Source organism: Nomascus leucogenys, chromosome 6, assembly GCF_006542625.1.
Source record: "Nomascus leucogenys isolate Asia chromosome 6, Asia_NLE_v1, whole genome shotgun sequence".
Lineage (NCBI taxonomy): Eukaryota > Metazoa > Chordata > Mammalia > Primates > Hylobatidae > Nomascus > Nomascus leucogenys.
The window spans coordinates 103,332,925-103,556,750 of record NC_044386.1 but is presented as its reverse complement, the minus strand read 5'-3'; the positions used below and the strand labels follow the sequence as shown (position 1 = coordinate 103,556,750).

General features: G+C 44.9%; 4 protein-coding genes and 2 pseudogenes across 13 annotated transcripts; 2 read left to right on the top strand and 4 right to left on the bottom strand.

Moving 5' to 3' along the window:
• Positions 1 to 33,823: 33,823 nt before the first annotated feature.
• Positions 33,824 to 38,835, top strand: LOC105739879 (annotated as a pseudogene).
• Positions 34,031 to 35,214, top strand: LOC115835532 (annotated as a pseudogene).
• A 10,214-nt stretch (positions 38,836 to 49,049) lies between the features above and the next one.
• Positions 49,050 to 52,833, bottom strand: RPS17 (ribosomal protein S17). The gene is made up of 5 exons (XM_030814947.1): positions 52,715 to 52,833; positions 52,268 to 52,419; positions 51,197 to 51,302; positions 50,615 to 50,680; positions 49,050 to 49,178 (listed from the first exon to the last, which is right to left on the bottom strand). The coding sequence occupies exons 1-5, from the start codon at positions 52,715 to 52,717 to the stop codon at positions 49,098 to 49,100; spliced, it is 408 nt and encodes a 135-aa protein (XP_030670807.1). The 5' UTR covers positions 52,718 to 52,833; the 3' UTR covers positions 49,050 to 49,097.
• Positions 52,834 to 55,500: 2,667 nt separating this feature from the next.
• Positions 55,501 to 169,090, bottom strand: CPEB1 (cytoplasmic polyadenylation element binding protein 1). 7 transcript variants are annotated; one of them, XM_003268458.2, is made up of 13 exons: positions 169,029 to 169,090; positions 140,667 to 142,510; positions 139,472 to 139,646; positions 83,724 to 83,912; positions 70,122 to 70,348; positions 68,234 to 68,486; positions 66,242 to 66,355; positions 65,787 to 65,876; positions 64,807 to 64,943; positions 61,785 to 61,983; positions 59,459 to 59,553; positions 58,758 to 58,838; positions 55,501 to 57,015 (listed from the first exon to the last, which is right to left on the bottom strand). In XM_003268458.2, the coding sequence occupies exons 2-13, from the start codon at positions 140,760 to 140,762 to the stop codon at positions 56,905 to 56,907; spliced, it is 1,767 nt and encodes a 588-aa protein (XP_003268506.1). In that variant the 5' UTR covers positions 140,763 to 142,510; positions 169,029 to 169,090; the 3' UTR covers positions 55,501 to 56,904. The 7 variants fall into 7 exon arrangements, with proteins under 7 accessions (XP_003268506.1, XP_030670806.1, XP_012362996.1 ...); XM_030814946.1 differs by lacking the exons at positions 140,667 to 142,510; positions 169,029 to 169,090 and adding an exon at positions 159,941 to 160,112; XM_030814944.1 differs by lacking the exon at positions 169,029 to 169,090 and having other exon boundaries at positions 55,772 to 57,015; positions 65,772 to 65,876; positions 140,667 to 140,777.
• Positions 169,091 to 171,780: 2,690 nt separating this feature from the next.
• Positions 171,781 to 222,504, bottom strand: AP3B2 (adaptor related protein complex 3 subunit beta 2). 4 transcript variants are annotated; one of them, XM_030814940.1, is made up of 26 exons: positions 222,145 to 222,495; positions 201,670 to 201,745; positions 201,464 to 201,538; positions 201,042 to 201,137; positions 193,888 to 194,048; positions 193,583 to 193,649; positions 193,308 to 193,490; positions 192,943 to 193,226; positions 192,647 to 192,701; positions 192,201 to 192,272; positions 190,588 to 190,650; positions 190,153 to 190,285; positions 189,756 to 189,865; positions 188,944 to 189,120; positions 179,228 to 179,414; positions 177,940 to 178,058; positions 177,327 to 177,435; positions 176,858 to 176,981; positions 176,291 to 176,465; positions 176,055 to 176,115; positions 175,621 to 175,727; positions 175,188 to 175,416; positions 174,662 to 174,746; positions 174,315 to 174,412; positions 172,336 to 172,474; positions 171,781 to 172,207 (listed from the first exon to the last, which is right to left on the bottom strand). In XM_030814940.1, the coding sequence occupies exons 1-26, from the start codon at positions 222,255 to 222,257 to the stop codon at positions 172,057 to 172,059; spliced, it is 3,249 nt and encodes a 1,082-aa protein (XP_030670800.1). In that variant the 5' UTR covers positions 222,258 to 222,495; the 3' UTR covers positions 171,781 to 172,056. The 4 variants fall into 4 exon arrangements, 3 of the variants coding, with proteins under 3 accessions (XP_030670800.1, XP_030670802.1, XP_030670801.1); XM_030814941.1 differs by lacking the exons at positions 171,781 to 172,207; positions 172,336 to 172,474; positions 175,188 to 175,416 and having other exon boundaries at positions 174,320 to 174,412; positions 222,145 to 222,502; XR_004030586.1 differs by lacking the exons at positions 171,781 to 172,207; positions 172,336 to 172,474; positions 174,315 to 174,412; positions 174,662 to 174,746 and having other exon boundaries at positions 175,364 to 175,416; positions 175,621 to 175,789; positions 222,145 to 222,504.
• Positions 203,797 to 205,431, bottom strand: LOC101176300 (serine/arginine-rich splicing factor 9-like). The gene is made up of 2 exons (XM_030814943.1): positions 204,370 to 205,431; positions 203,797 to 204,294 (listed from the first exon to the last, which is right to left on the bottom strand). Exons 1-2 carry the CDS (start codon positions 205,031 to 205,033, stop codon positions 204,023 to 204,025), a joined length of 936 nt encoding a protein of 311 aa, XP_030670803.1. The 5' UTR covers positions 205,034 to 205,431; the 3' UTR covers positions 203,797 to 204,022.
• Positions 222,505 to 223,826: the final 1,322 nt, after the last annotated feature.

Genomic DNA, 223,826 nt, shown 5'->3' with positions numbered 1-223,826 from the left:
AAAGAGGAAGTCAAATTGTCCCTGTTTGCAGATGACATGATTGTTTATCTAGAAAACCCCATTGTCTCAGCCCAAAATCTCCTTAAGCTGATAAGCAACTTCAGCAAAGTCTCAGGATACAAAATTAATGTACAAAAATCACAAGCATTCTTACACACCAATAACAGACAAACACAGAGCCAACTCATGAGTGAACTCCCATTCACAATTGCTTCCAAGAGAATAGAATACATAGGAATCCAACTTACAAGGGATGTGAAGGACCTCTTCAAGGAGAACTACAAACCACTGCTCAATGAAATAAAAGAGGATACAAACAAATGGAAGAACATTCCATGCTCATGGGTAGGAAGAATCAATATCGTGAAAATGGCCATACTGCCCAAGGTAATTTATAGATTCAATGCCATCCCCATCAAGCTACCAATGACTTTCTTCACAGAATTGGAAAAAACTACTTTAAAGTTCATATGGAACCAAAAAAAGAGCCCGCATCGCCAAGTCAATCCTAAGCCAAAAGAACAAAGCTGGAGGCATCACACTACCTGACTTCAAACTATACTACAAGGCTACAGTAACCAAAACAGCACGGTACGGGTACCAAAACAGAGATATAGATCAGTGGAACAGAACAAAGCCCTCAGAAATAATGTTGCTTATCTACAACCATCTGATCTTTGACAAACCTGACAAAAACAGGAAATGGAGAAAGGATTCCCTATTTAATAAATGGTGCTGGGAAAACTGGCTAGCCATATGTAGAAAGCTGAAACTGGATCCCTTCCTTACACCTTAGACAAAAATTAATTCAAGATGGATTAAAGACTTACATGTTAGACCTAAAACCATAAAAACCCTAGAAGAAAACCTAGGCAATACCATTCAGGACATAGGCGTGGGCAAGGACTTCATGTCTAAAACACCAAAAGCAATGGCAACAAAAGCCAAAATTGACAAATGGGATCTAATTAAACTAAAGAGCTTCTGCACAGCAAAAGAAACTACCACAGAGTGAATAGGCAACCTACAAAATGGGAGAAAATTTTCGTAACCTACTCATCTGACACAGGGCTAATATCCAGAATCTACAATGAACTCAAACAAGTTTACAAGAAAAAAACAAACAACCCCCTCAAAAAGTGGGCAAAGGATATGAACAGACACTTCTCAAAAGAAGACATTTATGCAGCCAAAAAACACATGAAAAAATGCTCATCATCACTGGCCATCAGAGAAACGCAAATCAAAACCACAATGAGATACCATCTCACACCAGTTAGAATGGCCATCATTAAAAAGTCAGGAAACAACAGGTGCTGGAGCAGATGTGGAGAAATAGGAACACTTTTACACTGTTGGTGGGACTGTAAACTAGTTCAACCATTGTGGAAGTCAGTGTGGCGATTCCTCAGGGATCTAGAACTAGAAATACCATTTGACCCAGCCATCCCATTACTGGGTATATACCCAAAGGATTATAAATCATGCTGCTATAAAGACATATGCACACGTATGTTTATTGCCGCACTATTCACAATAGCAAAGACTTGGAAGCAACCCAAATGTCCAACAATGATAGACTGGATTAAGAAAATGTGGCACATATACACCATGGAATATTATGCAGCCATAAAAAAATGATGAGTTCATGTCCTTTGTAGGGACATGGATGAAACTGGAAACCATCATTCTCAGCAAACTATTGCAAAGACAAAAAACCAAACACCGCATGTTCTCACTCATAGGTGGGAATTGAACAATGAGAACACATGGACACAGGAAGAGGAACATCACACTCCGGGGACTGTTGTGGGGTGGGGGGAGGGGGGAGGGATAGCATTAGGAGATATACCTAATGCTAAACGACGAGTTAATGGGTGCAGCACACCAACATGGCACATGTATACATATGTAACAAATCTGCACATTATGCACATGTACCCTAAAACTTAAAGTATAATAATAATAAAATTAAAAATAAAACAGTGTGGTACTGGCATAAGGATGGATATATAGACCAATGAAATAGAACTGAGAGTTCAGAAATAAACTTGTACATCTGTGGCCAACTGACTTTTTGACAGGGGTGCCAAGTTTGTTCAATGTGGAAAGAACAGTCTCTTCAACAAATGGTGCTGGGTTAACTGGAGTTCCACAGGTAAAAGAATGAAGTTGGGAAAAAGAGGGATGATGAAAAAGTTTTTTGAGTATACACAATGATGATACATAACATGAATGCATTTAACATCACTGAATTATACACTTATGGGTGGTTAAAATGATAATTACATTTTATCACACTTTAAAAACAACACTTTACCGGTCCTAAGTCTGTGGCTCGTATCGCCAAGCTCGAAAAGGCAAAGGCTAAAGAACTTGCCACTAAACTGGGTTAATTGTATGCTGTTGAGTTTTCTGTACATAAAAATAATTAAAATACAAATTTTCCTTCAAAAAAAAAATAAAAACAACACTTTACCAAATTTCATAGAATTGATGATAGTTAAATGAGAGGAAATGAAGTTCACTTCCATTATCCATAACGTAGATATTTTCCACAAGGTATCTGATGAATAATATAATGACAACCATGAGTTTTAAACACTACATTTTTGCAAGCTTTGGAATTTCTCCAAATGAGCCTTTTTCTGCTCCACACATACTTTTGCTACAACCAGCTGTACCAGAGTTCAGCAGATTCCCACGTCAGGTTACACTGAATTAGTGATTTCTAGTTTTCTTTAAAAATATTCTCACCCATAGTTGTTCTATGTAGATTACTCATGAAGCCAAATTCTCAGTCTCTTCAGACTTGGCATTGACACTTTGAGCAGTACTGGCAACATCTCTCGACTCCTCAAAAGCCAAGGAAAACCACTCAAAATCATTTCCCTTCCTTCTTTCTTTTGGTAAATTAGAGACAGGGTCTCACTCTGTTGCCCATGCTGGAGTGCAGTGGAGCCATCACAGCTTACTGCAGCCTTGAACTCCTGGGCTCAAGCGATCCTTCCACCTCAGCCTCTCAAGTAGCTGGGACTTTAAAATTAGCGTGCCACCACACCTGGCTAATTTTTTTTTTTTTTTTTTTAACTTTTAGTAGAGACAGATCCTCGTTATGTTGCCCAGGCTGGTCTTGAACTCCTAGCCTCAAGCAATCCTCCTGCCTCGGCCTCCCAAAGTGCTGAGCCATCATGCCCTACATTTCTAAATGTTTAAAAGATGAAGAAGAATATGGCCAGTGAAAATTCAAATGTCAGTGCCCATAAAGTTTTATTGGAACGTGGCCATATTGAAACACCCTGGCACCACTGCTCTCCAGCCTGGGTGACAGGGTGAGACCTTGTCTCAAAAAAAAAAAAAAAAAAAAAAAAAAGCAAAAGACATTTTTATACACCTGCTGGAGGGTGGTCTTAAAAATAATAAAAACTAACATTAAAAAGCCATTTTTAGTTTCTGGCTCAAAAACAAGCAGCTGGCTATCATTTGCCAAACTCCGCAGTTGAAGAGAGAAAATAAGCATTATTCCTATTTCTCACAAGTTCTAATGGGAAAGAGACAACCTCAAGTAAAGAGGAAGGAAGGGAGAAAGAAGTCCGAATGCTGGTTCTTTGAAACTATCGCTAAAATAGTCACATGACACGTTTAATTCAGAAAATGAAGACTATTAAATGTAAGACATAATAGATTTGGAATCTTCCTAGTTACAAGAGAAAACTATGCACAATTACATACTAATAAAATGGAAAATAGTGATGACATAGGCAATACAGGAAACATATATGAATGTATAGATATGGGGGGAAATGTGTGCCTCGGTGAAACACTATGCACTGATAAGAGCAATAACCCGGGTTCTGATTCAGATTCTACAAGGGCTCTGAACCTTCCACTGCCTTCAAGCGATTTTGCAACTTTGTAAGTTGTAGATACCTGAGAGCATGCAGAAAATTCCCGTCTAGAGACTTGCAAATGAGATTGTTCCAATAGAGCTTCAGTTGACTTCCCCACTGTAGAAAGAAGAGGCTAGTTTTGTGTCCATTTATAAATTCATTTCAACGTTACTTTACTCCAAATTAATTTGTCCTTCTTTGACTTCTCCTTTGAACTGATTATAACATCTCAGTTCCCCCAATTGAGTTTTTTAAAAAATATCTTTGGCCGGGCGCGGTGACTCAGGCCTGTAATCCCAGCACTTTGGGAGACCGAGGCGGGCGGATCATTTGAGGTCAGGAGTTCGAGACCAGCCTGGCCAAGATAGTGAACCCCGTCTCTACTAAAAGTACAAAGATTAGCCAGGCGTGGTGGCGGGCGCCTGTAATCCCAGCTACTCGGGAAGTTGAGGCAGGAAAATCGCTTGAACCTGGGAGGTGGAGGTTGCTGTGAGACGAGATCACACCGCTGCCCTCCAGCCTGGGCGACAGGAAGACTCTGTCTCAAAATATAAAAATAAATTTAAAAAATCTATAACATGTACTCATTTTATAGAATTATTTAACTTTTGTTTGTTGACAATAACGAACGAAGATATGGGAAAAAAGAATTACCTCCAAAAGTTTCTGAGGGCACTTTCAATCTTCAGCAAGCACTGTATCCATGAAACAGAAAGCAGAAGACAGTCTAGTTTATGCCAACAGCACTACTCTGACGCATAGAATTCGGGAGGATAGCCCCCGAGGGTACCCAGCAAAGCACGGAACTGCCCGGAGAGCGCACTCGGAACACCTGTGCTGGGACCGCCCCAAACTGAAACACAAATCACAGCCCCTGAGGGCGGGGGTGGGGGCGGGGCCTGATCATTTGCGTTTAATGAGATCCTCAGGTAGCTCTAACTAGCACTATGATTAGCGTGTTTTAGAGGAAAGAACCAAAGCCTAGAGAGGTTACCCAGCACAGCTGGAACACTGTCACAGCTGCTTCCCGCAGTCCCCGTGCAGCCGCCCGTCCCTGCCCCTCCCTTACTTCGTATCTAAGTTACCTAGTGCAGGTTTCCTAGGTGGGCGAGCTGGGAAGATGAAAATAATGACATCGCCCCCCAGTGGAGGAGTGTGGGAAGTATCACAGCAAGCTGCCCAGTTTCATTGTTAGTGGTAATTTTTCTCAGTTTGGGCTTTGTGTAAGCTCCCCCTTGTCTCAGCTCCCCGCCCCGCCATACTTACACAAAGCCCAATCCTTTCCTCACCATTAACACCAGACCTAGGGGAGGGGCTTCTTTATGCAGAGCAGTATTTAGAAGGTAAGAGTGTTTGTTGAGAATGCTCTACCCCCCCCGCCACACACAAATACAAATGTTTGCTGGGAATAAATAATCTCTTCCTTACAGTAGAATACGAATAAATATAAAAGGAATGATGGATTTTGAATATCAACAATAGATGCTAAAGCTAGTGGGCAAAAAGTTAATGAGGAACAGATATTTTGCCTCAAAATATCTGCTCACAATTACAAAGGGGAAAGTTTACAGTAGAGAAACTTGACAGAGATACCTTAATCCAAGTGCTCAAAGTGAACATCGGGAGGCTGAAGTGGGAGGATCACTTGAACCTGAGAGGTCAAGGCTGCAGTGAGCTGTGATTGTGCCACTGCACTCCAGCCTGGGGGACAGAGTGAGACCCTGACTGTAAAAAAAAATATATATATATATACATATATATACATATATATATAGTTAGATAGGAGGAAAATATATATACATATAGTTATATATTAGTTATCTATATATCCATATATAGATAACTATATATAGTTAGATAACTATATATAGTTAGATAGATAGATAGCACTATACGGTGACAATAATTGATGACAATTTATTATATATTTTCAAATTGCTAGAAGGGTGGATTTTGAATGCTCCCAGAACAAAGAAATGGTGAATGCTTGAGGTGGTGGAGGCACTAATTGCCATGATTTGATCATTGCACATTGTATACATGTATAAAAATATTATACTATACCCCATAAATATGTACAACTTCTGTGTCAGTTAAAAATAATAATAAAAGCAAAAAATCTACTCTTTTAGAAAATTTCAAGTATACATTATTATTAACTACAGTCATCATTCTGTACAACAGATCTCCAGAACTTACTAACATTATATTTAATTCTGATCAAATTACTAGATACACCGAGTTACGAACAAAATGGTACCTGGAGCAAGAAATACTCATTGAAACAAACAAAAACAAAACAAGAAGAAAAGGACAAAATGGTGGCAGAAGGCTTATATCAAAAACCATTTCTTGTGCCCTTTCCTTTCTTGCCTTTGAGTGCTAATTCCCAGAGGCCATCACTTTAAACTCATTTTGCCATGTCCTCTGGTATTTATAATCATATTTCTAAATAACGATTATGTTGCCATTTCTTGAATTGTTTCCCTCAGTATCTGTCGACTTCCTGGCATAGCAAAGTATAGGGATTTACCTCCTTTATGAGATCTTAACAATTTCCTTGTCTCCATTCTACCAGTTTGATTGGATCACAATCTTATGAAATCAAAAAGATTTACATTCTTGTAGATATCTAAATATTGTTCCCTCAGCCAAGTCCTGCACTAAAATCGTTTCATTTCTTACTTCCCCTGGAGTTAATAATTGCTTCAGATATTTTCCCTTCATTTGCTTATATGTTTTTGTACCTATTACCTACTGTTTTTTTTTTTCAGATGCTCCAACTTATCTATTAAATGTCTAGTGATAATTATCCGAAAACTAAGAAACACTGGATACTGTATTAGCCCCGTTATTTTCCCGAAGGCTTCCCTCTCTCCCTTGCCCTGCATCCTTCTGCTCCAAACTGGACTCGGCTCTCAGCCCATGGCACGACTGGCATCCTGGCATGTCTCTGCACCATCGTGTGAATTTCCTGCTGCCTCTTCTGTGTGCATCTCCTGTTCCCTGGCCCCAGATCTTCTTTTTCCTTGGTTTATCCTCTCATTGTGTTGCAGCACATCTTCCAGTGGCTTCCTGAGACAGAGTGAATGGAAGCCAAGCTTTCTGACCCCACATATTTTAAAATGTCATTATTCTACCTCAACTCCTGATTACTAGTTTGGCTGGATGTGATGCTCTACTTTAAACATAACTTCTCCTCACATTGGGAAATATTGCTCTATTATTTTCTAGTTCCCAGTGTTGTTGGGAAGAAGTCAGTGTCATGAGAAGTCTTGGCTCTTTACATATGACCTGTCTTTTCTCTCTGGAAGATTTTAGGATTTTCTCTCTACCTTTGGTTTTCTAGAATTTCTCAGTGATGTGCCTTGTTGCAGGTCTTTCTTCATTCACTGTGCTAGTCACTTGGTAGATGCTTTTTGTTGGTATAAGAGCTGAGGCAGGACTGGCTTGTCTGTCATAATACAAAAGAGTCTTGGAACATGTCCAGGGTCCAGGGTCTAAAACCCCTCGTGGCCTTTGGAACACCAAGTTCTGTGCCAAAAGGTAGAAGGCTGCCCTGCTGCACCACAATCTAAGCCCAGGGCATAAAATCCCTTGTGGCTTAGATGGAATCCAGGGCTCAGGGCATAAAACCCCTCATAGCCTCTGGAATGTGCACAGACTTGTTGGTTGCTCTCCCAGGCTTGTAAACATGTTCTCCATTATCTCAAGCAGCAGAGAATATTCTATATGCATCAAAGAAAATGCAAAACCATCACAGCTACACTTGATGCACCGGTAACTTTCTACCCCCACGTCCCCACACCCTCACCTGTTTACCCCCACATCCACATGTCCTCACCACCTGCTTGTTTATTTGATCACCAATAAATAGTATGGGCTCCCAGAGCTCGGGACCTTCACAGCCTCCAATCTAGCAGTGGCCCCTTGGACCCACTTTATGCACTCTTGTCTTTTCTCATTCCTTTGACCCCACTGGACTTTGGAGCCCCCATCGCCTGGTGTTGGGCCTGATCACCCCAACACTTTTGAACTAGAAAATTATGTCCTTCTGGCCAGGTGTGGTGGCTCATGCCTGTTCCCAGCACTTTGGGAGGCTGAGGTGGTGGATCATAAGGTCAGGAGATCGAGACCATCCTAGCTAACATGGTAAAACCCCATCTCTACTAAAAATACAAAACATTAGCCAGGTGTGGTGGCACGCACCTGTAGCCCCAGCTACTCGGGAGGCTGAGGCAGGAGAATCGCTTGAGCCAGAGAGGCAGAGGTTGCAGTGAGCCGAAATTGTGCCATTGCCCTCCAGGCTGGGTGAAAGAGTGAGACTTCGTCTCAAAAAAAAAAAAAGAAAAAGAACAAAAGAAAATCATGTCTTTCTATTGTGGGAAGCTACCAGCAGGTTAATGTGAGCTGGGTAATCTCATTCTTTTCTTCCAAGGACAGAGGTATCAAGGCCCTGGGAACCTTATAAGTGGATGGGGAGAAAGGGCGCCTGAGGTGAATCCAACAAAGCTGCAGCACCCACTGAGCTCACGTCCTAGGGCTGGGCTCTGCCTGAGGACAGGAGACATGGGTGAGACCCACTTCCTGCCCAGTCCCATGGTGGGGCTCAGAACACACATGGTCCAGGAGGCCCCCAGTTCTGGGCTGCATTTACATGCACCTATCTGCATGTAGCATTCAGTGAGCCACAGGACAACTTAGGGGAAGGGGTAGCTCCAGAGAGCAGGACAGGAGGGAGGTAAATAATCATAGGGTGGGGAGTGGCCTTGTGGGGAAGGGGCAAAGGCAGGGGTGTGTGTGTGTTGTGTATTGGGGGAAATGGGGAGAGCATCTGAAGTTTTATCTGCCCCCTTTTTCTGGCCACTGCACCCCTTCTTTTCCTGAATAGTTCTTTCTTCCCATTATGGACTGAATGTCTCTGACTCCTCCAAATTCACATTGAAGCCCTAATCCTCTGTGTTGCTGCATTTGGAGATAAGTCCTCTCAGGAAGTCATTAAGGTTAAATGAGATCCTAAGGGTGAGGCCCTGATTCAGTAGGATTAGTGTCCTTATGAGACACCAGAGAGTGCACTCACTCTCTCTCCATGTGCATACAAAGAAGTGGTCATGGGAGCACACAATATGGCAGCCACCTACGGGAAAAAAGAAGAGGCCTCAGAATGAAAACTACCTTGCTGGCACTTTGGTCTTGGATTTCCCAGCCTCCAGAACTGTGAGAAATAAATGTTTGTGGTTTAAGCCACCCAGTCTGTGGTATTTGGCATGGCACCCTGAACTGACTAATACATCTCCCCACCCTACTTCAACCACATGCCACTAGAGGTCTTGGCAGTTCTAGTGTTCCAGCTACCCAGCCAATCCAGACCAGACCAAGCAGAAACTTTCTTCTGGAATTTTCTGAATAGGAACTAATGGAGAGGACCCCCATCCTTTCTTGGGGGCAAAGCTAGGAAGATGGAAGCCTCATGCTGCCAACAGCCTGATTCCAACCTTGTGAAGAAAGTTGCTGTGACAGCACAGAACTGATCTGCAGACTGAGGTGGAGACAGAGATAAGGGAAGGAAACTGCAAATCTTGACAGCGTTGGTGACTCTGAGTCCAGGTATTCCTGAGGCCCAGCTGTTCCCTGCCCTGTGCGTGGCTAACTTACTGATCAATGAACTTCTCTTCTTGCCTAAGCCATCTCAAGTGATTTTTCTGTCACTCACACCCAAAGAGCTCTGACTGAAATGGCAGGGCATGGCAGGACTGGGCTGGCTGGGGCAGAGGACATTGTGGGTGGAATCAGCTGTGACACGCACACAGAAAGTACAGTTGTCACGTGGACTCCATGACGTCTTCCTTCAGCCCCGACTGTGAGCAAGGCTGGGCTTATATGCTCAGTAGGTCAGAGTGAGGGATTTGGTCAGAGGTGCCATGCTCAGGGCCATCTTTCTATAAGCCAGGCTCTTTGTCATCAAAGGCTTTGCCATCAGAGATAGTTTTAGTCACATCTTGGGTTCACTTGATCAATTGCTATTCTCCTAGTTTCAGAATCTTCAAATTAGCCTTCCCCACATGGATGATAGGAAACAATAGCAATCCTGGCCAGAAGCCCAGACCAAGAAAAGGACTTCCGCCAGCCTGCCCAGGGTTCCAGAGGGCAGGACTGAGGGGTGGTGGGAGGAGCCCAGCCTGGGCAGCTGTGACATGTACACCACTCTTGATCCATCTCCAGGAACTTTTCACCCCTCAAGTGTGGGCCCCGGGGGGCACACATGGGAAACACAATGCCCATGTTCCCGACTAGTTCCCCCATCAAAACTGGTCATTGCACAAACAACCCTCCTCCATTAAAACTGGACAGACCAAGGGCCACTTTCCTAATGGATGGGTCTTCTTGGTCCATCTCATGCTCCCAACAGAGCTCCCTCCTGGGACAGGAATGTGCCGTTCCAGGGCAGCCATTTTGACCCAGCCTCTAGCCAAAGCCCGTTCCCCTGCCATGCGGGACCTAGAGTTACACCAGAGGGTGACAGGCCTCATCTGGAAATTTCTTGCTGAAAATTGTCAGTTTCTCACACAAGTACAGCCTGACAGTTTACTTCAAACTAAATCCAGGAGGAGACTGCTGCTGCAGCCTCAACTGCTATGTAGAGCTTTTATGTGCTGGAAATTGTGCAGTCAGACACTGCAGATTGACCCAGTAGATACAGCAAGTCCACACATAGGGCACCAACAAAGGATGAGCATGTGCACACACACACATGCACGTGCACAGCAGAAAATCTAGAAACATACTGTTTTAATTTCAGGTGTCATGGAAATTTTGTGTCATTTTCCCAAAAAACAAAAATTTTATGATTTAGTCTTGTTTTTATTTAGAATTACTTAAGGAAAAGGAGAGCTGAGTGTAGTGGCTCATACCTGTAATCCCAGCACTTTGGGAGGCTGAAGCAGGAGGATACTTGAGCCCGGGAGTTCGAGACCAGGCTGGGCAACATGGTGAAACCCCATCCCTATAAAAAATACAAAAATTAGCCAGATGTAGTAGCGTGTGCCTGTGGTCCCAGCTACTCAGGAAACTGAGGTGGGAGGATCCGCTTGAGCCTGGGAGGCAGAGGTTTCAGTGAACTGAGATCATGTCACCACACTCCAGCCTGGGTGACAGAGTGAGATCCCATCTCAGAAAGAAAAACAAAGAGAAAGAGAGAAAAAGGGAAAGAGAAAAGCAGAGAAAGAAGAGAGGAAAGGAGGGGAGGGAGGAGAGGAATGGAGAGGAGAGTAGAGGAATGATATCTGCTATGGGGAAACTTAAGTGGATGCATCTGAGAACTTTGAGCTTCCAGTTTCCACGGAATGCTCTGGTCTAAAAGAAGTAGCCCCCTTTCCTTGCTAAGAGAAGAGCAACTGCCCCTTGCCTGGAGACTACGCAAAGAAGCTCCAACAAGGCCTCACAGCAGGATGAGGTGTGTCATCATTGCTGCCCCACATTGACACCAGGCTATGGTCATTCCTCATCACGGCCCAAGGTCACAAGCACAACCTGCTCTGGGAGAATGATTTTTTTTTTTCCAAGAATGTTGCAGAGGCTGGCTAGTGTGTACTGGCAGAATCTGGGAGAGGAGGTGGAGGAGTGGACAAAAGGGTGTTGGACCAGGGGGAGACCAAAGGCTGTATACACGAGAATACACTGACCTGGGAGCACTCTCAGGATTTAATGGCTTGGCAAGGACACCGGGGACTCTAACACACTGCTGGAGTGGCTCCTTGAAATATGGATGTAACAGTTGCTGCAGTGAATTAGGTAGAGAATATACAACTGCATTCCCAAAGCATCAAATAAGTCAGAAAGTACAGGGGGGCAGGAATGTTGGAATGGTTCGTTATATGCCAGCAGATTCAGAATCCACCACTTGACTATGTGCCCTTGGAGGGCTCACAGGAACTCCGCTTGCTAGGTTAACAAGGAAGGCACTAGTGAGAAGGGCACCTGGATCTTTTGGAGACTCAATGGCACTATCCTTTTTAGGCCAGGATTGACAACAGGAGATGCTGCCATTAGACCAGGCTTTGTGGTGTCAGTGGGAATGGTGGAAGGTGAGCACAGCAGATGCCAGGTGGTGGCACTTCACCATCAACAACAACGTGGATGTAATTAACTTAATTGGTGGGAAGGCTAGAGTGATAACCAGGATCCCTTGACCTCCAGGGATCTGTTGTATCAGCTAAAAACTGCTGGCATTCCTGCATACCACTGCGTTCCAGCCTGGGCAATAGAGTGAGACCCTGTCTCAAAAACAAAACAAAAAAAGTGTTGTAATAATGGCACCAATTGTATATGAAGTTCCTGAAATTCTGAGTTCCACTAATATTATTTGTGTGATTTTTAAAAATCCATACTTAAAGGCAACACACCAATAGAGGCAAGCAAAACATGTTTTGAACAAAACAACTATCAATGGTGATGGCACATGGATCTCCCTTTCAGAACCCTGAGATTCTCAGTGCCGTTACCCTAAGGGCTTTCTGCAGATGAGGTAACTATCAGAATCACATGGAGAAGATCAGAGCCTGGAAGGAAACTTGAGATTTTTTTTATTTTAACCTTCTTCATTTACACAGAGACAAAACTGAAATTCAGAGAGTTCTGGTTTCTCAAGGCACACCACTAGTCAATAAACACACAGAGCCAGAAGCTAGATCTAGCTCAGTGTTCTTTTAAAGCTTTAAAAATTCCTCTCTGCTAGTAAAGCTTACAGCCTGGCAAGAATATAATATATACACACAAATACAGTTATTTCCAAAATAGTTTGGTTGGGGGCAGACCTTGCATTTTTCCAATTTATAATTTATTTTTAAGAATTCCAAAATATGTCTCCAGTATTCATAACAGGATGTCATTAACCAATCCCCATAGTGGGTTGGACATCGAGGTTGTTTCCAACTGTTTGCTTTTATAAATATCCAATATAATGGTGAAAACTTGGAAACAACCCAAATGTCCAACAATGCATGCATTAATTCTCTATAAAGTGAATATCAAATAGCCATAGAAAAGACATTAAAGACCCAGAAATGTTGTTAATTGAGCAAAAATACACCATTTCACCATTTCCGGTAGGATGCAGTGGCTCACACCTGTAATCCCAGCACTTGGAGGCTGAAGCGGGCAGATCACTTGAGTTCGGGAGTTTGAAACCAGCCTGGCCAACGTAGCAAAACCACATTGTAAGGTACCTGGATGTGCTTTGGTGAAGGAATAGGCCGAGGCAGATATCCAGGCCTGCGTGACTCACGAGTTTGGCGTGCAAGCACACAGCTCCACTTGTAACCTGTTTGTGTAAGTTCATACCTGGCTTTATGCCACTATTGTCTGTAAAAGGTATAACTGCCATGTTGACGCTGTGCATAAGAGACATGGCTCTTCGGGGCTTGGCTCAGTTTGGTTCAACATGGCTCGATGTGACGAGCACGCTGGCACCCAGAGAAAGACAGCCAAAGCTGTCCATCTTGCAGACAGATGGGAGGGAGCCAGGACACAGCTGGGCTTGCTCATGCCCAGAGAGAGAAAGAGTTAAGCTGCTGACCCTGAAGGCAAGATAGAGTCGGCTGCGCAGCTGTGTGTGGGGGCAGCTGGCTCAAGCCACTGAGACAAGCGAACAGTTTAAGGGTAAGCTGCTAATAAGAGAGCTAGTGTAAGAAAGCTGTTAATGAGAGCTGCCGCTGAATAAAACTATCTTTCACCTGCCTATGGCCGCCCCCGAGTGTTCTTTCTGCTCACCCACCCGCTCCCCTCAGACTTCACCATGGGCTGGACCTGGACCCTGGGATCTGACACACATCTCTACTAAAAATACAAAAATTAGCTGGTGTGGTGGCACGTGCCTGTAATTCCAGCTACTAGGGTGGCTGAGGCACAATGATTGCTTGAACCCAGGAGGCAGAGGTTGCAGTGAATCAAGGTCGCGCGGCTGCACTCCAGCCTGTGCAACACAGTGTGACTCTGTCTCAAAAAAAAAAAAAAGTGAAAGACCATTTGTCCAGTATAAAACTCTTTCAAAATATATACTCAAGCACAGAAAAGTCTAGAAATGTCTTCAGTGGTAATTTCAGGAAAGAATTTTAAAGTGACTTTTTTTTGGTTAACTGCATTTTTTTTCTTTTATTTTTTTGAGATAGGGTCTTGCTCTGCCACCCAGGCTGGAGTGCAGTGATGTGCAGCCTTGACCTCCCAGGCTTAAGCGATCCTCCCACCTCCATCTCCTGAGTAGCTGGGACTACAGGCGCATGCCACCACACCTGGCTAATTTCTGTATTCTTGTATTTTTTGCAAAGATGGGGTTTTTCTATGCTGCTCAAGCTGGTCTCAAGCGATCTGCCCACCTCGGCCTCCCAGAGTGCTGGGATTACAAGTGTGAGCCGTGTGCCAGGCCTATGTTTCCTTTTCTGTAATGACCATGACCATGGATTTCATGTACCAACATTTTTCTAACAATAATATTTACAAAGCATGCTATGAAAAACGTTCAGAGAAAAGAATACAAAATTGTAAAAATCATATATAATTAGTTTTTTGTTTGTTTGTTTTTAAGGCAAGAAAGAAAGTAGATTGTCCAGGAAGATAGTTTCTTCCACTTTGCATTTCTCTGGTGAACTCATTAGGAACTCTAAAAAGTTCCAGGAGTAGAATCACGGGGTCAAAGTATCCTGGCTTTAACTTCCGATTCAGAGAATCTTAACAACTTACATCACCACCAGCAAGGTCTTTGACTACATGAGCAACTCTCACCTTAAAGCATTTCTCGTCTGACATTAGCTGCTCGGCTTTCTGTGGATACGTTGACTCCAGGAGGCTTCTTGAGTTCTGTGTGTTCGGCTGGCCTCTGCTGGCCCCATTATTATTTTCTGCCAGGTAAAGGTCAGTCACCTACACACAGGTCTCATCACTCATGATATGCTGCAGCTAGAATCAAACAAAGGGTTTGGAAGTGACTCCTTCACAATCACTTGGGAGCTTCAGGGTATATGTACTTTCTATGTACAGTTTGTTTCTAAATCTTTTATTTTTGTCCTTTTTGTGAAAATACAGACTGATTAAAAAACACTTTCAATTAATGTTAAGAAAAGCATGTTACTACACATTTTATATCTTAGGTTTTTAACAACATTATGGCAGGGCTTTACTATTTTAAAGAGCTCTTAGAAGTTCAAAAAGACTACCCTGTAAAAAAATGGGAGAAGTGGCCAGACATGGTGGCTAAGGCCTGTAATCCCAGCACTTTGGGAGGCTGAATTAAGTAGATCACCTGAGGTCAGTAGTTTGAGGCCAGCCTAGACAACATGATAAAGCCCCATCTCTACTAAAAATATAAAAAATTAGCTGGGTGTGGTGGCAGGCACCAGTAATCCCAGCTTCTGGGGAGGCTGAGGCATGAAAATCGCTTGAACCAGGGAGGCAGAGGTCACAGTAGGCCAAGATCACACCATCCCACTGTAGCCTGGGCAACACAGCAAGACTCTGTCTCAAAAAAAAAAAAAACCCTCAGTGAGGTTGTTAAGCAAATGGCAAACAACACTAACCTGTAATTAGAAGTTAACCAGAAGCTTTAAAAATGTATTAGTTGACAAGGAAGTCAAGAAAAGAGGAAAAGTATGTATGTGATTCCTAATAGTAAAATATATCAAAACCAAGGTACAATTAGAAATAGAGGCATTTTCTAAATTAAATTCAAGGCTGCCAGGTTAGAAGGACAATATCAATATAATACAATCTCTTTTCCATTAATGTTTAAAACTTGTCCTATACTGACCTGTAAGTTTGTCCCACTGATGAAATGGAACCTGAAAATCGGGATACAGATACTGGGAAGAATGATAAAATCGAACTTAATTATAGCAACAGTCTAGTCTCTGGACCAGGCCCAAGAAAAAACAGAAGCATACTCAACTAGAATTAAAAATTCATTTAGCAAGGGGTGAAAATGCCTATTGTAATCGAGTGGTTTTCAGTCTCTGGAGTACACAGAATCACCTAGAAGCTTATCCACACCCATATTTTTCAGATATTCTGATTTGTTAGGCCTGAGCTAAGGCCCAATTCTTATATTTTTGCTTGTTAATTTGCTGTAGGTAATTCTGATATATACAAAGACTAAAGACTAAGAACAATTCCTTGAACATGGTGACAACTTTTCCCTGGAATAGTCCAAATTCTAATTATCCTGATTCCTACACCAACAGTTCCCAAACTGGTGTACTACAAAGACTTGTGAATGCTCCTTGAAAACAAAAACAAAAACAAAAAAACACAATCATGGTGTAGCAGGACGAGCCACAGACAAAACTCCTCAGACACCAGATTAAAGAAGGAAGTTTTTTATTCGGCTGGGAGCATCGGCAGACTCGCGTCTTAAAAGCTGAGCTCCAGGGCCAGGCGCGGTGGCTCACGCTTGTAATCCCAGCACTTTGGGAGGCCGAGGCGGGCAGATCACGAGGTCAGGAGATCGAGACCACGGTGAAACCCCGTCTCTACTAAAAATACAAAAACTTAGCCGGGCGTGGTGGTGGGCGCCTGTAGTCCCAGCTACTCGGAGAGGCTGAGGCAGGAGAATGGCGTGAACCCAGGAGGTGGAGCTTGCAGTGAGCCGAGATTGCGCCACTGCACTCCAGCCTGGGTGACAGAGCAAGACTCCATCTCAAAAAAAAAAAAAAAAAAAAAAGCTGAGCTCCCTGAAAGAGTTCCTGGCCCTTTTAAGGGCTTACAACTCTACGGGGTTCTACATGAAAGGGTCATGATGGATTGAGAGCACATGTGGTTAGAGTGGGCAGGGGGGTGTTAATCTTTTAACCTCAGGCCAGGTCATCAGTGGCACCAGTTGGTCTTGCCACTGACTTCATTCCTGTTGTTTTTCAACTTTTACTTCTTCCTTCTCTTCAGAGACAGGAGACAGTAAGAGAAATGGCTTCTCTCCTCATTCCGCCCTTTGAGAACCTCACTCACTAGTGGGAGTTCTCACTCTCGTCTACACTACCCAGGTCTTCCTGCCAGTCCAGTTCCATTGACTCCTAGAGTTACATACTCTCCTGTTTTCCAATGGGGATTAAGTAGTTCTAATGGGTTATAGCACACATCAGTCTGGTCACTTCCTGGGCTGTATACCTTGTACTGGGTGGCATTATACACACAAGTCCCTTTTAAACCTCAAGTCTGAGGAAGGTCAGTTGAAGTCCTTACTGTACAAGTCCAAAATTTAAGAAAAAGGAGTTACACAATGAGCTTCCTCGTGCTTCGGCCATGCGTGTACCAGTCAGCTTCTGGGTGTGACTGGAACAGGGCTTGTTGTCATCTTCAGTGTCACTCTGCAAGGGTTATCCGAGCTTGGTCTTGCCTCCCAGGTTTCAGGTGCTGCAGGTTTTACACAGCTATGGTAGATCCAGACTGGGATTCCCTCTACCTTCCCAGCAGTAGGAGTGGTCAGGACGACAATCTGGGGTCCTTTCCACCATGGGCACAAAGAGCCTATGCTCCAGTCCTTGATCCATACTCTGTCACCTGGGGAGAAAGGGTGAACTGGGGAGAATAAGCTAACAGGGCATCTCTCATTTACCCAGGCTGAGATTGTTTGTGTAATTTTTCCTAAAGCCTGTAGCTGTCGCTGTAACTCAATTTCACCTAACTCTCAGGGAGTGCCTGGAAGTCCCCGCAATATGGGAGGGGGCCTATGATATAATATTTCATAAGGGGAATATCCTGTTCTTTTAGAAGGGGTATATCTCATTTTAAATACCATAGGGAGAGCATGTATCCATTTTAATCCTGTTTCCTGACATACTTTCCCTAAACTATTTTTGACAGTCTGATTCACCTGCTCCACCTTTCCAGAACTCTGAGGCCAGTAGGCAGCATGCAGTTTCCATGTGATCCCCAATACCTTTGCCGTCTTCTGTACCAAGTCAGCCACAAATGCCAGTCCATTAGCTGAGCTGATCCATAAGGGCAGTCCAAATCTAGGAATAAGATCCCGAAGAAGCACATGGGTTACTTCAGGAGCTTTCTCAGTTCATGTTGGATAAGCCTCCACCCACCCAGAGTAGGTACACACAAGAACTAGTAAATACTTGTTACCTCCACACTTTGGCACCTCTGTGAAGTCCACCTGGAGATCTTCAAAGGGGGCTGCTCCATAAGCTTGTATGCCGGGCAGAACAGCTGGACTTTGCCTTGCATTATGCTATTGGCAGGTAACACACTGCTGTGTCACCATTTTGCAAGGGCTGACAAATGCTAGATGTAGAAATACCAGCCTAACAAATTTTCAAGTGACTCCTGAGCTAGATGGCTGGTTTCATGCGCAGCCAGTACAACTGCAGCTCCTAGCAGCTGTGGCACAGCTACTCTCCCATCTGGTAACCGAATTCATCCTTCCTCCATCACTTGTCCTCCCTCTACCTGGAGAAAGTCCTTTTCTTCTTTAGAATAAGTAGGCACACGATCAGGTGCTTGAGGGAGCAGAGGGGCTGTGACTGATGCCTGGAAGGGGGCAGATGCTGCTTTTCGAGCCTCTGAGTGAGCACGGGAATTCCTCAAACCCACCAAGGTGGAAGCTCGCTGGTGTCCTCTGCAATGCATAACTGCCACCTTGTGGGGTTTCCATACTGCTTCTAATAATTGCAAGATTTCTTGTTGATATTTTATGTCTTTTCCCCCAGAGTTCAATAGGCCCTTTTCTTTATATAATGCTCCATGCACTTGAAGGGCTAAAAAGACATACCGAGAATCAGTGTAAATGTTTACAGTCTTACCTTCACTGAGTTCTAAGGCCCAAATTAAAGCAATGAGTTCAGCTTTCTGGGCTGAAGTGCCCTGGGGCAATGATCTGGCTTCAACAACAGTGTCCAGGGTTACCACTGCATACCCTGCCCATCTCTCTCCTTGTGGGTTGCTGAAGCTGCTCCCGTCCACGTATAGTTCCCAGTCTACTGATGCCCAAGGCTAGTCCCGGAGGTCAGGTCTGCTAGAGTAAACTGAGTCCAACATTTCTACACAATCAAGCTCGACAGGGCTCTCTGATACTGGGAGCAAGGTGGCAGGGTTTAGGGTGTTGCAAACTTCTATGGTTATACAGGGATTTTCACAGAGCAAACTTTGGTACTTGGTGAGTCTAGCATTCATTAGCCAATGATGTCCTTTAGTATTCATTAAAGTCACCACAGCATGGGGGGGGCCTTTATGTTCAGGTTTTGCCCAAGAGTCAGCTTCTTTGCTTCTTGTACTAGCAGGGCAGTTGCTGCCAAGGCCCTCAAACATGGGGGCCATCCTTTAGAAACCCCATCTAGTTGTTTAGAGAGATAGGCCACCGGCCTTGGCCAGGGCCCCACAGTTTGGGTTAAAACTCCAACTGCCATCTTTTCTCTCTCTGACACATATAATGTAAAAGGCTTTGTCAGATCAGGTAGCCCCAGGGCTGGGGCTGACATAAGCTTTTCCTTTAACTCATAAAAGTCTTGCTGTTGGGATCCCCATTCAAAGGGTTCCTTGCCCCCCCACTTTGTGACCTCATACAAAGGCTTGGCTAATCCTACAAAGTTTGGAATCCACAGGCTACAAAACCCCACAGCTCCTAAGAATTCTCTCAGCTGCCTTCTGCTCTTAGGTTCCAGTAGATTGCAAATGATCTGCTTTGTTTCTGATCCCAGGCTGTGCTCCCTCTGTCGGATAGTAAATCCCAAGTAATGTACCTGCTGTTGGCAAATCTGAGCTTTTTTTCTTGGACACCTTATACCCACAGTCCTCCAGGTGCCGGAGTAGGGCATCCATTCCCTTGGTGCACCTGATTGCCATGGGGTGTCCCAGCAAAAGATCATCAACGTACTGGAGCAACACGCAGCCTAGATCTCTGGTGGGAAACTTCTGGAGGTCTTGAGCCAATGCCTCCCCGAAGATGGTGGGGGAGTTCTTGAACCCTTGGGGAAGCCGGGTCCAAGAATACTGAGTAGTGACACCTGACTCCGGATCTTCCCACTGAAAGGCAAACAGCTTCTGGCTCTCAGGGGCTAATCTGATACTAAAGAAAGTGTCTTTCAGGTCCAAGCAGGTGAACCAGCTGTCCTTTGCTGGCGGCAACTCCAACAATGTGTACAGGTTAGGTATTGTTGGATGTAAAGTCACTGTAGCTTGATTAACCAAGTGCAAATTCTGTACTGGCCTGTAGTCCTTGGTCCCTGGCTTGGGAACAGGCAGGAAGGGAGTGTTCCATGGAGACTGACAAGGAACTATAATTCCAAAAGTTCTTAGGTGCTTGAGATGGACCTGGATACCTTTAAGAGCTTCTCTGGGGACCAGGTACTGTTTTTGCCTAACCGGCTGGGCCTCAGGCTTAACTTCTATGAGTATGGGGGCTTGGTTGACTGCCAACCCTGGAGGATTGTCTTCCATCTATACTCTTGGCCACAGCTTAGCCAGAGCTGGCATTATCTCTTGGCCCAGGTAAATTAAGAAAAGTCTCCATTCCTCCTCTTGGGGGACATAAGTGTCATAATGACTTCCGTTCCAGGTAACTTTAGCAGCAAAGAGTTGTGCTCTGTAAAAGAGATGGTGGCTCTCAGCTTGCTAAGCAAGTCCCTTCCCAACAAGGGCAAGGGACAGTCAGGCATGTACAAAAACTGATGAATCACTTTATGTCCTCCTACAGTACAAGTCCAGGGCAAGCAGAAAGCTTGCTTTGCTGAAACCCCCTTGGCTCCAATTATGTCAATAGTCTTTTTGGAGAAGGGGGCAACCGGGGCAGTTACTACCGAATGTTCAGCATCGGTATCTACAAGAAAATCAATGTATTTACCCCCGACTGTCATGCTGACCATAGGCTCTTTGGGGGCACTTCAGCCCGGTCTCCCTCAGTCCAGTAACCCTTCTGCCAGGTTGAGCAGGGCCCCTTCCTCCTTGTCTGGGGCCTCCTGCTCTGAGTCACCTTTTCTTTTTAGCAGAGGGCATTTGTTCTTCCAATGTCCTATTTCTTTACAATAAGCACACTGGTTACACTGCAAACTCTGACAGCCAAGCTGAGTTTCCTTCCCAGGGCCCCCCTTCCCTTGCCTCTTTGAGGGGACCCCTCTGATTGCTGCAGTGAACAGGTTGGTGTTTCACTGGCCCTGACATTCATTCTCTTTGTGGTTTTCCTTATGGCTTACTGCATCCCTGTTTACAAACACCTGGTTAGCTATTTCTAATACTTGTGATGTATTCATCCCTGCAAACCCAGCCTGTTTCTGCAGTTTTCTTCTAATATCTTCCACACTTTGACTAACTAAAGCCATGGTAATCATGCACTGATTTTCAGTGCTATCGGGATCAAAGGGAATATAGATATGATAGGCCTTACACAGTCTCTCGTAGGATTGTGCTGGACTATCTTCTTTTCCCTGAATGACCTCAGAGACCTTGTTAATGTTTGTGGCCTTCTGAGCTCCCCTCTTTAATCCTTCCAAGATTGCTTCCCTGTCTCGGTTTAGCCTTTGCATATCCTCTCTTTCATTTGAGTCCCACTGGGGGGTCGGTTCCTGGTAACTGGGTCCTTACATACTCCTGGGGGTTTTGATAATCAGCTGGTGCATGTTCTTCTAGCCACTTAGTTGCTGCTTGGAGCACTCTCCACCTTTCATCTGCGTCAAAGAGGAACATGAGCAACTGGTGGCAATCAGCCCAGGTGGGGTTGTGGGTCTGGATAATAGTTAGGAGCAAATCAATTAGAGCTTGTCGCTTTTCAGTATAGGATGGGGGTATTTTTCCAGTTGAGAAGGTCAGCAGAGGTGAAGGGCTGGTACACCAAAACACGCCTCTCCACCACGTGACCATCCTCTTCTATCCCAGTATACCACTGCTCTCTCAGGGGCATTTGTATCCCCTTGTTTTGGGTCATAAACAAGCTGCCAAGGGAGGGGTTTCTCCCGAGTCTTCACCTCCTCTCTTATCTACTCCGGGTGCCCTAGGAATATGCTCATCTTGTGGAGGCACAAGCACTGTGGGCTCAAGAGTGGGGATCCTCTTTCCCTGGTAAGAGGAGGGCACCACTGGGATCTCTGGTGCCATCTCCTGCAATGGATCTTCTGATATTGGGTTGAACAGAACTTCAGGAGTTGATTTCCCTGGGCGGGTGGAGCCGGATCCTTCCTTAGCTATCTGTCCCTTTGCTACTAGTATTGCTGCTGCCTGCCCTCTTAGCCACTGTGGGAGGGGTCTAGCACCAGCTGTAACCAAGTGTCTATGCATGGGAACTGGTCTAGGTATCATTTACCAGTTACCTTGTGCCACATCTTAGAAACAAGGGACCTGTCCAGGCTTCCTTCTGATGGCCAACCCACTTCTAATGTTGGCCAATCTATTTCACACAAAGTTCTAAGTTTCCCTGGTGTCATAGTAACCCCATAGTCTCTGCTATATCCCTCCTTGAAATTTTTCAACATAGTTCCTAGTGGAGTGGGCTTACTTTGTGTCTGACCCATGTTTCCTCGAGACAAAACACCACGCTCACACCACACGCACACCACAGAACAAAGAACAGGTAAAAAGGGCACACACACACTTTTTCATGTTACACCAGACCAGAATCAAAACCAAAATCAGAGTATCCTGAAATCCAAGCCAGGTCGAAACCAATACCAAAGTATCAAGCAATTCAAGTCAAGTCAAAAACAAGAACCAAAATGCCGGTACAGGCATGCCGTGGGTGATCAGGCCACGCTTCCACTCAAATGGAGTGGGCAAGTTCCAAAGACCAGTCTTACCAAGTTTCAGATGTCCAGACTTAAAGTGCCAGTTCCTTCCCGGTGTTCAGCCACTGCGTTGATCCTCCGCAGGGGCCTGCCCCACACTGCTCTGATGAGGCGTTCCACCAGGGCAACTGGCTACCTGGGAGCGCTCTCAGGATCCATGTCACTGGAGCTGGTCGGAGTCCCCCTCAGGAATGTTTCACAGGGCAGTCCTAAGCAGCCTAAGGGGCTGCCTCGACTGTCCATTAATCACGTCATTTCCTGGTCAGGGAATCAAGCAAATGTAGCAGGATGAGCCATAGACAAAACTCCTCAGACACCGGATTAAAGAAGGAAGAGGTTTTTATTCAGCCGGGAGCATCGGCAGACTCGTGTCTTAAGAGCCGAGGTCCCCAAAGACAGAGTTCCTGGCCCTTTTAAGGGTTTACAACTCTAAGGGGTTCCACGTGAAAGGGTCGTGATGGATTGAGAGCACATGTGGTTAGATTTGGTTGGGGGGTGTTAATCTTTTAACCTCAGGCCGGGTCATCAGTGGCACCGGCTGGTCTTGCCACTGACTTCATTCCTGTTGTTTTTCAACTTTTACTTCCTCCTCCTCTTCAGAGACAGGAGACAGTAAGAGAAATGGCTTCTCTCCTCATTGGCCATATAAAAATTCATTGTTCTGAGAAGTCCTGTTGAATTTACCAAGCATTTCCCAAATTTATTTATTAATTTGTTACCTCTATTACATATATTTATTACATTTTTAACCTAGTAAATATTAATGACCCCAAACTTATAGAAACAATACCCCAAGGATGTTCTGTGATGTTACTATTATTCTGTTGGAAATGTACAGAACAGTCGTAACATATACTCCATTTGTTTATTTATTTATTTAATTTTATTTATTTTTTTGAGATGGAGTCTTGTTCTGTCACCCAGGCTGGAATGCAGTGTCACAATCTCGGCTCACTGCAACCTCTACCTCCCAGGTTCAGGTGATTCTCCTGCCTCAGCCTCCTGAGTAGCTGGGACTACAGGTATGTGCCACCACGCCTGGCTAATTTTTTTGTATTTTTAGTACAGACAAAGTTTTACCATGTAGGCTGATCTCAAACTCATGACCTCAAATGATCCAACCACCTTGGCCCCCTAAAGTGCTGGGATTACAGCCATGAGCCATCGTGCCGGGCCTTCCATAAGGCATTTAAAGTCACTTCCAAAGACACAATCAACAGACTTGCCAAAAGTCAGTAGCAAGATCTCTAGACTCAGACTTGCCTTCAAATTCCAACTCCCCACAACCCAAAGCCAATCAATTATCCTACCAGAATAACATCAAATAGCAATTAGCATGTGGTCCTCGACTTCTCCAGATCAGCTCCAAAAAGATGTATACTATTAACAGTGGAAATATTGTGAACTGAAGTCTTTAACAGATAACATTAATCAAAAGCATTCCCATGGGTAAATGATTATATGTAAAATATGTTTCTCACCAACAAAAGCCTCTATAAATTTCAGACTGATCTGATGACAATTTAACTTATTTTTTAAATGCATAATTATGTCAAGTAAATGCCACTACAAAGGCCTGAATACAGTCTCTGAGTCTAAGTTCCTCCCCATCTACTCATCCATTTCACATTTGATTATACATACATTTGAGAGAACATCACTCATTATTTGCTTTGGGAGTATTGTCAGATGTTATCCGATATTTCAGATATCATCAAAAGTAATTGATTGGAAGTCAATGGCATTATTTATACTAAAAGAGTAGGATCCTCAACAGTAGATAGAGGCATATAAGTATAGTCATATTACATCTACGAAGTGTCAGTATCAGGCGGCGGCTTCAAAGCTAAAGTGGTGGTTGGATGTAAAGTGGAATTTTAATTGGTGAAGGAGGCAGATAGAGAGAAATGTTGATTCAATAATAATGTGAAGTCCATGAAAGCCTGTGGTATAAAGAATGTTGAGCCATAGAGTCCATTGGAGATAGTAAAGGGGGCCTGGAAATATTCAGAGACTTGTAGAAGGGTAAAGTAAATACCTAAGGTAGTTGTGATGGATAGTGCTTGAAGTATTTGCTTTTGACTACCTTCTATCAGGCTGTCTCCAACCTTGAAGGTTTCTTGAGGGCAAGAATCAAGTCTTTTACAGCTTCTAGAATGCCTCTGTGTACCCAACAGGTCCTCAATAAATAATTTATTACCCTACTTTGTTAGAAAATATAGGGCATACTTAGCTGTACAGCACGATGTGATTTGATCAAACCCAACCTATAAGTGGAGAATAACAGCATTGAATCTGTTTAAAAAAAACACTCCCTGTTCCCTTTTCACCTTCATTGTATATTCGTTTGGTTTCTAGTAATGTTGGTTCTATCCGTATGTTTTTAGATAATAGTACAAACTGTGTTGTGCCTAAGTAATATTATACCAAGAATTTTATGGGGGAAAACTAATGCACTGCTCTTAGTTTTGATTAAGATTTTAGATGTTTGAAAATATAAATTCAGATATTGGACAGTGAAAGTTTTGTTTTGGAGGTTGGAGGAGATTGAAGTGTTGGGGTAAGACTGATAGGCTCCTTTGGCTACTTGTGTATGGGGGTGTGGAGAATATACAAGTTTACCAAATCTTGTAAATTCTCACAGTGCTTAGTTTTGTGACTGTACAAAAACTGGAATTGTTTTTCCTAGGTCTCAGTGGAGAAATGTAAGCTGTGAGTTTAGCATCCTGTTTACTGGTTTTGGCCAGGGTTTTGCAAGCTTTCGTGGAGAAAATTATATTGCTTTCCTTATCCCATTTGTAACATATATGTATATCAATATGCTTCCTTGTGTTTTACTATGGTAAAATTCTATCTTGCATGTAGAGAAATAAGTCTATTAGAGTGAATTAAAAGAAATCTTTACTCTGAGGTGGCAGCCTTGTCTAATGGACAGTATGTTTAAGCCTTGTTAATACATCACACTAGAGCCCAGCGTAGTGGTGTGCACCTGTAATTCCAGCCACTTGGGAGGCTGAGGCAGGAGGATTGCTTGAACCTAGGAGTTTCAGACCAGCCTGGGCTACATAATGAGACCCCAACTCAGTCAATCAACCAATCAATCATTTACACTAAAAAGACCAAGATCTTTCTTGCTGTTTTAGAATGTTTTTCCCAGACGTTCTAACAAATGTCTGGGTGTCTAAAACAATAAAAAGGATTTAAGACAGAGTTACAGCAGTCATCAGAGAAAAATCCTGGACAAGTTTTAAATCTATACCAGTTGTGAATTGCTATGACTGCAGTTGAAATCTGACGTTATTTTTGTACAGTCTTTTTGGGTGTATCTGTGTTTAATAATAACTTCTTTGCAAATTTAGAGGACTATAGCTATGATTTCTTCTTACAGACCTTGACCTTGAGGGACTTACAGTTTAACGGAAGAGAGAACTAGAAACCAAGAATTCAATGCAGAGAGTGAGGTTCTGCAGTACAGGGTGTATACAGAGTGCAGAGAAGCGCTGTGGCACCGTGTTCTGGCCTCATCTTCTACTGCTCTAGACTTCCTAAGTGCCATTTCCTGAACCTACCTGTTTTCTTGCACCATCTGGACCTCTCTCTCTGTAGGTGCCATTCTCTCTCCTTGCAAGCCTTTTCCACAACTTATGTGTTTGGTGAAGTTCTGTTTCTTCAAAAGCTCTAGCTCATCCAAATAATTGTTGTGTCTACATCTCTCTGTTCCTTCTTTATAAATAATTACAGTCAATTCTTATTATTTGCAGCAGTAATATTCTATAAAGTTTCCTGGAACACTGAATTAATCAAATACTGAGCCCTTGTTTCCGGGATAAATATGTACATATATACATATCTCACATAGGTTATAATCTTAATTCCTAAAAACAACTCACCCTGGTAGATTGAATTTTTTCTTTCCAAAAGAATAAGGGAAGTACAGAAGTGTTAAGTGATTTGCCTGAGGCCACTCCACTAACAGGTGCCAGAGTTAAGATTCAGACCCCGTCCAATTGACCCCAGAGCCACAGCTTCTTGCACCACACTGCACTGCCCTCTACTGTCTCTGTCCTCGGGTCATCTTTGTATGAGAGCTGAAACAAGAAGACCAAGGGTCACCTTACTTGACCTTAGCTTGGGACGTGTGCAAGGAGTGACAGAGTTTTCACTACTATGTGTATATCCATGAATCACCTTGAAAGCTCCACAAGTAGTAACTTGGGGATTACAGAGACATTTTAGCAAGTAAGCAAATTTGCAAATGTGGGATCCACAAATAATGAGGGTCAACTGTATTTGTAAGTGACTGCTAGGGTCTGTTGCATGGTAATCCCTTCCCCCAAGAGTGTGGAAAGTTTCTTTAGCTTCCTTGATAGTTTGTTTATTTATTTATTAAGTACTTACTATAAAGCAGACTCTGCATTAATTTGTGGTGAACAAGCTAGAGATTAAGTCCTGCCCTGTGGATTTTATATTAGAGTGAGAAAAACAGATAGCTAAGTCTGGAGCTCAGGGGTGAGGCCCAGGTTGGAATTACAGATTCACTTGACCAAGGTGAAACCTGGTGTGCTGCCTCCTACTTCACATCCCCAGACATACTTGCAGAACATTTCTGTTCTATTCTTGTGTATCAACTCTTCCTTTTGAGCCTCTCTCCATTGATGCATGTCAACCTCTACTTGTCTTTTGTTGATTTTGAGGCCACTTGCCCATGTAACTGGCAGGACATTGAAGAAGAATCATACTGACCTGGTTCTTCTACCTAACAGCTGAGTTACTTTGGTCAAGCTCTTGGACTTCTGAGCCTGTTTCCTAAATTCAGAAGTGGGGATATGATGTGTTAGCCCTGGTGGGTTGCCAGGAAGAGGTACACACATATCACCTTTGAGGATGAGGGCCGAATGTTAACTTGGATGGAAAGTCATCCAAACAGCCATATCGTCTCTGGCCCTAGGACTTTCAAAACCTCACAGAATAATAATTTAGCAGTATTTAGGAGAGGGTTTGAGCTCTGAAGACCTAAGGTGTGGTTATTTGTTCATATGGCTGTTTTCCACACTAGACCATGAGCTCCATGGGGGCAGGGCCTACAGTTTCATCTTTCTATCCTAGGCACTCAGTTCAGTGCCTGATACACAGTAATAGAGGCACAAATGTTTCAAGAGTTGAGGAATTTTCAACTCTTACTGAAAGAATAGGAAGATATACAGGCTTCTCAGAGAAGGTATTATTTAAGCTGTTTTTTGTTTGTTTGTTTGTTTGTTTGTTTGTTTTTGAGGTGAAGTCTCACTCTGTCGCCCAAGATGGAGTGCAATGGTGTGATCTCAGCTCACTGCAACCTCTGCTTCCCAGATTCAAGCAATTCTTCTGCCTCAATCTCCCGAGTAGCTGGGATTACAGGCATCCACCACCACGCCCAGCTATTTTTTGTATTTTTAGTAAAGACAAGGTTTCACCATGTTGGCCAGGCTAGTCTCAAATTACTGACCTGAGGTGATCCACCCGCCTTGGTCTCCCAAAGTGCTGGGATTACAGGCGTGAGCCACCATGCCCGGCCTATTTAAGCTGATTCTTTAAGGGTGAGTAGAAATTTTTTCCAGGTGAATAAAACCTTGAGATATTATTCCAAGCAGAGACAAGTAGGGGCAAAGACACAGGAATATAGAGATGTTGAAGTTTACCAAACACTGCTAGATTAAAAACCAAAAAGGAAACTATCAAAATCAAAAATTAAAATTAAAAATCACCTAAAATAAAAACTATGAATGGGCTTGGCCAGAGGTCACATTGCAATTGAGTTAACTATGACCGTAGACACTCAGTAATGGATGGACATTTTAGGGAAAAAAATAACATTCTCAGGTTGTTGGCAGAGTATCTGAACAATTTACAAATGCAGGCATTGAATTCTGGGAATAATAACACTGTAGTGATATCATATCCTTCTCTGCGTATGAAGCATGTGTGTATTGCACACTTCTCCAGGTGCTGAAAATCACACTCTTCTGGAGGAGCTCATGAGGAATCAAGGGAGACGGGTGGGTGAGCAACTGATTATCATGTGACAAGTGAGGTAATAGAGAGATGACTAAGATGCTATCTAAACAAGAAGGAAGGAATTATTCATAATATATGGAGTGCTGGGGAAAGATTTCTCAAATGAAGCCGGCCGGGCGTGAGGGCTCCCACTTGTAATACCGGCACTTTGGGAGGTGGAGGTGGGACAGGAGGATCTAGGAGTTCAAGACCAGCCTGGCTAACAGAGGAAGACCCTGCCTGTCTCTATATTTGAAAAAAAATAGATAAATTTTTTAAATGAAGTGATATTTGAGCACTCTGGAGCACCATACAAATACAGGCCAGACTGAAGGAATGTATCCAGCTTAATTTGAGTTAACATTTTTTGAAATTTTATATTGCAAAAATAGTACATATTCACTGTTTTGAAACTAGAAAGAATTGATAGGCAAGGAGGGCTTTCTACAAAGCACTCCATAGATCCACCATACTGAGACAATGCTTGATGCTTTGATGGATTTATTGTATAGTTTCTATGCATATGCATGTATTATATACATACATGTGCATGGTTAAATAGAAATGGTTCTCCTTGGTGTTCTGTTTATCCATTTATTTTTATGAAGTAAATTCCCAAAGAGCACATTTGCTTTGCCCAAGGGAGTCTTTTGCTGCATACTGCTGTGTACATAATGAAAACCAAAAAAGGGGCTAACTATTCAGCCTTGTGACCTTGTGGTGATTCAAATAGAGGCTTCATCAAAGGCAGATTCAGAAACGAACTTGGTGTGTGTAGGTGGTTATGCTTGGTATTATTGTTTGTAATAGTATGATAGGGATGACTTCAGTGTCCACCAACAGGGAACTGGTTAAGTAAACGGTGGTACTTCCAAACGATGAATACTGTGTGGTTGTAAAGAAGAATGAGAAAGACCTCTGTACTCACGTAGAAGAACGCACATATATTGTGTGTGTTTTAAAAGGAACAAGGAATGGTATAGTATGCATGGTATGCTACTTTTTGTGTTGAGAGAGAAGAGTAGAATAAGAATATACATGTGTATTTGCAAAGATAAATTCTGAAATGATATATAAGAAACCAATTAAAGGTGTTTGGCTGTGGAAGGAGAATAAGACTGTGAATGGGATTTGGCCACATACTTTTATAGGTAGTTGTATTTAAAATTTTTCTGAACTATGTATTTGTACACGTGACCCTTTTAAAAATAAGTGAATGAAGGAATGAAGTAGGATTATGAGAAAGAGATAAGAACAAATGTTGTAAGGGGCTGCCCATCGTTTTAGTACCCAGTGAATATTAATACATAACAATAGCAGCAAAAATTGGAAGAGTAGCCCCAGGAGGGTAGGGAGTCAGCCTTTCCTTTGTCTTTTCCTCAGTTTCATATATTAAACAAAATAATATGAGAACAATGAAACGATTTGAAACAAAAATGTCTCCAGATCTCTTAAAAGGAAGTTGGGGCAGGTTTCTGTAGTGCACTTCCCAAAAATGGGCTGATTTACCTCAAGAGGCAGGGATTCTAGCCTACATGGGATACATACAGGAGGAAAAAAATCAGAAAAAGAAAAGAGATTTAAATATAAATAAATGAAAATAACAATTCTCCCTGATTATAAAGGAAATCATTCTTTTTGTAATAATTTGGATGACAAACATTAAGAAAAATCTTTAATTTGCCACTCAAAGCATTCTGGTTTGTTGCTTTTTAGATGTTTTTATGCATATAAACCTTTTAAAAAGTAGAATTGTAATATATAGTCTTCTGTCACTTACTATATTTTGGGCATATTTCTGTGGCAGTAAATATATCCTGGCATCATCATTTTTAATAGCTGGATGTATATTAAGTTAATCACTACCACCCCAGAGGTGAATTTTCTTATACATACATTTTAATGGGCTCGAGCAAACATTTTTGGACTGAATTCATAGAAGTAGAATTTCTGGAGGAAAATAATTTTTAGGGTTTTTAATAGAAATTTTCAAATTATTCTCCAGGAAAAGTGACTCAGGTTTTACTCCCACCAACAAGGACAGAGCTCCAGGTTCCCCTTTCCATTTGTCATCTTTGCTGCCTTTATACAGAAAATCTCATTGTTTTCATGACATTGCTTTGATTTCTTGTGCTTTTGAATCTTTTTATATGCCATTGGCCATTTTTATTCTTGTGAGAAGTGCCAGTTTCTCCATTGCCCATTTTCGGTTGAAAATCATTTGTTTTTTTTTCTCAGTAATTTTAAAGATTTCTTTATAGGCTAAGGATACAAACCTTTTATCTGTCATTGAGGTTAAAAAAACTTTCTCCCAGTAAGTAATTTGTCATTTCATTTTTTCTTCCTTCTTTTCTTTTCTTTTTCATTTCCTTTCCTTTCTTTCTTTCTTTCTTTCTTTTTCTTTCTTTTCCTTGTCTCTTTCTTTCTTCTTCTTCCTTCCTTGCTTTCATTTTCTTTCTTGCTTTCCGTTCTTACCTTCTTTTCTTTTCCCTCCCTGCCTCTCTCTTTCTCTTTCTTTCTTCTTTCTTTCCTCTTTCTCTCTTTTTCTTTCTTTCTCTCTTTTTCTTTCCCTCTCTCTTTTTCTTTCCCTCTCTCTCTTTCTTCCTTTCCTTTCTCTTTCTTTGATCCCTCCCTCCCTCCTTCCTTCCTTTCTTCCTTTTTTTTCTTTCTTTCCTTCACTAGCCAAGCTCCAAAGTCACATTTCACGTAATTTTTATCCTGCCAAATTTGAAAGCCTTTTAACTTAGTGATTTTAGTGTAAACAGGAGCAGGAGAAAATGTAATTATCTAAGTCTCGCTCTGTCACCCAGGCTGGAGTGCAGTGCCATAATCATAGCTACTGCAGCCTTGAATTCCTGGCCTCAAGCAATTTTCCCACCTCAGTCTGCCAAGTAGCTAGGACTACAGCTGTGTGCCACCACACCCAGCTAATTTTTAAAAATGTTTGTGGAGATGTGAATTCGCTCTGCTGCCCAGGCTAGTCTTGAACTCTTGACTTCAAGTAATCCTCCCACCTTGGCTTGCCAAAGTGCTGGGATTACAGGCGTGAGCTACTGCTCCTGGCCGAGAGTTTAGTTTTGTTTGCTAGTGGTGTTCTTGGTATCTTCTCATATTTGAGGCTTTGGGCCAGTGCTGAAGTATTACACTCACCATCCGAGGTTTACAGGACTTTTGGGTTAATATTGAACAGATGGAACTGTTTAGTTCTGCATCTTTGCAGGTATACAGAATGTGCCTACCAGGAACCTGCTTTATATCCATTGAAAGCAAGAAATAATACAGTAAAACTTTGCCTGGCTAGAGGCTTTGAAAGAATGGCATATTCTGATTTAATTCTATTAACTTGGAAGTATGAAGGTGAAAAAAAATTCAAAACTTAAATTTCCTGTTGAATGCAATTTGAAAATATAGCCAACGATTCCACTTTTCTTCTCTAGTAAGGTTGGACATTCTGATTTACTTGGTGTTTTATTATAGAACTGCTAGTATGCCTGAGTCTTACATTGTGAAGATACTTTTTTAAAACTTGAGATGTAAGAGGATGTAAATGGTTTTGTAGGAGATCAGGCTGGATGAGAACGGACACTTGTAAACATACTTTTTAGACTAAATCTCTGATTGCCACTTGTTTTCTTATTGAACTCATAAAAATAAAACACATCGGATGGAGGGTGGGAGTAGGGAGGAGATTTATGTCTTTTAATTGCATGTCATTGTTTCATAACAAGGCAGAACATATGGTAACCCTGGCTTTGGACCTACAGAAGGAAACACATTTTACAATCTGCTGTATGCCAAAGGTTCTTGAACACCTGCAGGGATTACTGCAGCACAGATTGCTGAACCCTAATCTAGAGTTTCTGATTCACCAGGTCTAGGGTGGGGCCTGAGAATTCGCACTTATAAAAAGGCCTCAGGTGCTGCTGGTGCTGCTGGTCCATAGACTACATTTTGAGAACCACTCTTGTCTATTAACTGTAAATTGTAGAACTCTAGAAAAAAGCTTAGTTTGGTCTGGGATAAGAAGCACACAGGTTATGAAGAAAATCATGAAAGATTCAACCCTTGATCCCAGGCTAGTGTGGATTTCAGGTAACAAGCAATACACAGTGACATAACACAATTCTTGGTTTTCATGATTGCAAGTCATAGCCAGGTATCAAGTGAGAAATTCAGTTTCCTTTGCAAGGCTTAGAGAGGCCAGGTGATTCTAGAAAAATGGGCCTTGTATTTGTTTTAAACCGGTAAAGAGCTCTAAGTGCTTATTAAATTGAAAGCTTTGTGTTCTTACTTACTTTGTATTTTACTTTATTTTATTTCTTTTGAGATGGAGTCTTGCTCTGTCGCCCAGGCTGGAGTGCAGTGGTGTGAGCTTGGCTCACTGCAAACTCCGTCTCCTGGGTTCAAGTGATTCTCCTGCCTCAAGCCTCCCAAATAGCTGGGATTACAGGCACCCACCACCACGCCTGGCTAGCTTTTGTATTTTTAGTAGAGACAGGGTTTCTTCATGTTGGCCAGGCTGGTCTCAAACTCCTGACCTCAGGCAATCCACCCACCTTGGCCTTCCAAAGTGATAACATTACAGGCATGAGCCACCTCACCCAGCCCAAAAGCTTTGTGTTTTTAAAGATATTAGACATGTTTCTTGTTTTTAAAAGAAATCTTAACAATAATGTAGGAGAATAAGACAAACATTTTTCCAAAAAAGAGAAATCATTGTGCTTATTTTGTCTTATTGTGATGTTGGATACTATATTTGGCTTCATTAATCATCAAGCATGCTATGGATTTTCCATTTTTATAGGATCTATATCTCAGTTAAGGTAATACTGGTAATTCTTGTGCTCCATTTGAAGATGAAAAATATAGACCAAAATCACAGACTTTGCATAGAAGCTGGATAATGAAGACAGCTCTGGAGGAACACATAGATACACACACACAGACACACATATATATAAAGTATACACACATATATTTTTTAAAGTTTACTTTTTACAGTTTTAAAGCTTTTAAAGCAAAAGCCGGCCCCTCCCCTCTCCCAGAATGGGCGGCCCCTCCCCTCTCTCTGAGTGGGCAGGGACAGCAGTTGCATGGGCCACTTTCCCTATGATGCCACAGATCCCTCTGGACATGCTTCTGCCTGGCCACGCCTCCTTTCCCTTTCATCTTTGTCAATGACCAATGGGCTTGGAGCATTAAGGCCACGCCCCTATTCTGCATTCTAGTGGGGCCCTGGTTACGCCTCCTGTGGCTCAGTCGCACAGCTGCCTGGTAGGTGACTGGAGGCATTCAGCAGTGCTCACTGGGATTTCACTGAGGTGGCCCCAACCCCGCCTCCCTCCACACCCCGCGATGTCAGGAAAAACACAACAGGGGAAATTGGCCGCAGCCAAGAAAAAGGTAAAATGCCCCAGGTCATGGCCCCCAACCCAGCCACAGACACCCTCTGATGACAAGACCAGTGCCAGAGTCCATACCAGTCCTGAGGCATACCAGACTGGGCCCCCCAACCCCAGCGCCTCTGGGCTCCCCCGACCAAAGTCTTGTCAGTCAGCCCCACCCCGTCAGCAAGGAGCCCAGTCCCTGCCCTTGCCAATCACCCCAGGGTGACTTTGGGCGGGTGACTCCTGGGGCTCCCTGCTCCATACTCGGCCCTCACCTCCTACTGCCCCAAGCCCAACCTCCCTGGGCTCTCTGGGCTTGCATCTCCCAGGACCTGGGTCCTCCAGCCCCAGGCCCCACCCTCGCCAGTCATCCCTGGGTGACTTTGGGCTGGTGACTCCTGGGGCTCCCTACTGCAGACTCTGCTCTCCCCTCCTGCCGCCCCAAGCTCGACCTCCCTGGGCTTCTTGGGCTGACGTCTCCGAGGACCTGGGTCAAAACCCTGTGTTTCCCTCCCCCATTGTGGAGCGGTTACTCGGGCATCGCGCTGATGTGGTCCCCTCCCCTGGGAGGAGTGGAATGTAGTGATGTCACAGTCCCCCTAGGAACTGTCATTACTGCTGCAAGACCGGCCTTTGGTCTTACAACCCAGTCCCCTAAGTTTTCTCACCCCATTTCTGGTTCCTCTGGTTGCAGCATAAATTTCCAGCTGGAAGGGGAGTGGGGACTATGGGGCCTAGGAGCAAGAGGTTTCAGGCTGCCTTACTCCCTTCACATAGACGTTGACAGTGGGAAAAGCCTCCACTTCCCCTGTGAGCTGAAAACATTGACAGTATCTCTGGGTGGCAATGGGAGAATGGGTTTGGTTTGGCTTTCTCCCAGGCTTCTACTTTCCAGAGAGACTTTAACATTTTTTTCTGAGTTCTCCACGCTTCTGGGACCAGACTGCCCTTCAGTCAGTGGTCTCTGAAGTGAGATTTGCCCATCTTCTGTGGAATAGATCTTGGGAAACTGAACTTGACAGCTTGAATCTTCCTCATATCATCTCAACCTGGGGTACCTTGAGTGCCACAGGATAAATGTGGGACATCTTTCTGAAGCATCATTTTCCCTTGATTCTCTTGAGAAAAATCATTAACGTACTTAGAGATGACAGACACATAGGTTTCCAAGCATATACCAGACTTCTCTCAGAAATGAGGCTTGGGTTGCCCTCTTTCTGATAAATTCCCAGATTTAACAGAAAAGCTGCCTTCTGCCATGAGGACACGTTGATATGAAAGTATGAGAGGTACTGGTGCACTTCTTCACACTAACAGACGTGTGAGGATGTATGACTCTAAACCACACGGCCTACAGTTCCTGCCTGCTTAATGTTTACTTTTCTACCTCTGCCCCTGGTTTTGGTCCCTGGCAGCTGCTGATTCATGGCAAAACCCCAGAGCTTGGAGTCAGAGGACTGAGTTTAAGTTCCAGTATTGCCTTTTTCTTTCTTTCTTTTTTTTTTCCTATCCATGGTATCAATCCCTCTCAGTCACTAAATGATTGTGACAACACCTTGTACAGTTGTTGGTGGCATTAAATCAGATGGTGTATAAGAGTATTTTGTCAAAACTGTAAAGGAGGATGTGGCTATAGGGGCTGATAGTTCTCATGAGTGTTACTGCTTTTTCCCACAGTTAAAATATTGGCAGAGGAAGAGCCCTGGCACTCCAGCAGGAGCTAACGTGAAAAATAAAATCAATGGCAGTAGCCCTGACACAGCCACATCTGGTGGTTACCACTCACCTGGGGATGTGAGTCTTGGCTGGCCAGACAAAAACCAGATGGGTAAGATGGGGCTGGTGTGACCTGGGAGCAAGAGTGGCATCAGAGGGCTGTAGGGGTGACTTAGAATGCCCCAGGGAGGTGGGTGGGTGGAAGGGCTTTGAGGCAGAGGGAAAGAGGTCTGTGCCAGGAGATGGCAAGTCTTGTCATCTCCATGAGCCTCAGTGTCCCCATCAGTAAAGAGGGAGGAATGCCCGTTGTCAGCCACCCACAGTGCTCTCTAGCTGAAAGTGACTTGGAAGACTGGCTACCATCCGGGTGTGAGGAATCATTAGCAGTGAGGCCAAGTTTGGGAAGCCTGAGAGGAGGAGCTGTGCACCAAAGGGTGGATTTTTTTTTTTTTTTTTTTTTGAGAATCCAGAGGCCCTTATTGTCTGCTTCCTTTCTCAGCTGAACCCCTGGCCCCAGAGCCCCCAGCAGGGCCCTCTGAGGTGGAGCAGCTACAAGATGAGACCAACCACCTAAGGAAGGAGCTGGAGAGCGTGGGAAGACAGCTCGAGGCCGAGGTAGAAAACAATCAGATGCTGATTCTCCTGAACAAGAGGCAGGGAGGAGAGGTCTGTAATGAACAGGGAGGAGAGGATACGTCAACAGGGAGGACCATTGGCTCCTGTGAACAAGAGGAGAGGCTATTTGAAAAGGAGCAGAGAGCTCAGCTGGGGACAGAAAAACCGCCAAAAAAAAAAAAAAAAAAAAAAAAAAAGAGGCTGTGTGAACAGAAAAAGCCGCCAGGGCAGGAGAGGCTGCTGGAAGAGGTGGAGAAGCTGTTAGAACAGGAGAGGCGGCTGGAGGAGCAGGAGAGGCGGCAGGAGGAGCAGGAGAGGCTGGTCGTCGAGGTGGAGGAGCTGCTAGAACAGCAGAGGCTTCGGGAGCAGGATGAGAGGCTGTGGCAGCAGGAGACTCTGCGGGAGCTGGAGAGGCTGCAGGAGCTGGAGAGGATGCTGCAGCAGCGGGCCGAGCCACACAGCGGCTGCGAGGAGCTGGCGCGTTGCCCCACCTGGGGAGGCTGCCCTCTTCCCTAGCCCTCAAGGCCTTTGTTTCCCCACCTGTAAAATGGGGTATTGTAGCCTTCACATTGAAATGGTACTTCTAAAGGTACCTGTGAGCCAGAGCCCTGCTCTGATGGCTGTGGGAGAGAGGGGATGATTTTTCTAACCTGCCTCCACCCTTCCCAGTGCCATGGGAGGCAGACGCCAAGTTCTGGGGTCTCCAGTTTTAGTGGGTGGCCATTGATTGCTTCTCTCTGTCCAGAACAACGAGAACAAGAGCACACTCCAGTGGGAGCAGCAAGGAAAGGAGCTGAAGAAGCTGGGTGAGCTGAAAGAGATGGTAACCTCCGACCCATCCAAGAAGGGCTGGGAGGTGGGCACCAGCCTCTGGGGCGGGGAGGTGCCAGGCCAGAGGCAGCTGCAGCCTGGGGGCAGGTGACCCCAGCACGCTCCAGGGCAGTCCTATGACTGTTTCTTGCTTCCTGCCCTCTGACTTTTAGAGGTGGGTAACCCTGGGCTCCTCCCAGGTCTGGACATCATCATCCCAGCTAGAGGCATGGAGCTCCCCAATCACAGAGGAAGAGACAGTGGTATAAGAGGCTCCTTATGTCGGGTGTGGTGGCTCACACCTGTAACCCCAGCACTTTGGGAGGCTGAGGCAGGACAATCACTTGAGGTCAGGAGTTTGAGACCAGTGTGGCCAACATGGCAAAAGCTCATCTCTACTAAAATTAAAAAAAAAAAATAATTAGCCGGGCCTGGTGGTTCATGCCCGCAATCCCAGCTACTCTGGAGGCTGAGACACGAGAATCACTTGAGCCTGGGAGGTGAAGGTTACAGTGAGCTGAGATCGCACCACTGCACTCCAGCCTGGGACACAGAGTGACACTGTCTCAAAACAAAACAAAACAGAAAAACAAAAAAGACTCCTTAGATTCAAACTGGATTCTGACCTCGGTTCCACTGGTCATAATTCAACTACTTTGCATCTCTAAGTCTCTGTTTCTTTAACTTCAAAAGGAAGTTAGCCTTTTCCTTGCAGAGCTGCTGAGGATTACATGAGATAATACGTGGAACCATTAGGCATGTAGCACACTTAGCAGATGGTGGTTGGCTCCCCCTGCTTTTCCATCAGTCTGTGGCCTACAGTTTAAATGCTGGGAAAAAGGACGTGAGATTTAAGGCTAGGGAAGGAGGCATGGGGTTCTAGGCAAGGGAGGCAGTCTCTTAGGCCTGGAGCAAGGGGGCAGGGGCCTGGGCAGGCCACAGATCCCCACAGTGCCCTCGCTACCCTATTAATGGGCCAGGAATCTGGAAACCAGCCACCACATGCCCTCATGCCCAGGGTCTTCCTGCGGGTGGAGCTGAAGAGCCAAGAGGCTCAGAGTCTGCAGCAGCAGCCACACCAGTACTTGTGTACCGCTCTAGGAGCCCCAATCCCACGGGAGCTGGGGTGTTGCTGACAAGCAGGGTGGTGAGTAGAGCCCTCAGGTGGGGTGGGCAGTCAGGAGCAGGGGAGGCTCCCACTGTGCTCAGATTCCCACCCCCCTCCCTCTCTCTGAAGATCTTTATGAGGTGAGCCTCACCGATAGCGTGGAGCCTGCACCAGGAGAGGACAGGGAGGGTTCTCCCCATGACAACCCCACTGCACAGCAGATCCAGCAGCTGCTTTCTGTAATGCAGGACTCCCCAGGAGCACCCAGGCTTGGCTGGAGAAGCTGTTGGTACAGGAGAGGCGGCAGGAGGAGCAGGAGAGGCTGCATGCCATTCTTTTCGGGCTGCCGAGAACAGGGAGATAAACATCACCATCATCGAAGAGCTGGTCAAGAAATTAAAAAAAAAAAAAAAGTTAAGGGGCTAATCTCCTACACAATTCATTTACTTCATTTGAAAGTTAGAGCCACTTATGTTTATTTGTGTTTCCAATTTATAGTTTAAATTTATTTGTGTTTCTAATTTACAGTTTAAATTTACTTGTGTTTCTAATTTATAGTTTAAATTTATTTGTGTTTCTATAGTTTAAATTTATTTGTCAAAAGTTAAAGGAGAGTGGGTCTTTCCCTCGTGTTCACTCTGGCATCCTTTAGCATTTTTTTAAATTTGATAATTATAGGACGTTAGCATGCATATCGAGTTTGCCCTTATGTGGTGGGAGTTCAAACACACAAAGACCCACTATATGCACTCAACTGTTCTTGCTGGTTTGGGATAGGCTGCCATGCTTTTTTTAATGTTAGTGCAGCATGTATATTCATTACGGAATTCAGATAAAATTTGCTTATGTTCTGCTGTTATGTTTGATCGAATCCTAATCACAGTGAGCTCTTCATTAGCTCAATATGTGGTTTGCCCTCAAGTGCGCAGTTTATTACTTTGTAATATGCAACTGTGAGTACTGACATTTACAGCTGTTTAAAGGCGGAGCACTGGAAACAGCCTTTCCCCCTTTTTCTGTGTACTGGGGATGCGAGTAATAACATTTTGGGGAGCTTTTTAAATCTCCCAGAAGAGGAGAGTGGCCTGCTCTGGCAGGTGTGTGCAGGATAGAATATGTTTCATTTGTTCCGGTGCCAAGAACGAGCACTGTACTATGGTAGTGCCCCTAGGATTTGTATGTGCTCTGGGCTCATGAAGATATTGCATCATGAGCTGTGGCAGTTGTACTCTTTTTTGACGACCTAAAAAGGGATTATTTCTGAGGAATGAAAGGCTCCCATCATGACTGTGGATGTGGAAAACCTTTTCTAGCTTAGAGCATTTGTATCTACAATACATTTTAAAGTCAGAGTTCATGTTCCCTGTTTTAGTCACATGACTACATGTCCCAGTACACAAAAGGGCACTGGTTGGCATTCTTCGTGATGTATTTAGTAAAGATCAGAAGAAATCCTTTAAGAGTTTAAATGTCCCTGGAACAGGCATACAGGCTCTAGTCAAGAATGAATTCGAGTGAAGGAAAGCTGTGTGACACCTGGCATTCCTCTATGTTCATGGAGCTTATTTGAGGCTGGAAGATGGATTTTACCATCTAGACCTCTCTGGCTAATGCCTAGTCTTCAACCATCTGACATAGGAATTTACTTCTTCTCCTTGAATGGAAACACTTTAAAAATAATAAGAAATGTTATTATAAACTAATATATGTGAGAGTACTTAGTTGAAACAAAAAGTTTTAGAAATCAAGGAGAAGTTTATGCAACTTAAAATGTTTACAAACTGCAGCGCAATCTACTGTTTGTGAATGTCAAAGTGTTATGAGGAAAAGTGTCTATACAATTACAGAGTTATATTTCCTCACAAAGTTCTTTACGAAGAGTGAAATATGTTTTTATACCTCTCGGTTTCAGCTACAGGCATATTTTGTGTAATATTTATGTTAATGTGCATGATCAATGAATTATTTCAGTCATGTGTTGCCTAAATCATAACTGGATGATGCTTGGGAAAGAATCAACAGCTAAAACTTCATGAAGTTCTAATGTCTGTGTTCCAAAATACATCATATCATTAGGATGTAGGGAGAGATGTATCTGCACTCCCTGGGGTGGGCATTTCTAGTTACTAGACCATCTCCATTTTTAGCATTTGGCATCCTCATGATACTTTTATAAATATGACATTAATAGGAGATCAATAATAGGATTTTACAGATTGAATAAGAGAATTGCCTGCATTCACTGAAAGAGTGCAAATATTGAGCCCTTGTGACTTCAACTGACTCTTCCAAATTGTATGAATTTATCAATGTATTAGGTAAACTCAGTTTCAGAATGATAAAGAAAAACTGTCAGACCAAATAATGTGGCTAATTAACAGTGGTAGGATTTCCAGCCCAAGGGTTTAAAATGGACTTAAGGTCCTGTTCTTGCCTTTTATTTTCTGAACTTGCCGCTTTTGTATTCTTTGAGTTCAGTTTAAAGACAGTTACTTTAAGTCCATTTTAAACCCTCGGGCTACAAATCCTACCACTGTTAATTAGCCACATTATTTGGTCTAACAGTTTTTCTTTATCATTCTGAAACTGGATTTACCTAATAGATTGACAAATTATTTCAAGGGTATTTTTATAGTTCAAATCACTTCACTTTTACCCTGACACATATAAATGACTAGGAATGACCTTCAGATAGCCTTTAGCATCTGTAACCAATCTGACAATAATGTGTTCATCAGGTACCTATGGATTAAATCACATACGGGCATATTTAAGCTCAATGTCAGTTTGAAAAATGTACTATATTAACTGAAATACCACTCTTTGTGTAGGTATTTTGTCATATGTTTAAAAAAAGCTAAAGAGAACGGAAATCGTGTGACAATAACTTAAGTCTTTCTTCAAAGTGCATGCAGTCTTTTGCAATACCTCATTCAGCCAAGTATTTGTTCTCTTCCTCATTCAGTAAAAGGCAGCTTTCAATTTGCTTAGAAGGCAACATTAGAAGATTAGAGATCATCAGAAACAGAATTTTAAAATGTGAGTTTAACTGAATAAATGTGAATTTCTGTAGGAAGTAAAGAATCAAAACACCTATCTAAAGACTGCAATATAGGATAATTATTTTTAAAGTATTTGATTAAACCTGATAGGTTTTCTCGAAATGAAAAAAATCAGTTCTAAAACCAAAGGTAATTTTTTGAAAATGTGAAAATGTAAATCAGCCCTATCCATAATATAATTTCTCTAAAACTTTATCTTAGTCATTTTAAAATAATATAACCATTCAAAAATGTAACTGCTATCTTCATGTTTTGAAATAAGTTAAAACATTTTAAATATGAATACTGTAGTTTAAAAGAAAGAAACCAGGGGAAGGAAAAGTAGAGAAAGAAATGCCAATTCCAGTCCAAAGCTTTATTTGCCAAGTTTTCTTAGAATGACTTTTACCTATTTATGAATTCTTACAAACAGAATGTATAATGGAAATACTGACTTTTGCCTAAAGTGGCATTGTTGACTGCTGTGATGTTACTGTAATGTAATAAATTATTAAATTGTTGCAAAGTGCTGTTTTTGCCTTAAAATTTTGTGTGTCTTGAAAACTATAGTATTAAATACTATAGCGTGCAAACAATGGGCACGCTTGGCATGAGATAATCTGTTTTTATTTTTACAAAATTGTAACTATATAAGTGTGTTTATTAAAAGAACAAAGTTATGGGATGAAAGAGTTATGGGATAAAAAATGTGGAAAAGTGTGTCAAAAAAAGTAGAAAAAAGTATGAAAAGTTATTTAAAAAGTTATGAAAAAGAAGTTATGGGATTAAAAAAAAAAGCCACGGGATATAAATAAAAATAAATAAAAGCAGGCCCCTGTCAGCATAAGCCTGGAGAAGTGGGTCTGGATTCTCCGCCCCCACCATGTCCCTACAACCCCTTCCCAGTCACCATTCCCCTTTACCATTAGGGTAGCAAGACAAGACCCCTGTCTAATGGGGGGAGACAGACCCTTTGCCACGTTGACCAGGGCTGAGTCCTTAAATTTCTGGACGATGATGCCTATTATTTAAGAGCCAGAGGTTGGTGGAGTCAGTTTGTTTGGAGGAGGTCTGATGGCCTCCTTACTCTCACCAAAGCAACTTTTCCCTCAGGGAGGTTCCCATCTTCTTATTCAGAAAGGCAGCTGAGGTGGGACAGTGGGGCTAACAGTAGACCAGGTGAGGGCACGGGCTGCTGGGGTGACCCCCGCTTCCCCAGTGTATATATTGTATCTGCGTAACATTTTGTATATTCTGGGGGGTGGGGCCACCCCTCTATCGTACCTAGTGGAGGTTGGAGCTGGCATATGGGGAAGAGGTTCTAATAATTATTTGCATCTGGGAAACGTATTTATTGCTAGCATAGGACAGAGGAAGGAGGCGGAGATGGGGTCCTAGCTCCCTTGGTGATGCGACTCCTGTTTATTTTGCTTTTGATTTTGGAATAAATGGATTTAGCCATACTGCTCAGCCTGGTGTGTTCCCGTTTCCTTCACTGGATCTTGGAGTTTGTCCCACTGAATGAGGAGCCCCAGAGTGTCCGAGCATGTCCAGCTGGGCTGTTGGGGATCTTCCAGGCCTGTTACCTGTATGCTGCCTGGTGACACCTGGTGGACGTCACGGGGACTGCCATGGCACCTATGGGGCACAGTCCGGCCCTGACAGCCAACAGGCTCAGAAGCCTGATCTAGCAATGGCCAGGAAGAGAGATACCAGCACCCAAGGGCACTGACTTCCATCCACCCCAGGCATCTTCCCTTCCGTCCCCTTGCCTCCCTCTCCTGTCTGCACCGGGTGGCCTTTTCTGTCTGTCCCTCCAGTGCACATGGTGGCCTGTTCTGTCTGTCCCTCCAGAATGCCGGCTGCCACTCAGTCTCCCTCCAGGCTGAGATCATGACCCTGCCCCCTAGTGGCCAGAGCCGGCTTCACAGGATAAGAGCCAGCTAAGCTCCAGGGACTTTCCAGGAAAAGTGTCCCTTGGAAAGGATGTGGCCTTTTCACTTGCGCCCAACAGCACCCTAGAAATGGCTTGGCCTTTCCCCTCCCCTGAGCTCCACAGAGAACACAGCCAGTAGAGGACACATTCTCCGTCTTCCAGAAATGGGTGTGATTCTCAGCCGAGGGACAGCAGGACTGGTAGAGACTGTCAGGCCACACGGCTGCCTGCACAGCACCCCCATGCTTGGTGAAGGGTAGGAGGGATGGCGGGGGCTCGCTGTCCACAGGCCAGGCATGACAGGGAGGCTCACTGGAGGTGGCACACTTTGGAGGGGCGATGTCAGGGGACAGCTTTCTCTTGTTGGGCCACAAGACTCCAAAAGAACAGCACAGGGACTTATTCCTAGTGCTAGAGGCAAGGCGGTCGGCCATGTGTAGGTGCATATATAGCGCATATATATATATATATAGCTATTTATAGAACAGGGCAGGGGCATACCACAGAGGGGGCACAAATTTTCAGCAACGGTCACACCTGGATGTGTCAGCTCACCACTACAACAGACTAAGTCACAGATGAAGGGGGCTGGCTTTAGGGCTGGGGGAGACACTCTCAAGTCACAGAACACCCGCCCAGGCAGGCTTGGAAAGGGAGGTCTCTGAGAAGAGGAGGGATCTGTTTAGAGGTCAAAGTGGGGCCTGGGGCTCTCAGGACGGGATGGACTTGCCTGACCCGATCAGCTCCTAAGTGGAGAGAAAGCAGAGAGAACAGGAGAGAAAAGCGAGTGGATTGCGGGTGAGGCAAGTGCAGAGCATGGGCGTGACTCGGCAGCTGTGGGAGGGCCGGGGAGGGGAGGGCCCAGGTGCGGGTGTGTAGTAAGGTTCCTGGAAAAGGGGCTGGAAGGGAAAGGGGAGCAGGATGGAGGGAGAAGCCGGAGCTTCACAGGTAGTGCCTGGGGGCTGCAGCGGCCCTCCACACCCCACACACGCCTCTCCCATGGCATCCAGGCAGTGTACCCACAGTTCAGACCAATGCTCAGCCCCCTCAGGCTTCCCTTTTCTCTGGTCATCCTGTCTTCCAACCCACTGGCCCAGGGCCACCCCTCGCCTTGGGGAGCCCCAAGCAACAGCCACCAGGCCTGATAGGGAAGGAACACTGCTTGAACCAGGATGATGAAGCTAAAGGGGATGGATGGTTGGAGTAAGCACCGGAGGCCCCTTTGGGCCATCAGAAAGCCCAGGACCCTCTGAGAGGACCCTGGGTGAGGCAGGGAGGGCAGGCAGCCAGATGCCACTGGCTATAGACTAGTAAGTCTAAGAGGGGAGCCTCAGCTTATTGGGGGACTGCAGGTCACATAGGTGAGGATGGGCCCTTCCTGCAGGGAAAAGCAGAAGAGGGAGAGTCTGTGGCAGGAGAGGTGGGCAGGCTCACTGGACAAAGCTCAGCTGGGCCAGTAGGCACTGTGGTCCCCTTGGTTGAATAGCATAGGTGACCTCTAGGAGCAACAGGCCAAGGTGCATGAGCCCACTGGCTGGCAGTAGTGCTTCAGCGGGGGCCAGGGACCCTGCCTTTGGTCACACACTGGCAGCTATGACGGTATCAGAGAGAGGGATGGGGGCTGTGTGTCCCTGCCTGGCCTGTGAAGTGTGTCGTGGGATGACTGTGCGTATAGGACTCTCAGGCTTTTATCCTAGATCACCACTGGATCGCCAACAAATAGAGGAGGTGGGACCCTGAGTATCACCCTAATCTGATTTGGCTCTCAGCACTCCCAGGCTGGGAGCTGGATACCCTGCCCTGGCAGCATGACTCAGACTGCACGACAGGTATGGCATGCCCAGGATGATGTTCCTAGGCCTCTGGCTGCCTCAGAATCCAGCCCCACACACAACCCCCTCTAAGCTCCCAGCCCCTACACCATAAACCACGAGCTCTCTGCCCTCTCTGATGGCTCCAGAGACCATTCATGTCTGCCAGCTTGGGCATGGAGCCCGTTCCAAGAGCCCCCAGGCTCAGTCATGGAGGCTGGGGACTTTGGGACTGTGGAGGCCGGCCCTGGTATCTGCGTCCAGGCGGGATGCTCTGCACTTGCAGCCAGGAGTCATCCACAGGCCCCCATGGGCATGCTGATGGCGATCGTGTTGATGTCGCTGATGATGCTGAGCACCTCTGTCAGCACGTGGTGCATGCACAGCATCTCATCACCCCGCTGTAACTGCTCTGCAGACTCCTCCATCAGCGTGTTCTGGTCCCCATTCGAGTACAGGTTGGACAGCAGCTCCAAGAAGATGAATTCCTTGGTCTAAGAGTGGGCAAAGAGGGAAGGAGGGTGGAACCTGATGCCTGTGCCGCCCTGGCTGCCCTGCCGGGCCCTGCTGGGACTGTGCGCTGGGCTTGGAGCCCCGAGTATGGTTTTTCAGATGCAGCTTCTACATCACTTAGACTCGAACATCTGCCTCCCCACTGCCTTTTCTCACTCAGATGGGGACACTGAGGTCCAGAGGAAAAGTCACCTGTCCAAGGTTACAGATATGGAAGGGGACTCAGGACCTATCATGCCACCGGCACAACTGTCTACTCAGTTTTTAAAAATTTTTTTGGAGATAGGATCTCACACTGTCGCTGGGCTGGAGTACAGTGGGTGAGATCACTGCTTACCGCAGCCTCAACCTCCTGGGCTCAAACTGATCCTCCAACATCAGCTTGTCGAGTAGCTAGGACTACAGGCATGTGCCACCACCAAGCCCAGCTACTTTTAAAATTTTTATGTACAGACCAGGTCTCACTATGTTGCCCAGGCTGGTCTCAAACTCCTGTGCTCAAGCAATCCTCCTGCTTTGGCCTCCCAAAGTGCTGGGATTACAGGGATGGGCCACTGTGCCCAGTCCCATGTTATATTTCTGTGGTACAGCTCTTGTCTTGACCGTGCCTCCCTCCCTGGACCTGGTCCCATAGGGCTGGTCCACATCTCTCCCAGGCCAACATGGCCACCTCCATCCCCAGTGCCACAGTCACCCCCTGCCCACATGGGGCAGTGCATGCACATTGTTGATCATGAGGTGCATGATGATCCTGGGCATGAGACCAACCATGAGGTCCCACACTGTCTTGTTGACAATGGCCATATAGGAGTCTACCAGGTTCTGGGTGGTCTCCTTTAAGATCTATTTGCCTAGAATAGTGTTTACTAGAGGTGAGGAAGAGTAAGGCGGAGGGGGTAGCCAAAGGTTGGCTAACAGATTAACAGATATAAGAGTACATGGCTGAATGTGGTGGCTCACACACTAGTGTAATCCTAGCTCTCTGGGAGGCTGAGTGGGGAGGATCACTTGAGGCCAGGAGTTCACGGCCAGCCTGGGTAACATAGGAGATATTATGTCTACAAAAAATTTAAAAATTAGCTAGGCATGGTGGTCTATACCTGTGGTCCCGGCTACTAAAGCCCAAATTGAAGGACAAAATAAATCAACTGACTTTTCACATTTTGTGAATGTGACCAAAATGTGACCAAGGACTGACTGAATTACATAGTATTATATCAATGTTACATTTCCTGACTTTGATCATTGTATTGTGGTTATATAAAATAATGTTCTTGTTCTGGAAGTAACACTGAAATATTTGGGAGTAAATGGGCACATCTCCAACTTAACTTCAAGTGGAGCAGAAAAAAAGTTTTGTGTGTCCATGGAAAACTATGCAGCCATAAAAAAGGATGAGTTCATGTCCTTTGTAGGGACATGGACGAAGGTGGAAACCATCATTCTGAGCAAACTACTGCAAGGACAGAAAACCAAACACCACATGTTCTCACTCATAGGTGGGAATTGAACAATGAGAACACTTGGACACAGGGTGGGGAACGTCACACACCGGGGCCTGTCATGGGGTTGGGAGAGGGATAGCATTAGGAGATAGACCTAATATAAATGACAAGTTAATGGGTGGAGCACACCAACATGGCACATGTATACGTATGTAACAAACCTGCACGTTGTGCACATGTACCCTAGAACTTAAAGTATAATAATTTTAAAAAATAAATCGTTAATATAAAGAAAAAAAGAAAAAATGTTATAGATTTTCTTGAATATAAAAAGTGTGTGTGTGTGTGTGTGTGTGTGTGTAAAGAATATATGGCCTGGCACAGTGGCTCACACCTATAATCCCAGCACTTTGGGAGGCTGATGCAGGTGGATCACCTGAGGTCAGGAGTTCAAGACCAGCCTGACCAACATGGAGAAACCCTGTCTCTACCAATAATACAAAATTAGCCAGGCGTGGTGGTGCATGCCTGTAATCCCAGCTACTTGGGAGGCTGAGACAGGAGAATCGCCTGAACCTGGGAGGTGGAGGTTGCAGGGACCCAAGATCGCGCCATTGCACTCCAGCCTGGTCCACGAGAGCGAAACTCTGTCTCAAAAAAGAAAAAAAAAAATTAGCTTTGTGTGGCGGTGAGCGCCTGTAATCCCAGCAACTCGGGAGGCTGAGGCAGGAGAATCACCTGAACTTGGGAGATGGAGGTTGCAGTGAGCCAAGATTGTGCCACTGCACTCCAGCCTGGGTGACAGAGTGAGACTCCATCTCCCCCCAGAAAAAAAGATAAAGCCATTGAGGCAAAATGTGAACTGGTAAACCTGGGTGTTCTTTGTACTATTCTTGCAACTTCTCTGTAAGTTTGAGATTATACAAAAATTAAGTTACAAAACACATTTAAAATATCTGCTGTATTTATCTGCTTGACAGAAATAGATACGCAAGAATCACTTTAAGGCTAGAGCTTTGCCACTTTCTGACTGCTTTTTTTTTTGAAGACAGGGTCTCACTTTGTCGCCTAGATTGTAGTGCAGTGGCATGATCTCGGCTCATCACAACCTCCACCTCCAAGGCTTAGGCAGCCCTCCGACCGCCTAAGCACATGTAGCTGGACTACACATGCACATCACCATGACTAGCTTATTTTCTACCTTTTTAGTAGAGAGAAGGTCTTGCTATTGCCCAGGCTGGTCTCCAACTCTCAAGCTCAAGCAATCCCTCCCGCCTCAGTCTCCTGGAGTACTGGGATTACAGGTGTGAGCCACCATGCCCTGCCTGTTCTCTTGGACACCCATCCAGCCAAGCTTGGCTCTGCAACAGCTCCTTGTCCCACTGGAGAAACACGGAGCCCACAACTTTCCTCATATGCAAGGGCATGAACCAACCAAGTGCAGCCCAGCTCCTGTGAGACACACACACACACGCGGTTAACTGACAGCGACAGAGATCCTAAAGCTCAGTGTCCAGGGGAGTCTACCCAGGTTGCAGCTGGTGAGCTCTGCCTCCAGTTAGGCTGAAGCATCCCAGTATCGATCTTCCCATACACATTTATTCACATTTTTTGAGATCTCTTATAGTCTAGGCATTGGGCTCAACATCATCCTACCTCCCACTGAAAGAAAAGTCAAACCCTGATACACGATAATCCTGTTGCTACCTTCTGAACGTGGGCAAGTTGGCCCAAATTGTGTGTACCCAGCACGGGCTGAAGACCCAGGGAAGCAGGGTGGAGCTATCAAAGCATCTTTCCAGGCTCATACGGCAGACCACTCTCGACACACTCAGGCTTGCCCTTGCTCCTTTACTAAACTCTGGTGAACACACTCCCCATAAACCAGATGAAGCAGCACCTGAACCCCAGGCAAGTGCCAGCTGATGTGTTGCCTTGAGAACTCCTGCCTTTCCTCTACCCACACACAACTGCAAAGATGACACAGGCAAGGCTGTTGTCCCAGATTTATTGAAAATAATACAGCACTACAGAAAAAATTCAAACAGGTCCCCGAGGCGTTTTGAAATTCATCCCAACTGTAGGCTGAGTGACCTGAAGGTTGGACAGACTGCCGAAGTCCTGGAATGAGAAAATGGATTCAGTGAGCAGTTACTGGTGAGATCTGTGGGTGGACCCCAGAAGAAAACAGAGGCCCCTAGAGCCACAGCACTCTCAAGGGGGTTCAGAGGCGACCTGAAGGACCCTTTAAGAGCCAACAGGGTTCGCAGTGCCTCCCATTTTTCCAGAGTGATCTTCCTTCAACACACACCTGACCATCATGTGGTATCCCCATTTACAACTCTATGACTTTTACCCAATGTACCATGCCACTTGTATCTGTTTTCACAACCCCTTCCTATCAATCACTCTAAAACACCGTTTCTCAATCTTGGCAACGTAGACATCCTGGGCTGGACATTCTTTGTTAAAGGGGGCTGTACTGAGTATTGCAGAAAGTTTAGCAACATCCTTGGCCTCTACGCATTAGAAGTTAGCAGGTATTCCCTCGCTATGAGAACCAAAAACGTGTCTGGACAATGCCAAATGTCCTCTAAAGCAAAACTCTGTCCCTTTGAGAATACACAGTGCCACTTGCTTTCCAGGACCAGCCCCGGGTAAGAGCTATGACTAATCTAATCAACATTTGTGAAGGGCCCAAGTACACAAGGCATCAAGCAGAAGGGAGGGAGGCAAGTGCAGACCCTGCCCTCAAACAAGTTCAGGCTGGTAGGTAGGGCAAGAAGCCAAAGGGCCCACCTTATACCTGGAACTTCATGTCCTATTTGGTCCTCAGAAACCCATTTTAGTTTCAACAAAAAAGCTGCATTCAGCGCAGTGGTTATTTCAGGAAGAAAAGACCCACAGCGGGGCTGTAGCTGTACTGGTGATGTTTTTCTGAAGCTGGGAAAGTACATGTGAGTTCACTTTGCTATTACCTTTTTGAGTGTCTTAAACATTTAATCACCATAAAAATAGTAAAAATGAAGTTGTTCAAAATCACCAACCGCCCAATGGATTTTGAAGCCCATGCTTTCACCAAAGTATGCAAAAGGACTAAGATAAGCCACAGAAAAAACATCAAAGTGCAATGAAGATACTCGTGAACTACCTAAGTAGTGCCTTGTATGTACCTGGAAATGGACCAAAGCTCATTTCTGAGTGGTTAGCATGGAGACACCAAAGGAATGCCTTCACAGAACAAAAGCAGGCAGATTCAGCCAGGGCTGACACAAAAGGGGCAACATAAGCCAGCTATAAAACCAAGAACAGAAGCAGCCAAGAGAGAAAAGGTGTCCTGGAAGCCACTAGATTTGGGAATCATGATCTTGCGGCGAGCAAACTCAATGCACACAACTTCCGCTACACCCCTTATGAAAGCAGTCCAGTCTAGTGGCTAGAAGTTTAGATGGGATTCCCAACTCTGCCACTTACTAGCTGGGTGACCTTGGATAACAAGACCTACTGATGGCTTTTTACCAGGGAAATACCACTTTAGGAATCCAGCAAACACTTACCAAAAGCTTCAGCATTTCCTTAGTGTCAGGATCTACTTCAATTATCTCCTGATCCAAGGCTGAGACCTAGAAGGAAACGAGGTAGGGTCAAAATACCAATCAATGAGATTATCACTCACCTCTCCTCCTGCTCTCCCCAGGTTCTTTAAATATGGGGAAGAGGAGCTGCACAAGGATAGCATTTCTCTTAAAAGGCGAGCAGTCTCTTACAGTATTACAGACCCCGATGACCTGTTCTTCTGGTCTTACCTTCCCATGCCCTTAATTCAGTATTCAGAACACTTGAAGTCTGTGTTTACACCAAAGAATACTATATTAGGTGCAAACAATCAAGCCACAACAGCAGTCATCAAATCAACATTATTAAGGGCTCTCATGAAATATGGAATAGACTTAACTGGTTCCAGAAGAGCAGAATGGAGGCTAAGAAACTCGTAGGGAGCCTGTTGGCACCCACAGCTGGTTATGGAATGTATGGATAAAAGGTCTCCTCAGATTCAGCTGAGGTCCCTTTGGAAGCCAGGAACCCACAGGTTTATCATTTGAAGATTAGCCAGAAGCCCAAATATCTAGGAAGTTTACCTCAGGAACATAATTGTCTCTCCTTTCTCTCTCCTCCTCCTGCAGCTTGATGGAGATACCTCTTACTGGGCCTCTCTGAATCCGCTTCATCAGATGCGTGACATAGCTACAAAGCACACATAGCCAAAGAGAACAGTAGGAAGACAAATCAACTCCCACCTGGTACTCAGCACAGGTGGATATGTAAATACCCGCTTTAGTTCTTTTCCACAGTGAGAAGGGAGACGACTCACTATCCTGGGACCTCCTACACATAGAACCTCCACTGGCCTGAGCATTCCTTCCCTTTGGTTTCTCACTCTATTCAAACTCTCCCTCGTGATCAACTGCCCCGCCCCGCAGTTTCACGACCCTTCACAGCCTTCATTTTCTTCCAATTTCAAATTCACATAATTTGGCAATACGTTGACTTTGGCACTATTCTTCCAGGCCATATTCCTATAAATCTCTCGAACAGTAACTGCAACTGTGAAGAACGCATTATAAGTTGACACGCAGCCGGGCGCGGTGGCTCACGTCTATAATCCAAGCAAGTTGGGAGGCCGAGGTGGGCGGATCGCTTGAGGTCAGGAGTTCGAGACCAGCCTGGCCAACATTGTGAAACCCCGTCTCCACTAAAAATACAAAAATTAGCCAAGTGTGGTAGCACGTGCCTGTAATCCCAGCTACTCGGAAGGCTAGGGCATGACAATCGCTTGAACCCGGGAGGCGGAGGTTGCAGTGAGCCGAGATGGCACCACTGCACTCTAGCCTGGGCGCCAGAGCAAGATTCCGTCTCAAAAAAAAAAAAAAAAAGAAAAGAGAAGAAAGTTGACAACTAAACGCAACGTAGTTTCAAGGCAAGAGATCTGACGGTGGCTACCTTCGACCCAGTGTCACCGCGGCCAGCCATGACACAGGCCTAAGTTCACAACAGAAATCCTGCACACGCAGAGCTCTAGCCCTTCTCCGGGACACCAGGGAGTCTCAGGCTAATGAAACCACCACGGCACCGTCTCTTCGCGAGTCGGAGGACGGCAGAGCACACAAACAGACCGCGGGGCCCCGGAGGCCGAGGAAGCCCCGACTCACCCTGCTATCTTGTTGCGGAGCTTTTTGCTGGGGATAATGGCTATCTCCTCGCACACGCGCTTGTTCGTGTGGAAGTCGTTGCCCAGGCGCGTGTAGTACTTTTCTATGATGACCCGGGCCGCCTTCTTCACGGTTTTGGTGCGAACGCGGCCCTGCGGGTGGAGAGGACAGGATCACTCACGAGCCAGCGCAACCTTCTGGGAAGAGTGCGGCGCCGAGCCCCGGCAGGTGTGGTTGGGGACCAACGGCTGCACTGAGTCGGAGAGGGCCCGGCTGCACAGTACCGGGCGCCGGGCTCAATGCGGAAGCCGCCGGTCCGTTGCGCTCCAGCCTGACAGGGCTCCGCGCCTGCCCGGCCCAGGGCCTCTCTCTGTGGGCTGAGGACCGCGGGAAGCTGCAGATGGGGGACGATTGTGGAGGATTGCGGCCTCGAGCCAAAACACCTACCATGTTAGCGGGTCCTTGGTAAAAGAGGAAACAGGAAGCACAGGCGAGGCCTATTAAAGCTTAGGCCAGAAAGCCGCTTCCGCCCGGCCCCGTGCGCGCTGAGCCTACTCGGGAGCCACACAGCGCCCCCTGGCGGAGTGGAGCAGGAGCGGCGGCGGCGCGCCCCTCCGGTGGGCAGGGTGTCTGTCCCGCCCCCGACGGCTCCTCCCTTTCCGCTCCCCGCTCCCCTCGGTTGACTTGGGCTTGCTTCTCTCCCCCATCTGATTTTTAATGGAACCGCCCGTGTGATGTGCTGCAGGGTAGGAGCTGTCCATCTCTTCCACACACGCCAGGAAGAGAAGCATCCAGTACTCGGGAGGACCGAGAAAGGAAGGGGATCCAGGGCCGTGGAACAATGAGGAAGTGGGGGATGGCAGCTGCCCAGGTCCCCCACTCAGTCCGCGAGCCGGAGACTTGTCAGGTAGAGACAGGGTGCGACTGGGCGAGACATACCTCATTTCTTCCGGGCCTTTGCTCAAATGTCGCCTTATCAGAGGGCTTTCCCTTCAAACTTAGGTAAAATAACTCCCTCACTATCCCTGCTTGTATTTCCTAGCACTTGCCGTGTGATTCAGCTTATGTTTCTCAACTAGGGGTGAGCTCCATGACAGTAATGGTCATTTTGTTTAGCTAATTCCCAGTGCTTGAACAGCGCCTAGCACGTAAGCAACCTCTCTAACATTGACATGAAGGGCCCAACTCACCAGCAGAGCTCCCAACACCTCAGGCACCTTCTCCATCCACTACCTTCAAGCTGTTCCTGCCATACCCATCCTCAAACCAGGGCCTTCCGAAGCCACCAGCGCAGGCTGCCCCGATGGGCCGCAGCCTAGGTAGGGCCCTGCTCCCTTCTTCCAACTCTGCTCCCTGGGCTGACAGCAGTCCTAGGCTCCCACCTGACGGGAAGGCTGAGCTGGCCAGGCTGGATGAGTTAAGCAGCCCAGGGCTGTGCCTCATTCCTCGACGCACCTTGGGTACTCCAGTCGGACTCTCAACTGATTGGGGATGGAAACCTGAAGGACAGAAAACCCTGGCAGCAAAAGTAGCAATGGGACAAAAGAAAAGGCCAGAATCTCAGAATTGCGGGAGCAAACTTCCAATCAAGCTGCTGTCAGGCCCGAAGTGAAAGATCAGGCTTTTTTTTTTTTTTTTTTTTTTTTGAGACGGAGTCTTGCTGTCGCCCAGGCTGGAGTGCAGTGGCGCGATCTCGGCTCACTGCAACCTCTGCCTCCCAAGTTCAAGCGATTCTCCTGCCTCAGCCTCCCAAATAGCTGGGATTACAGGCGTGCGCCACCACGCCCGACTAATTTTTGTATTTTTTTTTTTTTTAGTAGAGACGGGGTTTCGCCATTTTGGCCAGGCTGGTCTCCAACTTCTGACCTCAGGTGATCCGCCCGCCTTGTCTTCCCAAAGTGCTGGGATTACAGGTGTGAGCCATTGCACCCGGCCAGCCTTTTTTTTTTTTTTATAGAGTCTTGCTCAGTTGCCCAGGCTTCAGTGAAGTGACACAGTAACAGCTCACTGCAGCCTCGATTTCCTGAGTTCACATGATCCTCCTGCCTCAGTCTCCCTAGTAGCTGGAACCACAGGCACACACCACCATGGCTATTTTTTTTTTTTTTGCAGAGATGGGGTCTCCTATGTTGCTCAGGCTGGTCTCAAACCTCTGGGGCTCAAGCAATCCTCTTGCCTCAGCCTCCCACAGTGCTGATTATAAGCGTGAGCCACTGTGCCCAGTCTGGCCTCTCCTTTTTTTTAATTTTATTTATTTATTTATTTTGAGACGGAGTCCCACTCTGTGGCCCAGGCTGGGAGTGCAGTGGCATGGTCTTGGCTCACAGCAACCTCCACCTCCTGGGTTCAAGAAATTCTCCTGCCTGAGCCTCCCAGGTAGCTGGGATTACAGGTGCCTGCCACCACCACCCGGCTAATTTTTTGTATTTTCAGTACAGAAGGGGTTTCACCATGTTGGCCAGGCTGGTCTCAAAATCCTGACTTCGTGATCCACCCACCTTGGCCTCCCAGTGTGCTGGGATTACAGGCGTGAGCCACCGCGCCCGGCCAGGCATCTCGTGAGGAGAATCCCCCACCTTGCCCAATAGTTCTTGCACCTTTCTCAGAAGAGACAGCTTCAGTATGCAGGTTCCCTCCACCTCAGACTAAATTAGAGGTTCCCAAAGAATGAGTCCAACAGCTGGGCCCAGGCTGACTGAAAAAAAAAAAAAAAAAATCAGCAGACCTTGCCACAAATCCTGTGAGCTCTGAGAAAGTTCAGTTGATAGGGCTCTCTCAACAGCAAAAACCAAATCACTCCCTCTCAGAAAGGAACTGGGTCATTATAGGTGGGTCCAAGAGGATGAACAGCCTCCGAAGAAGTAACAGGCCAAGGCTTCCAGGAGAAGCTGAGAACAAGTGGCTTCTGCTGGCACGTGAGCAGCTGTGCCTCCAGCATTCTCCAAGCTGAGCCTGGAGGCTGTGAGGACCCCTGAGAAGCTAAGATATGAGGACTTTTTATATTTGGGCTAGAAGTACCCACCCACTGGAGAGGCATCTCCAAAGTATATTTGATGATGGAAGGGACCAAGAAGTACTCACAGGGCAGGTCTCCCACACAGTCCCACCATTATCCTGGGCCAGGATCCCATCACAGAAATTCAAGGAAACAAGCTGTGGCTGTGCCATTACCCCCTTACTCCCCATGTTAGCCCCTTGCTCCCAGACCTCAAACACAGAGACAAAACCAGAACTCTGCTGCAACGTGTTTATTATGTGCCAAAAAAACTACACCACAGCTTACTCCACACATCTGTAGGAGAGTGCAGTCTTGCCTGCATATACTACAATGAGGTAGAGACTTCACACACAGCTTCACAAAACCCACAGAGTAGCTGGGATATGCAACAATGCAACGTCAGCTCAGCAGGAGGGAGGGGTTATGACACTGGTTCTTTGGCACACAGCTTCCCTAGGAGGGGCAAGTAGTTTTTGTGGGTTTTTTTTTTTGTATTTTTTTTTAAAAAAAAAAAAAAAAAAGGAAAGAAAGAAAAAAGTCAAGTTTTCAAATTCCAGTGGCATTTCCGTCAACTGCAACTGTTATCTCATACATTCCTCAAATTAAAGATATAAGGGAAGGGTACTTGCCCCCTCTAAGAGAAAGGGCTCCTGTGAGCCTTCATCTGCCCCCACTGAAAAGCAGCCCTTTTTAGCTCAGTTACAAAAGAAAAAAGTCCTGTGACTTTGTGATTAAAAACTTCTATCAACCCCACCCCCCCCACATAAGTGCAACTTAAGGAGGTGCAATAAACCATTTAAAACTATATACAGCAGCTGCTCAAACACCGTTTATCCGGTCCAGTTTCAAATAAAACAAAAACATTTTTTTTTCTTGGTTGCAAATGCCTTGATTTGCAACTGTGAGAAACAGTGACCAGCAGTCCCCCAGACACAAATTTGCTATAATGTTAAAAGCTGCCAGGAAAGAAAAAATATCTTGTTCCAAACGACTTAAAAACTGTTTTAAGGAGTGTAAAAAGGAACCGGTAAAAACCCTCGAGCGTAAAATATGAAATATGATTTTGGTTTAAATGAAGAGCAAAGTCTCCTTATTGTTTACAGTAAAAAACACCAGCTGAACACTCAGTTTATGCCGTTCAGGTGGGGGTTAAATAAATGGAAAGGCACTGTATGGCAACTGCAAGAATGAAACCAATGAGACCTGCGCATCACCACCATCAGTATTGCAAGGAATGTAAAAAAGCGCTTTTAATAAATAAACCTAGGTGTAGGCATCCGTGTCAATACCTCAATACCTTCTGGACACGTAGTTTTTTTTTTTTTTTTTTTTTTTTTTTTTTTTTCCGCTTTTCATCTGCAAAATGAGGAACTAAAATCTGGGAAAACTACAGAGTCGCTTGGAGGGTAAGCCAGAGGGTCCTTGCCCTTGGTATACCCCCGAAAACAAAACCCGACAAAACTCAATGTGCATTAATTAGTGCAGAAACAAAGACAGATTCAGCAAGTGCAAAGGTGACTACAACTTTCCCTTGTCCTCGGGAAGCCAGCTCCCTGGTCGCCAGTGGCAGGGTGGTGCAAGCTGCTTGCCTGACCTGCCAGCTTCGGGCGCCACAGGCCACTGGGCAAGGCCAGCTCCTCTAGCTGGAATCTCGGTTCTTCTGGTTCCGCATCAGGGGGCTGTGGTGGCGCAGGCCCTCCATGCTGTGCCGCCAGTGCCAGCAGCTCCGGCAGAAGTATTTGAAGCAGACCTGGGTTGGGGGAACAAAAAGGAGGATGCCATGCTTGTGTCAGCACCAGACACAGAAGCTGTTGCATGAGCTGCTTGTTCTGTTTGAAGAAGGGGTGGGAGACTCCCGATGGCCTCTGTGGGTTAGAAGAGATGGTCCATAGGAGCGCTCTCACCTCAACACAGAAGCCTGATTAACTATGGCAAACCCACCATCCTCGTTACGGGTCCCCTTACTTAAACATGTTGGGCTCATAGTGTGTGCAGAGACCATGCTAGTTTCTCTTACCCCTCTAACCATGACAGCTGCTCTCCTATTCCCCTGCCCTTCTCACCTCCTACAGAGTAGTTGTATCACATGGCTGCTAACGTGGAGAATGTATAAAGACACTGACTAAAAATTCTAATGCTAGGCAACATCCTGCTTTCTTCCCATTAAGTGAGGAGAGGTGACTGGGTTTGTTTCTCAGTTTAGTCCCATCTCTTGGCTGCTGTGTAACCTCAAGCAAGCCACTAATCTCTGAGCAATTATCTGACTATGGAGATTATCTGTGAAAGATCCAGATCCATAAAAGCCTGGTAGATGAGGCTGATCAGAGAGGTATTTGGTCTCAGGCTTTAGCTAACGATCCAAACTTAACTTCAAACTCTCACTTGAGAGCCTCAGTTTAACCATATTCAGAGACTCCAAATCTGATCAACGGCATCACTGCAAAAAATTTTTAAATAAAATTTAAAAAGCACCCACTAAGCATGGATGGACTGCTGCTGGTGTCCTAAGAGGTCCCAGACTTCCCCTAATACCTGTCAAAGGATGATGCTGACTAGCAACACTGACACCACTTGGATGCTTGTTGGACACACGGAATCTCAGGGTCCGCCCCAAACCCACTGAATCAGAATCTAAGATCCTCAGGTGATGTGTCTGTAATTAAGATTTGAGAAGCACTGCCAAACACATCCAGATCCACGTTCCATCACCCAGGAACATTCAATAGAAAGCCACCTCGCTGCTTTCTGCCTGTCACTGACACCTGTGGGTACAGCCCAGGTGCAAATATCAAAGTCGTCCAGAAGTTCAGATGTAAAGGAGGACGAGTCCCTTGAGTAGAGAAAAATCCACTAGAAGGCCTCAGGGTTAGGCAGCTGAGCCTGGCTCCCACGTGCTGCTGACCACACCCAGCCAGGCTTCTATCATCTACAAAACCACCTCTCAGCAATAGTGGCATACTGCATAGCAACATCCCAGGCAAGAAAAAGGCCAAAGTATAAAGACTCAATTCAACATATTTTCTTAAGAATTCTGGATCAAGCTATCTAAAGTGTGTCTGTCCCTGGTCTGACCTTCAGCAAACATTACTGCTGCCTCCTCCATGCTCTCAGACACCACAGGGTACCTCAGAACTCCAACATTCAATGTCATGAACTTGGAATAACTTTTTTTTTTTTTTTTGACACAGAGTCTCGCTCTGTCCCAGGCTGAAGTACAGTGGTGTGATCTTGACTCACTGCAACCTCCGCCTCCTGGGTTCAAGCTATCCGCCTGCCTCAGCCTCCCAAGTAGCTGGGATTACAGGCGCATGCTACCACGCCAGGCTAATTTTTGTATTTTTAGGAGAGACGGAGTTTCACCATGTTGGCCAGGCTGGTCCTCCTGATCTTCCCGCCTTGGCATTCCAAAGTGCTGGGATTACAGGTGTGAACCACCGTGCCCAGTCAACAATTTTTAATTGAGGGCAGGGACTTCATAGACATCAGACCCACCTGATCTCGACAGAAGAAAGGACCAGGCTGAGAACTGCAGATATGACACAGAGAATCTTCTAGGTAGGGGTCAATCTGAACCTGCACAAAGGCAAAATAAGAAGATGGAAGTGGCTCTTCTTACCAGGAGGCTCGATAGGCTATAAAGAAGGGCACATTATTGGCCACACACAGGAATGCGGGATATCGGAATGCAGGATATTTGCCTGTTTTAAAGGAGGCTTGGAGAGAATTATGGGCCTGAAGTACAGAAAGGGGTTCTAGAGGACAGACTCATATACCATGCAGAGTCAGACTGGATGCCTCTGGGATTCAGGCAACCACACACCTTAATGCCTGGTCTTCTTGGCAAACTGTACCTCAGCCCTCTATCAATTATCAATATAGGCAAGTGTTCAGAGGATTCCCGAAAGGTTGGAAAATAGCAAGTCAGGCTACTTAGCAATGCCAAAGAAATACCACAGTGAGGGAAGGCACCCTACACACTGAAGAGGCTCAACAGTCCCAGTTCCCTTCTCCTGGGCATACAAAGACCAAGCCCACTCCCAAACCCTAACTTCAATGTTAATTCTCAGGAGTTTGGCTCACTTCCCTAAACACACCCAGCACAAACAGCTTCAGGTCTCAGGCCTGCCCTGGGTAGTAACTGCCCAAACCCCTCTCATACACCCCAGAGTAAGGGCATAAACCAGCCAACTCACCTTCTTTGTGAACTTGGTGGTTTTGATCTCCACAAAAGCAGCGCTGACTGCTTTCAGGTAACTCCGTTGGTTATTGAAAGTCACACGACCAGATCCTAGGACAACAGACACAAGCTTCCCTTCTAACCAAATTCTCCCAAATGCTACTTTTTTTTTTTTTTTTTTTTTTTTTTTTTTTTTTTTTTTGAGATGGAGTCTTGCTCTTTCGCCCAGGCTGGTGTGCAGTGGCACAATCTCTGCTCACTGCAAGCTCTGCCTCCCGGTTTCATGCCATTCTCCTGCCTCAGCCTCCCAAGTAGCTGGAACTACAGGCATCCGCCACCATGCCCAGCTAATTTTTTGTATTTTTAGTAGAGACGGGTTTCACCGTTAGCCAGCATGGTCTCGATCTCCTGACCTTGTGATCCGCCCACCTCGGCCTCCCAAAGTGCTGGGATTACAGGCGTGAGCCACCGAGCCTGGCCTAATGCTACTCTTTTAAAATGCAGGAAACCCTTTACGATACCAGTGCTGTCCAACAGAAATATAATGTGAGCTACTATTTAACTTTATTTATTTTTTGAGACAGGGTCTCCCTCTGTCACTCAGGCTGGAGTATAATGGCGTGATCTCAGCTCACTGCAACCTCTGCATCCCAGGCTCAAACAATCTCCTGCCTCAGCCTCCCAAGTAGCTGGGACTACAAGCATGAGCCACCATGCCTGGCTAATTTTTGTATTTTTTTGTAGAGACGGGGTTTCACCATATTGTCCAGGCTGGTCTCGAACTCCTGGACTCAAATGATCTGCCCACCTCGGCCTCCCAAAGTGCCAGGATTATAGGTATAAGCCATCATGGTCAGCCCTTGTGTAACTTTAAATTTTCTAGTAGTCACACTGAAATTTTAAAACAGTGGTGACATTCATTTTAATAATATATTTTATTGGCCAGGCACAATGGCTCACACCTGTAAACCCAGAGCTTTGGGAGGCCAAGGTGGGCGGATCATGAGGTCAAGAGATGGAGACCATCCTGGCTAACATGGTGAAACCCCGTCTCTACTAAAAATACAAAAATTAGCTGAGCATGGTGGCGCACACCTGTAGTCACAGCTACTCAGGAGGCTGAGGCAGGAGAATCACTTGAACCCAGGAGGCGGAGGTTGCAGTGAGCTGAGATAGCACCACTGCACTCCAGCATGGCAACAGAGTGAGACTCCATCTCAAAAAAAAAAAAAAAAGTTTTATTTAACCCTATACGTTAATAATACTATTTCCAAATGTGACAACAGCTGTGTTTCCGAAACTCAATCGGGCCGCATTTAGCTGGTGGGTACCATATTCGTACCATATTTGACAGTGGAGGTCATGTTAGCGTGAACCATTCAGGAATGGGGGAAGAATTTGCAGATCAAGATGGGAAGGCAAGAGAAGGGACTCCTTCATTGCAGGTAGAGCATAGGTTAAGGTTAAAGGATTCAGAGTGGAAGCTAAGATGCAGATAGAACACTTGTCTGAAGGGTAAGCCCAGCAGTTGAACTGAACCTCTCCTAGCCTGGAGGCACTCTGGAGACCTATTAAGAGAGCTGGAAGAAGCCCCATCCTGCCAAGTGCCTCCTCCGCTCCTGCGGCTTCTGAAGTCCCTGTTCTCAATCTGCTGCACAGCACTGGTGAGTACGCGGTGCTCCTTCCTGACCAGATTCAGTGTGGGTGTGAAGACTAAGCATTTGGGGAGGTAGGTTAGCCACATCTTAATCACAGAGGTCAGGCTCTGCTCCACCTCCATACCCCATCATTGACATTTTGCCAGGACTGGCAAATTGACCTCCTTTCTCAGAGGAGCTGATCAAAACCTAGTGGTTAGGCCCACAGACTTCTGAGTTAGGAAAGCACACTCTGTTGCCTGACTCACTCAGAAGTCCTCCTCCCGCCTGACCTGGTCTCTGACCTTAGACAATGCCAGAGCTTTTCAAGAACTTTTAATAAAAGAAACCAGGCAAGTTCAAAGAATTGCAGCCTTTTCATGAAATAGTACCTGTTGTCTGTTCAAATGGTTTCGCTGTGAACTCTGAGCTTCCAACAAAGTTCCTACCTCACTCTCACTTCTTATCACCTCCTGTAGTCTCCAACTGCTTTTTCTCCCACTGCGTGGGAGATGGTGGGTAGAGGGCTAGATACAGAAGGGCCAGTACTCGTGACTTGTCTAGAAAAAGATATTATGGTGCTGGTATATGCTGATCTGCAGACCTGGGTCAGGCCTCTCTCCTCACTCCCATGGGGAAGTATCACAATCTTGGTCTACTCCCAGGGGCCAACCAAGCTTTCACACACAGAAGTGGGACACTTACCAATGGGATACTTGTGCTTATCTGTGTCAATCCCGGCATACACCACTCCACCAAATAGGTCGTTCAAGATGGCTGCCAGGGCCTCAGCATTTAGCATTCCATGCAGAGCACCGACAAACACCGTCCTGCTGGGGTCAAGCCTCTGAGATGGGCTCCGGACAAAGTTACTGTCGGCTAATACCCATGGGATCACCTGCACCTGAAAACCACCCAAAGGTGTATCAGCCCTGGCAGAGAGCCACAGAGACAGAGGTGCTTGCATGGCAAGGTACGTGCTCTGGAGATACTGAAGCTGAGCTAAGGCCCTTACAGGGGTGAAAAGGTGTTGTTGCCCAATCTTAGGCATGCAGGCGTCCAATAAACCACCCTGACTCCACCCCAACTGGAGTTGAATTTTACTGAGTCCATGTGTCCAGAATGGTAGAAGTGGACACAGTACTCACTCATGCTGGAGAGTAAGCAAAGAAGTACCACATGACCAAACCCAGGAGCCCAGCACTGTATTTCAACCTCCAACTGTGTAGTTCCAACAAAGGGCTGTGGACACTGATGAAAAGAGCATAATCTGAAGTCCTCAAGAAAGGAAGGACTCACAGAGAAATTAAAGGCTAGGATCCTGAAGCACAGAGGGGTGGGAGTACTTACGATATTTGTATGAGATGGTTACTGGCCCAACCTAGGCTTCAGAGGGTTTGTGCCAGAGCAGTGGAAATGACTGGAGAGAGGTTGGGTAGAAAGTCACATAACAAGATCCCTGGAGTCTTAAAGGGCTGGGGCTGACCATGTCCTTTGCCTCTGAATCTCCTGAACCTGGAACAAAACCTTGTAGAGCAGGTGGAGGATTCCAGAATGAAGTGAAGATCTAAAAATATGTCTTGAAGCAGGAAGAGATCTGAGGCAGAAACCAGCAAGGAGGCAAAAACAGTAGTTTCAAAGAACAGGTGATTAAGACTTGGACAAGGCTGGTGGCAACGAGCAGAGAACAGGCCAAGACCAAAGAGATTCTTCAACAGAAGAGTCTGCAGTACTCAGACAGCATAAGCAGGATGGGCAAGCAAGGAAGAATCAGGCCTGGTAGGTGCTGGGCCTACACGGTCTTGGGATGAGAGGACCTGGCAGAAGTTACGAGAGGGGAGCCAATTTCACTGGAAGATGAAAAAGCCCATTTTGCCCACAAAAGAGTTTGGGAATACAGGACATCCCGAAGGAGGATCCCACAGGAAGGTGGGGCTCAGGTAGGACATGAGGCTAGAAAGGTGAATCTGGGTCTAAAGGTGAGAGAAGCCATAAAAGCGAGTCATTTATCTGAACTAGAAAAGAAGTAGGGAGTCAAAGATTGGCTATATTGGCTATATTGGTGCTGGCGGGGAGGGGAACACAAACGAAAAAGAAAAGTAGAGAGTAAGGAGAACCGCATCAGCCTATAGCCAGTGAATGAAAGAAAGATTAAATCCCTGTAAGGTGATGAGGAGGGAATGAGAGACAGGATAGTGTCTACAGGGCACTGAGGAAGGGGAAGGGCTCTGTGATATGCACATGGCCATCTCTGGTTGTGAAAGCAGGAGGGGAGGAAAAAGGAGCATGTTAATTAAGTCCTAGAACATACTAAGGTGGGAAGACTACACAAGCTCCACACAGTAAGGAAGCAGAGAAGGTAGGGAAGCTGTGGGTCACTGTGGGCAGCCAGAGGACGAGCCTGCCCTCTCACTAACGCAGAACAAGAGCCAGCTTTGTTATATGGATTTATTTTAAATCTAACGCAACCATCCCAATAAAATAGGCATTTCTCCTCTTAACCTATGGATTTTTTTAGAGAAGCTTTAAGGTTCACAGTAAATCTGAGCAGAAAGTACAGGGACTCTCCAAATACTCTCTGCCCCCACACTTGTGTGACTTCTCCACTATCAGGATCCCGCATGAGAGTGGAACATTTTTTTATACTGACACATCATCAACATCCAAAGTCCATGGTTTGTATCAGAGTTCACTCTTGGTGTTTGTTTTACCTTCTATGGGTTTGGACCAAAGTATAATGACATGTATCCACCATATACAGAATAGTTTCACTGCCCTAAAAATCCTCTGTGCTATGTCTCTTCATCCCTTCCTGCTAAACCCCTGGCAACCACTGATCTTTTTTACTAAAATAGGCATTTTAGTTTCCCATTTTATAGAAGAGAAGAGGAAACAAAGTTTCAGAGATATTAAATATCTAGTCCAATGTCACAAAATTTGTGTGCTCTCGAATCTGATTTTACCACCACACTGATTCCTGAGCTCAAAACTTGCTTTGACAAGTGGTTCTCAAACACTATCCACTAGAACCACTTGGGGATCTTTGTTCAGTTGGAGATTCCTAAATTCCACCTAGAGTGATTCAGTAAGTCTGGGATAAGGCCCAAGAATGTGCAATGAGATGCCCAGGTGAGATAAACTCGTTAGAGACCCATGCTGCCAAGGATACATAACGCTGATATTAGAAAAGGCATAGGAAGAGAGAATCTTTTGGGGAAAACCCACAAAACTAAATAAAGCCCTGAATAAGAATGAAGAAGTGACCCACAGGTGGGTGTGGGCTAAAGAGGAATTCACCCCTACAGACTGGGAGGTCACAAGGCACAGGAAGGGCAGGCCCAGGGAAAAACAGCTGTAGGTTTATCAGTTAAGTCCAAGTAGAGAAGTTTGCTGTTCTCAATTTCATTTCTAAGACAAGAGGTTTGAAACCAAAGTGTTGGCTACAAGAAAGAAGAGTAGAATAAAGACTGGGAGACAGTTTGATTACCATGGGCAGGCATGCGCATGTGTGCATGCACACACCCCATTAAGGCCCAAAGGTTGCTTTTTTTTTTTTTTTTTTATGTAATTGAGAGGATACTGCTATTTTATTGTGGGACAAGAAAAGCCTTCTTGCCTCAGCAGGAATACTCCTTGCCTGCAGCCTGCCTATCCACCTACCCCAAGAAAATCCAGTGCCTCAATATTCCAAGAACCTCGATCCAGAAAGGACATCATGCTAACTCACCTCCTTGCAGCGCATCCTTCGGCTGGACATCTTGAAATAATATTCACTCAGGCCATCTGGGCTCAGCGGGTCATGAGAGCAAGCCTGAAGCAAGGATCGGACAGACTTCTCTAGTTCGAAGACCAGATACACATACCCTATTCCCAATGAGAGGAAAACTCACATTAATATCCCTTAGGTGGCCAATCCTCAGCCTTGGCTTTGCAGCAGGGCGTTTCTTCCAAGAAAGAAGGTCTTGTGTATAAGATACATTTTTGTTTTACTCCTGAAAAGTCTTGTTGAGTGGAAGCATTTGCTATGCAGATGCCCCGGGTTGTGGGCCTCCCTCCCACCCTGGTGAAGGAAAGGACTGGCAAGCTGAGACAGAGGATCCCACCATTACCACAGCTCTCTATGCAAGAACACAGAGTTCAGGTCAGCAGAGCCAGGCTTTCCTGGGGGCAGGAAGGATGGCAGGTATTGCTTTAAACGCCTACTTAAACCATTAGTTCAGTTCAATGAAGATGGGGCAGGGTGAAAATAGCACCTGCTCCTTTCTACAGGGAAGGGATCTCATTTCAGACCAGTGAGGAATCAGATGCTTGGTCCTCATTCCTGCCAACTCCAAAGGGACTTCAGAATTAGGTCAGGCAACAACGTAACTGGGCAGGACAGGCAGGCAAGGGAAAGCTTTTCAAACGCCTTATTTTGAGAGGAAAGATGCTGCTTGGGTTCAGGTTTAGTAGAAGTGTACAAGGAAGGCGTTTCAGAGGCAACTCCCACTGCTGTGTAAGTCTGGACAGATGGAACATTAGCTCAGAAGAAACAGAGGGATGTTAGGTTGAAGAGAAAGTGCTGACAGATGACAGGTCTGTGCCCTGGAGTGCCCACCATGTTACCAACATGCAGCTGTGACATCCCAGCACCCCTAGGTGCAGTTATGTACTAGGGAAGGGAAAAAAAAGCTCCTACCATGTCTTTATTACCTTTAGGCATATTACCTTTGGGAGGACACCGGGGGTGCTTGCCATCCTTACCAGGCCACTCCACACTCAAAGAGCCAAAAACACGGAAGGTGTTAACTAATCCAGCTGCAAAGAGACAGAAAAGAATGGCAGAAGCTGAGGAACCATCTTTCCCAGTAAAAACACAAACACAGAATCACCAGCATTCTCCTCCCTGGCTCATCCCCACTGACAAACAACTCAAAAATGAATGCTGATCTCCGGTGTAAGCTCCCGACATAGGAGCACTATGGGGGTCTATGAAATGCACCTCTCCCCTCAGGGAGTGTCTGAGGGGAGTGTCTGAGTGACACTCATGAGGATATTACTCATGTAATTCCCTGAGCTCAGGCGGGGGATTCAGCCCCTGGCTTCAATTCCAAGTTTCATGCTCCTGAAAGACATGCCCCACCCTTCAACTCTTAAAGCAGGAGGTCTTAGAGACAGCTCACCTTCTGTAATATCCCAAGGAACACCTCCTAGAAACACCTTGCAAGAGTAGATGGGGTTCTTATAGTTCCGGGGAGGAAGCTGGCCACTCCAGGTACAGGTGGCTTCATTCACAGCTTTGGTAGATGGCAAAGAGATAAACAGGGGAGGTTAGAGAATCAACAAAGCCACCGCTCTTCCCCAGGGTGAACTTGTCCAGTAAGAACCTGACTGGCCACAGTCCTTGCCCAGATGCCTGAGAGAATATCCATGATTATTCTGAAAAGCAAGAAACCTATGTCTCACCAATCTACTCAGTCAAGTATGATAATCCTACTTTGCTAATTCTGTCCCCACTAAAATTGAAAGGAATACCAAACCAGATGTGTAGGGTAAAAATTTACACCCCATGTTATTTTCAAACATTCAACTAATATGCTAACCACAAAGCAGTTTTATCTTGTTATTGCTTACAGCACTAATTCATAATTACTTGAAAATAAACAGAGCAATACAACATCTTACAGGCTTACTGGTACAAATGGGCCTTCTCCCCAATGTTCAAATGAGAAACATTCTATTCTGTTTCTCTGTCTTGGCTCTGAACTCATGAATCACAGAAGTTAGGACACTGCCAATAAAAACCAGCACTGGCAACCCAGTAAGACAAGAATGTCACAACTGTTCCAAGCCAGACTCATCTTTATAGCACCCAAATAGACAATGGGCCTTCCTTGATGCCAACATGGTAACGTAATGAATCAGTCTTCAATCCTGTCCCCACTGTTTGTACCTTTCCAAATCAGAGACTGACCTTAGTGAGGACTAGCTAGTTCTTGCCCATTTATTTCACCCTCCTCTTTCAGCAAAGAGGCAGACAGCCAATGAAAGGAACTATCATTTTCATTCAAGACAAAGATGTGGAAGGACATTTCCTAAAAGGAATAGGCCCAACGTGTGGCTACAGCAAGAAACTGGGCAATGTCAGCAATCTTTTACGACAAAAACAGAATATAATGGTCTCATCCAAAAGCATGGTAGTCATTTCACAGGAAAACAATGGCACCAGAGAAAGTACAAAGATGGGCTGCCAAAATCATTAGGTGAACAGGGCACAGCACTATCAGAGGAGAATGAGATCCAGCCCAACTCTGTGAGCAAACAGACACACTGAAGCCTATGGAAACAAACGGAATGGAGAAACTAACACTAACTTAGTCATCAAATTCAGGACCTCCGAAGAGCCAGTGGTTAATGAACATCTCTCTGAAGTGGTACTAGACAAAGATGAAAAACATATTTAATACATATTTAGGATAATTTATTTTTCAAACCTTTTAAAATATATAGAGATGGGGGTCTCACTATGTTTCCCAGGCTGGGCAACTCCTCGGCTCAAGCCATCCTGATGCCTCTGCTTAAGTGCTGAGCCACCCAGGCCAGCCTAAGATTAAATTTAAATGTCAGAACCTTAAGGATTCCTAAGAGACCAGGACATCTGGTGACATTCCTTACCTTAGAGGTTGACAAATGGACCCCTTCTTCCCCAGTGCATCCCTGAGTATACCAATCAGAAAGCCTCGGGGAAGAAAGCTCCAGCATGAGTTGTGTCTGACGGTCTTTGAATTAGAATGTGGGGAGGGTAGACAAAATGCTGGACATCCCTTCCAGAGTTTCTCTTGAGGACATCCACCCATGGAAAAAGTAAAAGCAAGAGCAGCACACAGCCAGTCTCCACGGAATGGCACAAGTGAGAGACAGAGCCAGCTCCTTGTGCTGTGGCACATGCATGTGCCAGATTACCTGCCTCTTTCCTCTCCACTCAGCCTCAAGAAGTTCCTGAATTTGTTCCCATTAGTATTTACTCCACAGAAAGATAATTCTTTGCAGATCTGGAGACTTCACCATGCAACCAAGCCTCCTCTAGACAGTTCACAAGTGTGTGAACTAAGGTCACTTCCTCTCTGCTCCCAAAATGAGGCCTCAGGCCCCACACATGCTCAAGGCACACTCACCTGCAGCTTGTCGGTGCAGCCTGGCCTCTCTCTCTATGCTGAAGGGGTCTTTGGGAGCTTCGAGGAGGTCCCAGGATGGCCACACAGAAGCTCCTGGCCATCTCTTTGAAGCACTGGTTGGGGAGGGAGTGACTGCAGCAAGAGCAGCTTGCTCTTGGTCCATCCGAGACCCTACCCCCATCTTTAAAGGGTCTCTGGGACCACCCCCTGTCAGAGACAGGAAGGGCAGAGGTGGAGAAATGCGAAGGCTTGACTAGGGGAGGAAAAAGGAAGACAGGGTTTTAAAGGATAATTTTGTTATAAAATAACAATCACATTATAGAAATTATTAAAAACATCCAATAGACATTTAGCATTTGATATATATTCTTTTAGACTTTCTTCCTGAGCAATTTTGATTAGTTCTAGTTATACTATAATTTAAACAAATGCTCCTTCTCTCCTCATTCAACAATTTTTCCACATTGCCAGTCTTTATAACCATTTAAAATGCATTTATCATATTCTATTTAGGGAACAAAGTACATCTCACTGACCCATACTCTTCCTGTTATATATATACTTTCCAAGTTTTCAGAACCATAAATAAAAATTAAGATGTAGCTTCTTCATATTTTGTGTTTTCTTTGGTCAGATTCCTAGAAAGTTGAATGCCAAAAATGCTATCTATGAGAGCTCTGCATTGTATCATAAATGTATCAGAACACCATAAGCTGTGTCAAACCTTTAAATTCTAATGTACGTTTGTGAAATGAAACATTATCAAAATAACTCATTGACAGAATATTTTAAAATCCCCAAATATTAATCAGTCATGAGATAAATTTCCAAGACTGAGTCCAGTCTAAGTAATATAGACAGAACTACCAGCACCGTATCTGACCCCATTTTACAGAAGAGGTAACTGCAGCCCAGAGAAGCAAAGAGACCCGCATGTGACTGCCCTTTTAGAAATGCAGCCTTAACAGATAAAACCAATGGGCAGTGAGAACACCATCGCCAACTTCCATATTCTAGGACAGGCTGACAGGCGATCACAACCAAAGTTGCCAGTCCTGGGTATGGGGAAGAGAAGAAGGTGGTAAAATAAGCCATTCTATTCACTGCACATTCAGCTTGGGAGATTTGGCAACAAAAATGCTTATAAGGCATCTGAAACTGTATTCTTATTTTGGGGTAATTTCTCACTGCCAATCCCATCTGTATTTACTTCTACTATCCCCTATCTATATTATCTGTACTACTCTATCTATAATATCCCCTACCTATTCTAATTCATTTGCCAACTCCACTTAGCATGAAGACCACACGCATCATACATGGCTGTAGATAAGGAACGTGAAATGCAAAAATTAACTGAGGCAATGTTTCATAGATTCATCATGGCATGAATTGAAAGCTGACATGGGTCAGTGGAAAAAATATAGGAGCTACAGTCAGATCTGGATTAAAATCCTATCTCTGCTAATTACTACTTAAAATTTTTTTAAGTTATTACTTTTGAGATATCATATATCAAAGTACATAAATGACACCATTTAAGGGCTAAAGAAAGCACCCCGTGTAGGTAAAGAAGCAGAACACTGTCAGGACCCTCACATTTACTTTTGAAATTAAGTGTTTTCCAGTACTCTTGGAGTAACTAGTAAAATGAGAGTCCTGAGCTCAGGTCCTGAAATGTACTGCTCAATGGGTCTTCAAAGCATCTCTATCCTGTTAAGGGTAAGAACTCTACAAATGTCCACAATGATCTCCACTCCTCCCCTCATCCCATCTCCCAGCCTGCATTCCAGGGGACAGGCATCCCATAGATATTGTACCCTCCTTCCCCTTGGACACACACAGGCAATTCCACCCACAACCCCCCTTTCCCAAATGAGTTACATACAATCAAATCTGAGAGATGATCTGATCCAGAGCTGAAGCCACTGGTGTCTGAGTCAGAGGGGCTGCTAGAGCGAGAGTCCAGGATGGGCCGGGTGTCCAGGCGTGATCCTCTAACTGAGGGTGCTGGAAACTTGTCCACCAAGTCAGACCCAAGGGGATCCAGAGGCAGGAAGCTCAAGGGGGGTTTTCCTAGGACATTTCCCAGTGGGTTATGGAGCATGCTCAGTACTAGGAGGACAAAAAAGGAAACCTCATGACCTCTTAGTTTTCTTTGCAGCCAACAGCCTCTTTCTTCTCCTACAGCCACCCAACAAGAGATACCAAAGGCAAGACCACTAAAAGCATGCCAGCAAAATACAATATAATGAACAGATATATATCCAGCTCTGAGACCTTGCCACAAGGGCCCTGTTAGAGGAAGTTACAGGCTGACTGAAGATTAGAGTTCCTGCTGTTACAGTAGCAGCAAAACTGCTGGGTTCTTCTACCCAGGCTTAAAAGGTCAATGCCAGCACTTGGGAAACTGTCACTGGGGACCCTGGCCACAGCTGCTATTAATGCCTGGATAGACCTACAGCACAGTTAGAAATCCCAAAACATACTTCATCTTTACTGCCTATTTGTTTATTAGAAGAATTCCCACCTTTCTAATGCTATAATATAGAATTTCAGGCCACACCCCAGAAATCTGGTATAGCATAAGCATACAACCTCACGTGAGAGGTTCACTTATGCAAACTTCTAGCATATACAGATTCTCTTCAATGTACCCTTGAACTTGAAATGTTTAGGATGGAAGGAGAATGACATGGTTAAGCCCATTCTTTGACTTAAGACAAACTTGGGATGAAACCCTGTGTCTGACACCTCTTGTATATGTCTGTGAGCTCTGGGAAGCTCACTTAGCTTCTCTGACCCTCTATTTTCTCACTGGCATCTAGGGTGGAGTATCAACTATTTCATAACATTGTTAGGACAGCTCAATAATTAGATACCAGATGGAAAGAGCTCAGCACAGTAGCACCCAGAACACAATAAATATTTAAATATGAAAAAAAAAAAGGGCAACGTTTTCCACACTTGGCCTTGGGGAACCTAAGCAAAGCACACCCTCTATCTATGAGGATAAGGAATAAGAGGGCTTTGCCATGGAGCTATGGGTGTGCTAAATCTAGGAAAGAAGCCTTAATTTGAAGTTTTTTTTTTCATCTGAAGAATGAGAACATTCACCTCAAAATGGCTGAGGTAAAACCAAAATAATATGTGTAAGTGCTCAATAACTGGCTGTGATTGGCCCCACTTGAGCCCTGACTAGCAATGAAATGAAACACAGGTCACCCAGAGCTGGTTTCCTCCCAGGCTTCTAAGTCAGTTTGAATGCTTGTCTGGAGCTGGAGTCCCAAGAAGCAGGAATAAACCTCTCAAGACTGAAATCAAAATCAATGCATGCTTTCAGGGTACCAGAAACACATGCCATTGACGGAACATATACACAAGATCCCAAACATCTGTTAATATGGGACCAGACCAGCCCACTCTCCTTTGGGTGTATGACCTCCCCTTTTGGATAAGACATGGTAGGTGTATCCTTAACATTTAACACAGGGGAAACTGTAGATATATCTATTTATCTAGTTATTATTTTGTAGTAAAAATAGCTTTAATTTTTAAAGAGACTGTCATAATACTGTTTTCCAAGTAGATGGAACTACACCATTTTACATTCCCACCAGCAGTGATGAGAGTTTCAGTCCCTCTACAACCTGGCCAACACCTGGTTTGGTCAATCTTCTTATATCTAGCCAGTCTAATATGTATGTATGTTGTGGGGTGTGGGTAGGGTGGAGCCACATCACATCCAGCAAGGAGTTAGTTTAGCATTTTGTTTTTCAAGGAAATAGTCCTAACTTTGAAATTGCCTTTTGAAGCAGTTTTCAAAGCTCTAACATTTAACTGTATGCTAAAACTAAGTGTCTCAAAATGCTTGGATTGATAACCATCAGAAATAATCCTTGACAAACTTCTCAAATAATCCTTTGGTCAGTTGTGGTGGCTCACGACTGTAATCCCAGCACTTTGGGAGGTTGAGGCAGGTAGATCACCTGAGGTCAGGAGTTTGAAACCAGCCTGCCTAACATGGCGAAACCCTGTCTCTGCTGAAAACACAAAAATTAGCCAGGCGTGGAAGTGCATGCCTGTAATCCCAGCTACTCGGGAAGCTGAGGCACAAGAATTGCTTGAACCCAGCAGGCAGAGGCTGCAGTGAGCCGAGATTGCGCCACTACACTCCAGCCTGGGAGACAGAGCAAGACTCTGTCTAAAAAAAAAAAAAAAAAAAAAGTTCCTTGACAAACTCCTGCCTGAAAGAAATCCAAAATCAAAGCCTGCAGAGTCCATGCCCTGAGAAGGCACAATATGTGAAGACTTTATTCAAGGTTCCACCCTAATGCTGCAAAGCCTGGCAAAGAGGCACTGTGAAAAATCAACAGATCACATGCATTGGTCTTAAAAGTGGTACCAATGCCCTGGAGGGCCTCATCCTTTTCCACATTTCACAAAAACAAGTTAGGGTGATGAACAGTGAGGTAACAATTCAAATCACAAAGAACCCTGACAACTAGGTTAAATAGTTTTTATCTTATTGTCATTTGTTTTTTTTTGAGACAGGGCCTAGTTCTGTTGCCCAGGCTGGAGTGCAGTGGCTCACTTCAACCTCAATCTTCCTGGGCTCAAGCAATCTTCCCACCTCAGCCTCTAGAACAGCTGGGACTACAGGCATGTGATATCTACCACATCTGGCTGATTTAAAAAAAATTTTTAGTAGAGGTAGCATCTCACTACGTTGCCCAGGCTGGTCTCGAACTCCTGAGCTCAAGCAATCCTCTTACCTCAGCCACACAAAGTCCTAGGATTACAGGCATGAGCCACTGCACCCAGCATGATTTTATCTTAAGGGTAACTGAGAGACACGGAAAAGGGGATCTGCAGAGCTGTTGCTGGATAGCAAAGAAGGCTGACCAGGGAAACTAAGGAAAAGTACCAGTAGGAACCAGTGTCCAGCAAAGAGGAAAACTAAGTTGGACTTAAAGGATTTTCTGCAGCAGAGCTCAGATACCTGGATGGACACTGGAGCCATACAGAGCTATGATTTTGTTCCCCCAAGGGGGTATGAAGGAATAAATGGGACAACAGAATTGATGATAACAGCAACAAAGGAAATGAAGAATGGGTCATACATTATAGGCTAAAGACAGAACAAAGTCAATAGATCAGGAGCAAATAAATGGAAAACCAGTGATTTTAATAGGCTGATAGCTATAAGAGGAATGAGGGTGGCAGACAACATAAACACGAAGAGGTGGGACATTGAAGATTAAGAGCTCTGAGGATGGCAAGGTCCAGAGTATGAAATTAGAGGTGGCTGACTTAGATGTGAGAAGTTTGAAATATTAGATAAGTCATTCATGTGGACACTAAAGAGACCGATGGTGATAACTGGGCCTGGAGTTAAACAATGAGATTTTCAGAGACCTGGGACAATGAGTAGGCTCTGCTTGGCATAGCAGCATCTTAAAGAAAAAGTCTTCAGCTAAAGCAGAAGACGGGGGGAGCATTCACCAGTAAAAAGAAGAAAGCCAGTTTGTTAACCTTGGAAAAGGGGAGTTTCAAGTGGCACAGCAGAGAGCTCTGAGAGTTGTCAAGGGAGAAACAGCATAAAGCAGAATGCCAGAAAAAATACTCAAGAGGGGATGCTGTCCCAAAGGCTTGTGTCTGAAAACACCAAAGATGGCAAGTATGGGCTCTGGTAACTGTCCTCACCCAAGGTTTTTTTAAAAGGTATTTTGGAAAGAGTCAAAAAAGCAACATGGTAAGCACTACAGACCCCTTTTCTCATTCACATCATTTTGTATTCACTATTGTGTTGGTACACCTGTTTCACCAGCCACAAACCCATCTACCTCCGCTAACTTGAAAGTTCTCTACTGTGCCTACAAAGGTATCTTGAGGCTTTGTCAAATTCCTGTACAAAGCTAGGAATTATCTCTGTAGTGATCCTCTAATCTGGCAATAAACCTGTCTAAATAGAAAATGGCATGAAAACCCACGTTGGTCACTAACGAACTCTACTTCCTTAAGTGCTCACAGTTCATGGTCATTCATCTGTTCCGCAGTCTGGACCAGGTTCAGTTAAGCTTCTAACAACTTACTGAACGTCTAGCACATGCCAAACACTGTGTTAGAAGCACTTTAGGTAAACAGTCTTCACCAAATCCTAAGAAGTGGCTATTACTACTGCATCTTAACAAAAGGAAACCAAGACTTGGGGCAGTCAGTTTGTAAAAGTAGCAGCTAATGAGTGACAGAGACTGGATTCTTTCCCACTCCAAGTACCATTCACTAGCTTTTTTTTTTTTTTTTTTTTTTTTTTAATCTTTAGGACTTCACATCTGTTTGTCTTCACATTCCTCAGCACTTTTCCTTTGTCTGAATCCTGTAAGACCATCAACTACAGACTACTGATCTTCCCTACCAGAAGTCCCTGCTTTAGGACCTAGAGTATTCGGGTCTTAAATCTTATCTAGGGCCTTGCCACTACAGGAACTCATTAAAAATGCATTTTGGGTCCCACCCCAGACCTGAATCAGAATCTGCATTTTTAAAAGATCCCCAGGAGATATGTATACACATTAAGTTTTAGAAGCACTGATCTATACAAACCCGAGGCTTGCTACTTCAAATTCCTAATCAATTGCCTTATCACATCCAAACATCTTTCATATATAATTATTTCCTCTGACTTAAAGACTGGAGGTTATGGCCAAGTGCAGTGGTTCACGCCTGTAATACCAGCACCTTGGGGGACTGAGGCAGGAGGACTGCTTGAGGCCAGGAGTTCAAGACCACCCTGGACAACATAGCAAGGCCTGTCTCTAAAAAAAATAAATCAGCCAGGCATTATGGCATGCACCAATAGTCCCAATTACTCAGGAGGCTGAGGCAGGAGGATCACTTGAGCCTAGGAGGTTGAGGCTGCAGTGAGCCATGATCGTGCCACTGCACTCCAGACTGGGCAACAGGGCAAAATCCTGTCTCAAAAAAAAAAAAGACTGGAGGTTATAATTTAAATACAGTTCTCACACTAAAATGGTAAATACTTTAAGAGGAAAAAAAAGGCATCAGATAAAGAAATCAACATGGCTATATAAGACATTTACTTAACAGTTCCTTCTCTCTGAAACACTTGGTGGGAGTGGAGGACAACACAGAGAGGCAAGACAGACACAGTAACCATGAACAAATAAGAATATAAAAAAAGAGTGGTAAGGATTATCATAGTTTCAGGAAAAGTGATGGCTAGAACAAGCTGATCACTGTGAAAAACATTCAAGACAACCCAAGGGACTTTGTAAGCTCATACTGAGCAAAACCAAAAGGAGAAAGGGCCTACTTAGAGCAGAAAGAGAAAAATGTTATTAAGGATTTAAGGACATTACTGGGTCACTTGACAAAACTGGAATATGAATGACAGTTTAATCAAAGTAGTGTTATCAACTTTAAATTGACTAAAGTTAACTGTTTTGTTACATATGAATGTATGTAAGATCATCTCTATTCTTTTTTTTTTTTTTTTTTTTGAGCAAGGGTCTGCCTCTGTAACCCAGGCTAGAGCGCAGGTGCACTATTACAGCTCACTGCAGTCTCAACCTCCCACCTCTGGCTCCGAAGTAGCTAGCGGCATGCCACCATGCCTGGCTAATTTTTTTTTTTTGTAGAGGCAGGATCTCACTATGTTGCCCAGGCTGGTCTTGAACTTCTGGGCTCAAGCAATCCTCCTGCCTCAGCCTCCCAAAGTGCTCAGATCACAGGTGTGAGCCTCTGTGCCTGGGCCAATTATCTCTCCTCTTAATGATTCAGAAAACAATTATGTATTGATATATGGAGAGAGAATGTGCAAATGATAAAGCAAATGGGGTAAAATGAACAACAACAATAGGAGGTTCTGGATAAAAAGGATTACAAATATTCTTTGTATAATTTTATTTGTATAACTTCTATAAATTTGAAATTATTTCCATTTTTTTTAATGACAGGAAGGAAAACAAGTCAATTCCCATTTGGCTTTCTTTGCCTCTTTCAAGGTAACTTATCTAATCAGCAAAGGGAAATCAAGCACAAGTAATAGGAACTAGGATCCCAGAGGATAAGATAGTAATTGAGTACTTTTGGAGTCTCTATTAGAAGAAATAATCTTCTTTTAAACATGCTTTTTAAAGTCTCAAAAAAATCTGCATAGATATTTGCAGGCCCACATGTGTAAAAAGTTGTGCCTTCTCAATCAAGCATACCAAGACCCATCTTTACCACCCTACTCCAATAGCAATTAGCTCAACATCTGGCAAAAAGCAGGTGAACAATGACTGCTGAATTCTACTGAAAGACAGAGTACATATTCCACAGAGCCAGTATGCTGAGGCTCTACCCTTTTCTATCAAGGATATTCAATTTAAGGACACAATTTTTTTTTGTTTTTTTTTTGTGATGGAGTCTTGCTCTGTTGCCCAGGCTGGAGTGCGGTGGCGTGATCTCAGCTCACTGCAAGCTCTGCCTCTAGGGTTCATGCCATTCTCCTGCCTCAGCCTCCCAAGTAGCTGGGACTACAGGCACCTGCCACCGCACCCAGCTAATTTTGTGTGTGTGTGTTTTTAGCAGAGACGGGGTTTCACCGTGTTAGCCAGGATGGTCTCGATCTCCTGACCTTGTGATCCGCCCGCCTCAGCCTCCCAAAGTGCTGGGATTACAGGCGTGAGCCACTGTGCCCGGCCTAAGGACACAATGTTGACTTAGAGTGTAATACAGATTTAGGGGAATAAACCTTAACTCATCCCTACCCAGCCCATCTTCAAAACAGAGGTTTAAAAACCACAGTGACTCACCACATCACATCTGCGACAGTACTTCTTCCCTGAGTCTCAATTTCTTCAAAGAGAAAAAGGTTGAAGAAAGCTCCTCTGCTTGAGGAGGGGCAGGGTGGGAAACACTCTGTCCTAATCAATCCTCCCCAGACTCTACTGGGATCTTCAGGGCCACTGCAATACACTCCTACATTCAAGTACAGGAGCAAGGAAGAATGTCTCACTGAATTATATACCAACCACGTAGAAAAACAGGGAAAGGACTTGGATTGATGGCTCAGAAAGGGGCAATGCCATCCTAGAGAATAGGATCAGGGTGCCCCAGAATTAACACGTGGGATGTCAGCATCTCCATGCATCAGTTTCCTGCAAATATTAAATCAGAAGGGATATACTGTAAATTTGACTAGAAGATACCAAGAAGCAAGAGGCCTAGAACTTGCCAGCTGGTTTGCTATTTCCTTCAACCCACAGAACAAGTGAATTTTGTGGAAACTGCCACCCATGGTCAGATGCCCTAGAGTGACCTGATTGTACCTCTACAGGGTCTGGCCAGGCAGTTCTCTGAGTGTCTACAGATCAAAGGAAGGAAAGCAGCAAAGGCAATGGAAAGAAAGCAGCAAAGCAGCAAAGACAAAGGGAAGTGGGGGGACCTCATTTCAATAAAGAAAGCCTGTCTTGCTCCCAGCTCATGAGACCATACTTGCCCTATGTAGGGTTGCTGAGTACACAGCACCGATTTCCACCAGCTGGGAATCAGAAGGAAAGGAGCAAAATAGCTAGCGTTAGACTGTTCCCATTTATATTCAAAGCCATGAGCATACCTAACTGGAAAGGCATTCTCTTTAATCCACACAAACTAAAATCCAGTGGAAATGACAGGTCCCTTATAATGCAGGCCAGTGTCTCATCTCAAAGTCCACTCCCCATCATGGGGCACACAACTTCATAATTCCAAATGTCAAGTATTAACCTAGATGGATTAGAGGAGGGGGAGAGGTAGTGAGAAGTTCTAGAGTCAATCTCCAATAATGGCCAAGGCCCTGACCTCTTTGCTCTGTTCTCTCCTGGCCTCCAGAACACAGGAGATCATGGAAAGTCTGAGGTTTACCAAGTGCCTCCAGCTCTGGTGTCCAAGTGTCCAGCAAATTCCTATCTTCTAAAAATGGGTAAGACATTGTGCTCTTCCTAGAACAGAGGTACCCATCCCCATTCACATGCTGGCAGGAAATCAGCTACAGACATCTCTCAGGGAAGTCACGGGGAGGAGGGGACCTGGCAGAGGGTTCCAGTTCATTAATGCTACCTCAGAGGGTATAAGAGACCAAATCAGCAGTAATATTTTTAGAATGATTGCTAATTTTCTCTACTTTCACCCTTCTATGCCAGCTCCTGTCGGTTTTACAGCTGAGTCACTGTTCGAATTTTCGGAAGCCTTCCCCAAGAGTACAAAGGCACCTGGAGTGTGATGGCAGCATTAGCAATGGCAACAAGAGCCTGGCACTGAATGCCTGCATTATAAGACCATCTGAGCTTGAGCTTAGCTGAAGGAGAGACTAGCCCCAAGACATGATGGTCAGGTGCTTGTTATCTAATGGAAATAGTCTAATGGGGAAAAAAATCTAATGGGTAAAATCCAGACCAGGAGCCATTATTTCTAGCCTATGATATAAGGCCGTATACCTGGAACCCTTCTTCCCTATCACCATCCTTGGTTCTAGGTTGCTTACTCAGGATCTCTCTGAAGGAACAGGAAGAGGGGAGAGTAGCATTCATTCCAGGTATGAAAACAGACCACTCTGCCTGTGACCCCAAATCTGCAACTCTATACCATATCTCTACTGTGGCAGTAATCAGAGTGTGGAATTCCCCCCGACTGTGGATCCCGCAAGTTCAAGTTAGTGACAAACACAGCCCTTCTCCCCAGTATAACTCCCAGTCTTGATCATCAGGCAAGTTCCATTACCTGTAGAAAAGACATATTCATGTCCCTTGTAAGGTCAGCACACATCCTGCCCCTGTCACTAACCACCTCAACTTCTTTCTCATCTGGCCACACTGCTTCCCAGGTTCTCCCTCCTCTCTGCATTGAAAGCTTTCCCAAATAGACTACTTGACTCCACAATAGAGCTCATGCTCCACTGTATGATGAAAACTTTGTATAAGTACATCACCGTCCCCTAGAAGTTACAGGGCCCAAGATACTGATCTTTGAAGAATCTGTCCATCCAGCTAAATCAACACAAGCAGGAGGCAGAAGAATAGGAGAGACCTTGTCTGAACTCTGCAGTTAAAAAACGCCCAGGATAAACACAGTGGCTCAGCACTCATCATTCATTCAAAAAATATGTATTAGCCATTAGTCAAGCACTGTTCTTCTGCTGGGAATACAGCAGTGGAGAACTGGGAGTTGAGGAAGATTTACAAGAGACCTTGGCTGGGCCGAGGAAGTCCATGTTCCACATAAGAGAGACCTAATCCCGTTCTGAATGTTGCCTCAGAATGGTTGTTTGGAATAAGCTTCAGTGGAAAATTGCTTAAGACTCCCCACTCATCTTAGGCTGATCTAGCCTGCAGATCAATGGGGAGCCTGCAAGTGACACAGCACAGGGAACATTCCATTAACTGATTAGCAGTTAGGGTAGAAAACCAGAGTGTGGGCTGGGCACGGTGGCTCACATCTGTAATCCCAGCATTTTGGGAGGCCGAGGCGGGTGGATCACAAGGTCAGGAGCTCAAGACCCGCCTGGCCAAGATGGTGAAACCCCGTCTCTACTTAAAAAAAAAAAAAAAAAAAAAAAAAATAGCTGGGCATGGTGGTGGGCACCTATAATCCCAGCTACTCAGGAGGCTGAGGCAGAGGACTGCTTGAACCCGGGAGGCAGAGGTTGCAGTGAGCTGAGATCAGGCCACTGTACTCTAGCTTGGGCGACAGAGTGAGACTCCATCTCAAAAAAAAAAAAAAAAAAAAAAAAAAGAAAAGAAAAGAAAACCAGAGTGTGAACAGGTTAGTCCTCAAGGGACTTCTAAAGGGGAGTGGGAAAAAACAGACATGCCCTCTGGCATCCTTAGACTGCACATCTGGTCTGCCCACTGGGCTTCTGTACAAGGCATCTTTAAGAGAGTCCTTCTTTCCAGGTCCCCCAAAGTAGTCTCAGTCACCTCACTCTTCTGCTGCATAATGCTGCACACAAAAGAGTCGCAAAGGGGAAGGCAGGAAGACAAATCCAGCGGGTGGTACAGCTGATGAGCTGAGACTCAGGGATCAAGATGGGGCTGGAACTGTCTACCATATGCCCTCACCTTCAGAGATCTCATCAAGGGAGCACATCACCTCCAGCTGAATAGCCCCTAGAGTAGTATATGGTTACTTTAAGTTTTCTCACCCAATATGTTAGAGCTCTGCTAATAGGACCACAGGTGTAACAGGAAGCATATGAGTTTTGTAACCAGAGACCTGGGTTAGAATTCTGAGTCTTCCAGTAGTTGTGTCACTTTGGGCACTTTGTAACCTCCATGAACCTATTTTCTCATCTGTGCAAGCATTAAAATCATGTGATGTACTTAGCACAAAAAATAGTCGATAAATGGTGGTTATTAGTCACTCCATGCCCCATTCCAGGATACTGAGGACAGTTTCCACAGCCCTTCTGTTCCATTACAGATCTTAAGACATTGCAAGCAGGACAAGGGTAGCCCTGGACATGAGAAAGGGCAGCACTAGGGTATGAGAAAAACGCACTTATAACACTCATCTTGCCCCAAAAGGCTTCCTCCCCATCAAGGGGTGGTGCCTCGGGGTAGGCACAGTCTAGAAGAGAAGGACCCCACAAAGTGTTACATCCAAGCAAGCCCATGTAGGCCTTGCAGGTACAATTCTCAAAAACAGACTCTATCCCAGGGTCTTCTTGCAGGACTCTGAGGCCAAGGAAATCTAGATAGGAGAAATACTCTGGCCCCTGGAGAATGGTATCCATGTACCAGCCTCAAGCTAAGAATCCAATGAAAGGTTGTTACAATGAAGAAAATCCTTAGGGGAAAAAATGAAAGCCCCTATCATAGCAGCTATCATGCAGCACTCGGTATACTTCCTCATTTGTTTTCCTTTGATAGCCATGGAGATTCTTAAAGGTAACAATTTTATCTTATTCAATGTTGTACTTCCAGTGCTGCACACAACGAATGCTCGATGTTTGCCAAATGAATTTAGCCAACAGCCCTACTATCTCCAACCTTGCTCATTACTTAAGAGTGGTAGAAGATGGTCAGATGTGATGCCACAGCTGCCTTGGGCAATATATCACCAAGCAGAGCTCAAGGAATAAGCTTGCATCTTGGTCTCTACAAAGAGACAACAGTGTAACAGGGTATCTGCAAGGATAACTCCGAAAATGCCCAGAACTGTTGAAAGCCTCCTCCCTCACTGAAGCAACTGAGCTAGCTGGTTTTCAGACGGAAAGACAGTGTAGGCACTGGAATGTGGGCTGCATGTTCCCGCATTGCTGGTGAGGGTGCACGATCTGGCACTGCAGCTGGCTGGTGGGAGGACTGCATCCTACTCCAGGAGGTAGTACCCTCATGTGGGCTTTCCAAGAAGGCCCAGAGCCCAGGGAAAGAAGAGCAATGGCTGTCACCACAGCTCCAAAACCAAAGGCAACATGACGATTAGGGATGGGTGTGTCCTCAACCCTCAGAAAGGAAAACATACCCACACTAACCTGCCTACACAGCCAGATCATACTGCTGGGGCAACTCTGGTTCTGGTCCTTATGAATTCTGAGGCTCAGGCTGCAGTCCTCCCTGGTCCACAAAATCATGTAATATTTGTCACTAAAGTGCTTGGGATGGAAAGTGGAAACGAAAAACCATTTCTGTTTCACAGACAAACAGCTACAAGCACAGGCCTTTCAGGTGGTGGAGAAGCTGTGGATATTATGACTAGATCCAAGCTACTTTTAATAGCTGAATTTCATAGCAACTTTCAGACCAAGCTCTCCAAGCCCCCAGTGGGACACACCTGCATTTCTATGGGCCCAATGCTATAATGTATTTCAGAAAGAGCATTGTAGCTTAGAGAACCAGAGCCAAAGAAGGGCTATACTTCAACCTGATGCCAGTGAAAGACAGTGCCTTGGTCAAACACTGATCGCCCACAGACAGGTGCCCATCTCCTCTGTGAGCTCTTCTATCTTTTGCTCAGATACAGTGGAAGTGAGGACAGGGGAGGCTGGCTTCATAGGCCACCAAGGTTGGCTTCAAGAATACACAAAACAAAGTACCGTGGTCTCCAGGCATAGAATACCAAACAGTGGTATGCCATACTTCCTCGCCCAGGGGAACAGGGTAGTTGCTGACCTTTCTGGAAAAACCTGAGTCAGCAGAAGGCCAGTACTTCAAGAAACCCTATCTTAACCCAGAGATAGTTACTTAAGGTAAAGCTCTCCCCATCCACATCCACATAAAACAATTTCAATACCCCTCTCCTAAATGGGGTTTTACCAGAACAACTGGGCATTAAAATGCCTAACAGACACAACAGGCCCAGGCTCTGCAACGCATTCTAAAAAAAGACCTGCGCCAAGCAGGGTGGAGGCCACAGAAATCAACAAGACAGTACCTTGCTGCCATGGCTGCCGGTTCCTGGACCAGGGAGGGAAGGGAAGGACAGAAGGCTTGGTGTTTCCCACTGTCAGCACCAACAGTGAATGGCTGTACTACCCCCTCCCCCGCGCCCTACTGCCCCTTACCACCTTTTCATTTTCCTAGAGTATCTGCTGCCAATACCTCTTTATTATAATTTACAGAAAGCAAAATATGTAGGTTGTAAGTATACCCGTAGTGTTTAAGTTCACATTTCTTCCTGAATACTCCAAGACTTGTATTTGGGCAACTCTCCTCCTTGTACCACAAGAGGGAAATAAACAGGTAACAGAAGGCCTGAGCAGAAGCAATTTAAGGGGGGTCTGCCAAGAAGTCCCTTTAGTTTGTCCCCACTGAACCCTACCAAGAAGACAAGGGATCCTAAAGGGGAGTGGCTCTTCTTTTATCCAGCTGGTCACTCTCAACACAAAGGGAAAAAAAAAAAAGATTCTATAGCTGAGAGTTACCCCACCCCACTCACCCTGCCTACCCCTTTCCAGGATCAATGCTCTGAACCCTATGTTAAGTCAATTCCAAATATCCCAGTGCATTATCCAGCCTCATCTGAGGTTAAAATCCTTCCCTTGCCATGATTCAGAGACCACTCACTCTTCATATAACTCCCTGGTTTTTAAAACCACTGAGTAATTCTGGTCATCCAGTAATCAACCCCTTAACTCCCCTCCCCCACCTAAAAGTGTTTTGCTTCATCATCTCCAAGACAGGCCTGGGCACCAGGGGGTTAGCTGGATCTTTTCTGCATAAGGCCATCACCTTGGGGACCCTCTCAGGGCCACTCCAGGTGCAGACTAACAACTCCAGGGAATTTATCAGGGTAAGTGGAAGAGCCATGCCTGCCTTTATGCGGAGCCATCTGTCCTGCCACACTCACAGCTACCATTTCCATCTCTTGCAAAACAGCTCCATGTTGTATGTGTGTATGGTGGGGAGTGATGCAAAGGGGAACAGAACAACTGTTGCTGTGGATATCTTCGTTCACCACCCCCATGCATCCCCTTACCCCAGCCAACTCATTCTCTGGCACTCACCCGAGTGTGTGCTGCTCTGGGCTGAGGAATCTGAGTCCTGGGTGCTCCAGGGTCGGTCCCAGCCTGTCAGACTGAGGGACTGCAGGCCAAGGCACAAGTCATTTGCATCTGGGAGGCCACGGGAAGATTCTTGCGCAGAGGTTGGGAAAAGCATCCTGCTTGTAACTGTTTCTTCAGAGTCCTGGAAGTCTGCTTTGGACAGGAGCACAGCAGAAACCTCAGAGTTAAGGGCTGTTTTCCCCAATATTATCAAAAGTAAATATTATTAATAATAGTTTCCCCAGGCTCACAGGCCAGACATCCAAGCTGGCTGGATGCTGCAGCCGCTGCCTCTGCACTTTTGGGGGCGCTGGGGCAAGAGCAGTTGCCATACAGGCCCCCTCCCCTCACACACACACCCCTATCCCGTCTGCATTACAGACTGGGCCAGCATGTGATCAGGCTGCTGATGCTTCCCGCTGCCAGTGACATCAGCCGGCTGAGCCGTGCAATCGAGAGCGGCATCATCCCTCACAGAACGGGGGAGGAGCAGGAGGGGACGACAGGGAGGAGACTTGCCTCCCGGGGAAAGACAGCACAACAGCTACTTGGAATAGTCCCGGTGCAGTGCTGGTAAGTCTGGGTTGCAAGGCAGCGCCCTCCGGTCTCCAGCAATGGTGGCCAAGCAGCCCTCACGCACGACTGAAGTCCTCTCCGCTGACAGCAGAGCCAAAGCAGCCGACTGCCTGCTCGTGTGGCTCTGCCCTCCTGCCCCTCCCTTTCCCTCCCCCTGCTCTCCACCCCCAAACCCAAAAACACTCTAGTCCTGGACTCTCTCCAGCTGCTGGCTCAAGCCCTGGCTTTGCAGCCCAATGCAAAGCTTCACAGTCCTGCTAGCAAAAATCTGTGCTCCAAGTGGCCCCTGAGCAGCACCCTGACACAGCAGTGTTTACCACTGAGGAACAAGATAACCTTCAGAAAAACACTGTACACTTGGACCCTGGGGAACAACACCTGGTGTTCCAGGCTTGCCTAGAGCAGTTTATCACAGAGAAAGGGGGTAAGCTTTGGCAGAGTGGGGGAGAGTCACTGGGCTGTTCCAGGTACACCTCACAGGACATGGCCCACCACCCACATGCCAGAGTGAGACCTGCCCTGACTAGGATAATCCCTGTGCCCAGGTTCCCTCATCCCAACAAGATGGGTATTAGTCATGAGCAGATATAGCGGCTCAGCTCCTCTCCTCCCTCCTGCAACTGTAGGCACAGGCTGAGGAAACACTCTCAAAGCAGCATCTGACAAACCAAGAGAAACAGTTTCTGAAGTATTGTTATGCCCTATTAGAAACACCAAACTCTGAAACTTAATCACCTAGCTCTGTCAATATTGCTTCTCTTGCCCTTCCAGGAGCCCTGAGCACAATACAGGGCAGTCGTGAGGGCCACTGATGCCTCTAACACTTAGGCCCTCTCTCAGAGGTGCTGCACAAGACCAATGCTTTATTTCTGTGGCCACTCACAGTTCTAGCAACAAAGACTAAGAAAATTCAGCTTCTGGAGCTTCCGCCATTTCCTCTTTGCCATCTCCTCCCACATTGGTGCTTTTCCAACATGAGCCCGGGGTCACTGGGCTTCTTCCTCATAAAGGAGGGTAGGGCAACAGGCCCAGACTCACCAGGCAGGCTGCTCACACCTGGACTCGGCTGGTAGCACTCCACCTGCTTGTTCTCCCCTGTTGCAAGGAGAAGCAAGCAGATACGGGAAGTATGCCCACCTGGGACCTCCCATGGCACGGTCGAGAGAATAATGCTGCCACAGAAATAGCTGCTCAGAACTTCCTGAAGTACACCCTGAAGCACTCAGGCATAGCCTAGAAGGGAAAATTATCAGTCTCCTTCCTTTGGAGATTTTTTTTTTTAAAGCTTTGCTGCTGTGTCATCCATCCACGTTATTCCTGCTGGCTGTAGATATTCTGCTTGCTCCCTATCTGTGTTTGTCAAAGCCTTGTTCATCACGGCAAAGGCCTAGCAAAAATCACCCATACTGGTGCTGCCCCTACCCCTGACTACTCCCTCCTGCTTCTCTATGTTCACCCTTCCCTCAAGCTAAGATATACTTTAGACTTCACCCATACATATTAGTTACCAAAGCATAATGCTTCCTTCAAAAACATCCATATTTAAGTATCTATTCCCCCCAAGCCAAATATCTATATAATCCCCTCATACCCCAATCTGAGGGCATCTATGTCTAGAAGCAGCCATTCTCTACCCGTTAAAATCAGGGTGACTGTGCATATGATTACCCCCATCCCTCACAAGGAGAGAATCAACTATGCTCTTGCTACTCAAAATACAGTGTGGCAGACCAGCAATATGAGCATCACCAGGAGCTTGTTATAAATACTGAGTCTCAGGCCCCACCAAAGACCGACAGAATTGAGATCTGCATTTTAACAAGATCCCCAGTTAATATATATGTATGCAAAAAAAGTTTGAACAGTCGGGTGTGGTGGCTCATGCTTATAATCCCAGAACTTTGGGAAGACTGCTTGAGCCCAGGAGTTCAAGGCAGCAGTGAGAGCCATGACTGCACCACTGTACTCCAGCCTGGGCGACAAAGCAGTCCCCATCTCAAAAGTTTGAACAGTACTGATGTATACAACTAACACAATCTTCCCACCCCAAGCTGAAAGACCCCAGGCCTGAGCAACAGGTCTGTTAAACCCATTTAAGACCAAATGGCTACATGCATCCAGGAGCGTGGAGTTCTACACACAGTATAACTCTACCCTCACCCCTACAACCCCCACCACAGACCTCACCTTCCTCCTTATCCAGACATTCCTCAATCTGTTGTTTCTTCCAGATAAAGATTCACTACCATTGTAGGATTCCTTCACTAGATCCAACTCAATGCAGGCCATACCTGTTAAAACCATTAGTGTGGCAGGCTGGAAAAATCAACGGCTTTAGATGACTGACAAGACCTTGCTCTGCTCACCAGGTCTGCCACTGTCTTTCTGAGCATCTTTTCTTCTTTAAAGATGCAACAGTAGCCATCTTTTAGGTGTTTTGTGAGGATTAAAGAAAATATTTGAGGCCAGGTGCAGTGGCTCAAGTCTGTAATCCCAGCACTGTGGGAGGCCGAGGCAGGCAGATCACTTGAGGTCAGGAGTTCAAGACCAGTCTGGCCAACATGGTGAAACCCTGTCTCTACTAAAAATATAAAAAACATTAGCCAGGCATGGTGGCACATGCCTGCAGCCCCAGCTACTTAGGAGACTGAGGCAGGAGAATTGCTTGAGCCCAGGAAGGGGAGAGGTTGCAGTGAGCCGAGATCGTGCCACTGCACTCCAGCCTGGGCAACAGAGCTAGACTCGGTCTCAAAAAAAAAAAAAAAAAATCATAAACTATGTTCATGTACTGGAAGACTCAACAGTGCTAAAAAGTGATACCCACAAAATTAATATACAGATGTTCCTCAACAACAGTGGGGTTATGGTCTGATAAACCCACTGTAAGTTGAAAATATTATAAATTGAAAATGCATTTAAATACATCTAATTTACTGCACATTATAGCTTAGCCTAGCACACCTTAACTGTGCTCAGAAAACTGACAGTAGCCTACAGTAGGGCAAAATAATTTAACACAAAACTTGTTTTATAATAAAGTGATGAACACCTCATGTAATTTATTGAATACTGTAATGAAAATAAAAACAGGAAGGTCATATGGATACTCAAAGTACAGTTGCAACTGAATGCATATCATTTTCACACCATCATCATGTCAAAAAACCTAAGTTGAACCATCCTAAGTCTGGGACCATCTGCACATCTGTGTAATCTCAATATACCAGACTTAATTCACTGGGGAAAAACTTTTTAATAAATGGCACTGGAACACCATATGGGGAGGAGGGAATAAACTCTGACCTATATACAAACATTAATTTAGTAGATATCAGAGACGTAAAAGTGAAAGCTAAGTATAAACTATAAAGCTTCTCTAAGAACCTATCTTTGTAACTTGGTAGGGGAGAGGGAGTGCATAGAAGCAAGGGTTTATGTAGAGTACAGAAAGCAATGATCATGGAGAAAATTGGTAAGCTGACCTTATCACAACAAAAAACTTCTGCTCATCAAGATACCACTAAGAAAATAATTGGGCAAGCCACAATATGTGAGAAAATACGCACAATCGTATCTGACAAATCAGTAAAAGAAATCTTAATTGAAAAGTTAACAAAATCTCAATTGTTAAAAGGCACAAAATCTGAAAAGCACTTCACGAGGATTATATAAATGGCCAATAAGAACTTCAAAAAGTGCTCAACATCATTAGTCAAAGAAATCCAAGTTGAAACCACAGTGAGACACTACTGCACACCTACTAGATGGCTAAAATTAAAAAGACTGTACCACATGTTGCCAACATTCGATGTTGTCAATCAAAGCTTCATTACTATAAATGGTACATCCACCTTGTACTTATGAAAACGCTTATATATTTTCTTCCTCTTCAATGGGAGAAAAGATACGTCCATGTTGAAAAATGGTCTGCCCATTTCTTACACAAGTAACACATATTATCCTATGACCCAGAAATTCTACTCTTAGGAATTCAACTAAGAGGAGTAAAAGTGTATGTCTAATAAGACACCTGTGCAAGAATAGTTAGAGCAGCTTTATTCATAATCACCCAAACGTGGATTCAGTCCATGTGAGAATCAACAGAACAAAATGTAGTACATGCATATACCATACTATTACTCAGCAATAAAAAGGAACAATACAGGCAACAATTATTATGGTGAGTGAAAAAAGCCGTACATAAGTTACATATGTATATAATTCCACTTATTTGAATTTTTAGAACAGATGAAACTAATAAATGGTGAAAAAAATCAGGTGGTTGCCTCTGGCAGGAAGCAGGGGGGTAGATTAGGAAGGGGTACAAGGAAAGTAGCTGAGATGATGCTAACAGTGTGTATATTTTGATGAGAGTGGGGATACATCAGTCAGAATGGATCTAATGACACATTTAGAATTTGTGCACTTCACTGCATATAAATTTTACCTCAAAAAAGTTATAAACAAATATAATATTGAATACTAGTTAATGATATGCATGCTGAAGGATTTTGGGGTAAATTGTACCAATGTCTACAATTTAAAGATATGAGATAAGACAAATATGACAAAACATTCATTGTTCAATCTAGGTGGTATTACAGGTGTTCACTTTGTAATTCTTTTAGATTTTATGTATGCTTGAAAATGTTAATAAAATGTTGAGAAAAAAATAAAGTTAGACTTTTTCTGAAAAAATGAAAGTCTGACTGAACTAATTGGTTTGACAATAAGAACTGACTTCAGGCTGGGTGTAGTGGCTCATACGTGTAGTCCCAGCACTTTGTGAGGCCAACGCAGGTGGATAGCTTGAGCCAATGAGTTTGAGACCAGCCTGGGCAACATGGCAAAACCCTATCTGTAATAAAAATACAAAAAATCAGCAAGGCATGGTGGGTGCGCACCTCTAGTCACAGCTACTTGGGTGGCTGAGGTGGGAGGATCGCTTGAGCCTAGGAGGTGGAGGATGCAGTGAGCTGAGATCATGCCACTGCACTCCAGCCTGGGTGACAGAGTGAGACCCTGTCTCCAAAAACAGAACTGACTCCATTAAATGAGGTATTATAGTAGACATTTTTTTCTGTAAATAAAGTTAAATCTATAGGCCCATGGTTTTGACAAAACATACTTAAAGCAAATGGTAAGATAAAATCATTTTTAAATAGCATGTTGGCAAAGGTGTGCTTTGTTTTGTTTTTGCAGCTGAGGCTACAGGCACACCACTATGTCCAACTATTTTTATTGTTTTGTAGAGACAGGGTCTCACTATGTTGGCCAGGCTGGTCTCAAACTCCTGGGCTCAAGGGATCCTCCCACCTCAGGCTCTCAAAGTGCTGGGATTACAGGTGTGAGCCACTGTGCCTGACTGCAAAAGTGTATTTTTAAACTAACTTAAAAAAAAATTTTGTTAAATTTCCTACAAATGTTGCACAAGAACTATTTTAAGTTTTCTCAGTGTTTTAAGTATACTGAGTTAAGGTGTGGCTAAGTGAAGGACAGACATAGTAGTAATCTCAAATCTGCTTTTTTTTATTTTTTGAGATGGATTTTTAGAAACAGAATCTTGTTCTGTCAGGCTGGAATGCAGTGGCATAAACACAATTCACTGCAGACTACACTTCCAGGTTTAAGTGATTCTCCTACCTCAGCCTCCCAAGTAGCTGGGACTACAGGTGCATGCCACCATACCCAGCTAATTTTTTTGGGGGGGTATATTTTTGTAAAGACAGGGTCTTGCTATGTTGCCCAAGCTGTTCTCAGACTCTTGAGCTCAAGTGATCTGCCTGCCCCAGCCTCCCAAAATGCTGGGATTACAGGCGTGAGCCACTGCATTCAGCCTCATCTGAAAAATATGGCATTGATAAAGCTATATTGGGCCAGGCGCAGTGGCTCACGCCTGTAATCTCAGCACTTTGGGAGGCCGAAGCGGGTGGATCACGAGGTCAGGAGATCGAGACCATCCTGGCTAACACGGTGAAACCCCATCTCTACTAAAAATACAAAAAATGAGCCGGGCGTGGTGGCGGGCGCCTGTAGTCCCAGCCACTCGGGAGGCTGAGGCAGGAGAATGGCGTGAACCCAGGAGGCAGAGCTTGCAGTGAGTCGAGATCGCGCCACTGCACTCGAGCCTGGGCGACAGAGCGAGACTCCGTCTCAAAAAAAAATAAAAAATAAAAAAGCTATATTGATAAAGCATTATTGGTACAGTTAGGAAACTGAGTAATTCCATGTCTGGTATGACTAGGTAAAAAATCTTTTCACAAATTAGCTGGTTTTCAGTTCTTTCTTTTCAACAAATATGAAGGAGGAATGAATGCAACTATCAGCCAGTAGATGACTAAAAATAATAATACATGACTAATTTTTTGCACAGAACTAAATCAAAGAATTGTATGAACTAGTTCATTCCCCATCTACTTATTTTATGTGAACAAGTTTACTCAGGGCACAAACCTATGGAACAAAACGTATATATACAGTGCTGAAAATCCCAAGTTGGTGGGCACAGTGGTTCACAGGTGTAATCCCAGCACTTTGGGAAGCCGAGGCAGGTGGATCACTGGAGGTCAGGAGCTCGAGACCAGACATGGCGAAACCCCATCTCAACTAAAAAATACAAAAATTAGCCAGGTATGGTGGCGTGCACCTGTAGTCCCAGCTACTCAGGAGGCTGAGGCAGGAGAATCACTTGAACCCAAGAGGCGGAGGTTACAGTGAGCCAAGATCATGCCACTGCACTCCAGCCTGGGCAACAGAGCAAGACTCTGTCTCAAAAAAACAAAAACAAAAACAAACAAAACCCCAAGTCATTCCAGCAATAAGTCAGTCATACAAAATTACATGTTTTTTGTTTTGTTTTGTTTTCTGGGACAGAGTCTCACTCTGTCGTCCTGAGTGCAATGGCAAAATCTTGGCTTACTACAACCTCCACCTCCTAGGCTCAGAAAATTCTCCTGCTCCAGCCTCCCGAGTAGCTGGGATTATATACATGCACCACCACGCCCAGCTAATTTTTGAACTTTTAGTAGAGACAGGGTTTCACCATGTTGGCCAGGCTGGTCTTGAACTCCCGACCTCAGGTGATCTACCCACCTCGGCCTCTGAAAGTGCTAGGATTACAGGCATGAACCACCGTGCCCAGCCTTAAAATTACATGAGATTTTAAAAGATCTCAATTTATGTCATTAAAAACTATTTCCAGGCTAGGTGTGGTGGCTCACATCTGTAATCCCAACACTTTAGGGGGCTAAAGCAGGAAGATCACTTGAGCCCAGGAGTTCAAGACCGCCTGGGCAACACAGGGAGACCCCGTTTCTACAGAAAATAAGACAAATAGCTGGACATGGTGGCGTGCGTCTGTGGTCCCAGCTACTGAGGAGGCTGAGGCTACGATGAGCCATGATTGTGCCACTGCACTCTGGCTTAGGCAACAGGTACCTTGTCTCAAACAAAAACAAAAAACAAAACATGCATTTCCAATAAACAATTATTAAAGAATAAAATTTTACCAAGATTTATAACATTTAGATTGTCTTAATTGCCCTACCAATCGTCATTATCACCTTTGAGACACAGGAAATAATTTAAAATTTCAGTTTATGTACTTTTGTTGTTACAGAGAAGGATGACATATGATCAACAAAAGACTCTCAAGCACAAAATATTACATTAGGATAAAACTCAGCGGGAGAAGTGGACTACAAATACTAGGAGAAAAGAAATAATGGGCCAGGCACGGTGGCTTACGCCTGTAATCCCAGCACTTTGGGAGGCCAAGGCGGGCGGATCACGAGGTCAAGAGATCGAGACCATCCTGGCCAACATGGTGAAACCCCTTCTCTACTAAAAATACTAAAAATTAGCTGGATATGGTAGCACACGCCTGTAGTCCCAGTTGCTCAAGAGGCTGAGGCAGAAGAATCACTTGAACCTGGGAGGCAGAGGTTGCAGTGAGCTGAGATCGCGCCACTGCACTCCAGCCTGGAGACAAAGCAAGACTCTGTCTTAAAAAAAAAAAAAAAAAAAAAAAAAGAAGAAGAAGAAGAAAAAAGAAATAATGAAAAGTTTTCCCCTGTTAACTGGTTTACATAGTTTAAAATAGATAATAGGTCTCAAAATCTTTCTACTATTGCAAATCTACAGTTTCACTTATAATAAAAATGAAAATACCAAGTTAAATATGCAAGGGGTACCCTGTACTAAAAATTTTTTTGTGGTAAAATATACATGAAATTTACCACTCTAACCATTTTTGAGCATACAATTCAAAGGCATTAGTACATTCATATTTTTGTGCAAGCATCACTACTCTTCACCTCTAGAGCTTTTTTTACCCTAAGCTAAAACTTTGTACCATTAGACACTAATTCTCCACTATCCTCTCTTCCTAGCCCCTGGTTACCATTATTTTACTTTGTCTCTATGAATTTGACTATTGTAGGGACCTCGTAAGTGGAATTATACAATATTTTTCCTTTGTATCGGGCTTATTTTACTTAGCATAATGTCTTCAAGGTTCCTCCATGTTGCAGTACATCCCCAATTTCTTTTTTTTTTTTTTTTTGAGACAGGGTCTCCTTCAGTCACCCAGGTTGGGATGTAATGACACAATAATGGCTCACTACAGCCTCAGCCTCCCAGGATCAAGAAATCCTCCCACCTCAGCCTCTAAAGTAGATGGGACCACAGGTGCATGTCACCAGCCTGGCTAAATTTTTAGAGATGGAAGTCTCCCTATGTTGCCCAGGCTGTTGCTGAACTTCTGGGCTCAAGCGATCCACCCACCTAGGCCTCCCAAAGTGCTGGAATTACAGGCATGAGCCAATGCCTGGCATGCATGTATTCATTCATTCATTGATAGGATTCTGCTGTTACCCAGGCTGGCCCCAAACTCCTGGGCTCAAATGATCCTTGCCTCACCCTCTCAAGTAGCTGGGACTACAGGTGTGCACTACTGTACCAGGTTTCCTTTTTAAAGCTGCTAATTTTGCATCATACACAACATTTTGTTCATCCATCCAATTTATCCACTGATGGACACTTGGGTTGTTTCCTGTTTCTACCTTTTGACTATTGTGAATAGCACTGTTATGAACACTAGCATACAAATATGTGTTCAAGTCCTCACTTTCAATTCTTTTGTGTATATACCTAGAAGGAGAATTGCTGGATCATATGGTAATTCTATGTTTAATTTTTTTGGAAGCACCATACTCTTTTCCCCAGCAGCAGTACCATTTTACATTCCCACCAGCAATGCACAAATGTTCTAATTTCTCCATATCCTTGCCGACAATTTACATTTTGTTTTAATAATGGCCATCCTAACAGGTGTAAACTGGTATCTCATTGTGGTGTACATTTTTTTTTAAAATTAGGTTGTACACAAACGTTTGAAGATTGCTGTTGCCTAATTCGTGAATCCCCAATGTTTTTAAACATTAAGTATCTGACTCAAGTTGGGCAAGAATTACCCATCCCCATGACTACAGAGACCAGTCCAGGTATGGGCATGACTTCAGCCAAGTTAGGTGGGTATCTTTCCTTGAGATTTTTCTAACTGTATATAATGGAAGAAGAATTATTTCCTGATTGTCCATGATGCCAAAGGATGTGAGCATATACCCTTTCTCATAACTGGCAACTCTGCAAAAGGAGATAATGAAACTCACACTGGGAAATGAGCAGAGGAAAGACAGAAATAGGCAAAATTGGAGGCCACAGATTCAGTATCCCTAGCTGTCCAGTGATTCCTTCCTATTCTATGAGCTTTGTATCAACAGCGTTCCAACATACCCCACATTTTACTAAAGTTCTAATTGGGTGTTTGATTTTTTACAAATGAGAGTGTTCTGCGTAATTCAGGCCCTTTAGCAAGGATAGACCAAACAAGTAACTACTGCATGCAGGATAAAAATCTCTGGGACAAAAGCCCTTAATATCTTGGCACCAACTGAGAAAGTCAGCCACAAAAGAAAGCAGGAAAGAAGCGTAAAGACCACCTTGTCAAATTCCTTGCCACCTCCCATCTTTTTCTACTAGAAAGCACACAAGGCTCAGAGATGGCCATAAGCAACAAAGCTACTAAAAGGCAGAAGTAAGATCCAAATCTCGATTTGTTGGTCCCAAATACAGGGACTAACTGATCCCCCGACCTCTCTCCCACGATGGGACACTTTCTAGACCCAGGTCTACACTCATACATAATAACCCTACTCAGACCTGTTTTATCAGTAAGTTAGCAACGGATCCCTTTTCTGCACTCAGGTCCCCATGCTGTGTACTAAACCTATCCCATCATACTAGGAGTTCAATTGTTTTTTTTTTTTTTTTTTTTTTTTTGAGACGCAGTCTCACTCTGTTGCCCAGGCTGGAGTGCACTGGCACGATCTTGACTCACCGCAAGCTCTGCCTCCCGGGTTCACGCCATTCTCCTGCCTCAGCCTCCCTGAGTAGCTGGGACAACAGACGCCGGCCACCACGACGGCTAATTTTCTGTATTTTTAGTAGCGATGGGGTTTCATCATGTTAGCCAGGATGGTCTCGATCTCCTGACCTCGTGATCCGCCCGCCTCGGCCTCCCAAAGTGCTGTAAGAGTTTAATTCTTAACACTAACTCCCTCACCCTCCCCACTACTCTCTCCACAATCTGCTACTTATTCAGCAGAAAGTCAATTTCACATTCTGGTGTTTCTAAGATTTCGCTGCCATGTGCATATATTATTTTCAAAGGTGATAATTTTACTTCTTACCCATGGAGAGCAAAAAAGACGACTGCTGATTCAAGGCTAGCATCATCCAATCTATTGCTTATGGTATGGGGGAGTTCTGAAGCAGACCATCCTGAAGACTCTGGTTCAGAGTCCTTGAATACAACATGCCATCTAGGTTGTAGGTAACAACTAGTTTTAGTAAAACTAGTATAACCAAAACACAATGAAACATTACTTTACCTGACACTACACTGTTCAAATTTGGGGTCTGCAGAAGTTCCTTAAACAGTACATTAAATTGGAGACCCTTTACAGTGCCAACCACAATTGCATGTACAGAATATAAAAGCCAGTTATTTAAAACAGGAAGGCAGGGTATGTCCATATAGAGGGTAAATTGGTATAACATTCTGGAGAGTAATCTGACAAAAACATTGAAAGCTTCAAAAGATATTTATTCTTTGATAAAGAAATACTACTTTTACAAATTTATCCTATGTCCAAATAATCACAGATGCAGGCAAAAGCTTTAACTTCAGGTACTTATTAGTGTATAAAATAGGCACCTATTTAAACAAACTCCAAAATACGAAAACTGGTTAACCTTTTTTGTATCATGAACCATTTGGCAGTCTGCTAAAACCAATGAAACCTTCTAAGAAACATGTTTCAAAACATATAAAATAGTAATAATACTGAAATAGTAAATAAATGTCAAGACATGTACAGTGCCTGTAAAGGAATGAATATGAATTGTCTGATCATCCTATTGATACCAAATTATTAGGTCCTGCTAATATTGTGACTTGTTGCCTCAACTTACAGTTAAAAGAAACGCAGCCAGGCGCGGTGGCTCACGTCTGTAATCCCAGCACTTTGGGAGGTCAAGGCAGGCAGATCACAAGGTCAAGAGATCGAGACCATCCTGGCTAACAAGGTGAAACCCAGTCTCTACTAAAAATACAAAAAATTAGCCGGGCATGGTGGTGGGCGCCTGCAGTCCCAGCTACTCAGGAGGCTGAGGTAGGAGAATGGCGTGAACCCGGCAGGCAGAGCTTGCAGTGAGTGGAGATCACACCACTGCACTCTAGCCTGGGTGACACAGCGAGACTCCATCTCAAAAAAAAAAAAAAAAAAAAAGCTACGTTTCAGTTAAACATCACTGAACATAAAGATACAAGTTTTTACCTGTCTAAATTATTGGACCCCCTGAATTCTATCCATGTACCCAGGTTAAGAATTCCATAATGCAGGCTGGGTGCAGTGGCTCATACCTGTAATCCCAGCACTTCGGGAGGCAAAGGTAGGTGGATCACTCGAGGTCAGGAGCTCAAGATCAGCCTGGCCAATATGGTGAAACCCCATCTCTACTAAAAATACAAAAATTAGCCAGGCATGGTGGTGGGCACCTGTAATCCCAGCTACTCTAGAGGCTGAGGCAGGAGAATCGCTTGAACCTGGGAGAAGGAGGTTACAGTGAGCCAAAATCATGCCACTGCACTCCAGCCTGGGCAAGACAGAGCGAGACTCTGTCAAAAAAAAAAAAAAAAAATCCCATAATAAATCTATCTACACAGTAAAATGCTATGTAGCCTTGAAAAGAGATATAAAAAATTAACACAGAAAGATAAAAGATAAAGAGGCAAATAGTGTGTTCAAAATATTTAATATACACGTTTGAAAAAAAAAAAACTGGAGAGATACACCAAAATGTTAACAATAGTTATTTCTGGGTAGTAAGATGACGTAATTTTTTTTCCTAATTTGTCTGTTTTCTTCATTTATTTATTTATTTATTTTACAGTGAACATATTGTAACAAGAAAAAAAAATGCAAGCTATTAAGCTGGGTAAGGTGACAACATCCCCTAAATAAACGAGTAGTTTTTGCAGATAAAAGCCCATATTAGATTTCAAATCTGACATCAGGAGTTCAATGACAAAATGATATTAGGATCATAAATTTAAATAAGCCACAAAACTTTAAAAATAAGAGGGACTTTGGAGGCCATTTAGTGGAAGCCCTTTATTTCACAGTAGAAAGACCCTCCCCCCCAGTACTAATTCCAGAAGCCTTAAGTGCTCATCTCTGCATAGTTCCCTCTACCCCCATAAATGTACTCATTTATTCTCCAGACAAAATGATGCAACATATCTACGTTTGGAAACTAGACCACATTCTCCAAAGTGGAAGTAATCCAGACTGTGATCAAGACACAACCAACAGTTAAGCTTTCAGCGGCAAAGTCTGGACATTCCAGCAGATGGGGATGGTACCATGCAGAATAAGACTTTCAAAATTTAAATGAAACATCACATTCTCTACTTTTCAAGGGAGAAAAAGAGCAGAAAACTTATTTTTGAAGTTCAGGAAGAACTAGGCAACTTACAACTATCACCACATTCCTCAAAACAACCCCATGGAGAAGACAGGCATTACATCCATTTTACAAGCATTAAAGCCATGGCACAAAAAAGGTGAAGCAATTTGACCAAGCTATGCACTCATCTCATTCAAAACCCAAGCCCTTCCCCCACCATGCCCTTTATACAATTATATTGCAAAATTCCATTTTGTTTTTTAAAAAAGCATGCAAGTAATAAGTAAAAGATGATCACTTTCACATCTCTGCAATGTTCCTTGTCCTCAATCCTACTCTCTTCTCTGAATGAACAGTTTGAGATATTCCTTTTGTACCATTTTCTATGCATTTGTGAACACTGTTACCAACACTGGTACTATTCAACTTTAAGTTCTGCCAATATGATAGGTTAAAAAATACACTACTTAATAAATGAGAATCTTGAGTGTCAGGCACTAGCTAGGCAACCAGGATATAAGTGAAGAAAAAAAAAAAAAACAGTTACAGCTGTTGTCTTTTTGGGTTTGCTATTGTAGTGGTAGAGAAAAACCTGATAATGGTGTAAGTGATAAAGTATAATTGTGAGTGAGGTGCTAGGAAGGAAACAGACATCAGGATACAAAAGTATGTAAGGTGGTTTCTGGCCTAATGGGGGAACAGTAGTTAGAATTTCCTTGGGTAAGTACGCCTTTCAGATATCTGTTAACCTCATTTGCAATGTTAATCTAATTTGATTGGAAGGTTGAAGCACTTTTTTCAGATACAAAAAAAAAAAAAGCCACTAGCTATCAATTTTCAGTTTATATCCTTTGCCCTCTTTAAGAATGAGTTCTTCTACTGTGGCTTTTCCTTTACATCAATAAGCCAGTTCTTACTGTCCTCTAGAAAGAGAAATACCCTAAAAGAAAGAATACTCTAAAAATAATTTTGTTATACTTTTCTAAGCACTACTTTTAAAGTGCTTTAAACTCTAGACTATTTACAGAGGCCTCTAGTTTTAAATGTTATTTTCCTTTAAAAAAAAAAAAGATTACATAAAATAAATTTGATCTCTCCTCTGCGTTTTTGGTCGGAACCAAAAGTTACCTAAGCTACATTTTGTCCAGGTCAGCCAGACTGCTAGTAAAAACTAACTTCAATCAATCTGCATGAAAATGAGTAGACCACCTACAGTTAGTTTGTATTTCTGTGTTCATTGGGAAAGAATCTAAAGAAGTTGTAGGTTCAGGCTGGTTTCACAGCTATTCTAAATTTAGATTCACACATACCGTGCACATATACTTCCCTCTATACTTAGGGACATGAAATTGCACAGGTGTGAATTCAAGATGATTACTATTCCTAGCCTTTGTTAACATTTTAAAGAGTTAAAGTTGCTAGTAAGGATGTCTGCTGCCCTAAGCCTGACTTATAGCATTTTCCCCAAAGGATTTTATTCATTAGGATCTAGATGACAATGAATTAACACACTACATATCTTTAACTTTGCAACAGGGAAGGAATTGCAATTGTCTTTAAGACAGTTTCAATAGTTGCCCCCCCCAGTTGTAAAAAAGATTATCAGGAAATTCAACATAGGAAAAGATTTAAAAGACTAATAGAAAAAATAACTGTTCTACTTATAAAGAAAATGGGAATTAAAATGAGAATTCTGCTTACCAAACCTGAAAAATTACAGTTACAATATTCAATGGTGATGAGCCATTTAGGTAATTTTTTCTTCTCTATGTATATGGTGAGACAGGACTCTTCAACTGCTGAGAGAATCACAGAAGGATAGTATCTCCATCAAGAATTTAACCATCAAGAATTTTTAAAATATCAAAACTCTTCAACTTGGTAACTGTATTATAAGAATCTCTCTAAATACTCATAAATGCTAAGAAAGATTTACCTACAAAGATGCCTGTCAGAATGCAATCAATTGTGAAAACTGAAAATAACTATTCTGTCAAAATGGACTACCAACTTAGCTATTAAAATGCATACCTCAGCATACGACAAAGGAATATACTTAAGTGGTTGGGGAAAGAGAGTAAGTTCTATACAAGGCAAGACTACAGCTGCATGAAGATATTCAGAAATATGGAGAGAACTCAAAGTCATCAAAAACAACTGAAGTAGACTACAGGTAGTAGCACGTATAAATCTTTACTGAAATTTTCAAATTGTTTATAGCAAATGTAAACTACTCAGAAAAAATTCAGGTAATTTTAAGAAATTAAAATCTGGGTATGGCTCTGTGACAAAGAAATTCACAATATATATTTAAAATAGTACATTTAAAGAAAGATGAGCTGTCTTAAGAAAATAATTCAGTAAAAAACCTTTCTGGGATGCTATTTGGTCATATGTTTTAAGAGTATGTTTATACCTAAGTACAAACATTCAGAAGTAGTTCAGTACTTCTAAGATTCTACTACAAGGATAATGGCCAAATTTTGTTTTGTTTTGTTTTTGTTTTGAGACAGGCTCTGGCTCTGTTACACAGGCTGGAATGCAGTGGTGTGATCTCATCTCACTGCAACCTCTGCCTCCCAGGCTCAAGCGATCCTCCCACCTCAGCCCCTGGAGCAGCCAGGACTACAGGCACATGCCACCACATACAACTAGTTTTTTTTTTATTTTTTTTTTTTATTTTTTTTTGTAGAAACAGGGTTTCGTCATATTGCCCAGGCTGGTCTCGAACTGGGCTCAAGAGATCTACCTGCCTTGGCCTCCCAAAGTGTGGGATTACAGGTGTGAGTCACCGCATCCGGCCCAAAGGTTTTCTTAATGTGGAGGTTCATCCCCACATTAAGAGTTAATAAAATAGCCAGGCACGGTGGCTCACGCTTGTAATCCCAGCACTTCGGGAGGCCGAGGCGGGCGGATCACGAGGTCAGGAGATAGAGACCACGGTGAAACCCCGTCTCTATTAAAAATACAAAAAATTAGCCGGGCGTGGTGGCGGGCGCCTGTAGTCCCAGCTACTCGGAGAGGCTGAGGCAGGAGAATGGCGTAAACCCGGGAGGTGGAGCTTGCAGTGAGCCGAGATTGCGCCACTGCACTCCAGCCTGGGCGACAGAGCGAGACTCCGTCTCAAAAAAAATAAAAAAAAAGAGTTAATAAAATAATAGCATGTACAACTTCAAATAAGGTAGATATTAAGAATTATCTCCACCCAATTCCCTACCCCAGAGATATCTTTCGAAGATTCTTTTGTGTATACAAGCATGTATACACATAGCTTTTAAAAATATATGCACAAATGGTCAAATATACCATTTCACATCTTTTTTTCAAGTATTTTAAGAATTCTTTCCATATCTGTATACAGAAATCAACTTCATTATTTTATGGCAGCATGGCAGTCCATTCCATGAACATGATGTATCTAACCATTTCTCTACTGATGAGCATTCAGGCTGCTTCTAGTAGTTTTTATTTCTTCTACAAGGCAATGAACATCCCTCAACATTGATCTTGACTTACTTGGGCAAGCATACTTGTTAAATGCATACACCTTACAATCCAGTACATTTAAAATTGATAGATGTTGGTCAAAATTGCCCCAAGAGCCACACCCATTTAAATTCCCAAAGATATGAGAACTATTTCTTTGCACCCTTGCCAAATTTTACTTTTTATGAACCTGACAAGTAAATAGAATCCGTTGTTTAAATCAATGATGGGATTCTGAGCTAAAGGACAAGGAGTCTACCGTATGTTCTTAAGATTGAGTATCTTTCATGTTAATTGTCCCCCTTTTCCCCATCGTGTTCCCCATCTTAGAAAATAGATCCACATTAGCGTGCCAGAAAAAATTTGATTCCTCTCTCTCCCATTCCCCACAATCAAGTCTTGTTGAACCTAACCTTGAAATTTACACAAAATCTGTCCACTTATTTTGTCTCTATTATTACCATACTAGTCCAAGCCAACACACTTCTCACCTGAACTACTGCAATAGCCTCCTATGTTATCTGTGCTTTAGCATTCAACACTTCCTACCCCCTGGAAAGCCCAGTACCCCTTAAACATCCCAAGTTCAGGCCCACACCAAGGCCCTGCTGTTTGTTCTGCTTAATACTCCTGCTCTGGCCTTAAACCAGTTCCTCTACATGGCTGACTACTTGTTATTCAGTCTTCAGCTTAAATGTTACTTTCTGAGAGAGAGACCTCAATTGTATGTGGGGCAGCAATTTAATCACTAACCCCTGCCCTCATCCTAATCATTCCTTATCACATCCCATTGCTTAGTTTTCATATTGCTGAGTATAATTTGAAATTGTGGCCAGGCGTGGTAGCTCATGCCTGTAATCCTAGCACTTTGGGAGGCAGAGGCGGGTGGATCACTTAACGTCAGGAGTTTGGGACCAGCCTGGCCAACATGATGAAACCCTGTCTCTACTAAAAATACAAAAATTAGCCAGGCATAGTGGCACACACCCATAGTCCCAGCTACTCGGGAGGCTGAGGCAGGAGAGGTTGCAGTGAGCCGAGACTGCGCCACTGTACTCCAGCCTGAGCAACAGAGCGAGACTCCATCTCCAAAAAAAAAAAAAAAAAAGAAAACTGTATTACAGTTGGCACTCCCTACCTGTGGGTTCCACATCTGTGGATTCAACCAACTGCAGATCAAAAATATTTTTTAAAATGTGTCCATATTAAACGTACAGATTTTTTTGTCAGTATTCCCGAAACAATACAGTATAACTATTTACACTGCATTTAGGTATAAGTAATCTAGAGATAGTTTAAAGTATATATAATGGAGGACATGCATGGGTTAGGTGCAAATACTGTACCATTTTACATCAGGGACTTCGGCATCTGTGGATTTGGGTATGCACAGGAGGTCTTGGATTCCCTACAGATAACTAGGGACAACTTTTGTTTCTACTCCACCATATTTCTTCATAGCTTTTCTACAGGAGAGCAGACACAGTGTCTGCCCTTTTCACGTCTGTATTCACAACATCTAGAAGAATTTATTAGTGTCGACTAAAAGAAGTGCAGAATAGTTTTTTCATATGTGTCCCCTCATCCCTTTGACAAAAGAAAAAAAGTTGTTAGTCTCATTAATTCCTAAGAAAACTGTAATTTAAGAAAGTTAACCTTCTGTTACCCATTACACATATTTTTTCCTCCTTGGTCACATATTTAAATTATATAATTCAGTGGTTTTTAATACATCCAGAATTCTGCAATTGTTACAATTTTAGAGCATTCCATCATCCCCAAAAGAAACCTGTATCCTTTCAGACAAGATCAGCCACACTCAGGGTGGTATGGCCATAGACAGAAATCTGTATCCTTTCAGCAGTCGCTCTCTGGGGATTTTTTTTTAGTTCAGCGATACATGTGTAGGTTTGTTGTATGAGTAAACTCGTGAATTTGTTGTACAGATTATTTTATCACCCAGGTGTCCAGTCTAGTACCCAATGCTTGTTTTTTCTGATCCTCTCCCTTCTCTCACCCAACACCCTCAAATGGGAACCAGTGTCTATTGTTCCCCTCTTTGTGTCCATATGTCCTTATCATTTAGCTCCCAGTTGTGAGAACATGTGGTATTTGATTTTGTGATCCTGGATTAGTTTGCTAAGGATTATGGCCTCCAGCTCCACCCATGTTCCTGCAAAGGACATGATATCCTTCTTCATGACTGTGTGTAGTATTCCATGGTGTATACATACCACATTTTCTTTATCCAGCCTACCACTGACAGGCATTTAGGTTGATTCCATGTTTTTGCTATTGTGAATAGCACTGCAATGAACATATGTATGCATGTGTTTTTATGGTAAAACGATTTATATTCCTTTCGGTACATACTCAGTAATGGGATTGCTGGGTTGAATGGAAGTTGTGTTTTTAGCTCTTTGAAGAATCACTACATTATTTTCCACAATGGCTGAACTAATTTATATCCCCACCAACAGTGTGTAAGCATCCCCTTTCCCCCCGCCACAACCTTGCGAGCATCTATTATTTAACTTTTTAATTGTAGCCATCCTGACTGGTGTGAGATAGTATCTTACTGTGGTTTTGATTTTCATTTGTTTTTTGTTTTGTTTTGTTGTGAGACGAAGTCTTGCTCTGTCACCCAGGCTGGAGTGCAGTGGCACAATCTCGGCTCACCGCAACCTCTGCCTCGCAGGTTCAAACGATTCTCATGCCTCAGCCTCCTGAGTAGCTGAGATTACTATAGGCGCCTGCCACCATGCCCAGCTAATTTTTGTAATTTTTAGTAGAAACAGGGCTTCACTATGTTTGGCCAGGCTGGTCTCAAACTCCTGACCTCAGGTGATCCGCCCACCTCGGCCTCCCAAAGTGCTGGGATTATAGGCATGAGTCACTGTGCCCAGCTTGATTTTCATCTCTCCAATGATCAGTTATAAAGCTTTTTTCATATGCTTGTTGTCCAAATGTATGTCTTCTTTTGAAAAGTGTCTATTCATGTCCTTTTCAGGAGACTATCATTTCCCTCTAACCTCTCCCACCCCTAGACAACCATGAATCTATTTTCTGTCTCTACAGATTTACCTATTCTGGATATTTCACATAAATTAGATGATACGATATTTAAAATTTTTTTCACTTAGCATGTTTTTAAGATTCATCATTGTTTTAGCTTGTATCAGAACTTTTTTTTTTTTTTTAAGACAGGGTCTTAATCTGTCACCCAGGCTAGAGTGCGAGTGGCACTATCTTGGCTCACTGCAACCTCCACTTCCCAGGTTCAAGCCATCCTCCCATCTCACCCTTCTAATTAGCTGACACTACAGGCGTGTGCCACCACATCCGGCTAATTTTTGCATTTTTTGTAGAGATAGGGTTTTGCCATATTTCCCAGGCTGGTCTCGAACTCTGGCTCAATTGATCCGCCCACCTCAGCCTCCCAAAGTGCTTGGATTACAGGCAGGAGCCACCACGCCCAGCCAGAACTTCAGTTATTTTTATTGCCAAATAACATTTTATTGAATGGATATATGGGTATACCTTGGAGATATTGCAGGTTCAGTTCCAGACGACCTCAAAGTGAATATTGCAATAAAGTGAGTCACAACCTTTTTGGTTTCCCAGTGCATATTAAAGTTGTTTTTAGGCCAGGCGTGGTGGCTCACGCCTGTATTCCTAGCACTTTGGGAGGCCAAGATGGGCGGATCGCTTGAGCTCATGAGTTTGAGACCAGCCTAGGCTACATGGTGAAATCCCATCTCTACCAAAAATACAGGGAATGGTAGGGCATGCCTGTAATCCCAGCTACCTAGGAGCCTGAGGTGGGAGGATGGCTTGAGCCTGGGAGGCAGAGGTTGCAGTGAGCTAAGATTATACTACTGCACTCCAGCCTGGGTGACAGGGCCAGATATTGTCTCAAAAAAAAAAAAAAAGTTAATTTTCGTATTATAGTCTATTAAATGTGTAATAGCATTGATGTCTTTTTAAGAAGTACATAATTTTAAAACACTTCATTGCTAAAGAATCCTAACAATTGGGCCGGGCGCGGTGGCTCAGGCCTGTAATCCCAGCACTTTGGGAGGCCGAAGTGGGCAGATTACGAGGTCAGGAGATCGAGACTATCCTGGCTAACACGGTGAAACCCTGTCTCTACTAAAAATACAAAAACATTAGCCGGGCATGGTGGCACATGGCTGTGGTCCCAGCTACTCGGGAGGCTGAGGCAGGAGAATCACTTGAACCTGGGAGGCAGAGGTTGCAGTGAGCCAAGATTGCGCTGCTACACTCCACCCTAGGCGACAGAGTGATACTCTGTCTCAAAAAAAGAAAAATGAATCCTAACAATTTGATATCAGAGACTTCAGTGAGTCATAATCTTATTGCTGGTGGAGGGGTCTTGCCTCAATGTGCATGGCTGCTGACTTAAAAGAGTGGTGGTTGCTGAAGGCTGGGTTAACTGTGGCAATTTCTTAAAATAAGACAACCATGATGCTTGCTGCATAGTTCGATTCTTCCTTTCATGAAAGATTTCTCTGTATCATGTGATGCTGTTTGATAGCATTTTACCTACCACAGGACAGCTTTCAAAATTGGAGTCAATCCTCTCAAACTCTGCCTCTGCTTTATCAACTAAGTTTATGTGGAAATTCTAAATCCTTTGTTGTCTTCAACAAAAATGTTCACAGCATATGCACCAGGAGTAGATTCTATCAACAAACCATTCATCAGTAAGAAGCAATTCATCCCAAGTTTTATCATGAGATTGCAGCAAATTCAGTCACATCTTCAAGCTCCACTTTTAATTCTACTTCTCTTGCTATTTCCACCATCTATGTAGTTACTTCCTCCACTGAAGTAGTGAACCCCTCAAAGTCATCCATGAAGTTTGGAATCAACTTCTTCCAAATTCCTATTCATGTTAATATTTTTACCTCCTCCCATGAATCACAAATGTTCTTAACAGCATCTAGAATAATGAATCCTTTCCAGAAGGTTTTCCCAGATCCTCAAAGGAATAACTATCAATGGCAGCTCTAGCCTTATGAAATGTATTTCTTAAATAATAAGACTTGAAAGTAAAAATTATTCCTTGATCCAGGCTGCAAAACTGATCTTGTGTCAGCAGGCATGAAATCATTAATCTCCTTGTACATCTCCATCAAAGCTTGAGTGACCAAGTGCATTGTTAATGAGCAGTAATATTATGAAAGGAATCCCTTTTTGTCTGCGCAGTAAGTCTCAACAGTGGGCTTTAAACATTCAGTTAGCCATAGTGCTAACAGATGTGCTGTCATGACTGCACAGGCAGAGTAGATTTAGCATGTTTCTTAAGGGCCCTAGAATCTTCAGAATGTTCAGTAAGCACTGGCCTCAACTTTAAAGTTGCCAGCTTCATTAGCCTGTAACAAGAGAATCAGCCTGTTCTTCAAAGCTTTGAAGCCAGAAACTGACTTTTCCTCTTTAGCTAGGAAAGTCCTAGATGGCATCTTCTTCCAAGAGAAGGCTGTTTTCATCTGCATTGAGAATCTGTTGTTGAGTGTAGCCATCTTACCAATGATCTTAGCTAGATCTTCTGGGTAACTTGCTGCAGCCTCTCCATCAGCACTTGCTGCTTCATCTTGCATATTTATGTTATGGAGACAGCTTCTTCCCTTAAACCTCATGAACCAAAAAAAAAGAAAGAAAAAAAAAGAAAAGAAAAGAAAAAGAAAAACCTCATGAACTAACCTCTGCTAGCTTCCAAATTTTCTTGTGCAGCTTCCTCACCTCTCTCAGCCTTCTCCGAAGAGTGTTAGGGCCTTCCTCTGGATTAAGTTTTGGCTTAAGGGAATGTTGTGGCTGATCTGATCTTCTATCTAGACTACTCAAACTTTCCCATATCAGCAAAAAGCCTGTCTTGCTTTCTTATCATTCATGTGCTTACCGGAGTAGCCCTTTTAGTTTACTGCAGGAACTTGTGCTTTGCATTCACAACTTGACTATTTGGAACAAGAGGCCTAACTTTCGGCCTACCACAGCTTTCGACATGCCTTCCTCACTAAGCTTAATCATTTCTAGTTTTTGATGTAAACTGAGAGACCTGTGACTCTTCCCTTCACTTGAATACTTAGAGGCCATTGTAGGGTTATTAATTTGCCTAATTTCAATTTTGTTGTGTGTCAGGAAATAGGGAGGCCCAAGAAAAGTGGGAGAGAGACAGGAGAACGGCCAACTGGTGGAGCAGTCACAGCATACACAAAGTTTATCAATTAAGTTCACCATCTTACATGGGAATGGTTTGTGGCATGCCAAAACAATTACAATAGTGGCAAAGCAATAGTAAAAAAAAGTTGGAAATATTGGAAGAATTACCAGAATGTGGCACAGAAACATGAAGTAAGCACATACTTTTTGAAAAATGGCACCAACACACTTGTTCAACACAGGATTACCACAAACCTTCAATTTGTATAAAACGCTGTGTCTGCGAGGTGTGATAAAGCACAATAATATGAGGTATGCCTGTACTACATTCTGTTCATCCATTCATCACCAGTTAATAGACATTTGGATTGTTTCCACATTTGGGATATTATGAACAACACTGTTACAAATGCCCACCTACAAGTTTTTGTATGAACATGCGTTTTCATTTCTCTTAAGGAGTGAATTTCTGAGTCACCTGGTGATTCTTTAAACTTGAGTAACCGCCAAATTGTTTTCCAAAACAGTTGCAACATTTCACATTAGCAATGTATAAGAGTTTCACTTTTTCTACATCCTGATCAACAATTGTTACTGCCTTTTTGCTACAGGCATCCTACCAGGTGTAAAGAGGCTCCACTGTTCAAAGATTGGACGATCTAAACAAAAAAGGGTAACTGCAATGGATCAAGACACATCAAACACATTAAATCTATGAGTTCACAATGATACTAAAAAACAACTTACTGGTCAACTTTGGAGAATGCTAGAGAATCAGCTCAATATTATGAAAGAAAGTAAAGAAAAATAAGCATTTAATTGTGCTTGATTATTTGAAGAAAAGTTCTCTTCTGGTTTACCAAATAGTTGATGAAATTAAGTTTATTTTTTAAAAAGCGTATCAACTAATAAATGAAGAACAAAGAATTTGAAAACTGCTATTTGGCAACCCCTAATGTATCTAGGTAGTGACCGTCAATGCCTGATGATATCACTAGAAACAAGTACTCAGCATCACCTACTAAGTATTCTTGCTAAGGAAGTCAAACCTAAGTCTGCTCAAGTCTCTAGCTATAATCACCAATTAACAGAAACTACAGGGGGCCGAGGGACATGTGAAGTACTGCCATGGGAATGCAGTCAGTAAAATCTGTACTGCAGATAATTCCATAGAACACATGACCTACTTTTCTAAAAAAATTTATAGCAGGGGGCAGATGAAGAAAGCAACCCTAGACTAAAAGCAACTTGAGACATAATCACAATCCTAACAATCACAGAATCACAATCCTATTCCTGAAGGATTCAAAAAACAATTAGGTCTAATTTTTACTAAAGCTCACGAAAAATAAAGCAGTTAAGACAAGCATGTGGTGAAACTTGGACTGATTTATTCTCTTGATGGCATAATATTCTGACCGAATTCACTTGCAAATAAACTTCTGACATGAGAAGATTTAACTTGCAAATCCAAGTATTAATAAGCTTTTCATCTGAGAAAAAAAAGCCAAATTTGGAAAACATATGTACTAAAAAGTTCATTAAAATGTTCATTACAGGCCAGGCGCTGCAGCTCATACATGTAATCCCAGCACTTTGGGAGACTGAGGCAGGCAGATCACTTGAGGCCAGGAGTTTCAACTCCTGGCCAACATGACAAAACCCCGTCTCTACTAAAAATACAAAAAAATTAGCTGGGCATGGTGGTGCACACCTGTAATCCCAGCTACTCGGGAGGCTGAGGCATGAGAATCACTTGAACCCAGGAGGCAGAGTTTACAGTGAGCTGAGATTGTGCCACTGCACTCCAACCTGGGCAACAGAGGGAGACTCTGTCTCAAAAAAAAAAAAAATGTTCATTACAGTATTATTTATAGCAAGAAGATACCCAAGAAGCATGTAGTTTTGTTTACATGGCAAGAAGAGGATATGAACTGTTAAGTAGTTTTGATACATCCTCTTGACATATTTAAGTCATTAATATGGAAGACAATCTAGCAACAAGCAAACATACTCATGACAGGCTTAAGATACCAGGATGAATACATGCTATAGCTTCCCCTTCATCCTCCACTGCTAAAATGTCAATTTTAAAGAATCTGTAACCATATTAGAAAACAAAAAAGGATATCCTTGGTGTGCCAAAATCACAAAGAATCCTAAAAACAAGAAATACAGGCTGGGCGCGTTGGCTCACGCCCGTAATCCCAGTGCTTTGGGAGGCTGAGGCAGGTGGATCGCTTGAGACCAGGAGTTCAAGATCTGACTGGGCAACACAGGGAGAACCTATCTCTACAAAAAAATGAAAAAGTTAAGACGGTGTAGTGGCACATGCTTGTAGTCCCAGCTACTTGGGATGCTAAAGTGGGAGGATCAATTGGGCCTGGGAGGTCGAGGCTGCAATGAGCAGTGATCAAAATGTAGCAGGATTTCTTAAGGAATCAGAGAGACTGATGGGGTTTAGGAGGATATTTATTAATTAGGTGCACCGGCCCAGTTGGATTAACATCCAAAGGACTGAGCCCTAAACAAAGAGTTAAGTTACGTTTTAAGCATTTCGTGGGGCAGGGGAGATCTGTGCAGGGGGAAGCATATTACAGAAGCAAGAAACAAAGACGGTTATTTAATTAATTGAGACATGCATTAAATGATTTCTTACTTTCCAAGGAAAAACATGTTTTACGGCTTGAGTTTATCTGTCTAGTGAACTTTCAGCTGCAAAGCTAGAGAAACAGGGTCTTCACAATGCTTGGGAAAGGAGGAGAGATAAGGTTCACTAGCCACAGAAAAACAGGCAGTTAATTTTTAAAGAACTCCAGCTCTTTCTGTTTTTCAGGGGGAATTGTGTTTTCTTACATACAACTGAGTTTCTGCTTACACATTTTTAAATTTCTTTTAATTCCTGTTCCAACACCACTCGACTCCAGCCTGCATGACAAGAATGAGACCCTGCCTCAAAAAACAAAAACTAGCAAGACAGATGGATTCAAACTGGAAGGAGGAAATGTTGAAAGAAGACTTACAAAATAGGAGAGCTGCTCCAGATATTACACAGCTAGAGAGGTGTATAAAAGGAGTTACCTATAGGACTATTGACAATGACTGAGTTGGAGGAGCCCAGTAGAAGCAGACAGGCTGGTTCTACTACTTCACCTGTGAACCAGGAACCTGATGATATCCAGGTGGCATGATGAGACTACATATCCAGAAGTTTTGCTACTATTACATCTCTCCCTTGTAACTTCCCATCCTGAGAGCAGGCTAGAATAAACCTACACAGCATTTGCACACAAGGTTTCTCAGGCATTCAAAAACAAATGTCATTTAGGCTAGGCGTGGTGGCTCATGCCTGTAATCCTAGCACTTTGGGAGGCTGAGGTGGGTGGATCACCTGAGGTCGGGAATTCAAAACTAGCCTGGCCAACGTGGTGAAACCTCATCTCTACTAAAAATACAAAAATTACCCGGGCATGGTGGCATGCACCTGTAATCCCAGCTACTAGAGAGGCTGAAGCAGGAGAATTGCTTGAACCTAGGAGGCAGAGGTTGCAGTGAGCCAAGATCACGCCACTGCACTTCAGCCTGGGGGACAGAGTGAGACTCCACCTCAAAAACAAAAACAAAAAGAAAAACAAAAAAACCAAAGGCCATTTAAAAATACAAATTACAACCAATATTGACCAAATATTTTCAGAAAACCAAGAGATTCAATGTGGCAGCAACCTTAACATAAAACCTATACCTTTCCCATAAATATATACACCTACTCTGTACCCATAAAAATTAAAAGTAAAAAAATTTTAACTCTTATATCTGAGGAAATGAAGGATAATAAAGCCAAGAGAACAAAGTTTTAAAATAAATAATAATTCCCCCAAAGACACCAGATGATCCATTGGAGACCTTGGAAGTTAAAATTTGATTAAATAAAGCTGACAAATAGTCTGATTGGTAGAATGTTCACAAATGAAAAACTTAATAATGAGGTGGAAAGAAAAAGCAGTTCTCTTAAAATATTATGCAGGAGAATAAAAATGTTGAAAAATACAAGAAGATTGGAAACACTCCTCAGTACTACTCAACTGGACACGTTCCTAGGCTCTTCGTTCATACCATCACACTAATCTTTACAGTAACCCTTCACGATCGGTACTAGTACTAGAGGATAATTAAAACATTGAAATACTGAAATACAACAGAATTTTAAACTATTTTGAGTTCCACCTCCAATAAAGGCTAGCAAAGTTATTCAAACTAACCTTCTTCCTGAAAAAAAAAAATGCTAACAATAAAGAGGGACATCATCTTAAAAGCATCTGAAATCTTACAGGATAGAACTACTAGTCCAAATTCTTTAAAACAAAAACAAACAACAACAACTAGAAACCAGGAAACCCTCTCCCCATCTCAAAAAAGCACAATACCAGAACACAAAAGTCATTTTTAGTCCATGATGGAATCTCTTTGCCCATCTCAGCAAAGATGGTTCTATGGCCCTAAGAAGCAAAGGAAAATAAGTCAAGGTTCAAAACATACCCAAGAAGGGAACTGAATAGGACAGTCTATCCACATTAAGCTGGGACCCCCCCAGAGTACCTACAACCAAAATAAAACCGGGGCCCAAAATCTCCTGCTGTGATCTCTAAAATTTAAAACCTCAAAGATGGAGTTTAACAGCCAAATGAGGTAAAATAGGGGAAAAGCAGTGAACTAGAATATAGAACCAAAATGTATACAATACGTAAAGGAGACATAAAAAAGTAGAAAATACCAAAGATGCAAAAGATAGAATGAGAAAGTAGAATAAATATTTAATTACAGAGTCCCAAAAGAAGAGAAAGAAAAATAAGGCACAGGAAATATATGAAGAGATAATGGTTGTAAATTGAGTAATGAAAGACACCAGTCTATACATACAAGAAACCCAAGAACTCCCAAGGAAGAAAAAAAGATAACCATATTTAAACTAAGAGTGAAATATCACAAGGCAAAGGGATAATTAAAACAAACAAGGAACAAAAGAGAGAAAAAGGTTTCAAAAGAGAGTGACTGACTTGAAAACCACTGAAGCCTGACATGTTCAGTATATGGAGAGTGAAATGATAAAATGCCAATCAAGAATTGTGTAACCACCAAATACATCCTAAGAAATGAACATGAGAGATTTTCAAGGAAGATAAAGATCATTCACTGCCAGCAGACTCACAATAAAAATATTCATCTTTAACATTAAATATGCTCCTTGAGCAGAAGGAAAGTGAACCCACATGGAAACAAAGAAATTCAGAGAAAAAAAAAAAAAACAATGAAAAGAGGACACATCTAAGTCTAAGTAAATAATGACTATATAAGATACTTTCTTCTGGGGTTCAAATATATACACAGTTGGAATGTACAGTAGCAACAGCACAAAAGAAGTGGGTTAGGATAACAAGTTCTATAAGGTTCTTGCATTTTCTAGGACGTGATGAAAGGACTAATTTCTTAGATGCTAGTAAGTCAATGATAACATGCTGTAATCCCTAGATGTAGCCACAAAAAGATCAGTAAATATATGTTTGCCCAAGAGGCCGTGGAGGAAAGAAAAAGGAATAGAAGATGAAGAACAAAGAAGACTCAGTAAAGATGATAGGTTTAAGCATAACAAAACAACATGGTTTTGGAGCGGGGGAGGTTGGGTGGGTTCTTCATCCTCTCTCATAAACCACTTTTTTAAAGAACCCAGAACTTGTTTGGAGACAAAGTTTTGCTCTATTGCCCAGGCTAGAGTGCAGTGGTGCAATCTCCGCTCACTGCAACCTCCACCTCCTGAGTTCAAGCAATTCTCCTCCCTCAGCCTCCTGAGTAGCTGGGATTACAGGTGCGTGCCACCACACCCAGCTAATTTTTGTATTTTTTAGTAGAGACAGGGTTTCGTCATGTTGGTCAGGCTGGTCTCGAACTCCTGGCCTCAGGTGATCCACCCGCCTGGACCTCCCAAAGTGCTGGGATTACAGGCATGAGACACCGTGCCTGGCCGTACAACTTGTCACTTCTAATGTGGTTTTCTTTAAAAAAAAAAAAAAAAAAAAAAAAAAAAAATTTTTTTACGCTGGGCACAGTGGCTCACGCCTGTAATCCCAGCACTTTGGGAGGCCAAGGCGGGCAGATCACCTGAGGTCAGGAGTCCGAGACCAGCCAGGCCAACATGACTAAACCCTGTTTCTACTAAAAATACAAAAATTAGCCAGGCGTGGTGGCAGGCGCCTGTAATCCCAGAGACTCAGGAGGCTGAGACAGGACAATCGCTTGAAATCAGGAGGCGGAGGTTGCAGTGACCTGAGATCGTGCCACTGCACTCCAGCCTGGGCAACAGAGTGACACCCTGTCCCCCCCATCAAAAAAATTTTTTTTTTCTATTTCAGAACTATAAATAAAGATATGCAGAATGGACTAAAAACCAATATCCCAACTATATGCTGCTTTCCAGGGTCATGTCTTACAATATAAGGTCACTGATTGACAGGTTGAAAAACATGAGAAAAGATATGCCATTCGAGCACCAAAAATGCTGCTGTAACCAAACAGGTATCAAAGTAAACTTTAAGGCAAAAACATGAGAAAGAAATGCATTTCATAAGTATCCAGAGATCAATCCACAAAGATATAATTCTAAAACTTAATAAAAGCATACAAAAATCAATACAGCCAAACAACAACCCTAAAAGGAGAGATAATTGAGATCACAACAAAAGCTAGGGATTTTAACACATTTCTCTTAGTAACTGATAGAATAAGCCTATCTTCCCCCTGCAAAAAAGAATATAGAAAATCTGAAACATCAAATTAGTAAATTTGACCTAATGGACATAAACAGAACACTGCATCCAACATCTACTCAGTACACTGTTTGTTTAAGTATATCTAGAACATTTAACAAAGTAGAGCATATGTTAGACTATAAAGCAAGCCTCAACAAATTTAAAGACTGAAATTATGTTAGAGGATGTTCTATGATCATAGTGGAATTAAGATAAAAATTCACAACAAAAAGCCAACTAGAAAGTCCCAAATACCTGAAAGCTATACTACACACTTCCTCAGGGACCAACAAGACATCCAATGGAAATTAGAAAATAGTCAACTAAATGATAATTAAAAAGATTTCACGGCCGGGCGCGGTGGCTCATGCCTGTAATCCCAGCACTTTGGGAGGCTGAAGCGGGCGGATCACCTGAGGTCAGGAGTTCGAGACCAGCCTGGCCAACATGGTGAAACCCCGTCTCTACTAAAAAATTATAATAATTAGCCGGGCATGGTGGCACAGGCCTATAATCCCAGCTACTCAGGAGGCTGAGGCAGGAGAATTGCTTGAGCCGGGGAGGCGGAGGTTGCAGTAAGCCAAGATTGTGCCACTGCATTCCAGCCTGGCTGACAAAGCGAGACTGTCTCCAAAAAAAAAAAAAAAAAGACTTCACAACTCATAAAATGCACTTAAATCCATGCTGAGTGGGAAATTTATAGTCTTTGGTAACATATTAAAAAGATTAAAAAACACGGGCCAAGAATGGTGACTCATGCCTGTTATACAAGTGCGCTGGGAGGCTCAGATGAAAGGATCGCTTGAACCCAGGAGTTTGAGGTTACAGTGAGCTATGACTGTGCCACTACCTGAGTGACAGGGCGAGACCCTGCATCCAGAAATATATGTATGTAAAATCAGCTGGGCGTGGTGGCTCACGCCTGTAATCCCAGCACTTTGGGAGGCCGGGGCGAATGGATCACTTGAGGTCAGGAGTTTGAGACCAGCCTGGCCAACATGGTGAAAACCCATCTCTACTAAAAATACAAAAATTAGCTGGGCATGGTGGTGGGTGCCTGTAATCCCAGCTACTCAGGAGGCTGAGACAGAAGAATCGCTTGAACCCGGGAGGCGGAGGTTACAATGAGCCGAGATCATGCATTGCACTCCGGCCTGGGCGACAGAGCGACCCTTCATCTCAAAAACTAAATAAATAAATAAAAATACATGAAAATAAAATCAATGATCAGGGTAATATTAGTGAAATGGCAGAATAAGGACCTCTGACAATTCTTCCCACATAAAAACCAATGAGAACGCTAGCAAAAAATTGTCACAATAAACTTTGTCAGAACTCTGGAAATTAAACCAAAAGCTTGCAGAAATCTGGGGAGTATTTGTTTAAAAATTAAAAACAAGATAGCTGAATCTTGGTAAGAACAACATTCTTTGTGGCCTTTTAATTTGTATTATTTTCATACCTTCCTCCCTAGCTCTACTATAACCCTGAAAACCAGCAACCTGCATCACAGCGAAAATTAGCAGCCTGGAAGCCACGGAAAAGACAAAACAGTTGGAGCTCAAGCCCCATCCTCAACGAATTGTCATTACTTGACCTTTTACATGGTTACACACAAGGCCCCACTTATGTGGCTGTATTTGACCTACCTCCGAGCTCACCAAGCAAGCCAGACAGTTCCCATTTCCCAGGGAAAGTTTGTTTAAAAAAAAAAAATCAGAGGCAATTATTAAATATCCCAGGTGCCTGAGGCATTAGGCAACAGTTTAGGAACTCAACAGGCTAACCAAAAAAGCTCAAGGGCCTGGGGAATGAAATATGAGGCTTTATAAAAAACTCAATATATTCCTGGGAATCTAGGCTAACCTGCATGCTTGAAAGAAAGCATTAGATTAGAAGGCCCTAAGCTCTCTCTCCTGGTTAACCTTGAGGCTCTGTACAAACAGGAAATGAAAAATACTGCAGAGTTGTAAACTGTCTGGCTCAGTGTGGAGGGCATACTGGGCCCCTTGTCGAAGGCTGGGAAACTTACTGGTTCTAAGCATGTAAGGCAGTTTCTGTCCATCATTAGCTGACTACTAAGATAACCAAGCAGAGACTTCAGCAGCCACATGTTAAAAAAATGCAAAGTTTACAGAACTAGCTGAGAAAAGCCACTAAATGAATAACAACAAACAACCCTTCAGCCTGTGGAGGAGGGATAACCCGATTTCCAGACTTGCTACATTATTTCCAATGTCCAATTTTCAAGATAAAATTTATAAGACATTCAAAGAAACAAGTAAGGCCCATTCATGGGGAAAAAAAATCACTAAAAATGGTCCCTGACAAAGAGCAGACATTACATGTATTAGACAAAGACTCCGGCTATTTTCAATATGTTTGAAGAGCTAAAGGATACCATATCTGGCTGCGAACAATGGCTCTGTAATCCCAGCACTTTGAGAGGCCAAGAAGGAAGGATCACTTGAGGCCAGGAGTTCAAGCCAAGTCTAGGCAACATAGCAAGGCTCCATTGCTACAAAAAACAAAATAACAGGCCAGGTGCGGTGGCTCACACCTGTAATCCCAGCACTTTGGGAGGCCGAGGCAGGCAGATCACAAGGTCAGGAGATTGAGACCCTCCTGGCTAACAGGGTGAAACCCTCTCTCTACTAAAATACAAAAAATTAGCTGGGCATGGTAGTGGGCAACTGTATCCCAGCTACTCAGGAGGCTGATGCAGGAGAATGGTGAGAACCCAGGAGGTGGAGCTTGCAGTGAGCCAAGATTGATCGCGCCACTGCACTCCAGCCTGGGTGACAGAGCAAGAATCCATCTCAAAAAAGAAAAAAAAAAAAAGACAGAAACAAGAAACCATATCCAAGGAACTAAAGTATGAGAATAATGTCTCACCAAATAGAGAATATTACTAAAGAGACAGAAATTACATATAAAAAAGAACCAATTAGAAATTTTAGAGCTGAAAGGTATAATAACTGCAATGAAAAATTCACTACAGGGGCTCAACAGCAGATTTAAAACGAAAAAGAATCAGCAAGGCTGAAGATACAGACATGAAGATTATCCAGTCTGAGGACGAGAAAGTACAGAGCCACAGAGACATCTGGGATACAGTCAAGTACACCAAGATACACGTATTAGAAGTCCCAAAGCAGATGAGGGAAAGAGACAGAAAGAATATGTGAAGAAATAATGGCAGAAAACGTTGATGAAAAACATTAATCTACACATTCAAAAAATCCAATGAACTGCAAGCAGGATAAGCTCAAAGAGACCTACACCAAGACACATTAAACTGTCAAAATCCAGAGACAGAGAATGGGGAAAACTGCAAGAGAGAAGCAATCATCATATATGACATACAAGGGATTTTCAATAACATTAATAGCTGATTTCTTACCAGAAATTGTGGAGCCAGAGGGCAGTAGGATGACATACTGAGGGAGTTAAAAGAAGAAACTCAACCAAGAATTTTTTGTCAGCAACATGATCCTTCAAAAATGGAGAAATTAAGACATTCCTAGACAAAAAGAAAGTTTGTCACTAGCAGACCTCCCCTACAACAAATACTAAAGGGAATCTTTCCCAGTGAAGTGAAAGAATGCTAGACAGTTACTTTAATCCACATGAAGTAATAAAGAAGACCAAAAACGATAACTACATAGGTAAATATAAAAGAGGGTATATTTTTGTCTAGCTGTTTTTTTCTCCTATCAGACTTCAAAGATAACTGAATGGGGGCGGGATAAGAAGCTATTGGTCAAAGGGTACAAAGTTTTGACTAGGATGAAAAAGTTCTGAAGAGCCATTGTATAGAATGATGGTAACTATAGTTGTATAGTTGTATACAACTATACAATGTATTCTATAGTTGTACTTGCTGAGATTTTAGATGTTCTCACCACAAAAATATAAGTATGTGAGGTGATGAATATATTAGCTTTAATCATTTCACAATGTATACATATATCAGAACATCACACTGTACACCATAAAGTTCTCATTTGTCAATTATATCTTAAAGCTAGGAAGAAGATAAAAGATAGCTAAAGTTAATTATAAATCTGTATTGATAGGCACACCATGTATAAAGACATATTTGCAGCCGGGCACAGTGGCTCATGCCTATAATCCTAGCACTTTGGGAGGCTGAGGTGGGGGGATCACCTGACGTCGGGAGTTCAAGACCAGCCTGACCAACATGGAGAATCCCCGTCTCTACTAAAAATATAAAATTAGCCAGGTGTGATGCCGCATGTCTGTAATCCCAGCTACCTGGGAGGCTGGGGGAGGAGAATCGCTTGAACCCGGAGGCAGAGGTTGTGGTGAGCCGAGATCGCGCCATTGCACTCCAGCCTGGGCAACAAGAGCAAAACTCCACCTCAAAAAAAAGACATATTTGTATTACATTAACAGCACAAGAGGAGGAGAAAGTAAAGCAATACTGGTGCAAAGTTTCTGTATACTACTGAAAATAAAATTGGTTATTTGACCTAGACTGTTAATATAAATTAAGGTGCTAGTTCCGGCTAGGTGGGGTGGCTCATGCCTGTAATCACAGCACTTTGGGAGGCTGAGGCAGGCAGAGCACTTGAGTTCAGAGGTTTGAGACCAGCCTGGCCAACACGGCGAAACCTTGTCTCTAACTAAAAATACCAAAAAAATTAGCCAGGCGTGGTGATGGGTACCTGTGATCCCAGCTACTCGGGAGGCTGAAGGAGGAGAATTGCTTGAACCCAGGAGCTGAGGGGTTACAGTGACCTGAGATGGCACCACTGCACTCCAACCTGGGTGACAGAGCGAGACTCCGTCTCAAAAAAAAAAAAAAAGCTAGGTCTCAGCACATGCGCTAAGAAAATAATTTAAAAATACATAGTAAAAGAGGCCAGGCATAGTAGGCTCATGCCTGCAATCCCAGCACTTTAGGAAGCCAAGGTGGGACGATCACTTAAGGCCAGGAGTTTGACACCAGCCTGGGTGACAGAACAAGACTTTGTCTCTTTAAAAAAAAAAAAAAAAAGAAAAGAAACATATATATATAAGAACGACAAGGAAATTAAAGAAACAAAGAAATTAAAATGTCATAGGATTTTATACTAGAAAATATCTTAACACAAAAGAAGGCAGTAATGGAAGAATGGGGGAAAAGACACGAGACATATGGAAAACAAATAGAAAAATGGCAGGTGTATATCTTATCTTACCAGTAATTATATTAAATGTAGATGGATCAAACCCTTGAATAAATGACAGACTGACAGAATGGACTTTTTTAAAGCATGATCCAAATATATACTGTACAACAGGAGATACGCTTTAAGACTCAAAGACACAAATAGGGCTGGGCACGGTGGCTCATGCCTGTAATCCCAGCATTTTGGGAGGCTGAGGCAGGTGGATCACCTGAGGTCAGGAGTTCGAGACCAGCCTGGCCAACATGGTGAAACCCCGTATCTACTAAAAATACAAAAATTACCCAAGTGTGGTGGTGTGTGCCTGTAGTCTCAGCTACTCGGGAGGCTGAGACAGGAGAATTGCTTGAACCCGGGTGGCAGAGGTTGCAGTGAGCCAAGATCGTGCCACTGCACTCCAGCCTGGGTGAGAGCGAGACTCAAGTCTCAAGGAAAAAAACAAAGACGCAAAAGACACAAATAGGTTGAAAGTAAAAGGATGGAAAAAAGTATACCCTGCAAATAATAACCAAATGAGAAGTAGAATAACTGTACCTATTACCAGACAAAACAGATGTTAAGACAAAAATTGTTACTAGAGATAAAGGAGGGCATTTTATAATAAAAGGGTTAATCTATCAAAAAAATTTAACAATTACAAACACCAGTGAACCTAACACAGACCACCAAAATATATGCAACAAAAACTGACAGAAATGATAGGAGAAGGAGATACTTCAACAGTAACACTACTGGCAGAAACATCAATAGCGCACTTTCAGTAATGATGGACAGAAACTGCCTTACATGCTTAGAACCAGTAAGTTTCCCAGCCTTCGACAAGGGGCCCAGTATGCCCTCCACACTGAGCCAGACAGTTTACAACTCTGCAGTATTCTTCACTTCCTGTTTGTACAGAGCCTCAAGGTTAACCAGGAGAGAGAGCTTAGGGCCTTCTAATCTAATGCTTTCTTTCAAGCATGCAGGTTAGCCTAGATTCCCAGGAATATATTGAGTTTTTTATAAAGCCTCATATTTCATTCCCCAGCCTCTTGAGGTTTTTTGGTTAGCCTGTTGAGTTCCTAAACTGTTGCCTAATGCCTCAGGCACCTGGGATATTTAATAATTGCCTCTGATTTTTTTTTTTAAACAAATTTTCCCTGGGAAATGGGAACTGTCTGGCTTGCTTGGTGAGCTCGGAGGTAGGTCAAATACAGCCACATAAGTGGGGCCTTGTGTGTAACCATGTAAAAGGTCAAGTAATGACAATTCGTTGAGGATGGGGCTTGAGCTCCAACTGTTTTGTCTTTTCCGTGGCTTCCAGGCTGCTAATTTTCGCTGTGATGCAGGTTGCTGGTTTTCAGGGTTATAGTAGAGCTAGGGAGGAAGGTATGAAAATAATACAAATTAAAAGGCCACAAAGAATGTTGTTCTTACCAAGATTCAGCTATCTTGTTTTTAATTTTTAAACAAATACTCCCCAGATTTCTGCAAGCTTTTGGTTTAATTTCCAGAGTTCTGACAAAGTTTATTGTGACAATTTTTTGCTAGCGTTCTCATTGGTTTTTATGAGGGAAGAATTGTCAGAGGTCCTTATTCTGCCATTTCACTAATATTACCCTGATCATTGATTATTTTCATTTATTTATTTAATGTATAGAACAAGATGACAGTATCAGGAAGGAAACTGTATACTTGAACACTATAAACCAACTAGAACAGACACAAGATATTTCAATCAACAAAAGAAGAATACACAATCTTAAGTGTATATGAAATATTCTCCAAGACAGACCGTATGTTAGGCCATGAAGTCTCAATAAATGTGAAATGGCTGAAATCATATAAAGTACATTCTGCAACCACAAAGGAATAGAATTAGAAGTCAGTAACAGAAGGAAAACTGGAAAATTCTCAAAACATGTGGAAATTAAACATACTCTTCATCAATGGATCAAAGAAGAAATCATGGGGTAATGAGAAAATACTTTGAGATAAAGAAACACACCATACTAAAACTTACGGCATGCAATGAAAATAATACTTGGAAAGTTGTAAAATCCTATGTTAAAGATTATGCCGGATGTCGTAGCTCACACCTGTAATCCCAGAACTTTAGGAGGCTGAGGTAGGAGGATCACTTGAGCCCAGGAGTTTGAGACAGCCCAGGCAACATAGTGAGAGACCCCGCCTGTACAAAAAAATATATAAATTAGCTAGGCATGGTGGTGCACAACTGTAGTCCCAGCTGCTCAGGAGGCTGAGGTGGGAGGATTGCTTGAGCCTGGGAGGTCACAGCTGCAGTGAGTTGTGATCACGCCACTACACTCCAGCCTGGGCAACAGAGTGAGAGCCTGTCTCAAAAAAAAAATAAATAAATAACAATAGTAATTAAAAATCAATAACCTAACATTCTACCTAAAGAAACTAGAAAAAATAAACACAAAGCAAGTAGAGGAAGCAACAAAGAATAAAGTCGAAATAAATAATGTCTAGAAAAACTATTAAAAAAAACCAGAAGTTGGTTCTTTGAAAAACATCTGCAAAATTGATAAACCTTGAGCTAGATTAACCAAGAAGAAATGAAAGTGGGTACAATACTACCAACCTTACAGAAAGAAAAAAGAATATAAATTACTATGGGCTGGCTGCGATGGCTCATGCCTGTAATACCAGCACTTTGGGAGGCTGAGGCGGGTGGATCAGCTGAGGTTGGGAGTTCGAGATCAGCCCAACCAACATGGAAAAACTCCATCTCTACTAAAAATACAAAATTAGCCAGGCATGGTGGCACATGCCTATAATATCAGCTACTTGGGAGGCTGAGGCGGGAGAATCGCTTGAACCTGGGAGGTGGAGGTTGCGGTGAGCCGAGATCATCCCATTGCACTCCAGCCTAGGCAACAAGAGCAAAACTCCGTCACAAAAAAAAAAAAAAAAAAAAAAATTACTATGAATAATTATATGCCTGCAAATCAGAAAACATAGGTGAAATAAACAAATCCTACAGCCACAAATTACCAAAACTAACTCAAAGAAATAGACAATCTGCATACACCTTTAATGAACAAAAAGCCTGTTTTAGTCATCAACAAACTTCCCAGAGAATAGTCCAAGACAAGAAAGCTTCGCTGGTGAATTCTACCAAAAACCTAAAAAAGAATAAATACCAATTATTCACATGTACTTTTCCAAAAAGCAGATGAGGAGGGAACACTTTACAACTCAGTCATGAAGCAAGTATTTCCCTGACACCAAAATCAGGCAGAGACCACAAGAAAAGAAAATCACAGACCTATCTGTTTATTAATCTAAATGCAGTGGCATCTAAGATGGATTACACACTATGACCAAATGGGGTTTATCCCAAGAAGACAAGGTTGGTTCACTGTAACAACAAAAAAAAAAATCAATAAAATATAATATCAATATAACAAAAGTAAAAAAAAAAATCACATGATCATCTCAATGGACACAGACAAGTATTTGATGAAAATCCAATACCCTTTCATGATAAAAATATTCAATGAACTAGGAATAGAAAAATCCTCAGGCTGGGCCCGCTTGCTCACGCCTGTAATCCCAGCACTTTGGGAGGCCAAGGCGGGTGGATCACCTAGGTCAGAAGTTCGAGTCCAGCCTGACCAACATGATGAAACCCCATCTCTACTAAAAATACAAAAATTAGCCTGGCATGGTGGCGCGCACCTGTAATCCCAGCTATTCCGGAGGCTGAGGCAGGAGAATTGCTTGAACCCAGGAGGCAGAGGTTGCAGTGAGTCAAGATCATGCCACTGCACTTCAGCCTGGGGGCACAGAGTGAGACTCCAGTCTCAAAAAAAAAAAAAAAAAAAATCCCCAACTTGATAAAGGGCTCCTACAAAAACACCCACATCTAACATCATATTTAATGGTGAAAGAAGTCTGCTCTCTTCACTTCTATTCAAAACTGTACTGAAGATTTTAGCTAGCACAATTAGGAAGGAAAATGAAACAAACGGCATCTAGATGGAAAAAAAGGTAAAACTATCTTTGTAGATGATACACCCAGAAGGCATGATCTTGGATGTAAAAAATCCTAAGAAATCACAAATACACACAAACATCTATGTACAAAAACCAGCTCTATTTCTAACACTAGCAATGAACAATCTGAAAATAAAATTAACAGTTTGACTTACAATAGCATTAAAAATAAATATACTTAGGAATAAATTGCAAGACTTGAACACTGAAAACTAAAAAATCACTGAAATAAATTAAAACAAAGACATCCCCGATTCATGCATTAGAAGACTTAATATTGTTAAGATGGCAATAGCAGGCCAGGCAGAGTGGCTCATGCTTATAATCTCAACGCTTTGGGAGGCTGAGGCAGGAGGACCCTTTGAAGCCAGGAGTTCAAGACCAGCCTGGCCAACACAGCAAGACCCCATCTCTAAAAAAAATAAAATAAAATAAAAGTTGGCCAGCAGCCACGGTGGCACACGCCTGCAGTCCCTGATACTCAAGAGGCTGAGGCAGGAAGATCACTTGAGCCCAAGAGATCGCGTCTCAAAGAAAAAAAAAAAAAAGAAAACCCCAAAAAACAATGATTTAATAATTTTCATCTCAGTAAGTTTAAAAAAAAAAAACACAGTAAATCAAACCCAAAGAAAACAATAGGAAAAAAAATAAATGACACATAAAAGAAATGTGTAACAGAATGGGGGGAGTCAAAGCCAAAAGTTTATTAAAAAAAAAAAAGATTAGTAACACAGACAAAAAAAAGCAAATGTAATGTTAAGAAATACTGGAAACTTTGTAATCCCAGCACTTTGGGAAGCCAAGGTGGGGGGATCACGAGGTCAGGAGATCGAGACCATCCTGGCTAACACGGTGAAACCCCGTCTCCACTAAAAAAAAATACAAAAAATAAGATAAAATAAAAGCTGAAAATTCTAAAACATCAGAAGAAGCTTTTACATAAACATTTATGCCAATGAATTTGAAAATTTAAATGAAATGGAGAAATTCCTAGAAAAACACAACTTAGCAAAACTTAGAAGACGGAATAGAATTTTGAGACGGGTGCGGTGGCTCATGCCTATAATCCCAGCACTTTGGAAAGCTGAAGCGGGCGGATTGCCTGAGGTCAGGAGTTCGAGACCAGCCTGGCTAACATGGTGAAACCCCATCTCTACTAAAAGTACAAAAATTAGCCAGCCATGGTGGAGCACCCCTGTAGTCCCAGCTACTTGGGAGGCTGAGGCAGGAGAATCTCTTGATCCCAGGAGGCAGAGGTTACAGTGAGCTGAGATCATACTATTGCACTCCATCCTGGGTGACAGAGCGAGAGTCTGTCCAAAAAAAAAAAAAAAAACCACAGAAATTTGGATAATTGTATTTTAAAAACTGGGTCAGGCATGGTGGCTCACACCTGTTAATCCCAGCACTTTGGGAGTCCAAGGCGGGTGGATCATGAGGTCAGGAGTTCAAGATCAGCCTGGCCAAATGGTGAAACCCCATCTCTACTAAACATACAAAAATTAGCTGGGCAGGTGGCAGGTGCTTGTAATCCCAGCTACTCAGGAGGCTGAGGCAGGAGAATCGCTTGAACCTGGGGGATGGAGGTTGCAGTAAGCCAAGACTGTACCACTGCACTCCAGCCTGGGCAACACAATAAGACTCTGTCTCAAAAAAAAGAAAAAACAAACAAAAACAAACAAAAAAACTGAATCCACATTTTAAAAACTGTTCCTCAAAAAAACAAAAACAAACAAAAACACACTCCAGGCCCAGGAGGCTTCAGCAATGAATTATAGCAAAATTTAAGGAAGACTATTATAAATTTCACACAAGCTCTTCTCAAGAACAGCCAGGAAAAAAGAAAAAAACTTTTCAAGAAGCTAATGATTTGCTTCAAGAAGCTAACGACTCTGACACCAGGGATATTTTAAGGAAAGAAAATTACAAGCTTATCTCTTATGTGCATGAATACAAAAATCCTAAAGACAACATTTACAAACGAAATCCAAACAATATACTAAATAAAATATATTATGAACTTGAGTTAATTCCAGGAACACAAAGTTGGCTTTACTCTGGTATTCTTTCCTGAATGTTATTCCTATATCTATAGAATAAAGGAGAAAGTTAAATGAATAGATGCAGAAAAACTGATATAATTTAATAACATTCATGATTTTATGTTTTGTTTTTTTTTTGGAGACAGTGTCTGGCTCTGTCTACCCAGGCTGGAGTGCAGCGGCACGATCTTGGCTCACTGCAATCTCCGCCTCCTGAGCTCAAGCGATCCTCCCACCTCAGCCCCAAGTAACTGGGACTACACCACCACACCGGCTTTTCGTACTTTTGTACAGATGGGGTTTCACTACATTGCCCAGGCTGGTCTCTAAGTCCTGGGTTCAAGTGATCTGCCCACCTCAACCTCCCCAAGTGCTGGGATTATAGACATGAGCCACTGCATCCTGCAGATTTTCTTTTTTTAAAAGCCTCTTGGCAAAGTCTGAAAAGAACTTTTTTAATCAGATAAAAAACATTCGCAAAAACTTCAGCATATTTAAAGGAGAAATGCTGAGAAGTTCACTCACAACCCCTCCCCTAAGACTGGAAACAAGTCCCCCACGGGAGAGAGACACTCACCCTGGATGAGAGCCTGGAACTCTACGACCCCACTCCCCCCGCCCCCGCCCCCCAGGACAGCCCCGGAGGCTGCCAGGAAGGGACTGGCCTCCTTGGGAGGCTACCAGGATCCTCTTCGGCCTCGCTGCTTCTGAGTCCCTGCCGGCACGCCTCCGCCAACCGGTGGCCTTGCCGACGCCTGGGGAAGCCCACCGGGAGAGAGACACACACCCTGGGTGGGACCTGGGGCTCTAAGACCCCCTACCCGGAACGGCCCGAGGGGCTGCTGGAAAGGGACTGGCCTCCTTGGGAGGCTCCCAGCATCCTCTTCGTCACTCTTAACCATATAAAAATATGGGTCTTGCTCCCAGGCTGGAGTGCAGCAGCATTATCATAGCTCACTGAAGCCTCAAACTCCTGGGCTCAAATGACCCTCCCACCTTAATCTCCCAAAGTGCTGGGATTACAGGCATGAGCCACTGCACCCAGCTGTAATATTCTGTTTCTTGACTGGGTAGTGGTTATGTGGGTGTCTGCTGTATAACTGATTAAAATATACAGGTGTTTTATTCAAGTTTCCATATATTCTATGTTTAACAATTTGGAAAAGTCCATCAAACTAGTCCAAGAATTAAACACAAGGATAATCTAAGTAATCAGTAAAAATTACTGAAATCTAAATAAATACCGATTGTGTACACATACACACACACAAAACTGCAAGTAAATTCCTAGATATTATCAGTACCAAATGTGGAGGGGGGAGTACAATTTGAACACAAAATGAGGGCCTTTTTCAGCTTAGGCACCCAGTTTGAGAGAATGTATTCATTAAGCCATTGTATAATGTTACGTAACATGCACCAGGCCCAATACTGAGGATTAGAAATCCAATTATTTCAAAAGATCTTTAAAAAAAGAAAGAAAGAAAAGAAACGAAACCCACGGACATTTAAGACCTAGTCCTTACATATTCTTCAAGAGACTTACAGTCTAAACAGAAAACCTGGTTCAACTCTTTAAAATATAAATGTGTGTGTGTATACATGTATGACCTCAGCCAATGCTCTCACAACTGCATCTTTATATACCCACACTATCACAATCACTATCACCATTTAGTAAGTGCAGTTCTATGCATCATTGTAGATAGTATTCAATACAAATCTTATTTAAGCTTCACAAAACCCCTACAAATGGGTACTATTTCTACCTATGTGTCTAAAGAGGAAATTTAAACTCAGAGTGTAAGCCAAGGTCACAGCAAGTAAGTAGCACGACCAGAATTTGTTCTCAGGTCATCTGCATTCAGAGCCTGTACCCTATCTTTGTTTGGGTTTATTATGAAATGGACAAACAATGTTTTTTCAAAACTGTACCCTATCGTCCCGTTTTAAGAATGTATATGTTTACAACACCACATGATGGATCCACAAATAAACAGGAAGAGCCAAGAAGGACCTTGCTTCATCTCACGGATTGACAGACTACGGAACATTGGAGGCAGGACAGTGTGATAAAGTTTCTGAAGTGACAACCAAGCCAACCTTGAATAAAATAATTTTTTCTAGGAAGACAGTCAATTTAGTTGTCAACTATGTAGCAGAAAAGCATTCATTGCACAACTTCATCTAAGTCAATGATTTTAATTATATAATATGCATGGAATGTCAAGAAACAGCAGACAGAATGGCATAAAGGAAAAGAACCCTGGGACACAATTCTAGAAACTTACTCTGGGTTGATGCCAGATCATATATGCTACACGTGTTATTTTAACTTCAGAAAATATTTTATAATATAAAGAAAACAAAATCAAGTTGGATTTACAGCTATATCAACTGGAATTTTGAAGTATGACAATATCTAGAGTCTACATGGAATGTGCCTGAAAACTCATGAAATCCTAGCAGGATTATAAACTGGTAAATGCACTTTGAAAAAGTACCCAGCAACTTGAAGTGTGAAGACAGTACACCAAACTCTGCAATTAACTTCTAGGTACATACTCAAGGAAGCTCTTGTGATGTGGGAACAGGAGGCATAAACAAGGATGTTCACCAAAATACTGTTTATAACAGCAAAAAATATATATTTACCTAAATACAGCAAAAAATATATACCTAAACATTTACCAAGAGGAATATTGTATATATTTATGTAAAATATTACTACAAAGCAATTAAAATGTATTGATTTTACTTACAAATAACTATCAATATGTACACATTATAAATGATACATGGAAAAAAGCAAATGCCAGGAAGATAAATGTCATATTCTTTGCATAAAGATTTAAAACATATGACAATTAGGAGGGGGCATGAGGGGTCTTCTTAGTTGCTTGTATCATTCTATTTCTTGATTTGAGCTTGAGAGCATGAGTGTATTTGTTTTGTGACAATTTACCCAGTCATATACTTTGTGCATTTTCCTCAGTGTATGTTTTATTTACATAAAAATGTAAAACGATGTTTATGGACATACACAGAGAAGTATAAAAACACAGATGGAAAGGAAATACACCAACTTCAGGAGAGTTATCTCTAGGAAATGAGGAAAAGAGTACACTTAAGTGCAAAATTTTTATTTGATGTTTATATTGTCTGAATAAAGGTCTGAATCAAATATATCAAAATCTTAACATTTGTTAAAGATCGGTGGTAGATACATTATTTTATGTTCCTCTTTTTAAATTTTTTTTTTTTTTTGAGACGGAGTTTCGCTCTTGTCATCGCCCAGGCTGGAGTGCAGTGACACGATCTCAGCTCACTGTAGCCTCCACCTCCCGGGTTCAAGTGATTATCCTGCCTCAGCCTCCCAAGCAGCTGGGATTACAGGTGCACGGCACCACGCCCGGCTGATTTTTGTATTTTTAGTAGAGTCAGGTTTTCACCATGTTGGCCAGGCTAGTTAAAATTTTTAAAAGCAAAAAACCCTATAAAAGCGAATATATGCATTTAAATCCTACCATTCAGAGATAACTATGTTTACAAAGGTAAACAGCTTTGAGACATAACTGACACATAAACTGCATGTATTTAAAGTGTAGAATTTGATATGTTTCAACCTACATACCCACGAAACCATCACCAAAAGTCAAGGTAATAAACATATCCATCTTCCCCAAAAGTTTATTTATTTCATTATTTGACCACTTATCCTCAAATTCTGCCCCAAAAGTTTAATGCCCTTTTGAAATCCTTTCCTACCTACCTCTGAGTCCTCTTGCCCAGGCAACCAGTGATCTCTCTGCTGTAACTAGAGGTTAGCTGGCATTTGATAGAATTCGGTGCAAACAGAATTATGTAGTATATACTCTTTTGTCTGGCTTCTTTCGCTGAACATAATTATCCTGAAATTCATCCATGTTGTAGTAGCATCAATAGTTTATTCCTCTTTACTGCTGAGCAGTACTCCTTTGCATTTGTTTATCCATTCATCTATTGATGGACATCTGGGTTGTTTCCAGGTTTTGGCTATTATATATAAAGAGGCTATGAACATTTGTGTTAAGTTTGTATATAGATAAATGGTTTCATTTCTCTTGAGTGTGACCAATACTACTCAAAACTGTCAACATAATCGAAAATAAGGAAAATCTGAGAAACTGCCACAGTCTGGAGGAGCCCACATGAGGACTAATGTGATATCCTGGGTGGGATCCTGGTACAGAAAAAGCATTAGGTAAAAACTAAGGGCCGGGCACGGTGGCTCATGCTTGTAATCCCAGCACTTTGGGAGGCCAAGGCAGGCGGATCACGAGGTTAGGAGATTGAGACCACGATGAAACCCTGTCTCTACTAAAAATACAAAAAATCAGCCGGGCGTGGTGGCGGGCGCCTGTAGTCCCAGCTACTCGGAGAGGCTGAGGCAGGAGAATGGTGTGAACCCAGGAGGCGGAGCTTGCAATGAGCCGATATCGCGCCACTGCACTCCAGCCTGGGCAACAGAGCAAGACTCTGTCTCAAAAAAAAAAAAAAAAAACTAAGAAAATCCAAATAAAATACAGACTACAGTATCAATACTGCTTCATTAGGTGTGACAAATGCACAATACTAACGTAAGATGTTAGCAAAATAGGGGAAATTAGGTATAGGATATACAGGAATTCTCTATGCTATCTTTGTAACTTTTCTATTAATTGTTATTAATTCTATTAATAACTTGTAACTTCTTTGTAACTTTTCTATTAATTGAAAGCTATACTAAAATGTAAGCTTATTTAAAAAAAAAAAAGAGTGGAACCACTGGGTCTTACAGTAGGTAAACATTTAACCTTTTAGGACACATCCACACGTATGTTTATTGTGGCACTATTCACAATAAAAAGACTTGGAACCAACCCAAATGTCCAACAACGATAGACTGGATTAAGAAAATGTGGCACATATACACCACGGAATACTATGCAGCCATAAAAAATGATGAGTTCATGTCCTTTGTAGGGACATGGATGAAACTGGAAAACATCATTCTCAGTAAACTATCGCAAGGACAAAAAACCAAACACCGCATGTTCTCACTCATAGGTGGGAATTGAACAATAAGAACTCATGGACACAGGAAGGGGAACATCACACTCCAGGGACTGTTGTGGGGTGGGGGGAAGGGGGAGGGACAGCATTAGGAGATATACCTAATGCTAAATGACAAGCAAACCAACATGGCACATAGATACATATGTAACAGACCTGCACATTGTGCACATGTACCCTAAAACCTAAAGTATAATAAGAAAATAAAATAAATAAATAAATAAATAAAGGAACCTGCCAAACTGTTTTCCAAATAGTTGTACCATTTTGCATTCCTACCAGCAGTTTGACAGTTTCAGTTATTCAACATATTCAACATCCCTGCCAATTCTTGGTAAGGTCAGTCTTCTCAATTTTAGACATTCTAAGAGGCAAAAACACTTTTCGTGTATATTTTGTCAATATATATATATTGTATACACACATATATACACATATGTATATTCTGTCTCATATACACGTTGACAAATGCACAATACATATGTATGTATATATGAGATAGAATATGTATATTCTTCAAACAAGATCAGCAAAATCAGACTTCTTGGTTCCTATAGGAAATTGGCAGTTGCCTGGATCCAAATCTCTCCATATATCCTCTAAAACTCACAGATGAACAAAAGCAATAAAACTAACTCACATCTCAAAACTATAGACTATTTGGGAGACAGGTTACCACAAACAATTCGCACATAAGAGGGACTCAAATGTCCAAAACCTGAAATATCTACTTCTGGAGCCAGCACTAGATAGGGCTGTCACAGCAGCAAACAAACAGAAAATGGCACTAAAAAACTCCTTTACAGTAGCATTAAATACCATCAAAACCTAGAGATAAACTTGAAGAATCTGCAAGACATCTACAAACACTAAGAAAATTTTTAAAGACCAGATAAACAAAAGGATATATCAACTTCTTGAATTGGAAGACTTGTCAACATATCCATTATCCAGAACTTGATTCATAGGTTCGACGCAATCCCAATCAATATCCCAGTAGAACTTTGTGTATGTGGGGCGGGGGGTGGAGCTTGGACTGATGAGCTGAATCTATAATTTATATAGAAATGTGAAGATCCAAGAAAAGCCAAGAATCCAAAAAGACAAAGTTGAAGGACTTCACTACCATCAAAGCCTATTATAAACCTACAATAATTAAGACACAAGGACAGATAAATAGATCAATGGAAGAGAAGAGAGTATCCAGAAATGGAACTGTACATATACTATGGATGCCTGATTTATGAGAAAGGCAACATGGCAATACAATTTAAAAGAATCTTCTTTCACCAAAATGATGCTGAGTCAACTGGCTATCCACACAGAACAAAATTAATCTTCCCCCTCTATCTTATACCATGTACAAAACAAAATTCCAGATGGGCTGCAAATCTAAGTGTGAAAGGTAAAACAACTTTTGAAAAGAAACATATACTACCTTCATGACCTTGGAATAGGCAAATATTTCTTAAACAGGTCACAAGCATTAAACACAATGGAATAAAGTCAGTAAATTATACTTCATTACAATTTAAGTTTTCTGTTACCCAAAAGACACCAATTAAGAGTACAAACACAAATCACAGACTCGAAGAAAATAATTGTAATACATATTTCAGACAAAGAACTCATATGTGGCCTATATAAAGAACTGCTACAAGTAAACAAGAAAAAGGTAGATAACCCTAAGAAAAATGAGTATAAGGCCTGAAGAGACACTTCAAGAAAAAGGATATCCAAAGGCCAATAAACATGAAAATGTGCTCAACTTCATCAGTCACCAAGGACATGAACATTAAAACCACAACAGATACTGCTACATACGCCCCAAAATGGCTAAAATGAAAGACAGTACAATTATTGATGAGGATATGAAACAACCCAAACCATCGCACACCACTGGAAGTGTAAACTGGTATAACCACTGAGAAAAACTGGCAGCATCTCAAAGATAAACGTATGTATGCCCTATGACCCAACAATCCCTCTCCTACGAAGATAACCAAGAGAAATTAATTCGCCAAAAGATAATAGCAGCACTACTCACAATGGCCCCAAACTGGAAACAACACAAATGCCTATTAACAGTATAATGAATAAGCACTGCTACACTCATACAATGGAATACTGTAAAGCAACAGGTATGAATGACCCACAACTAGCTGCAACATGGATGAAACTCACAGCTAAAGAGTACATATCTGGGCCGGGTGCGGTTGCTCACCCCTGTAATCTTAGCACTTTGGGAGGCCGAGGCAGGCGGATCACGAGGTCAGGAGTTTGAGACCAGCCTTGCCAATATGGTGAATATGGCCAGTATGCCTCTACTATGTCTCTACTAAGAATACAAAAATTAACTGGGTGTGGTAGCGTGTGCCTGTAGTCCCAGCTACTTGGGGGGCTGAGGGAGAAGAATCCCTTGAACCTGGGAGGCGGAGGATGCAGGGAGCCAAGATCGCACCACTGCACTGCAGCCTGGGCGACAGAGCAAGACTCTGTCTCCAAAAAAAAAAAAAAAGGGTACATATCTGTGATTCCATTTATGTAAATTCAAAATCAGGCACAATTGATCTATGCAATTAAAACTCAGCATGAACTGGGTGTGGTGGCTCATGCCTATAATCCCAACACTTCTGGAAGCCAAGGCAAGGAATTTGCTTGAGCCCAAGAGTTCAAGACCAGCCTGGTCAACACAGCAAGATTCTGTCTCTACAAAAATTTAAAAAAAAATTAGTTGGGCATGGTGGCACATGCTTGCAGTCCCAGCTACTCAGAAGGCTGAGGCAAGAGGATCACTTGAGCCCAGGAGTTCAAGGCTGCAATGAGCTATGATCATGCAACTGTTCTGCAGCCTGGGTGACAAGAGTGATACCCCATCTCAGAAAAATAAAAAGTTAGCATAACAATTGCCCTTTGTAAATTAGAGACTGAAAGGACTGCAAGGGGAATTTTGGTGTATTCTTAATTTTTGCCTCTACATGTGACTAGTTACACAAGATGTGTTCAGTAGATAAAAATTCAGTGAATAGTACACTCATACTTTTCTGTAAGTTAACTTCAACAACACAAGTTAAATCGTTATCACTTAACTGTTACAGCCACATAGTAAGGTTCCATAAAAGTTTACTTTGTGGGAAACAAGACTTCATGAGAGTAATTTCAATCATTTCCTGCAAGATGGGACTGAATGTATTAAACTTTGTTTTGGAATAGCTTTTCAGACAATTTAGTGACGATACGGTTTATGATCCAATACAATAAGAAGTGAAACCATCTCAGTCAAAAATTCAACATTAGTCATGCCAGTAATCCCAGCAACTTGGGAGGCTGAGGCAGGAGGACTGCTTGAGGCCAGGAGTCTGAGACCAGCCTGGGCAACATAGTGACACCATGTCTCTCTCAAAAAAAAAAAAAAAAAAAAAAAAATCCAGGCCAGGCACAGTGGCTCACGCCTGTAATCACAGCACTTTGGGAGGCCGAGGCGGGCAGATCACCTGAGGCCAGGAGTTCAAGACCAGCCTGACCAACATGGAGAAACCCCGTCTCTACTAAAAATACAAAATGAGCCGGGGGTGGTGGCACATGCCTGTAATACCAGCTACTCAGGAGGCTGAGGCAGGAGAATCAGTGGAACCTGGGCAGAGGTTGCAGTGAGCCAAGATCCCACCATTGCACTCCAGCCTGGGAAACAAGAGCGAAACTCCGTCTCAGAAAAAAAAAAAAAAAAATCTAACATTGGGCTACAACTATATAATTCTTTGGTCCTACATTAAAAGTCAGCAGTCTATTTAGGTCTGGGAGCTGGTTACATGGTTGTGTTCAGTTTGGGAAAGTTGGAGCTCTTTGCCTATGATACAGCATGTACCTTCCTGTATGTGTATTATATTTCAGTTTTTAAAAACTGTTAAATCAACATATCAGTCCTAAACCTTACTTAGGACTGCTTTGGCTAATCAATTCTCTTCTAAACCTCCAAGCTATTTTAACTGGTTATTGAGAAATGGCATCTCGGTGAGTTAATATCAAACTGTTCCTCTAATCATTGCCTCCATCCTAAATATTGTCTCCCTACCCATATAGCAGTTAAGACATCCCTTAATGATGTTTCACCACTTTTCACATCTTTACAGACACTGTTACTAACAACTCGATGCATTAATGCTTAAATCACATGTCCATTTGCAGCCCATTTTCTCCATTCCTCACAGATTCCAAAAGGTCTATGGCTTAAAGGACTAGGGAATGTGGAGACGGCCCTTTAGGTGGCAGGCATCCCTGTCATCTCCACTAGACAGTTGGGGTAGGAAATCCAGCTCTGGCCTGACCTTCCAGCCCCACCCTAACTCCTGCCACCCATCATGCAACAAGGGCCTTCTTGGTGGGGTACTAGCCCAAAAGCTCAGGCCTTTGCAAAACCCTCTTAAACCACAGCAAGTCACAACTTTCTTGTATATAAACGGGCAATTCAGATGCTCCAGCTACTCTCTTTCCCTGCCCCGCCACATCTCTCTCCAGAGTCGCACTCTATCACCCAGGCTGGAATACAGAGTGCGACCTTGGCTCACTGCAACCTCCGACTCCCGGGTTCAAGCAATTCTCCTGCCTCAGCCTCCCGGACTACAGGCACGCACCATCATGCCCGGTTAATTTTGGTATTTTTAATAGAGACAAGGTTTCGCCATGTTGGTCAGGCTGGTCTCAAATTCCTGACCTCAAGTGATCTGCCCGCCTCGGCCTCCCAAAGTGCTGAGATTACTACAAGCATGAGTCACTGCACCCAGCCCACATCTCTTCTTCATTAACCTCTATTCAGTCAGGGACAGACAGCAAGTCAGCTGCCTAACCAGGGGTTCAACCTTGTCTTCTTTCTTGGAAGCATTCTCCATCTATACAAATACTTCTCTTGGAAGACCCTCTTGCTTGGCTTGAATGACAAAGCCACATCCTACCCCACCCTCCTCCACGGACAGGGAGGGAATCACTTCAAATGCTACCCCCTCCTTATGTGATCCTCTTTATAAGCCAGGGAAGGGTTGAGCTAATGTTTGTGGTAGGAGGGACAGCTCTGTAACCTTTTGGTAATCCCTGGCAGGAGGTATCTGGTCCCACCTCTTAGGGATTCTCATTATACCACAGGTCACTTAACAGCTCTTCATTCTCAGCTTTGGGCCCTAATGGCCAATTCTGGGGCAACAGAAAAAAAATAATCTACTCAACATCCAGTTAAGACTAAAGCAATTTTAATTCTCTTCAAAGCCTATTTCAAACGCTGCTTTAACCAGAAGTGTTTCCTAGTTCTCAAACCAAACCAACCTCTCCCTGACCCTATCACAGCACTTTTCCAATGATGCTTTATCAACTGGGTTATGCATGCAACTAGCAATGTGAAAACACTGTGTTAGGAAACACACCATTTGAAAATGTATTACAAAACATTTGTTTTAGAAGAACTAGTGAGAAAAAGTATACAGAAAAAAATTACCCAGCCGGGTGTGGTGGCTCATGCCTATAATCCCAGCAGTTTGGGAGGCCAAGGCAGGTGGATTACTTGAGATCAGGAGTTCAAGATCAGCCTGGCCAATGTGGTGAAACCCCATCTCTACTAAACAAAAATTAGCCAGGCGTGGTGGGGCATACCCGTAATCCCAGTTACTCAGGAGACAGGTAGGAGACTCACTTGGACCCAGGAGTTGGAGGTTGCAGTGAGCCGAGATCACGCCGCTGCACTCCAGCCTGGACAACAGAGCGGGACTCTGTCTCAGGAAAAAAAAAATTACCCATAATTTTTTTCTGCTATTACCCACCTTCACTGTCACATTTATATCATTCCAGTGTTTTTCTATGCATATATATTTAAGGCCATTCTTTTTACACTTTGCTTTTTTACATTTTGCTTTTTTATACCTGTCTTACACTTTGCTTTTTTTCATTTCAGACACTGTAGTTATCTTTCTTTGCCATTAAGTAGTCTTCTATAAACATTATATTTATGGTACATGATATTCCATGGTATAGGTCTCCTATCATTTACTTAACATTCTGTTGCCAAATTGTCCCTAGTTATAATGCTGTCCATAAACGATCTTAGGTTTTCATAATTCTGATTACTTCCTTCAAGGAACAAAATTACTTTTGATCAGAAGCTACAAGTTTGGGTTATTTCTTAAGGTTCTTCATAGAAAAATATATATCCTAGTTTACTTCCTCATTAATCACAAAGTTGGTATTTTTGCTGGTGAACACAGAAAAAAATGCTCTCTGTTGTAGGCCAGGCATCCTTGTTTCACCATTCGAGAATACAGGCCCACAGCCCTGAGGTGAATCACAAGTGGAAAGCAGAGAGAGTTCACCACACAAGGGAGGGGCTGGGTATATGTGAAGGGCTCAAGAACATCAGCTACCTTTGACAGAAACCTTTCCTACAATTCCTTGAGTTCCCTTAAATCTGCAGTAATGTCTTAACATCTGAGCCCCATAAGAAACCTGTGAGGCAGGCTGAGCAGGTACCATTCTGTCCTACAGCTGGGAAAACTGACCTCTTTATCTCACTGCCCAGGGTCAAGCTTAGAACCCAGGTTTCCCAATTTCCTCAAGATCTTCCTCCTGCTTCTCTTAGAAGATTCTAAGAGGCTGAGAAGGAGATGAAGAGCCCGAGAAGTCTTTAACTCATACTTTGGCTACTGACCCTGGGCAGAGTATAATGGTAACAACATCCTCACCAGACTCTGGCATCTTACCAGTGAAGTCACTGGGCTCCCTGGACAGTTGCAAACATACACTCCTGAAAGCTCCTCTCCCACCAATCATGGGTCCTTTCCCTTAAGTCCAACCCTAGTATTAGCTGAAAAATATTTTCCTGTAAACTAGAAAAGTTTCCAGCATCTCTGAAACAACCCAGTGAGGTTTAAGTCATTGTTGAGTGTCATATTTTTTTTTTTTTTGGCAGAGGTGGGCAGGGGTCCTGCTCTGTCACCCAGGCTGTAGCACAGTGCCACGACCACAGTTCACTGTAGCCTCGACCTCCCAGGCTCAAGTGATCCTCCCACCTCACCCTCCAAGTAGCTGCAACTAGGTGCACACCCCACATCCGGCTAATTTTTCTATTTTTTTTGTAGACGGGGTTTCACCATGTTGCCCAGGCTGGTCTCAAACTCCTGGCTTCAAGTGATCCACCTGCTCCAGCCTTAATTACAGGCTTAAGTCACCACACTTGGCCTGTCATTCTTACTGGGACATAATACACGCAATTTTCTCAAAGGAGAAAAACAGAACATGTATTAGAACTAAGAAAGATGACTCCCTGAACTTTTAACTCAGCGTAAACTAAAAGAGAATTGGGCTAGCTCATGACTTACATTTTTCTTTTGTACAAGTCAGAAGACACTAAAACCACCCTCACCCCCAAGTATGCCCTTCTCTCATTTGCCTTCCTGTACGACAGAAGCAAATGCCACAAGTTAGTCACTCCCTTAATATGCCTCTCCCTCAAACATTAAGCTATTTAATGCTCACATACTCCTGCATTTTTGTGGGAATTATTTCTAAGGCCAAGTTAAAAAATAAATAAAAGAATTTACAACTAAAAACAGTAGTTGTCCTTTGGTGTATGTAGGGAATTGGTTCCAGGACCCCTAAAGTATACCAAAATCCGCACTCAAGTCTCGCAGTTGGTCCTGAGGAACCCACCTATACCAGAAAAGTCAGCCCTCCACACATGTGGGTTTTACATCCCTTGAATACCACATTTTCCAGCTTTGGTTGAAAAACATCTGCATATAAGTGGACTTGCACAGTTCAATGTAGTGTTGTTCAAGGGTCGACTGTAATTATCAGTCCTTGTTTTGAGAATCCCCATTGTTGCTAATTGTTTTCAAGGTCCATTTTTAAAAATTAAACATATATTCTTTCATCTAAAACAACTGAAACAGGCCAGGCACAGTGGCTCACGCCTGTAATCTCAGCACTTTGGGAGGCCGAGGTGGGTGGATCACCTGACGTCAGGAGTTTGAGACCAGCCTGGCCAACATGACGAAACCCCATCTCTACCAAAAATACAAAAAATTAGCCAGGTGTGGTGGTGGGTGACTGTAATCCCAGCTACTTGGGAGACTGAGGCAGGAGAACTGCTTGAACCCAGGAGGCGGAGGTTACAGTGAGCTGAGATCGCACCACTGCACTCCAGCCTGGGCAACAGAGCTAGACTCTGTCTCAATTTAAAAAAAAAAAGAAAGAAAGAAAAACAAAATATAAAATAAAGGCCGGGTGCAGTGGCTCACGCCTGTAATCCCAGCACTTCGGGAGGCCAAGGCAGGCAGATTGCAAGGTCAGGACATCGAGAGCATCCTGGCCAACATGGTGAAACTCTATCTCTACTAAAAATACAAAAATTAGCTGGGCGTGGTGGCGCATGCCTGTAATCCCAGCTACTAGGGAGGCTGAGGCAGGATAACCGCTTGAACCAGGCAGTCAGAGGTTGTAGTGAGCCGAGATCACACCACTGCACTCCAGCCTGGCGATAGAACGAGACTCCGTCTCAAAAAAAAAAAAAAAAGAAAGAAAGAAAAAGAAAATATAAAATAAAATAAATAACTCAAACCCAAAACACTTCAACTAATGGGTTGCAACTCCCACAAAATGAAACACCATTAGGACATCCACACCTCTTGGAAAGAGTCAACTTCAGGAGATGCTGCCCTCTATCTCCACTATTCCTTGGAGTATCCAGTAGATCACAGAAACTAAATGCATGCTGACTCATGTTTAAAAGCTCTTAAAACATTTGAGAGCTACACTGTCCAGTGCAGTAGCCACCAAACACCTGAAATGTCCATGTTGAGATATGCTTGTAAAATCCACACTGGATTTTGAAGTCGTAGTACTAACAAAAAAAACTCATTAATAGTTTTCATATTAATTAAATGTTGTCATATTATAATATATTGGGTTAAATAAAATATTAATTTCATCTGTATCTTAATTTTAACATGGCTACCAGAAAATCTGTAACATATGTGATTCACATTATATCTCTTTATATAAATACTTGTGTAATCTGTGACCTGTTCTTTTTTCCCCAACCTTTCTGTGTATCATAAAGTAGGTTTACACATCCTAATCAAAGACAGTCTTCACCCAGAGAGGGATTCAATCCATAAACTAAACCACAAAAAGGCAAGTATTGCCGGCAACTCAACATTGTTCTTCACAAGCTTTCCAAGGAAGACCTCTTACATGCACTACCTAGTAGCAGATCTGTACAGATGCCTACCACGTTCAAGTTTTCAAACCTAAATCACCTGGCAAATGATCATGAATTCCTCGGTTTACAGGTGTAGTGCAGACTCTACTGAAATCCAGAGAATTATCCAATATGGCATTTATCCTTCGAAAGATATTGGCATTACTACACGTGGAGAGAGCAGGTGCTTCCTGGTTGTCCCAGCAATCTTTTATCCTTCCTGCTTCTTCTTCCTAGACAAAAAAAAAAAAAAAAAAAGATATTTAGGTTTTCTACACTCCTTTATGACCCCCTTTCTCTCCACATTATGAATTAGATAAAGTAGGAAGGACTTAAGTATCTTCTTTATACATTAAAACACTTAGTGAGTGTTTACTATGAGCTAAGTACTCCGAACTGTAAGAAAAAAATACCAAAATATTCTTGGCCAATTCTTGGAAAAATTTCCACAAAGGATATTATTAAGGAAGAGAATCAAGCACCAGGATTTAAGGCAAAAAGGGGTAGGATAACTCTACTAGTTTTCTACAAATATAGACAGGTTTATGATTAGGATTGCCTTTATCTATAAAGCTGCTAACCTCTGGGCCTTAAGGGAAAAGGTAAACACCAGCTGCCAGTCTTTTGGTTGTACAACAAGAAGGTCTGGACAAGAACCCTTTCTCTGAATTGGTTCAATTGATATTTTGTTCCTGAAGTCAGAAAGTAGCTTGCCAGTAAAGGACTTTTTTAATATGTAAAAACACTTAATGAGTGTTTATGATGAACGAGGTACTCAGAAGTTCTTTTAATACCGGACAATGCCCCTGGCCACCCAGAATGCCATGAATTCAACAACAAAGAGGTATACATGCCCCCAGATACAACATCCCTAAGTCAGCTTCCAGATCAAGGGGTCATAAAGACCTTTAAGGATCATTACACATGCTACTCTACGGAAAGGATTGTTAATGCTGTGGAAGAGAACCCCAACAAAGAGAAGGTCATGAAAGTCTAAAAGAATTACACCAGTGACAATGCCATCATTGTTACAGAAAAATCCATGAAAGCCATCATGCCCAAAACAATAAATTCCTGCTAAAAAAAAAAAAAAAAAAAACTGTTTCCAGATGTTGTACATGACTTCACAGGATTTATCACAGAGCCAATACAGGAAATCATGAAAGAAACTGTAGATATGACAAAAAAGGTTGGGAGTGAAGATTTCCAACACATGGATCTTGGAGAAATCCAAGAGTTAACAGACACCATACCAGAGGAATTAGCAGAAGACAATTTGATAGAGATGAGTGCTCCAAACCAGTGCCAGACAAGGAAGACGATGTTGAAGTAGCAATGCCAGAAAACATATTGACATTAGATGATCTGGCAAAAGGGTTCCGATTATTCAAGGCTGCTTTTGACTTCTTTTACAATACGGACCCTTTTATTTCACAGGCACTGAAACTAACACAAATGGTGGAATTAGGATTGGTACCACGTAGAAACATTTTTACAGAAATGAAAAAGCAAAAAGTCAGACAGAAATTATTTCTGTAAAGTTACACTGACTGTGCCAGCTTCTCCTTCCATCCCCTCCACATCCTTCCACCTCTGCCACCCCGAGACAGCAAGACCAATCAATCCTTCCTCTTCCTCAGCCTGCTCAACGTGAAGACAGTAAATATGAAGATCTTTATGATTCATTTCCACTTAATGAACAGTAAATATATTTTTTCTTATGATTTTCTAGTAACATTTTTTCTCTAGCTTACTTTATTGTAAGAATACATTATAAAATACATGTAACATACAAAATATGCGATCAACTGTTTATGTTATTGGTAAGCCTTCCCGGTCAACAGCAGGCTATTAGTTAAGTTTTAGGGGAGTCAAAGTTAAACACAGATATTTGACTGTGGGGGTTGGTCCTCCTAACTCCCACACTGTCCAAGAGTCAACTGGACTAAAAACCAATGAACTGTACATTAAAGGTGAACTTTAGGGTATGTAGACTTTAGGTCAATACAGCTGTTTAAAAATTTTCATTCTGCCATTTATTGGCTGTGTGATATCACAGTTACTTAACCTCTATGCCTCAGTTTCCCCATTTGTGAAATGGAAAAGGGATACCAACTTTTTGATGACATATGTAAAGCATTTTGCACGGCATACAGTAGCTGCTAATTTGTATCCACAAACATTAATTATTGAATACAAGAGAGGTAAGTACCAACAGTGGTAAAACCACCCAAACTGATTAAGTTATACAACTCTATGTGGTTATTATTAGTACATGCAACTTTATTAACTGGCATGAGAAGATGGGTAAGACATTAGTGAATGAAAAAAGAACTCCTATATATACATATATAAAATCATGAACCCTTACACCAAAACTATTCTTTTGGTATTCCCTATCTTGGTAAATAACACTACCATCCACCAGATGCCCAAAGCAGAAATGTAGGTACCATTCTTCACTCCAGTCTCCCTCACTCTCCATAGCCAATGCCCAACATAAGAAGCAACGAAATATTGGTTGACAGATTGAGTTTTTTAAGGGGAGCCTGCCTCATCAGTTCTATTATCCTCAATTATCTTGGGGAAAACAAACAAAAACAGACCAAGTAAGGAAACTGGCACTTAATATCTCATAAGCTGGTCACGTCAAAACAAAACAAGAAGAGGCCTGTTGTCATTTTGTTTGGCCTACTAAAATCCAAGTAAGCATGAGAATGACCAAGAGCATTTACAGTTTTATCAACTCTGCAGGATGACCTTAAAAGGACAAACTTGAGCCTCACATCAGCCTCAAGTTCTTGAAAAGACTGGTACCCTCTGCAAACTGTGAAGACGACCAAAATACACAATCCTGCAAGGTTGTTTTCCCAAGCTCTCTAGAGTGGTGCCATTGAGAACTGTTAAATCCAGTGACACACAAGGCCCTTTTCACAGCTGTAGATTTCTAATCTGATTCTCAATTTCAGGAAGGCAACTTCATGAAAGCTAGGATGCAAATATTTATAACCTGCAGAGAGGAGGTCTCGCTGTGTTGCCCAGGCTGGACTTGAAACTCCTGGCTCAAGTGCTCCTCCCACCTTGGCTTCCCGAGTAGCTGAGAGTACAGGCACGTGCCATTGCCTGGCACAATCTGCATATCTTAAGGCTACATGCTTCATTCTTCACTGCCTACTAAACATTAGCCAACTGCCTGCTCTCTATAGTGAGCACCCCAAGGGGCAGCAGATTAGACACAGACTAAACCAAAATAAAGTTTTGAAGTCTGGAAAAGAACTTTTGGGAGGCAGGAGCTCAAGACCAGCCTGGGCAACATGGCGAAACCCTGTTTCTACAAAAAATACAAAACATTAGACAGGTATGGTGGTACATGCCTGTAGTCCCAGCTACTCAGGAAGCTGAGGTAGGAGGAATGCTAAACATCCGTAACACAGACTACAACGTGCTGTAAACGTACATTGTTCTCCAAGCCAAGGCTTGGAGGGACAGAATGTGCCTGGAAATGGGGGTAAAGAGGAAGTTCTAAAGAACACAAGAGAGTAGAGAGGCATTATCAAAAGTGGTCCAGTGTGGTACAGCATTAGGTATAGGAGAGAAAATTGGAAAAGCCTCATACGCCAAATTAAGGAGTCAGCATTGTCTTTCGATACACAAAATTGTGTCTTTTCAATACACAAAAATTAACCCAGCTTTTAATTACTGTAATAAAAGTACTATATATATATATATATATATATATATATATAAGGATATATATATGGATTCCAGATCCTGGCCACATCTAAAGGCAAGTAAATAAAGTGAGTCTTAGAAGGAGACCACCAGCAACTACATGACAAATAAGTGGCAGAAGGATTAGTGAGAAAGTACCACAGTAGTCTAGGGAACAGATGCAGACTTGGGAGTCTGGGAGAAAGGTATTCCTTAGGAGAGGAAGGAAATCTTACTATTTCAAGGAGCCTGAAAAAAAAAATCTAATTTAGGAATCTGTCTGGTCACCCTGCCCTACTCCTAACCTGTTAGGAACATACACAACTTCCCAAATCAAGGCAAATGATATCTGACATGCCTCCCTCCCCTTCTCTCACATACATCAAGCCAGAGCTCTATTTTAAGATGACATTATAATTACAATAAAAGTGAATGAGGTGTTCAATGTATATTCCAAACTGTTTCATCCTATAATTACCAATGTTTGCCTTAACCAATTTGGAAGGAAAAAAAAAATCAAAGCCAGGACTGTCAGATGGCGAACAGATCTACTACACTCCTTTGTGTACAACAGGGATAAAAGTAATACTATCTCATAAGGCTTTTTGTGAATTAATGCACATAAAGTACTTAGCATAGGGCCTGGCATATAATTATGTGCTAAACCAATGAATACTATCAGTCGCATCATTATTATTATTCAGAGGCCACCACAGGGATCCTTGAGGAAGGATCTATTGGCTCATTAAGTAAACCAAAGACCTATGGCAACTATTTCTCTGAAGACTCCAGGCCCTTCCATTCCTGGCACCCCCTAACTCTTCCTCTTAATCATTTGATTTAAAATGCTTAATTAAAAGACAAGAGATATGATTCAAATAGACCTAAGGGCTGAATCCACTACAGGTTCAGTATCCCTCATCAGAAATGCTGAGATGACCAAGAAGTGTTTCAGATTTGGATTTTTTTTTTTTTGGAAGCTGGAACATTTGCATATACATAATGAGCTATCTTAGGGATAGGGCCCAAGTCTAAACACAGAATTCATTTATTTTTCTTTTTCTCTTTTTTTTTTGAGACGGAGTCTCGTTCTGTCGCCCAGGCTGGAATGCAGTGGTGCGATCTCGGCTCACTGCAAGCTCCGCCTACCCGGTTCACAGGATTCTCCCGCCTCAGCCTCCCGAGTAGCTGGGACTACAGGTGCCCACCACCATGCCCGGCTAATTTTTTTTATATTTTTAGTAGAGATGGGGTTTCATCATGTTAGCCAGGATGGTCCTGATCTCCTGACCTCATGATCCGCCGACCTCGACCTCCCAAAGTGCTGGGATTACAGGCGTGAGCCACTGCGCCCGGCCAAATTCATTTATTTTTGGTATATACTTCATACATACAGCCTGAAGTTAATTTTATACAATATTTTTAGTAATTCTGTACAGGAAATTAAATTTTGACTGTGTTTTAACTGTCACCCATCATGAATTCAGGTGTCTAATTTCTACTTGTGACATATCAGTGTTCCAAAAGTTTCAGATTTTGGAGCATTTCAGATTAGGGCTGCTCGACATGTGTACTGTGTATATTCACACACACACCACACACACACATTTTAAGAGATGGGGTCTTGTTCTGTCCCCAGGTTGAAGCACAGTGCTGCAATCACAGCTCACTGCAGCCTTGATCTCCTGGGCTCAAGCAATCTTCCTGCCTCAGCCTCCCAAGTAGCTGGACTATAGACATGCGCCACCATGCCCAGCTAATTTTTTTTTTTTAACTTTTTTTTTTTCCCCTCAGAGAAAAGGTCTCGCTATGTTGCCCAGGCTGGTCTTGAATTCCCAGGCTCAAGCGCTGCTCCTGCTTCAGCCTCTCAAAGTGCTGGGATTACAGGCATGAGCTACCACATCTAGCCAATACTGATCCTTTTAAACTGTCCAGTTAAATTAATTCATAGTTCCTCATTTTCAAAACAGAAACCTACTATCCACCCCATACTCACAGACCCATTTACTTTGTGTAGTCTATCTGAACTTTCATCAATGTATAGATCTGCATTCAGACCAATGTTTTACCATGAGAAAAAATGTTTTTCTCTTGGTTATTCTACTATTGCTTGACAGTTCCTGCCCTTATTTTTAGCACATTTTGCCATAAAGTGAGGTCATTTGTAGCTTTTTTTGACCTTTAGTTGGTCTTCTACTGTCAACAGGAAAGAAGGCTTTAAGATAAATCAGAGACTTAATAGAGCGCAAACCTTAATACTACCGAAAATCAGGAGTCAACAGGAAGAATTACTTGGCAATGCTATAAAACAAGAACAATTCTTTAATTAAAAAGATTAATTTAAAAACAATTCTTTGTTTAATGCTAATGATATAGAGACAAATACCCTCAAGATAAAATTAGTTCTACCTACCTATTGTTAGAAAGAATGGCTTTTGAGGAAACTCACCTAATACAAGTTATTTTGAGACAGAGTTTTGCTCTTGCCACCCACACTGGAGCGCGATGGCTCAATCTCAGCTCTCTGCAACCTCCGCCTCACAGGTTCAAGTGATTCTCCTGCCTCAGCCTCCCGAGTAGCTGGGATTACAGGCATGTGTCACCACGCCTGGCTAATTTTTGTATTTTTGGTAGAGACAAGGTTTCACCATGTTGGCCAGGCTGGTCTCAAACTCCTGACCTTAGGTGATCTGCCTGCCTCAGCCTCCCACAGCGCTGGGATTACAGGCATGAGCCACAGCGCCTGGCCCTAATCCAAGTTATTTTAGATCAGGCCTCAATTTTCTCTCCAATAGATAAGAGCTGACACTCCTATCACGAAACTGTTTTCCTATAGCCATGATCATCAACTAGGACAACAAACGTGAGGGAAATAGTCTGAAGAAAAGCATTTCCCTCCTCCACAAAGGAAAATCCTCCTCCTCCTCCTCCTTAAAAGTGGGAATCATTGTTTCGAAAAACAGAAAGCACACAGGCTTTGGAATACAAACACCAGGTCTACCACTTAGGTATCACTCTGAGCCTTGGTTACCTAAAGGTATTAAAAAAAAAAGAGGGTAGCACCTACCTTGCAGACTTTGTAGTAGTCAGAAATACATAGAGTACATGGAGATGCTCAATAAATACCTTATTAGTGGCAGACGTCTAATTCCAAACAAGTTATTAAATTATATCACTGTTACTCAGAGGTATGGTTTCAACTTATTCATCCTAGCCAAGTTCATCAAGAAGCTTATTTACTTGTTTTAGCATATAACTGAGTTTTTTTTTTTTTTTTTCCCATCTGTGGTTCGGAAGTATCACTCACAACCTTTTCTTTAAAAATCTGAACCTACACTTTGTAGATGTGTTTGCTAAAGAATAAGATCCCCAAATTTTATATTTATTTGTATAGAAGAAATGAACAATTATCTAATTTGGAAACCTTGGCCCTGCCTTTAAATATCATACTCCCCAGACCCAGCATTGTGATAGGATGGCCATACTGGCAGCTCAAAATCTTTATCTGGGGATACTCACCTGTCGTAAATGAATGCCAACTACCATCTCTGGGTTGATTTTTATTCAGTCTGCCTTTAATCGACAACATAATACCAATGCTGAAGACCCTTCAAGACTATTACTATTAATCATGTACAATGGATTAATAGCCAGTTGAGAAATTTATAGAAGACTGTTTCAAGGGCCCAAGGTTTACTCAGTCCTCCAGAGAGTGTTCTAAAACTGGGGTCTCATGGACTGGAATGCAGTAATCCTCCTGACAAAAATGTGTTCACACTACAAATTTTTCTCAAGTATTTTTTCTCCATTTAATCAGATGTTTTTTAAATGCATTGGTCTTGAACATTTAGACTTCGTTTCTTTAATTAAGCCAGAGTAGCAGAAAGTAATATACTTAGATGCCCCAAATAACTGGTTCTGCTGAGATGTACTCTGGAAATTTGCCTTTTTTTTTTTTTTCTATTTTTATTTTTGAAACAGAGTCTCGCTCTGTTGCCCAGGAGTGCAATGGTACACTTTCGGCTCACCACAACCTCCGCCTCCTGGGTTCAAGCAATTCTCGTGCCTATGCCTCCTGAGTAGCTGGGACTACAGGCACGTGCCACCACACCCAGCTAATTTTTTTATATTTTTAGTAGAGATGGGGTTTCGCCATGTTGGACAGGCTGGTCTCAAACTCCTGACCTCAGGTGATCCGCCCGCCTCGGCCTCCCAAAGTGCTGGGATTACAGGCATGAGCCACAAGCCTGGCCTGCCTTTAGTTTTATACCAATAATAAAGCTAAACAAAGTTTCTATAGCATGGATACTCAGGATTTGGGGCATATTCTTTATGACGATTTTGAAGAGCCCTTATATGAACACTCCTTTAGAGAAGTGTCATTCAGACCACAGATCAGGAAATGCTACAGATTCCCATGAAGAATACATTTTCCTTATGGAAGAATGTAAGTCTTCTAGCCAAATTTCTCTATTTGCTTTAGTCACCAGCTCACTCAAAGCCAGATTTTGGCTCTACTTCAATGACTCTATAGTTTCCTGAGAGATGTTTCTCTGTGTTTTTCTCCTTGGTCCTACCTCAAGTCTTCAATGCAACAATGTCAGGAATAAAAATTTATCAGGTTGGTCCACATGAAATTGTCAGTATTTTACCTTTTTCAACCAATAAAATGGCAATTTCACATAGTTCAACCTAATATTATTTCATAAATGCTGACAACCCACTAGGTTAGATGTTGAGATTACAGATAAATATATAAAACACATACTCCTTGCCCTCAGGAGAATTAGGTAGGAAAAAGAAACAAATCTAGTTAGCTAAGTGGAGATCCAGCACAAAATGCTACAGAAGAGAGGAATAAATCAGGGTGTCTAAAATGGTTTCACAACTCAGATGTTTTGGCTAGAGAATAATGAAAATGCAGAATTTCAATAAGGAGGCATGAGAAAAAGCATTAACACAGAGAACAAGCACAGAGAGGATACAGAACACAGTAAATTCAAGAAAACAAAGTAGTCCAACAGGGCTGGACAGGAAGGCTCACCAGGAATAAACGAGATAAAGCTACAGGTCCTAACCTCCTTCCTCTATCAGAAAGATAAATCCATCAACAAATACAAGATCTCCTCTCCCTGCATCATCTGACTTTCCTCTCTTCTCCACTGGCTCCTTCAGTTTGTCAGTATGTTCAAGACTCTTTCACCTTAAAACACCACCACATCTTCCTTGATTTAAAATATCCTCCCAATTCACTGCCGTCTTTCTTCTGCTATACTATCAACCTTCTTGAAAATATATGATCTTTATTTAACTTCCTGTTCATCCTCTCAATCCACAACGTCCTGCCAGCACTGATCTCTCCCCTTCCCCAAAAAGACACTAAACAACTGCTCCCAAATTAATGCCTTCATAGCTGACAAATCCAACTGATACTTCAAGTCTATCTTACTCTGCATTTTTGTAGGCTCTGACCCTTCAGCTATTCTCCACTCAAGTCAGGAATCACTTTCTCCTGGCTCTCCCTTTCCATCTCTGGCTATTCTTCATTTTTCATAGGGTACATCTATTGTCCAATATTCTTTTTGCTCTCTTAACTCAGTGTGGAAGAGGAAATACTACCATTTAGGACAGGTTTATGAGGACATTAGAGAACATTTCATACCAAAACACCTCAAGAATATTGAAAGCACATGGTCACTATAATTGTAACTCTCATCACTTACCTGTCACACTGCTAACTGTATGGACTGTTAGCTCACCAATTTGATAAACTATAAAGGTCCTTCACAACCTGTATCTCAGCACTGCCCTAGAATAGTATCTGCTGCATTTGCAGGCACTCAATAGATACCACATGAAAGGCAGACCCGTATCACACTCCTGTCATAGGTATTTTTACCACCTCACTCATAACCTTCATAAATGGTAGTGACTCCTTTCTTAAGATTTTAGATACATCAAGAGAAATATTCATCAATTCTACCTCTTCTCCCTGTCAAAATTCTCAGCCACTAAAGTCATTTTGGGATTTGGGGTTTTAGGTTTGGACCACAGACCATTCCACATCAATAAAAGAACAAAGGCTCCAGAGTTGTCTCAGAGCTGTTCTTGAACCCGGTCTTCATCACCTCTCCATATAATGCTTCTCAGGCTGCCTTGATGCAGAAGAAAGAGGGAACTTGGAGTCTGGGATTCTGATTTAAGCCCCAGTGCTCCATTAACTGGGGAACTTTGACCAAGATTTTCAATTTCTCTAAGCAGGTCTTTTTATTTGTAATGTGAGAATGACAGAGTCTCATAAATTCTCCTGAGGAATAAAAGAAACTAAAGGCTCCGGACAGTTGGTCTACATGACCCTACTCTCGCCCTCACCAATTTGACACAGCTTCCATTACTATCCTTCTTTCTATTTAAAAAGCAATTTTGGAGTCCATTTTTTCTCATACCCTCAGGGCCTCTTGGTTATCCCTGCCACAGCTCTCACACCTTTGTAAACATGATCAGCTCTCTCCCATGTTTATAATTTTTCTTAACCCTGCTCTTCCCTCTAGTAGCCAGCCTGTCATTCCCTAGCATCCCCATCAGCCCTCCATACAGAGTACCCCATCTCTACAGCCTTTACTCATCTCTTTAATCCTCGAAGGCAAGCATCAGATGCTTCTCTCCCTTTCCACACATGCTATTCTGAAACACTTTTTTTCAAACCAAGTTCACTGCGCCTTATCAAATCCTATGGACATTTCCTGAGCCTTTTAAGAGGTCTTCATTCCTGCCTGGATATTCTTACAGGATCTTTGGAAAGTACAAATCTAATCACCTACTCCAGAGGGCAGTGGTCCACAAACATTTTGGTCTGGGGACTCCTTTATACTCTTAAAAATGACTGAGGTAATTTTAAGTAATTTTAATTTTAATTACTCAAGAGCTTTTTGTCTAAGTAGGTCATATCAATATTCACCCATTAGAAATTTAAAAGGGGTAGATTTATTAACCATTAAAAAAACCGATTACATATTAACACAATCATTTTCCAAGACAAAAAAAATTTATGGAGTGGCATTGACATTTTTGCAAATCTCTTTAGTATATGGTTTAATATAAGATAGCGGGATTTTCTGGTCTGTTTCTGTATTTAATATGTTGTCATGTGTTATTCTGGCTGAAGTATATGAAGAAAATCCAGCCTCACACAGATACGTAGTTGGAAAAAGGAGTATTTTAATATCATTTTCAGACAACTGTGGCTATTAATACTACACCAAAATTCTCAACAAATGGTAATTTCTTAAAGATTAGTTACAATATGGAATCTGAAACCATATGTATTCCTCATATGCTGTTACATTAAAACACATGAGTCAATCTTGCATTTTGGATGGATCTTTTACTCCTATCTGATTTGTTAGTCATTTGACAAATATTGGCTTGAATTATGCAAATATAACAAACGTTGACACACTAGTTAATAGTAAATAGTACCACCAATCTCACCAGGGGACTTCAAGTATTGGGGCAAGCGTCAAGCTCATGTGGCGGCCAATAAAGGTCTTCCAGAATTCTTATTTTTTTCTTCAGTGCTCAAATTGTATCACTGGCAACAAATATAGTAAGTTATCTCTTATGAAGTGACTGGCTTACTTGGTTCATTTGCAAGAAAATGTCTGCCAAATACCCAAAGTTGAATAACCATAGTTTGTTAGTTGTTCTTCTGGTAAAGAAAAAAAGGTGTTCAAAGGAAAAAAAGAGGCTTATTCTTGAAACTCAGTCACATAAACACATTTCCTTGAGACAATCATCATACTTGGATATGAAGCAAAAGTACTTTATACTGACTTCTCATTTGTCACACAGAATATTAAAGGCATATATTCAAGGCCTGAGATGTAATGAAGTTAATTTTACTGCTTCCTCAAGGATATTTGTAAGTGACACTGGCTTTTCTGGGAATGTGTACCATGAAGAATACAATGACTGCCACTACAGTTTAATGGCACTGCCCTGATTCCCCCTAAGTAAGTGCCAGCCATTTTACCCACCCCCATTGCTTTTGCACTATCGGTACAAATGTCAACACAGTGGGGTGGGGGAGCAGAAATCAACCATGTCTTAGAATTATAAAAATACTTCTGACTTTATGGCCTCTTAAAGGGTTTTGGTGACCACACTAGGCAGGTACAGACCTAGCTTGGAGAACTGCTGCCACAGAGTAAAGGCCAAGTTCCTTATCAACAGCATATAAAACCCTTCATGGTCTGCCTTCAGCTTAGTGGCCAAGTTAGATCCCTCCTAGTCTATTCCCACTTTATTCTGTTGTGTGTTCTCTCTCAATAAAAGGGCAATAGTTGTGTGTATCTTGATCAAGATTCACGTATCTGTATATACTGGAGCAACCACCACACACAGCAAGATACAGACCATTTCCAACACTCTGTAAGGTTCCCCTGTGCCCTTTCCCACACTATCCCCCAAAGAGTTTACTATTCAGGCTTCTATTGTTACCAATTAGTTTTGCCCATTTTTGAACCTCTTATAAATGCAATCATGTAAGTATTCTTTTGGGTTTGACTTTTTTTTCCCCACTTAGTATCTGACATGTCTACACATTAAAGTATAGAACAATGGTTTTTATTACTGTGCTATATATTAATAGATGTGGATATATGTATTTATCCATATTCCTGCTCAAGGGTGTACAGAAAAGACTTAAAGTAACAGGTCTGACTGGTGTCTTTTAGCTACCATCTGGGAACTTAAATTTTGAGTTCCCACCATTCCCAGAACTGAGTGACTTACTATACCCAAATGAACAAACAATATGGTTTATGCCGAACATCAGCTTTCCTCCTGGAGTCTGAAATTTTGGTACATTTCAGGCAGAGGCTACCTATTTAACCAGTCCTCAGACACACACACACGCAACTCTCTCTCCGTCTCTCTCTGGGTGCCTAACAAGCTATTCTGGCTGGCAACGTTTTACATATGTTGTCAGTTGTGGGGGAATTAAACTATGTCCTGTTTAACTCTCCCGGGAAAAGAACATTGGAAGCTTGTACCAGACTTCACCCCACGTGCCTTTTCCCTTTGATGGCTTTTCTCCGTATCCTTTAGCTGTAAGCTTAGCTATGAGTACCACTATATGCTGAGTCCTGTGAATCTTCCTAGTCAATCATCTAATTTGGGCACTGTCTTGGGGGACCCGACATAACAGGCGTTTGTTGTTTTGCCCTATTTTTTAGGGACAGGGTCTGGATATGTGGTCCAGACCAGACTTGAACTCCTAGGCTCAAGGGATTTTCCTGCCTCAGCCTCCCCGGTAGCTGGTACTACAGGTGCCACAACCGGCTTGCTTTTTCTTCAGATTTTGAATATTATGAATAAAACTGCTGTGAATATTCTTGTGCATGCCTTTTTATACTCACATGTACTCATTTCTCTTGCACATAGGAACACAAGTGGACTACCAGGTCATAAGCTAGGGGTACTTGCGCTTAAAATTCTAGCAATATTGTACTTCTAGTTGCCTAAAAACAGCCCTGTTTCATATCTCCTTGTCCTTATACATGTTGTTCCTTTTGCCTAGAATGCCCTTCCCACTCGCTATACTATGCCTGTTTTGGCAATAACCTTTAAATCTTTTACCTGCCTACTTCTGATGTTATTTCTGATGAGGAAAAGGAAGAAATTGGTTCTGTTTTTATATCTGCTGGGTTTAACATACCTCAGATAGATACATGCATTCGGTAGTCCAACCAGAAGTATAAGTCTTCAGAACAACCAAGGCTAAAGAGCTCAATCTAAAACTTGGGCACACAACAGTCAACTGGTGCTTCTATAGGAACACATGGGCCTCCTGTATATATAAGGAGACAGCAATGATCCAACAGGGTTGAACTGTGAAGAATGTGGCATTTGGGGAGAAAAGGAAGCCTGCAAGTACCAAGACAAGACAAGATTGATCAGATAAGAAAGAAAAAAAGGGAAGCCAGAGTCTTACAAACCAAATGGACATTTTAAGTACAATAAGAGACCCTCACAGCAGAGGTGAGAGTGTATGAATTTTACAAATAGTACTAGACTAGAAATGAGAAAACCTGGGTTCCAGTTCTGTCTCTATTCCCTGCTCACAGTATAAAATTAGAGTAATCACTTTTCATTCTAAACTTAATTCTCCTAGTCCATGAAAAGAGGATGTCAGAGATTATAATCTGGCTTTGATGTCAACTCCAAATTATATGTAGGAGACAGGTCTCTAACACCTTTTGAGCTTCAAAACAATTCCAAGATTACAGCTTTAAAAAAACAAAAACAAAAAGCCTCAGGAGAAAGGGCAGACACACGGGAGACAGACAGATGGTGTCAGGGCCAGAACCCAGGAGCACAAAGCCAGAATGCAGAGAGCACAGGTGTTAAGTAGTAAGAGATTAAGTGTTCTGTAAAAAGACACAAAAAAACCAACCTGCCCTTCAAAGTAACTGTTCTCTTCCAACAGAGGAGAGCTACTCCCACACTTTTATCAAAGGGGATTGTAGGCAGTGGGGCTAAATCTGTCAGGATGGTACATAAAGCAGCATATTATGCTGGCCAAGAATAAAGAAACCAGTAACACTATTAGTTAAGTGACTCCTAGAATCAATAGCTACTTGCAACTAAGACCCATTTTTAGCATACAAACCAACCTTTAGACCTGCCCTCTGGGGATTCTCCTGTTACCTCAAGGGAACTCATCATGAATGCCTTAAATAAATCAAAACAAAGAGTGTTAACTCACTATAATTTAAAAGGACTGTTCCACCATTCAGGAATACAAAAAAAAAAAAAAAAAAAAAGAATTCAAAGGTTATCCACGCCTAAGTGTTCTCCCGAACTACTGAAAGTAAAGCTCAACCCCATTCAGTCAGGAATCCTCCTAGGTCCAAGTTAATCAAAACTACATTATATATTAGGGTGGCAAAATAATCCCTAACACTGGGCTTTAAAATGACACCTAACAAAATTCACTGGAAATTACATCTACGATGTGAATTTAGCACTCTGAAATTTGGATATTAACTTCTTACAGCAAGTCAGATAATTTTCCTATGAAAATATGAAATATTACATACACCACGCACGTTTCGGTTCAATCTTTTTCAGCTAGTTTACTATAATTGAGAAATGCACTGTTGGGGCAGGTCCTATCTTCAACATAAAAACTTTTAGTCTATGGAATCTGTGGTCACAGAAGATGAGACACTCTAAAACAGGCTGCAACAATGGCAGGAAAAAACTAAGGGCACTTCCAAAACTGCAATGTTGGGTACAAAGGAAGCAAAGTTCATAGTGACCAAAAGGCTTTAAGAGCCTGCATGGTGGCTCATACCTGTAATCCCAATACTCTGGGAGGCTGAGGCAGGAGGATGGCTTCAGCTGAGGATGAGCCTGGCCAACATAGTGAAACCCCATCTCAAAGAAAAAAATTTTTAAAAATTAGCCAAGCATGTTAAATGGCTGTAGTCCCAGGTACTTCGGAGGCTGAGGCTGAAGGATCCCTTGAGCCAGAGGGCTTTGAGGCTGCAGTAAGCTGTGATTGCACCACTGTCCACCAGCCTGGGTGACACAGTGAGACCTTGTCTCAAAAAAAATCTTAATAAAATCTTAAAAGGCTTAAGAAACGGTAAAGGGTGCAATCAGTGCTTCTTGGTCTTAATTCAAACAAGAGAAGCAAAATTCTTACATAACCTCCTCTACCATAACCTCTAGGTGCAAACCCCTTCCTACCCTTTAGCCTCAGGGGCTTTCTGGCAAATTCTCCTCAGTCAGTACAGTTTATATCCCGCCTAGGAAAAGCAGATTTGCAGAACAGGATGAGATTAGCACAACTTTTCCATAGCAGAGAAAATAATTTGTTATTTGATCCCATGATTCTTTTACTGCCTCCACTACTAGCTACTAAAGACCACAGTCTAAACATTAATACTTAGGTCTGGTGTGCATTTCTGTCTCAAACTGTAAGCCAAAAGTACAAATACTCTAATTTTCCCTTAAAATAAACATAACTTTAGAAAATAATCATTTAGCTAAGGGACCTGAAACCAATGAATGAGAAAGCTTGCACAGACAACACCTAACATTATAAATGCAAAAATAATACCAGCAGAGAGCTACTTTAGTCACCTCACCCTTCCCCTCCCCAGCACACTCCACACCCCCAAATCCACAAACACTGAACTCATAGCTGAGTGCTTTGCTGGTAAAGGTTGCTAAGAAGCAGCTAGAGGCAGGTAATATTTTAAAGCTTTCATCTTTCCAAAAACTTTCCAGGATACAGGTAAGAAAGCTATCTAGCTTGTGTCTGAGTTTACATTCTCACAGAAAAAAAATCTTTGGCAAAAGCTCTGAATATGCTTTTTACTCCTTTAAATCCTTGGGAATGTGGCCGGGCACGGTGGCTCCCACCTGTAATCCCAGCATTTTGGGAGGCCGAGGCGGACAGATCACGAGGTCAGGAGTTCGAGATCGGCCTGGCCAATACGGTGAAACCCCATCTCCAGTAAAAATACAAAAATTAGCCGGGCATGGTGGCGCGCGCCTACAGTTCTAGCTACTTGGGAGGCTGAGGCAGAATTGCTTGAACCCCAGAGGCGGAGGTTGCAGTGAGCCGACACTGCAGCACTGCACTCCAGCTTGGGCAACAGAGTGTGTCTCCATCTCAAGAAAAAAAAAAAAAAAATCCTTGAAAATGCAATATAGGAAAAAAATGTACATACCCCTTACATCTGTAAGTGTGGCTGTGTACAATGCTGGGATTCTAAGTTTTATCCAGAATTGAAACCCCAGCCCCTCATTTCTGAGGCAGGGCTATTTTATGCCCTGGGAGCTTATCTCAGAAGATTTTACCACATACTGCTTTAAAAAAATTTTTTTAACCTTTATTAATTCTTCCTGGAAATCTAAGAGACAGCATTATGGGAATCTTAGCTAAGACAGACAAGGTGAGATTTAGTAAGCTCCATTTTACTTTTACAGGTCTTAAAACAATTATATAATTTCAAATTTGCCTTGCCTCAGACAGAAAAAGTTACTGAAATTTTAACTGTCCTGAAAAAAGGAGTCTTTTGTGCAGAGGGTTGGGAGGGTCACCCCCACAGTGGGAGGAGCCTGACTTCCCCAGACCTCCGGCTCTTAGGATCAGCTAACTGCTCTGACATACATTGTGGAATGATAGACACAGCACATTCCTCCTAACATCAGCACTGCTGTACTAACACTCAGAAGACCCACACTGACTTCTACAGCAACTGGGATTCCTGCCAATGCAGTTAAGGTTCACTTTACCTATAAATGTGACCAGCTCCCAGACCACCACCTTTTTTCTAGAATGTACGCCACAATAACCCCTTGATCCTCTGACATAACAGAACACACATAATAAGCTGGGCTATGGCACCAGAAGGACCTAGGTTCACACTCAATTCCATCACTTAACAGCCTTGTGACTTGATTTCTAAAGCCTGTTTCCTTTTCTGCAAAACAGCTGGGAAATCCAAAAGGGATGTTTTAAGACAGATTCCAAACTAGCCTTCAGGTTGAATCCAACATTAAAGACGTTACATTTGGTCCATAGTGTTTAAAATTTTTTTAACGCGGGCCAGGCGCGGTGGCTCACGCTTGTAATCCCAGCACTTTGGGAGGCCGAGGCGGGCGGATCACGAGGTCAGGAGATCGAGACCACGGTGAAACCCCGTATCTACTAAAAATACAAAAAATTAGCCGGGCGTGGTGGCGGGCGCCTGTAGTCCCAGCTACTCAGAGAGGCTGAGGCAGGAGAATGGCGTGAACCCGGGAGGCGGAGCTTGCAGTGAGCCGAGCTTGCGCCACTGCACTCCAGACTGGGCGACAGAGCGAGACTCCATCTCAAAAAAAAAAAAAAAAAAAAAAAAAATTTAACGCTACATTTAAAAGTCAAGAGATTGATCAAAATAGAGATAGCCAGTTTAGAAGCAAGTCAAAGATCCACCAACTCTGGGCCCACATTTTTGCTGGGCAACAATCAGCTAGTGGCTGCTCCTTTCAGAGAGGCATATACTCTGTAGTTCAGAAGCCATTACCTTTCTTTCCTCCTCCTCTGCTCATTTACGTTACCTCTGGCCCCTATAGGGTTTGAGTTTGAAGACTAAAAATTAAATCAATGGTTGTGCTCAGTAAAAATGCTTATTAAGGCAGCTATTATCATTAGGTCACTAGTAAGTTTGGTGCTGAGCCTGGAGTCTTACTACTTTATCTTCCTCCTCCACTTTTTGCTTCATGGGCACTGTTTTGTGCACTACAGTGAAAAAAAAGCCCATAGAACCATTCCTTTATCAAATGCCTATGGCCTAACCCAAACTGCAAACGTTTCCATGATTATTCATCACAGGCATCAGCTCTCCAACCTCTGATGTGCTGCACAGGTTGGCACAACCTCCCACCCACACATGGGAGCCCAGACCAGGGAGTTGTTGACAAGACAAACCGTTCGGAGCGGGGAAGCCAAGTTTTGTTTTGTTTTTTTTGTTTTTTTTTTTTTGAGACAGAGTCTCGCCCTGTCGCCCAGGCTGGAGTGCAGTGGCGGATCTCGGCTCACTGCAACTTCCACTTCCTGGGTTTAAGCGATTCTCCTGCCTCAGTCTCCCAAGTAGCTTCGATTACAGGCGCCCACCACCACGCCTGGCTAATTTTTGTATTTTTAGGAGAGACGGGATTTCACCTTGTTGCCCAAGCTGGTCTTGAACTTCTGACCTCAGGTGATCTGCCCGCCTCGGCCTCCCAAAGTGCTGGGATTAAAGGCGTAAGTCATGGCGCCCGGCCATACTTTTTTATTACAAAGGTTGACTTATACACAGAGTAGTCAACTTCCAAATCCTACTTCTATAAACTGAGCAGGCACTACCAGGCCACCCAAAGTTTAAATCGCCGTGACAAAAAATTTAAAAAGCGAAACTCAGCCAGATGAGGGGGCTCACGCCTGTAATCCCAGCACTTTGGGAGGCCGAGACGGGCGGATCACGAGGTCAGGAGTTCGAGACCAGCCTGACCAACATGCTGAAACCCCCATCTCTACTAAAAATACAAAAATCATCCGGGCGTGGTGGCGCGAACTTGTAATCCCAGCTACACAGGAGGCTGAGGCACGAGAATCGCTTGAACCCGGGAGGCGGGGGTTGCAGTGAGCCGAGATCGCGCCACTGCATTCCAGCCTGGGTGACAGGGCAAGACTCCCTCTCAAAATAAATAAATAAATAAATAAATAAATATAAAAAAATAAAAACCCAAACTCTACAGCAACGTGCTCTGGGATTACAGTTCAGCTCCAAGCCAGCTCAATGGGGACAAATAAAAGACCAGTGATGAATCCCCAAAACACCATCCCCAGGGTTTTCCGACAGCTAGCAGCCCCACTGAGCTCCACAAGCTTTTCTAACTATGCAAAAAACCAATCAGGAAAACAATCACCAACTTGAGGTTTCCAAGATTGAGTCCTGTTTGAATTTATTTTTATTTTTTAACCCAGCATGTGTCCTAGACTCAAAGGGAACATGAGCCTCAGGGTGCAAACTGTCCTTAGCAGACACTCTTCCCGCTGGCAAGGGACCGCACCGTCACCTGAGGGGCAGCCAAGAGGCGGACGGTGCACCTGTGCCTTCCAGAATAGGAACCCCACCCACTTGCCCCTCTTCCCCACCAACGACACAGCCCAGTAGTTGACTCAGGTGCCAGGAGAGAGCGCGGGGAAGCAGGGCGGTAGCCAGGGAGACCAAGGGAAGCGGTTGCCAAAGAAATGCGGCGTCAGTCAGGGCCGGGGCTGCAGGCGCGGGGCGGGGGAGGAGAGACGCGGCCTCCTCCCAGGCGGCCCTGGCGGGAGGCACCCCGGCTTCTAAGAGCGAATTCGGCTCCCGACTCTCTTCCCCCAGCTGAGGACGGTGCAAGGAGCCAGGGCTGCAGGGAACAAAGTGCCCCCGAAAAATAAGCGCGTGCCCACGAAGGCGCCCAAGAGTCCAGGGGTCCGCCTGGCTTTTCTCGGTCACGGGGTCAGCGCAGGGCCGCTCACAGAGCCTTCTGGCCTCCCTGGGTCCTCTAGGAACGAGGCAGCAAAGCCTCGGTCGACTCGACCGCTGAGGAACCCACGACACGAAAAAGCCCCGGGGAATGACGCCGGGTGGGACACCCCAAGGTGAGGGCCCCTTTGTGGGTGAGTCCCCCCACACTCAGGTGACTCCAGGCGGGCACAGGCCCGCCCAACCAGCTCGCCATCAGGGGGAGCGACCCGTCCAGGGCCCCAGCCGCTGCTCCGCCAAACTTGAGGCCGCCCCTGAGTCTGGGCACCTGGCCTCTTCCCGCACTGAGGAGAATGACCAGAACGCGAGGTCACATGCACCCGCTCGCCAGGCTGAGGGTCTGGACAGCACAGCCCAGAGTGGGTTCGGGCCGCTCCCCGCCTACGCCACCTCCGCAGCCTGCAAGCCTACCCCTCTCCCGCCCATGCCCCCAGGACCTACCTCAAAGCCGCCAGCCCCGCGGGTCTCCCGGGCACTAAGCCCCGCCAGTCTTCCGCCCTCGCGCCACACTACCTGGCCAGCCCCGCCCCCAAGACTCCCTCTCCGGCGCCAGGCGAAGGTGTGAAGCCACGTGACCTGCCCGGGATTGGGAAGCCGCACGAGGGGCTTGATCCCTCCCCCTTAAAGGGGCAGAGACCGCCGCGCCGTCGTGGGGCTCTCCACGGAGCACGGGGTCTACGCCGTCAGCAGCCCCGCCCCGTCCCGCCCGGGCCCCCCCACCGCGCGCCGGGTGCTAAAGAGACCCGCAGGGGGCGTGAGCTTCCAGCGCCAGCGGCTTCGGATCTCCCGTGCGACGGCAGTGTGAGAAAGAAACATTCCGGGCGCCGGTGCTCCTTTATGTCCGGTCAGCTCCCGTCTGGACAGACGCTCGAGGCCGCCCGGAGGCCGCAGTGCGGCTCAGAGGCCTCACCGGCCGCCCCCGCAGGGCTGCGGCGCCTTTAAGCCCAAAGGCCCTGAGTCACGAGGAGGCTCCCTGCCCCCCTCGCCCTCCACCCCTCCACGAGGCCCCACGCCCGCGGGCACGTGACCGCGCCCCGCCCGGGACTCGCGCGCACCGGGCGGGGGATGGGGGTACCGCGGCGCCGGACCCGGCTGCGCGCGGACCGTTAGCTACTGTGGCCGGGACGCGGCCCCGCCCAGGCGAGCGGCGGGCGGCTCTTACCAGCGGGAACGCCATGGGGCCGGTGTGGCCCTGCGGGGCTGACGGGCTGGCCGGCCAGCCGGCGGGCGAGAGACGCGCACGCACGTGGGCACTATTTTTGCAGCGGGCCGCGCGCAGCCCCGCACCCCGGCAGCTTATGAAGCTCCTACGAGCCGCTCCTCGGAGCCGCCCCCCGGCCGGATGCGGAGCACCTGTGTCGGCCCCGCCCGGGCCCTCGCCTCCGCCCCCTCGAGCCCCGCCCCTCCTAGCAGGCCGAGCCGAGGAGGGCTCCGCCGCCCACCCGGAACCCTGCAGGGACCGCCGCCGCTGCTGGCCACAGCTGCCCCCTGGGGGGCCAGAGACCTAAGCCTGAGCGCGCTATCACCTAAGTGACCCTAGCCGACTCACTGTCTGCCCTGGGCCTCAGTTTCCCTCTTAACGAAAGAGGGCACGATTTACAAGCCCCTGCGAGCGGCGGCGATCGCTTCGTCAGTACAGCCTCGTGTCTGCGCTCTTTCTCTTCCAGTGATCTCTGCAGGGCGAGAGCCAGCCCTGCATCCTTGGTCGGAACCGTAGCCCCCGGGCTGCAGGAGGCGCACTCACTTTAGACCCACTGCTCCGTGCGCTGCAGAGGGGGCCGCGAGAGTCAGGACATTCCAGAAAGTTCCAAAGACATCACTGGTCCTCTTTAGACCGGAGTTCTCCGGGAAAACCGCTTCCGGCGCTCCCGACACACCGAGATAGAAAGTTTCACAGAAATAGGGCAAGGGATAGGGCGAGGGCTCCAGGGCAGGCGTCCTGGGGTACCTGGAGCAGGGGCGGACCGGAAACCTCAGGCAAACGCAGAGGCGGAGATGGCATTCCAGGCGGGAGACCAAGCAAAGGCAGAGAGGGAGGACGGCACCGAGCGGCTCCCTGTGACCAGGACTGAGGATGATGCGACCTGATACCGCCGGAGGGAAGCCTGGGCCCGGTTTGTAAGGGGCCTTTATTCTGCAGACAGTAGGAAAACTATTAGAGAATTGTAAAAGGGGTTGGCAGTTGTCAGGTCTGTTTTAAGGAGTTACTGGAGACATAGAAGAGGTTAGACAGAAAAGGGGGAAAACAAGGGACTGGAGTGGGGAGGAAAAGGACCAGAGTTTATTGAACATTGTTAAGTGTTTCACATGTGTCGTGTTATCATGATACTGTTTAATAAGCATTAACTATGCTCTGGTCCCCTCCTGGCACTTAGGAAGGATGGTGCTGCCATCTTTCTGGGCTTGATCTAATGGCTAAGGGGAGAGGGGCAGGTAACTGTCAGTTTCTGCCTGAGGTGATGGAGAAAGAGGAAGCTGATGGTATAGTCTAGTGTTTCAGAAGGATTAAGGGGGGAAGGGTGGTGAGCGTAAGAGTAGAAGTCCACGAGGGGGTGAGTGACAGTGGGAGTTGGCCAGCCTCCATCCACTTGGTCTACTTACAGGAGCTTCTTTGGGTTGCTGAGGTCATGGGCAGAATGATTAATGCATTTTCTGTCTCTACAGAGACAAGGCAGGAGAAACTTCGCTGGGACCCCTCCCTCTTGAGCCATGCTTTGTCCAGGAGTAGCCTACCCGAGTGTTGTCCTGGCCCACAAGCACCGTAGGGCAGCTGCTTCCCAGAGGGTGCCACACCCAGATGCCTACAGCACAGGAGCCAAGTGAGGGTGGGCGACAGCACTGAAGGCCCAAGGCACACCCAAAAGGGCTGTTAGCTGGTGGGCACCATGTAGAAACGAGGTCCCAGCCCAGTCAGATCTTTCAAGAAAAGCTGGAAGTACTTTTTTTTTTTTAAGTGAAATCTTGAATGTGAATTTTAATGTTGGTTATTAATCCAAATGAAAAGAGCCAAGCCCAGCATGTCCAGGGGCCTCATGCAGCTCACTGGCTGCCAGTTTGTGATCCCTGACATCCTTTCCTCCTCTCTGACCCAAAAGCTGAGCAAGATAAGAATCTGAAACCCAGAATAGTGCCCAAGGGAGCGGGTGTCTGGAGGCCCCTTTCATATTTCAAAACTGTCAACCATAAGAAAATGAAGGCATCTTTCAAGAGACTTGGAACAGAAACTTCTGCTGCCTAAAGTCTCTCTCCCTAAACTTTCTGTTGCAGGTAATAATAATAGCTCGTCTTCACTGACCACTTACTGTGCGCGTGGTAAAGTTCTAAGTGCTTTACCTATGTTATTTCATTTTGCAGATGAGACTGGAGCTCAAAGAAGTTAAGTAACTTGCCAAAAGGGGCGTGAGCCACCGCCCGGCCAAAAGACTCCCAGCTAAAAGTGTGAGAGCAAGGACTCAAACCAAGGCAGTCTTCTGGTTTCAGAGCCTGAAGTCTTAACCAGGTGAGAATAAAACTTCCAGCGTGCTTATGTGTGTGCTTATCTGTGAATGACCTAAGAGCTGACTGCAGATGTTGAGAGAAGAGGTAACTTTGACCAAATGCAGTCATGACCTCAGGTGTGGGCGAGTCCTTACTCCCTACCCGGACTTGGCTAGGCCTGCAGGTCATACAGGAAGAACAGTCCCTCTGAAGGTGACCATAATCCACAGGGCAGGGTGTGGAAAGTGACAGAGGTGAATATATTAAATGACTTGGTCAAGTCCCCACAGCTGGTCACTGGCAGAAGTAGCAGAAACAAATAGGCAGCATTATCTATTCTTCCAGTCAACAAACAGCCTTTGAGCCCAGCTATGCCTGGCACTGTCTCTGCAGTCAAGCCCCAGACTTACAATACTGATTTTAAGTCCAACTAAGATTAGCTGGACTACATTTTAAATGTATGTACTAGGGAGACAGGAGGGACCCTGTAGTCTTTTATATGCTCAGGTGTTCAGTGCTTCTGCAGGAGGCAGAGAGCTAAAAGAAGAGAGAAGTTTGATGGGAGAAAATAATTTCCTGGTTGCAAAAGATAAGAAAAGGAATTCACTGAAGAACTCAAGACCACAAGGTAGACACACACAGTCTCTGCTCAAGTTTTGCCAAGCTCTGTACAGAAGAAACCATGTTCTTTGTTTTTTCAAATTCCTTTTAAGTGGGATAAAAGAGTGGATTGAGGCCGGGCGGGTTGGCTCATGCCTGTAATCCCAGCACTTTGGGAGGCCTAGGCGGGCGGATCATGAGGTCAGGAGATCAAGACCATCCTGGTTAACACGGTGAAACCCCGTCTCTACTAAAAATACACACAAAAAATTAGCTGGGCATGGTGGTGGGCGCCTGTAGTCCCAGCTACTCGGGAGGCTGAGGCAGGAGAATGGCATGAACCCAGGAGGCGGAGCTTGCAGTGAGCTGAGATCTCACCACTGCACTACATCCTGGGTGACAGAGCGAGATTCCGTCTCAAAAATAAAAAATAAAAAATAAAAGAGTGGATTGGCCCCACCTTTCATTGTACACAGAAGTAAGTCAAAAATACAATTCTGAAAAGCTTTACTTAGAATTTTTTCAGAAGAAAATATAGGAGAATTTTTTTTACCTCAGCCTGTGGATGAATTTTGTAAACTTGGAACAGTAAGCACAGGATATAAAGGAAGACAATACGTTTGACCACACTGGAATTAAAAACTTTGGTTTACTTAAAGAGTTTGTTTGTTTGTTTTGAGACGGAGTCTTGCTCTGTCACCCAGGCTGGAGTGCAGTGGCACGATCTCGGCTCGCTGCAATCTCAGCCTCCTGGGTTCAAGCAATTCTTCTGCCTCAGCCTCCAGAGTAGCTGGGATTACAGACACCTGCCACCGCACCCAGCTAATTTTTGTATTTTTAGTGGACACGGGGTTTCACCATGTTGCCCAGGCTGGTCTCGAACTCCAGACCTCGTGATCTGCCCGCCTCGGCCTCCCAAAGTGCTGGGATTAGGCGTGAGCCACCGCCCGGCCAGAGATATTGTTTAAAGCTTGAAAAGACAAGCCATAGACTGGAAGACGATACCTCCAATCCATGTATTTACAAGGAACTAGTTTCCACACTATATAAGAACTTCTATAATCAATGAGGAAAAAACACAACTCCACAGAAAAATGGGCAAAAAATGAGAATAGGCCATTGACACAAGTGAAAATCCAAATGGCCAATAAACATCGGTAGATGCCCACCCTCATCAGTAACCAGGGAAATGCAAATGAAACCACAATCAGATGCCATGCCACACTTTTCAAATGGAAAAAAATGATCAAGTCTCACTGTCCCAGTAGCAGGATCACTGCCAGTGAGGGTGTAAACTAGTTCAGCTACTTTGGTGTGTGCTTTTTATGTTTCACATCTTTTATGTTTCACATCTTTTAATGGAGAGAAGACAATGCATAGAGTGCACAAATCTGTTTTTTTTTTTTTTTTTTTTTGAGACGGAGTCTTGCTCTGTCGCCCAGACTGGAGTGCAGTGGCGAGATCTTGGCTCACTGCAAGCTCTGCCTCCCTGGTTCACGCCATTCTCCTGCCTCAGCCTCCCAAGTAGCGGGGACTACAGGCGCCCGCCACCACGCCCAGCTAATTTTTTGTATTTTTAGTAGAGACGGGGTTTCACCCTGTTAGCCAGGATGGTCTCGATCTCCTGACCTTGTGATCCGCCTGCCTGGGCCTCCCAAAGTGCTGGGATTACAGGCGTGAGCCACCACGCCCGGTCAGAGTGCACAAATCTTAAGTGTATACCGAGGTAACCACCACCCGCATCGAGACATAGAAATCTCTCCAGAACCCCCATTGGGTTCCTTCCTGCCCCTTCTCACTTTATACCTCCTTCCTCAAGGTACCGTTATCCTTACTGCTTTTCATTACAGATGCCTTTAACCTGTTCTAGACTTCATATAATTTCTGGTTTGTTTCATTCAACATACCTGTTAGATCCATCCATATTGTTGCATGTAGGAGTAGTTTGTTCCTCTGTATTGCTAAGTAGTATTCCATTGTATAGATACACCATAATTTATTTCTGCATTCTCCTATTGATTGGAATTTGAATTCTTTCCACTTCGGGGACTATCATGAATAAAGCTGCTAGAAATATTATTGATGTGAAGTATAGCAGCTCTGGTGAGCAATTTGGATTCTCTAGTTAAGTTGAAAAAGTGTATACTCTATGACCCAGCAATTTCATTCCTAGGAAAATATGTTAGAGAAAATTTTATACGTGTTAAGAAACATGAGTAAAAATGTCTGTAGCTGTTTTGTTAATAGTTACAAAAACAAAACAAAATAAAATAACCTTAAATGCCCACCAACAGGAGAGTGGATCAATAAATTATGGTATAGTCATACAATGGAATTCTATATATAAGTAAAAGTAAATGAAATACAGCAGATCACATCAACATGACTTACAAACAATATTGAGTGAAAAAGCAGGATGTAGGAGAAAACATACTCTAAGATGCCATTTATATAAAATTTGAAAACATGTAGTACCCACCACCATCACAAAGTATGGTACTATATATTGTTTAGGAACACATCTATATATAGTAAAAGTACAAAAAAAAAGGATGGCATTGATAAACAGAAAATTCAGAATGATGATTTGCTTCAGGTGGGAAAGGAAGCAGTCATGAAACGAGGGGTGTGGGGGACATTGATGAGCACTGAACTGATGAGTGCTTCAGTTCTTAAGTTGGATGATTAGTATACAGGTGGTTATGATAGTCTTTAAACTTGAAATACATAATAATATTTTAAAGAGACAGAGATGGGGATAATTAAGGGCAGTGATGTGCTGGTAAATGTTTGACAATTGGCTGGGGGAGGGAAGTGATTTGTAGCATTTGTCTCTTTCCATGGCATAAAAACTCCCACCACGGCTGATTTCAAATTGTCAGTGTGATATCATCTGGCTCACAAAATTCCTGAATGTGTAATAACAGTCAGCCCTCATGAGCCAGGAGAAGCCAACTCAGGCACATCACTCAGACACTGAATGTGGGAGCAGAGTGCTCTGAAGGCCAGAGTCAGGGATCCAGGCTCCCTGAGGGCTTTCCCAACAACCTAGGAGATGGGTGGAAGGCTGGATTGTATTATTTATTTATTGCTATTAAGTTACCCCTAAAGCTAAGCAGCTTAAAACAACAAATATTTATTATCTTGCACAATTTCTGGGAGTCAGGAATCAGAGAATGGCTTAGCTGGCGGGTTCTGGCTCAGAATCTCTCATGAGGTTGCAGTCACGATGTCAGCCAGAACTGCAATCACTTGAGGCTTTGCCTTGGGCTGGAAGATGAGCTTCCAAGCTCACTCAAGTGGGTGCCGGCAAAAGCCTCAGTTCCTTGTCACGTGGACCTCTCCACAGTGCTGCTCAAGACAAGGTAGCTGGCTTGAGAGGAAGAGACCAACCAAGATGGAGGTGCAAAGAATTTTATAACCTAATCTCAGAAATGACATACCATCATTTGTATCCTATTATTCACATAGACCAACATTGATAATATGTGGGAGGGAATGACACAAGGATACAGATATCAGGTAGCAAAGATCATTGGGGAGTATCTTGGAGGTTGAAGGTGAGTGCTGGTTGTCCTGAGATGCTTGTAATGGGTTAGTGGATGCCCAGAGACATGGGAATCGGAGAGGCCATCCCCTTTGTTTTGCAGCTGGGGAAATTGAGACATTCAGAGATTTACTTGAGAGTATGCAACTTTTCTTGGTGAGGGTCAGGAGTCCAGGGTCTTGGTCTTGCCTTGGTACCCATGAGAAACATCAACCCCACCTCTCCCTCCCTGACTTCCCTCTGAAGGTACAGATGCTGGGATCTTGGCACATCCAAGACTAGATCAAGGTCACCTTGCCCAAGCTCTCAAGAATTCTTCTTCCCCCATAGCTGTTTCCTTACATTCTTCGCAGCCAAAACAAGACAACCCTCCTATTTCCACATACCCTGCCCCTCCCACAGAGGCTGCTGTTAACACATCCCTAGTAGCCCCAAAGAGAAGCATCTGCCACTGTGTTGGCATTGCTGGACACAACTCCATGTTGGCCTTCTGGAATCCCACTGCCACTTGGAGCCTGGTGTCAAACTGTTTCAGGACTCTGTAATCTCTCAGCAAAATGTAACACTGCCCCAAACTGGAAGCAGGCATGAGGAAGTTGTGCTGCCACGCTTTTTCTTGGGGGATGCTGTTTACATGGGTTATTCAGTCTATGAAAATGCATCAAGTTGAACACTTGTGATCTGTACAATTTTATGTAGGAATACTGTACTTAAATATTCATAAATTTATAAATTATATAAGTTTACAGATTCATAAATTTAAATACTGAAACTTAAGATTTTTTTTTTTTTAATATTCCCAAAGCCAGGGGCGTAATGTATTTGGGGCCTGGACAGAGAGAAGCATTCTTTCTGTCCTCCAGATGCCATAGGGAAGCAAAGCCTCAGTGACACCACAGCATCTTCTGCAGCAAGGGGGCAATTGGTAATGGGAAAATAATGGGGGTTCCCAAAGGTCAGGATCAAAAAGTTCAGCCCTAAGTGCTTTCTTCTACTAGACAGATCAGTGGGATTGGGGATGCAGGGAGAGAGACTGGGGTCAAACCAGAGCCATCAAGTAGAAGACCCAAAAAGGTACACACTGCTTCTTTTCCCTGAGGATATCCCAACCTGGGCTCCACCCTCCCAGGGACCAATTCACCATCCTCTTGACTCTGGGAGCCAAAAGACCAGGTGGTGACAGAAGGAAGACCCAGGCCGAGGTCCTCTGGTAGGTCAGAATTTTCCAGTTTTCCCTTTCCTTTCCAAGCCAGGACAGGGAAAGTCCTGCCACTCTGAGTTCCACCCTCAACACCCATCCTTTTGATGTGGAAGATACACTATGGGGAGGTGACTCTCAAGATGCCCAGCAGAATAGGCTGAACTAGTGCCGGGGTTTGTCTTAGTCGCCAGATAGATGGGAGTTCAAGCATGGGCACAGCTTGTCGCAACTCCAGGGTCCTTGTAGTGGCTTCCTTGGTATCTCTAAATGGATCTGTTCCCCCGGGTCACCAGCCACTGCAGCTAGCCAGGTGATGCAGCCTGGCTGGAAACTGGAGCTGTCTCTCTTGCCCATTTGCCTGGGCACTGTTTTGAAGCCATCCTGGACTAGATTCCAGTTTCCAGCCCCTCCCTGAGCTCATTGTCCTCTGACCCATCAAGCCCTGTGGTCTGGCTCAGACCTCCTAGGTCCCCACTGATGCACTACCCCATCCTTGTCACTGCCTCTGTGCCAGTCCCTGTGCTTCTATCCGCTTCCAGGCCACTTTCTGCAGCCCTTCCTTTGCACCAGCAGAGTCCTAAGAGTGCTTCCCAGTTCGTCCTGTGGTCCTGGGCCCCACCTGAATCCCACAGCCCTGGGCTAGTTCCCTGGTTGTCCCATCAAAACTGTTCATGACTGGCCAGCCATGGTGGTTCATGCCTATAATCCTAGCACTTTGGGAGGCCGAGGCAGGTGTTTTGCCTGAGCTCAGGAGTTTGAGACAAGCCTGGCCAACATGGCAAAACCCCATCTCTACTAAAAATACAAAAAATTAGGCTGAGTGCGGTGTCTCACGCCTGTAATCCCAGCACTTTGGGAGGCTGAGGCAGGCAGATCACGAGTCGGGTTCGAGACCAGCCTGAGCAACATGATGAAACCCCGTCTCTACTAAAAATATAAAAATTAGTCAAACATGGTGGCACACACCTGTAATCCCTAATCTCAGCTACTCAGGAGGCTGAGGCACGAGAATTGCTTGAACCCAGGAGGCGGAGTTTGCAGTGAGCCGAGATTGTGCCACCACACCCCAACCTGGGCAACAGAGCAAGACTCTGTCTCCCAAAAAAAAGAAAAAAAAAAAAAAAGGCTGTTCGTGGGAAGCATTTTCCCTGCCAACTCAGATCCAGACACTCTGTAACCAGGCCCCTAATAAACTGGAGACAAAGTGTCACCACAGTGGCAAAGACTTGGGCCAGTGATAAAATACAGAATATGATATGGGTTGGGGAAAATGCCCCGGGGGATGTGGGGGCCCCCAGCCCCTGCAGGTCTGACCTGCTTCCACCTGTGAGTGCTGGGCAGGCCCCCATTTTATCCCTGCACACTCACTCAGGGATGTTCATGTGGTAGGGTTGTGGGAGGTATGGCCTTGGAAGAGATGGGCTGGGCTGGGATGAGAGCTGGGGCAACCACTCCCCCTTCCTCTGTGACTGAGATTCTGTCACTCCAGACCATTCACTCAGCACAGAACAGGCCCCATGCTCCTCCTGGGTGGGAAATTGCTGCCCCACTAATCTCCCAGCCCAGCCTTCACCAGCAGCACAGCACTCCCTGCTGGGCTCCTGCTTCCTGCCTCTCTCTTCGGTCAAACACCAGAACCGTTTCCTTAGGAAGAGTTGCTACTGCTAATGCCAAAGCCTGGGACACGTTCCAGAGACACCAACAGAGCCATGAAGGTTCCAACTCTCTGGACTCTCAGGGTTGGAAATCCCAGTGCCCTTTCCAGGAGGTTCTGGGAACCTGGACTGTACTTGAGGAATGTTAAGGGACTTGCCTTTTGCACTTCTGGTTCCTATAGAATCCCATTTTTTTAAAAGGGGACTTTTTTTTAGAGGTAGGGTCTTGCTAGGTTGTCCAGGATAGAGTGTTATTCACAGGTGTAATAATAGTGCAATACAGCCCTGAACTCCTGGCCTCAAGCAGTTCTCCAGTCTCAGCCTTCTGAGTAGCTGGGACCACAGACACATGCCCAGCTCTACTCTGGGGCTTTTGATATAGAATAAAGGTGGATAAGGGATTCTCTGATGGTCCTTTTTCAAATTTCTTAGAAAATCACCCTCACCCTCTGTCAGTGCTGTGGGTAGTGCTGATTCAGAGGCAAAAGTAAGACTGAATCTTACTTTTGACTGGAGGACCATCTCAGAATCTGCAGTGACAAAAACAGTGATCCCAGGGAGACTTTGGGGCCCCAGCCTCTCAGGGAAGCAGCAGCTCCAGCAGCTCTCTGGTGTCACAGTGCCCAGCAAGTCCCTGGAGCCAGAGGCAGGGCTGTCCCCTGGCACTGTCTTTGTTCTCCTTCTGTGAGAGGACAGCCACACCCGCTTCACCCCATCTTACCCATGAACAGACATGCTGAGGGATGCCTAAGTGGCAGGGCTGTGGGACAGTATGGCCAAGGGCCTAAAGTCTTGGTCACAGAGGATCAGAGGCTGAGGTACAACATCTCAAACTAACTGGAGTGTGTTCCTTGTAACCCAGTCAATCAAGATGTTGTGAGGAAAGTGTTCAAAAATCAAAACCAAGTTTGAGTAACACTGAAGGCTGAGAGGTGGTCACAGTGTACATTGGCATAGTAAAAGTTCTGAGGAAGACCTGTGGGAAATGAACTTATTTCACTTAAATCCAAGATTCCTAAACTTATTTGATCATAGACTTTGCAGGGGGCGGGAGGGTACAGAACACATCCTAATGGAACACCTTTTATACGTTTTAGAACCACTGCTCACTCAGCCTCTTTCTTCACCAGAAAAGGTGTCAGGGAGAGCCCTGACCTCCACTGCACCCACCAGGTTTGTTCCAGGTGTAGGCAGATGCTGGTGTCTTATTACAAATACAGAATCTGCTGCTCTGCCTATGGAGTCGCCATTCTGTTGTTTCTTAATAAACTTGCTTTCACATTATTAATTATTATTATTATTATTATTATTATTATTATTATTTGAGACAGAGTCTCACCCTGTCGTCCAGGCTAGAGTGTAATGGCACGATCTCAGCTCACTGCAACCTCTGCCTCCTGGGTTCAAGCGATTCTCCTGCCTCAGCCTCCCAAGTAGCTGGGATTACAGGTGTGCACCACCATGCCCAGCTAATTTTTTGTGTCTTTAGTAGAGACGGGATTTCACCATGTTGGCCAGGTTGGTCTTGACCTCGTGATTGGCCCACCTCAGCCTCCCAAAGTGCTGGGATTACAGGTGTGAGCCACCACACCCGGCTGCTTTCACTTAAAAAAAAAAAATGCAGAATTTCAGACCCCACCCTAGACCTACTAATAGAATCTGCGTGTGATATGATCCCCAGGTGACTTGCCACAAAGTGGTTTGAAAAGTACAGTTATACATCTTCTATTCTTCCACTAAGATGACCAGTGGGTCAGAACCCCAGTCAGGTGGGGCCTCCAGGCCCCCTAACTGGAGGTAATTGACATATGTTGAACTAAGCACCTGTGTTTGGGGAAGTCCCCATGTTATGAGTCCTTCCTTCCCAAGGGACCATAAGAAGAACTAAGGGAGTCTGCCAGCCATTGAAGAGGACTTGTTTTTGCAGAGGCTATAAAAAGGACCAAGGTGCTCTTCCAGCTCTGCCTTCCCATCCCAGCCCAGATGTCTCTTTCACAAAGATGCCTACAGACTCCTAGGCATCCTGACCCAGAGATGGTCACCTTTGGGATTCAACGAGAGTTGTTCCTGACAAACCCCTAGAAGGAAAGGTGAGCCAGCAGCTAGAGAGAAGACATTTTATTGAGCCTGCTACATAAATAGCTACAGAAATCTGGAAGGACTGAAGGAAGTGGCTGCCATCTCCCTCTGCACAGATCACTAAGGAACCCATGGGGAGGGGATTAGGGGAGGGTTGGTCCTCCAGAGGGAGAGAGGACACCCTGAATGCTATCTGGCATAAGGAGGATGATGAGAGAGAAAGATGAGAGGGACTGACAGCCCAGATGTCATGGGGAGGTATAGATGGGAGCCAAAGAGGTCTTCCACAGCATCTGGAAGTCACTGGGTCAGAGCCTGTATCACATCCTTTACCAGCATGGTGCCAATCACCATTTTCTCGCTGTTGACGGTCAGCTGGGCAGCTCCAGCTGGCCGGGCATCCAGGGTCAGCAGAACGAGGCTTCCACCAGTCAGTGTCCTCCCTGCAAACCTGAGGTAGAAGGGGTGGGGAAGAGCTGCTAAGGGTGACTGTGTTTGGAAGGGGATCAGCGCCTGGGGCTCCTCCTTCAAACCAGGGCCCCCATGCTCATCATTTCCCCTCTACTGGTGGCCTAGTACCTGTACTCATCAGATGTCCCACAAGGAACACGACCCAGGTTGGCAGTGGCAGTCACTTTCTGCACCACAATGTGGTCACTCTGACAGGTGTCTGGCAGCATGAGCTTCTCTGTGATCTCATTCATGCCCATCAGCTTTCCTGGGGGTAGAGGTCACGATGAGGGCAGAGGCCATGGTGGGTACAGAGGCCAGCACCTGGGTCTGCTTACTGAGCATCAAGTTCTCCCAGGCTGGGAAGGTATCATGCAAAGGGCAGGTCAGAATTTAAATCATCAGTCTTGGGGAGAGGGAACTTCCCTCTCAGACTGGGCCCTCCCTCAGGAACCCTTTGTCAGCCTCTCTACCCCTCCCACCCAGGCCTTTATCCATGTTGTTACCAAAGACTGATTTGGTGCTTCCTCTATCAGACATCTGGGCTACCAGCCCCTTGAGAGTGGCCAGTCAGTTCTTAAGAAGTTCGCCCATCCTGAACCTCACACCCTTTGATCTTTCCTGGGGGGCCCTCCAACCCACATTCAACTCCCACTCAGCTCCTGGAGGCTAAGCCCTCACAAAAAGATCACAGATGGCTGCTGTGATCTCTCAGCCAGAATCCAGTAGTCACATGCAGCATTCACAGGTACATTTTTAATTGTACTTCTGCAGCAGCAGCTCCAGACCTAGCCAGCGTTCCTGAAGCCCCCAAACCCTCACAGCACCCCCAGTACTCCCCATTCTGCAGGGCTGACTTCTCTCCACTTACATGATCTAGGCCCCCCATGGGAGCTCCTCCATCTGCCCTCCTGCACACCAGCAGTCTTCTCTTCAGCCTCCTTCCTCCCTCCACTGCTTCCCCCATTCTTCACCTCCTTTTAGAAACTGACATCCCTCTCCCTGTTTCTTCCATCCCCTTCATTCCTGACTAATAACATTTTCTTGTCTTTGTTCCTTCAATCTGTTCATGTTCAAGTGTCCCCGTCTCCAAAAAATGCTTTCCAGAAGCGAGATCCTTCATCGTGCCAATGCCCTGTCTCCCTCCTCATTCATGGCTAAAGTCCTCCAAAGAGGACTCCATTTACTTGAGCCGTGGTCTCCCTCAACCCACTGCCAATTGGCCTCTGTCCCTCCTTTAGCAATGACCCTCTCTCCCTCAGGTTGGCAGTAGCCTTTTATATGCTGACTCTGAAGGTCTTCGGTAACTGTGGTTTGCAGACACCTTCTGCCTTGTTGTGTCTCCTGGTTCTCCTCCCACCTCTCCCTGTTCTCCTTCTCTTATCCCTCCCCTCCTCTGTCTTCTGCAGAATTCAGGTTTTCCCCCAAGGTTCTGTCCTTGGCCCGATTTTCTCCCACCTCCCAGAGTGATCTCATTCATATTCACAGCTTCCATTACCACCTATATGCTCATGACTCCAGCTTCAAAGTGTTTCCTGGGCATAGACCCATATTTTCAGTTGCATGCTAAATAGCTCCTCCTGAATTTCCCAAATGCATTTCAAAATCAGCTTATCCAAAACTAACCGTGATCTTCCCTCCTCCCTTGCCCAAGCCACTCTTTTTCTTCTGGGCCAGAGGTTTTGCAAATTACAGCCTCCAGACCAAATCCAGTCCACCAACTATATGGCCCACAATGTTTTTAATATTTTTTAAGTGTTGGGGGAGCAATCAAAAGATTAATATTTAATGACACATGAAAATTACATGAAATTTAAACTTCAGTATCTATAAATATAAATGGAAATTTCTTGGAACACAGCCATACTCATTCATTTACATACTGTCTGTGGATGTTTCTATGTTTCAACAGCCACAGTCGTGTTGTAACTGCAACAGAGACCACATGATTCTCAACGCCTAAAACATTTATCTTTGGCCCGTTACAGAAAAAGTTTGCTGACCCCTGGTCTAGATGAAGGACACACCATTCTCCCTACCATCCAAGCTGGACGTTCTGGAGTCAGCTTCTATACTTCCCTCTCTGCCCACTCCCAGGGAGCACTCACCCTGTTCCTTCTTAAACTCATTTTCACTCATGAACACAGGGGCCATCAGCTCCCCAACAGGTGGCTGAATGGAGACGTAGAACTGTCGGGTCTGGGTGCTGGGAAGGGTGGGAGGAAACAGAGGGAGAAGAATTAAGGCCGTCATCTCTCCCCTCACCTCCCACCCTGTGTAGAGGCACAGCTTGGAGGCAGTGACAGAGTGAGGTCAGGAATGAGGGCCTGAGATGGCTTCCAGACCCACCCAATCATGATGTATCCCCACTAAGCACCACCTCCATTTCCAGTTCATTGTTACCCTGTCCCTTTCCAGCCCATCCTCTCACCCCCACCTCGAGTTGGGCACATACCACAGCTGGAAGTTGGCTGCCTGGGTTGAGTCACAGAAATTAATGCCCATTACAGCAGTGGCAGATTCTCCAGGTGCCAGGGACTCTGAAGTGGTATAAGGCAGTGAAGGGGAGAGGGAGGGCCACCATCACCTGATAGGTCTAGAACCCAGCCTAGCCCTGCTCTCCCCTCCACTGTCACAGCTGACCAGCCCTCTACAGAATCTTGGCTTTCTTGGCTCCTAGAGACTGTTCCTGGTTTCCTCCTGAACTCTAAGCACCCTTTACCCCACTCACCCTCACCACATTTAAGTTAGTCCTGAAACAACCAAGGGCCAAATCTGCTGCTGCAAGCACCTCCCGCCCTGATGTGAACTTGCTTATTTCATAATCTGTCTTGTCCACCAGAGTGTTGATCATGTTAGATGCTATCTCTGTGCCCCTATAGCTTGGCCCCTGGCCTGGCACAAGGAGGGTATCAGCAACCACAGAAAGACTGACTCTGCCCAGGAGCCTCCTCCTCCACCCCATCCAAAGCCCTTCGCACCAATTTCGGGAAATTCTTGGATGCTGATGCCAGCAGGCAGTTTGGGAGTGCCCACATGCAGGCCCTTGATGGGGGTATCAGAGCTGTTGGAGAAGTGGATGTGCACAGACACCATGTGGGGGTCCCCGGAGAAAGGTTGGCGGCTGAAGGTGTAGTCCACAGCCAGCCCCTCGCCAGCTACCCGGTGCAGCAGCTCCTGCCGCCCAACACCCGACACTGGACTCAGAAGCTAGAGTGGAGGGGTAAGGAAGGACAGAACTGAGCAAGACGGGGAGAGCCTGTCCCAGCATTGTCCCCTAGGGCCATCCAGCAACTGGGACTCAAAGCTATCAGATCCTCCATCACACCCACCCCCCACACACATCCACACCATAGGATGCAGCACAGGGATGTGTCCCTGCCCCAGCCCAGTCCCCTCCTCCATCCCACTCACCGACGGTACCAGGGTGGAGTCTGTGAGTGTCAGGCCCTCCAGGTCAGCAGCCAGACTGGTAGACACAATTGCTGGGGGAGACACAGGCTGGACACTGGGAGGGGTGACTGTGGGAGTAGATAAGACTATGAGGAGGCAAAGTGGAGGTGGCTTGGGTTGAGCAGGGAGCCTAGGGATCAAGGAGCACGCATTTCAGCACCATGGACAGCGGGGGCACATGGCTGCCTGGAGGCTCTGGCAAAATACCCATCCCTAGACCTCAACCCCAGACCTGGGGAAGTCAGCCCTGCTGCCCTCTCAGGCCTGAAGATATGTTCTGTTTGCTCCCCTGCTCCCACAAGACCTGAGGAACCCGATCCACAGTCCCTATGGGCCGTTCTAATTCATGCTCCCCAGGCCTCCTTTCCCCTGTGACTTTTACCACCCAAACTCACAGTCCTCTAGATCAAGTAGGGAGATCTCCTTGGTTGCAGGGGCACTTTTGCTGCTGGGAGGCTGAAAGAGAAAAATGGGATGTGGGTGTGGGGAAGGGGAGCACCTTGGCATGTTCTGGGTTGGGTAGAAGATGTCATGTTCTGGATGGTAGGGAGACAGATGTCTAGGCGTGGCCCAGAGGTTGGGGAGGGCCCTGGCCCATAAGCACACCCTGACTCTGCCCCAAGGCTCTCACTGTTTTCCTCCTCCAGGAAGCAGGTTCCAACTGCTCCTCCTCGGACTCCGATGTCATCTCGGACTCTGATGAGCTACTGCTGGAATCGCTGCCCTCATCAGAGGATGACGCTTCTCCTTTTCCCTCTGGCACCTTCTTCTTTGTCTTCCTCTTACCATCCTCCTCGCTCTGTTCACTGAAGGAGAGTGGGAAAGGTGGGCTCAGGTCTGGCCTGGACACTCCCTTCTTGCTTCACAGAAGCAGGAGAAATGCTGAAAAGCTGGAGTGGAGTGGGGAGCCTGGGCCAGGAGGGTTCACACCTGAGGTCCTATAGCAGGGACCCCATGAGAGCTTGAAGCCAGCTTGTGCCAGCTCAGGCTCCAGGCCCCTGGTTGCTTCTCCAAACCAGCCCATGAGGCCTCAGAGATCTCCTGCAGCCAGCCAAAGTAGTCGTCACGTGAGCTGACAGCCCCAGCCAGCTCATGAGGGGCTCGGGCTCTTAGGAGACTGGCTAAGGCTCACTGCTAGCCCTTCTTTCCAGGAAAGCCCCCTGAACCCCACCAGCCATCTGGCTAGCTCCCTTCTCACCTCTCACTGCCTCTCCCTTTCTCCTCATCCTCATCCTGGTCTTCATTGTCGGACTCACTGCTGGACTCCCCAGAGCCGCTCTCGCTGCTGCTCTTACTGTCCGATTCACTCTCAGACTCAGGGTCTGTGGAGGAACAATATGAGGCCTCCTCCCTCATATGCAGGCCTCCTTCGGTCTGGAGCAGACACCTGGGTTCCACCTTCACATTCAGTACTGAACCCTCAAACCTCTCTGACCTGCCCCCAGCCCTACATGCAAGCTGAATTGACAGAAACACAGATAGACTCCATGGATAGAAACCTGCACAAGCACACACACGTGGAACATGAATCCCTCAGGTGCACAAACAGAATTCACAAGCAGGCGCACATCCCTAGACACACGACCATATACATACACCCCTCATATAGTCAGTCACTCAGATACACGGGCGGAGCACAGAGGACCCCAGCTCTGCCATCTGCTCACCACTGTCTGCGGACTCCGTGGGGCCTGACTCCCCCTCAGAGTCCGAGTAGAAGGGTTTTTCCTTCTCCTTTCTCTTCTCTCGATTTGAGCACTTGGTCCATTCAGGTACCTGGAGATGGGGGTAGGGTGCAGGGTCATTTCATCATGGTTGGGGAGAAGGCAGGCAGGCACAAGCCCTTACCCTTTATTCCACCTCTTCATGAGGCCCTACCTGGTCTGTCCCACAAAGGGAATAACAGAGGAGGAATAAAGGGGCACTGTCCATGGAGGGGAGGAATGCTGCTCACAGAGGGGCACTGCCAAACCAAGGTGGAAACAGAGTATGGAAAGGCCCAGGAGCACAGCACACAGGGGAAGCAGAGGGACACAGACAGGGCAGGGGAGATAGCACACGGCACACGAAGGTGGGACCTCAGTGTATTCGCCCAACAGGCCCACGTGAGTCTCAATAAGGGAGAGATCTTCTTCCTGTGTGTGTGGGGGAGGGTGTTAGGAGGGCTGGGCCAGCACTGCCAGGGCTCCCTTCTGTCTGCCCCCCACCAACACACACACACACACACACACACCACACACACACACACACACACACTCTTCAACCCTCCATCCCACTGACCTCCACGTTGCGCACAGATGGGTCTGGGGCTTCCTCCGGCCAGTCTGGGAGCTCCTGGTAGCCTGTGGCCTTGGCATTGAGCAGGTGGGACAGTGAGCCCAGCTGGAAGTGGTCCCGGTCTAGGGATAGGTTTAGAGGTCAGGCAGGTAGCAGCAGTGAGGGAAAGCTCTGAGAGCTGTTTCCCAGGTGGGGCTGGGTCGTGATTCTGGTTGGGTCTTCCCAGGTGGGTAGGGGAAGGAGATGGATGTGTGCCCTAATGGCTCTTCCACCCTGACTGCACCTTTAGGCCCACTTGCTGGAAGAAAAGGCTGTCTGGCCAGGCCAGAGCAGGGACTGAGGGCCAGGGAAAGGCAGCCTACAGAGGTGGGCAGGAGGAGACTGGGCCCACAGATGCTGCCGGCCTGTCTGCTCAGGAAGCATGTCTAGTCAGGCTCTGGACTTAGCGGGGAGGGATGAACAGTCAGAGCATGAGTGTGTGGAAGTCCGGGTCAGAGGTGAGGCACCGCTGGAGGAGGGCAGCACAGGCCTGTGAGTGAGGATGGTGTCGGGGAGAAAGGGACTGTTGCCTTCTTCCTGGGAGAATTTCAAAGCTATGCCCACCCTCAGAATCTCCCCATTCGTGAGGTCCAGGGAAGAGAAAAAGAACGAAAAGATACCCAGAAGAACTGAGCTTTGTGAAGGAGGCTCTCTTCTGTGTAGGTTCCTGGCTTCCACTCCTGGGGTCCAGAGAGGCAGCGGGAGGACCCTTCCCTCCCAGGCCCATCTCAGGGCCCTTGTCTTGGGAAAAGAGGCCTTAAGGACCAAGCCCAGGAACAGAGGCAAGGCTGAAGCCGTGGGGCCTGGGATTTGAACTGACTGTAGTGACTAGGCTCACAGAATGCAGGCAACTGCTTTCTCAGGACCTTTATAAAAATATACACCTCTTCTCTGTGTGTTGTTTTGCTTTCTGCCTTCCTGGGTCCTTGGTATTTAAGATCTTGGTATGTATTCCAAAGCCTAGTGTCTGCTCAGGGAGGGAGATGGAAAAGGGAGCCTGAGAGGAGAGGAGGCAGGAGTCCATCCTGGCTGGGAAGGCAGACCCTCAGGTGAGATGATGCTGGCAGTGGTTGTGGGCAGGTGAAAGAGTAATTCCTGGTGCCACAGGAAGGACAAAAGGAGTGAGCCAGGGAGCAGGACTGCCCAAAGAAGCCTGGTGCCTGGCTAGGGGCCTCAGGAAGGTCTGGGGCAGAGACTCTGGCCAGTTCCTTTCCATTCCCCTAGGAAGGTTACCCTTGATTTCAGTTCCCACCTTTGAAGGATGACTCCAAGACTGGAGCTGGTTTGGGTGCCAGGAAGAGCTTCTTGGCATGGCGGCTGAGGGCCCCACCCTGCTCAGAAGGGACGATGAGCTGCCGGGTGAAGCGCGCCCGGTCGCGAATATCATAGTTCTGGTCATATTTGGCCAGACTCAGCACATACTGGGTCAGCAGCTTGGTCTGGAGGAACAGGAAGAGGTGGGTCAGCTGACGGGGGGGTGGGGACACAGGAGGCTCAGAAACAGATTCTTTAAGCCGACACTTGCAGGCAGAACGTCTCCTCTCCCTGCTTAGGACCAGCTGCTTCCACCCAGCCGTCCCTCCCCACCTGCCCTTGTTCAGGGCTCAGAATTTTCTCTCATCTCTCTAGCCATGCTTCCTGATGATCCCAACTTTGACAACTGGCCTTGGGCCAACAAAAGAGGTTTTCCTTTTGGACCTTCCTCACTCCTGGCTCTGGACTCCATTCTTCCCTAGGTTTGTGGTCCCTACCACTCCAGGCCTGTCCAGCCTCTTTACTCCAGGGCAGCAGGGTATGTGGAAGTCTGGAATGCTCTGCTGGACCTCAGTTTCCAGGCTCCACCACCCAGGGGGAATTAGACAACAAAAAGACAGGGCGGATAAACAGGGGTCCCTTTGGCAGGGGCCTCCCTCATGCCCTATCCACCCACTTAGTAGATTCTGAGCAGCCCAGGGGTCTCAGAGGTCTTTATCCTTCCCTGGAAGCTTCTAATGACATCAAGGCAAACTGCAGCTGCCCATGCATTTGCCAAGGTCATGTAGGGTTCACAGTCTGCAGTCAGGGAAGCTACAACTGCAGACCTAAAATCTCTCCATTTCTGCCATGATCTTGGCCTAATCTAACCTGCCTTAACATGGCAACAGTGGTAGCAGCCATCACTTATCAAGTGCCTTCTGGCACCAACTCTGTGCTAGGTGCTCCACACTAGCTCATCTAATCTCCCCAAGCCTTCTGAGAGGTAGGCATTATTGCCCCCATTTTACAGAAAAGAAGCAGGATCATTAAGGGGCTTTTCCCAGGCCAAGGAACCCATCAGTACTGCACCTAGGCCTGCATCTGCTGGAGCTGCACCCCATCTGCTTCCCTTCACTGCCTACCTGCTGACATAAGGAGCCTGCCCTGGCCCAGGTCTCCATGTTTCCATTGCTTGTGACCAAGATCAAAACCACCAAGTAGTCAACAACCAGAATGCCCAAGGACATCAGGGGCTGGCAGGAGGGAGCCTGGAACTGACTCTCTTCTTCCTGAGGTTTATGGTGACATACTGTTACATGCAGCTTTGGACATGGTTAACCCAGCTAATCTGGCAGGGACATCAAGCAGATGTCCATAAGGGGCAAAGCCCCTCAGATGCTGACCCAGAGTCGGAGCAGCTGCTATGGCAGAATTGCCCCACACCACTCTAGAGAGCCACTGTGATTCCACATTCCTACCTCCAATCTGGCCCACAGGCCCTCTTCAGCTCAGTCCCTTCCAGCAAAGTAGCACCTCCGATACTGTTATAGTCACAGATAAGCAATCCCAATCCCATGCACCCCTAATAGAATAGACTTAAAAATATGAAAATAAGATGCCATCACAACAGATTTCATCACCAACCTGCCCCTCTTGGCCAGACACCATCTAAATGGCCAGGGCTAGTGGATGCCCTTACCAACATGGTGGATTATCAAGAGGCTGCTGATCCCTCTTTTGGTTTGGACAATGTCTTCCTCCACAGATTTCCCAGCTGGCTGATCACAGACTCCCTCCTTCAAGTCCTTGCCTAGTTCTAGAAAGAACTGTTTGGTATTTGGATCCATCTGTCCACAGCCTTAACTGCATATTAACAACCAACACAAGAAGGGGCTGGCCCACCACCTCAACACTGCAGGATTTGCCTATAATAATTCATTACCCTTCTCCACCCCAAGGGGCCATTCCCTGTGGATTGTGGCATCCTGTGTGCACCACCAAGACCCCCACCTCATCTAGCCAGGATGTGCAGGAATTACAGGCTGTTCAAGAAGGCCTCTGAGATACACTCCAGTATGCCAAGAACAGAACAAGGCTCCCCCTCACCAACAGGCTCCAGTTGTCAGGGAGGAATTTTAAGCGGGAAACACTGACTCCCTTTCCATAACCTATGCCAACGTACATGCTACCTTGCAGCTGCCTGCTAATCATGCATAGAAAACTGGCTATTAAAAAAAATTGAAATACATCCTCAATTCACACACATGAGTAAGTTTAAGCTCTAGATAGATGTGGCAGACAGATTCTAAGGTCTTCCCCACCAGTAACTGCCTCCTGGTGTTCATGCCTTTGTGCAATCCCTCACCTTGGATATGGGCAAAACCTGAGACTTGCTTCCAACCAACAGGATATGGCAAAGGTGGTATATGACTATATATGATCCTATGATTATGTTTTATTAAGAAGACTCTGTATTGGAAGTTCTAGCTAGAGCAATCAGACAGGAGAAAGAAATAAAGGGTATCCAAATTGGAAAAGAATTCAAATTATCCTTGTTTGCAGATGATATGATCTTATATTTAAAAAATCTAAGGACTCCACCAAAAAACTAATAGAACTAATAAACAAATTCAGTAAAGTTGCAGGATACAAAATCCACATAAGAATCAGTAGCATTGGCCGGGTGCAGTGGCTGATGCCTGTAATCCCAGCACTTTGGGAGGCCGAGGCAGGTGAATCGTGAGATCTAGAGATTAAGACCATCGTGGCCAACATGGTGAAATCCTGTCTCTACTAAAAATACAAAAATTAGCTGGATGTGGTGGTGCACACCTGTAGTCCCAGCTACTCAGGAGGCTGAGGCAGGAGAATCGCTTGAACCCGGGAGGTGAAGGTTGCAGTGAGCCAAGATGGCGCCACTGCACTCCAGCCTGGCGACAGAGCGAGACTCCTTCTCAAAAAAAATCAGTAGCATTGGCCAGGCGCGGTGGCTCACACCTGTAATCCTAGCACTTTGGGAGGCCGAGGCAGGCAGAATACCTGAGGTCAGGAGTTCAAGACCAGTCTGACCAACATGGGGAAATCCTGTCTCTACTAAGAATACAAAATTAGCTGGGCATGGTGGTGCATGCCTGTAATCCCAGCTACTCGGGAGGCTGAGGCAGGAGAATTGCTTGAACCCAGGAAGCAGAGGTTGCAGTGAGCGGAGATCGCGTCACTGCAGTCCAGAGCCCGGGCAACAGAGTGAGAACTCCGTCTCAAAAAAAAAAAAAAAAAAAAAAAAAACCATCACACTCCAGCCTGGGCAACAAGAGCAAAACTCCGTCTCCAAAAAAAAAAAAAAAAAATCAGTAGCATTTACTTTTTTTTGGCGGGGGGAGGGCGGTGAAGATGAAGTCTCGCTCTTGTGCCCCAGGCTGGAGTGCAATGGTGTGATCTTGGCTCACTGCAACCTCCGCCTCCCAGGTTCAAGCGATTCTCCTGCCTCAGCCTCCTGAGTAGCTGGGATTACAGGCACCTGCCACCACGCCCAGCTAATTTTTGTATTTTTAGTAGAGATGGGGTTTCACCATGTTGGCCAGGCTGGTCTTGAACTCCTGACTTCAGGTGATCCACCAGCCTTGGCCTCCCAAGATGCTGGGATTACAGGCATGAGCCACCACGCCTGGCCGTGAATTCATTTTTGACAAAGGTATCAAGAACATACATTAGGGAAAGGAGAGTCTCTTCAATAAACGGCGCTGGGAAAACGGGACATCCATATGCAGAAGAATAAAACCAGACCCCTATCTCTCACCATATGCAAACATCAAATCATAATGGATTAAAAACTTAAATCTAACACTTCAAACTATGAAACTACTAAAAGAAAACATTAGAGAAATTCTCCAGGACATTGTACTGGGCAAAGATTTCTTGAGTAATACCCCACAAGCACGGGCAACCAAAGCAAAAGTAGACAAATGGGATCACATGAAGTTACAAAGGTCCTGCACAGCAAAGGAATCAACAAAGAGACAAGCCACAGAATGGGAGAAAAAAATTTGCAAACTACCCATCTGACAAGGGATTAATAACCAGAATATGTAAGGAGATCAAACAACTCAATAGGAAAAAAAATTCAATAATCCAATTTAAAAATGGGCAAAAGATCTGAATAGACATTTCTCAAAAGAAGACATACAGATAGCAAACACGTATATGAAAAGGTGATCAACATCATTGAGCATCAGGGAAATGCAAATCAAAACTACAATGAAAGGCCAGGCACGGTGGCTTATGCCTGTAATCCCAGTACTTTGGGAGGCTGAGGCAGGCGGTTCACCTGAGGTCAGGAGTTGAGGCCAGCCTGACCAACATGGCGAAACCCCATCTTTATTAAAAGTACAGAAATTAACCGGGCGTGGTGGCGCACGCCTGTAGTCCCAGCTACTCAGGAGGCTGAGGCAGGAGAATCACTTGAACCACAGAGGCAGAGGTTGCAGTGAGCCGAGATCACACCACTGCACACTCTAGCCTGGGTGACAGAGCAAGACTCCGTCTCAAAAAACAAAACAAAACAAAAAAACAATGATATATCATCTCACCCCAAGTAGGCTTATATCCAAAAGATAGGCAATAACAAATGCTGACAAGAACATGGAGAAAAGGCAACCTTTGTACACTGTTAGTGGGAATGTCTATGGAGAACAGTTTGGAGGTTCCTTAAAAAACTAAAAATAGGCCGGGCACGGTGGCTCATGCCTGTAATCCCAGCACTTAGGGAGGCCGAGGTGGGCAGATCACGAGGTCAAGAGATCAAGACCATCCTGGCCAACATGGTGAAACCCTGTCTCTACTAAAAATACAAAAAATTAGCCAGGCGTGGTGGCAGGCACCTGTAATCCCAGCTACTTGGGAGGCTGAGGCAGAAGAATCACTTGCACCCAGGAGGCAGAGGCTGCAGTGAGCCGAGATCATGCCATTGCACTCCAGCCTGGGAAAAAAGAGTGAAACACCGTCTCAAAAAACAAAACAAAACAACAACAACAAAAAACACTACAAATAGGCCAGGTGCAGTGGCTCACGCCTGTAATCCCAGCACTTTGGGAGGCCGAGTCAGGCGGATCACTTGCAGCCAGGAGTTCGAGACCAGCCTGGCCAACACGGTGAAACCCCATCTCTACTAAAAATATGAAAATTAGCCGGGCCTGGTGGCAGGCGCCTGTAATCCCAGCTACTCGGGAGGCTGAGGCAGGAGAATCGTTTGAACCTGGGAGGCGGAGGTTGCAGTGAGCTGAGATCATGCCATTGCACTCCAGCCTGGGTGACAGTGCAAGACTCCATCTCAAACAAACAAACAAACAAAAAACCCTAAAAATAGTGCTACCATATGATCCAGCAATCCCAATGCTCTGTATATACCCAAAAGTAAGGAAATCAACATACTGAAGTGATATCTGCACTCCTACGTTTATTGCAGCACTGTTCACCATAGCCAAGATTTGAAAGCAACTTAAGTGTCTATCAACAAATGGATAAAGAAAATATGGTACATATGCACAATGCAGTAATATAAAAAAAGAATAAAAGAGAATGAGATCCTGTCATTTGAAACAACATGGATAGAACTAGAGGTCATTATTTTAAGTGAAATAAGCCAAGCACAGAAAAACAAACTTCACATGTTCTCACTTGTGAGGGCTAAAAATTAAAAGAATTGAGCTCATGGAGTTGGAGAGTAGAATGATGGTTACCAGAGGCTGAGAAGGGTAGTGGGTAGGGGGAAGTGGGGATGGTTAATCGGTACAAAATTATAGTTAGACAGAATGCATAAGATCTAGTATTTGACAGCACAACAGGGTGACTACAGTCAACAATAATTTATTATACATTTAAAAATAACTGAAAGAGTGTAATTTGATTGTCTGTAACACAAAGAAAAGATAAATGCTTGAGGATGGATACCCCATTCCCTGATGATTGTTATGCATTGTATGCTTGTATCAAAATATCTCACGTACCCCATAAATATATACACCTACTATGTACCCATAAAAATTAAAAAATAAAAAGAAGACGGTCTTGCTAGCAGACTGGCTCTGGAGACTTTCTCCCTTGTGGCTTTGGAGCAATTAAGCATCCGTGTTGGGAGGCCCATATGGCAATGAGCTAAGGACGGCCTCTAGAAGGCAAGGGCAGTCCCCAGCTGACAGCCAGCAAGAAGCCAGGGCCACAATCCTACAACTGCAAGGAAGTGGATCCTGGCACCATGTGACTTGGAAGTGGACCTTTCCCCAGTACAGCCTCCAGATAAAAACTCAGCCTTGGCTAACACCTCAATTGTAGCCTTGCATAAGATCTAACTAAGCCATACCTGAATTCTCGACCCATAGACACTGAGAAAATAAACGTGTGTTGCTTGAAGCCACCAAATTTATAGTAATTTATTATGTAGCAGAAAACTAATACAATTCATTTAAAAATGTGAAAGTAGAAAAAAATTGAGAAAATTCTTTTTAATTTTTATTTATTTTTGAGATGGATCTTGCTCTGTGGCCCAGGCTGGAGTGCAGTGGTGCCATCTCAGCTCACTGTAACCTCCACCTCCTGGGTTCAAGCAATTCTCCTGCCTCAACCTCCCAAGTAGCTGAGATTTCAGCACACCACCACACCCAGCTAATTTTTTTGTACTTTTAGTAGAGACAGGGTTTTGCCATGTTGGTCAGGCTCGTCTTGAATTCATGACCTCAAATGACCCACCCACCTTGGGCTCCCAAAGTGCTGGGATTACAGGTGTGAGCCACTGAACCCAGCCTGGAGAACATTCTAAGTGAAAATTTTAATTGAAATGTGAATGGAAAAAAAAAAGTATTAAATATTAAAGCATTGAAAAGAAGCAGAAAAGTTTAAAATATTGGACAATAGACAAATGTACAACTTCTGAATGACTATATGTAGGAATAAAAAATAAGGAAATATAAAATTAACGGTGGTCTTCTAAGTGGTGGACTTATTAATAGTTTAAACTTATAATTTTCTGTGTTTTCCAAATGTTCTATGATAAGCATGTATTATCTTTAGAATATTAAAAAAAGTTTACGTTTTTAAAAGCAATTCTGCAAAATTTGTCAGAATCTTCCATTCACTGTAAAGGCGGTCACATGGGAGGGTTGTAGATCCCACTGTGCCCCTGGCAGACCCTCCTGCCACACATCTCACCTGACATATAAAAGCAAACTAACCTGCTAGGCAGTTTCCCCAGGTTCTATATCCAGGTGGATGTAATAGCCACTTTGACTACCAATCCCCTGCTCCCCCACCGCCTGCTTAAGCCTGCATGTTATGCCTCTGTGGCCTCTGGTCTAGAATCTGATTATCTGCTGATCAATAGCAGGGCAGAGGCCTCATCTTGGTCATTTCCTTGGCCTCATCCTGGGCCAGGATCTGGCATGCAGTGGGGCCATGTCCAAATTGGAGAGAATGACTGAGATTACTGTGGCCTTTTAGCTGGGCAGATTGCCACCCATGGTCCCAGGATGGGAAGCATCACTACTGTTTTGTAAGCATGGTCATGTCTGCATCCAAACCACCTCCCTCCTAGTACACCAAGGACTCCCCCTTCTATACCACTCCCAGAAGAGGCTGGGAAAAAAGGAGAAAGAAAGGGAGGACAAAAATCTTTATTGAATCAACCATTCTAGGGGGTCTGCAAAAACTCACTTTCAGGTGAAGGGCGCCCTGGAGATGAATGTCCATTTGCCTGAACAGCCTACTCTGGGTGCCCTGACAGGGGTCCTTCCTAGGGGAGGGTTCAGCTGTATATACCCACAGCTCGCTGTGCCAACCCTGATGACAGCTCTTACTGCTGTGGTTAAAATGTTTATTTTTGTCCTGTTTCTCCTACTTGGCTGTGAGTATCTGGAGGCCTGTAAATGTGTCTCACTCATTGTGATATCCCCAGGACGCAGCACAGTACCAGGCAAATAGTAGGCCTATATGTTAAATAAATGAACAAATGCACATGTAGCTCACAGTAACAACTTGGGGAAATGCCATGCGGACAGGCCTAGGCTTATGAAAACATGCCAACTTCACCATCCTGGGGTTTAGGATTCTGGCTCAGTGCTGAGCATGTCGGACTCCCACCTACGAGTATGTTAAATAAATGAACAAATGCACATGTAGCTTACAGTGACAACTTGGGGAAATGCCATGTGGACAGGCCCAGGCTTATGAAAACATGCCAACCTCACCATCCTGGGGTTTAGGACTCTGGCTCAGTGCTGAGCATGTCAGACTCCCACCTACCTGGGTGGCTCCCCACCCAGGCTGCTTCATCTTTTCAAACATTCCTCCCACTTGCTCCTTCCTCCCACCTGAACAAAGGAAGTACACAAATATTTGTTCAACAACTGAACACTTCCCCATGGTGCTCTCTCTCCCTCTAACTTCTCTCTCTCCAATCAGCTTTGCCCACAACACTGATAACAAGGTCAGGGCACATGGTCCAGTGTCTCTCCTCCTTCCACCTGAAGACCTAAGGTTTGGAAGTTACTTTTGATAAGGCTAACATATTTAATTATACAGATCAGTTGTCTCCACATGTAGCTGCTGTCCTTTCTGACTCCTGATTAGAGTCCCAGCACTTGGTGGCCCTGCCTACCTCAGCTTGAGCCTCTGGGGCTCACTCTGGCCACAATGGATCAAAGAAGCCACTGAAAAAGACAAGTGCCACCATCCAAAGACTCCCATGCACAGTGGACATGGCAGGGATGCTAGAGTCTCCAGGGGATATCCCTGCTATAAATCTGTAGACCCCAGCCACCTAGCCAGATGTTTTGCTTCAAGGATTGGCAGAGTCTTTATAAAAGGGCCAGAGAATAACTATTTTAGGCTTTGTGGGCAATAGTCTGTTGCAAGTAGTTAACCCTGCTGTTGTAGCACAAAAGCAGCCATAGGTAATTTGTAAATGAATGAGCAGGGCTGTGTTCCAACAAAACTTTATTACAAAAACAGGAATAGGCCAAATTCAGCCTATGGGCAGTAGTTTGCCAATCCCTGTCCCGCTTAACTGAGTGGGAGAGTGTGGAAATTGTCATGGTGTTTGATGTTCCTGACACCTTGAAAAGCTCAGCACATTATGCTTCATTTTAGGAGACTCTCCTGGAACCATCTCAGGAGACAGGTAGGAGGCTCTGAACACCCTGATACTACAACTTAGTTGAGCCTCATCCTTGGCTATGTATCTCTTATAACCTTTCACCTTGGGAATGACAGTGGCCACCAGCACCACCCAAGCCCAAGCAGAGACTCACCCCCTTATCTTTGGCACAGACTGGCCAGGCATTGTCAAGCTTTGGGAAGAAGCACAGACCACATCTGGGATGCATGTTCTCCCATCAGTACCTGCCACTGTTGGGCCCTTCCCTTATCCCAATCAACTGTGGTTCTTCACAGCCCCAGAGTTCCAAGGTGGCAGACAGGACTCTTGTACTAGCAGACTGCAGGTCACAGCTTCATAGGAGAGTCTCTTCAACAGTGACCACCAGCACTACAAGGTCTTTGAGTCCCCAGAATAGCTGTGGGCACTGGGGTAGCATTGGTTATGTGGGCAGACCAGCCACCTTCCCTGATTCTTCTTTTCCAAAATAGGAGCTAGAGTTCAGCCCTGCCTAGGGAGGGCCAAAAGAATACCGTCTAGGGAGTTTCTGGGGACCAGAGTATCTGGGGGGGTCATCTCTTAATCTTTACCTGTTTAGAGTTGGTCAGGTAGAGCTTGGCTGCCAGGTTGATAACCTGCAGCTTGACAATATCCTCCTCTGCGGTGAATGACTTGGCCATTTTTCTTAAGACATCAGGTGCAATCCTGGGGACATGCTCACAGTACTCTCCGATGAGCCACAGGATGCTGGCTCGGGCCATGGGCACCTGTGGTTGTGGGAGAGGAGTGAAGATGGGTAAATATGGGAAAGTGGGTGGGTAGGATTGTGGACTTCCAGGGCAACAGCACTCCTCATCTGTGCTGGCCTATTGTATTATGGGTTCTCTGGAAATGGGAGTTTGGGGTGGTGGGAGAGAGAGAGGTTAAAAGTAGACATTTCCTGGACAGCATTTCCCCTTTTCCCTAGGGCTTCATTAGCATAGAGCTTTCAAGACCCTAAGTCAGTCATGATGTAAAAGATTGACTTTCTGGATTCATTGTACCCTCAGTGCTTTATTTCCATGTTACTCTCCAGAATCTTTGGGAATGCCTTGTTTAGATGTTTCAGCTTAGCAGTGCAATAGAAAAACACAAGATTTGTCACTCAACCATGGTTGGCCAGAGCTTTAGAGAAAAAGCAAGAGTAGCAGTAAAGTCCACAGTGCTCACTGAGGGTCTCCAAAGGGAAAGCAAATCAGGGGTAACAAGATCAGGGTCATATGGTCCAGTGTCTCTCCTCCTCCCACCTGAAGACCTAAGGTTTGGAAGTTACTTTTGATAAGGCTAGCATATTTAATTATACAGTCTTGAAATCATGGGGAGGACCTTAAAGTGGGGAGTGAAAATATGGCTTCTCCCTCACCTGGATGTTGTCTGTAAGCTTTGCCAAGTGTTTGATGATCTCTCCATGTTGTGCTGGCTGCATCTGTAGCAATTTCTTAATGACGACCACTGACTCTGCAACCACAAGCTCTACGGAACAAAAATGAGTGTGTGGACCCCAAGACAGTCAGATGGCCACACTCAGGTGGACAGACACACCTGCAATGCCCCAGACTCTTGGCTCTTTCTCTCAACCCCCTTCACTTCTCTAGCAGCCTTCAGAAGTGTAGGAACACGTGGGCCCTGATCGAGACAGACAGACCAATGGATACATATTGTGTCTAGGCAGACTGGTGGATATCCACTGGCCAGCAGAGTCAGACCTGCAGGCAGACACCCTCTGATCATCACGGTTAGATACTCAGGCAAACACTGACCATCACGGTTGGACAGCAGCTGCACCAGGCCATTGAGGCAGGTGTCACGGACTCGGCCGATGTTAGTTGCACAGCGTCCAATGGCCTGGATTGTGGCTGCCACAAAGTCCTTGTCCATGCTGCGAATATAGGTCTGTGGGACATGACAAAGAAATCCCTCAGTGACTCTGCAGGCTTGAGGGTGACCTTCAAGAAGGCTGTGGCCCTTCATTTTATGGCTTATCATGCCGGTGACTAAGACTTAGGAAAGGGGGCGACACCTCCACCCCCAATCCAGTGATTCCTTGGCCCAAAGCTAGCCAAACACATTGGAACGGGAATGTAAGATAATAGTTTCTCCAGCTTCGGACTCATAAGAGGAGGTTTGACCCACCAGGGCACAAGGATCTGATGGGCCCCTCTCCCAGGCTCTTCTGGCTGGGAGCTGGCCTGTACCTGGAATTCCCGTAGGACAGTAGGAATGTTGGTCTCATTGGCCAGGTTGGTCAGCACTTCCAGCTGCAGGGAGGGGTGGAGAGGCAGAAAATGGGTGAGGTGGCCAGTGGGCTTCCTGTGCTTTCATTCCAAATACACTTCACAGACCAGAAAACAATCCTCATGACAGCCCTGCATCATCCTCAGACTGATGAGGGAATTGACAGGTTATGAAACGTGTCTAAAAAGCAAGAGGACCAGTTTGCCTCTTAAGTGGATTCCCTACACAGTATGCTTACAGTATGACCACGTCACCTCCCTACTGCATTGAAAACGTAAAGCTTCCTATTGCTTTCAGGATGGAGACCATTGTATTCACCATGGTCTGTAAGTCCCTGAATGATCTGCCTGCTGTCTACCTCCCATCTCCCATCACTCTCCCACTTGTCTTCCAGGCCTCAATCCCACTCCACTTCCTAACCCAGGGTCTTCACAGATGCTGTTTCCTCTGCATGGAGCAGTTCTTCCCATTTCTGTCCCCACATAATTCATGTTCATCTCTCAGGCTTCAGCTCATATCCTCCAGGAAAACTTCCCTGGCACCAGACTAGATGAGGTCTCCCTATTTTATGCCCTTATAGCTCTCCACACTTTCTTCCATATTTTGTAAATGGACTTTTACATTTGCCTTGTGATTAACTGCTTAATGTCTCCTCCTCCCCACATCTGTAAGCTCCACAAAGGCAGGGTCCCTGATTAGTTTGCTCCATCATGTACCCCTAGAACATAGTGGATGTTCACAAGGGTTAGGAGGATTAACTGTTGCTGAAGGAAATCACTCAATAATGAGGCAGCAGAGCAGGAATCAAATGGAGGTATGGGCTCCTGCCACTTTCCTTGTCCGCGAATGTTTGCAGGAGAGTGTGAGGGGGAAGGTGTGTGGGGGCCATAACACCGTGGGTGGGAGAGAAAAGCGTGAACCTTGGAGTCAGCAGAATTATATGACCTGGGGCAGTTACCTCCCAGAGTATTTTTTTTTTTTTTCTTTTGAGATGGAGTTTCACTCTTGTCACCCAGGCTGGAGTGCAATGGCACAATCTCAGCTCACTGCAACCTCTGTCTCCCAGGTTCAGGCGATTCTCCAGCCTCAGCCTCTCAAGTAGCTGGGATTACAGGCACCTGCCACCACGCTTGGCTAATTTTTGTATTTTTAGTAGAGACGAGGTTTGCCATGTTGGCCAGGCTGGTCTTGAACTCCTGACCTCAGGCGATCTGCCTGTCTCGGCCTCTCAAAGTGCTGGGATTAGGCGTGAGCCACTGTGCCCCGGCCAGAGTCTATATTTTTATAAAAGGAATATAATGTACACATCCTGGGATTATTATGAGGTGATATCAGGTTACTTCATTTATGAAGAGTAGCAGGTGTATACCAGGTACTAGGCAAAGAGCAGTTCCCTTCTCCCCATGACCCTCAGCCCAGCTCCCTGAACAAACAGCTCCAGCTGGAGCAGTCATGGGCTCCTGGGCTGAGCCCCAGAAATAGGCAGGCACCAGGGAGGCCACTGTGAGTTATTTGAGTGGGTACATGGGGTGGGGAGGGCTGGGAGGCACATGTACCTCTGTCCCTCACTCACCTTCAGGATCTTGATCTGAGTGGGGTCGGTGGACCTGATGTAGAAGCTCTTCAGGTAGGGCTCAAACATACCCTGGCACAAGAGAGGCAGCCAGGGAGCTCCACCAAAGCCCCAGGCCTGCCTCGCTGCCCAGAGACACCCCTCCTATCCTGACCCAGCGCCCAGGATCCTTCCCTCCTCACCACTGCCCTCCACTCCTCAAGTCTTCCCTCGTCCATCTCAGATCTGACCAGCTCTTTTTCCACTGGGCATCTCCTCAGCGGCCCCTCAGGATCCAGGCCCTGCTCCCTACCTGTATTTGGAGCCTCCCCTGCCCCATCCTCTGCACAGCCAGGGTACTCCTCCATCTTCCCTTTCCCCGGCCCCGGTCCCAGCCCCGACAACGCCTCCAGTGCCCGCAGAAGCGGCCCTCGGACAGCGAGGACAGGCCGCGGTCGCAGGCTCACCCGGCGCTTGATGGACATGGTGGCCACGTTCTGGAGCACAACGTACTGCACCTCACTGCGGAGAGGATGGGTCAGAGCACCCCGGGCCCCTCGGTTGGGGCAAGGGTCAGCGGAGGAGGGGAAAAGGTGGGGCAAGTCGTTGCAGGGAGAGGACCAGCGCGGAGGGCAAGACTACGGTCAGTGTGGAGAGGGTGGGCAGAGGTGGAAGCGGCCATTGGGCGTGAGGGGGCGGAGCCTGGCAGCCCGTGGGGCGGGGCGTGAGGCAAGGAAGGGGGCGGGGCCGGGGCGGAGCGCACCTGTGGCTGCGCAGCAGGCGCACTAGCGCCTTGGCGATGACGCCCACCTCCGCCTTGGGCGCCAGGTGGAAGTAGAGCTGCGCCACCGCCATGACCACCGCGGCGCTGCGGCTCTGCAGCAGGGGTTTGGTGTTGCGCAGCAGCAGCCGGTGGTCGGGATCCATGACATAGGGCTTTCGGGCGGGGAGGGCCGCGGCGGCCGTCTCCTCAGACCCCGCGCCCTTGGCCTCGTCCTCATCTGAGCCGTAGAAGGCTTTTTCCGCGTTCTCCTCTAGCAGGGATTCCTGGACGGGGAGACCGACGGGTCTGTGGGCGCCTCCCCGGGACACACTTCCGCCCGCTCTGCCCGGGCTGGGCCCACTCACGTTCTGGGTGGGGCTCAGGAACTGCGTGCGGGCGTAGCGGGTGAGCATGCTGATGATGACCACCTGGCCCCACTCCTCCACGTCGATCAGCAGGTTACAGAGTTTCCGGTAGTTTTTGTGAATCAGGTCGATGCGCTCCGGGCACACCTCCTCGAAGGCCATCACCACGCTGCCCGCCACCAGCTGGGGAAAGAACAAAGACGAGAAGGTGAACGCGAAGGGTGGAAGGCCGGCGTCCGGTCACCGCCCCTCCCGGAGCGCCCCTATACACGCACCGTAGTCTTGTCAGCCAGAAGCTTCTCAATGACTTCTATCAGCTGATCCTTCTGGTCAGAGTCCAAACTGAGGGAGAAATCAGCGAGTGGAATTTGTCACTCTCAGCCCCAGCCTTCCCAATATCTGTCCAAGCCATGCTCACCTCCTGCACCCCAACCTTGTTCTCCTCCATCTCTGTCAGTCCCCCAAACTACCCTCCTCAAACCCTCTGAGAAGCAGCAGGCAAGACTTAGGAAAGGCCAGGGGCGGGTTGGGAACTTAGAAGCCAGCCTCCTGGGGAGCGTGGGACAGGGCTGGGGCATACCTGTACAGTTTAGGGATGGCGTGGGCAGCTGTTTTCCGCACATAGGGTGACATGTCCGAGGCGGCTTCCTTGATAGCTAGCATCATGATGGGCACTATGATGGGCACACGGATGCTAGAGAGGACACGGAGGGCACTGGCACGAATGAGCTGGTTGGGGTCCTAAAGGCAGAGGTGGAGGCAGAGCTATGAAAGGGCACCAGGTGCCCTGATGGGGGGAGGCCACACCTTTGGAAATCACTGTCCCCAGCGACCACCAGCTCTTGCTTCCCTGCCCCTTGACTGGAGCCTGGATAGTGTGCCAGTGATGGGTACCTGGGGGACACTTAATTTTGGCTCTGGTTGCAGAAATCTGACACCTGAACAGGTGTTGCAATGGGTAGCTTCACTTCCAGAAAGATTGAAAAACTTTCAGAACACCTAAAGTTGCTGAAACACCTGAAACATTTCCTGTTCCTTGTAAGGGTTTTTTTGGGGATGTCTGTTTTAATGCCTGAGGTGACTGCCCAGCAGATGCAAGCTGGTCTCCCTTCCGGAGTCCAACCTTACACTCCTTTCTCCCAGAAATCATTGCAAAAGCTGCTGTTCTTCCAGTGTTTAAAACAAAATAGGGGTGTAGGCCCTTTTTTTTTTTTTTTTTTTTTTTTTGAGATGGAGTCTCACTCTGTTGCCAGGCTGGAGTGCCGTGGTGCAATTTCGGCTCACTGCAGCCTCCGCCTCCTGGGTTCAAGCTATTCTCCTGCCTCAGCCTCCCAAGTAGCTGGGACTACAGGCACGCACCACCACACCCAGCTAATTTTTTGTATTTTTAGTAGAGATGGGGTTTCGCCATGTTGGCCAGGCTGGTCTCGAACTCCTGGCCGCAAGTGATCCGCCCACCTCGGCCTCCGAAAGTACTGGGATTACAGACGTGAGCCACCACGCCCGTCCCCAAGCCCTTCCTCTTTATTCCTATTGCATCCTATACAGAACGTATAAAAGCATTCGTTACACTGTATTGTGATCATGGGGCTTAGGACTGTCTTCCCACTATCAGCAGCAGCAGCTATATATTACAGGCATACCTCGGAGATATTGTGGGTTTGATTCTAGACCTCAACAATAAAGCAAATATCGCACTAAAACGAGTCACATAAATTTTTTGTTTCCTGGTTCATACAAGTTATGCTGATAGTTACAGCTGCTTGGGAAGCTGAGGTGGGAGAATCACTTGAACCCAGGGAGTTGGAGGCTGAAGTGAGCTATATATGTTCATGCCACTGCACTCCAGACTGAGAAACAGAGTGAGATCCTATCTCAAAAAAAAAAAAAAAAAAAAGTTATGTTTACAATATACAGTAGTCTACTAAGCATTCAATAGCATTATGTCTTAAAAAAACAATGTAGGCTGGGTGTGATGGCTTGTGCCTGTAATCCCAACACTTTGGAAGGCTGAGGTAGGAGGATTGCTTGCACCTAGGAGTTCAAGACCAGCCTGGGCAACATAGGGAGACCCTGTCTCTACAAAAAAAAAATTGAAGTCAGTCCTCTTAAACTCTGCCTCTCCTTTATCAACTAAGTTTTTTTTATTTTTTATTTATTTTTTATTATTATACTTTAGGTTTTAGGATACATGTGCACAATGTGCAGGTTTGTTACATATGTATCCATGTGCCATGTTGGTTTGCTGCACCCATTAACTTGTCATTATCAACTAAGTTTATGTAATATTCGAAATCCTTTGTTGTCATTTCAACAATGTTCACAGCATCTGCACCAGGAGTAGATTCCATTTTAAGAAAGGACTTTCTTTGTTCATTCATAAGAAGCAAGTCCTCATCCATTCAAGTTTTATCATGAGATTGCAGCAATTCAGTCACATCTTCAGGCTCCACTTTTAATTCTACTTCTCTTGTTATTTCCACCACATATGTAGTTACTTCCTCCACTGAAGTAGTGTACCCCTCAAAGTCATCTATGGAGTTTGGAATCAACTTCTTCCAAACTCCTGTTCATGTTAATATTTTGACCTCCTCCCATGAATCATGAATATTCCTAATGGCATCTATAATGGTGAATCTTTTCCAGAAGGTTTTCAATTTACTTTGTCCAGATCCATGAGAGGAATCACTATCTATGGCAGCTCTAGCCTTACGAGATGTATTTCTTAAATAATAAGACTTGAAAGTCAAAATTACTCATTGATCCATAGGCTGCAGAACTGATCTTGGGTTAGCAGGCATGAAATCATTAATCTCCTTGTACCTCTCCATCAGAGAGCTCTTGAGTGAACAAATGCATTGTCAATGGGCAGTAATATTATGAAAGGAATCTTTTAAGCAGTAGGTATCAACAATGGGCTTAAAAAATTCAGTAAACCGTAACTGCAAACAGATGTGCTGTCATGGCACTGTTGTTCCATTTATAGAGCACAGGCAGAGGAGATCTGCCATAATTCTTAAGGACCCCAGAATTTTCAGAATGGTCAATGAGCACTGGCCTCAACTTAAAGTCACTAGCTGCACTAGCCCCTAACAAGAGCCAGCCTGTTTTTTAAAGCCAGGCATTGACTTCTCCTCTCTAGGTAGGAAAGTGCTAAATGGCATCTTCTTCCAGTAAAAGGCTGTTTCATTTACATTGAGCATCTCTTGTTGAACAGTCACTTTGATCAACGATCTTAGCTAGATCTTCTGGACAACTTGCTGCAGCTTCTCCATCAGCACTTTTACTTCACCTTGCATTTTTTTGTTATGGAGATGGCTTCTGTACTTAAACTTCATGAACCAACCTCCACTAGCTTCCGTCTTTTCTTCTGTAGCTTCCTCACCTCTCTTAGCCATCATAGAATTGGAGAGATTTAAGACCTGCCTATGAATTAGGCTTTGGCTTAAGGGAATGTGGTAGCTGGTTTGATCTTCTATCCAGACCACTTAAATTTTCCTGTATCAGCAATAATCCTGTCTTGCTTTCCTTATCATTCATGTGTTTACTGGAGTAGCACCTCAAACTTCTGGGTTCAAGTGATCCTCCCACCTCAGCCTCCCAAGTAGCTAAGACTGCAGGTGCGTACCACCACATCAGGCTAATTAAAAAATTTTTTTGTAGAGATAGTCTTGCTCTGTTGCCCAGGATGGTCTTGAACCCCTGGTCTCAAGTGATCCTCCTGCCTCGGCCTCCCAAAGTGCTGGGATTACAGGGGTGAGCCACCACACCCAGCCTGGAGTAGCACTTTTAATTTCCTTCAAGAACTTTTACTTTGCATTCATAACTTGGCTAAATGTTTGGAGCAAGTGGCCTAGCTTTCAGCCTACCACGGCTTTCAACATGCCTTCCTCACTAAGCCTAACCATTTCTAGCTTTTGATTTAAAGTGAGAGATGTGTGGTTCTTCCTTTCACTTGAACACTTAAGAGGCCATTGTAGGGTTATTAATTGATCTAATTTCAATATTGTTGTGTCTCAGGGAATAAAGAGGCCCAAGGTGAAGGAGATGGGGGAACAGTCAGAACACACACAACATTTATTGATTAATTTCACTTTCATCTCTGGGCATGGTTTGTGACACCCCAAAACAATTACAATAGTAACATCAAAGATCACTGATCACCATAACATATAATAATCATTAAAAAGTCTGGAATATTGTGAGAATTACCAGAATGTGACAGAGGCACAATGTGAGCACATACTGTTGGAAAAATGGCACTGACAGACTTGATTGATATAGGGTTGCCACAAACACTCAATTTGTAAAAAGTACAATATCTGGCAATATCTGCAAAGTGCAATAAAATGAGGTGTGCCTGTACTATTAATCTTAGAGAATGACGGGAATAGGAACACTAAAGAAGGGTAGATGTTACCCTGACTTTCTGAAATGGAGAAAGACAAGATCCTCACAATTGCAGGTAAAATTGATGCTAATCCCTGACAAAATTCTGGAATTGACTTTTAAACAGATGGGTTAGAAACATTTATTGAAAAGGAAGGAGTCTCTGTTTTCTTAGAGACAAACAGTCACATCAACTGCTGAAACCTGTTTTCCTTTTTTGTATGTGAACATTTTATTTGGGAAATGATTATAGATTCACAGAAAGTTATGAAAAAAATCTGTTTTCCTTTTTGATGGGGTAACTAGGCCGGTGGATATTAGTACTTTGTATCTTGATTTCAGTGATATGTTTGTGGAAGTCTCATAGCATTTCCTGCATTGCTATTTTTTAGGTAGGCCTTTTGTTTCACCTAATAGCCAAGCATTTTTAAGAGCAGAATTCACATGTTTTATCTCTGTGTCACCCACAACCCTTTGCACATGAAAGGTGTTATTTATTTATTTATTTATTTATTTATTTATTTATTTATTGCTATTGAATAAGATCCTTCCTAACAAGATAGAAAAATGCCAGCTGTCTGTACAGTCAGGTGGGTCTACAACTTGGTGAAATGTACTTGGGGAAGGCTTATAACAGATCAACATCAACCTGGAAACATGCTATGCCTCAGTCTTTTGCCCTGGTCCAAATAGCTTATCAGTATCTTGAAAGAAGACACAAAATCAGGAGGGACATAATTAAGATTCAGAATCACCCTGGTTTGGACCCTGTGCTAAACCAATAAAATGAAATAGAGTAGGGTTTCATAGGGGATTCAAGGGACCAAAGACAGGACGTGGGGAGACCTAGATTATCTGCTTGCTAGTCAGAGGTTTGATTCCATGAGGGATCTCCTAAGAAAGTGAACACGGCCCTAGCCTGGGCTAGGATTGAAAGAAGGGAGAAGGCTGGATTGAAAGGATTCGTTCCAACATGCAGGAGAGACCAAAAGCCAGTGACAACAATAAAGAAAACAAGTTTTAAAGGAATACATATATAGTATGATGACACCATTTACAAAACATTTTATATTGCTTAACAATATGCAAATTACTAGCACAGGAATAAATACATACCTATGAATGATAAACGAGAGAAGATATATAGGAGGCTTTGGCTATTTGAGAAATGTGTCGTTTCTTATGGATATTCATTATATTATTCTTTATGCCTTTTGTGAACCTGTAGTAAATTTTATTTTATTTTTTAGATACAGGGTCTTCCTATGTTGCCCAGGCTGGAGTACAGTGGCTATTCACAGGCGCAGTCATAATGCAGTACAGCCTGAAATCAATTTTTTTTTTTCTTTTTTTTTGAGATGGAGTCTCACACTGTCGCCTGGGCTGGACTGCAGTGGCATGATCTCGGCTCACTGCAACCTCTGCCTCCCGGGTTCAAGCCATTCTCCTGCCTCAGCCTCCTGAGTAGCTGGGATTATGGGCACCCGCCACCATGCCCAGCTAATTTTTTGTATTTTTAGTAGAGATGGGGTTTCACCATGTTGGCCAGGCTGGTCTTGAACTCCTGACCTTGTGATTCACCTGCTTCGGCCTCCCAAAGTGCTGGGATTACAGGCATGAGCCACCGCGCCCAGCCTGAAATCAATTTTTAAAAATTATAGTTGTGGAGGTTTCAACAAAACAGAATGGTTTTAAAAACACCCCAAATAGTGGTAGTTGTCTTGAGATGGAGCAAGTTGCCTTATGAAGGAGTGAGGTCCCTATCAGAAAAGATGACCTGCTAGAGATGTTCTAGAGCAAAGGCTGGCATGCTACAGCCCTTGGATAAAATCTGTCTATTGCCTGTTTTTTAGAGATTTATTGGAACATGGCCACGCCCACTTGTTAATGGCTGCATTTGCACCATAAGGGCAAAATTGAGTAGTTGCATAGTTGAGCCTATAAGGCCTACAAAACCTAAAATACTATTTGGCACTTTGCAGAAAGAAATTATCACATTGAGTTGGACTAAATGAGCTCTGGTTTTCTAAAAGGGGGAAAGGGTCAGTTGGTAGAGACTACAGGTGAAAATCTGTACAACAATTTCAGATTAGTTTTTATACTTAACCCTTACTCAAACAGAAAGATTACTTGCCAATCTAAGATGGATTCCATGGTTTTGACTTATAAAAAAGAAATCTAGCACAATGTGTGGCATAGAGACACCCAAGTATTTACTAAATGAATGAACTGTATATTCAAGTGACCATGCTTTCTACCCTCACCCCAAAGAAGCCAACTGTCAACCCTTCCTGCTGGCCATAGCAGATTGGACAAGGGGTGGGCCCTGGATTTGAGCAGCAATCCTGTCTACCCAGCAACCTACAGAACTTCTGGATATGAAAAGATGAGCTGGACCTTTCACAATCTCTCTCACAGAAATTTGAACTAAAAGTATCCAGGCCAGGAGTATTGGCTCATGCCTGTAATCCCAGCACTTTGGGAAGCTGAGGCCACTTGAGCCCAGGAGTCCAAGACCAGTCTGGGCAACATGGTGAAACCCCGTCTCTACAAAAACTACAAAAAAATTAGCCAAACATGGTGGTGCACGCTGAGTAGTCGCAGCTACTCAGGAGACAGAGGTGGGAGAATCACCTGAGCTCAGGGAGGTCGAGGCTTCAGTGAGCCACCACTGCACCACTGCACTCCAGCCTGGGCAACAGAGTGAGAACCTGTCTCATAAATAAATAAATAAAGGTATGCAAAAATAGGGGAGTTAATGGTTGTAATCAGAGCTGAAAACTAATATGGAGAGAGAGAATGGCCTTGGAATGGCTGTCTTTACCCTCAAGATATCTTAGACTAACCAGAAAAGCCCTTGGGGAGACTTGTACATGCACCTAACATATGTAAATCCAACTAGAGGCCTTGGGCAAAATGAAACAAAAGGTGAGAATGGTGTGGGGGATTCAGGCCACTGCTAAAGGTTGAATTCTATCTGGCTATGGACCACAATTCACACCTTTACACAGAGCGGGGTGAGGGTTGAGGGGTTCTCCATTGCCAGAGACTCTCCACTCTCCAGGGGCTCAAGTGGTTCATACTAGAAGCAGCCATTACCACAGGCTCCTGGGAAGAGAGACAGGGGCCCTGGGTAACCACTTCATCTCTTATGCCCCTTCTGAGCCCAGCTTCCCCTCTCTGAGGGTCTGGCTGGCCTCTCCTGACTGTGACCCTCCCAACTTTAGGCAGGTAGGAAGGGGTCTGCAGAGCCCACTCCCATGCTCATGGCCTCTCCCCGGGCTTACTCCTCCGATACAGTGCCAACAAGGCCCAGGCCCTGGGAGGCAAACTGAGACCCCTGACCTTTAGGCCACGTTGAAAGGTGGAGATGGACAGCAGGGCCAGGTCTTGCTGCTCCTCAGCGTAGCGTACCAGGTACACGTAGACAAGCTTCTTCACCTTGGGGAGAGCAGGTTTCTCAGCAGAACGCTTCTCAGCAGGGACCTGTGCCCGCCCCCCTACCCCTGGGATGTCATCTCCGCAGCCAGCTGTGGTCCATGGGGACAAATTCTCCCAGTGGGGGAGAGCACCCCTGAGTGTATCCAAGTCCTTTACCTTGATCCACATCCAGTTCAGGGACATGGAGACACTGTCTTCTCTTGGCTCAGAGACATTTCTCAGCAGATTGGGCCCCCAGGGGCTAAATCATTTCCCTCCTCACCCCAAGCTTGAGTTTGGTCCTGGAGGGGGTGGGGACAAGCGATCCCTCGCCAGGCAGTGCTCACCTCTATGTTCTTACAGGCCACGTTCTTCACCACCGCAGGAAACAGGTCTGAAGCATTCTTTCCTCGGGCAATCATCTGGGTGGTGGGGCCAAGGTAGGGGAAGAGGGACAGCACTAATTAGAGGGAAGGTCTACAAGGAGCTAAGGAGAGCTGCTCTTGGCCACCCAGGCCCCGCCCCGAGGGAAGCCTCCTCCTTCCCCTCTTACCGCCACAATCCTCTTCATGGCCTCCAGCTTCAGAGAATCCTTGTTGGTGTCCAGCATCTCCTTCAGGTCATCATGCCTGGTGGGAGGTACAAGAGGTCAGCTGAGGGCACAAGGGTGGGGATGGGGTATTAATTAGGAGGGTCCAGGCACAAATAAGGGACATGGCCAGGGGAGGCTCAGGCAGGACCTGACCCGAGGAGGGACCAGAGCCAGGGGGAGCAAGTAAAGTACAGATCAGGGGAAACATGTGGTCATCTAATATTATGGGTTGAACTGTGTCCTTCCTAAAAAGGATATATTTAAGTCTTAACCCCTAGTACCTCAGAATCTAACCTTATTTGGAAACAGAGTTGTTGCAGATGTAATTAGTTAAATGCAATCCTACTCTAGTGGAGTGGGTCTCTAATCCCATATGTCTGGTTTCCTGTAAGAAGACTGCCATGTGGGCTGGGTGCGGTGGCTCATGCCTGTAATCCCAACACTTTGGGAAGCTGAGACAGGAGGATCACTTGAGCCCTGGAGTTCGAGACCAGCCTGGCAACATGGTGAAACAATGTGTCTACAAAAAATAGATTAAATTGAAATAAAAAAAAAAAAAAAAAAAAAGACAGACACTTAAAGAGACAGACACAGGGAGACTACCATGTGAAGGCAGAGGATTGGAAAGATGCGTCTACAAGCCATGGAATGCCAGAGATTGCCAGCAAACAACCAGAAGCTAGAAGGGGCAAAGAAGGATTCCCCTATGGGTTTCAGAGGGAGCATGGTCCTGCCGACACCTTGAGTTCAGACTTTTGGCCTCCAGAGCTGTGAGACAATTCATTTCTGTTGTTCCAAGCAACCCAATTGTGGAACTTTTTTTTTTTTTCAATTACTAAACTTTTTTTTTTTAAATTATACTTCAAGTTCTAGGGTACATGTGCACAACGTGCAGGTTTGTTACATATGTATACATGTACCATGTTGGTGTGCTGCACCCATTAACTCATCATTTACATTAGGTATTCCTCCTAATGCCATCCCCTCCCTCCTCTCCCCACCCCACGACAGGCCCTGATGTGTGATGTTCCCCACCCTGTGTCCAAGTGTTCTCATTGTGCAATTCCCACCTATGAGAACATGCAGTGTTTGGTTTTCTGTCCTTGCCGTAGTTTGCTCAGAATGATGGTTTCCAGCTTCATCCATGTCCCTACAAAAGACATGAACTCATCCTTTTTTATGGCTGCATAATATTCCATGGTGTATATGTGCTACATTTTCTTTTTCTTTTCTTTTTTTTTGTGAGATGGAGTCTCGCTCTGTCGCCCAGGCTGGAGTGCAGTGGCGCTATCTCGGCTCACTGCAAGCTCCGCCTCCTGGGTTCACGACATTCTCCTGCCTCAGCCTACCGAGTAGCTGGGACTACAGGTACCCACCACCACCACGCCCAGCTAATTGTTTGTATTTTTAGTAGAGACGGGGTTTCACCGTGTTAGCCAGGATGGTCTCAATCTCTTGACCTTGTGATCCGCCCGCCTCAGCCTCCCAAAGTGCTGGGATTACAGGCGTGAACCACCATGCCCAGCCATGCCACATTTTCTGAATCCAGTCTATCACTGATGGACATTTGGGTTGGTTCCAAGTCTTTGCTATTGTGAATAGTGCTGCAATAAACATATGTGTGCATGTGTCTTTATAGTAGAATGATTTATAATCCTTTGGGTATATACCCAATAATGAGATCACTGGGTCAAATGGTATTTCTAGTTCTAGATCCTTGAGGAATCGCCACACTGTCTTCCACAATGGTTGAACTAGTTTACAGCCCCACCAACAGTGTAAAAGTGTTCCTATTTCTCCACATCCTCTCCAGCACCAGTTGTTTCCTGACTTTTTAATGATCACCATTCTAACTGGTGTGAGATGATATCTCACTGTGGTTTTGATTTGCATTTCTCTGATGGCCAGTGATGATGAGCATTTTTCTAAATGTTTAAAATATATTTCTAAGCAGAATGGGCCAACTCAGTCACAATAACTGTTGATCTCCATAGCAGAGCAACCCACAAAGACAGAACTGATTTTTTACCCATAATCAGGAGTGAAAAATATACCAACTTGTTTCTGAACCAAAACCACAATTTCTGCAGTTTAAAATGTTTCACTGCTAATAAGGCCCTGGTAGAAATTATGTAGTTTTTTCTCTTCTTTAAAAAAAAAAATTAAAACAATTTCCTAAGATGCTAAATGCTCAATCTGGAACGTAGATTCTGCACACAAAGCAGCTCAGTTAACCTAAAAAATAAAGAAAAAATTCTCATCACCTGTCTCAGTAGGGCCTGAAAGGAGAGAATTGCTGTGGGGAACCCCTGCTTTAGTATGGAGAGTCATGGCCCCTTGACCCAGACAGAGACCATGAGTAGCCATAGCTGGTGCTTCTCTCAGGATGAACTCGGCTGTAGGACGTTTCAGTATCATGAGAGCAGAATTTGGTGTCATCCAATTTAGGCAGGGCATATTCCATGTCTTCTTTTCTGAGATACTCAACCATCCCCACACCATCCTTCTGCACATCGGCATAACAGACATCCCCAACTTCTCGCATGTGATCCTTCAGGTCCTGCCAGCTGCCTGATGGAGGAAGTCCTGAAACAAGAACTCGGAAATCAGATCTTCTTGCAGAAGGCCCATTCCTCCCACCACGGGGCCACCCACTCCGACCTCTGTAAGTCCTGGAGAACTCCACACGAAGCCGACACTGCCCATAATCATAACTATTTCTTCCATAAATAGCATCCTCTGCATCTCGGGGGTCCTCAAAGCGCACGAAGGCGAAGGGCACAAGGCAGTGCCCATTCTTAAGTTCGATCTCACGGATGCGGCCGTACTTGTAGAAAAGGTCTTCCACGTCCTTCTCGCGCACGTTGGTCGGAAGGTTTACCATGCAGATGCGCTCGTCCGCCCAGCCCAACATCCGCACCGCCCAATGCCCCCTCCCCCGACCCCCCCACCGCAGCGTCCCGCGGGCTCTGAGGCGCTCAGCCGTACTGCATTGTGGGAACGAGGAGCAATTGTGGTACTTTTGATACAGCAGTGTAGGAAATGAATGGAGCCAGGAACAGAGAGCCAGGAAACAAGAGGAAGGGTCTGGGGTGGGAAAGTATGGACCCGGCTCAGGGAAAAGGACTAGTTGGATGGATAAGAAGGAACAGCGAAAAGAGGTAGATGTCAAAACAAGAGCAGGGTGCCCTTGCCCTGCCTCCAGTATGTTTCCAAGTCCTGACCTCTCAGTCCAAACTGATTTCAGGGACTGGAAGGGTCCCAGAGACTCCATAGATGTCCTCACAACAAAAGCCAGACCTGTCGCTGAACACTGAACAGCCATTCAAGGAAGTTATTAAACTCTAGTAGGATGAATAAAGATTTGAGTAAGTGAGCCCTTGCACTTGGCTGAGAGGAGTAAGGGTAGTGCTGAGCCAATACGCAGGTTTCTTTCTTTAGATCTCATACTTCATTTCAAAAAATCGAAATTTCAAAGGGAACATTTTGTCAAACTTAAGTGACAGCAAAATTCATCTGGAAAAAAAAAAATCAGGTAAGAACTCCAAAGAATATTTTTGGGAAAAGAAACAATGATAGACAACTCACCCTCTTGGACTTCAAAACATAAAACCACGAGACGATGATAAAAGCTGTTTGGTACCAGGTTAAAAACATAAGGTCAAAGGTCATGGGGGGAATTTCATAAAAGGTCTAACTTGATAAATTAGGAACCAGTAAGAATTTCCCCCCAGCCCCTGCCCCCCACCCCCTGCCCCTCTTAAATAAATGCTATTGGGACAACTGCTTTGCAGCCCCCTTTTTTTTTTTTTTTTTTTTTTTTTTTGAGGTGGAATTTTGCTCTTGTTGCCCAGGCTGGAGTGTAATGGCACGATCTCGGGTCACTGGAACCTCTGCCTCCCGGGTTCAAGTGATTCTCCTGCCCCAGCCTCCCAAGTAGCTGGGATTACAGGCATGCACCACCACGCTTGGGTAATTTTTGTATTTTTAGCAGAGACAGGGTTTCACCATGTTGGTCAGGCTGGTCTCAAACTCCTGACCTCAAGTGATCTCCCCGCCTCATCCTCCCAAAGCGCTGAGATTACAGGTGTGAGTCAACGCACCTGGCCAGCAGCAAGTAATTTAACTTGTATACGTATTTCACCCCAAAATAAATCCCACATTTGCTTAACAGTTAAATTACTTTTAAATACAAAAGAAGGAAGGGAAGATTTTATTAAGGTCATAAAATTATTAGCAACAATATGGCTAGGTTTAATTTGTATTTGTTTTTGTTTTTTTGAGACGGAGTTTCGTTCTTATTGCCCAGGCTGGAGTGCAATGGCGCGATCTCAGCTCACCGCAACCTCCACCTCCCGGGCTCAAGCGATTCTCCTGCCTCAGCCTCCCGAATAGCTGGGATTACAGGCATGCGCCACCATGCCCAGCTAATTTTTGTATTTTTAGTAGAGACGAGGTTTCTCCATGTTGGTCACGCTGGTCTCAAACTCCCGACCTCAGGTGATCCGCCCACCTCAGCCTCCCAAAGTGCTGGGATTACAGGTGTGAGCCACTGCGCCCAGGCCTTCTTTTTTTGTTTGAGACAAAGTCTCACTCTGTTGCCCAGGCTGGAGTGCAGTGGCGCAATCTCGGCTCCTTGCAGCCTCGACCTCCTGGGTTCAAGTGATTCTCATGCCTCAGTCTCCTAAATAGCTGAGATTACAGGTGTGCACCACCATGCCTGGCAAATTTTTTGTATTTTTAGTAGAGATAGGGTTTCACCATGTTGACCAGGCTGGTCTCAAACTCCTGGACTCAAGTGATTTGCCTGCTTCGGCCTCCCAAAGTGCTGGGATTACAAGTGTGAGCCACTGTGCCAGGCCTAGGTTTAATTTTTAAACTTTGATATCTAAAAACTAAATTGATGAGAAAAATAAGACAACTATACTAGCTTCCTAGAACCACCATAACAAAGAACCACAGGCCAGGCATGGTGGCTCACACTTGTAATCCCAGCACTTTGGGAGACTGAGGCAGAAGGATTGCTTGAGCTCAGGAGTTGGGACCAGTCTAGGCAACATAGTCAGATCCTGTTTCTACGAAAATAAAAAAAATTAGCCAGGCATGGTGGCACGTGCCTGCAGTCACAGCTACTCAGGAGGCTGAAGTGGGAGGATCGCTTGCACCAAGATGTTGGAGGCTACAGTGAGCTATGATTGTGCTACTGCACTCCAGTCTAGACAACAGAGCAAGAACCTGTCTCTAAAAAAAAAAAAAACCAGAAAGTACTACAGATGGTAGCTTAAACAACATAAATTTATTTGCTCACAGTTCTGGAGGCTGGAAGGCTGAGATTAAAGTGTCAGCAGAGTTGGTTTCTTCTATAGCCTCTTTCTTTGGCTTGTAGATGGTTCTTATGATATTGTAAAGAAATATATATTTGGTCTCTATACCCCATTTCTGAGACAGAGCTCCTAAAACTCTTGACGATAGGGATGCTAGGAGAACTTCTGTTCTAATATTTGGTCTTCCACCCAGTTCCTCACGCAGAGATCCTAAGCCCTTTATAACTTCCTGAGTGAGAGGAACATCTGACATGGAAATCCCTTGGAATTTCCTGGGTGATAGAAGCATCTTTTATTATCAGATGGTTGGAACTCTTTTCTTTTTTTCTTTCTTTTTTTTTTTTTTTTGACACTGAGTCTTGCTCTGTCGCCCAGGCTGGAGTGGTGCAGTGGGGCAATCTCGGCTCACTGCAACCTCCGCCTTCTGGGTTGAAGCAATTCTTCTGCCTCAGCCTCCCAAGTAGCTGGGACTACAGGTGCCCACCACCACACCTGGCAAATTTTTGTATTTTTAATACAGATGGGGTTTCATCATGTTGGCCAGGCTGGTGTCGAACTCCTGACCTCAAGTGATCCACCCACCTTGGCCTCCAAAAGTGCTGGGATTATAGGCATGGGCTGCTGCGCCCAGCTGAGGGTTGAAACTTTCAATCCCACTATTTGACCTCTGGGGAATGGGGAGTGGGGCTGATGGTTGAGTTGATCACATGGCCAAAGATGCAATCAATCATGAAGCCTTCATAAAAACCCAAGAGGACAGGGTGTGGAGAGCTTCCAGATTGTGGAACATGTGAAGGTGCCTGGAGGGTGGGGTGCCTGGAGAGGGCATGGGAGCTCTGCACCCCTCCTTCCATACCTCTCCCTATGCATCTCTTCATGTGGTGTTTGTCTATATCCTTTATAATAAATGGGTAGATATAAGTAGTTTCCCTGAGTTCTGTGAGCCACTCACAGAGTTGAACCCAAGGAGAGTGGCATGGGAACCCCTGATTTATAGCCAGTTGGTCAGAATTATAGGTGACAACTTAGCACTTGGAATTGGCATCTGAAGCAGAAGGCAGTCTTGTGGCACTGAGCCCTTAACCTAAAAAATCTAACACTAGATTGACTTGAATTAGAGAACACCCAGTTAGTGTCCACTGGAGAACAGGTTGTTGGTGGGGAGAAATCTCCACCCATTTTTGTGGCCAGAGGTGAAGCACTCTCTGGTGAGTGGTGTGTATGAGAGTAGGAGAAACACACTAAGGGTTTTTCTGTCTCTTACAACCATCTTCTCTGTCTTCACATGGTCTTCCTTCTGCATGCCTAGATCCAAATTTCCTCTTCTTACAAAGAAGTCAGTCATATTGGATTAGGGCCCCCCTTAATAACCTCATTTTAACTTAATCACCTCAAAGGTAACATTCTGAGGTACTGGGGGCTAGGACTTCAACATATGCATTTTGGAGGGACACAGTTCAGCCCATAATAGCAACAAAAGGAAAAATATTTGGGATATGGTAAATTAAAGTTTAATATTCAAAATAGAGGCCAGGCGTGGTGGCTCACGCTTTTAATTCCAGCACTTTTGGAGGCCAAGGTGGGCAGATCACTTAAGGTCAGGAGTTCGAGATTAGCCTGGCCAACAGGGTGAAACCCCATCTCTACCAAAATTACAAAAATTAGCCGAGCATGGTGGCACACACCTGTAATCCCAGCTACTCAGGAGGCTGAGGCACAAGAATCGCTTGAACCCAGGAGGCAGAGGTTGCAGTGAGCCGAGATCGCGCCACTGCACTCCAGCCTGGGTGACAGAGTGAGACTCCATCTCAAAAAAATAAAGGAACTGATATACATGTATAAGGTCTCTCTCCAGCATTCACTGTCAGGGCTGCTACAAGCCCATCTGCCATCTGCATGCCCCTCCAGGTAGACACAGCCCTGAGCTGTTGCTCCCCGTTCCGTGCATGGAGCATGGGCTGGTATTCCTTGGCCAGATGCCCTTGTGCAGTGAACAATGTGGCTAACCATACTCAGAGGATGCAGAACTGGTGATCAAGAAGTGATCAGAGAATTGTGAATAAACGCATGAAAAAAATGTGTCTATATATAGCTGATAGAGTTGTGTGAAACTGATGAACTCATATGTTGCCAAGACAATTCCAAAATGTGGTGAGTAGCTGTGTGTGGGGACTCACACACACTGATTTCCCAGATGACACTCTGATAACCCACAGCTTTGACCCAGGCATAAGAACCCAGCTTGAGAAATATCACAGTGATAAAAATTAAAAATCAGGCCGGGCACGGTGGCTCATGCCTGTAATCCCAGCACTTTGGGAGGCCGAGGCGGGCGGATCACAAAGCCAGGCGATCGAGACCATCCTGGCTAACATGGTGAAACCCTGTCTCTACTAAAAAATACAAAAAAAAAATTAGCCAGGCGTGGTGGCGGGCGCCTGTAGTCCCAGCTACTCGGTAGGCTGAGGCAGGAGAATGGCGTGAACCCAGGAGGCGGAGCTTGCAGTGAGCCAAGATCACGCCACTGCACTCCAGCCTAGGCAACAGATCGAGACTCCATCTCAAAAAAAAAAAAAAAAAAAAAATCAATGTGTGCAAATTTAGTCACAGACATGCAACATTTAGAAATGACAGAAAATCAGAAATTGGGGATAGCACTGTTAGGAGAGGGAAGAGCATGATAACAGTCATAAAAAGGCAAATGACTGCTGCTAATGCTGAGAAATGAGTGACGAATGCTGAGAGGATGAGAACGCGACACAACACGCGCCTTAGTCACAGGGCTGCAGAAATGCATGAGTACCTAACGTCAAATGAGAAGAGGGGCACTAAGAAGTTACTATCCCAAGAATGTTAGAAACTGTCTTTCCTAAAGAGATTTTTGATGGAAAGCAAAATAGAAAGATGATGCCTTCGAGCATTATCTGAGGCCCTCGCTATCTGTCATGTGAGGACAGAAGAAAATATCCAGCCCCATCATGTTATCTGAAACTCCCCCACCTGGGGGGATGCCCCCCAAATCAGAGGACACCTTCTACTCTCCCAGGGTCAGGCCAGGGCCAGAAGACAATCACCCTCTTACCCTCCCAAACACAGACCAGACTGTGAGTTTCTTAGTGGGTAGGAGGCTGAGCTCAGGACACCTGGGGCATGGGCACAGGTACAGACCATTAAGCTGGGTAGGCCTGGGCAGCACCGAGGGCCTAGGAACAATGACAGAGCTGGGCACCACCTTCCCTGAGATACGAATGCACAACACTGCACGCCAGGATCCTCTGTACACACACCCCACAGACAACTACACATTGATACCACCCACATATACCTCAGACACTCCCATGTCCCCCGACAGACATACCTACACCTCACAGACAGCTCATACAAACATATCTACAGGCCCCGCAGACACTAGTAGAATTCATACATAAATCCACGCACACCCACAAAATCCTGCCTACATAACACCCAGAGAAACACACTCCCCCACATACAGACACCTCCCATAGAAAAACTCTACACACATAAACCACCCACACAACTCACCTACACACCTACAAACCCCCCAGACATATAGCACCAGGAGACTTCTCCCCACTCTCCCACACCCTCATATAGACACACATATCCCATACATGTCCCCCACAGACATATATCACAAGACTTCTCCCCGCTCCCCCACACCCTCGTAGAGACACACACACCCCACACATGTCCCCACGCACACATACACACACACACGCCACATCACATCTAATACACAGACAACTTGGACCAAACTTGGCCTCTCCAGTCTCATTCACCAAAATGGTCAGTGGACTCCTAGTTGAGATTTTTGATGATAAATGTAGGCTTCTAAGATCAAATATATCCAGCCCCAAGGGTCCTCTGATCTCTTTCTGAGGAGTCACCCTGGGACGGCTTTTCCCTGGGCGTCCTTTCCCTGAGCATCCGTGGAACGAGGGCCAAGTTTGCCCAATCTCCTTTAACTCTGGGTATTCCCTTCCTCACCACACCCACAAATGCCACATGCGCCTGTCAAATGCACAAACCCCAGGGCATCCTCCCCACCCAGCCTAGTGAGTACATTCCAGGCCCCTGAAGGAGAAGGGGAATGAAAGAGGGCAGGACCACTGGGCCTAAAGCAGCCAGCACAGGCAAGATTGACTGTTGAATATATGCACTGACACAGACCGCAGCCACCACCTGAGGTGAGACCGCCCTGGGCCTCTCGTCCTCACTCCCACCAGCTTCCGTTCCCAAGAGACAGAAGCAGGGACTAAGGCACGACAACACCCTAAGGCCATGAAACATTATCTCCCATAGTCAGATCCCCTTACACTGCTGCGGCTCACTCTGACCTGACCCCTAGTCTGATCTAGTCTGAGGGACTCTTCTGGGGGTGGCTGGAGCCAGCCAGGGGGTCCAGCATGGCTCTGGGGGTCAGTCATGCTCACCTCCTTGATATACACCTCCCTGCCACCTCTTACCACCTAAGTCCCAGTCCACTGGCAGGCAGTGGCTGGCCAAACCCTGTCTGTGCTTTATCCTGTCCCCAAACCTCATCCAGAACCTACTCCAGTGGGGGTCTGTGGGGAGAAAAAGGTCAAGGTAGGACCTCAACTCTCAAGTATTTTACTATCCTCCTCCCCTCAGAGCCTCCAGGGAGTTAAGCCCCTCATCTCTCCTCACTCATACCCTCAGCCCCCATACTGTGCCCCTGGACCACCTTCTCCGCCCAGCCTGGACCCTAAATGCCAGCCTAAGCCTCCATTGGAAGAGGTGGGACCTGAAGGGGTCTGGGCTGAGAGTGCAACTGCCCATCCCTGGCCTTCCTGGCTGTGTAGGTAGGGGGTTCCTGTGGGTTCCTCTATACCGTAGTGGCTGGCTCTGGCTCCGGCTCTGGCTCTGGCTCTGGCCAGCCTCTGGGCAAGGTCCTTCCAGAGATGCTTCTGGGGTCGTGTCTTCCTCCTGGGCCTGCAGCCACCGAAGCTCCTCAGGCTCCAAGGCCTGGTACCAGGGCGGGGGCCCTCCTTCGGGAGCCAGCACAGGGCTAGCAGCCTCTTGATCAGCTCCGCAGGCCCCTCTGACCCCGGGCCTCACCACGGCCCCCGGGAGCTGCAGGAATCGCTGCATCAGGTCCTTCTCCAGGAAGGGACTGAGCTGGCCAGGACGCTGGGGCTCCTGTCACAGTCACCAGACGGCCCGCCCCCAAAACTTGGTAACCCGACACTGGCAGGGAGGGAGGCTCCGGTTTCCTCTTCACTGCTCAGAGACAAGGCCTCTGGAGGGAAAGAAGGGCAGGGACAGGAGACCAAGCCTACCCCTAATCTCTGGGCAAGGGACTAGAGGGTCAGTGGAGTTGATAGAGAGGTGAGAGATGCCCTCTTCAGCTCCAATGCCACCACCACAATAAGACTGCAGCCTCCTGAGAAATCTTATATACCCTCTTCTCACTGACCCTAGGCATCTTAATCCTCACCTGCCTTTCCAGAGCCAATACTTGATTTATTCCTTCCTATCGACCTTCTCTTATCTCTACTTCCTCCTAGCACCCTCCCCCGCAACCCCTGTGTCTGTCCCTCCAACTGCTCTCACATCCTTGGCCCTCTTGTCCCACTGGTCAACAATGCCACTGGACTGCCAGTGGTGGTTGGCTTTTTTTTTTTTTCTTTTGAGATGGAGTTTCACTCTTATTGCCCAGGCTGGAGTGTAATGGCGTGATCTCGGCTCACTGCAACCTCCGTCTCCTGGGTTCAAACAATTCTCCTGCCTCAGCCTTTCAAGTAGCTGGGATTACAGGCATACACCACCACACCCGGCTAATTTTTGTATTTTTAGTAGAGACGGGGTTTCTCCATGTTGGTCAGGCTGGTCTCAAACTCCCAACCTTAGGTGATATGCCTGCCTCAGCCTCCCAAAGTGATGGGATTACAGGCATGAGCCACCGCGCCCGGCCTGGTTGGCTTTATTCACTGTATTTGAAACCCCTTTGACCCTCAAGTCCCCATTCCCAGCCTTGCCCTTACGGCTTCACTACCTGGTTCCCAAAAAAGGGAAAGGCTTTAGATGAAATCCCCTGCAGCTCCCTGCCCCAGACTCCCATCCATCTGCATTTATTTACTTCTTTATTTAGAGATGGAGTCTCACTCTGTTACCCAGGCTGGAGTGCAGTGGTGCCATCTCGGCTCACTGTAATCTCCACCTCTCGGGTTCAAGTGAGTCTCCTGCCTCAGCCTCCTGAGTAGCTGGGATTATAGGCATGCGTTACCACAACTGCCTAATTTTTGTATTTTTAGTAGAGACGGGGTTTCCACATGTTGGCCAGGTTAGTCTCGAACTCTTGATCTCAAGTGATCTGCCTGCCTCGGCCTCCCAAAGTGCTGGGATTACAGGCATGAGCCACTGTACCCAGTCTCCATCTGCATTTATACTCTCCTCTCCTCCTGCCCTCTTCCCTCTGGGCAGAGCTGGTCCTCCCTGCTCCCAGGCTAGTCCTCCCACCCAGCTCAGTAAGCCTCCTCTCCCATCACTCAGCGTTCTGTACTTCCTTTCTTCCCTTCAGCCTCTCTCCCACCAATCGCTCCTTCCCATCAGCAGTTAAACTTGCTCTAGGCTCTCCCGCCTAATATTAATAATAAACAAAAATATGGAGTTATACATTTTAGGAAACAACAAAAACAAAAAACCCAAAATAACAAAATAGACAAACTTCCTTGAACTGAGGTTCTCCTCCAGCAACTTTCTCTTTTACAGTCAAATTTCTTGAAAGCAAAATTCCCATTCACTGTTTTATCTACTTACTTCCTGTGTGCTCCTTTATTCATTTTAATCTGGCTTTAGATGCCGATTTAGAATTTGGGGTCGAAGGGTCACGATCTCTGCAACTTAACATGGTTCAACCAAAAAAAGTATACGAATAGATGGTTAGATAAAGCAAATACGGTACGATGTCAATGACAGTTGAATCTAGATGGATGATATACATGTGTTCATTGTATTATTCATTTCATTTTTCTGTGTTTTAAATCATCCACAACAGAATGTTGGGAAAGAAATAATCTAGCTCCTGCTCTCCTTACTTTGCCAGAATGTGTCTCCCAGGGCAGGAGGTGGGGAATAGAGTAGAAAGGAATTGAGCTCTTCTTTGTCAACCAATGGTCATTATTTTTTTTCCTTGTTTGATTTGACCTTAATGGGCATTGAAACTACTGACCACTCCCTCCTTCTTGAAATTACATTGTTTTCTTTCAGCCTTTAGTTCAACTCTTGGGTACCTTGAAACACTTTCCACTGTTCTCTGGTCACCTCTAATGTTGGTGTCTTCAGGGTTCAGACCTGTGCAGTGTCTGAACTCATTTTATACCTCCTCTCTGAGTTATCTTCACTTCTGTGGCTTTAATTAACATACATACGTTAATAATTCCCTAATCTCTCTCCTGGAACCCAAATCGTAATATCCACCTACCTAATAGGGTAGTATGTCCCTCAGAGTTTACAATCTCAATATGTCCAAAGCTGGGCTCAACATTAATTTTCCACAAATTTGCTTGTAACATCTTTATTTCCAATTACACTGAATAACACCAACATCCATCCAGTTGCAGGAACTAGTAACCTGAGTAACATCCTTGTCAGGCCTCTGAGCCCAAGCTAAACCATCATATCCCCTGTGACCTGCACGTATATATCCAGATGGCCTGAAGTAACTGGAGAATCACAAAAGAAGTGAAAATGGCCTGTTCCTGCCTTAACTGATGACATTACCTTGTGAAATTCCTTCTCCAGGCTCATCCTGAATCAAAAGCTCCCCCACTGAGCACCTTGTGTCCCTTGCCCCTGCCCACCAAAGAACACCCCCTTTGACTGTAATTTTCCACGACCTACCCAAATCCTATAAAACGGCCCCACCCCATCTCCTTTCGTTGACTCTTTTTTCAGACTCAGCCAGCCTGCACCCAGGTGATTAAAAAGCTTTATTGCTCACACAAAGCCTGTTTGGTGGTCTATTCACATGGACATGCGTGAAATTTGGTGCCATGACTCGGATCGGGGGGGACCTCCCTTGGGAGATCAATCCCCTGTCCTCCTGCTCTTTGCTCCATGATAAAGACCCACCTAATGACCTCGGGTCCTCAGACCAACCAGCCCAAGGAACATCTCACTAATTTTAAATCAGGTAAGCGGCCTCTTTTTACTCTCTTCTCCAACCTCTCTCACTATCCCTCAACCTCTTTTTCCTTTCAATCTTGGTGCCATCTTTCAGTCTCTCCCTTCTCTTAATTTTGGTTCCTTTCCTTTTCTGGTAGAGACAGGAAATGCGTTTTATCCGTGAACCCAAAACTCTGGCACCAATCACGGACTCAGGAAGACAGTCTTCCCTTGGTGTTTAATCACTGCAGGGACACCTGCTTGATTATTCACCCACGTTTCAGAGTTGTGTGATCACCATGGGGACGCCTGCCTTGATCCTTCACCCTTAGTGGCAAATACGACTTTTTGGGGGGCAAGTACCCCCCCACCCCTTCTCTCCATGTTTCTACCCTCTCTTTTCTCTCCACTTTCCTGGGGGGCAAGCAACCCCCACCCCTTCTCTCCGTGTCTCTACCCCTCTCTTTTCTCTCCACTTTCCTGGGGGGCAAAGCACCCCCCACCCCTTCTCTCCATGTTTCTACCCTCTCTTTTCTCTCCACTTTCCTGGGGGGCAAGCAACCCCCACCCCTTCTCTCCGTGTCTCTACCCCTCTCTTTTCTCTCCACTTTCCTGGGGGGCAAAGCACCCCCCACCCCTTCTCTCCATGTCTCTACCCTCTCTTTTCTCTCCACTTTCCTGGGGGGCAAGCACTCCCCACCCCTTCTCTCCATGTCTCTACCCTCTCTTTTCTCTCCACTTTCCTGGGGGCAAGCACCCGCCACCCCTTCTCTCCGTGTCTCTACCCTCTCTTTTCTCTGGGCTTGCCTCCTTCACTGTGGGCAACATTCCACCCTCCATTCCTCCTTCTTCTCCCTTAGCCTGTGTTCTCAAGAACTTAAAACCTCTTCAACTCACACCTGACCTAAAAGCTAAATGCCTTATTTTCTTTGCAATGCCGCGTAAGCCCAATACAAACTCGACAATGGTTCCAAATAGCCAGAAAACAGCACTTTCGATTTTTCCATCCTACAAGATCTAGATAATTCTTGTCGTAAAATAGGCAAACAGTCTGAGGTGCCTGATGTCCAGGCATTCTTTTACACATCTGTCCCTCCCTAGTCTCTGTTCTCAACGCCACTCATCCCAAATCCTCCTTTCCCTCCCGTCTGTCCCCTCAGTCCCAACCCCAAGCGTTGCTGAGTCTTTTCAATCTTCTAATCTTCCTTTTCTACCGACGCATCTGACCTCTCACCTAATCCCCAGAATGCTCCTCAGGTCGCTCCCCACCAGGCTGAATCAGACTCCAATTCTTCCTCAGCTTCTGCTCCTCCACCCTATAATCCTTCTATCACCTCCTCTCCTCACACCCAGTCCGGCTTACAGTTTTGTTCTGCGACTAGCCCTCCCCCACCTGCCCAACAATTTCCTCTTAATGAGGTGGCTGGAGCTAAAGGCATAGTCAAGGTTAATGCTCCTTTTCCTTTATCCGACCTCTCCCAAATCAGTTAGCATTTAGGCTCTTTTTCATCAAATATAAAAACCCAGCCCAGTTCATGGCTGGTTTGGCAGCAACCCTGAGATACTTTACAGCCCTAGGCCCTAAAAGGTCAAAAAGCCGTCTTATTCTCAATATACATTTTATTACCCAATCCACTCCCGACATTAAATAAAACTCCAAAAATTAAATTCCGGCCCTCAAACCCCATAACAGGACTTAATTAACCTCGCCTTCAAGGTGTACAAAAATAGAGTAGAGGCAGCCAAGTAGCAATGAATTTCTGAGTTGTAATTCCTTGCCTCCACTGTGAGAGAAACCCCAGCCACATCTCCAGCACAAAAGAACTCCAAAATGCCTAAGCTGCAGCAATCAAGCATTCCTACAGGACCTTCTTTTTTTCTCCATCAGGATCTTGCTTCAAGTGCCAGAAATCTGGCCACTGGGCCAAGGAATGCCCGCAGCCCAGGATTCCTCCTAAGCCTTGTCCCATCTGTGTGGGACTCCACTGGAAATCGGACTGTCCAACTCACCCGGCAGCCACTCCCAGAGCCCCTGGAACTCTGGCCCAAGGCTGCCTGACTGGCACCTTCCCAAATCTCAGCTTAGCAGCTGAAGACTGACACTGCCCAATCGCCTGGGAAGCTTCCTGGACCATCACAGACGCTTTGGGTAACTCTTACAGTGGAGGGTAAGTCCGTCCCCTTCTTAATCAATACGGAGGCTACCAACTCCACATTACCTTCTTTTCAAAGGCCTGTTTCCTTTGCCTCCATAACCCTTGTGGGTATTGACGGCCAGGCTTCTAAACCTCTTAAAACTCCCCAACTCTGGTGCCAACTTGGACAATATTCTTTTACGCACTCCTTTTCAGTTATCCCCACCTTCCCAGTTCCCTTATTAGGTCGAGACACTTTAACTAAATTATCTGCTTCCCTGACTATTCCTAGGCTACAGCCACACCTCATTGCCACCTTTTCCCCCAGTTCAAAGCCTCCTTCACATCCTCCCCTTGTATCTCCCCACCTTAATCCTCAACTATAGGACACCTCTATTCCCTCCTTGGCGACTGATCATGCACCCCTTACCATCCCATTAAAACCTAATCACCCTTACCCTGCTCAATGTCAATATCCCATCCCACAGCAGGCTTTAAAAGGATTAAAGCCTGTTATCACTCGCCTGTTACAGCACGGCCTTTTAAAGCCTATAAACTCTCCTTATAGTTCCCCCATTTTACCTGTTCAAAAACCAGACAAGTCTTACAATTATTTCAGGATCTGCACTTTGTATTGTTTTCCCTATCCACCCCGTGGTGCCAAACTCATATACTCTCCTCCTCAATACCTCCCTCCACAACCCATTATTCTGTTCTGGATCTCAAACATGCTTTCTTTACTATTCATTTGCACCCTTCATCCCAGCCTCTCTTCGCTTTCACTTGTACTGACCCTGACACCCATCAGGCTCAGCAAACTACCTGGGCTGTACTGCCTGCCGCAAGGCTTCACAGACAGCCCCCATTACTTCAGTCAAGCCCAAATTTCTTCCTCATCCGTTACCTATCTTGGCATAATTCTCATGAAAACACACGTGCTCTCCCTGCTGATCATGTCCGGCTAATCTCCCAAACTCCAATCCCTTCTACAAAGGAACAACTCCTTTCCTTCCTAGGCATGGTTAGGTACTTCCACCTTTGGATACCTAGTTTTACCATCCTGACTAAACCATTATATAAACTCACAAAAGCAAACCTAGCTGAGCCCACAGATCCTAAATCCTTTTGCCACTCCTTTCCATTCCTTAAAAACAGCCCTAGAAGCTGCTCTCACACTAGCTCTCCCTAACTCATCCCAACCCTTTTTCATCACACACAGCCAAAGTGCAGGGCTGTGCGGTCGGAATTCTTACACAAGAGCCGGCACTGCGCCCTGTAGCCTTTCTGTCCAAACAACTTGACCTTACGGTTTTGGCCTAGCCCTCATGTCTGCATGCGGCAGCTGCCGCTGCTTTAATACTTTTAGGGGCCCTCAAAATCACAAACTATGCTCAACTCACTCTCTACAGTTCTCATAACTTCCAAAATCTATTTTCTTCCTCACACCTGACGCATATACTTTCTGCCCCCCTCCACTACCTCTCAGAAAGCCAAACTCATTGCCTTAACTCGAGCCCTCAGTCTTGCAAGAGGACTATGTGTCAATATTTATACTGACTCTAAATATGCCTTCCATATCCTATACCACCATGCTGTTATATGGGCGAAAAGAGGTTTCCTCACTACACAAGGGTCCTCCATCATTAATTCCTCTTTAATAAAAACTCTTTTCAAGGCCGCTTTACTTCCAAAGGAAGCTGGAGTCATTCACTGCAAGGGCCATCAAAAGGCGTCAGATCCCATCGCTCAGGGCAACACTTATGCTGATAAGGTAGCTGAAGAAGCAGCTAGCGTTCCAACTTCTGTCCCTCAGGGCCAGTTTTTCTCCTTCTCATCAGTCACTCCCACCTACTCCCCCAATGAAACTTACACCTATGAATCTCTTCCCACACAAGGAAAATGGTTCTTAGACCAAGGAAAATATCTCCTCCTAGCCTCACAGGCCCATTCTATTCTTTCGTCATTTCATAACCTCTTCCATGTAGGTTACAAGCCGCTAGTCTGCCCCTTAAAACCTCTCATTTCCTTTCCATCGTGGAAATCTATCCTCAAGGAAATCACTTCTCAGTGTTCCATCTGCTATTCTACTACTCCTCAGGGATTGTTCAGGCCCCCTCCCTTCCCTACACATCAAGCTTGGGGATTTGCCTCTGCCCAGGACTGGCAAATTGACTTTACTCACATGCCCCGAGTCAGGAAACTAAAATACCTCTTGGTCTGGGTAGATACTTTCACTGGCTTGGTAGAGGCCTTTCCCACAGGGTCTGAGAAGGCCACTGCGGTCATTTCTTCCTTTCTGTCAGACACAATTCCTCAGTTTGGCCTTCCCACCTCTATACAGTCCAATAACAGACCAGCCTTTACTGGTCAAATAACCCAAGCAGTTTCTCAGACTCTTGGTATTCAGTGAAACCTTCATACCCCTTACCATCCTCAGTCTTCAGAAAAGGTAGAACGGACTAATGGTCTTTTAAAAACACACCTCACCAAGCTCAGCCACCAACTTAAAAAGGACTGGACAATACTTTTACCACTTGCCCTTCTCAGAATTCGGGCCTGTCCTCGGAATACTGCAGGGTACAGCCCATTGGAGCTCCTGTATGGACGCTCCTTTTTATTAGGCCCCAGTCTCATTCCAGACACCAGACCAACTTGGACTGCACCCAAAACAACTTGTCATCCCTACTATCTTCTGACTAGTCATACTTCTATTCACCGTTCTCAACTACTCATACATGCCCTGCTCTTGTTTACACTGTCGGTTTACGCTGTTTCTCCAAACCATCACAGCTGACATCTCCTGGTGCTGTCCCCAAACTGCCAGTCTTAATTCCCTCTTAAAGTAAATAAACTTTGCTGGCAGGGCTATGCTGAACCTCCTTGGGCACTCTGTAATTGGATGTCCTGGGTCCTCCCAATTCTTAGTCCTTTAATACCTGTTTTTCTCCTTCTCTTATTCCGTTTAGTTTTTCAATTCATACAAAACCATATCCAGGCCATCACCAATAATTCTATACGACAAATGTTTCTTCTAACAACCCCACAATATCACCCCTTACCACAAAATCTTCCTTCAGCTTAATCTCTCCCACTCTAGGTTCCCACACCATCCCTAATCCCGCTCGAAGCAGCCCTTCAAGGCTATGGAGAAGCAGTATCTCTCCATACCACCCCCCTGCCAAAATGTTTGCTGCCCCAACACTTCAACACTATTTTATGTTATTTTTCTTATTAACAAAATTAGACAGGAATGTCAGACCTCTGAGCCCAAGCTAAGCCATCATATCCCCTGTGACCTGCACGTATATATCCAGATGGCCTGAAGTAACTGAAGAATCACAAAAGAAGTGAAAATGTCCTGTTCCTGCCTTAACTGATGACATTACCTTGTGAAATTCCTTCTCCTGGCTCATCCTGGCTCAAAAGCTCCCCCACTGAGCACCTTGTGTCCCCTGCTCACCAGAGAACAACCCCCTTTGACTGTAATTTTCCATTACCTACTCAAATCCTGTAAAATGGCCCCACCCTATCTCCCTTCGCTGACTCTTTTCTCGGACTCAGCCGGCCTGCACTCAGGTGATTAAAAAGCTTTATTGTTCAAAGCCTGTTTGGTGGTCTCTTCACACAGACGTGCGTGAAAATCCTCATCTTCTCCCCCGTCCCTCTAAACCCCCACCCAATATCCAATTAATCATCAGGTCTGAGGCTTCCACCTCTTCCACGCCTCAAATCTTCTGCCTCTCCCCTGGTCTAGGCCACAATCATGCCAGGCCTGTGAACTTCAAGACCCACCTAGCTCGTCTCTTGCTCAATCTGGCCCACTTCCAATCTCTTCTCCACAATGCAGCAGCCTGACATCCTTCTAAAATATAAATCTGATTATGTGGCCTGCTTAGAATCCTTCAGGAGTCCTCCTCATCCTCTTTTCTGGTCAGTCCAGTGGCTCACACAGATTGTGGCCTGGCTCTCAACCTTCCTGAAAGCCCTTTCCTCTGCCTGGAACACACCTCACGCTCCTGTCTCCCTTCTCTCCGGCGCCAGAGACTAGGTCCTCTCCCTGCTCCCACTGCCCCCATTACACTCGACTGTCCCTGACTGCTTCTTCATCTGTGCTCCCCTCTAGAGCAACCTGAGGACAAGAAGGGTCTCATGTTCACAGTTGTATTCCGTGACTAGTTCAGGACTCGACACAGTTGGCTTTTCATGAATGCTTGTTGCAGAATTTACGAATAAACAAATGAAGAAACAAACGAACAAATCAAAGGTGGGGGAGGGCGTGAAGGTGGAGCTGAACTACAGGGGCAATGCCAGGAGCAGGAATGTGAGGGTCAGATGGAGATGGGGACCAGAGGGAGGGGAAATGAATTTGCAGCAGGGCCAGGCTGGGAGGCTGTGCAAGCACATCCAGGGCCCGCCTTCCTGAAGAGGCCCCAGGCTCAAACTCAAGTTCGCTGACTCAGACCCCTCCCCCACATTTTTGGGAAGCCAACCCGCCTAGCACGAAAAAGGAAGGGAACCCGTAACGCAACGCCGCAAACCGGAGAAACACCTGGAACCGGAGGGTTTCTCCTCTCGAAACTGAGCTGGCCCATCCCCCGCCAGCCCCTATCTGCCCCCCGCCGTGTCCTAGGCCGGCCCCTGGGGCCGGGGTGCCAGCGCTGCCCACGCTGGGCCGGGGCTCCAGGCCGCAAGAGGGGGCCAGGCGGGGTTCCGGTCTGCGCGGCCGGGGCGGGGCCGGCGCTGGGGCCGGGCGCTGTCCATGGTGCCCGCGCGCCTCGCCCCGGCCCCGGCCGCAGCCCTCCCGCGAGCCTCCTGGCGGGCTCCCTCACCGCTTGTAGTCGGAGGAGAAGATGCCGCCGCTCGCGGGGTCGTGGCCGTACTCCGGCTCCCCGGGGCCAGCGGAGCCGCCCTTGTCTTCGCTGTAGGCGGGGGCGGCCGACATGGGGCGGCCAGGGAGACTTCGCCGAGGAGGAGGTTGCGGGGCCGGAGGCCGGCTGAAGCCGAGGAAGGGAACGCGGGCTGGTCCGGTCCGGGCTGGCGAGGGCGGCGGCGCGGCAGGGGTTCAGCAGAGACCGCAGTGCGCGGCGGCGGAGGCTGCGCGCGGATTTCTCAATCAGGGCCGCGCGCTGAGGTCTTAAAGGCACCGGCGCCAGCCGAGCGGAGGGCGTGTCCGCGAGGAGGTGACAGGGGCGGTGCGGCAGGGCCTGGCCCCGCCCATCCCTAGGAAATGCCCTCTCTTCAGGGCGTCTGCTGCCCTTTAAAGCGTCTTGGCTCATCTCCAGATCTGAAGGTGGGCGAGGCTGCTGGACGGACGCTGGGACCGTCTTCCAGGGGATGCGGAACACCTGCCCCCACCCCCTACTACCTGGCCTCGGCGGGACGGTCTTCTGGGGCTCCGCTCTCCCTAGACGCACGCGCGGATGCTCACCCACGCCGTGGAGGGAAAGCGGGGATCTGGAGAGAAGGCTGTGCCCGCAGGCTGGGGGTTCTAGAGCCGGAAGGGGTCTAGAGCGGGAAGAGGCCGCACCCGAGGACTGGCCTCAGATACCTAAGGACGCTCCCTTTCCCGCCCCACCTTTCCTACAAAATCTGGCTTGGCAGCAGGAAGCCGAGGAGCTTCCTGGAGGTGGCGGAATTTAAGGAATTAAGGTCAGGGAGCTCCGAGGAGCCCTTGGGGACTTAGAGAGATGGGGAACAGGATATAGAGGACGGTGAACATCTCATTAAACTTTGGAAAGTAGTTTAATGAATCTTTCTGAAGCCTCCACGTCCACCCAGGAGGGCCAAGGTCATGCCTAATCCGGGGACACGTCCACGTCCACTGACACCTGAAAAGGAAGAGAAAGGGTCTGATGTGACCACCAGGACTCCTGAGTCATGTGAGCCCTCCAGTTTAGCTCCTTAGCCCGAGGGACCCCTAGGCCCAAGGAAGGAGGGCTTGGATCAGATGGAAAGTAGTGAACTGGGCTGGGGGAAGAGGTAGGATCCAGTTGGGCCCGAGTTTGGGGCATCAGTTTAGGTGGCTGGAGTCTCTTAGCTGGGCATGGGGGCTGGAGGAGTTCCTAAGGCCTGAGTCTTAGTCTGTAACTAGCATCCCGAAGTCTCCATGGCCAGAATTGGCGGGCCTACCTGGGAAGGAGTGGGGCCCAGAAAGGTGGAGCTTGGCTCAGTAGAGAAGTTCTACTGGGGGTAATTCTACTGGGGTAAGGTTCTATTGGGGTAATGGGAAGGTTCTATTGCGATAACCTAGACAAGTGGGTGGGTCTACTTGGTTCTGGTGGCTTTGTGCCTGCCAGAGAAAAGTGGATCTTGAGTTTGGAGAAAACTGGCCTGGGTGGGGAGTAGGGAGAGAAGGGCCTGGATTTTGCAGTTGCGCGTTTGTAAGGCGCTTTGGCTAGTCTGCTCAGGAGGTGGGATGGGTCCTGTGTAGGTAGCTGGGCAACACTCACCGAGCTACTGGAGCTCCCGTCTATTTGCCGGGGGTCCAGGCTGGGACCTGGGGCGAGCAGAC

Excerpts from the sequence above, each read along its gene's own strand:
- RPS17 (XM_030814947.1), bottom strand. Across the intron at positions 50,681-51,196 it reads GAGACAATTATGTTCCTGAG|GTCTCAGCCTTGGATCAGGA; the intron begins GTAAACTTCCTA and ends GTTTCCTTCTAG. Across the intron at positions 49,179-50,614 it reads AGGAAATGCTGAAGCTTTTG|GACTTCGGCAGTCTGTCCAA; the intron begins GTAAGTGTTTGC and ends TTCTCATTCCAG.
- CPEB1 (XM_030814944.1), bottom strand. The coding sequence starts at position 140,762 with ATGTTTTCTGGCATTGCTACTTCAACATCGTCTTCCTTGTCTGGCACT. Across the intron at positions 83,913-139,471 it reads AATTCATGATCATTTGCCAG|ACTTCCAGGACTCTGAAGAA; the intron begins GTGATTTAGGTT and ends TGTCCAAAGCAG. Across the intron at positions 58,839-59,458 it reads CCACCAAGTTCACAAAGAAG|GTTCAGATTGACCCCTACCT; the intron begins GTGAGTTGGCTG and ends GCCTTTGTGCAG.
- LOC101176300 (XM_030814943.1), bottom strand. The coding sequence starts at position 205,033 with ATGGCTGTTCAGTGTTCAGCGACAGGTCTGGCTTTTGTTGTGAGGACA. Across the intron at positions 204,295-204,369 it reads GTTCTCCAGGACTTACAGAG|GACTTCCTCCATCAGGCAGC; the intron begins GTCGGAGTGGGT and ends TTCTTGTTTCAG.
- AP3B2 (XM_030814940.1), bottom strand. The coding sequence starts at position 222,257 with ATGTCGGCCGCCCCCGCCTACAGCGAAGACAAGGGCGGCTCCGCTGGC. Across the intron at positions 189,121-189,755 it reads AGCTTACAGACAACATCCAG|GTGCCCATGGCCCGAGCCAG; the intron begins GTGAGGGAGAAG and ends CCACAACCACAG. Across the intron at positions 174,747-175,187 it reads CCAAGAATTTCCCGAAATTG|AGTCCCTGGCACCTGGAGAA; the intron begins GTGCGAAGGGCT and ends ATACCACTTCAG.